The 288,358-nt window shown below is 36.0% G+C and overlaps 11 protein-coding genes and 2 long non-coding RNA genes across 40 annotated transcripts; 6 read left to right on the forward strand and 7 right to left on the reverse strand.

Annotated features, from left to right (window-relative positions):
• Positions 1-7,164: 7,164 nt before the first annotated feature.
• Positions 7,165-57,884, forward strand: LOC117333149 (ATP-binding cassette sub-family A member 5-like). 3 transcript variants are annotated; one of them, XM_033892315.1, is made up of 33 exons: positions 7,165-7,304; positions 16,457-16,584; positions 17,586-18,000; positions 18,231-18,340; positions 18,915-19,141; positions 19,458-19,818; positions 21,105-21,255; positions 21,485-21,650; positions 22,781-22,845; positions 23,022-23,155; positions 23,370-23,522; positions 23,943-24,062; positions 24,737-24,875; positions 25,620-25,710; positions 27,032-27,171; positions 28,694-28,810; positions 30,473-30,880; positions 32,411-32,547; positions 33,195-33,452; positions 34,225-34,356; positions 34,721-34,873; positions 35,095-35,232; positions 37,938-38,030; positions 38,235-38,441; positions 38,866-39,099; positions 40,361-40,533; positions 41,848-41,923; positions 42,652-42,746; positions 44,343-44,462; positions 45,032-45,273; positions 45,585-45,640; positions 47,529-47,612; positions 52,042-57,884. In XM_033892315.1, exons 2-33 carry the CDS (start codon positions 16,498-16,500, stop codon positions 52,042-52,044), a joined length of 5,085 nt encoding a protein of 1,694 aa, XP_033748206.1. In that variant the 5' UTR covers positions 7,165-7,304; positions 16,457-16,497; the 3' UTR covers positions 52,045-57,884. The 3 variants fall into 3 exon arrangements, with proteins under 3 accessions (XP_033748206.1, XP_033748189.1, XP_033748198.1); XM_033892298.1 differs by having other exon boundaries at positions 7,168-7,304; positions 47,529-47,662; XM_033892307.1 differs by lacking the exon at positions 7,165-7,304 and adding an exon at positions 13,262-13,341 and having other exon boundaries at positions 47,529-47,662.
• LOC117333191 lies at positions 7,544-13,213 on the reverse strand. Its single transcript, XR_004533845.1, has 3 exons — positions 13,011-13,213; positions 11,928-12,017; positions 7,544-8,214 (listed from the first exon to the last, which is right to left on the reverse strand). It is a non-coding gene; the product is annotated as an uncharacterized LOC117333191 (long non-coding RNA).
• On the reverse strand, positions 56,099-101,156 carry LOC117333165 (cytoplasmic phosphatidylinositol transfer protein 1-like). 6 transcript variants are annotated; one of them, XR_004533836.1, is made up of 11 exons: positions 100,964-101,156; positions 93,835-93,983; positions 84,237-84,325; positions 73,566-73,573; positions 71,004-71,075; positions 70,107-70,205; positions 69,286-69,345; positions 67,796-67,891; positions 64,824-64,887; positions 62,293-64,184; positions 56,099-62,226 (listed from the first exon to the last, which is right to left on the reverse strand). XR_004533836.1 is itself a non-coding variant. In XM_033892326.1 (10 exons), the coding sequence occupies exons 1-10, from the start codon at positions 101,009-101,011 to the stop codon at positions 64,105-64,107; spliced, it is 765 nt and encodes a 254-aa protein (XP_033748217.1). In that variant the 5' UTR covers positions 101,012-101,156; the 3' UTR covers positions 56,099-64,104. The 6 variants fall into 6 exon arrangements, 1 of the variants encoding a protein (XP_033748217.1); XR_004533842.1 differs by having other exon boundaries at positions 56,099-61,240; positions 61,832-64,184; XR_004533838.1 differs by having other exon boundaries at positions 56,099-61,611; positions 61,744-64,184.
• Positions 101,157-101,409: 253 nt separating this feature from the next.
• On the forward strand, positions 101,410-108,999 carry LOC117333192 (26S proteasome non-ATPase regulatory subunit 12-like). The gene is made up of 11 exons (XM_033892362.1): positions 101,410-101,525; positions 102,818-102,877; positions 103,473-103,601; positions 104,785-104,898; positions 105,382-105,486; positions 105,739-105,888; positions 106,067-106,201; positions 106,621-106,733; positions 107,044-107,221; positions 107,517-107,594; positions 108,362-108,999. The coding sequence occupies exons 1-11, from the start codon at positions 101,433-101,435 to the stop codon at positions 108,569-108,571; spliced, it is 1,365 nt and encodes a 454-aa protein (XP_033748253.1). The 5' UTR covers positions 101,410-101,432; the 3' UTR covers positions 108,572-108,999.
• A 5,813-nt stretch (positions 109,000-114,812) lies between these two features.
• On the reverse strand, positions 114,813-116,113 carry LOC117333198. The gene is made up of 3 exons (XM_033892375.1): positions 115,849-116,113; positions 115,501-115,539; positions 114,813-115,007 (listed from the first exon to the last, which is right to left on the reverse strand). Exons 1-3 carry the CDS (start codon positions 116,045-116,047, stop codon positions 114,883-114,885), a joined length of 363 nt encoding a protein of 120 aa, XP_033748266.1. The 5' UTR covers positions 116,048-116,113; the 3' UTR covers positions 114,813-114,882.
• Positions 116,114-120,566: 4,453 nt separating this feature from the next.
• LOC117333206 (delphilin-like) lies at positions 120,567-155,042 on the reverse strand. Of its 3 annotated transcripts, XM_033892382.1 has the most exons (32): positions 154,884-155,042; positions 154,089-154,320; positions 150,286-150,706; positions 147,925-148,130; positions 145,455-145,609; positions 144,852-144,992; positions 143,920-144,075; positions 143,225-143,316; positions 142,667-142,803; positions 141,487-141,557; positions 141,155-141,303; positions 140,868-140,951; positions 139,203-139,329; positions 138,614-138,759; positions 138,016-138,105; positions 135,890-135,933; positions 135,246-135,363; positions 133,691-133,804; positions 132,484-132,960; positions 131,380-131,546; positions 130,416-130,494; positions 130,187-130,246; positions 129,543-129,670; positions 128,708-128,776; positions 128,168-128,254; positions 127,398-127,466; positions 127,145-127,231; positions 125,662-125,791; positions 123,222-123,274; positions 122,814-122,894; positions 122,024-122,185; positions 120,567-121,734 (listed from the first exon to the last, which is right to left on the reverse strand). In XM_033892382.1, exons 3-32 carry the CDS (start codon positions 150,665-150,667, stop codon positions 121,696-121,698), a joined length of 3,900 nt encoding a protein of 1,299 aa, XP_033748273.1. In that variant the 5' UTR covers positions 150,668-150,706; positions 154,089-154,320; positions 154,884-155,042; the 3' UTR covers positions 120,567-121,695. The 3 variants fall into 3 exon arrangements, with proteins under 3 accessions (XP_033748273.1, XP_033748283.1, XP_033748290.1); XM_033892392.1 differs by lacking the exons at positions 154,089-154,320; positions 154,884-155,042 and adding an exon at positions 152,950-153,533; XM_033892399.1 differs by lacking the exons at positions 154,089-154,320; positions 154,884-155,042 and having other exon boundaries at positions 150,286-151,433.
• Positions 155,043-155,060: 18 nt separating this feature from the next.
• Positions 155,061-162,340, forward strand: LOC117333223 (probable palmitoyltransferase ZDHHC4). Its single transcript, XM_033892411.1, has 6 exons — positions 155,061-155,154; positions 156,641-156,813; positions 157,214-157,287; positions 158,249-158,553; positions 159,160-159,404; positions 159,900-162,340. The coding sequence occupies exons 2-6, from the start codon at positions 156,685-156,687 to the stop codon at positions 160,245-160,247; spliced, it is 1,101 nt and encodes a 366-aa protein (XP_033748302.1). The 5' UTR covers positions 155,061-155,154; positions 156,641-156,684; the 3' UTR covers positions 160,248-162,340.
• A 9,790-nt stretch (positions 162,341-172,130) lies between these two features.
• Positions 172,131-197,196, forward strand: LOC117333231 (transmembrane channel-like protein 7). Of its 11 annotated transcripts, none has more exons than XM_033892499.1 (18): positions 172,131-172,457; positions 173,754-174,117; positions 178,929-178,998; positions 180,783-180,864; positions 184,469-184,749; positions 185,519-185,676; positions 186,363-186,510; positions 187,103-187,264; positions 188,739-188,905; positions 190,257-190,431; positions 190,874-190,971; positions 191,529-191,642; positions 191,930-192,005; positions 193,128-193,258; positions 193,463-193,630; positions 194,099-194,177; positions 194,453-195,673; positions 195,716-197,196. In XM_033892499.1, exons 1-17 carry the CDS (start codon positions 172,376-172,378, stop codon positions 194,534-194,536), a joined length of 2,439 nt encoding a protein of 812 aa, XP_033748390.1. In that variant the 5' UTR covers positions 172,131-172,375; the 3' UTR covers positions 194,537-195,673; positions 195,716-197,196. The 11 variants fall into 11 exon arrangements, with proteins under 11 accessions (XP_033748390.1, XP_033748323.1, XP_033748331.1 ...); XM_033892432.1 differs by lacking the exons at positions 172,131-172,457; positions 173,754-174,117 and adding an exon at positions 175,408-176,491 and having other exon boundaries at positions 194,453-194,558; positions 194,602-195,673; XM_033892440.1 differs by lacking the exons at positions 172,131-172,457; positions 173,754-174,117 and adding an exon at positions 175,408-176,491 and having other exon boundaries at positions 194,453-194,558; positions 194,686-195,673.
• Positions 197,197-198,992: 1,796 nt separating this feature from the next.
• Positions 198,993-229,763, forward strand: LOC117333283 (transmembrane channel-like protein 7). Of its 6 annotated transcripts, none has more exons than XM_033892549.1 (19): positions 198,993-199,074; positions 211,720-211,828; positions 212,356-212,694; positions 214,552-214,581; positions 216,329-216,380; positions 217,552-217,633; positions 218,198-218,463; positions 220,193-220,344; positions 221,235-221,379; positions 221,609-221,770; positions 222,440-222,600; positions 223,103-223,253; positions 223,663-223,760; positions 224,537-224,650; positions 225,438-225,513; positions 226,298-226,425; positions 226,700-226,867; positions 227,272-227,350; positions 227,591-229,763. In XM_033892549.1, exons 2-19 carry the CDS (start codon positions 211,746-211,748, stop codon positions 227,708-227,710), a joined length of 2,406 nt encoding a protein of 801 aa, XP_033748440.1. In that variant the 5' UTR covers positions 198,993-199,074; positions 211,720-211,745; the 3' UTR covers positions 227,711-229,763. The 6 variants fall into 6 exon arrangements, with proteins under 6 accessions (XP_033748440.1, XP_033748425.1, XP_033748433.1 ...); XM_033892534.1 differs by lacking the exon at positions 198,993-199,074 and adding an exon at positions 199,121-199,509; XM_033892542.1 differs by lacking the exon at positions 198,993-199,074 and adding an exon at positions 207,172-207,382.
• Positions 229,764-230,769: 1,006 nt separating this feature from the next.
• On the reverse strand, positions 230,770-238,505 carry LOC117333364 (carboxylesterase 3B-like). Its single transcript, XM_033892634.1, has 3 exons — positions 237,615-238,505; positions 231,164-232,731; positions 230,770-231,029 (listed from the first exon to the last, which is right to left on the reverse strand). Exons 2-3 carry the CDS (start codon positions 232,720-232,722, stop codon positions 230,792-230,794), a joined length of 1,797 nt encoding a protein of 598 aa, XP_033748525.1. The 5' UTR covers positions 232,723-232,731; positions 237,615-238,505; the 3' UTR covers positions 230,770-230,791.
• Positions 238,506-246,282: 7,777 nt separating this feature from the next.
• On the reverse strand, positions 246,283-250,377 carry LOC117333521. The gene is made up of 2 exons (XR_004533922.1): positions 249,834-250,377; positions 246,283-249,782 (listed from the first exon to the last, which is right to left on the reverse strand). It is a non-coding gene; the product is annotated as an uncharacterized LOC117333521 (long non-coding RNA).
• A 10,989-nt stretch (positions 250,378-261,366) lies between these two features.
• Positions 261,367-272,624, reverse strand: LOC117333465 (UDP-galactose/UDP-glucose transporter 7-like). 3 transcript variants are annotated; one of them, XM_033892787.1, is made up of 4 exons: positions 272,589-272,624; positions 269,787-269,818; positions 262,611-263,092; positions 261,367-262,368 (listed from the first exon to the last, which is right to left on the reverse strand). In XM_033892787.1, exons 1-4 carry the CDS (start codon positions 272,607-272,609, stop codon positions 261,680-261,682), a joined length of 1,224 nt encoding a protein of 407 aa, XP_033748678.1. In that variant the 5' UTR covers positions 272,610-272,624; the 3' UTR covers positions 261,367-261,679. The 3 variants fall into 3 exon arrangements, with proteins under 3 accessions (XP_033748678.1, XP_033748663.1, XP_033748670.1); XM_033892772.1 differs by lacking the exon at positions 272,589-272,624 and having other exon boundaries at positions 269,787-269,863; XM_033892779.1 differs by lacking the exons at positions 269,787-269,818; positions 272,589-272,624 and adding an exon at positions 263,308-263,653.
• On the forward strand, positions 269,970-278,949 carry LOC117333407 (phosphatidylinositol N-acetylglucosaminyltransferase subunit Q-like). 2 transcript variants are annotated; one of them, XM_033892699.1, is made up of 10 exons: positions 269,970-270,004; positions 271,752-272,292; positions 272,658-272,786; positions 273,778-273,898; positions 274,079-274,205; positions 274,740-274,893; positions 275,340-275,532; positions 275,797-275,911; positions 276,225-276,289; positions 276,453-278,949. In XM_033892699.1, the coding sequence occupies exons 2-10, from the start codon at positions 271,757-271,759 to the stop codon at positions 276,618-276,620; spliced, it is 1,608 nt and encodes a 535-aa protein (XP_033748590.1). In that variant the 5' UTR covers positions 269,970-270,004; positions 271,752-271,756; the 3' UTR covers positions 276,621-278,949. The 2 variants fall into 2 exon arrangements, with proteins under 2 accessions (XP_033748590.1, XP_033748596.1); XM_033892705.1 differs by lacking the exon at positions 275,797-275,911 and having other exon boundaries at positions 276,453-276,609.
• Positions 278,950-288,358: the final 9,409 nt, after the last annotated feature.

The raw sequence follows: 288,358 nt of genomic DNA on the forward strand, positions 1-288,358 counted from the left end.
ACAATCCACGAATTATGCAGCATATACAGCAAAATCCGAGATCGAAATGACTGTAAATCTCACAGTTTATCGGAATTATATATTTTGACATTATCAAGTCTTAGCCTTGTCCTTAAATGACCCAGAGACGTATCCTGATATACAAGTCTCTGAATGACCTTAGCTGTTAATAGGACGTTAAACTAAATAAAGCATAAACCAATTATCAAGTCTTATTGGATTGATGGTAATAGTTAAATAGGAAAAATAAACATTTCCGTATTTTACACCTGTGGCAACGCAGACGTCTGGAGCTTTACACCTGGGCGCCGCAATTTGCTGACATGGTAGTGATGTAAAAATTACCAGAGTTGGCCTTTTGATGATGTTTATTTATGTATTGATGTATTTTTTGCATTTATGCAAATGCGTTACAATTCATTCACGGACAGGCCTCTTTAAGGGTCGAGAAAACGGAAGTAAACACAGGGAAAACCAACCTACGCCAAGTAACATGCATCTTATTTACATTAGCCCAGGCCATGCATGCTGACAAATCGAAACTGCTTAAACACCAGCGGAGAAATCGGGTGTACCGGATTGGTTACCACCCATATGCTCGTGGCAGAGGTACAAAAATCGTTTTTCTGAATTCAGCAAAGTCTGAATTATCAACTTGATCGAAAACTCCTCTTTAATTAAAAAAATAGTATAAAAACAAATAGCGACAAAACCGCAATAGTATAATATTTAATAGTTTGTTCCGTGATGTTGTAGGTGATGATAAAGATGTTGGTGAAGTTATAATCGTAGACTCATTGGTTGGCCAACCTTCTATTATGGTTTATATGCAAACATATTTCACACAGTAGTGTAATGACTTATACTGGGCTGCCGCCCAGGACATTGTCTTGGAGTGGCCCGTTGACCGACCCCCGACTACTGCCCCGGACTCCTTACTATCTGGATAAGATAAACATGTCCAGTAGTCCACGTTGCATGGTGATATAAACGTTTACATAATATTGTTAGATAATACATGCTAGCACCAGGTATTTAATCTTATGACCCTGGCACTTAAGATAGTCAACAGACTTGTGGTCAATATAAAGTTAGACGTTCAACTGGCAATGTCCGTTCACATGATACACCAACCTGCATTTGGTGTCCCATCACATGATATATGGTGTCAATGGCCCTAATGGTCCCAACGGCGAAAAGCTACAATATATATCCTAACTTTCCGCAGGTCAAAGATGGGCCGCGCAAAACTTCCCATCCAATTCGAAAGATGTCTCGTCTGCGCATATGCCTCATGACGTCACCGAGGTTAGTACGCCACAGCATTACTCGTTTTTTTCTTATTCTAAAAAAATGGGGGGGGATACATTCAATAGTTGCAGAGGTCATTTATGCAGAAGACACATTTAATCTCCCGAAGAGGAAACACAATCGGTCACACATTGTATATTCCTTGTTCTCCATCGTTATCACAATCGGTCACACATTGTATATTCCTTGTTCTCCATCGTTATCACAATCGGTCACACATTGTATATTCCTTGTTCTCCATCGTTATCACAATCGGTCACACATTGTATATTCCTTGTTCTCCATCGTTATCACAATCGGTCACACATTGTATATTCCTTGTTCTCCATCGTTATCACAATCGGTCACACATTGTATATTCCTTGTTCTCCATCGTTATCACAATCGGTCACACATTGTATATTCCTTGTTCTCCATCGTTATCACAATCGGTCACACATTGTATATTCCTTGTTCTCCATCGTTAAGTGTAATGTTAAGAAACACCTTAAAGCCTTATCAAATATGCGCATAATGCACACCATATCAAGGTGTACATGATAAAGGACTTGTGGTAAGACTTTTGCTGAATTCAGAAAAAAATAGGTAGGTTTAATTTTTTCTGTGTTAACTTCCGTTTCCTCGACCCTTTAAAGAGGCCTGTTCGTGAATGAACTGTAACGTATTGATCGGGCAGCATAAATGCAAAAAAATACATTAACAAAATTTTTACATTACTACCACGTCAGCAAATTGCGGCGCCCGGGTGTTAAGCTCCAGAGCGTCTGCGTTGCCACAGGTGTAAACTACGGAAATGTTTAATTTTCCTATTTAACTGTTACCAATCAATCCAATAAGACTTGATAATGTCAAAATATATAATTCCGATAAACTGCGAGATTTACAGTCATTTCGATCTCGAGTTTTGCTGTATATGTTGCATAATTCGTGGATTGTGGCATAATTTGCTCATACCCGCCTACACTGTGGGCGAATTAGCAAAAAATGAGGTGTTTTTCCTGTCCGTTATCCTTGCAAGTTATAGCCAATTTATCATTTTGTTCCGTGGTCGGGTTATTTTCCTTGAAGGACAGCATTATCACATCAAAAAAAAAAAAACAAAAAAAAAGAGAAAAATATCTCAACCGTTCTTCCGATCCCGATCTTCGGCGTTTATTTTCTATAGAAATTATCGTTGCCCGGGTGTAAAATTCATCGACGCCCAGGTGTAATCACCGGCGCCCGGTCAGTACGATTAAACCCGATGGAAGAGGGAAATCACATCATTGATATATCTACATGTATATGAGACAACAACGTTAGATCAATTGTCGATCCCTGCGGAAGACCTGATATATTTTGGTGTCGACGGCACATGATCCAATTTCAACAGCTGTTATCTGTGACTATTTGATAGATATTAACTGCCGCCTTAGATTAATTTTAGTACGAGATCGTGAGTTTCTATTTATGAACAAACGACTATGTCACGCATATGTATATATATATATATATATTAATATACCAAACACCTTTACAAAAAACAAGCCAGAAACTTGATAGTGTGGTATATTGTAATCGTTTTGGCTGTGTAGATGTTTTCCGTTATATGTGAAATTATGAAGATTGGGAGAAATATGCATACTGGCATATACAGTGTTTTACCTTATCACTGAAATTCGATAATTGTCTCAAAAAATATATCATAAATGGATAAGATAATACAGGTTGTCGGGTGACACAATGGTAACACACTTGCCTTTCAGCTAGGCGACCGGAGTTCGATTCCCCGAGGTAAAGGTACGTATGAGTCACATGCCCCTCTGTCATATTGCGGTTATACACCGGTTTTCTGCCACAGTAAGACCCCTCAAACGCGTCGATACATGCCAGAAGTGTTTCACCCTTTGAATTATCGTGATTTCGTCCCAATAATAGTTGAAACCTCGCTGTGAAATAACAATGAAGATCGTCTTTTCGTCTCGCGGGACGAGATAAAGATGATTGTCGTCTTTGCGTTGGTATTTCATTATAAGGATATTTAGCGGACTATCCCCGGCAGTGGGCAAATGACACTGTTCATGACAATTTGAAACAATGTAATACTCCGATGCTATGAAGACGTTGCTTTTCAAATGAAGCTGAAAGTTTGTAGGCGTCAGAAATGCTTCCTACATACAAATTCATATTGTATTACCAAAATCCGCATGACTGGCACTTTCAGTGTGTTTGCTTTTTCAATACACAAAGAGAGAGAGTAAACTTTGCTTCAATTCAGACCAACATGTCCTTTGTTAATGCAAGAGACAAACAAACAAAATATCATCAAACAGCTATCCATCTTTTTAATTTGGTCAGTTACTTGGGAATTATACATAAAATGCACGTGCGCAGTTTCAAATACATATTCATGCGATATGTATACATGTACATCTTGTATATATGCTATAAATTGTTTCAGTGTCTGGTCATGTCTGGTCGACGATGAATTTTTGTTTATTCAACAGTGATACGTCATAAAATTTATAGTTGTTTACGACACGGAAAAGAGGTTGTTGACGTCCATTAAGTTTTATTCAAAATTCGGTAATGATCAGTGGTTTAACCGAACTTAACCACAAAGTAAAACAAAAATAACATCAGAAAAATGATAATCAAGCAAAAGTAGGAAAGTTATTAGCACACAATAAGAAATGCAAAAGCAAATATTTCCCAGGTAACTACTATAATACAGCATATAATTAACTTTGATATACTAGCATGTGCCCAATGAGATAGCATCTGATTTATATATGAAATAAAAAATAAAACAGGTATAAATAGACGCAATGAGTAATTATAACACATGGGCGCGAAGTCTACGGATACTGTGAAGCGCTATATCAGATATCCTTAATAATGTCACTAGACACACGTACTGGAGAGTATTAGTCATTTGACTGGTACATGTATATATTATAAAAGTAACAATATATAGTATGTAATACAATAATATGACATACATGTAATTATCTGACAATAGTTTTAATAATTCGTGTAACTAATTTCATTGTACACTATTATGCGATATCAGTATTGTAGAATATTTTGTCATGTGATGTTGTATCAATTAATTACTACCATAAAAATATAAAACAGTTATAAATCAATATCAATTTGAGTAGATATGAGGATCTGGGTTAATAGGTGGCATATAGGATGCAATAAACATGGTTTAAGCACACCGTTCCCGTGGTATGTTGTATTATTTATGCAAGATGTGAAAGGGCCTGTTTCCAGTAAAGTTAATTCTCCATAGGAGCCTGCCCCCGTATAATTTCTTATCTAGCTCAACTACAGTTTTTTTCTTTGTCACAATCATGCCATGAATGTATTCTTTACGGTGACCATCATTTGATTAGATTTTCATTAATATTTTACATAACATGCACATTTTATCAACACTTAGACAGCTTCTGAAAGGAACAACTTTGAGGAGCCATAAAAAACAAACCAAGTGACTTAAATCTTTATACTTTATAGATTTGTGACCACAACGGCATGGGTAATGCACCACCAACAGGAAATTTGAATCAGAGAAGGGGCCATTTTGGAAACAGGCCCTTTATAAATCTTAGCAATATCCAGCTGGTCTTCAGTTATGTTTCGTGTCACAGAGACACATAGACAAGCTATATAAGGGAAATATTTTGAAGTGAATGCAATTTTGATAGAGAAAATGTTTTCTCTGCTATTGGTTGGTTCTTTGGTAAATTCCATCCTCGTCTTAGCGAGCCACCACTACATGCGTGCAGCGTAGGTCTACTATAAAATCGATAAAAAGTTTATGAATGTATTTACACACTTAAGGGTCTATCGATACACTGGGGATAGTTGTACGATTGTATTATAAATCATAAATAATGAAAGGTGTGTGATGTGGTATATATAGCATTGAGATGTTTTGTACCCTTTATGGCATAAGTAAAACAAAACAGTTTGCTTGTCGAAAATATCATTAAAACTACACTACCTGTATCAAATTAACGCGCAACGTTTATGGTACAGCTCACACAGTACAGACATGAAAAAAACAATCCACGCCAACCAGTGTGCAAATTAAGAAAATGGTACGTAATGGAATTTTAAAAACTATTGTTGATGCCATGGTTTATTTTGACGGGAAAAAGTATCCAGATGATCCATGATTAATTCGGGCAACTTCGGCATTTAACCATAAAACTCGGCCATTTCCGTCATTTTTCTTGGCGGAATAAACGGTAATGCAGCTCACAGGCGCTTGTATAGAAAATGTGATTTTCAATTTTTTTTTTTGGCATAGCCGTCTAATTTTGTTTTGGCCCCGGATATGACGCGACAGGTGGCGTTACTGGTCAAGATGAAGTATGTGATTGGTCAATGTAGCGGTCAATGCAAAATGCAGATATACAGTTAAAAACGAAACAAAGTTAAAGGGACTTCACGGTAAACCAATATTTATTTTGTATTTTTTATCATATTATTGGGTATATCTTTAAAAAAAAATAACCTTCTGAACAATAACCATTCGAATTCGATGATGTATGTACATAAAAACATCAATGATCAATTATTAAAAGGTTATCACAAGTCGCTGATCAACAATCTGAATATGCAAAAATTTTGTGACATATATGATAAACGCATGCGCCCAACAAACTAAAACACATGGAAACAAAAATGGCTTCCAATGTGAATCGACTGCGGTTGAAAACGATAACAGCTTCCACAATGAAGAGAATAATAGGAAAATGGGTCAAACACAATCCTAGAATTAAAATTGGGAAGCAGTACAATAGACTGTAACAGTTCAAACATGAAGACAGCAGTAATACGGACGCCGCTCGTATTCTGCTTGATTGTTTGATAGTAGGTCATGACAATCTCGGTAATATTTACACAAACTCGGTAAGATTTCCACAATCTCGGTAATATTTACACAAACTCGGTAATATTAACACAAACTCGGTAATAGTTCCACAAACTCGGTAATATTTATACAGTCTGTACCAGTACATCGCATACTGTCACTATACTAGATTCTACATAATGTATATGAACAATGTTAACACTTATTTACACATAAATATGTGTCGTAATATATACAGAACGTGTTATTTAACATTTAAACCACTGTATAATATCGTTATCCAAATAACCCAGATGGAATATAGATATCGCCTTGTAAACTATCGTGTGTCTGTGCTGCCACGATTTCAAAACAGTCACACAATGATTTAAAAATAATTTCCGCGCTAAATTTAGAGGGGGATTCCCAACTAAAACGAGTGGTCAAGCTGGACATAGGGATTGACTGTGAACTTTGGGACAGCACAGACACATAACTGGAAAGGAACAAAACGCGTACATTCAGTGAAAGTTGCCATGTTTTTACCGTGATGTCCCTTTTAAATTGAAAGCAAGCTGAATAAGTGGATGCATCTATTCAAATGACACATTTGCAGTATTATTATCACCAAAAATGATTCAAACTGATATAATTTTGTTATCCGTGCTGAAACTGCGCATTTATTAATTAGAATGTAGTTCGTTAACTTATTTCACCAGTAGTTTTACATTATAACCACCAGCATTAAAACTATGCCGTTTATCTTTTTTAAAGATATTTCTTGTTTTTTATATATTTGACAGTGGTATGTGTAATCTATTAAATACAGATTACACATACCACTGTCATATCAATAATGATAATAAAAAAAAATCACATTTTCTATGCAAGCGCCTGTGATGCAGCCGTAACGTCCCGGGGAAATTTCCGGCAACACTCGGAGTAGATTTCCGAGAGTTGCCGGAAATGTCCCGAGATGTTGCGATTGTATGCGTGTAAACATTTCGAACGCACCCGAAAACATTGTTGGTCCCGTCAATGCAGACGACAAACACTGGTGTTAAAAGCTAGGTCACAACATCTTGATTTCGCAATGTGAGAAGTTGACATGATTGGCGAGTAGCTAGGCATAGCATTGAGTTATTACGTGAGTACACTGTAGGTCTATCGATCTTCAACTCGTTTCCTGGTCCGGCACAGGGTCCTCACATGGCGAGAAACTTATGACAGGCGTACGAACCGAACATTTAGCTAGCCCTTACTTCAGTTACCTAAAGGTATCTGGCTATTGTTTGTTATGACGCCGTCATAAGTTTCTCGCCATGTAATCTTCTAAGGTTGTTGGAGTAAGACCCCCCAAAATGAATTCTCATATACAGTACAGTAAATTTCCAAAACAAGTTTATTAGGCACTTGTTGACCCATTTCCGAATTCCAGGGGCGTAACTGTGAAGGGTTGTGGATGTTGTTTATTTATATTTAATAACCTCTCGATCCGTACTATCATGTAAAACATATTAATTTTGACTACAAGGAATTGAAGTACATGGCAGCTCTTGTGCAATATTAGGATTTTTAGTGACCTGCAATAGTAGCGTTTTCCATGATGCAGGGTTCCTGCGTCTTAGATGCATTGTAATTCCGAAATCGGCCATACAATGAAGAAATAACAGTTGATTTCAGCTGCCACTATAGTATTTCATTGTAGATGAAAGGTGACTGATCAGCAATGGTCTACCGAAGTCCGGTTCATGTATCCATGTATTATTTCATATGTTCTGTACAATTTTGTATGTATATATAATTGCCTCTACACTTTATAATGTTTATGAGAATAAAATATTGTCATTGGTTTGTGTGGGTAGGCCTACATCATAAGCTTCTTGCCGTGTTATCCTCTATCATTGTTGCAGCACTCATCTACCCTGCATAAATATTACACAGAATTGAGTCAATATCCATAACAGTGTAACGGGGTGTTGGAATCATTCAATGAAACACAACCACATGATAAGTTCGGATTTATTTGTTGACCAGACAAAATGGTTCATAAAACCCTGTAACAGACATAAAATACAACAGATTACATTTTCGTCACACACATTCACTACACATACGCTTACATTCAAGGGACATAACTCTTACAATAGAAAAACTATCATCTTGTCCCGCTTCAATTCAAATGACTATATTATCAAATAAACATAAATAGCTTTGACGTTATTAATCAACACTTACATGATTTTGACATTAAATAAACATTAATTACAATTGATCATAAATATATATATTGGCATAGGCCACAGTTATACAATTTATGCTATAATCAGGTTTTTATGAAAGTTATTATTTCATATTTTATTAAAATGTAATTAAACTGTATTTCATTTTATTAAGGAAGTAAAAAATTATTTCAATTAGAATATTTGTTTCTGTACACATATCATGACTTTAAAGGAAGTTTAGATAATGTATCTATATTATGTTATTGATTATTCAAAATATTGAAAGTTTACAGTATTTAATGACTTATGTGGGTTTTTTTAATAAGACATTCTCTACATGAAAGGAAAATATTACTACAGATATGTACTCAGTTCAGACAAGTAATTATAAAATAAACATAATCAATATAGTTTATATAGGTTTATATTTTTAAATGTATTGTTAAAAAATATACATTACAACTGTTAATATTTACGATCATTACCTGGTTAAAATTATGTTCTGACTTATAATGTACACACAAGTATTAAGTTCTGTACTACCCATAATAAATGACAGTATCTGTTATAATTGCTATTATTATTGGCCATGCATGACTGACTCTAGCCTGACACACCTGAGAACTGTGCCAGGTGAGTTTTAGTAGCCAGCTACAGGTACTGTCCTAGGTTCACAGAAATACCTATGTCCATATTTGTTGTTGTATGGCTTCAAATGATGAAGCTGTGCAAAGCTGGGTGTGTAGCCTCAGGCCATCAGAACAGTAAGATTATCTCCTGACCTGAAGGAAAGCATTGTAGCTCTCCATCTGAGAGGCCTTAATCAGACCAAAATTATAAACGAAATACCGATATAATTAAGGTGGAAATGTCAAAATAAGCTGTAAAACCATTAACAAACTGGTAAACAGGTTTTAGAAGACCAACTTTATTGAAATGAAGTTATTCTATACCGAAATTAGGTTTTTTTGTTTTGTTATACTTGCCTAATTAAATCCAGGTCATACATGGAGTTCTTTTAACTGTTATGTAAGATACAATCCCCCCCCCCCCCATCCCCACTTCCAGAATCAATATTTTACCTGTATATCAAGCATGATTACAGGGGTGTGGAGAAAAGACAGACTTGTACACTGACCCCAATAATGACCCCTTCCTCCAAGTTTACCTCATAAGGTGTGAAGATCAGGACAGGTGTACACAGTCATCTAACTAGATAAAGACCCCCTTAATTGTTAGATGGAAACTGGTCATCACACCTTACCTTTACCTAGCCTGAGTTTCCTCTGGCCCTGACACCATGTCTGGTGTATGGTGTCAGGGCTAGAGGAAACACAGGCTGACCTATACCAAGGTCATATAGAATATAGGTACAGACTTGTGACTGTCTATATCTGACACTTTTGAAATGATATGATTGTTCATTACTATTAAAATACTATTACAACAACAGTTATAAGTCATTATCATATATATATATAAAAAAACATAACAAAAGATATTTTATTTCAAACTGGTACTATTACTTTGTGTCTTTAATATTATAATGTAAGTATGAATAGAGTATTAGAAGTCAATTATAATGTAAATCACCATAGATTAATATGATTTCCATGTTTGAGTTATAAGTAAATACTTATCAAACATTCCATACACTAACTGCAGCTTACCTTATGAATTTTGTTTTAAAGTTTAAACATTTAACTTTATGATTTTATAATTGTCTTGAACAACCATTGTACATTCATGACCTGTATCTGTTACATGTATGAGTGACACATCGATGATAGATATTGACTGCATAGGAATAGAAAACGATGTAGTTCCAACAGGTAAGTTTTACAGGTAAATGGTACATAGGTTGCCAGTGTCCAACTGCCACGGGGCAAATTGTACCTCAGGCAGTTTCCTGTTTCCTATTATGATCCCATTTCCTGGACGAGAACAATGTGTACTAATTACGGGTATACGGCTATAGGTTGGTTTTGGGAAATGGTGAATTTACATTTATTATACCATTGGGAATTATACTGATTTTTTTTTTTTACTTTAATCTCTTTCTTTACAAATATTTTTTTTAAAGCAATGTCTTTATATTTTTTAATATAACAAGATAAGAACTGCGTCATTTCTTAATTTGATTTACATTATTTTTTCTTAACTTGTATCATTCAACATTTCACCTCTACATACCGGACACCTGCATAAACCGGCCAATACGTTTAGTCTCAATGACTTACAGTTTAGACAGGTTACAATGTTATAAGAAACAGCTTATTTTTACTTTCTAATTTCGGTATAGAATAACTTCATTTCAATAAAGTTGGTCTTCTAAAACCTGTTTACCAGTTTGTTAATGGTTTTACATTTTTGACATTTCCACCTTAATTATATCGGTATTTCGTTTATAATTTTGGTCTGATTAAGGCCTCTCAGATGGAGAGCTACAATCCTTTCCTTCAGGTCAGGAGATAATCTTACTGTTCTGATGGCCTGAGGCTACACACCCAGCTTTGCACAGCTTCATCATTTGAAGCCATACAACAACAAATATGGACATAGGTATTTCTGTGAACCCCGGACAGTACCTGTAGCTGGCTACTAAAACTCACCTGGCACAGTTCTCAGGTGTGTCAGGCCAAAGTCAGTCATGCATGGCCAATAATAATAGCAATTATAACAGATACTGTCATTTATTATGGGTAGTACAGAACTTCATACTTGTGTGTACATTATGTCAGAACATTATTTTAACCAGGTAATGCTCGTAAATATTTACAGTTGTAAATGTATACTTTTTAACAATACATTTAAAAATATAAACCTATATAAACTATATTGATTATGTTTATTTTATAATTACTTGCCTGAACTGAGTACATATCTGTAGTTATATTTTCCTTTCATGTAGAGAATGTCTTATTAAAAAAACCACATAAGTAATTAAATACTGTAAACTTTCAATATTTTGAATAATCAATAACATAATATAGATACATTATCTAAACTTCCTTTAAAGTCATGATATGTGTACAGAAATAAATATTCTAATTGAAATATTTTTTTACTTCCTTAATAAAATGAAATACAGTTTAATTACATTTTAATAAAATATGAAATAATAAGCAATTAACTTTCATAAAAACCTGATTATAGCATAAATTGTATAACTGTATTTTATGGATCTTAATGAATATAGATTTAACATGTAGGCATTATTACCATGTATTAACAATAAAATAAATATTCCTAGTAGACTAAACAAATGTAAATAGTAATATGAACAGAACAAAAGTAATTTGTAAAAATCTCTTTATTTATAATGAATTATATTAAAAGCATCAAAGTATTAATATTTATATATGATTTAGTCTGATTATAGACCCGGAGCAGACATGGTGTCTTATAGGACTCCGGGTAGACTCGGAGTCCACGTGGAGTGCACTCCAAGTTTACCTGGAGTCCAAACGGAGTGCACTCCAAGTCCAAACGGAGTGCACTCGGAGTGCACTTGGGTGTAACCTTTAGTCTACACTCAACTGTACCTGCGTGTGGCGCAGTCGACCACAAGTCGCTATATGTATACAAGTACGTAGTTACACACAGCTCTATTATATTGCACACAGCTCACATATCTAAAAGTAATAAAATTCACACTTACTATTTGACATTTAACCAGAATACGTGATGAAACAAACTTTTAGATTGCTTTCAATATTCTACATAGCACTTTCAACAACTTTGCAAAGTTGCACTGTACGTATGTGTGTGTATTCAACACATTGGCAGGTGAGAATTGATTCCTTGAGCCACTTGTTATCTTTTGTTGCCACACTGTTTCGCTTTAAATAATTGGCAAATCAATTGTTTATCACAATATCACTAGGTTGGATTTCTTGTACAATCTATGTAGTTTGCTATGTTGTATCACATCAAAACATATGTTGAAATCTTTTGACAAAATTATGTACTGGGCAACATATCTATAGTGTCTTTTTATAAAGCTATTTTATTAAACAAGGCTTTAATCAATAGTTCATTCATCTATTAGAATTAATTCTAAAATTGAATTAAGTAAAACAGGAAATAGTCAAATTGAGGTAAATGCTGTTTTATTATGCTGCACACAGATATGTGCAGCTGAAGGTGTATTTAAGGAGGTGGATGATTAGAATCAATACAGTGTCCATCTTTCTCGGACACTAGAGAGGCTGTCTGGTGGTTGTAAACATAGTATGTAATAATTAGAGCATAAAGTTATATGTAGCTGCAGGCTCTACTAATTAACTTTCTGTAATCACTTTGCAGCAATTCAACTTGTCAATCGAAACAAAAAAACACTTTTAAAAAGAAACTGAATTACTTTTAGAATGATAAATCTTCAATAAATGAAAATAGCTACGGTTAGAAAATAGACCTGGTCATTTTATCTAAATGACATTTTAATTATGCTATAAGGATTACATACCACAAGACCCGATAGATTGCCAGTTGAGGATATCATTATACAAGTATTTCTAAGTCACTGTGTTGATGGGTTCTTTTTCAAAATGTGCTGTCCAGTTGATAATGTAAGTAGTTTCATATAATAGATAGCATGAAACGAAAAATATCAAACATAGACTCACCAACCCACATCCTACACAGGAAAACATGGTTGACAGTACACAATGTTTACATTGTATCGGCACATGTGACAGGATCCTGTTTGTAATTCTTTGTTTTGTTTGTTATACACTGGTAAACCATAGTAATATACCAAGGAAGTATGTACTGGTACTAGATAATCCCATGTATAGTTTTGTTATGGTAAAATTACAAATAGTCATGTGGTAAAAACTTCTTGCTTAATACACATGTTGCGAAATACAGTATACCTGTCTGTTATATACACTGAGAGGTGTGTCGTACTTTACTGTGATAAAGGTGCTTCTCTAGAAGGCTGCATGGCTACTGAATGTAAGTTATTCTTAGCTTAATATCTATATTGTTTTTTAATTATTTATACAATGTACGTATGTTTATTAACACTTGCTAATTTTTCTATCAGTTTATATTTATCAATTGAATGATTAATTCAACAGAATGTCTGCATCATTGTTACAATCCGAATCAATAATCTTAATTAGTATCACATAATATACATACAAGAATCCTTTTAGTTCATATAATTTATAAAATGCATATGAAAAACATATAAACTATATTTACCCAGCCAGAGTTGACTTACAAGGCACTTGTGAATTATTGTAATTTTGAAATGCGTGAATAAATTTGTGTATGGGTGGCGTTACGCGTATGAAGCAATATTTATAAAGCAGAGAAAAACAAAATAAATGAAACAACAATATTGTGCCCTATATATAAATGACCCGCCGAATTAAATATGTCAGCTTAATTATCAGTATATCACCTGGCCAACAAACTCTGCTGCAGGAATGTACAGGTTATAATGTTCTGATACCAGCTCAGGTAGCTATATATAATCTGACCTAACTGGGCATACAAGGACATCAATATATTTTGTGTCAGATTTTTGATCTAGCAACTTTAATTCAGTTTATGAAAATGCCACATATATCTTTTGGGATTTTATGAGACATTCAAGTGTAAAATGTTCATTAAGATTTAAAGATATATCCATATTGGTACAATTTATTTATTACCTAGCTAGCTGTTACTTTCAATTATGGTGACCCATATACCATGCATGGTATATTGATAGTTATCATTACAGGTAAGGAAGTTGAAAAAAAGTGAGGGGTCAAGAAATGTTCATTTATTTTTTTTCAAATTTAAATCTTCTTTATTCATTGTATGAATGTGTGATGGACAAAACAAATCTTGTCCTCTTTATTTTGAAAGTGATGTTTTTTGTGGTTTTCCTTTAGTTTTATTTTGTTTTTCATATTTGAATCGGTCGTTACATCTAGAGAAATAAAAATATCATTTTGCTTTTGCAGAGCAATTTTGATGTGTGTGAAGGAATCATGACGTTGTAGGAATTCTTTTTTTATTATTATTATTTGTTTTGTTTTTAAACCTGTTTTAAAGCCACATACTCCCGAAGAAACATATATCAATGTTTACATTTTGAGCTTTTTACAGTTTTCAGACTTTATACATACCTAACAGATTATCGTGAATCAGAAACTGAAAGAAAATGTGTATTTATGAATGTATACGGGGAATTCCCAAAAATAATAACTGTGGCTGCTGGACCAAGTTTCTCTGAAAATTAGTCCCACAATGCAACGACGGGTTTTACAAAATGGCGGAACGCCGCAAGTGTTTTGTTGTATGCTACATTTTAAGATTAAGTATTTAAATGTAAACTATGTTTGTTTATTTTGTTCAGTTATTACGCGAATATTTATTCTGTTAATATGTTTAAATGAAAGCATTATATGTAAACAACGGTTATGTGTGTAGTTTATGTGCAGTGCACGTTGTTATAGCCTCTTTCTCGGCTTCATGAAAAATCTCGCGATAAATATGAATGCGGCGAGTTATTTTTATACACTGATGTCTCATGGACTCCCCCGGTCAAGTGTCCATTCAAATTCAAAGGAAAGAGAAGTGAAAATACAATAATTATAGCAAAATGCAACACAAATTACAAATGTTCAGATGTATAATCATCTGCCTCTGCAATCAAAACCAGTTAAACACAACCCTTTTCAACTCTGAAAAAAAAAATGAATATGTTACATTTAATTAATTGGCGTAAATGTTACAGGTAGCTTTGTTACATTTTATAAGCTTTTTTTCTTTTTTTTTTCTATGTATATTTCTTAATTTACCTATATAATTTCTTTAAAACTAATTATTTTTTCCTTCTGTATTATACAGTTTTTAACTTTCCAATTCATGCAAACGACTGACAAGTCTGAGGGTTGATATACATAGTACACTATAGTAATGTTACACGTTATTTTATGAACGTCGGAATATTCCCAAGTTCTGAACACCGGCAGACATGATTCATTAAAATAAACTATTGCATTAATAACCATACCAAATAATAATTGGAATTCATCTTAAATCTTACCTTTATTTCTACCTGACTATAAATAATTAGATAATAATAATAGATAATAAATATATAAGTATTTTTGTGGTCTTTAATTATTGACCTAGGTATTATGTTGAATCTGTCTATACTCAAATTTTTTCTATGTTTCAATGTTTAGCAGATAAATATTATCTGTACGTTTCCGGTATTCAGATGTTTATTAGATAGGTGAATATGCATCAGGATTGGGATCACTTTACAAGTAGTGTGAGTCTAAGTTTTTCCCTCTGGTTTTAATCTTGGGCTTATATAGGTCAAGGTTACTATAGATATCTCTGTAGGAATAAAATATATGTAAGAATTTGGCTTCTATTGTACATTCAATTAATTATTTCAGTTTTTTTCATTCATTCATTCAAAATGCGATGTTGCAATATTTTGTAACTTTTCAGAATTCATTACGGCTCGTAATAAACATCCACACAGCTATATTACATACCAAGATAAACCAGTGCTGTGCTTCGTCTGTCGAGCGGTATATATACTACAATGTTTCTAATGGTCCCCATAACAATTTTTTACCGCTGGCTATTAAAATCATAACTGTGAAGTTAAGACCTGTAGACTTCTTCTCTTAATCAAAATTCATGAGAAATAGGATATCTTATTAAATATGAATACTTTTAATGCAAAATCATTTTGAAATGTTCAATAATGAAGGTATATAGATTTCTTAGACAGTACAATTTTAGCAGGTAGACCCTAAATTTTACCTAAAGGTAAGTCACAGCCTTATGGCTAGTTCACATCGTCACAAAAGTAAATGTTTATTTATTTGCATTATGGTGTTAAAATATGCATGCATAGATTGTATATATATAGCACTCCATTTAGGTAGATTTAATCAGTAAGGTATGTTTTGTAAAAAACTCATTGTGCAAGAATGAAGATTTGGCATATAGTTACTAAAGCAAAATTAGTATATCAACATCGAATCTTTTATAAGCCTTATCTTTGTTGATTTTTCATAATAAAGATGTCAGTTTCCATTTTTTTCAGAACTATAAAACTGCCTGGTCAGCTGTTTAAACTAATCAAAGATGCAGGTGACATTTGCAGGCCAATTTAAGGCCTTGCTGAAGAAGAATGTCCTTTTGAAAAAAAGGGCGAAACGGCAATTTTTATTGGTAAGTATAAAATATATATTTGTAGTTATATGGTATCTTGAGGGGCTGTGATAGCTCAGTTGGTAAGAGCACCAGCCACATCACCTCAGGTGAACATCCAAGATGCTTGGTTCCATGCTCCTTATCCTTGTTGGTTTGTGTTTCTCGGGAAGCTGGGAAATGGGCCATCTGTGCTGCCATGGTTGTGTCCTTGGGCTGCAGACACTTTACCCTAATTGATCTGGATGGTATGCAACAGGTCTCCAGACCTCGCCTCAAAATGACCATATCTGTTCACTGGGTGATAAATCCAGCAAACCATATGCATGCATATGGTTACTGTTAATAACAGTGGTCCAAGATGGTAGTAGGCCTAGGCTAGTAGCAGGTTCGAACTCTTGACTCATTCTGTTTTCTAGATAGAGCTTTTGTCCTTTTTGTTTTGTCAAACTGACATATACCAGTAGTACTTTTTACTTATACTTGTGAACAGTTGAACATTTAAAACTGACTGCCTTTTCCCAGCAATATCCTAGTAGTTTGGCTAAGTATTGCATGTGCAAGAAATCACGTGCACCATTGAGGCTAGAGTAAAATGAAAAGTATACTGCTTCAGTGTTCTGGTAGCACCTACAAAATGAGTTTCTTAATTTATATTTTGATGATGGTTTTATAGCAAAGGACATGTAAAAGGAAGAACTAAGTAAAAATAGTCGATGCTGGGGCTCAGACTATAGCTAGTGACCTCTTGCTCTCTGAGCATACATGTACACCCTACCGCTATGTAAAAGGCTAATGGGGAAAAGCCTAAAAGCTAGTAAGGTGATCAACCATCCTCTGATGGACGTAGTAATTTTTTCTGAAATTGTAAAGATGATTGAAGTTCGATGTTCTAGAGCACGGCATTAGCTGGACTGTCAGTTGATAATATAGAGATAGAGTGCTGTAGGTGATAAAAAATAACTTTGTACTAAATAGCTTAGTGTGTCAGTGTATTTGAATTCTGTACTATGATTTTGCAGGAGATATTGTACCCAATATACTTTGGTGCAATCCTTTCTGTGATTAAATTGACCACCAAGACAGATACTCTGTCATCGATTCCCTTTATGAACGCCCGTACTCTGGACAACAACACACTACAGAATGCGGACAGTTTCCTGGGTAAGAACATTTTGGTGGCCCCAGACACAGCAGAAATCCGTACCATTGCATCTGATTCTGTGACGATCCTTCAGCAGATGTTGAACATGCCTTCCCCACCCACATTGGTCTACTACTCGGATCAGAATGCCATGGACACTGCATATCAAGCAGACAGTTCAAACATCAGTGTAGGACTCATATTTTATTACGACGGCAAGACCAACTCTTCCTATGCTATCCGAACACCACATGATAATGCTGCAGACACAACCAGCTGGATAAGACAGCAAGGTTAGTTAACAGTGATGGTCATCATTTCCTTTAAATTCCTTTCCCTTTTCAGTATTTTCAGTATTTTAATACATCAAAGATTTTATTCCATACAGGTGAAGGTCATTGTTTAAACGAGTACTGTTATAGTATTTAATGAAACTCTTATTCAACTTATTGCAGAAACTGTTAAGTATGACAACAATTACCCTTGTATTCCTTTAAATGAAAGACTTGATATTGTTATACAGATCAATGCCGTGGGGGTAATGGACAGGACACAACAAACTGTGATGCCAATAAGTATCTTAACAGTGGGTTTTGTCTAATCCAAGCTGCAGTGGATGCAGCGTTCATAAGAGTAAGTGTCACATACTGTACACAGTATATAAAGATTCTGTTTGCAACTTGATCACTCTTCAGTCTGTCATTTAAAGGGGAAAAATTATTGACTACTCTGCTTGACATAAACCAGACTAATGGAATTGAGTCCACAATAATATATCATATTTGTGGCATCCAAACTGCACAAATTGTTGATTTTCTATGTAAGGTTTGACACTAACATTAGGCAACATTTGTTTAGAAGTAGCGTTCTTCATATTGGGTCATTGCATAGAAAAAACTAAAATTATTTCTGACAAAATGAATCATTTTCATTACCAAGAGGGCAAGGATCTAATGTGTATGAAGCAAAGAAACATAGTATTGATCCATAATTTCTTGGTAGTCTATTTGATTAGTGTAACTCAGATCGTTTGCATCAAATTTATGTAGAATCTTGATGAATATTTCTATAAGTGATTTAAATGATAGATATGCTGTTTATTTTTTGCATGGAAATAATTAATTTGAATATGTCTTTTATTTATTTCTTCAAAATCTTCTTTACATTATGGAGATTTTTGAATTGGTAGTGATTTCCTGTGTTACAGATACAAACAGGTGACAGCAGTTTTCCTCTGCCGGATATCTCTGTACAGATGATGCCGAAGCCATCCTATACACCCGACACAAGCTACATACAAACCATTTCTTCCATATACTTTGTGATTGCATACTCTCCAATTGTATCTTACCTCACCACTAATCTTGTAGCCGAGAAGGAAAAGAAAATCAAGGAAAGCATGAAAATGATGGGATTACGTGATTCAGCATTTTGGTAAGTGTGATTCTGGAAAGTTTTTTTTTGTAATGGCCCAGATATTCTGTTGTCTGGTTATATTATTGTCATCCCATTTTCCTTGAATTACTTCTGCTAAAATCTAGGAGGTAAAAAGTCAGGAAATCTTTATGTAGATACATGTACTAGTACTGAAAAAAAGTATTCAGGTTTTTGTTGATATCAGTGCCTTGACTCATGGACATGGTAACAAGGGTCTGATTTATTGAGATCCTTATCTAACTTCTCCAGAACTGTTATGTATAGTGTTTAGTATATTCATTGTTTAATTTGATATTTTTCTTTTCATTAAAAGGTTGTCGTGGGGACTCATCTACCTAGTTGTGATTGCCATATCAACTGCAGCTATCACGGTTCTGATGGTGGCTACCTCATTCTTCGCCAACAGCAATGCCTTCATTTTTTTCTTGATTCTTTTCTTTTATGGTATTTCTATCATCACCTTTTCATACATGTTGACACCATTTTTCAACAAGGCTCAGACTGCAGGTGGCTTGGCCAGTTTGATGAGCATCATCTTCAGCTGTCTGTACCTAGTGGTGAGCCAAACCCGCACCATGTTACCATCAGGCGCTGTTGTGTACAGTGTTTCTCCAGGTGTTCGCTGGCTGTTGTCTTTAATCTCCCCAGTGGCTGTGGCGTTAGCAATAGACCAGGTAAGTCTGTTATTCATGGTTATACTGTAAGCTATTGACCGGGATAGACAACTTCTTTAGTTACTATATTCTTATCTTGCTATAGGTGAAACAGTAAACTTACTATGTTACGTACTACATGTGGTATGTGTATCCTGATGTGACCAAGTAGATTTCGTTGAAAGGGTAACTGCTTGACATGGTGGTTGTATAGTCAGAGGAATCATGTCAGTACACTCTTTTCCAGTTGCACGTTTTTAATAATTAGGACTTCTTTATCTTTAAACCAGTTGTGTACCACTGAATATTCAACATTCTTCCTTCCATGTCAGCTATTCTCAAAGTCTTCCTTCCTTTCAAAGCACAGACATCCTTCTCTTCCCTTTTCTGTCTCCCTTTCTCTCGGAGCACAACCTTCCCTGATGGTATTCTCTCTCTCACTCTAACGCTCTCTCAGAGCATTGACACCCTTCTCTGATGGTATCTATTCTCTGTCTCTCTTGCTCTCTATCCAAATACAGACAACCTTTCCTGATGGTATCCCTTCTCTGTCTTCTCTCTCTCGCTCTTGTTGTCTCTCTCTCCTTCACCAAACACAGATAACCTTCCCTGATGGTATCCCTTCTGTCTTCTCTCTCTCGCTTGTTCTCTCTCTCTCTCTCTCCTTCACCAAACACAGACAGCCTTCTCTGTCTTCTCTCTCTCTCTCTCTTGCTGTCTCTCTCTCACACCAAACACAGACAATTTGCAACTTTCCCTAATGATTCCCTCTCTGTCCCTCATTCTCTTGGAGCACAGATCTAGACAACCTTCCATGATGATATTCCTTGTTTGTCCTCTCTCTCTCTCTTTCTATCTTCTCACTCCCTTACCAAACACAGACAACCTTCCCTGTCTTCTCTCTCTCTCTTGCTCTCTGTCACTGAACACAGGCAACCTTCCCTGATTGTATCCCTTCTGTATCTCTTAGTCTGACTCTGCCTTTTAGTTTTACTTAAACTTTAGTTTCACTTATGATGAAAATTATCTAACTGATGTTCCAATTGGTCAACTACAATTCTATCACTTTCATCTGACATCAGTTAATTTCTTTCTTTCACTATGTCTGATGATAAAGCAAACTGCCCTCACTCTTCCAATTCCATACATACTGCCAGAAAATTCAGTCCACATCTTCTGGGAATAAAATTTTGGATTTTCAAAGTGTCAATGTGCAGTAATGCAATGTAACATATTGTATAATGGTACCTGTAATGAACACTTAACATTCTAGGGTATTTATATTTGTCGTTACTATTTTTTAACAGGCTATATTCCTTGACAAACCATTGAATGGTGGAATGAACTTTAGTACCATAAGTGACGGTGACTTTCCCCTCTATGCTCCTATGGTGATGTTGCTAGTAGATGCTCTGCTGTATTTCTTCCTTGCTGCCTACCTTGACAACGTCCTTCCAGGTATGTTCTCAGTTTGTCAACTGTAACCTTTCTTTGTTGTCAGTATATTTTTTCACCTCACGCAAAAGGGTAAGAAAGATGAGGCCCAACAGGGAAAATGTATACATTTATATATTTTTTTTTAAAATCCTGGCTTCTGTTTGAATGATGAAAACTTACAACTGTATACATATATATACATACATGTGCATGTTATCATCACTGATGACACACATTTTGTCTGTGACAGGGGAGTTTGGTGCCAGACATAAGCCCTGGTACCTTTTTATGCCCTCCTACTGGTGCACCAAAGGGGATGATGACCTGGCCCTGCTCAATAAGGTGGAATATGCAGAAGGAAATGAAGAATTTGTGGAATCTGTTCCTGAAGACCTCAGAGACAAGACTGCTGTTAGGTAGATATTTCAATAGCAAAAACTGTTATCATACTGAAAAATATCATTGGTTTTTAACAAGCAGTATGTTTGTCAGTGTCGGCTCTTGTTAATTTATCATTGTCAAGTTACACAACCCTCATTGGTGTGGCTTCTTTGATATTATTTTCTATACAGTTTTAACTTTGATAAACATATAATTATTGACATCAATATGAAGAAAAGTTAGGTTGATTATTTCAGTGTTGCTTTATTTAATGAATAATTTTAGGTCCATTTATGGTATTGTGAAGTGTTCACTGCCACATGTGAAATATCTTTGAATATTTTTGTATTCAATTTACCAGATAGAGTTAAATTTCATGTATTTTATTTACAGGTAATAATTATGAGTTAAATTTCATGTATCTTATTTACAGGTAATTAATGATAAATCAGAAATAATAACAACAAAAGAAAAAATATAGAAAGAAATTCGACATCATCAACTAGTTTAGCCCTATTAAAGTTAATTGATCTTTTTACTTTTTAGGTCACCTGAGACGGCATTGTGCATCGTTTGTCGTCCATTGTGCATTGTAAACAATTTACATTTTATTTTTGACTTCTTCTCCAAAACCGCTCAACCAAATTGAATGAAATTTGGCAGGAAGCTTCCATGGCCAAATGTCATCCAAAATTGTGAATTATATTATTCCCACCCCCTAGGGACTTGAGGGGCGAGGCCAAAAAGGGTCAAATTGACTAAAATTTCAAAAATCTTCTTTTCAACTTCCAGATATAGTAGAATCAAATACTCTTCACAGATAGAATGATCTTAAGGTGCTTTACCAAAATTGTGAATTTCATGACCCTGGGGTTCTCACGGGGAGGGGGATAAACTTTACTATAGTTTATATAGTAAAATAACATTTTTGACTTATCATTTGTTTCATTTCTATTGGAATTAGCAGTTTTGGAAGGCAGTTTCCTGGTATGCAATTATTGGCCCTCAGTGGCTGGTGGTCAGGGTCAAATTTACTGAAATATTTCAAAACTCAGGTGACCGTTAAGGCCCATGGCCCTTTTGTTGACTTTTAATTTTACCTGGTGTATCATTTATTGGATAATGAGTCCCAATGTTTTGTAAATCCTTCTTATTTTGATTGTAGACTTCTAGACATCCACAAAGAGTTCAAGTCAAAGGAGACTAAAGAGATGGTCCCAGCTGTCAATGGTAAGTTTGTTATTATGGAATTAAGAGAAGGTATGGGAGGAAGTCTAGTGTATATCGGAAGTATAGGAGGAAACCAGACCTTTACCTTAACACTTCCAGTCAGGTATCAAACTCTTATCAAACTCGAATCATTTTGGTGCACTATCCGTAATGACACTAATGTTTCTCTTCTGAAGGTTTGTCATTGGACATCTACGAAGGTCAAGTCACATGTCTGTTAGGTCACAATGGAGCAGGAAAAACAACTCTGGTCAACATGTTGACTGGACTGATGCCCCCAACCAAAGGAACAGCCTCAATACTTGGTTTGGTAAGGCTTTTAAAATTCAGCTGATGATAAACTTTCACCTCTAATTCACCTCATATCGCTTTTGTTCATCTATCAGGTTAATGATATTATAAATATTTTTCTTAAGTACATTAAATTTCTGGCAATGGTTAAATGATAACTTTTGATATGAACTTTTGTGTGAAATAAATTTGTCGGTTATATAGACTGATGATAATTCATTTCTTGATATCAGAACATTGCCAATGGACTGGACATGCAGAAGATTCGCTCTATGACTGGCATTTGTCCCCAGCACAACATCTTATTTGATGATTTGTCCAGTGTGGAGCACTTACACTTATACGGAGCCATCAAAGGTGTCTCTGATAGCCGACTTCAGTCTGAGGTACCAGTTTTAAAATATATTTACTGTAGAGATGAAAATTCATCATTTGTATTATATATCATTTAAAAAACACAAGTAAAAATAAAATGAAAAAGTAAAAGGAAGAGTGAGCAACAATACCTGATACCTAGTGTTATAAGATATATTCTTCTTTAGACAAAGTTGCTTTCAGCACACTGGCTATTATTGGTATGATTAATTACAAGTTTTTAAGAAAAATTAAAAATTTGAAATTTTCTTGTTACTCACCAGTTTCTGTATAGTAAGAGTATATATGTTTTCATTCCTACACTATTGAAACCCACCTTTAATGAAGACATCTCCAACTATTCATTATTATTAATAGAATGAGTTATTTATTTGGAAGTATTAGAAATTCAATACAATGTACTTAAATTTTTTAATTCAAATTAATTGTAGGCTGAGAAAGCTCTACAAAATGTTGATTTGTACAAAGAGAGGAACACTTTTGCCAAGAACCTCAGTGGTGGTCAGAAGAGGAAGCTGTGTGTGGCCATTGCCCTTATTGGAGACCCAAAGGTAAACTGACTCCAGCAGCTCAGTCAACTTTTATATTGTCAAATGACACAGTGATTAATCATACCATCCAACTAACCATTAAATAGTTATCTAGTCAATCTGTGCTGTCAAGTTTGGACAGAAACAGAAACTAATATAGTTGAAAACGAGATGAAGTGTAACCAATGGTTTATGTCCTGTGGAAGCTGCTAAAAAATACTGATATTTTATATTTGCACCACATCCCCCTATTGTAGCAGAATGAATCAAACACATAGTTGTTGAAGTATGTGTTGTAAGTCTTAAATCATATAATCATGTGACCACGATATTGTGGCATCAACAGTCTTATAGTGACAATACAGATTTTGCTGTTTCAAGAACTATAATACAAACTGACATAAGGAAAGTGCTTGAAATAAAAAAGCTTGAATTTCACTTTATACAATTTAGATATAAGTAATGGATTTTTAAGCACATGGTATTATGGCCCTACAGGAGTTTCTCTTATGTTTGTCAGCTATTTGATAGCAATGTGTATTATAAAAGGACCATGACACCATTCCCTATTAAAATTGCTTTGCTTGAATAACACCAAAATTAGCACAACATATCACAACCTCCACCATGGATTACTAAAAAGTTGCTTGTAACCACAGAATGTTGAAGTGCTTTATCCTGGATCTACTTTTTAGATAATTTTCCTTGATGAGCCAACTGCTGGGATGGATCCATTCTCTCGACGCCATCTTTGGTCAATTCTAAAAGAGAAAAAAGAAGGAAGAGTTATTGTGCTGACAACACATTTCATGGATGAAGCTGACATTCTGGCAGGTATGCAGTTTTATTGTTTCGTAGTAAAGTAAAAAGAAATTGAATTGAAGACCCCTTTCTTTCATGTATAGGATCTATAATATTTCCCCCCAAAAAACGTCTGTTTTTATTGATATAACAATAATATTGTGTTATGGAAAAATGTATGAAATTTTATTTTACCTTGAATATTAAAGGCGTTTTTCATCTTGTATCGTAGTGGAATTTGTATCTGACTACAAGAGGTGTAGGAAATGTAAAGATATACCCCGGTACATGTAAACATTAATAACTGCCTTGCTACAATATGTATTCTGTAGACTGAAGAGTGTTATAGTTTCATAAAATTTTGTCAGGTTAGTTTTACCAGAAATGATTTTATCAGGTTTTTAAAATTTTTGTTGAACTTTGACCCACTAATCACCTTTAGAACAACTGGACACTGACTGTCCTGAAACTTTAATTGGTACATTTTACACAAAAAGCAAAAATGAGGTCATTTTACTATCTAATGATAAATAGATTGGTACTGAATAGATTTACATTCGTTTTGGTGATTACCGGTACCAGTAATTGTTGTTGCCAAGGGATTTTTATGGTCAGTGATGCCTTCGTTGTTATAGTATGCAGTGTGATGTTTGACTGCAAAACTCTGTCATTATAATGACAGCTATAAATACCATAGGAAGGCATTTAAAATTAATTCTTAAGTAAACTTTAATGACAGTATTGACCTTAGAGCCATACAATATTGTCTGCTTATAGATCGGAAAGCCATCATCAGCAAAGGTAAATTGAGATGCTGTGGATCATCCCTGTTCCTGAAAAGTAAATTTGGTATTGGATATCACCTCAAGTAAGTCAGATGTATTATCCTGTCAGTGTCTGTAAATAAAGACTGTTGGTGAAAATCTATCTGCAAAAAGTTATTTACAGTGTAATGGATACTTATGATAGAATGTATGGTATTAATTTTTAGTCAGAGGTCAAATTTCAAGGTCACTTTGGGTCAAATAAAACCTCAATTTAGAAATAATCGATCGTGATATACCAGTACTGTTCCTCTTCATATGAGGGTATACAGTATTGATGTTTAGAGTCATGAAGTCAAAGATCAAGGTCATATCAATTTTGAATAAGGTGGATGAAGGTCAATATGCTAATCTCTGACTTTTATGTGGAGTTACATTAGGCAGAAATATGTAAAATTTCATTCCTAATGCATAATGTATGTCATGTGACTCATAGTGCTTGAAAACATCAGGACCTCCATTTTGGAAAGGATTTAGATATATTAATGGGATTACCATGATTATATGACTCAAATCATTACACACCCAGTGAAATGATACTAGAGTTTGATTGAAATGAACATAAGTATTATAATCTGGGGCACTTATGGTATGATTATGGGGGGGGGGGGGCATGGAAATATTCTGAAATGAAGATATAAGAATGATGATCAACTACTGCTCTGAGCCTCAATATTTATTATTACTTGTGACTAGAAATTGATGAAATTATGGGGTTAATGTTATTAGTCCCCTACCAGAGAAACTAGGAGGGAGTGGGGGTATAGGTTTCCTCCCTGTCTGTTCGTCCACTCAGTTTTCTCAGCTATACTACAAGGTATGTTGGTGAAAGTTGGTATGTAACTTCAGTATGAGTAGCTACAGATTAAGTTCAAGTTTTTGGGTCGAGGTTATGGTCACTGTTACTATTTTTATCGGGAGCCGGTAGGGGACAAGTATTGCTTCAGCAATACCCACCATGCTTGTTTATTTAACAGATTTTACTTCTGCTATTATGGCCTTCTGGCCTTTCAACTGACAAGAAGGATCAATGAGCCTCATCTGCTATACATGTTAATCAAACCACTGTTCAGGCCTATTTTAATATTCCTGATTCACAGTCTGCTTGATTTCCGCACTTTTTGCTCCTTGCATCTCTCATGGGTCCCAAAAGGAACTAAAAAGCTATATAATGCAGTGTTATATACATGATTCAGCATATCCCATGTCTTTTTAATAATTCATATTTAAACATGCTTTTCACTTAATGTGGGTATTTCATATAATTCTTTATACATCTTGTATATTAATTTTTGTGACAAGCAGTTAAGGCTGAAATTGATTGTAATCTGATGATATAGTGATTGACCCTGATGTAATTTGTAGTATGGTAGTCGACCCTGGATGTGATGTTGATCAAGTGACTCAGCTTGTCAAGAGCTGTGTGTCAGGTGGAGAATTACAAAGGACTCACGGCAAAGAACTGGCTTACACTCTCCCTCTGAACGAGTTACGCAACTTCCCAGGTAAGGACCTGTTCTACAAGTATTTTCAGGTAAAGTCGACCTCGGTTAAACATTTAATCTGAATGAGTTGCACATCTTCTCAGGTAGGGAACCGACTTGCAAGCTTAATCTGAGCAAGTTACACAACTTCCGAGGTAGGGAACTGGCTTACACACTTAATCTGAATGAGTAATGCGAGGTAGGAAACTGGCTTACACACTTAATCTGAATGAGTAATCCGAGGTAGGAAACTGGCTTACATACTTAATCTGAATGAGTGTTCCCAGGTAGGGAACTGGCTTACATACTTAATCTGAATGAGTAATCCGAGGTAGGAAACTGGCTTACACACTTAATCTGAATGAGTAATCCGAGGTAGGAAACTGGCTTACACACTTAATCTGAATGAGTAATCCGAGGTAGGAAACTGGCTTACACACTTAATCTGAATGAGTAATCGGAGGTAGGAAACTGGCTAACACACTAAATCTGAATGAGTAATCCGAGGTAGGGAACTGGCTTACACACTTAATCTGAATGAGTAATGCGAGGTAGGAAACTGGCTTACACACTTAATCTGAATGAGTAATCCGAGGTAGGAAACTGGCTTACATACTTAATCTGAATGAGTGTTCCCAGGTAGGGAACTGGCTTACACACTTAATCTGAATGAGTAATGCGAGGTAGGAAACTGGCTTACACACTTAATCTGAATGAGTAATCCGAGGTAGGAAACTGGCTAACACACTAAATCTGAATGAGTGTTCCCAGGTAGGAAACTGGCTTACATACTTAATCTGAATGAGTAATCCGAGGTAGGAAACTGGCTTACACTGTTAATCTGAACGAGTGTTCCAAGGTAGGAAACTGGGTTACATACTTAATCTGAATGAGTGTTCCCAGATACGAAACTGGCTTACACAGTTAATCTGAACGAGTGTTCCCAGATACGAAACTGGCTTACACACTTGTTCCAAGGTAGGGAACTGAGTTACACACTTAATCTGAATGAGTGTTCCGAAGTAGGAAAATGGGTTACACACTTAATCTGAATGAGTGTTCCAAGGTAGGGAACTTAGTTACACACTTAATCTGAATGAGTGTTCCGAGGTAGGGAACTTGGTTACACACTTAATCTGAATGAGTGTTCCGAGGTAGGAAAATGGGTTACACATTTAATCTGAATGAGTGTTCCAAGGTAGGGAACTTGGTTACACACTTAATCTGAATGAGTGTTCCGAGGTAGGAAAATGGGTTACACACTTAATCTGAATGAGTGTTCTCAGATAAGGACCTGGCTAACGCTGTCAGTGTGAACAAGTGTTCCCAGATAGGGTAATAGTTTACACAGTTAATCTTAATGAGTATTCCCAGGTAGGGACATGTCTAAAAGTTAAAAAGTACAAGACCTTCTCCACTGTGTACCTGTGAGGTTGATGATTTCATATAAGTAGGTAATTATATCATACATTTTCCATCCATGATGGTATTTAACTTTTTATACATGTTAAAAACAATCTCACTCCAACATCTTTCATTCCAGTATTATTTTCAACGCTTGAGAAACCAAACACCTCTATTTCTTCCATGGCAGACTCTCTTGGAATTAAAAATTATGGCGTTTCCATGACATCACTGGAAGAAGTTTTCCTCAAATTAGGTAAATTGGGTCTATATTATAATTGGATATTTTAATTAATAGCAGGGGTATTCCTTGATGACAATATATATACTTTTTTATTAGCCATAATTACACCTATCATTTAGTAAAAACTTGTGTAATTTTTAGCTCACCTGAACCGAAGGTCCGGTGAGCTTATGCCATGGCGCGGCGTCCGTCGTCCGTCCGTCAACAATTGCTTCAAATCGCTACTAGTCAAAAGTTCTGATTGGATATTGACCAAATTTGGTCAGAAACATCCTTGGCAGATGGGGATCAGATTTTGCATTAATGGTGACTCTGACCCCCAAGGGGCCCAAGGGGCGGGGCCCAATATGGGAAATTGAGGCAATTCCTTTAAATCGCTACTTGTCATAAAGTTATGAATGAATTTGAACCCAATTTGGTCAGAAACATCCTTGGGGGAAGGAGAACAGATTTTGCATAAATGGTGACTCTGACCCTAAAGGGGCCAAAGGGGCGGGGCCCAATAGGGGAAATAGAGGTAATTCCTTTAAATCGCTACTAGTCATACAGTTATGAATGGATTTAAACCCAATTTGGTCAGAAACATCCTTGGGGGAAGGGGAACAGATTTTGCATAATTGGTGACTCTGACTCCCGAGGGACCAAAGGGGCGGGGCCCAATAGTGGAAATAGAGGTAATTCCTTTAAATCGCTACTAGTCATACAGTTATGAATGGATTTAAACCCAATTTGGTCAGAAACATCCTTGGGGGAAGGGGAACAGATTTTGCATAATTGGTGACTCTGACTCCCGAGGGACCAAAGGGGCGGGGCCCAATAGCGGAAATAGAGGTTTTTTATTTAAAATCACTACTAGTCATTAAGTTATGAATTGATTTGAACCAAATTTGGTCAGAAACATCCTTGGGGAAAGGGGAACAGATTTTGCATAAATGGTGACTCTGACCCTAAAGGGGCAAGGTCATATAGGGGAAAGAGAGGTAATTCCTTTAAATCGCTACTAGTAATAAGGTTATGATGGATTTGAAATTAATTAAGTCAGTAACATCCTTAGGGAAATGGGAAGGGGAACAGATTTTACATTAGTGGTGACTCTGATCCCTGAGGGGGCCAAAGGGGCGGGGCCCAATAGGGGAAATAGAGGTCATTCCTTTAAATCGCTACTAGTTATTAAGTTATGAATGGATTTGAACCCAGTTTGGTCAGAAACATCCTTGGGGAAAGCGAAACAGATTTTGCATTCATGATGATTTTGACTCCTAATGGGCCAAAGGGGTGGGCCCTCATAGGGGAAAGAAAGGTAATTCCTTTAAATCAGTACTAATCATAAAGTAATGAATGCATGTTGTAAAAATAATCTTTGCGGTCTTTCAGACTCTTAGAGAGTCAGGACCATGTTATTTCTTTAAAGCAGTTGGGATCCCACACTTTAATCATCTATAGCACTGTTTGAGATTGACAAATGGAACAAATTGAACATGAACATTATTTTGACATTTGGTCAAATCCAACCAGGTGAGTGATACAGGCCTCACGGGCCTCTTGTTATAACATCTTATAGATGTGAAATGTCCTTGAAGTTATAGTCTTAAGAAATGTACTGGTATAAACACAACACAGGATTGAAGAAGCTTATCTTATGCTTAACTGTTAATGAATGTTATGTAATTTCAGAGGAAGACGACAGTTCATTTGATTTGAAGGATATCACCATGACTCCATCAAAGCAATCATATGGATCTATGGAAAATCCCAACAATCCCATAAACTCTGAAACCATGACAATGGATACTGCCATGTCAACCTCATGTGTAGATCGGTCCGCATTAAGATCCCAACAGTTTTGGGCTCTTTGCAAAGTTCGTTTTTTCCGACTGATCAGAGATCCAGGAGCTATAATTTTTTCATTGATCTTTCCAGCCCTCTTTGTGTTGGCTGGAATGTTGGTGAATAAATATGTGCAATCCCCTTCACCAGACACTGCCCCAGTGGCCCTCTACATTGATAATGCCATCACACAATATGCTAGAAAAATGGGCACGCCTGCCGGTACCCCCACACTGGCTGTCAATGATGCTGTTGGTAAGTTTTACTTTTAAGTCTTGTGTACATTCAGTTGAATTGCCTTGGTAAAAGAGATTTGTTTGCCGGCCATTGTGGTCTATTAATGCGTTATTAATATGTTATCCCCTTTCACGAAACGGGGGATATTGATTTGGGTTCGTCCGACTGTCCGTCCGTCTTTCACACTTCGTTTCCATGGAATAATAGCAACAAATATCATCAGATTTTCTTGAAACTTGGTAACAACATCGAATGCCTAAATGGCTCAGTCAAGTTTGATCTTCTTTTTTCGTAGATGTTATGTGGCTGAGTTATGGCCCCTTGATTAACGAAAAATATAACTTTTGGATGTTTCCTTGCAATAATGGCAACAAATATTATCAGATTACCCTCTCACAAAAGGGGGGATGGGAAAGCGAGGGATATAAATTCTACGAATTAGCTTGTTAATACTTGCTGTGACAAAGTCATGGCAAAGTGTACTAGAATCTGGATGGCCACTTACCTGTGGGCAGATGTTTGTCAGGAGAATGCTGTGCTGATTAATTTGTTGGGAGAAATCCTGTGGTTATTAATTTGTTGGGAGAAATGCTGTGATAATAAGTTTGTTGGGAGAATTCCTGTGCTAATTAGTTGGTTAGGAGAAATTCTGAGCTGATTATTATGTTGGGAGAATTCCTGTGTTAAGAAGCTGGTTAGGAGAAATGCTGTGCTAATTAATTGGTTAGAAGAATGCTGTGCTAATTACAGTTTCTGCATATAATGGCAAGTATTGTGATTTAGCCGACTTATCAATGTAAAGTTGGTTCAATTATGCTGTGCTATTAGTATGTTGGGAGAATCCCTGTGTTAAGAAGCTGGTTAGGAGAATGCTTTGCTAATAAGTTGGTTTGGAGAAATGCTGTGCTAATCAGTTGGTTAGGAGAAATTCTGTGCTAATTAGTATATTGGGAAAATTTCTGTGTTTAGAAGCTGGTTAGGAGAAATGCTGTACTAATTAGTTTGTTGAGAGAAATGCTGTGCTAATTACAGTTTCTGCATATAATGGCAGGTATTGTGATTTAGCAGACTTATCAATGTAAAATTGGTTTATTGCTTGAATTTTGGTAATGAATTATGTACACTTTTAAAAATTTTGAATGAGCCAAAATAAGTATTCTTTATTAACAGCATGTGACATTCTTCTGTTCTGTTTAAAAATTACATGCGTTGTGTAGCTTTATCACAATATTAAGTTGTTCTGTTAATATTGCTGTATTATTTACTCAGCTTCTGCAGATTTTAGGAGAAATTCTGAGCTGATTATTATGTTGGGAGAATTCCTGTGTTAAGAAGCTGGTTAGGAGAAATGCTGTGCTAATTAGTTGGTTAGAAGAATGCTGTGCTAATTACAGTTTCTGGATATAATGGCAAGTATTGTGATTTAGCCGACTTATCAATGTAAAGTTGGTTTATTTATGCTGTGCTATTAGTATGTTGGGAAAATTCCTGTGTTAAGAAGCTGGTTAGAAAAATGCTTTGCTTTCAATTGTTGTAATATTTACTCAGCTTCTGCCGATTCTACAACCTTCATGAATTTGATCAGTGCTGACTTTGTGACCGAGACTTTTGCTAATGCCAGTAATCTGTTGCCTGGGTATCACCAGATGGGGGTTCAACTCGACACGTACACAGTCGCTGGATCGGTCAGTATTTCTCACCAGTAAACATGGTCAGTATAGTACCTGGTGACTGAGTCAGTGAGTAGAGTGCCTGGTGACTGAGTCAGTGAGTATAGTACATGGTAAATGAGTCAGTGAGTACAGTACATGGTGAATGAGTCAGTGAGTATAGTACATGGTGACTGAGTCAGTGAGTATAGTACATGGTGACTGAGTCAGTGAGTACAGTACATGGTGACTGAGTCAGTGAGTATAGTACATGGTGACTGAGTCAGTGAGTATTGTACATGGTGACTGAGTCAGTGAGTATAGTACATGGTGACTGAGTCAGTGAGTATTGTACATGGTGACTGAGTCAGTGAGTATAGTACATGGTGACTGGGTCAGTGAGTACAGTACATGGTGACTGAGTCAGTGAGTATTGTACATGGTGACTGAGTCAGTGAGTATTGTACATGGTGACTGGGTCAGTGAGTATTGTACATGGTGACTGGGTCAGTGAGTACAGTACATGGTGACTGAGTCAGTGAGTATAGTACATGTTTCCTAAATACATTTGGTATTACATCCACTCAATAATTCTGGCTTTACACCCCAACAGCACATACACTTAGTAATGTGCCACCTTGTATCTATAAACTTCGACAGCTGTAGATTTTAACGTGTTTCAGGTGATAAACCAAGGTTTCACAGCAGTGTACAATGACAGTGCCATCCACTCCATGCCAGCAGCCATTAGCCTGATGACAAACAAGTTACTCACTGCTTTAAACCTCTCGCCGCTCCAGTCCGTGGTCAGCCTGCCTTGGCCAAAAGGACCCAGCTCACGTACTTATGACCAAGGTGCATTTTCTGCAACCATATTAGTGGCTATGGCATTTGTGACAGTACCGCCATCATTTGCTATAGCACTTGTCAAAGATAGACAGGTTTGTAGTTGACAAATTGTTAAATTCAATTTTATTATTTGTTGATTGTATGCAGATGTTTGTTAGCATTAAAGTTTTTCAGTTAAAATTTACTGGATGATGTAAATTAGTATCAGATACAAATTATATAAGGATAAAAGTCTCCCATTGAGCAATGGTATGTTGGGAAAAATACACTTGTAAAAATATATCTTAAATTTTAGTTTACACTTTATCCTGTACATTTTGTAAATGATAGGATTGCCACCACAATGTATGCAATCGCTGGACATGACAGAATACATGCACATTTATATGTATACTACATGGTTGATTGGGTGGCGCATTGGTAACATTCTGCTCTTTCACAGAGACTACTGGGGTTTGATTCCCTGATCTGATGTAAAAAGGTATATGAGTCACCTGCTCAACCATGTGGGTTTTCTCCGGTGCTTCAGTTTCCTCTCACTGTAACACGCCTTACATGCTTACATTCAAGCCAACAAGAGTGATGAATATCAGTTAATACAACTTGATTTGCAGTGGCAGTAAAATGAATTTTAAAGTTTACATACTACATGGTCACTGCCAAGAGGCCTGTTAGCCTTTAGATATTTACTCCTCTGGTCATACCTTCTACTGCCAACATAAAACTCTTCTCAACATTATTACCAGTAAGTGGAAATGAAAAAAAAATGAAATGCTAGAAGGATAAGCCCAAAAATCTAGCTCTGTCACTGGAGACAATCCCTTTAGGTCTTTTGTAATCGTGGATGTATTTTTTGAATTGTAGTTCAAGGTCAGGAGTCAGATGAGGGTTACAGGCGTAACATTTACCATGTACTGGGCCACCACCTTTTTCGTAGACATTCTCCAGTACCTGATACCAGCCACATTATCTGTTATTTTCGCACTTGCACTTCAGGTAAGTCATACAGTTCAGTCAAACATAAAATGGAGCACTGCTGTTGAATACCTGTATACCTCACCTACGTGAATGTTGATGTATTCATGAATACCTGATCTTGTATCTTGTAGGAATGTTAATGTATGAAGTTGCTTCCTGAGTGCCAACTCTGAGTTGTCATATCCTAGCTCAGATTAGGTCATAGCAAATCTTTGGATCAATGACAGTTATCTATACTTATGTGTGCATATATAATAGCCAGAGTAACATTTTCAACTTAATTATAATATTTTCTAGATTAATATCTCTATTATCACTATGTTAATCGCATATAATTAGTCATGTACTTGTTGTAATTGTCACTTCTTGATTTATTTGTCAGCCGGCTAGTTTGACATATAGTGGGGCAGTGTTGGCCATGCTGATCCTGTTTGTGTGCTTCGTGCCCAGTAATACAGTGTTTGCCTACCTAATTTCATACCTTTTCACCAAGTTTGAGAGTGCCCAAGGTGCAGGAGTAACCATATTCTTTTTCGTAAGTGGAATTTCAAATTATTGTTTGAATAAAAAGAGCTAATTTAAAAGTGTATTACAGTAAACTTTATAATTTTCTCTGTGACATTCTGCTTTCAATTAAGAAGTGTTGTATAAACTATTATGATTTAATCAGATCTTTAAATTCAGCTCAAGACTTCTACCAAAAGGAAGTAAAAAAAAATGGAAGTTTTTACCAACCATGTTGTTGATCTGTTTCAGATATCCTTTATTCCCTACATCATTGTGTCTCTGTTGGACATGCTGTTGAGAAATAATGTTGCATCAATCCTCCACTACGTCTTCCTGCTCCTTGATCCTCCATATGCTGTGTTTGGAGGACTCTACTACATTGATAGAGTAAATACTTTGTTTAATTAATATCATTAGTAGACAATTGAAAAAGTTTTATATGTTTCGTAGGCGATTTAGAAAGTTTGATATCTTAGGGCTATGCCATTAAAATATCTACCTGCCCCCAGGACTCCACAATAAATCACTTCTATACATGGTTTGATTGCCTTCCTATTACTTCTATGTAATTTATTAAATAAATTCTATAGGTGGTAGCCCTTGACTAAACATGGAGTCTTGGGGTGGGGTAGATGTTTTGCTGGAAAAGCCCTTAGGTAGACAATTGAGAAAGATTTATAGTGTCAGTAGATGACTTGGAAAGTTTTATATTATCTGCATATATGTTTAACTCCCATAGTCATTACTGTTCTTAACAAAGTGTTATTGCATTATACAGTGGAACCTCTATAAACCGAACATGCATCGGACATGGATATTTGTTCGGTTTACAGAGGGTTCGGTTTGGAGAAGTTGGTCGAAATAACTGGTCGAGTTCCGATTATAATTGGTCAGACGATGTTTTGTTAGATTGTACCTGATTACAAACCGGCACTAGGCCTATTGTATATACGTAGACAATTTGGTTTGTCTGAAGAATATGGATGTCATGAAAGTAAATCAATGCATATATTGCAGATTACATAAGAAATTATAATTACTTTAACTGTAGATTATAATAGTATTTGTACATTTACTGCACTTAACGATCAACCTACATTCTGTTACATCCGCTGAAGCTTCGCCATGCGGTGGGGCCCGATACAGAATATTTAATTATTTTACAAACAAAAAAACGGAAATCGAATGATATGAAAGCATGTGAAGATGTGTTGTTTCAATATTAATTACAATTGATCAGTTGATACCAGGCATATTCCCGACATCAGTATTGTCTTAAAAAATAAACATCGGGCATGGGAACATTTCAATGTGTATATTTATGACCCTGAAAGAACACCCCTCATTGAGCCTCATTTAAATTAGAATGTAAAAACTCAGGCTTCCAACTCTTACTTGTATTGAGAAGATAAACAATGAATCTGCTGTGCTTCAATGAAGTGTGGCATTGTTTCATAATTACCGTGTTGATTATACACTACAACCATAACACCCCTCTGGGTCACAGGTGTTGTTTCTCGGTTGACTGGCCAGACCTCGTGTCATAATCGCTCAGGTAAGGCCGGTTTTCAGAAGTTATTTTTGGTATACTTTAACAGGAACCGGACTCAAAATCGGTCCGTTGTTCCGAATTCAGTACAATGACAATTCGTTCGGTATTCAGAGGTGTTCGGTTTTTATAAGGTTCGGTTTTCGGAAGTTGCACTGTATTTGTATTTTCAAGAATGATTTCATTTCACATAGTTCACTACATTAATAAGTGCATGGAAAGTTACTGTTACAGTACTGCTGTACTGATTTCACAAATTCACATAGTACATGTTCCCTAAGTTGGAAATATTCTATATTTTACACACTTTTAACACCATGATTAAGATTAATAGAATCTATCATGGGTCTGTTCCGTGGACAGGGATATCTCGTGTAAGAGTTTGTCCAGTCAGCACGAGGCTTGCCGAGTGCTGGCCAGCCAAACTCTTACATGAGAGTTGAGATATCCTTGTTCGCAGAACAGGCCCATGATTGATTACTTTTCTCACATACTTGCAAACAAACATAAGTTTTTATGAAAGTTTGTTATCACGCCGTCTTCAATGCTCCTTGGAATGTACGTCAAAATTGATGACGTCATCATTTACGACTTGGTTACTCAACGTAAAATGATGATGTTACGTTATTGTGAGCAGCGTCATATAGCGCGTGCCGGCTATCTTTACCAACCCTGTGTAAGATCGATTTATCTTTTCCCTAACAACCACCGGATAACCCTGTGAAGTATGGGAGAAATAGCGATCACTTTCTAGCTTGATTCGATGGACAATTTATTCTGTGGCTGACAGTTCTAGTTTGATTTGCTGTACAATTTAGTCTGTGGCTGACAGTTCTAGTTTGATGTGATGGAAAGTTAGTCTGTGGCTGACAGTTCTAGTTTGATTTGATGGACAATTTATTCTGGCTGATAGTTCTAGTTTGATTTGATGGACAAATTAGTCTGTGGCTGACAGTTCTAGTTTGATTTGATGGACAATTTTGTCTGGCTGACAGTTCTAGTTTGATTTGATGGACAATTTAGTCTGGCTGACAGTTCTAGTTTGATGTGATGGAAAAGTTAGTCTGTGGCTGACAGTTCTAGTTTGATTTGATGGACATTTTAGTCTGGCTGATAGTTCTAGTTTGATTTGATGGACAATTTAGTCTGGCTGACAGTTCTAGTTTGATGTGATGGAAAAGTTAGTCTGTGGCTGACAGTTCTAGTTTGATTTGATGGATATTTTAGTCTGGCTGATAGTTCTAGTTTGATCTGATGGACAAATTAGTCTGGCTGACAGTTCTAGTTTGATGTCATGGACAAATTAGTCTGTGGCTGACAGTTCTAGTTTGATTTCATGGACAAATTAGTCTGTGGCTGACAGTTCTAGTTTGATTTGATGGACAATTTATTCTGGCTGACAGTTCTAGTTTGATTTCATGGACAAATTAGTCTGTGGCTGACAGTTCTAGTTTGATTTGATGGAAACGTTAGTCTGTGACTGACAGTCTTTTGAATATAATGGATAATCTGTAGATTGTAGTCCAAATATTCACTGTTATAGGTTTACCGGATCCATCTGTACACCTCAGCACCTGGCTCTGACATCCCTGTCAGTGACTACTTTTCACCAGAGTTTGTGATGTCATTTGTTGCAGTAAGTGATTCTGATATGATATACTGAAAACATAAATGAATTCTAATGTAAATACTGCTTGTTATATAAAAAGTTCCTGACAATATCACAAGTTATATTCTCTGAATGAAAAAAGAAATTGTGCACAGCTTCAAGATGTTTTTGAAGGTAGAATAAATTGTGATTACATGTGTCTTTACAGACTGTAATTTGTTTCTTTATTAGCCTATAATCCACTTTGTCTTGGGTTTCTTCATACTTCGGATGCTAGACATCAAAACCACTGGCGGAGATATTCGTGAAACCTTTCCCTGTCTGAAAAAGAAGCGAAATAGTCAGGTGATTCCTCACAAGAATGATGATGACATCGAAGATGAGGACGAGGATGTGACAAGTGAGAGACAGAGGGTACAATGCATTAAATCAGACAGGGTAAGTCAATGACCAGCTGAAGAAATCCAGCTCTGTTTACACAGGTAGACAGGCTAAGATGGTCAGGTCACAGTGGCAAGACAGTTGAGTTTATTCCTTGATCAAGCGTGAAAATTATGGGCAAGACAGTTGAGTTTATTCCTTGATCAAGCGTGAAAATTATGGGGTCACCTTCGCAACAATATGGGTTCCTCTAAGTACTCCTGGATCAGTTTCCTCCTTGAGTAAGACCCCTTGCACGCTTCGATCTGGGCCAACAAGAGTGATTTTATAATATAGCTTGTTTGTTGATTATTGTGAAATAAATGGTGATGATATTGAGTCAGATTTACAGCTACAGAAATTCATCTGTTGCATAGATCATTATTATGTTCATCATCATAATTTTTCTGATTATAAACAAGGATTTCATGTTCTTACATAGGAAAATGTGGCAGCTTATGTAGAGAATTTGAGGAAGGAGTTTACAAAAGATGGAGCTGGTAGCTGCAAAGGTTGTAGAAAAACAACCAAAAAGGAAAAAACCAAGGTGGTGGTACGCAACACAACATATGCTGTTAATACAGGAGAGATACTGGGACTTCTAGGCCCCAATGGTGCAGGCAAATCTACCACATTGAACATGATGATTGCAGAGATCGCTCCTACTAAAGGACAGGTATGTATTTCTGTTATAGTCAGACCCAATCATTAACATCACTTTTAGCTCACTGGGTTTATAGGGCCAATCTGAGCCTATTAGATAGTGATACCATGACATCTCGAATTTATCTGTGTGTTGGTCCATCAATAATTTCTTTAAGCATCTTCTTTTTCAAAACCAGAGAGCAAAATTTCTTAAAAGTTGATTTCTCAGGGAAAAAGACTGGATCAAACACTAGCTATTTAGCAGGCAACCATGAGATGGATATCAACTATTTGTGGTTCGAACCATCCTCAGGTAGTAAGGATAGCACAGATGGAGGTAATTTGACAAATATTGTTTTAACGATCTCCTTAGCAACTATGAGGTGGATAGATGTTTTGATTGGAACGATGTATACTCACGTGATGAAAATTATTGATTGTATATAGGTTAGGGTTGGGTCAAACAGAGGCAATTGTAAATAAACATACTGATTTAATAACTTCTTTAATGTCATTATGAGATGGATATTAATCATATTTGGTAGTAACAATTCCCAGGTGGTGTTGATGATTCAAAATAAGTCTATGTACATGGATATGGTTCAGATCACTGACCTATAATCATATATACCATTGTTAGACATAAACAAACAAATGCACATGTGCTACCTGGATTAATCTTGGGAATGGTTTTGCATCTGGAGACCCCTAGCTGTATTACTTTAAATGAATGTATTTTGCTATGGTTGTGCAGATATCCAGTTCAGCAATGCTGCCAATACATGCCCTTTAGACATTTTGTTTTCAAAAAAGGCACTGATCCATCTGAGGTGACATGCAAGTGTTGATGGGACATCATGGCACCAAAATGACGTCATTTTATAACACTCTGAATACAATCCAGAGTAAGGTTGAGGTAGTGGAAGGTTGCAACAATTTCATAATCCAAGGCCCTGTGATCCAAGGGTGATGTTGTCAGGTTACTGTAAACAGCACTTGAATTTGGCTGACATGTGAATCTTTGTATGCAGTGGTGTGATTTTCAAATGTATGGACTTACCTTGATTAAATATAAATGTGTAACAATTAAACGGAGAAATTGCATTCAGCGGATTATGTAGTAAGAGGCACATTACTCAAACTATTCAGATGTTGAATGTGTGTCTTCCCTCCAAAGTGCCTTTTTTACCCAAGTTCAGATAGCATCATATTGTGAAAATTTTGTGACAAACCTTTGTGTAGAAGACATTTACAGAGTTTCTGTACAGGTAGTCATGTTTACACTGTTGTAGGTTGTGATCGGAGGATATGATATCCATTCATGTATGTCGGAAGCATTTAAGGGTCTAGGATTCTGTCCTCAACATGATGCCTTGTGGGATGTTATAACACTGAAGGAACACATTGAGTGTTATGCTAATATCCGAGGAGTACCGAAGGAAAAGATCCCTGTCCTCTCTAATTAGTAAGAACAAATATTTGTCAATTCAGCTTAATTTTATTTAGGGTATTAATTGTTTCTCCTCTCTCTCTGCTGAAAATTTATGCCTAAAAATTAATTATTTTATGACAAATTTAATGTTTCCTATTTTTTTCATGTACTGAAAAAGTTATTTTGAAATATTATAGCTTAAACTTCTTTAAGTTAACAAATTTAAACTTCTTTGTAAATTCCATTTGTATTCAACAAAGTAAGTAATTCAAATTATATGCTGTAAAACAGGAAATATAAGTATTATTCAGTAAACATCTAAGGAGTGGGTGGTATTATTGAAAAATCGGTATATTGCTAAACGGCAAGGTCAATACAATATATTGATACCTAGATATATCAATATACCCTGACTACCATTTTGTTGTCTGTTTACATGGTAAAAACAGTGAGAATTGTTGATATTCGTTCTCAAAATCAAAGTTAGACGACCGCTTTCATCTCTGTCATCCGAATGTTTGCTTGTCACTGATGATTCACCTTAGTCTCCATGACAGGGTTTTAAACCGGAAATAGCCTTTGTCAACTAATATACAGAACGACGAAACATTGAAGCTGCTTATAAAAAAATGTGCTAAATAAAACAATGGAGACTTCAGACTGAAAGAAGTTGATGGGAAGATTTAAGATGATACCGTTGTATGTTTTGTAAAACGAACGTGAAACATATTTTAGCTATTTATCTCGTATTCAACATTCGTCGCCATCACATTCAGCTGAATCTGAATGGCATAATGTTATAAAATTGGCCTCGACAGTTACAAGATTCTAGTCATGATCTTAAGTGGCAAACATTTACTGAGAAATGCTGGACAATTAATAATAGCAACAGAGCAACACTTACAGAAAAATGCTTGGCAAAGGATAATAGCTACAAAACTATCAAATAGCTGAATTTTTATTATTCATAATAATTCATTTTTTACATCATCACGATTTCTGTTAATTTTGAATAAAAGAAAACAAACTCATATTCAGGTTTACTCTATATTAATAATAGAAAGTTTATGAAGAAAACCAACTCCAAAATCAACTTTCAAACAGTAATAAATCAGTGTAAAATCACTGCTTACAGTTCCCACAATATATTGCAATATGATTTTGGCCATAATAATAATTCATAATTCATAATGGTAGCACAGTGAATATGAATTCCATATACAATGTACAGTGATTGAAAATGTAAACAAAAGTTTGCTTACTGTAATATTTGTGGATATTGTTTATTGCGGATATGACCCATATACACTATTGATACCATATTAAATGTTTGCTGTGATTTGACAGTTTTATACAGAACCTGAAATTAGATGAACACAAGAACAAGCAATCCAAGAAGTTGTCTGGTGGAACCAAGAGGAAGGTAAGAGTCCTGTGAAAGATCACAGTAGCAGACTTAGTTATTGTACAAGATAGCTTCATAGCATCAAGTTCTACCCATGATTGGCAATGGTGGTTATTAGTCATGGTTAAAAGGCCATAGCACCAAATTCTACCCATGATTGGCAATGGTGGTTATTAGTCATGGTTAAAAGGCCATAGCACCAAGTTCTACCCATGATTGGCAATGGTGGTTATTAGTCATGGTTAAAAGGCCATAGCACCAAATTCTACCCATGATTGGCAATGGTGGTTATTAGTCATGGTTAAAAGGCCATAGCACCAAATTCTACCCATGATTGGCAATGGTGGTTATTAGTCATGGTTAAAAGGCCATAGCACCAAATTCTACCCATGATTAGCTTTGGTGGGTTTTAATCGTGGTTAAAAGTCAAAATTAATTTTTCATACTGAAGTGATTTATACTTAATGCCTCCAAGGGACAGAAATGCAGGAATTACCTCTACAGAATTTGAGAAAACATGGAGGATCATTTAAAGTTAGGTACAAGGTTTGGTGACATGTATACATACAGGTGTACAAGCTCTTGAATTGTATGCTTCATATTGTGTATGAACACCAGAAATTTGCAAATAGAATCATTGAATTTATTTCATATTTCTCTGGTTGGCACATTAATGAGCACATGTTTGTTTTGAAATGTTACAGTAAAATCCATGTAAACTGTATTGTTTGTTTCTTCTTGATTAGCTGAGCTACATTCTGAGTATCCTGGGCAGGCCAAAGATAGTTCTCCTAGATGAACCCTCTACTGGATTGGATCCACAATCCAAACGCTTCCTCTGGTCAGTATTTGATTTCCTTGTATATACACTCTCCTCATAGATACCTACCTAACTAACAGGATATTACTGAGTGTAGTGATTGGATACTGTGACAACATTAACACGGCTTTCCAAATTAGTAGGGGGTATATAGCATTATACCTGCTTATGTCTGGACATCCTTCCTGCTATGCAAAATTGTGTACAAGATGTAACACTATAAATAACACATTCAAGTATAACACCTAACTTTGGTTATCATTGGTAAAGGAAATAGGGTATATCTATTTCAGCCCGGATCACTTTCCTTTTATCCTGACAGTATTTGCATGATGTGACTTGTTAACTGTGGCAGTGTTTATGTGTGACAAGTGATTGGTTACCTTGGCAGTGTTAACATGATGTGACAAGAGATTGGTTACTGTGGCAGTGTTTAAATGATGTGACTTGTCTACCATGCAGTGTTTACATGATATGACTTGTGATCAGTTACCGTGACAGTGTTTACATAATGTGACAAGAGATTGGTTACCGTGGCAGTGTTAACATGATGTGACTTGTTCACCGTGCAGTGTTTAAATGATGTGACAAGATATTGGTTACCGTGGCAGTGTTAACATGATGTGACTTGTTCACCGTGCAGTGTTTACATAATTTGACAAGAGATTGGTTACTGTGGCAGTGTTTAAATGATGTGACTTGTCTACCGTGGCAGTGTTTACATGATATGACCTGTGATCAGTTACCGTGACAGTGTTTAAATGATGTGACAAGATATTGGTTACTGTGGCAGTGTTTAAATGATGTGACTTGTCTACCGTGGCAGTGTTTACATGATGAGACTTGTTCACCGTGCAGTGTTTAAATGATATGACAAGATATTGGTTACCGTGGCAGTGTTTAAATGATGTGACTTGTCTACCGTGGCAGTGTTTACATGATGTGACTTGTTCACCGTGCAGTGTTTAAATGATGTGACAAGATATTGGTTACCGTGGCAGTGTTTAAATGATGTGACTTGTCTACCGTGGCAGTGTTTACATGATATGACCTGTGATCAGTTACCGTGACAGTGTTTAAATGATGTGACAAGATATTGGTAACTGTGGCAGTGTTTAAATGATGTGACTTGTCTACCGTGGCAGTGTTTACATGATATGACTTGTGATCAGTTACCGTGACAGTGTTTAAATGATGTGACAAGAGATTGGTTACCGTGGCGGTGTTTACATGATGTGACTTGTTCACCGTGCAGTGTTTACATGATGTGGCAAGAGATTGGTTACCCTGACAGTGTTTACATGATGTGGCAAGAGATTGGTTACCCTGACAGTGTTTACATGATGTGACTTGTTTACTGTGGCAGTGTTTACGTGATGTGACAAGAGATTGGTTACTGTGGCATCGTTTAAATGATGTGACTTTTGATTGGTTACTGTGACAGTGTTTACATAATGTGACTTGTTTACCGTGACAGTGTTTACATAATGTGACTTGTTTACCGTGACAGTGTTTACATAATGTGACTTGTGATTGGTTACAGTGACAGTGATTAAATGATGTGACTTATGATTGGCTACTGTATCTTGTTTACATGATGTGACTTGTTGATTACAGGGACACCATCAGCAGCTGTTTTGAGGGTACAGAACGAGGTGCTATCCTCACAACTCATTACATGGAAGAGGCAGATGCTTTGTGTTCTAGAGTAGCAATCATGGTGAATGGAAAACTACAGTAAGTTAAAGATTTGTTAAGAGCATAAATCATTATATAAAGTCTAAATTTAAAATGGGAGTCTTATTATAAAATTAGTAAATTATTGCTTTGTTATTTGGGAAATATTTCGATGGAATAAACATCTGCTGCAAACAAGGCAAAAACTGATGTATTAGAGACACTGTCCACACAGTCTATTAATATGATGACTAAGAATAAATAGAACTTTCTGTCAAACATTTTAAAGAACAGTATCAGAAGTACTGCAATGGCTGTGTTCCAACTGGTTTTGATTTTTGTGGTTTGAAGCTCAGTGCCTGGGTGTATATTGATTTTGTGGAAATTATAAAAGGGTCACATTTATATTCCTTCCTTAAAAAATGTAAAACTCCTTGACAATGAGTTATAGAATTAAAGCTTAACAGCAAAAGTAGACTATTTAAGTAATGTGTTAAAAAGGTAAAACTTTACAGTAATGTTAAATATCATTTGTATGTTATTGTGTACAAATGATGTCTAACATTACTGTAAAGTTTTGTGTAGTGATCTGAAAAAAGCAAACTTTTATCACATAAACCATGTTGTAGGTGTCTAGGAGAAACACAGCGTCTAAAGAACAAATATGGAAGTGGTTACATGTTGGAGGTCAAACTTCGCCTGTTGGGGGGTGGCGGGGATCTGGATGACAGGATGGAGGCCCTTGACAGTGATATGAAAGACTTGTTCCCTGAGGCCACTTGTCAAGAAAAGTTTGCTGAGAGGGTCCACTACAGTATACCCAGGAACAGCATCAAATCTTTAGCCTCATCATTCACTGCATTAGAACAAGGTCAGCACTCATAGTACATCATTCTTGGTGTAAGGGAATCATTCTGAAGTGATTTTGTAACATTTATGTGCTTATTGCATTTAGAGTTATTGAAATAACAGAAATATTTGTCTAATTTGAAATCTTTGCTTGAACAAATTTCCATTAGCATTAAATCCGAAGTTATATAACACTTTGGGAAATCCCAGCATTTAGTAATGCAAACCATTGAAACCAAAGAATTGATGTATGAATTCCATTGTAACATGGTGATCAATACATGTGTAGACATCAGACATACATGCTTCAAATTAATTAATTTCTGATTACAGCCAAAGCCAAGCACAGCCTTGAGGAATACAGCTTTAGCCAGTCTACATTAGAACAGGTAACACACTACATCATATCTTTTTTTTTTTTTTTTTTTTCAGGTTCAAATAAATTTATTTTTTCAAAGCTGCAGATACATATAAATGTCCTCGTGTAAGAGGGCTATCATTCGCCATACGTCTTTCTTCTTTCTTTCTTCTAACAAATTTAATGTCATCTCTCTCTCTCTCTTTCTCTCTCACACACACACACACACCCTCACACACACACACACACACACACTGCTCCTTACACACACGCATAGCATAAGTATGTTTCTACCACAATACCCTGTGTTATTCAACTCTCAGACCATCAGTTAATCATTACAGCGGTTGATTAACAATCTGTTTATACCACATGTGGTATAAATTCTGTACGCATTTTGATTGGCTAACACGGTGAACTTTGACCCAAGCTGCAATTGTTATTGACGTCATCAATTATCTAATGACGTCACATCAACGGGTCCCGGACGTCACCGGTACACTTTATTTGCATACGCGAAATTATACTTGGCCATGTTTCCCTTTGATTCAAGCCAATATTATTGTGGTAGAAACAGGTCACACGACTCGAAATTGTTGGATATGGAATTTATTTCACACTCGTAAGTTATATTTTAAAAGTTGCAAAAAACACTCGCTAAAGCTCGTGTCTTTTGTAACTTTTAAAAAATAACTTACTCGTGTGAAATAAATTCCATATCCAACAACCACTCATTGTGTAACCTCTATATATCTTATCATTTATAGTTTATTTTACAGTACATTAGAATCATGTTTTCCCTTATTAATATACTTTAATTTATAGACACGTATACATTAATTAATTTCTACATCAATAATTGTGTCATTGTGTCAGACATACTAATTTATGTAGATTCATGTATATATTTTCCATAAACACTAGCTGTGAACATTTAATACATTATATATACTACACACTTGACCTTGAATTTAACACCCCTACTAATATATTTCAGAGTTCAATAATAATTATAATAATAAATATGTATTTTCACACTCTTAATATATTGGAGGTATAAACAAATTGTATGTTTATAAATATTCATTTCTTCATTAAATAAAAATATAATTATTATGTCAGACATACTTTAATTTGTATCGTGCATATTACTACATCATATCTTGGTAGTTATTGTACTGAACTCCAAATTGATCAAATAGAGGTTGTATTTGATAAATAGGTTATTTTAATTGGTGTCATTGCTTCCACATGTAGGTTATCTAGTAAATAATATATCTCCATATAGAGGAGGTAAATATTATAGAAAAAAATACATGATTTAATAAATGACCAACTTTGAAATTAGCAGCTTTTACCCTTCACATGGCTCTTTAGGTTATAAAAGGACAACTTTCTGATGTAATATCATCTAATGTTGTCGTACTAGTATTGTAACAACAAATTATACTATATTCTCAAGACTAGCAAACAAAGTAGTAGAGTGTATAGCCCAAATTTTGCTGTGGCCAGATGATACAAGGTTTCATTATTTTGATCAATTCATCTATCGTCATTTAATAAAAAACTTCAATGAATGCAGCAAATATTTTCAAAACAGTCACTTAATCTCCTATTGCTTTATTTGATCCTAAAAATTTGGCAGATTTCAATGCAGTGAATAAAAAGCACCATTCTGATTGGTTAGCTATTTGATTGTTAGTTAATACCAAATGTTTTTTCATCACTGTCTAGTGATTGTATAAACAATGATGATACAAGCAGTGATGTTATAAACTTTCATCAAATTGATAATTTCCAATATTTTAATGATAAAAAAAGACAATTGAAACCAAATGATATATTCAAAATATTGTGAAGTTAATTTTATACAATATTTTATCCTTGATGCACATAAATTTTTGTTTTCTTTCAACTAGGTGTTCCTGCAATTTGCAAAACAACAGTTGGATGAAAATGCGTCGGAGGAGCCAGATTCCAATGGATTCGTTCCTGAAGTATCGGTGGGGACTTCTAGTATACAGGACAGGAATAATTCCCACATGACATACCTGTAAATTCAATTACGCTTGCCAGTTGTGCTATGAACTAATATTTGCCTCTCCTTAAGCAGTGTTTTGTGTTCACTTGCTAGATGCTACTAAGCTTTTCATTCCCACTCATTTGGCTGAGGGAGGGTGGCTTAAAGTTATGTAATTAAATATTTATCAGTGCATGCATGTGTTTGTGTGCCTGTCCATAGTGATAGACTGATACTGGCAGCGCTTTAAGTATGTCAACAAATTGATTTCCAACCCTCGTGAGATAATTGATATAGTGAGATAATTAAGTGGTCATTAATCATGGTTTATGGATTAAAAGTCAGAATAGACGTCTTTTAAAAATGGAAATGTTTGTCTTTTGAATTCTACAAAAAATATTTACATTTATTATTGTACATATTGTCACATGAATACTATTAGTGGTTATTTAAGTTCAAAGGTCACTGTCACATACAGATAACTTTGGGCTTGTACATCGGTGTACCCCACTAACTGGTGTTTTAATAAATATCTTTCCATTTTCCATGATAGAGAATGGTGTCTTAGCTAACTCTATAATGATGTTACATGTGCACACTCTAGTCATATTAGTGGAATGATATGCTAGCTTATTCCTGTATTATTATAATGTCCCTTTAGGCATATACTAGCTGGGTAGTATATAATGTTACTAGATACCTACCTAATCCCTCTATAGGTGACATTATGCCAGGACATTGAGTAAAATTTTGAATTTGAATTGTTAAATTAAAGAGTGGGGTTTATCTTGTCTCAATCACCCTATTTCTAGAACATTTACCAATGTGAGGAGGGTCTTAGAACCAGTATATGATGTGTGTATGAAGCTATAAGTTTAGGTTTTTTGGCCCCTTGCAGAATACTGAGAAATGGCCTAGTTCCTCTGTTTTAGCCATTTATTACATGCTCTGTAATATATCTGTGGTTGTACAGTGTATTCTCTTCATTACCATGGCACAACCTCTCCCCCCCCCCCCCCCCCCCCCCTCCCCCCACACCCCCACCCCCTGTCCCAAAGAATTCTCTGCTTACAAGTACAGTCTGTATCAAACACTGCATGCCAATATATGTAGATATTAGCTGATTTGCTGGTTATGTGTTTGAAGTAAGTTGATTTCTGCCATACTCGTATGTATTGAAGAATAGAATGTAATAATATAACCTACACATTTTAGTGCTTGTTGCAGGATTATGATATATTATAGGTGTTACTTTTTCCTCCAAATATAAATGTTATCAGAAAATTAGAAATCTTTTTTGTTTTTAATTAGATGAATAGTTTTACATGATTAAGATTAATGCTTTTAAAGGAAATAATAATCAGGAATGGTATCCCTAGACACAAATAAGGTGTTTTATGTTATGAAAACGTATACTTAGTTTAAATTTCATTATTCACAACCTCAGTCACAGAGAGAGTTCTGGATTCTGCACTGTTGCTATATTTTTGTGGCCTTAATACTTGCACATGATATTAATTTGAGAGATATACTGTGTAACTGGCTATGTGTATAGATTGGAATTTTTTGCATTTTTGGCTGGTGAATATACGACTGCAAAATAGCAAAATTATCATTGTTTTTGTTTTTGTTTTAATTGATAAAGACTACGACTGGTACCTAACCACAGAAATTAAAATTAAAAAAATGAAAGTTTTTAAGTACATGTAAGTCACAAAAAATGACCAGTTATACAGTATAAAAAATCATACTATAACTTGTTCCTGTGGCACATTCCTGCTAAGTGCGTCATGGCGATAGCTCTAATGTATTCAAAAGCAGAGTATTCGATCCAATCATCACAGACATAATGTACCAATGTAGCTTTTTTTTATGTAAATTGTGTAAGGCAGTCTGCTTCCTTTACAATATTAACAGTCTTCACATGCATGCATATCATTTACTTGGAAGCTATCATCAGCATTTTGCTTTCCCTGTTTTTCACCAATGTATTGAAGTGTTCAATACTTTCATTGTAAACATCTCACATATGCTCTGGACAATTTTAATAAGCCAAAATTTTAAAATTTGTCGAGGACCAAAAAAATGTGCTGGTGTAGAGTATTTTATGTTTGATGTTTTGAGCGTCATTTTCTGTATGAATTTGATACTTTTTACTTTCTTGATGCAAATGAACAAATAGAATAATTAGTAAAATATATACAAGTGTATACTCTTGTGTATAAGTTGATAGTCCCAATAGAAATTTTAAGATTAAAGAGGTATTCTGCACAGATAAGATTTCAAATGAAGCTTTTTATATAAATTTTACAAAAGCATCTATTAAATATGCTCTTATGAAATTGTCAGTTCGATTTATCTTGTCCAAACTGACCATACAAATTATATTTTGAAGCTGACAATAGTTTTATAAAATTCATCAGAAAAAGTTCTAATAAAAGGTACAGATAACTGTAACAGGGTTAGCACGGGCCTTGAGAAAGTCTTGAATTTCACCTTGGGCCTTGAAAAGCCTTGAAAATTGATTTACAGCCTTGAAAAAGCCTTGAATATTAAGGTTTCATTAGGATAAGTGAAACCCTGGCCACTGATCATTTGGATTCAACTTTGTCAATGTCGCCTCCCCTACAGACGTTAATAATTACCATGTCAAGTTGTATTTTTATCAAGTGGATAGTTATAAATTTCCTTTTTGTTCTCTTGTTTCCTCTCAAGATGACTTAGATGACGGGTAAAATGGGCCTTGAATATTTAATTAAGACATTGAAAAAGCCTTGAAAAAGCCTTGAATTTGGTTTGACAAAATCCGTATGAACCCTGTTAACAGCTAGAAATGGTCTAACCTTTGCAGAATATCCTTTTTTCATTTGTCTAAAAAAAGAATGGTTTAATTCATGTCTTTATTTTAAAATGTTTTTGTTGTCACTGAATAGTAACAGTAATGTCTGTGTGTGTAATATAACAACTAATAAATAAAGACAAAGAGATTCTGTTTTATATGTATCAGAAAGGCTTATTTATATACAAGATGTATGTGCAAAATAAAATATCATGTTTTTGTAATCAATATCTATGTGAATAGCCTGAAAATTCGATATTTTAATGGTTTTAAAAATGAATTCAACAAAGTGGCTCTGACATGAAACCAGTCATGATGTTGTCTATTGACTAATAATTAATGATAACATGGTCTACTGACTTAACTAATGATAACATGGTTTACTGACTTATAACCAGTGATAACATGGTCTACTGACTTATAACCAGTGATAACTTGGTCTGCTGACTTATAACTAATGATAACATGGTCTACTGACTTATAACTAATGATAACATGGTTTACTGACTTATAACTAATGATGACATGGTCTACTGACTTATAACTAATGATAACATGGTTTACTGACTTATAACCAGTGATAACATGGTTTACTGACTTATAGCCAGTGATAACATGGTCTACTGACTTATAACTAATGATAACATGGTTTACTGACTTATAACTAATGATAACATGGTCTACTGACTTATAACTAATGATAACATGGTCTACTGACTTATAACTAATGATAACATGGTCTACTGACTTATAACTAGTGATAACATGGTCTACTGACTTATAACTAATGATAACATGGTCTACTGACTTATAACCAGTGATTACATGGTCTACTGACTTATAGCCAGTGATAACATGGTCTACTGACTTATAACTAATGATAACATGGTTTACTGACTTATAACTAATGATAACATGGTCTACTGACTTATAACTAATGATAACATGGTCTACTGACTTATAACTAGTGATAACATGGTCTACTGACTTATAACTAATGATAACATGGTCTACTGACTTATAACTAGTGATAACATGGTCTACTGACTTATAACTAATGATAACATGGTTTACTGACTTATAACTAGTGATAACATGGTCTACTGACTTATAACTAATGATAACATGGTTTACTGACTTATAACTAATGATAACATGGTTTACTGACTTATAACTAGTGATAACATGGTCTACTGACTTATAACTAATGATAACATGGTCTACTGACTTATAACTAATGATAACATGGTCTACTGACTTATAACTAATGATAACATGGTCTACTGACTTATAACTAATGATAACATGGTTTACTGACTTATAACTAATGATAACATGGTTTACTGACTTATAACTAATGATAACATGGTCTACTGACTTATAACTAATGATAACATGGTTTACTGACTTATAACTAATGATAACATGGTTTACTGACTTATAACTAGTGATAACATGGTCTACTGACTTATAACTAATGATAACATGGTCTACTGACTTATAACTAGTAACAACCTGCAATATATTGGAAAATTGTGAACATTTTGTCTTACTTATGTCTGTTTTTTTATAGTGATAACCAGAGGGACATATCAGACTCCAGTACATAGTGACTCTGGACGTCAACTGTAACTTGACAGACAACTCTTACGAGCATAAGTGTTTAGAAAGCGGTGTTAGTATCAGAACTCTTGAGACTGCCATGGAAAGACAGCATTCATGAGTTGTGATAGGACCTGAGGAATGAACAACAGGTGCTTGGATTTATGAAATACACAAATGTGTTCAAGGGAAGTTTAGTATTGCATATGGTGATTTGGTTTGTAGTGACATACAGAACCAGGACAAAGTATTTTCACAATTACGTTGTTTTTAACCCATGTCTTGGTGTAAATATTTTTGTCCTAAATCTGTGAGTCATACTACCCTCAATTTTTCATCTCAATATTGAACATCCATAATACACATCAGTAAAGAAAGAAAGAAAGAAAGAATTCTCTCAATTTTGGGAACATTTTTGCAAGAACTGTAAATAACATTATATACCAATATTGAATTGTTTTAAGTATACCTGTAGATATGGTGTAAGCTTTTTGGAACAAAGACATACACATATATGTAGAATACACCTTAGATTTCATTTCCACAAAAAAAATCAAAAAAAATCATGCATTATAATTCTAGAATAGCATATTTATCTACAGTTCATAGTGTAAAGCAACTATAATCAAAGTTTTGTTTATCTGAAATCATACAAATAAACTGCTGAGTCATTGTACATGATAGTGTACACATGTTGATGAAACCCTGCTTTATTAGTGAGGTTTCATTTACAAATGAAAAAAAATAATGCAGTAGTGTATATAATCATTTTGGCTATGAGCAGATATGAAGTTAAGAATATCACAAAGCCTGTCCTACTTTATGGTGATCTGCCTCATACCAACCCAGTTGAAGGGATTGTTATGGTTATTATAGATGGACATATGCTTTCAGACAGATCACATGAGTGGGCAATTGGGAATGAATGTGAGGAATTACTTAACATTTTGTATAGCCTAATTACAGTGAAAGCTTGGACAAGTTGGATAATATCTTCCATTATAATCGTTTTGTATTATGCTTTAGAAGATGCATCAACCATTATTATTTAAACATTTTATGACGTCGCCCTTTATTCATCTAGTTGTACATTAATTCAATATTTTGAATAACAATAAGGGCTATTGACAGACTAACTGTCATAAGAAGCTTAACTGCCATGACAGTTCAGACATGTTTGATATACAAAATTTTAGGAACAATACTTTTTGGAGTTAAGGCCCTTTATGAATTTGGCTGTAAACTGCTGAATAATGTCAAGCTTAATAATTACCATGAATTTTTTGGACAAGTTTGATTTACTTTATATCTCTTTCACCTAAAGCTTTATTTATCATGACATGAAATTTTGTTTTCTCAAGTGATATATTAATATGAAATCCTTGATACATTTCCATATTTCATGCAGTAATGTAATATATGCCATGTTGGCATAGTTTGTGCTTACCTGCTAAGCCCTATGCTCAGTACTATTGTTCACTGTTATATATATGTACATATAGGGCTTCAAGAGATTTACACCCAAGTGCTGTTTCTATATTTGTGTATTACTTCATAGAGAATTTATAGTTAATATTCTTTTACATTAAAATGTATTGTACATTGTTGGGGAGCCCCAAGTATATTTACAGAATTTATATTTCTACCTTTATCTTAAAAAAAAAAAAATTTTCTTAAATTTCCTATACTGGGAAATGTGACTAAAGGAATACCACGTCATGTGTATAGTATGACTAATCGAAAATCACCATTAAAATAAAAGTGACAATATAACTATATTGCTTTGTTTTTACCACTTTTAGTTTCAACTTTTTACATAAGTATTGAATTATGATAAAAAAAAATTAATGATAATCAAGAAATCAGTATTTTTTAAAGATTGATTGACATATAGAAATGACATATAGAAAAGAATTAGTTTTTAGCCTGGAAAATATTTTGTTTTAACATTTCTTTGGATTTGAAAAAAATCATTTTTAACATGGAATACTATTTTGTATACCAGGTATTTTCAAGGATGTGTACTTTTGGCACACATCACAATAGTGATATGATTTTAATATCTATTTATAGTCTTGGAAATCCAAATATCTGTATAAAATATAAAATACTATGTTTAAGTAATGACTTCCTATAATTGTGACAGTACTGTATTTGTCAAATTACCTACTTATTCAATTTCTGGTCTACTACTTGATATAGAATCTTATGTTATATCTGTGTAGTAATCTACATTGTATTTATTATTATTATACCTCACCTTCACTCACACCAATATTATTGGACTATGACATGCTTTAACTGATACATTACCTCAAACTTCAGTACGAGGGCAACAACCCTTCGCGGGCCAGAATTGTCTCCCTGGACAGGGCTATTTTTCCAAGAATGAACCATAGAGGGCCAAAATTGTATATTTTTACCTACCTTTAATGCTTTATAGAGCATTATGTACACTTATTGTGATTTTTGTTGATTTTAGTTGAATTGTTGAAATCTTACACAACTGTCGATATATATCAGGGGTAATAAATGATTCACCTACCATATTTGCCACAATTAGCGCCCCTCTCCTTTCAACCGGAGAAATTGAAATTATACAAACGCCCCTCTTAATCATGAAACAATTCCAAAATAAATTCTTTTACTTACATTTTATATGTCGAGACTTAAGTTCGGTGATCAAAGCTAGACTCCTGCTAAACATTGAATAGGTGGTCACAATTAATGTATCAAACTTTTTTTCTTACCAACTTTTTGGTCATGAAATTCGTAACCTGAATAAGTGCCCCCTCTGTAACCATTTTGTAAGCGCCCTGGGCACTAATTACGACAAATAAGGTACTAGCAATTGAGGACACAAAATTCACACAGAGAAGAGTTTATGAAATTAAGCATTATTGTAGGTGATATCATTTTACCACTTTATGTATTGTATGTAATAAATATTGTTTTTTAAAATTCACAAAATGTTTGTTTATTATTTATTAGCAGGCATTTTACCAGTTCATCTTGTCTCATCTAAAAATATATTTTGTTGTCCAGGACTTTTTTTATCTCTCAACCTCATCACCACCAGACAACATGAGCTAGTAGAACCTGTATGTAGTGTTCGAGACGCACATCTGTAATGTTTGGATCATAATCAATGTCATTCAATGTACATTTGTAATTGTTATTTGGAAAGATTTAAATCTTCAACACAAACAAGAGACCTATGGGCCTAAACGGTCAATCAAGTTCTGATGTATTTTGGCAGATTTGATTACCATGACCTTGAATTTGGGGTAAATGTCATTAACCCCAGCATGCTGCAGGCCAAATACCAGGTTTCTAAGTGCATTGGTTCACAAGAAGAAGACATTTAAAAGATTTAGTATATTTTGAGCCTGTTGGCCTTGAAAGTAGGTCAAGATCATTCATGTGAACAAACTTTGTAGCCCTTCTCACTAGCATGCAAAAGGCCTGATATCAAGTCTCTGGGCCTCTTGTATTAAGTGAGAAAAAGTTTTAAAAGATTTTAGTATAATTGACCCCTTTGACTTTGAATGAAAGTCAATGCCATTCATACTCCAGTATGCTAAAGGCCCAATATCATGTCTCTTAATTAGCCTCTTTCTTAGTGAACAAAGTCATTTAAAGATTTTAGCATATTTGACCCCAGTGACCTTGAAGGAAGGTCATGGTCATTCATTAGACAATCTGAAAAAGGTTAATTGTTGCACGACAAAGAACAAAAGGAGTTTAGAATAGGTCACTTGACACTTTGTCTCAGGTGACCGAAAATGCGATGGAAAAAGTTTGCGACCTTGAATTTTTGAGTAATATTAAGTTGAAACATTTAATGAGTTTGTTAAGAACTAAAACATATAAAGCTGATTGGAAAGTGGACCTTGGTTCCACTACAAAGTAGCTCGTTAGTTAAGCTGATGAAATACATGTTCATGAAGTTTTCTTTGTGAAATTTTTCATCAAGTAGGAAATTCATCTTTTTTTTATTAGTGTTTAAATAAAACAAACACATCATGTCATTTTTGTCTTATTTAATGTAACAATTTCTATTAGTTGGATTAACAACATTAAACAAATCCTTCCATTGACTTCAATTCTTTATAAAGCATATAACACAACAATTGCAGAAACAAAATAACAGAGACTTTCTGTATCAAGTGTGATAATATCGGACATTATCTTTAATTTCTTCTCTGATTGTTTATTTGTTTTCTTTGACCACCTTCATTCATCATTTGTATTTACAAAATGAGCATCTTAACAAAATGAAATACAATACTGTATATATCAAAATTTATTCATAAAGAAACAGAATTTTTTAAGTCCAGTAATATTATCAAAATAAACTGACCTGTATAAATATTTTAATCTCGCTATGTATTTTTTGGATGGAAATAAATGTTTAGAATTTAAAAAGGATATCTTGTAATATAATCATGTGAAAAAAGGAGTAAATCAATTCCTGTAAACAAGTATAGATCCATCTTACATTTCTGGAGTAATTGACAATGTGTAAAACCTGGTGTAAAATTTGGACAATATGAAAGATTGTGTACATAGAGCTTTAATGGCAAGATTTGAAATTCAAATACTTTCATAACACGAGACTGAAAAGTGTCCATTAAAAACATGATTTTAAAAATCTGCTAGTTTCTTTAATGAAAATAAATTGTGTATTGAATAAATATGTATATTTCATCCTAAATCAATTGACTGTATAAGTATTAAGTGGCTAACAAAAGACAATAAAACAAACATATACCTTGTAGATTTGATGCTGAATACATTCAATTTCCAACATTTCTAAAACATTCTTGTGCTATTGAGTTAAAATTTGAATTTGAAATATCTCATTGTTATGTACATTGTATAATAAGAGTGTATAATTATAAGTTTTCATTATTTCCTTTATTGTTTACTAACAAGGTTTTACCATATTGTGATGTTCATATCAAACCAAATTTGCTGGTAGCAATGTCATTAAAACAGCAATGAAATACCACCATTACCTACATGCAGTTTACCATTACTGTCCTTGGGCAAGACACAAATTAGCCTTGGATAGTATGTGGTGATTCTCTGATATGTTATTCATTGATAGAGGTTGCCACCATCGACTACAAGGAGTCTCCACCTCGAAATGACCCTGGGTGTTCATAGGGTGATATAGTACCAAGCAAACAGGTCTACAGTATCTTGTTCTCAGTGAGGTAGCCACCAGCTACTACATGGAGACTCAGTTTCAAAATAACCCTAGCTGTTCACGGGGTCATGAATTCATCAAATAATCTAACTGGTTATATACTGATAAATATGTCAGTGCTATCATTGATGATCATAATTTGTAAATAGCTCATGAGCAATAATTTACAGTCATAAAACTGCTGATTTCAAAAACCTTTGACAATAAAACATTAACAATAAGTATGGAGGACATTTTTGTTCAGATAAAACATTAGACTCCGAGTATACAATATCTCTAATGTTCTAAGCATATCATATTCTTTGTAGAAATAGCTGACATGACAATCTACAATTACTATTTAAATGTAAGATCCACGACAAAAACATCAAAATGTCAAGAGTATGAGACAAACAGTTGTTCAACTGCCTATTAGATTACCTGACAAAACAACATTCACATTTTAAAATGACTACATCGATTTGCTGCATATTGTTCACATTCAAAAAGTTCTATTTCCTTGTTCTAGGTATAAATTGAATGAAATTCTTAAAATGACATGAAAATTATGCATTGAGCACCACATGAAAAAGTGTACTACATGTAAATTTAATATTGAAAAAAAAAAAAAAAAACAATACATGAACAATTTTGATATCATATTTTAAAATAGTACATAAAATGTCCAGGAAAATCCAGATGAAAAACTTAATACCTAAATAAGCAGACATAGTTATCTTAACATAACAGGTTAACATACCAAACTTGAAAACAAAGGATCACCCATATCATAACCAATAAAGGCTAACAACTGGTAACAAACAACCACAAAGGAAAAATAGTGCAATTGCATGAGAAGGTAGTTCTTTTTACCATAAATTATTTGAGCATTTATTGTGACACTCAAACATCCTGAAAAAGCAATATGTATTTAACAAAAAAAAAAAAAAAAAAGAGAGAAATCAAACTCAACGTAAGCAAAAAATGGAACATTTTAACTCAATAAAATCTAAATTGTAACAACTACAAAATCAAACAAGATTCAAAGTCATCAACCCATACTGAAATTCAATCAAACCAAAGAGACGTATTGAAATCTTCAGAGAAGAAAGTAGAAATTTTGAACACAACATCCTAAGAATGAAACTTGACTATCAAAGATCAAATTGTTCCATTTTCAATGGTGACCATAACAAAAAGACAGATTTTGGATTGGTCAATGTTCCTTTACTTACATTTATATGAAAAAAAATGAATACCTTGTGAGGGTATATTATGTTGTTAATTAGGAGTTTAATTGTGGATACAGCAAATATATCCAAAGACTGGGACATCTCAAGGATGAGTGGACGAACAAATATATCCAAGGACTGGGACATCTACAAGGACGAGTGGACGAACAAATATATCCAAAGATTGGGACATCTACAAGGACGAGTGAACGAACAAATATATCCAAGGATTTGGACATCTACAAGGATGAGTGGACGAACAAAGATATCCAAGGATTGGGACATCTACAAGGACGAGTGGACGAACAAACATATCCAAGGATTGGGACATCTACAAGGACGAGTGGACGAACAAATATATCCAAGGATTGGGACATCTACAAGGACAAGTGGACGAACAAATATATCCAAGGATTGGGACATCTACAAGGACGAGTGGACGAACAAACATATCCAAGGATTGGGACATCTACAAGGACGAGTGGACGAACAAATATATCCAAGGACTGGGACATCTACAAGGACGAGTGGACGAACAAACATATCCAAGGATTGGGACATCTACAAGGACGAGTGGACGAACAAATATATCCAAGGATTGGGACATCTACAAGGACGAGTGGACGAACAAATATATCCAAGGATTGTGACATCTACAAGGACGAGTGGACGAACAAATATATCCAAGGATTGGGACATCTACAAGGACGAGTGGACGAACAAAGATATCCAAGGATTGGGACATCTACAAGGACGAGTGGACGAACAAATATATCCAAGGACTGGGACATCTACAAGGACGAGTGGACAAACAAATATATCCAGGTCAACCAAAATCATGAACCACACGGTCAAACAGTCAACATCATCAACCACACAGTCATGAAGTCAAAGTTCATGGTAACACAATGTCATTGCCAAACACCAACCACACTTTCATACATCAATTTTGTCAGTTAATCAACTTAATATTTACACAATCAAAACATAAATTATTTTGCAATGAATACATAAAATAAAAATAAATGAAATACAAATTTAACTTTAAAAGGAATATGGAATGAGGAATCAAGATATTTTTATACATGATGATGATATATGCACCCCTTGTCAATACAGCCATCATTTATCCAATTGAACTACTATCCAGACAGTGATTTAATAAGGGACAAACTTTGTCCGTTCTCTGTATACCAGTAAATAAGTTGTCTCACAAATCTGACATTTGCTTGAAATAAATGTGGCTGGATTATCAAGGCTTCTCCATAAAAGATGGTCTAGTAACTGTACAAATCAAACACATCTGTACAACTAACTTGATAGTTAAAAACATTGGACTTGTTTTCTAATATAACTTGATAGTTAAAAATCTAGAATTACATATAATCATATGTGTTGCCTGTCCTGCTTTGTCGATATAAGTATTTTATATGGATACTCATGGATACATTTGAAGAGATTTTGGATACTCATGGATACATTTGAAGAGATTTTCTCCCAAGTCCAGAAATTTGAGGTTTTTACCAACAAAAAAAAGTTGTAGAAATGCTAGTAAAGGGTGTAATGCATTCAGCTATACATTTGGTTGCTCTAGCTTTTATATTTTGTCAGAAACAGTCTAATATGCAAGAGCTAAATACAAAACCTTAACATTGATATTTTTCCAAAGTCCAGAAATTTGAGATTTTTACCCCAAAAATGCAGAAATCCATGAAATATTTTAATAGTGTAGTAGGTTCTACTACCCATGCTTCATCTATGATTGAGGTTTTTTATTGGTTTAGCTTTGTCAGAAACAGAGCTTTACAGAAAACCTTAACATTGTGAAGCCACCATCAGAAAGGCAACACCTGCGTGCCGCCTTTCCAACATTCATCGTAAGCGACACAAAAAACCTCCGACCTTTTATCTGATATAAATTTTTCACTTACAACTTTCAGCCTTTCCGTTGGTTTCAAAATGGTCCATGATAAGAGAAATAAAACATGAATAAATGTTAGATGGTACAGTCATTAGGAAACAAAAAACCTCATTTTATCTGATATAACTTGATATTTAAAAACCTCATACTTATTGTCTTTTCCGTGTAATGAACAATAAAAGCTGCTGTGTACATATGTAGCAGATCGATCATGAACAGCTGTATAGTCAGTGTTAAGATCATGAGTTACACCTTTAACTAATATATACTGCATTAAGCTGGTTCATTCACACCTGTTTAAGTAGTGCTGAGATAAGTTAAGTCATCATTACATTAAAAAACACCTTGAGCACTGGAAACAAAATGCAAAGGCATTACATTGTATATAACAAAATTAAAATGTCACAAATAGAAACAAATTAATAAACAAATGTTTGTGTCACATAAAATAAGAATATGGATCAAATGAAATTTTGATAAAAGTGAAAAAGTGATAACAATCTGTAAAATTTTATTTTGTACTTGAATAATATATTTAATATGTATGTACAGGATTTTCTTTTTGTGTTAAATTATCATGGCTATATAGTAATGTAACAACAAGAGGTAATAAGTGCATGCCTGGTCCAGTTAAACTACAAACAACACTGTTGGGTCTACCAACAACATCTCTAAGATCTGTTATAAGCACCTCCAAGACCTTCCATTAAAATCTCCAATATCTATTATAAGCACCTCTAAGATCTACCATTAACACCTTCAGGATCTGCCATTCATACCTCCAAGATCTGCCATTCATACCTCCAAGATCTACCATTAACACCTCAAGACTTGCCATTAATACCTCCACGATCTACCATTAACACCTCTAAGATCTACCATTAAAACCTTCAGGATCTGCCATTCATACCTCCAAGATCTACCATTAACACCTCCAAGACCTACCATCAACAAAGCCAAGTCCTAAAATTAACACCTCCATGATCTACCATTAACACCTCAAGACTTGCCATTAATACCTCCACGATCTACCATTAACACCTCTAAGATCTACCATTAAAACCTTCAGGATCTGCCATTCATACCTCCAAGATCTACCATTAACACCTCCAAGACCTACCATCAACAAAGCCAAGTCCTAAAATTAACACCTCCATGATCTACCATTAACACCTCAAGACTTGCCATTAATACCTCCACGATCTACCATTAACACCTCTAAGATCTACCATTAAAACCTTCAGGATCTGCCATTCATACCTCCAAGATCTACCATTAACACCTCCAAGACCTACCATCAACAAAGCCAAGTCCTAAAATTAACACCTCCACGATCTACCATTAACACCTCTAAGATCTACCATTAAAACCTTCAGGATCTGCCATTCATACCTCCAAGATCTACCATTAACACCTCCAAGACCTACCATCAACAAAGCCAAGTCCTAAAATTAACACCACCAAGACCTACTATTAACACCTAAAGAATTGCCATTAACACCCCCAAGATCTGCCATTAACACCCCCAAGATCTACCATTAACGCCTCCATGATCTACCATTAACGCCTCCATGATCTACCATTAACACCTCTAAGATCTACCATTAACACCCCCAAGATGTGCCATTAACGCCTCCATGATCTACCATTAACGCCTCCATGATTTACCATTAACACCCCCAAGATGTGCCATTAACGCCTCCATGATCTACCATTAACGCCTCCATGATTTACCATTAACACCCCCAAGATGTGCCATTAACGCCTCCATGATCTACCATTAACACCCCCATGATCTACCATTAACACCTCCATGATTTACCATTAACGCCTCCATGATCTGCCATTAACACCTCTAAGATCTGCCATTAACACCCCCATGATCTACCATTAACACCCCCATGATCTACCATTAACACCCCCATGATCTACCATTAACACCTCCATGATTTACCATTAACACCCCCATGATCTACCATTAACACCCCCATGATCTGCCATTAACACCCCCAAGATCTGCCATTAACACCTCCATGATCTACCATTGACACCCTCATGATCTACCATTAACACCTCCATGATTTACCATTAACACCCCCATGATCTACCATTAACACCTCCATGATCTACCATTAACGCCTCCGTGATCTACCATTAACGCCTCCATGATCTACCATTAACACCTCCATGATCTACCATTAACACCTCCATGATCTACCATGAACACCTCCATGATCTACCATTAACGCCTCCATGATCTGCCATTAACACCCCCATGATCTACCATCAACACCTCCATGATCTACCATTAACACCTCCATGATCTACCATTAACACCCCCAAGATCTACCATTAACACCCCCAAGATCTACCATTAACACCCCCATGATCTACCATTAACACCTCCATGATCTACCATTAACACCTCCATGATCTACCATTAACACCCCCATGATCTACCATTAATGCCTCCATGATCTACCATTAACACCCCCATGATCTACCATTAACACCTCCATGATCTACCATTAACACCCCCATGATTTACCATTAACACCTCCATGATCTACCATTAACACCCCCATGATCTACCATTAACACCCCCATGATCTACCATTAACACCTCCATGATTTACCATTAACACCTCCATGATCTACCATTAACACCTCTAAGATCTGCCATTAACACCCCCATGATCTACCATTAACACCTCCATGATCTACCATTAACACCCCCATGATCTACCATTAACACCTCCATGATCTACCATTAACACCCCCATGATCTACCATTAACACCCCCATGATCTACCATTAACACCTCCATGATTTACCATTAACACCTCCATGATCTACCATTCATACCTCCATGATCTACCATTAACACCCCCATGATCTACCATTAACACCTCCATGATCTACCATGAACACCTCCATGATCTGCCATTAACATCCCCAAGATCTACACTCTACAAAAATCTCCCAAGGCCAACTATTTCAAACTCCAAGATGGATAACTAACATTTCAAAGAACATTGCCATTACCATATAGCGGTTAGAGTAACTTAAGTGAGTGGGAGTAAGATTCGTGGTTGGTGTTACAGTAGCAGATGGAGTAACATATTAGTGGTTAGAGAAACAGAATGATGTAAAGTAACTGTTTCTCACACCACTAACATGTACAGTAAAACTACAGCTTACACCAAAAATATCTACCCTTAACGCTGCCTGTAGCTACCATTATCTTTATTCCAGAACTAGTATATTGTATACAAAGTCACAATGCTGAGTAAGTAGCTGTATCACCTGCCACACTTCCCGAGAATTTTTCTTCTCCAAATCTTTCTATCTTAACTACCAGGTAACAAATATATAGGTGGGTATAGGATCAACTATATCACAACATAAAACAACAAAATCTGTCCAGGACTGAGGGCCTCACATATTGTAATATTACATAAGGTTGCCAATCTGATAACTGTACGGCGCCATGGTTGTTGTGCTTGGCAATCATCTCAAAACTGAAGTATGTAGAGGAAAATTTTCCCTTAAGACGTGTAATGACAGTCGGAATCCTAAATCTTGATTTTGACAGCCACAACATGGTCCAGGATTAACATCCCATGACCTTGAAGTAAAAGACTGGCCTGAACTGCCTTGTCCAATGTAGGTGTAGAGTCTCTCGCCTCAGCTGTTTTCTAGTACTTTTTTGTTTGTCTCTCTGTTGATTGACTTTTCATACTCTCGAATGTCCTCAACAGTCATATCTGCAACAAACATATAACCATCAGTCTAAATATATATACATGTATATGAAGTGCAATAGAGTAAGGAAGGGGGGTGGGGAAGTTGGAGGCATATAATAATAGCCATAAAATGTTGAATCCGCCTGTCCCATTAGGACTAAGCACCATAGTTACTTATACATTGACTTTGTACATGATGGCAATGTGTAATCTTGATAGGTAACTAGAGAGATATAGCTGAGAGAAAAGAGTTACTGGTTTACCACCTACATGACTCCACTTATTACTAAGTTTTGTCTCACTGGCCAAAGCCAGTATTCTGTCTGTGTTGAGAAGCAAACGTGTGTAAATAGGGCCAGCAGATCAATCCTGATTTCTGTGATGTTCCCCCACCACTAGCTGATACAGAAAGTCCATATGGACTTCTACATTAGTTGCCTCATACAATCATGAAGTGGATACAAATATATGAGTCAATTTTTTTTCTCACTCAAACATGTACAGGATTTTTGATCAGTCTGAGCAGATTTTGCTCATTTTTTTTCTTTTTGCATTTGTATGGATCTTTTTTCAGCATTTTAAGGTGATTTTTAGGGTGCGTAATTTACACTGTATGTGAATGACAAGCTTTTTTTATGGTATCAACATTACATAACATACCTATCCATTCATCAATCCAACAAAAGGCTTGTCTGTGGCCTAGTAACAGAATGTCCCGTACAGACTGAAACAGGAACAATACAATTTTATATGATATGAAATACTTTATACTCATTATTAAGAATACTGCAAATAGAAGTTATAAGAAGATACTACAGTATTTAAAGACAATTGCTTCATTTTACATTTTTTGTTTTTATTTTCTCTTTACCATGCTGAAAATATGTATATTGTATATGTATTATAATATATATTTGTAAAATGGTTAAAATCATTTGGACATATTGGAAACAAATATTAGCTAGGCACAATTATCATAACACACTGTCCCCAGTTCACTGAAGTATCCCTACCACATTAGGTATTCCAAGTTCACTTAAATATCCCTTCCTCATTAAGTATTATAAGTTCACTTAAGTATCTGTACCTCATTAAGTATCCCTACCTCATTAGGTATCCAAGTTCACTGAAGTTTCCTTACCTCATAATTAAGTATTCCAAGTTTAATGAAGTATGGCTACCTACCTAAGTACCCCAAGTTCACTGAAGTACCCCTACCTCATTAAATATCTCAAGTTCACTGAAGTATCACTACCTCATTTAGTATCCCCAGTTCACTAAAGTATCCCTACCTCATTTAGTATCCCCAGTTCACTGAAGTATCACTACCTCATTAAATATCCCAAGTTCACTGAAGTACTCCTACCTCATTAAGTATTCAAAGTTCACTGAAGTATCCCTTCCTCATTAAGTATCCCAAGTTCACTTATAATATCCCTACCTCCTTAGGTATCCAAGTTCACTTAAATATCCCTTCCTCATTAAGTATCATAAGTTCACTTAAGTATCTGTACCTCATTAAGTATTCCTAGTTCACTGAAGTATCCCTACCTCATTAGGTATCCAAGTTCACTGAAGTTTCCTTACCTCATAATTAAGTATTCCAAGTTTAATGAAGTATGGCTACCTACCTAAGTACCCCAAGTTCACTGAAGTACCCCTACCTCATTAAATATCTCAAGTTCACTGAAGTATCACTACCTCATTTAGTATCCCCAGTTCACTAAAGTATCCCTACCTCATTTAGTATCCCCAGTTCACTGAAGTATCACTACCTCATTAAATATCCCAAGTTCACTGAAGTACTCCTACCTCATTAAGTATTTAAAGTTCACTGAAGTATCCCTTCCTCATTAAGTATCCCAAGTTCACTTAAATATCCCTTCCTCATTAAATATCACAACTTTACTTATTAGTATCTGTACCTTATTAGGTATTCCTAGTTCACTGAAGTGCGCCTACCTCACTTAATATCCCTACCTCACTTAGTATCCCTACCTCACTAAGTATCCCTACATCACTAAGTATCCCTACCTCACTTAGTATCCCTACCTCACTTAATATCCCTACCTCACTTAGTATCCCTACCTCACTTGGTATCCCTACCTCACTTAGTATCCTACCTCACTAAGTATCCATACCTCACTAAGTATCCCTACCTCACTTAGTATCCCTACCTCAATAAGTATCCCTACCTCACTAAGTATCCCTACCTCACTTATTATCCCTACCTCACTTAGTATCCCTACCTCACTTGGTATCCCTACCTCACTAGGTCTCCCTACCTCACTAAGTATCCCTACCTCACTAGGTATCCCTACCTCACTAAGTATCCCTACCTCACTTAGTATCCCTACCTTACTTAATATCCCTACCTCACTTAGTATCCCTACCTCACTAAGTATCCCTACCTCACTAAGTATCCCTACCTCACTTAGTATCCCTACCTCACTTAGTATCCCTACCTCACTAAGTATCCCTACCTCACTTAGTATCCCTACCTCACTAAGTATCCCTACCTCACTTAATATCCCTACCTCACTTAATATCCCTACCTCACTTAGTATACCTACCTTACTTAATATCCCTACCTCACTTAGTATCCCTACCTCACTAAGTATCCCTACTTCACTTAATATCCCTACCTCACTAAGTATCCCTACCTCACTTAGTATACCTACCTTACTAAGTATCCCTACCTCACTTAGTATAACTAACTCACTTAGTATCCCTACCTCACTTAGTATCCCTACCTCACTTAGTATCCCTACCTCATTTAATATTCCTACCTCACTTAATATCCCTACCTCACTTAGTATACCTACCTCACTTAATATCCCTACCTCACTTAATATCCCTACCTCACTTAGTATCCCTACCTCACTTAGTATACCTACCTTACTTAATATCCCTACCTCACTTAGTATCCTTACCTCACTTAGTATCCCTACCTCACTTAGTATCCCTACCTCACTAAGTATCCCTACCTCACTTAGTATCCCTACCTCTCTTAGTATCCCTACCTCACTAAGTATCCCTACCTCACTAAGTATCCCTACCTCACTTAGTATCCCTACCTCACTAAGTATCCCTACCTCACTTAGTATACCTACCTAACTAAGTATCCCTACCTCACTTAGTATACCTACCTCACTAAGTATACCTACTTCACTTAATATCCCTACCTCACTAAGTATCCCTACCTCACTTAATATCCCTACCTCACTTAGTATCCCTACCTCACTAAGTATCCCTACCTCACTTAGTATCCCTACCTCACTTATTATCCCTACCTCACTTAATATCCCTACCTCACTTAGTATACCTACCTCACTTAATATCCCTACCTCACTTAATATCCCTACCTCACTTAGTATACCTACCTCACTTATTATCCCTACCTCACTTAATATCCCTACCTCACTTAATATCCCTACCTCACTTAGTATACCTACCTCACTAAGTATACCTACCTCAGTGATGTATTATACTTTATACAAAAGAACCCTTGATCCACTGAGGTATCTCTAATATATCTGACTTGCCCAGTAACCAATGTATAACATATACCTGTACACTGATGGTAATGAGAAAAAAACATGTATACAGGTTGGATTATGAAGATAACTCACCCTGTGTGTAAAAGATTCCACTTTTGTTTGTAGGCCCCAAACCTCAAACTTAACCTTGACAGCCTTGTAGGAGCACATCATTGGTTCCTCAGATACCTACAGTTATATAAAACAGGGAGTTACAATACAAGGTAACCACACACAATCCTACAGGTATATATAACAGGGAGTTACTATACAAGGTAACCACACACAATCCTACAGGTATATATAACAGGGAGTTACTATACAAGGTAATCACACAATCCTACAGGTATATAACAGGGAGGTTCTATACAAGGTAACCACACACAATCCTACAGGTATATATAACAGGGAGTTACTATACAAGGTAACCACACACAATCCTACAGGTATATATAACAGGGAGTTACTATACAAGGTAACCACACAATCCTACAGGTATATAAACAGGGAGTTACTATACAAGGTAACAACACACTAACCTACAGGTATATATAACAGGGAGTTACTATACAAGGTAACCACACACAATCCTACAGGTATATATAACAGGGAGTTACTATACAAGGTAACCACACACAATCCTACAGGTATATATAACAGGGAGTTACTATACAAGGTAACCACACACAATCCTACAGGTATATAACAGGGAGATACTATACAAGGTAACCACACACAATCCTACAGGTATATATAACAGGGAGTTACTATACAAGGTAACCACACACAATCCTACAGGTATATATAACAGGGAGTTACTATACAAGGTAACCACACAATCCTACAGGTATATAAACAGGGAGTTACTATACAAGGTAACAACACACTAACCTACAGGTATATATAACAGGGAGTTACTATACAAGGTAACCACACACAATCCTACAGGTATATATAACAGGGAGTTACTATACAAGGTAACCACACACAATCCTACAGGTATAAACAGAGAGTTAATATACAAGGTAACCACACACAATCCTACAGGTATATAACAGGGAGTTACTATACAAGGTAACAACACACAATTCTACAGGTATATATAACAGGGAGTTAATATACAAGGTAACCACACACAATCTTACAGGTATATATAACAGTGAGTTACTATACAAGGTAACCACACACAATCCTACAGGTATAAACAGGGAGTTAATATACAAGGTAACCACACACAATCCTACAGGTATATATAACAGGGAGTTACTATACAAGGTAACCACACACAATCCTACAGGTATATATAACAGGGAGTTACTATACAAGGTAACCACACACAATCCTACAGGTATATATAACAGGGAGTTACTATACAAGGTAACCACACACAATCCTACAGGTATAAATAACAGGGAGTTACTATACAAGGTAACCACACACTAACCTACAGGTATATAAAACAGGGAGTTACTATACAATGAAATCACACACAATCCTGTCCAGAGAATCATACAAAGAAATAATTCTTATCTACTTAACAACAATATAATGTAAAGTATTTCTCCCAATAAACACCAGCCTACCTTCCATTCCTTCTTCAGCTTTCCTCTTCCTGTCTTTTTTGATAGAAATAGTGTTGGATCCTAAGAAAGAAATACAAAAAAGTCAACAAAGTATGATAAACCTCCGAGATAGAAGGATGCACCATAGAAGATTTTCTCTTCTGTGCATGTATGACCGAGAATCATCCGGATCCATATATGAAGCTGGCAGTGTAAAAAATCAATGTTGTAATCGCATTACAAGCAAGTGATTTAATTACCATTACTGATAGCAAATGTTTAATGCCGGAGAGACAATACCATCGACAATGCTTTGAGCAAAAGCTATTTTCATAGTACATATTAGCACAAAAATTGAAACTGTACGCTTTTTTCTTTTTCTGACTGATCTTCCCGCGTGATCAATCACTTTGCCATCACCCTGTATTTCACATTTTAATACTTATGGATTGAGCCACCAATTCTGACACACATAATTTGTGTTTTAATTTTGAGGTTTTGGTGCACCTCTCCTACTTTCAACAGGTGTTTTAATTTCCTAACTTCCCTTCTGGACTTCCATACTTTTTTGGTCCCTAGTATCATTCACAAGCACTAGATGGACGATACAGTTGTATGATCAATAAGTTTCACATTTATTATTCAAAACAGGCTGTATCTTTTGACTAATTTATGATTTAATGTGTTCTTTACATCTCCAGCTGTATTTACATGTGTCTCTTGTACAATCCTTGAAGTCAGAACGTCTTAAAGACAGAAAATACTATCAAGTTGTTTATCCCTGTTCTCACCAGTTCTGAATTAGATATATTATACAACATTCATGTGTAAAAGAGGCAAACCTCTGCTTCTTTGTAATGCTTGTCAGCCATGTTGTCATAGGCAATGTCTATATGTTCGATCTCACGTACTTCCATGTCCTCGTCACTGAGACCAAGCACCTGTCAAACATTGATTATTGTGTATTATACAAAAAACTGGTTAACAACAACTGGATTACCCATGTATAATATGTAATTACCTTTACTACAACTGAGAGTCAGTAATCACAGGTAAACACAGGTACTCACTGGTAATCATACATAATCTCAGGTAAACACAGGTACTCACTGGTTATCATACATAATCACAGGTAAACACAGGTACTCACTGGTAATCATACATAATCTCAGGTAAACACAGGTACTCACTGGTAATCATACATAATCTCAAGTTAACACAGGTACTCACTGGTAATCATACATAATCACAGGTAAACACAGGTACTCACTGGTAATCATACATAATCACAGGTAAACACAGGTACTCACTGGTAATCATACATAATCTCAGGTAAACACAGGTACTCACTGGTAATCATACATAATCTCAGGTAAACACAGGTACTCACTGGTAATCATACATAATCACAGGTAAACACAGGTACTCACTGGTAATCATACATAATCACAGGTTATCACAGGTAATCATACATAATCACAGGTAAACACAGGTACTCACTGGTAATCATACATAATCACAGGTAAACACAGGTAATCACTGGTAATCACAGGTTAACATATAGTTTTCACAGGTAATTACAGCTAATCATTTGTAATCACTAGTACTTGTAATAACTGGTAATCATAAAGGTAATCACTGACAATCACAGGTAAACACAGGTAATCATATTTACCACAGACAAACATAGGTATGTAAACAGGTAATCAAACCTTTTACACTACTATTTGTGTACTTACATTTTCTGTACAACCGTTATCATCTTTGTACTTTGTCTCAATGTAGATTGAAAAGTGTGGAATAAATGAGCACTGCAACAAAAAGTACAGGTAGAATAAGAGTTGGCGGGTCTTATTGGTCACATGACTAAATCTTAAAATATATATATACATGACGTTTAATGAAATCTTTTTGGGCCCCTCTGGTGAAGATTTTCCAACAAAGACCTGTTTTCTAGTGAATGGGTTACCACGGCGGGAACCCAAATTTGTGGGAAAAAACCTGCATGCATATATACACATTACGAGTCCCTAACATTCCTGTGTATTTCAAATGAAATCGGTTGATAGCTATATAGGAGTTGTCCGAGTTGTCTTGACAAAGTTTTCCACAAGAATATGGGTATTGAAACCTGGTAACCATGGAAACCAAAAATTCTGTAGAGATATATCATGCATGCACATTTACACATGGTCCCTTTCACTCCTGTGTAGTTTGACTTGAAGCAGTTCACAGGTTTATGAGGAGTTGACCGGACAATGTATAAGGGTTATTGACATAGAGTTTCGTTGAAATTCCCTCAGTAATTTAGGAATAGTAGCCAGTACATCGTTTTGTCAACAGACTCACCCAAAAAACAAAGTATAGTGACCTGGTTACCATGGTAACCACAAAGTTGCAACATGATATAGATTATGCACATTTACAATGTATAAGGGTTATTGCCATTAAGTTTCGTTGAAATTCCCTCAGTAGTTTAGGAGGAGTAGCCGGTACATCGTTGTGTCTACAGACGGACGGACCTGATTCCAGTATCCCCCCTAACTTCGTTACGGGGGTATAATTATTTAGCCAAATTTAGAAGTTAGTTGACCTGCTCTGACTCCTTTTGGCCCCACCTTCTATCACCTCAGATTTTACCCAATGAAAATAAAAAAGATCATGATCCCTACTTTGTATGGATTATTTTAATCAAGTATTGCATTTCTACAGAACTACATATAGAAGATACTTAAATAATTTTAAAATGTGCCCTTTTTTGGCCCCCTAACCCCATCCCAATAGAGAGCAGGGCCCTAATCTTAATTGATTATAAAGTAATTATTCATCCTTCCCCTTCTAAGGATTGTTTCAGTTAAGTTTGTTTGAAAATGTGAAAACTTCTGTATAGTGTATCATGATGACAAACGACCAAGGAACGACAACTATGATAATTTTACTATAATAACAACAAGCTTTTTCCTATAATTTCTATAATTTAACCAAACACAGGACCTTACTTAGGATCACAGCTAAATAAACAGAGAATTGTTTATGTAAATCGCCAACACAGAATGCATTAACTATGATGAAGTTGCCTTTAATTATTCACAGACTATGTGTATCAGATATAAATAAAATAATTATCTGAGAAAAAAGTGTATCCCACATGTAAGACATAAATAAATCATTTGTCACGTTGACAGGCGTTTTTTACCTTTGATTTAAATATTTCATCCCCATAACTCTGTACCCTTTACAACATTATCTACACAGTGGTTGATGTAATCAAACCACAACAACACAATATATACTGCCTAAGGATGATGTAGCATGAATCAGTGAACCACAATAGCCTCTGATGTTAAAATTCACATTCTATATTCTTACAAGTGAACATAGATATAGGCGTTGTGAAAGATCAGTTTTCATGATAACTGCTATGACGCAAGAACACAGCAAAATATGTTGTCACAATAAAAAGACCTTGACATATGGTAGGGAGAAAACATGGACACCAGCCTTCTTTGAACATGTTTTGTAATTACGCTGGTACAGTTCAACTTTAAAGCCTTAGAAGGTATTCTGATGTCTGATTTAACAACGCCAGCGTACATGCTTTACGTCAACTCAAAACTGAGAATAATTGGTGCTCCATCATTGTTAAATACTGTGTATACACCTCAATGTTTAAACTAGACATGACTCGTAATATGTGAATGTACTGAAAGCTCATTTGATTTCTTATAATTAAGGTGTTTACTGAGCCTGTGTAATTATTAAATATCTCAATGACTGTTCAACGATTGTGGTATGCACAATTTCAAAATTAAAATCAATGATTTCAATACGCTTGCATGGTAAATACCATATTTATCTCAAACAAGCCCATGCCCACGAACAATCATACATTTTAGAATAGTAAGCTTAAAGTGGTTCATATATAATCCCTCCGCAAACTTCAATCGTACATGTACCATTGTGACTAAACTTGTACACCAGGGGAGGGCCTGAGGCTTATTTGAGGATAAATACAGTATATTATGATTTCGTACAGTGAATATGAACTGTAATAATAACTTGTATTCCAAGTTCTGGAGGAGAATTCTCATTCATTCAATACAATTTGATTTAGCTGTCACCCAAATGGATATAATGAAAACAAAATCACTGTCAAGCATGTGAGTGATCTGACCCGCTCACCTTAAACTTAAGGTTTACAAATACAAGTGCTATTATCATGGCAAGTGATTTATTACTGAAAGGGCATGCATATTATAGGTAATCAAAAATACATAACATATATATAAAAATATACTTACAGTATATTCTGGTAGCCAGGTATTTCAGCACAACATGAAAATAGAATAATAAGCATTAACATTATTATATTTTCAGTTTTGTATCTAATGCTGATTGGTGGACATCCGATCACATGCTATTCCATCAAACATTTAATTGCACTATGCCACAGTGATAAATGGTTCTGCACACCCGTGTGAGTGTTTTGGACATTGTGAAATTTCAGCCAATCAGATTTGTCGGATACATGTACTGCCAAGTTGCATGAGAGTGTAATATGATGTTTTATCAAAGATGCACTTTTGATGATGCTTTGGTGAATATTATAAAATAAGATGTCAATGGAATGTCATGGAAACATACTTTAAGCATTCTGTACAGGGTTCTGACACCGAAATGTAATGAGAGAGTTATGGCACTTTTGATTGATATTATGCATCCAGAGCCATAAATTGTTTATTATACTAAAGAATGATGATACTCAAAAATAAACTGAAGATAAGAAATACCATTTTTTTCACAAACCCCTGTGATCCCGGTCGCTCAATTGATACGATTCCAAGTGAAGGTAACAGTTGGCGTGTACATTTGTTGATATTTTCGTGTTCTCAGCAATCTTGTTTTGCAGAATTTTATCTATTTCTGATTCTTCGACTGCAAGAAAACGTTTGCGTTTCTGTTCGTCTGCCATTTGTAAATAACTGGAGGGAGACAACTCCTCGCAACAGAATGTGGGGGTCGCCATGGGGGCACACGGTCCAGGAAGACATGATATTTGTCTCCCTGGCTCACGCGCCTCAGGGAGATATGATGTTTTGTCCCCCTTCCACGTGATGCGTTTCGGCTATAATCACAGGCACTGTTATAAACATGAGGTATAATAAGATGATTTATGGAGAGGCCTCGGTCAATATTGGTTACCTTCACTCCATGTTTGATCTGATATTGATCTAAACAAAGAGCCTTAATGTATAACATAAGTTGATATCATGATTGTCTAACAGCTGTTGGGGATAAAGGGAACTTAATTTGTTATGGCCATGGATGCATAAAGCTTATAAATGTGCCAACAGAAATGCTTTATGACCTCATGAAATAGTTTTATTTGCATGGTACAAATGTACAATTCTCAAAAACAGGATATTTTTTTCCATCATATGTTAATTCTTTCAGATATGCACAAAAAAATTGACGATACATGTATAAATAATACATAATCTTGTATTCAGCAGAATAAACCCATGTCAATGTCTATAAACGATAACAAATTTTATTTCATTGTCATGCTTCCCTACTTTTAGTTAAAGTTTTTTATTAACTATTAACCCCTTAGGCTTTTCAATGGATATATATATATATAATAATCAAGTGGTGGAATAGTCCTTGTGATGGAGTTTAAAAAATAAAAAATACCTTTAAAACAAATTTGTAGATCTCCCAAGGAGCACACCATTTGAAGTGCTGTGAAAGCGCTCAGGAGATCTACAGATTGATTTTAAAGTTATGTATTATTTATTTTATACTCGTATATGTACAATATAAAAAAAACATAGATTGTAATATCTCTACGGTAATTTGACCTACTATTCTATAGTAAATTAAAACTGGACAAAAATACTATTTATTCTCATTACATGTAACAATCTGGTAATTTTAATACCAACTTTAATTAAGAAGAGATACAGAGCATAAAGTACACAGCATATTACATGTACAAGACAGATATATCTATTTGGAAATAATACCATGTGACAATTTTATAATGACGTCAAACCATTCATACTGAACAAAAAAGATGGCGTATCAGTTGGTTTATATATATGTATTATATACCTGGTACACATGGACATCAGTATATAATATCTGGTACCAGAACCTAATTCTAACAGCCTTTTATAGCCTCGGCCAAATTAGTACCATGGGACTATACAACACCTAGTGGCGTATCATGTGACCACTAAAACATGTCCACAGTAATCATTGATCCACTACTTTCCCCATCAATGTGTTTGACATTTCTATATCACCACCATAACATATACATTACCCTGATGTTCCCTTAAGGCTCAGTTTGGAGGTCAACAACATAATGTATATTATACACAGAAAATTTATATCTGCTAACAATTTTCAGAAAAAAAACCCATGTTCGTTCAAATTAGATTTAAGGCAATTGAGTGGATGCATGATTAGATGGGGAAATGGATGCTATTTTGAACCACCACCTCTAACCCCAACAAAAACAATGCGAAAAAATTGTTTGAGTGAAAGGAGATGACTCAAAGTTTTCAAAGACTTGAGCATGAGATGGTTTACTGATTGGTAAATTTTAATGGTAATGGTTCACAAACTTAAGAGAGATGATATCCACAAATTCAAGTGGAAGACTATCCACATTCATGTACTTGAGTGAGAGATGATGTCCACAAAGTTGAGTGATATATGATCCATTGGTTTTAGAAGAATGTGGTGTCATATCCACAGGTGCGAGTGGGAGATGACTATCCACAGATTTGAGTGGGAGATGATATCCACAGATTTGAGTGGGAGATGATATCCACAGGTTTGAGTGGGTGATGATATCCACAGGTTTGAGTGGGATATTATCCACAGATTTGAGTGGGAGATGATATCCAGATTTGAGTGGGAGATGATATCCACAGATTTGAGTGGGAGATGATATCCACAGGTTTGAGTGGGAGATGATATCCACAGATTTGAGTGGGAGATGATATCCACAGATTTGAGTGGGAGATGATATCCACAGATTTGAGTGGGAGATGATATCCACATAACTGAGTGAGAGATGATATCCACAAATTTGAGTGGGAGATAATATCTACAGATCTGAGTGAGAGATATTATATCTAAAGATTTGAGTTGAAAGATGACATCCACAGATTTGAATGGGAGATATGATATCTAAAGATTTGAGTGGGATATGATCCAGAGACTTGAGTGTGAGATGCATGAGAGAGATATCTACAGATTTGAGAGAGATGATATCCAGATTTTAGTAAGATTTGATCAACAGATTTTTAGTAAGAGATGATATCAACAGATTTGAATGGGAGATGATCCAAAGACTTGAGTGGGAGATGATCCACAGATTTTAGCAGCAGATGGTATTTATAGATTTAAGTTGGAGATTATATCCACAGATTAATATAGGGACATGATATCTACAGAATTGAGTGGAATATATGCACAAATTCAAGTTTGAGATGATGCACAGACTTGAGTCAGAGATGATTCATAGATTTGATTGGGAGATGATCCACACACTTAAGCGGAAGATATAGTTCACAGATTTGAGTGAGAGATAGCTCACAGACTCAATTCTAAGTCTTGAGATGGTTCAGACTGAAGTGGCGTGAGGGATTACAGGGTATTTACAAACCTGAGAGCTGATCATTATGGATCTAGTGAGGGATTACAGGGTATTTCCAAACCTGAGAGCTGATCATTATGGATCAAGTGAGGGATTACAGGGTAATTACAAACCTGAGAGTTGATCATTATGGATCAAGTGAGGGATTACAGGGTATTTACAAACCTGATAGCTGATCATTATGGATCAAGTGAGGGATTACAGGGTAATTACAAACCTGAGAGCTGATCATTATGGATCAAGTGAGGGATTACAGGGTATTTACAAACCTGATAGCTGATCATTATGGATCAAGTGAGGGATTACAGGGTATTTACAAACCTGAGAGCTGATCATTATGGATCAAGTGAGGGATTACAGGGTAATTACAAACCTGATAGCTGATCATTATGGAATGAGAGATTACAGGGTATTTACAAACCTGAGAGCTGATCATTATGGATCAAGTGAGGGATTACAGGGTATTTACAAACCAGAGAGCTGATCATTATGGAATGAGAGATTACAGGGTATTTACAAACCTGAGAGTTGATCATTATGGATCTAGTGAGGGATTACAGGGTATTTACAAACCTGAGAGCTGATCATTATGGATTTAGTGAGGGATTACAGGGTATTTACAAACCTGAGAGTTGATCATTATGGATCTAGTGAGGGATTACAGGGTATTTACAAACCTGAGAGCTGATCATTATGGATCAAGTGAGGGATTACAGGGTATTTACAAACCTGAGAGCTGATCATTATGGATCTAGTGAGGGATTACAGGGTAATTACAAACATGAGAGCTGATCATTATGGATTTAGTGAGGGATTACAGGGTAATTACAAACCTGAGAGCTGATCATTATGGATTTAGTGAGGGATTACAGGGTATTTACAAACCTGAGTGATGATGGTAATGAATCTAGTGGGAGATGATTCACAAACTCAAGTTTAAATGGTCCTCAAACTTGAAAAAGTGAAATTTATAAAATCTGAGAAGGAATCAGTCATAGACTGGAATTATACAGGTCTCATAGACTTAAGAAGCAATATAGCTGATCTTCCTATCAGAGTGACAATGTACATGTACTAATAAAAACACAGTCAATGAAATCTTAAAAAGTTAGCCCACAAGATAATGCATCCCCAACTGAGAGTAATGCCATGTTAAAACAAAGTGGTTACAATATAAGTTAACGCCCTTTACTAAGACTGTGTTTTAGGTGTACATGCGTGTACCAGGTATGTCATTATATTTATAAAATCTTGATTGGTGAAAAATTTAATAGATTTTTGCAATGTCATTCATTTGATGGATATACACAGAGAACTTATTTATATAGGTAGATGTACATACACATGACAGTTGTATGCTGAATAGATTCAACGAGAGATAGTCAGATTTTTACATGAAAATAAAACATAAATGCCCTAGAGCATGAAGCACTAGTGATAAAATCCTTCCACAACCTTCACTTAACAATGTCACGTCCACAGAACACGTACAGTTTACCATCACAACCTTCACTTATCAATGTCACGTCCACAGAACACGTACAGTTTACCATCACAACCTTCACTTAACAATGTCACGTCCACAGAACACGTACAGTTTACCATCACAACCTTCACTTATCAATGTCACGTCCACAGAACACGTACAGTTTACCATCACAACCTTCACTTATCAATGTCACGTCCACAGAACACGTACAGTTTACCATCACAACCCTCACTTAACAATGTCACGTCCACAGAACACGTACAGTTTACCATCACAACCTTCACTTATCAATGTCACGTCCACAGAACACGTACAGTTTACCATCACAACCTTCACTTAACAATGTCACGTCCACAGAACACGTACAGTTTACCATCACAACCTTCACTTATCAATGTCACGTCCACAGAACACGTACAGTTTACCATCACAACCTTCACTTAACAATGTCACGTCCACAGAACACGTACAGTTTACCATCACAACCTTCACTTAACAATGTCACGTCCACAGAACACGTACAGTTTACCATCACAACCTTCACTTAACAATGTCACGTCCACAGAACACGTACAGTTTACCATCACAACCTTCACTTATCAATGTCACGTCCACAGAACACGTACAGTTTACCATCACAACCTTCACTTATCAATGTCACGTCCACAGAACACGTACAGTTTACCATCACAACCTTCACTTATCAATGTCACGTCCACAGAACACGTACAGTTTACCATCACAACCTTCACTTATCAATGTCACGTCCACAGAACACGTACAGTTTACCATCACAACCTTCACTTAACAATGTCACGTCCACAGAACACGTACAGTTTACCATCACAACCTTCACTTATCAATGTCACGTCCACAGAACACGTACAGTTTACCATCACAACCTTCACTTAACAATGTCACATCCACAGAACACGTACAGTTTACCATCACAACCTTCACTTATCAATGTCACGTCCACAGAACACGTACAGTTTACCATCACAACCTTCACTTAACAATGTCACGTCCACAGAACACGTACAGTTTACCATCACAACCTTCACTTATCAATGTCACGTCCACAGAACACGTACAGTTTACCATCACAACCTTCACTTATCAATGTCACGTCCACAGAACACGTACAGTTTACCATCACAACCTTCACTTAACAATGTCACGTCCACAGAACACGTACAGTTTACCATCACAACCTTCACTTATCAATGTCACGTCCACAGAACACGTACAGTTTACCATCACAACCTTCACTTAACAATGTCACGTCCACAGAACACGTACAGTTTACCATCACAACCTTCACTTAACAATGTCACGTCCACAGAACACGTACAGTTTACCATCACAACCTTCACTTAACAATGTCACGTCCACAGAACACGTACAGTTTACCATCACAACCTTCACTTATCAATGTCACGTCCACAGAACACGTACAGTTTACCATCACAACCTTCACTTAACAATGTCACGTCCACAGAACACGTACAGTTTACCATCACAACCTTCACTTATCAATGTCACGTCCACAGAACACGTACAGTTTACCATCACAACCTTCACTTATCAATGTCACGTCCACAGAACACGTACAGTTTACCATCACAACCTTCACTTATCAATGTCACGTCCACAGAACACGTACAGTTTACCATCACAACCTTCACTTATCAATGTCACGTCCACAGAACACGTACAGTTTACCATCACAACCTTCACTTAACAATGTCACGTCCACAGAACACGTACAGTTTACCATCGCAACCTTCACTTAACAATGTCACGTCCACAGAACACGTACAGTTTACCATCACAACCTTCACTTATCAATGTCACGTCCACAGAACACGTACAGTTTACCATCACAACCCTCACTTATCAATGTCACGTCCACAGAACACGTACAGTTTACCATCACAACCCTCACTTATCAATGTCACGTCCACAGAACACGTACAGTTTACCATCACAACCTTCACTTATCAATGTCACGTCCACAGAACACGTACAGTTTACCATCACAACCTTCACTTATCAATGTCACGTCCACAGAACACGTACAGTTTACCATCACAACCTTCACTTATCAATGTCACGTCCACAGAACACGTACAGTTTACCATCACAACCTTCACTTATCAATGTCACGTCCACAGAACACGTACAGTTTACCATCACAACCTTCACTTATCAATGTCACGTCCACAGAACACGTACAGTTTACCATCACAACCTTCACTTATCAATGTCACGTCCACAGAACACGTACAGTTTACCATCACAACCTTTACTTATCAATGTCACGTCCACAGAACACGTACAGTTTACCATCACAACCCTCACTTATCAATGTCACGTCCACAGAACACGTACAGTTTACCATCACAACCTTCACTTAACAATGTCACATCCACAGAACACATTAATTTTACCCATCACAACCAATTTTACTCTCTCAATATTATATTTATTACAATACCTCTGCTATAGGCATTAAACCCTGGAATCTTCAGATATTATATTCATTACAATACCTCTGCTAGGGACTGGACCCCGGAACTTTCAGATATTATAATCTTACACTAAATAGATCAAGCTAAATAGACGATTTAATCCTGTTTCTCCCAAAACTGAAAATCTAGGTAAAAAAATTTTGGGAGAAACAGGATTTGTTTACACAGGGGTCTAATTATTAAGTAAACACAGAAAGTAATTAACTAGCTCTCTCATTCATTTATTGCAAAATCCAGGTAAATACAGGTAGATAGGTGATAGAACTACAAAAATGTCAATTTGATATTATACTTTGAGATATGAAATTACGTATTATTTCATTGACAAAATCAAATATGTGAATACATATGTCAAACATATTCTAAACTTTAAAAAGTTAAAAAATAATGTATTGCACACATATATGTACTTTTTACTGGTGATATGATACTTATATAATGGATACCTAATAAGCACTATATTATCTTCAAAATACAATGTAATAAGCACCATATATACATTCATACATACATTACAAATTAACATTATTTATATCATATACAAGAGGCACAGAGGGCCTGTATCGCTCACCTGGATTTCACGTGATATGAAACAAGAATGATGATTTTATTTGTCACTGTTATTGCTATGTCGATATCTCATAGGAATTTTATATGGGTATGTGAGGTTTTATGCCAAAAAATACATTAGTTCATGAAAAGAAACTGACTTTTGGCGCAACCTCATAGGGACAACCTCACAAATGTGAGTTTTATCCATTGCTTAGTTTCAGAAAAGAAGTTGTTTAAACCAATTGACCCCTTTTGACCCTGCCCTCTGCACCCTGGGGGGTCAGTTCCTTCCTTTATAAAATTTTGAATCCTTACCCAAAAGGATGCTAGCAGTCAAATATGAGCTGTTTCAGAGAAGAAGTTGATCATATCAATTTAGCCAAATTGACCCCTTTTAGCCCCACCCCTCAGCCCCCTGGTGGGGTCAACCCTAAGATTTGTACAATTTTGAATCTCTTCACCCCATGACCATGCTACCATACAAATGTGAGTGATACCCATTGCTTAGTTTCAGAGAAGAAGTTGTTTATATCAATTTAACCAAATTGACCCCTTTTGGTACTGCCCCTCAGGTAAATTCCACATTTATTTTTAAATTCGGACCATCTATGAATATATGGATAAATCTAAAAGTTGTCAATTATAATCACTTCTATAAATTTATCATAAATATACATGTATACATACATAACTCTTTATTTTTATCTATCTATTTCTTATTAAATTACACGTTTTATTTTAAATTCAAACCATCTGTGAATATATGGATAAATCTATTATTTCATTTATTTGTTAACTGCTACCTGTACAGGTAACAGGAACGTTGATTTACCTGTACAGGTAGCAGTTAACTTAACTGTTAAAACATCACTCTCCCTATATTGTTTACAAAAGTTTTTGGGAGAAACAGGATATATATTTTTCAGTTTTGGGAGAAACAGGATGACACCAAATAGACGTTCCCGGAAGCTGATTGGTATGTGCTAGTGTTTACCTCAAAGTGTCACTCAATCCATCACACCCCCAGGCCTTCCAGGAGACAACTTTACATAGAATTTTGAGGATACACGAGTGCTAATGTACAAGTTATGAGAGGCCATCATCTATTTATTACTGGTGGGGGGGGGGGGGGGGGGGGGGGAGATATCTATTTCAAGGCCAGGCTGCAATAGGGATCAAACCCAGGTCCTTTGGCTTATGTATAATTATTCCTCTTTAAAATATGCTTAACCTATCGTTAGCTAGAGAGAGGCTATCACCAGCAAACGGTGCTGCGTAACTGAAGTATACAAATGGTACGAAATGCTTTCATATGAATAGGCTTGTTTTGATGACAAAACCCAGGTGAAAAACTGCTCACATAACAGACATATTTCCTCACAAAAAAGATACAGCATTTGAGTTGGATAATTGCTTCCATATTTTTGTCTGTTTTTGTTGTTGTTATGGTTTACAAGGGTTTGTGTTGTCTTAATTAATGTTATAAGTGCATTCCACACATGCTGGAAGTAAAATACAAGAGGTTTTCATCACCTCAGTTAAGTGGGACATTTTTCTAATGAAGCATCTTCTCTCTCGTCAGGAAGATTCAGGAAACATTGGTGTTAACCTAGATTTGTTCAGTCCTGTAACAACCTTTAGCTACTTCTGGAATGTGACAGTTAAACCTCAGTAATCTGACACAATGGACGAAAATAGAAATAGATGCTGCCAACTTCTCCATAGATTAAATGGAACTGTAGACACAGCGAATTCATCATAATAGACCGAAAATAAAATGGACAAAAACCTTCAATATATAATATACAAAACAACTTCATGCACTTATAGCTGATCTATCTGACCAAAATTGTCAATACAATTATTTTAAAGCAATTCCATACTCCATAGACAATAATATTTTGAAATTTTTTCTCAAAAAAAAAAAAGAAAGAAAAAAAAATTCCTAAAAAAACAACAAAAAAACCTACAAAATAACAGAAAATTTATTCATTTTCAAAACTTATTTCAATAGATATGATGTTTTTCATTCAAATCCAAAACATCTCTCCCTTGGACACAAGTTGAAAAATAAATCCAATTTGTTCATTATATATTTTTTTATTATATGGCAATTGCTCCAATAAATTTGACAATTATGACTAAAGTAAAATCAACAAACCCTAAAGATTTCATAGTAATTTCTCAAAATTTACCTCATAGTATACTAAAGTTTAACCTTAAGAAACTAAACAAACTCATCCTTACAGCACAAATACACTGATAATATACTCAATCTTAGAATTCTAAGAATTGCAAGTGATGTGAAACAATGTAGACAAGAGCCATTTTTCAACATACAAAATGTACAAGCAAATTCCAGTACACAGTCAAACCTGCTCTAACAACCACCTGTATACGACTGTTTTGTAACAGTCCTAAACTTTTTACTTTATAATGACACTGTTTATAATGACCACCTGTACATAAACGACCTCCTGTCTATAATGACCATTTTGTAATGGTCCCGAGCATTTTTACCATATAATGACACTGTATGATGACCACCTGTATATAAACGACCTCCTGTCTATAACGACCATTTTGTTATGGTCAAAAACAATTTTACTATATAATGACACTGTATAACGACCACCTGCTCAAGGCAACAAACGACTGGTATGCAAGTCTCAGGGTTGGACTAACACCCTTTTCATAGCATATTGAATGGTCTATATTTACTAACCTGTTATAGTGTATGGATAATAGTTCCAAGCCTTCTCTGTAATGTAGAATATCCTTGGAATTAGGGATCGGATCCAGGTTGGTAATCGACTGAAAAAAAACATCACAAATTTATACCGGTGTAAAATTCTGACTTTTAAGAATTAATGTGAAGATCTTCAAAATATTCAACCCACAAAATGAGCAAATAGTTATTTGAATGGAACAGAAATGTTGGCATTATCTAGAGGATCTTACAGGAGTTTTAATGTAATACGGATTAATGTATTAAACAAATTATATGATTTGATATATATATGTCACACATTTTAGGCAAGTGTCATGTTCAATAATTTAACATTTTAAAAGTCTATTCCATATCAAATGTAAACTTTATTTGTTTTACAACAATGAATTGCAAAACAAATTAAAGCAACTTAGAGTGTTAAAGTGGGAGGAAATAGGAGTATCTGGAGGAAACCCACCTGGTGAAGCAGGTAACCCTGTTCCTTGTCCGATCAGGGGAACCCCCACCCAGCCGCCTAGGTGAAAGGCAAGTGTCTTACCACAGTCTGGCACCCAACCATATTACATATTACACTGGCACCACTGTAAATTTCTATTCATCATATAAGTCATACTTAAGAGAAAACAAGCATACTAGGTTTTGCTTAAGAAATACATGTCCCCTACCAGCCCATGTTACAAATAGTAAGTTAGTAACAGTGACCTTGACCCAAAAACCCTTTAACTTGAACTTGTTCAAGATATTCAAAATATTCTCTCTCTCTCCCCCCCTTCTCTCTCCCCCCCCCCCCCCCCCCCCCCTCTCTCTCTCTCTCTCTCTCTCTCATAAATAGTTTTGTTTTTAAGTTATACTATTTGACTAATGAATGTCTATACAGTGTTGTCACCCACCAATCTGTTATTTAAGGAGACAGATTTAAATAAGTATTTTCATACTTTTTTCTGAATCCTTTTATTATTATGTATCATATATATGACATGTAAATATTGAATAAAATATTGTTTAAACTAAGATATTCAAGACATTATGATCCTTTATCGTTGTGTTGTATGAAGTTTGATCAAAATCCCTCAAGAAGAATGAAGCCTCTAGCTATAGTGCGCTGACCAACTTTGGTGTTACATACAGGAGAGGAAGCCTATGGTATACCTATGGTAGTCCCTCTGGTTTCACCAGTATAGGACTGATAATCAAAAGCTCTCAAATCCATTTTTATGTAAAACACTAAGCTAATTTCAACACAAATAATTAAATATATGCAACCATATAGCACAAGTGGGAAGGGTTTTTGTAAAGCCTAAGTACATGTACTCATAACTCCATGCTAACATTTAATTTCATATTAGTTAAATGAAGTCATTTGATGGCCACACGTTTATTTATTAACTTCCTTATTCCTGCTTCTTGACTTGATAGGTGAAATTTGTGTAAAACTCTTGAAATGACTGGTTTTGCCAAAAATTAAATAGAAATATTGGGGAAATAGTTCAAAAATACAAATAAACCTGTTCTATGTGACCTTATATGACAATGTAAGTAAGGTCAAATATATAACAGGTGGTCTCTTTAATCCAGGTGGGGATATGGTCTGATATGAAATATAATCATGTAATTCAGGTGATCACTAATTATAAGGCAGGTTTGACTGAATCCAACATCTTGCTATTAATTCTTACCACATCATATTACTATCATGTACTATGATAATTATCTATACATATATAGGAAACACTGCAATAAAGTTAAAGCTAGAAAATTGTATACATGAATTACAATATATAGCATGTATTACAATATATAACATGTATTACACTATATAACATGTATTACAATATATAGCATGTATTACAATATATAACATGTATTACACTATATAACACGTATTACACTATATAACATGTAATACAATATATATAACATGTGATATAATATAACATGTATTACAATATATAACATGTATTACAATATATAACATGTATTACACTATATAACATGTATTACAATATATAACATGTAATACAATATATATAACATATAATATATAACATGTATTACACTATATAACATGTGATACATATATATGTATTACAATATATAACATGTATCACACTATATAACATGTATTACACTAAATAACATGTTATATAATATGTATTACAATGTATAACATGTGATACAACATACAGTCAAACCTCGATGATTCGAGCTTCGTTGATTCAAATTTCTCGCTGTATCAAACTTTTTGCTTGGTCCCGAATTTCCTCATTATATAACGCTACTAACGAACCTATGTATGATTCGAATTTTTATAAATCAAAGTTTTCGATGTATCAAACTTTTTTCATGGCCTGTTAGCTATGATATTATAGGTAATTGACATCTCATGATTCGAACAAAAAAAAGTTTACCTGTACTGACCACTGGACAGGTGTTTGTCGTGACCCCCGCGGCAAGATTTCACACCTCTCCCACAAATGCCCTGACTGACAATATGGATAACGATAGCATGTGTTGTCACTCCCAATCATGGGGTTAATTAATAATCAAACCAAATTGATAGATAAATGGTGTTTTTAGAAGCCATGGCATTTAATCACTCCGGTAAACCATACCGGTAGTCGTCTTTGATGATCTCCGCCGCCATTGAAATCAGCGGTTGGTGAGTAAATTTTACGGAACAGTAAAACAAGCAGATCAATTTTAAACACAAACAATCAGCGATGTCTTCACTCATATTCAAAGTGTCACGTTTCAAACTTATACATAAATATAAGTATGTAAATCGGTTATTTGTGATTTAATCACACATTCTCCAACTGATCGGCATTCCGTATTTTACAAGAGACACCATTGTACAAAGGTGACACTTTTTTCTCTCCATTTTATTATAGAGTTTATATTGATAAATTTTACTAACTTTATACGATTTTTCAATATACGACGGTGCCATCTGGTTTGGTGTATTGGTCCCAGTTCTTAGCCCCATAATCCATGATTATTTACATACATGATGGATCATATGGCAGCCGACCACCATAGACGAACATCTCGTTATCTGTAAACTACAGTTATAACACGGTATAATGTGTGATGTTCTGTATAATCTCGTCACATTTATAACACGGTATAATGTGTGATGTTCTGTATAATCTCGTCACATTTATAACACGGTATACTGTGTGATGTTCTGTATAATCTCGTCACATTTATAACACGGTATAATGTGTGATGTTCTGTATAATCTCATCAATGATCAAAGATGACAAAACTACCAGATCGTTGAACAAAATGACACAACTCGGAACGTCTGTAATCAATGTGACGTCATTAGAATGTACCAGTTACATTAGTGTACAACAATGTATCTTACAGACCTACACAAATGACCAAAAGAATGAAGCACAGTGAAAGAGGAAAAATTTGTTGGTTCATTGCACAAATTGATTATTTTGATATGGTCTCTGTTTAAATCGGTTTTCAGAAATATCAACGTCTTCTTTAATGTGTTGATGTTCTGTCAACGCGTACTGAAATGTTCTGTCATTAAACTGTTTGAAATAATATTAAAAAAAACATCTGCAGACCAAACAAACCAAACGCCAACATCGGGATTCACACGTAGTAGTCATACGTTGACTCTTCATTTTTTGGACAAATAACCAGTCAAATAGTTTATACATGCCCACTGACAATATCGCCGACGGGACTGAGGGATTGTCTTGGCACAGCCCCAAGGCGTTCTTGAACCACTGCCCGAACCTCTCTCCTCAAAGCCTCCATATTTTCCATCTTCCATGAAGAACTTTCATCCGAATTCTGATATGCAAGGGTGCAACTGATTGGTTAATCTGATAAAGTTTAACGCGTTAAGATTTAACACGTTAAAATAATTATGAACGTGATAAAACTGTCTTTAACGCGTTAAATGTAAAAATTTAACGCATTAAGTTAAATGTTATGTTTAACGCGTTAAATGTATCTCGTTTTTGACATGAACGGCCTTTCATACTTTAGCAGAAAAACGTTAACGTAAGTGTGCATTGTACCTTTGCTTTATCTATTACACGGGATATAAGTGTTTTGTAACAGATACATAGTTTGATTAAAAAAGTTTTAGGTATAATTGATGAAAAGTATTTTTATGGGTTTGGGGTAAATTAACTAAACTTTTTGATGTGATCATGACAGGCGACGATCAACACGAAGACACCGAGGACATGTAACGTTAACAGATATGGTCAAAATCAAGAAAACATCGATCTATTGTCAACCATGAATAATTCGAAGTCCCGCTGTTTCGAAGTTTTTCTGTTAGTCCCTTGAACTTCGAAACATTGAAGTTTGACTGTATAACATGTATTACAATATATAACATGTAATATAATTTATAACATGTATTACAATATATATGTAATACAATTCAATATATGTACTAGGTAGCTACAAAGAGGTGTTTTTATCATATCACTTAAACTCTTAATATACATTTTGAGTTACTAAATTAAATATACTCAATGTGAATTTAGTCTGTGTTTCAATGAAATAAAAAATAAAAAAGGTAAAATGATTGTTAAATTTCAACTACCGTATTTGACCTAAGGGCGCCTGCCCTAATAAGGTGCCTGCCCTAATAAGGGTGCCCCTACCTTTTTTCAAGGAAATAAATCTTTGACTGAGTGTCAAAATGGTGTTCAAAAGTAATAATTCATGTGAAATGTTTTGCTACTTTATGTGTTCAATTTTCTTCAGCAAATTCAGTAACTGGATTTTTGTCTATTCCTACAGATGACATGCCAGTGCAAAGAGCACCCAAAACTTAACACACATACAAATAATAACTTACCATCTTTATTTGAAGATAAAGTAAAAGACTTCATTCTTGTTGATAAATAACTTTTGTTCAGAACAGAAAGCTAGTAAAAGACATTGTAAATCAATTATAAGGTCAAAGAAAACGATGTCTGATATGATCTGGGAAATCACCTGTGTCTATAAATAGAACACAAAAGAGTTCCATTTGAACATAAATGGTGGAACACACGTTCTCTGGTCTAAAGATCAGCTGGCATGGTTTACAAGTTTACAGGAATATTCAAGTGATGTTTAAGCTTAATATATAATAATGAAAAGCTTAATATATGATAATGAATAGATATCTTCATTTGGAATATTTTTATGACTGCATATTTTACCGTTTCCACAGCCTTGGGTATTCTGCTATAAGGTATAGTCTGTTTCATAAAACTTCAGAATAACTAATCTTAATAAGGGCGCCCCCACTGTCAATTACCCGCGCTCTGTGCCCTTATTAGGTCAAATACGGCAATGTACACATTTTAATGTATGTACTAGTACTTTGTATATTCACATGTATTATTAACATGTACAATGGCAACTCTTAATTACTACAAACATGCATATATATTATACATATAACAAATCCCATCGTACCATACTTTAACTGGTAAACACATGTGGACACACTATCTGATACTGCATATTTATACTATTGAAGCTTCATTTTGTATTCTGTTCATGATCCATATTAATTATTTTTATGTGAGAAACTAGAGATCTACCTATAGGATTACAGGATACATGTTTTCATACATGACAGTAGAGATTATAATTAGTATCTCCAACTGTATATCAAATAATGGAAATTTATGCATATATACTACTCTGTACACTTTATACATTGATAACAAATTCCTCACGTGTCATGTATATCAGCTTTATATAAACATCTTAAAATAATTAATGTTAAGCTCTCTATCTAGTGAAGCTGGAGACAGTCGGGGTAGAGGGGCTGTACATAGTCGTCTCCATTGTCTCTTTTCTGTCTATTTGTCACACATTTTTGTCCAGTGGGGGTTCTATCCATATTGGGGGTACTGCTTTCCAGATAATTTTTTGTCATTCCTTTTGTAAATCATGTATTTTCTTCAACCCATTATTACACACAATTTTGAGTTTTCATTTCTTTGTTTCAATATAACTTTAGAAATTTCTTACTGAACAATTGGTATTTGAACAACAGGCAAAATAAACCAAATACAATGTAGTTGAAACAATAATTCAAAAACTTATATACTATCTGCAATAAACATCATGTGATGTACAGTTATTCATAGGAGATCAACATGATGAACCACTTGTGTTGTGGAAGTAGGCAGGATGTTAACAGGAAAAGCTTTATCCAGCTCTATAATTCTGTCTGTGTTGACATTAATTATAACCTCCCGGGGATTAATGCTGTACGTATTATTGAATCCATTAGAAGTAGAGGATTAAACTAGTAGGTGTATGTATGTCTACCTGGTCATCACGTATATCCTTGACCAGATCAAACATCTGACAAGTTTTATTTAAAATGATTTATGACCGGATATATATGTACCATAAACAACTTTCGTTGGGTCATCTTTGATAAATTATCTAATTGGCCCCTACTACAATTTATTCTTATTTTGTCATTGTGAGTAAGATGATAAAGAACTCTAATGTCCATCTACTTTAGTGATTTTTGCCTTCAGTAGGTAAAATTGTAACTGTGTATAAGCCTTCTACTATTGTAAGTATGTCTGTTGTGGGTCAAATAGGAGCTGTCTAATAGCCTTAAGCTTGATCCTACTCCTGTAATTTTGTCTTTGTTAGGTAAAACAATAACAGTCTATTAGTCTCTGACCCCAGTGATAGCAACTGTCTCTTAGCTTCCTACTCTTGTACCAGGTAATTTTCAAAGAATCATCAAAGAAGTGAATACAAATGTACTAGGTGAGTGGTGCAGGCCCATTGGGCCTATTGTTTACCCACAGCAGACCATTTTACAACTAGTTAACCTTCCGACAGTTGTAATTTTGTCTGCTGTTGAGTTGTTAAACAATAGGCCTGCATTACTCACCTAGTATTCACTGCTTTGATGGTTTTCTGCCTTGAATTATGTTAATAAAAAAAACTTGATTCTAGGCCTTTCAGTTAATCAGTGGAAGTCCTTTGAATGTCATAACAAATTTGACCTATATGTGATCTTGAATATGGTTCAAAGTCATTCTCTTATTCAAACTTGGGCTCCATCTCAGGAACCTACCAGCCAAATATCATGATTCTAGGCTTTTTGGTTTTTGAGAAGAAGTTGTTTGAATGTTTTAACAAATTTGACCAAAATGACCTTGAATATGGGTCAAGATCATTTCATATTGAAAACTTTGTGGGGCTTCATCCTAGGAACCTACAGTATGTATCAGCCAAAAAATTAAGATTCTAGGCCACTCTGTTTGAGAGAAGAAGTTGTTTTGATATCTTAACAAATTTAACCTCTGTGACCTTGAATATGGTGATTATGGCCTAATGGAGCCTTGTAAAAGGTTATTCTCTATTAGTCCCAAACTCCTACAGTTGTGATTTTGTTTGTTGTGTATAATATAAAACATGAATTCTCCATTGAACTCTTCCTATGGATTTGTCTATGAGCAAACAATCTTATAATCAAAGATAATCTACAGAGCTCATTGTGTGTAACAAATTTTTAGAATAATACAAGAATTCCACGGAAGTGGATGTGTCACCTGCACAGCAAGCTAGGATTGAATTTTAAAAATCAAACTGATCTGCTTTGCAAATCAAAACAAGTTTCATGCAAAATTTAAGTGGTTTTCATACAGAAACCAGAAAGCACTATATGAAGTTTTAGGTTGATTGACCCAAAGGGAACTGGACAGATTTTCTATTTATTTACAGTGACAATGACTTTCGAATCTGAAAAGCAATCCCAAGCAAGCACTTTTGATAAGGAAGTACTATACAAAGTTTGAGTTTAATTGGTCCAAGGAAACTTGAGTTATCAAATGGAAACCAAGTTTCTATTAATAGCATCAGTGACCTTGACCTTTGATCTTTGAACATCGAAACTTAAAGCAATCCCAAGCAAGCACTTCCTATAAGAAAGCAATGCATCAAGTTTGAGTTTGATTGGCCCAAGGGATCTCAAGTTATCGCAAGCAAACCTATTTTCTATTTATAGTAGCAACGACCTTTGAACCTGAAAAGCAATCCCAAGCAAGTACTTTTGGTAAGGAAGCACTGTGTGAAGTTTGAGTTTGATTGGCCAAAGGTAACTCAAGTTATTGCATGGAAACCAATTTTCTATTAATAGAAACAGTGACATTGACCTTTGACCTTTGAACCTGAAAAGCAATCCCAAGCAAGCACTTTTGGTAAGGAAGCACCGTTTGTAGTTTGAGTTTGATTGGCCAAAGGTAACTCAAGTTATTGCATGGAAACCAATTTTCTATTAATAGAAACAGTGACATTGACCTTTGACCTTTGAATCTGAAAAGCAATCCCAAGCAAGCACTTTTGGTAAGGAAGCACTGTATGAAGTTTGAGTTTGATTGGCCAAAGGGAACTCAAGTTATTGGACGGAAACCATTGTGCGGCGGACGACGACGCAGACGACACTGACATAGTAATACCTATATGTAACCTTTTCAAGGCAACACAAAAAATCACAATACAAATGTAAATATAAAATATCTTGAATTTCAGCAGGGGAAATGACTAGGCAGACATACCTGTCCAGTGTCCAAATTGAATCTCACTTGTCTATGTCAAAATATTACCATATCTGTTAATATACAACGTACTTAAGAGTTGTATCATTTAGGTAATAGATTTGGACCTCCACTAATACTGATTCTTTTGAGTAACTGTTAAACATCTAATAGTATACCTCTCAAAGTCTCTGGGCTTCTTTTTATTCAGGAAGTTGTCCATGGCCCACTTATGACTATCATGACCATGCATATTTATATCGAGTCATTATTGAGAAGACGTTTTTTTAAGAAGAAAAATTGACGGTGGCCAGACAACAGACATATGTACCATATACAGGACGGTATATATATACCTCACCACAATGTATTCTCACTTCAGGCAGTGAACTAAAAGCTATCAATGATTATAAAGACATAATATAATATTTCAAACTCATTTCTGGATTTTTTCCCAGTTAATTTGACACCGTGACCACAAAAGCACATCAAGCATAACAGGCCTTGATTTAAGCATGCTACTGGTGGAATTTTGGGATAATCAGAAGTCCTTTAATGATTGAAACACGTTTGAGACATGACCTTGATCGTTTGTCATTGTCACTTATTTGAACAAACTTGGAACTGGCTAATTATCATGACCCTTGGCATCCTGCTTATATTTATGAGAAGAACTACTTCAAAAGTGTTAATATACAGGTCAAGTTCGTTTGCTTTTAACAAACCTGGAAGCCCTTCCTCCAACATGCTATTTGTCACCGTACATATATATATTATAGAAACTAGAAACATGCTTCTTGGTTATTTAGATGAAGCTTAAATGGTTTAAAAATTTACAATATCAACTCTGTGACCTTGTATATGAATCAATTCATTTGAACACACATGGTTGCACTCCATCACAATATGCTTCTGGCCCAATATCATGACCTTGACTATTGAGAAAAACAGAGGCTTAACCATAGCATAAACTCACTTCAGGCATGTGAGCTAAAATCATCTTTCATACAATAGCTTTGAAGGAGATTTAAAACACACACCTTGATAAATGGATTCTTTTTTCAGTAAATTGTCCTTTTCCATGTTTTTCGTCTTCGCATGGTTCGTTGGTGACAACCTCTACTCCTTCACCATTCTCACTTTGTTCATGGCTGTGCTTGGCTATCATGTACAGCTGACCGATTTGGTACTGCAGGTAAACAAATAATTCTTTATCAATATAAATTAATGTAACTCTGTTATATTATTTGATTCTAGCCATTTTACAATGTAAACTCTGGTACGGGTTTGATCCCTAGCAGAAGAATTGAAATATATATCCAACATCTACCACATTAATATTGATTCATACACATATGAAAAAATAATTAATGTTCTGCATTTCTGTTAGAATGAATTAAAAGGAGTACTTGGTTTGTATATACATGTTGATGATCTGTACTACTTGGTTTGTATATACATGTTGATGATCTGTACTACTTGGTTTGGTTCCTGTTTCTCCCAAAACTGAAAATCTAGTTAAACATTTTTTGGGAGAAACAGGATTTGTTTACACAGGGGTCTAATTATTAAGTAAACACAGAAAGTAATTATCTCTCTCATTCATTTATTGCAAAATCCAGGTAAATACAGGTAAATACATGTAGATAGGTGATAGAACTACAAAAATGTCAATTTGATGTTATACTTTGAGATATGAAATTACATATTATTTCATTGACAAAATCATATACATGTATATGTGAATATATATGTCAAACATATTTTAAACTTTACACACATACATGTACTTTTTACTGGTGATATAATACTTATACAATTGATACCTAATAAGCACTATATTATCTTCAAAATACAATATAATAACCACCACATATACATTCATACATACATTACAAATGAACACTATTTATATCATAAATAAACCAATAGTTTACTTTCTCTGTATAATATTTGTACTGTATAACAAAAGTTGAATTTTATAGCAAGGATGATACATTGTTAACAGAACTTGTAATTACACATATGTAGTATGTTGTTTTTCACTCCGTATGTAATAAATATGTTGCTCGGTCGCCATAGTTGTTGTAGTCGATGTCGCCGTTGTAGTGGTCTGTCAGCTGCCCAGTCCTGTGTCTGTAGTTTGGATACTTCTTCGTCGTAGTTGGCGGGTATATTGGTTCGAGTTTCTTCCTACACCTCTTCATGGTGCTGTTCATTATCTTCTGAACTTCCCCCTGGAAATGGTTGGGTGGGTGGTTGTGTTGATGACCGAATTTTACAGGAATACCGTTGGTAGTGTTGATGGTTGCAGCCTGGCAGGGAAGTCTTTATCAGAGCATCTCCAGTAGTATATAGTGTCTCTGTAGTTGTTCTTCATCATGTACCGTATGCAACCTGGACTAGAGTCCTACCACCATACAGCCCCTACATTGGTTTGGTTTACAACTCTTTTGAGGTTGAACAAATAACTTAATTGGTACAGATAACATATCTCCTGAAGATGAACATATAGCCTTTTTAGTGACACCTGCCCTGAAGTTAATAATTTATAATATGGGGGATACATATAAAAATAAGTCAATTATATGAAAAATGTTAAAATATAAATAACTTTTATAAAATCATCTTATTAAATTGCGCGTTTTAATTCTAAATTCAAACCATTTATGAATATATGGACAAATCTAAAAGAAGTCAATTATAATCGCTTCTATATACATACATAACTTTTTATTTTTATCTATCTATTTCTTATTAAATTACACGTTTTATTTTTAAATTCAAACCATCTGTGAATATATGGATAAATCTATTATTTCATTTATTTGTCAACTGATACATACAGTAATAGACACCTTAATTTACCTGTACAGGTAACAGGAACGTTGATTTACCTGTACAGGTAGCAGTTACCTAACTTAACTGTTAAAACAACACTCTCCCTATATTGTTTACATAAGTTTTTGGGAGATATATATTTTTCAGTTTTGGGAGAAACAGGATGACACCCTTGGTTTGTATATATACATGTTGATGATCAGGACAAGTTAGATTTCAATCTGCACTGGTATGTTTCTTCAGTTCTATGCCCTGCAGAAAGAAAAATAAAAATATTTTGTTCTGTCCCAGATTTGACCCCAGATTTTTCTGATTTGAATACACAAACACATCGGTCGCTGTACAAAAGTGTGAAATTTATTTTTAAATCATGGGTTTTGACTTAAAATTCCCTAGCAAGTTGTTGGCTATTTGCGAAATACACTCAGTCGATTTCATTTGTTTATTTCTTCAAATTTATTTAAGGAAACATTCTTGTTTTTCAATGTTTATTGGTGTGTAAACAGCATTTTTTTCAGATTCATGTATTTTAAATGATGCATGCATATGTTGGTGCATTATGTTGAAATAAATACCTGTAAAAAAAGCAGTTTACACACTAGCAGGGCTATTTCTCACTGGTTTGGGATGGGGCCTTTTTGTCTCATTTTGGGAAGAAAATTGGTGAACTGGGGAAATTTTTTTCAGGAGTAAACTGCAAATTTTGGGAATTTGGCTTTTAAAATAAAAAGTTCCAATTGGGAATGGGGCCCATTGTAACGGCCCAAAAAAGCCCCCAGAAAAAGCCCTTATTGACCATGCAGTAAATGATAAAAAACAAGAATCATTCCTTATATCTACATTTTAACCTGTGTTTTTATTTAATGTTACTAAAATTTAAATCTGCATTCTTTTTTCAGCGTTATACGAATAGACAGCCAAACAATTAATAGAATCTCTAAAACAGCTGATTCCAATTTTGCGGGAAAGGTCAACTACACAAATAAACAAAATATATTTTTCGCTGTAACATCATTTTTTATTCAACTCCTGTAAGATATTTCAAACATTTAATTTTTTCATTGTTATATTTTAGTTGATTCTACCATATTCCATTCATATTTTATCAAAAAAAATGTCAAACCAGAAATGAAAAATGTTATATAGGGCATTCACACTGATTGCACATGTGTGCACCAGTCCGACTCTGAACAATGTTGTCCTATGCGTCAAATTTGATGTTTACACGTACACTTGTAAGCTATGTTTTTGTTAGTAAGGTTTGAACATTAACGAACACACACTGGAAATGTAAATATTAATATGTATATTTTATTGCAGTATTACTTTCAAATATCAGTGATTTTTTGCTATTCTACAGCCAAAAATATGACGTAAAAAGTATGATATAGGCCTATGTCGCAGGTTCAATGTTTCTCAAAAGCATTTAAGAAAAATAAAAATTGTATAGCACAGAGCATCTATATATACTTGACCCTTGATTTTTAGCGATTTCAGAAGTCAATTTAAACAACCAATCTCTCAGAAAGCTGAAGTGTCATAACATATAATCAAGCAGACTTTTTTTCCTTTCAATCCCTAGATCTAGGGTCAAACATCATTTTGGGGAAATCTAATTCATTCAAAATTAGATATCATAGAAAAAGAAAACACATAAAATTATCATTATATATTATTTACAAATATTCTCTCTCTCTATACATATATATATTCTGTATTCTTCTTCATTTTTTACTTTATAATTTATAATTCACCAATATTCCTTATTTGCAACAAGAGGCCCATATGGGCCTTAATGGTCACCCGAGTCTTCAAAAAGTAGCTATCTTTCTATGTATTTCTAAACAGTTCATGCATAGATAGTAGTATAGTTTCGTAACTCCTCATAATTCTAAGCAATTTGAATCATTTCCATTAAAGTGAAATTTCCCTACATACAGTATATATATAGTCAAGTCAAGTTTAGTGCCTCCAGGGAGAAACATGAAACCTATGGGCTATGAAATTTACAATTTTGTTAAATCAACTTAGGACTTTTCCATCCATTTAGAGTATTTGATTCTGCCAAATCTGGGTCTTGAGAAGAAGATTTTTGAAAGATCAGTCAATTTGACCCCTTTTGGCCCTGCCCCTCAGGCCCCTGATGAGGGGTAGGGACCATATAATTTACAATTTTGGTAGACCTTCAGCCAAGGAAGGTTTCTGCAAAATTTCATCAGAAAAAGTTCAGGAGTTTTTGCGAAGAAGTTAAAAATGTGGAAATGTTTACTAATGACAGATGATGGCCAACGCACGAGGAACGAAGCTTAATTAAGCTGGATTGGAAATTAAAAGGTCACTGAGCTTTCCTCAGATGACCTAATAAATGTAGCTATGTTATGGACAGAACTTTGAGATAGGCTTAAGCTTAAGTCTGATGTTTATTCCAATTGTTTCCTAATAAAATATGTTGAAATAATTCAACGGTGATATTTTTCCATCATCATTATGTAACCCAGTCTGAGGGATGAAACACTGAAAAAACTGTACGATTAGTTAAAATGTATAGTCATAGTTTGGCATATACATGTATATATAGTGTGTCCAGTACACATGTACTTATAAAATGTTGAAGTCGTTATTATAAAAAACTTGTCTAGGTTTGTATAATTCACTATATGGCCTGTACAAGGATTTCCAGTTGACTAAATCGTAATGAGTTTTTATCATTTATTACCACTATTTCTCAGAAATCTGAAAGGTCAAAACATATACATGCCTGATCAAACACAAGAGTCAAATCTTATTGTGGGAAAAATGTACTCTAAATGATCATGAATGTGAAATGTGTATGTACATGTACATGTATTACAAAAAAATTGTCAGGGCGTGCCCACTTAGTTAACTTTCAGAAATCAAAGCACAAATCTGAAAGTTTAAAAGATACATCCTTGCAAACACAATATCTGGGTATATATACATAAAGTCAAAAACATACTCTGAAGAGGTTGAATCAGGGACAGGTCAGAATGTGTATACCACTACTTTAAATACATTGAAGTTTGTTTTGTTTTTTTGAGTTGTTATCAAATATAAGTTTCTAGTACTTACTGGCCATATATATCACAGGGGCTTGGCACGATTTTCCAAATGATAGTCTATATATATACATATATATATAGACTATCATTTGGAAAATCGTGCCAAGCCCCTGTGATATATATCACCCTAGGCCGTTGGGTTATTCCAAAGTTATTAACAGATTTAAACATATTTTACTCCTGTGGTCTTGGAAGTGGATAATGACATTTGTTTGAACAAACTTGTTAGCTCAAGCTCTCATCCAAGATCCAGATATCGATGTTACTGGCCGAATATAAACAGTCCCTAGGCCTTTTGAATATTCAAAAGAAGAGGTTTAAAGAGTTTAACATATTTTACCCATGTAACCTTGAATAAATGCAGAGGACACTAGTCAATGTATCAAGCATGGTAGTTCATCATCCCAGCACATCACTGGCTAAAGTGTCATCATTTTAAGCTTTTTCAGTTTTCAGAACAAGTTGTTTAAATGTTTAAACATATATTTAATTTGACCCCTCTGAACTTCAAGTTCTTATCTATAAAAAAACAACATTCATCCAAGCATGTTACATGTACTGGGAAATCATTATTACCCTTGGCCCCCTTATTATTGAGAAGCTGTTCAAATATCAATGTGAAAATAATATTTGCCCCCCTGTGCAGATCTTGATCATTTATTTGAATAAACTTTTGTAGGCCTTCATCCCAGCATGTTACTCGCCAAATGACATCACCCTGATTAACTTCCTGTTTATTGAGAGAAAAGAACATAAATCGATCAAATTAAAAAATTTCACATTTCATCTCTCAGTCTGTATCATCGCTGTATGATAGTAAGCTAGTAATGAAAAATTACCTGCCCGTGAAGGGCTTCGAACAAGTGACCTTTCGCTCTCAAGGCAATAATCCTACCACAATAGGCTAAAGGGAAATTCCTGCTAGTCTGAGCTAGTAATTAAAGGCAACCCTATACTCTCTACTTTTACACTACTCCCCCCTTCACAAAGTCTTTGCCCCCGAAGATAACCACAACCCAGGTTCTTTATATTCCAAGGAAGCCTCTCAATCTCCTATAGCTTTTGACTTGGAGTGATCATGATCAATGCTAACGGCACCAAATCTGTAATAGGGAGCTCGAGGAGTAATTAAAAATACCCTTCCCGATGGTGCCATGCTGGAATTGTCATTCTGATGAAGAAGATGAAACACTGTGTAAACCAATGCAATCCTAACTGACTTCTTGTTTCAGTTTGAAAATGTTTGCAAAGCCAATATGCATGACAGCCACCACATACAAATTCAACACCAACAGAGTTATGAATTTTAGAAATTGTATACTGTGCATGTACACCCTACAAGTTATCTTTTAAATTTAAAAAAAATAAACGTAAAAATTGCAATTAATGCTTACGTTTAGAAATTGAAAGTAGTGGGTGAATACAATTAGATATTTTATACACATTTATGATTTAAATATTCCTAATGTCAGACAGTCTGAGTGGTGAATCAATAACCTTTAAAAAAAGTCATTGGAACACAAATATTCTAACAGGGCTCTGTCAAATTATTATTCCCATGAAAAGATAAGCTAAGCCTCAGAACAGGATGTACATAATCTCTTTTCTAATTACTTATCACTGGAGGACATTTATTCTGTGGTATATTAAGCCTGATCAATCATCATGACACCTGATCAGGTAACCATCATTTTTTAAAAGCCATCTTCCTGATTTACAAGATATCTTCAATATTAAGAATTGTAAAATATGTCAGGCAGACCAAATTTTTTGATCACTTGAATTTTTTTTTAATTTATGGTGCATCTATATAAACCCTTCAAATTTTAAATAATAAACTTGAAATTCATTGAGTGCAGATGGTAAAATGAAGAGAATAAAGTATTCTAAAAAGTGAACAAAAAGATCATGAAAAGGTATATCTATTTCACATCTTATGACGATCTAACCTAATCATTAAATAATAACAAAAATATATGCGTTAACTTATGATGCAAGATAATACAGGTGCAGTACAGATTTATAATACTACTGTATAGGGATTAGCAGACTTTCAATTGTACTACAAAATCATACAATCCCAGTATAATAGATGACCACAGTTTGTCATACCCCGGATCGCTTAACACACACGTTGACACAGCAGGTCCGGTTATGGTATACCTGTACATGCCATGCCCATCAATCTCTATTGTAACAGGCACTGTCAACAAATCAATATGTATTCATGTTTTGAATGACTACTCACCTCCTTCACGCTTAAAGGCATGCACACACGGTATTCCTTCAAGTACATGGTTGCAGATGAGAGTACTCCCTATCTATAGCATTATCCTGAACAATTTGTCGAGTCAAACAGCTGTCAAAATCATATAACTATTCACACATCGTTCCCTTCACCTGCACCCTGTCATCCTCCCTTAATACACTCGGAATAGCTCTCGATTTTCTCATAGCACCAGTGTTCCGAATATTATTGTACATGATAAATCAAAGTCAATATCGGTATAGCATTTTCCGGAATTAATTTATCATGTAAATATATTATCCCATCCATTAAAAAACTAAAATACAATTATTGTATGTTATCTTTTCATAAGAATCAAAAATACGAAAATTGTTTGTGTATATTTTAGTAAATCAGCATTTTTTGAACTTCGTGCATGCACTCAGTCCGTCTTTCAATACGAACGCACCCACACAAACAAGAAGCAATCATGGCGGACACAGAAACGACTCCTCAGAAAATGGAAGTTGACTACAGTTCAACTGTAGATGAAAAACTCCCGAAATGTGAAAAATTAGCAAAGGTATAAATATGTTATAAACTTCAATTGGACCCGCTTTGGAAGGATTCCTTAAGATCGTACTACCTCTGCTAAATGAGTTCAAATCTGCTATGTCACACGCCGGGGAAAGGGGGGGGGGGGGGGGGGGGGGGGGTCCTACTGTTGTCTTTTTATTACGTAGGAAGGCTGGGATGGATTATAATCGGATTCGTTTTTGGTACTTTGAAAACGGATTATTCAGAACTTATTATAACATATTTCTGAAGTACCGAAGACGTTATTTATAATTTGCGAATGACTCTGGCTAGCCATCATGCCCATTTGATAGGTGCTGCAATTCTTTCAGACACAAATTCAAGCCGCAAATTCAACCCTCTTTCGGTACAGTTATGAAATTCTGACCGTATATTCAAATATTTATAATATCAAAAATAATTATATTAGAATCTAAAAGAAAAGAATTTACAGCAAAAATGCTGAAATTGGGGGAAAATGTACGGATTTCTGTCTGCTTTTTGTTATATATCTATATGCTGCAAACATTATTAGACCCTCAATATACAGTATCAGGACAAAACTATTCATACAACATTGTTTGTTTTTACTGTCATAATTGTAAGTAAGGAGATATTGACAACTGCTTACTGCCTACTAATTAAAAAATATTGTTACTGATAATAATTTACCGATTTTCAAAAACAAACAAAAAGAACATTTCTTGTGTAATATATAAGGTAACAGAAAGTTTCATACATTTTTCTCATTACACAATACATATACGTACAGGTAGTTATATATATAATTACATTAAGCCGGCAATATTTTGTGAAAAAATAATATAGATTCTAAGAGAAATAGTTATAGATTCTTTAATTTATTGCTTTTCCAATTCATTTACAAATAAAGTTAACTGCAAAATTGGAATTTTATGATATATATGTTGTATGTAGTTTCTTCTCACTTTTCAGAAAGTGATTTTTGGGTAAAAATTACAAATTAAGCAGGTAGGATATTTGTAAGAGACAAAGAGTGCACGTGCCTTTCAGTTCTTGCCACGATGTCCGTCGTCCATCATATTTTTTGGGGAACCAATCATGTATAAATTGTGGATCTGGCTCCATATGGCCGCGAGAGGTTGGCTCTTCAGGCTATTAGAGAAAATATAGCCAATTTTTAAGATCCTTCTAATGTAGGAATGAAGCATTCTTGGGCAAAAGAACAACAATATTGTAAACCGTGGGTCTGTCATAGAAGGTTTCAGTAGAAAACTTAAAATACTTCATATCCATAATATATTCTACTTTTTATTTCAGCAAGGGAAATTGACAGAAGCACTGGATATTCTGATGTCTTTAGAAAAGCAAACAAGAACAGTACGTAACACAGCTCATGATATCATAACCGGTATAACATGCTCTTTAGATAGCTAGTGCCTAGCATACTTGCCAACCTTTCAGGATTTTTTCATGGTGAAGTAATAGTGGAATTTAATGGCAGACCAATAGAAAATCATCATAAAAAACATCTTTGAAATAATTTACCAGTAGTTTTCTTCTGAACATAGCTAGTAAGTTGTTTATGAAGTTATTTCCAAAAATATATATGTTTAAGATAACAAGGAAAGTGGCGAGGACAAGTTTTCTCTACAATTACTTTTCTTCATTATTATTTCCCATCTTAATTTCATATTCATATGAAGTGCTAAAATCAAGCCTCTTGTTGATTATTAAGTACAATATCTCTAATCTTAATCTCGGATTATTGTCTATGATATAGTGATAATACAATGCTCAGATATACATGTAATCCATTAGATTATTTTGATATCAGATTATCCTTTAATTGATTATTTTTCATGATTGACCATCAATGCATTGATATTTTACTATGACTGATTTCTAAGGATACATAATATGCATGCCATATAAATGAATTGAACACCAACATGAGCTAATTTGCGTTTTGTAGGGAGCCGATACTCATTCTACAAGTCGAGTCCTGGTAACAGTAGTGCGCCTTTGTTTCGAACAAAAAAATTGGGATGCATTGAATGAAAATATTGTCTCGCTCACAAAGAAACGAGGACAAATAAAACAGGTAAGTGTGAAGTATTGACATGCTTTGGATCTAGGAATTCAAGGTTTTGGTAGATGTTTTGTAATAGCTCACCATTCACTTAATAATGGTTTTGGGAATTTGATACTTTGCATTGATCTAGCATTAATGCTATTCAGTGAAAGTTGTAAAGAACCTGTTTTCTTTCAATTTTTGACATGTTATGAACTTCAACTCTTTTATTATTATTGGTAATTGGGGTTGTTGGGTTACAAAGTGGTAGCACACTTGCCTTCACACGGCATCCAGTAGACCCTTGAGAGTATGTTTTTGACTCCCTGAAATCAGAATTGACTCTTGCGTTTGAAGGGACATGTTTATTTGACATTTGTTTTGACCCTTCACATGTCTGAGAAATGGTGATTTTACTTCTGAAATTGCTAAATATCAAGGGTCAACTGGATGCCCTGCTTCACCTTGCTGGCTGGGATTCAATTCCCTGATTGGATATGAAAAGGTATTGGATCACCTGCCCCAGGTTTTCTCTGGGTATTCTGTTTCCTCCCTCAGTAAGACCCCTCGTGCGCTTCCATCTTGGCCAACAAGTTTGATTAATATAAGTTGATATATAGAGGATATCTAACAGTGTTTTCAGTAATACCAAATATATTTCACGAGTGGGGCTAATATTTTGATATTTTTCACGAGTGCGCAGCACGAGTGAAAAATATCTAAATATTAACCACACGAGTCAAATATATTTGGTATTACTGAAGACACTGTTAGATATTCTGTTTATTACATTTTTTATCAACGAAAAACCTACCCCGTATGCTAACTAGGCCTACAGCGATAATTTGTAAACAAAATATGTACCTTGTAGTTTCCCCTGTCCAGGTGCTGAGATATATGTCGGGCTTTCTGATTGGTCAATTATTTTTGGTATTTTCTAATCATTAAGTTGATTGGTCAAATCAGCAAAAGTGATATTTTTCACTAGTGATAAATATGATATTTTTCACTAGTGATAAATATGATATTTTTCACTAGTGATAAATATGATATTTTTCACTAGTGACAAATATCACTTTTATAGAATGAATAATTTTTGATATTTCACTGGTAAAAATGTAATAAAACTTGTTTCCCAATTGTTGTAAAATAAATAAGGTTTACCTTTTTTTTTTATAAATTTAACCAATTGTTGCTTTGAACCTGTTTTCAGTCTGTGACAAAGATGATCCAGGAAGCCTATACCTATGTAGAAAAGACTCCCCCTGGTAACTTAGATGTCAAACTTAAGTTGATCGATACACTGAGAACAGTCACAGCTGGAAAGGTAAGCTGCGAATGACATTGGAGAGGAAAGTTTCTGCTATACAAATATCAAAATTTATTTATAGATTCTACCTACTACCACCAATGTTTTACCTAAAATCAAATTCCCCGAACCTTTTAATTAACCCAGCCCCCATAGCCTGCAACTTGATGGGTATCAACTGTTATGCTCATTTATCATTTTAAGGACTGTATGTATTTTCTTCATTAGTCCCCTGATCATTCTATTAGAGGAAAATGCAAGATGTGATAAATTTTCAAATAATGTCCTGCTGTGGAAATTCACATACTGGTTTTGACATGTTTTGGTGAAAATCTTATTTCATAAAGATAAAATTTCTGGTTTTGTAAACAATTCTTAGGATTCAAATATTATGTCTAGTTGTTGTAAAATATCATTGATATCACTTACAGTGTTCAAAGATTTTCCATCAAACCCTTTATATGCTATTAGTGATTTTTATACATTTGGCCTTCTGTACAGATCTATGTAGAAATAGAGCGGGCAAGACTCACCAGAACTTTGGCAAAGATAAAGGAGGACAATGGCAAGGTTACTGAGGCAGCTGACATACTTCAGGAGCTTCAGGTAGGAACAATCAGACAATTTGTGTTCTTCTCATATTGAGTCATCAACCACATTTGAATGCCTACAACATTTCTTAGTATTTGGACTCGTTTTGATATGGTGTACTTAACACATTGGGAAAAAGGCTACAAAAATTACGTGATTTTAAGAACTTAAATAAAAATTGACATGAGATAAACAATATCAAGAAATAGAGTTTTTGTAATGTATTGCAGTAGAATCGTTTTGACTTAATATATCATACTCACATAGGTGGAGACATTTGGATCGATGGAGAAGAAGGAGAAAGTAGAGTTTATCCTGGAGCAGATGCGACTCTGTCTAGCAAAGAAGGACTACATCAGAACACAGATTATCAGCAAAAAAATCAGCTCTAAATTCTTTGAAGAAGCAGGAACAACAGTATGTTATACTTACATCTAGACCGTGTTATCTACATGTGATATTCAGACCCAGACTGTATTATAAACACACATTTAGCTCTTGATGCCATTATGTAACAAATTACGGTTTGTGAGGCAGACTGCTGACATGAATGCTATACAACATGTATTGATATTGGAATGTGTGTACTTTTCAGGAGCTAAAGTTGAAGTATTACCAGTTGATGATTGAGCTGGACGAGCACGAGGGGTCTTATCTTGCTATCTGTAAACATTATAAAGCTGTTTACGACACACCAGAGATCAAAGAAAACAAAGACAAAATGAGGGAGGTTAGTACACTCTCTGTATCTATAGATTAAACAGAGACAAAATGAGGGAAGGTAGTATGCTCTCTGTTTCTATAGATTAAACAGAGACAAAATGAGGGAGGTTAGGACGCTGTCTGTTTCTTTAGATTAAACCAGGAAGTCACAGCATTAGTTGTGAAGATTTTAATAGCTGGATTCACACTAAAATCAAAAAGTTCTTGAAATCATGAAAAATTCCATACTAGGAATATTTAGTGGCAATAACTTTTATAAAGAAATATCAATATTTCAGCTTTAATACTGAGACTTAAACGCTTTTCTTGAGTAATGTACATAATTAGTGTACTAGACTGTGTTTGAAATATAACCATTTCCACTACAGTGTTAACTGTTTTCTTATGTATCACAATAAGTAAACGCCTTTGACATTTGACCTGCAGGCTTTGCGGTATGTAGTACTGTATGTAATACTGGCACCCTACGATAATGAGCAGTCAGACTTCATACACAGAGTCAAGGAAGACAGAAATCTAGAGGAGATATCTAAATACCAGTAAGTCTGATGTGATATGCTCTCTGTCTTGGCTCAAGGATGAAAGTGTCCAATTCTTGAAATACTGAAATAGTTGTTTCGTCAAAATATAATAATTATATTAACTGATACAAAACGTTCAGGGAAAACATTTCCATAAATATTATACCAAATTTAGTGTTTGACAGTATTAGTACTAAAACCTTTCACTCAAGCAAGTGTACATGTCATTTTGATCGTTTGTATTGTAAGGATAATGCTTTTGCAGATGAATTTTATATATTATATATGTCAAATGTCCAGCTTCAGTGAACATTATTTCATTCTGCAGAGACCTACTGAACTGTTTCACAACATCAGAGTTGATCACATGGAAACAATTATGTCTGACGTATGAAAGTGAGCTGAAGTTTGGCTCCACAAGCAGTCCAGCCACCCATGTCTTCAACACAAAACTGGAAGGTGGAGCGAAACGTTGGGCTGACTTAAAGAATAGAGTTGTAGAACATGTGAGTTATGAACATTATCAAGGGCACATCAATTTCAAAACATGTCGTAATCTCAAGCTCTCTGAACACAGGGTTTGTGAAGTGAGCTGTGATGTAGATTTTTCAGTTACAAACTGTTTTTCTCTAATGAGTCTTACTTCCAAGTTATTGTGATGCTACTTTTGTCTGTTTGATGCTGATCAATACTTACTGATGTACATCTGTTTGATGCTTAAGATGATATTACGTTTAACCATCAGAAAATTTCCAAATGATCCGAGGGCTTTGGTTATGGTTTATGTTGTTTTATTTTCAGAATATCCGTGTGATGGCCAAATACTACACTCGTGTGAGGACCAAGAGAATTGCTGAGCTTCTCGACCAGACTGAGGCTGTAAGATATCAATATATATATTATCTTTTGCTTATCAGTTGTTCCCTAGCAGTAATTGTGTATAGGGTCTTAGTGTTGTAAAGTTATGATTGAGGTTATAATTTTCAAACAAAATTCAAGTCATCTATTCTAACGTTTAATGCAGTTCAGTATTTAATAATATTACATGTACATGTATATATAATGTATCCTCGAACCTTAATCATATGATATAAAAAAATAAATTGAAAATTTTTTAAACTTGATGAAAATCCCCACTTTGTAACTTGTATTGACTATCATTATACAATTGTAGCACACTGTTATCTGAAGAAGTGTAGAAGAGGTGTTTGAACTGAAATATTTGCTCATAGATATATCAAGCATGAAGAAATTCACAAGCAATAGATAAATGTTAAACTGTCATGTTGTGGCACTGCTGTATCTATGTTAAATGGTAATTCAGGGCTGGAGAAGGTAAACGGAACAAAACAGGCATTATGGACTTAGAGTTCACGATGTTCATCATGACTGTCTGTGAAGAATTTGTATCTAAAACTATAAATTTTATATTGTAACAATTTAAAGCAAGTTGTATGGATTTACTTTTAGAAGATATAAGCTCCTGTGGGTTTTACTGTGGAAGGAAACTGATCACCCTGTGGTAGAGCAGGTCACCCTCGTATCTTTTCACATCTAAACGAAGAGTCAAACTCAGGTTGCCTAGGTGAAAGGCAAGTACATTACCACTGCACTACCTAAACCACAATTTTTGTATCTACTTTTAGGAATCTGAAGAATTTTTGTCAACCCTTGTTGTGAACAAGACTGTACAAGCCAAGATGGATCGTCTGGAAGGAATAGTGAATTTTACCCACCAAAAGGACCCTAGTGACATTCTTAATGACTGGTCTCATAACATCACCACACTGATGCAGCTTGTCAACAAGACAAACCACCTCATCACTAAAGAGGAGATGGTGCACAAACTCCATTAATCGACATTTTCTCGTCACATAGTGCTACATTAGTGATTGATCAATTCGTCATCTTGACTTACAGGATTTACATATACAGTGCTTTTTAAAAAGAGCAACTTCTGGTCACTTTGGTTGTCTGTCCAGTGACACTGAGCTCAAAAGTTGGGATTTGCTATATTTTCATATTGAAGTGAACATTCCTGGAAGTTCGTGAAAGTTAAAAGGGAAGAATTTGATTTCAATTGAAAGCAACTAGATATTAAAAAGCAATTTCCATACAATTTTCTTTAATGACTTTTTGTAGACGAATTATCAATCATTTCATGAAAATTTCAGGCTTCTTGGTTTTCTGAGCAAAATTTTTCACACAATATTTTGTTCAATCTGAAATAATTTAAATTAAATATGATTGGTCTTCAAATTGCATTAAAGTGTTGAACACCATGGTTTATTTTGTGATTGTTTTTCCTACTGATAATTGATTTGATTCTAGACTTGTCCATTTGCGTTTTCAAATTTTTGTAAGTTTCTGAGGAAATTGTACCGTTACTGATCCTGATGTCGTAGGCAGTGTGCTTCAGTGAGGTAGCACTATAAAGTTGACATTAGTTCCGCTCCCTCACAGGGAGACTAATACAAATATAATGCAGCCTCCCAAAACACACATATTGTATAAAATGAAATGTTTGTGTGTACTTTTTTTTTGTGGCATGGAGCTTTCAAATAATTACCCTAGTTATGTTGGTACAAAATTTCGTGGTTAGCATCAATAATATAACAATATTTTTGGATCATGTACATTGTATGTGTACATGTATTTATACTTGTGGTCCTATGTATAGCAACGTTAACAATGAAGCTTTATACATAACAAATTTTCCATCTTATAGAATACTGAATACATTTTTTATATGGACAATTTCATCCAAAATTTGTGTAGTCTTAACACATGTACACTGAAGTTATGCACCTATACTTACTGTTTTGATCTACATATGTTTAGCCCACATAGGAAAAAAAATCCTCATATGAATGACCTTGACCTATTTCCGACGTGACCTTGGAAGTATCAGATATTTAGAAAAAAAACTTTGAAAATCTTAAGTTTCATAAGACCCAGGGTACTGATTAATAATGTTTCCTTATGAAATTACCATGACCAGTTTTCAAGGTCACATGGTCAAATATGTTTTTTTTTTTAAAACAGAGCCCTGAAATCATGCCAGCAGCTACCTACATGAGAAGTGTTAAAAATTTTCCTTTGGTCAAGGTCATAAGTGTATAAGAAAAAAAACCCATCTTAAGTATGGTGATTTTCTCAAATTTCTTAAGAACCAGACTACTGATATATGAAGGGGCTGCGGTGGCCGAGTGGTTAAGGTGTCCCGACTCTTTAACACTAGCCCTCCACCTCTGGGTTGCGAGTTCGCAACCTACGTGGGGCAGGTGCCAGGTACTGACCGTAGGCCGGTGGTTTTTCTCAGGGTACTCCGGCTTTCCTTCATCTCCAAAACCTGGCACGTCCTTAAATGACCCTGGCTAAAAACAAAACAAAACAAACTGATATATGACCAATAGACACCCGAGATGGAGTCCTCATAAAACTGACCTTGACATATTTTGCCTTGTAGACCCATTGGGGGAGTGCTAGAATCCTTCCTTTTATAAACGACCTTGACCGTTTTTCAGGGCCACACATAGGAGTCAAATGCGTTACAAATATGTAAGAATTGCCTACAAAGAGACTTGGCCTCAAAATGATCATGACAGTTCACCCATTGATAAAACAATACATAGCAAAAACTATTTTGGATTAGTTTATAAAATACATCTGAAGTTGGAACTTCGTACATATTCTATCAAAATAACCACCACAATTACAATATGTTTTATCTGAAGTTAGAAAGTATTCTCTATGCATCCTGAAACAATCATACAGTTACTATTGATGTACTTAAAGCATTATTCACGAAATTGCTGCATGTCCACAGGGATTTTGCACAAATATCAGCATTCAAAGTTAGTATAAAACTACAGTAACTGTATGTTGCTGTAAAATTCGTCTTCGTTCTTTGCTCTTATCTTGGATTAAGACATAACGATTCATCCATTATGCATGTTTTAGCTTTCTATATTAATGCTAGGGATATACGTAAGTTTTTGACGTTTATGGTATAAAGCTATCAAGTTAAGCAATGAAAATAAATAGAATAAAAAGAAATCAAATGGGGTTCAAATATTACTTACGGAATTCCCCAGGGGTGCATTCCTAGACCTCTCTTATTCATTGCTAACATAAATGGTAAAATTTAACGGACACAAATGATATCTGTCTATGTTACTTGATATTCTTAGAACATTGCTGAAACATCAATGATTTATCAAAGAAATGGCTAGTAAATAAAGCCAGCTAAAACCTAAATCATGCTTATTTAATATTAGCAGAAAAGCTATTACTACCTAAAGGTTTCCGTCCTCCCCTTCGGAACGATATTATCACTATCGTTAAGGGGAATAACTCGTGTACATTTGGAGTTCGATTATCTCCCCTAGACTGTACAATTATGTGACCTCGTAACACCCATACAACCTACATACACAACATTACATTGATTCTCCGAACTATGCATTACACTTTATTCGCCCTGTATTAGACTATGACGAATTACTTAAGCCCGATATCTTTGTTATTGTCAGGTCGTCAATTAGACGCGCTCATATAGTCACAGCTGGCACTAGACTTACAAGCAGGTTTAAACTCCATGTAGAAATAGGCTGGCTTCCTCTGAGGAAACAAAATACAACAATTAATGACGGAATGGCCAATCGTGTTGTTCCTTGGTATCTTCATACCCTACTTCTACCTCAACACCACCGTACTTGTCATAATCACATATTCGCAGTAGTAATAAGTTTAACTCATCCGTTTGTTACTTGAGCCTTTATCATAGTACATTGTAAATCCTATCCGCGGTCATCTGGTCACTGGAGCACTCTGTAAGACTGTTTAACTCACCCATGCAAACCCGCTGATAAAATTCAAAATTATTTGTTGGTGGTAACAGAATTGTGTCGGATCATGTTGGATTAAGAAATGAGTGCAGTCCCTTAAAAAACAACAAAGCTTTAACTCGCCCACTCACAATTTCTTACTCCTGTTAATCTGAAAACGACACTGACCTCAATGTGTTCATAGCCCTATACATGCACATTTCGGGTGGTTCTTAGAGACATCAAGCGAAAATGTGACTAGACTATAACACGTTAATTTTAATTAAGAAGCTTTAACCATGGTGAGAAGGCTTACGCTTACAAACGTTTTCCCAACAGAGACAAAAACATTTTACTTTTGACGAGAAAGGGTGTGTTTACTGAATATCAGATTCACAGTTCTTGGGACAGAGTTTCAATTATTTCCCAACTTTACACGTAAACTAACCCTCCTCCTATGGAAACGAGGTCTGCCCATAGAGAGGCACGAGAAACAAATACATGACGTCATAACGCAACATCGTGACTTGGTAATTGTGACGTCATGCGTAGTTACATTTTAATTACTGTAACTTACTGTAGCGCGCTTTTTCGGAGCAGCAAGAAATCACAGAAAACTCTCATATTTGAAAGAATTGGACAGGAATTCTTGAGAAGAATACTTTGGAGAATGGACAAGGAACAAATGTATATATTAGTCTTATTATGATTGATTTTTTAGAACTTAGATGTTAATTATATCAAGTCATGATTTTTTTTAGAAATAGCTACGAAATTCGTTTCACTTGTTGAGTATGTATTCCAACTTTTAAATATATAACGACAAACATGCATTTGATATCAATTACTTATATATATGTGTCATATATCTTTATACTCTCTTTAAATCTCGCAATGCTGTACAATGTATACCGCTCGCATTTTTAAAATACCATATGATTTGAATATATACCGTCCGTGTTTAATTTCATATTTTTATTCCTAGGTATATGGTTTCATGAAAATTCTGAGCTTTAATCAATATCTATGTATTCACCTGCATGTGAACTTTGGATGGCAATCCATTACGTATACCAAAATATGTTCGGTACAGTGAAATTTGTAAGAAAGGCGAAGTAAGACAGCCCTTTACATTAGTTCTATTAAAATCGGAACGCCTTGCATTATCCCATTCCGAAGTGAAATAAAACAAATATGGTTTATGAGATTTCAAATTTTAACTTATTCCAGAAATCATTTAACTCTCTTGAGGTAGCTAGAATAAGATTTTTTCTTTATTGTATTGAACTATTTTGAGTATTTATAGTTGCAAAAATGACACCAATAGAAGATTTGTTCTTATCACGATTTTTTTACAACGACAGTTTTGGTTGGTAAAGACATTTCATGATGTTGTTTTCCCTTATGACCAGCAGATTCCTCAGTCACGCGACGTTTTAACATAGACGGACAACATTATGATACAGCATATCATAGGGACAACCTTTGAGGGAGGAAACGAAATCCGGACAATCGGAACCACGTACAACGAGAATAATGGATATGACCACGTCCCTAACACCCACGGATGGGTTAGTACCAAAATATGCCAAAGGTACCAGAAATCACCGAACCATGACCTAGCTGCCGGAGTAGGGACGGCATATCCGTGGTACTTCGGTGTAGGAAAGACCAATGTCGCCGACTGCCAGAACAGCGAGTCAGGATGGTACATGTACAATCAAACGTCAGCTGACACCAATCATTACTACTGGAACCAGACTGGTCCGTCGACTATTTATGACGTCAACAGCGTCAATGGACGCTATAATAGATCGTACCCGACACCAGTAAAGGGTACCATCTGCCACGTCAACGTTAGATGGACAAACGGCACCGATAGTTGGAGAGATGAAACTGCAGGGTACTACGGCAATACAGCATGGACAGATAATACGGACGGACGGAACGACAGGAACATAACACAGGGACACGGAACTTTATCTTCCGACAACGATCATGTCAATGTCACTCCCAATGGACTGGAAACATGGACAAACATGCATCTTAATGGCGCGCGCCACCAGCACAAAAGTTCTCAATCACAGGTAAAGACATTGCTAACATCTTCAAGCAACGTCTTCTTTTCGATAGAATGGCCTGCTCAGTGTCTATTGGCCTTTTGAATAAATGCATGGCTAAGAATAGTGTAACATGCCGACTATAAGTGATTATTCTACTTTCTAATTTGGTAACACTACTTGATATTTAAATGAATACTTAATATTTTCACTTTACAAAAGAGCTACACTGTATCACAAGCAAAAGAGACACTCGATGGCGCTTCACGTAAACGTAAATTATCTTGTGAAGCCGAGGCAAAATCAAACAAGGCCATCAAAGCAGTCACACATACAGTTGATAAGCGCGCCCTCTATAGTCAATTTCGTGTGGTGAAGAAGACAGACCGATCTCCTCCATGTACTGAAAGTTCAAAGATTACACCTAAACTATGGCGAGTCAAACTTGATGACAAAACATTTGTTGACGTCAATTACGAGGATGGTTTACCAATTAACGCAAAAAAAGGCGAAGGCTGTCCCAACCTTGACCCCTGTCAAGGGCAACGAGGCAAACGCCACCATTGGGAACATCAAATTTATCACACTGGAAAACATGAAAGTCGCTGGACGGAAGCTGGAGGTGGTGCTGGCCATACAACAAGGAGAGGAACGACAGGAACGCCTCAGGTTAGAGGCCAAGGTCAGAGCCAAGGTGAAGGTCAATGCTAAAGAGAGGGCGAGAAAGGACAAGAAATGCAATGACCGCAAATGTCAAATGAAGATTGAACTCTAGATGGAAAACGGAACGGAATGAAAATTTGACATTCACGATGATTAGCTTTTACAATTGATTAAAAGGCTGAATCTGAAGACTAATATGTTAAGTTTATTACATCAATACCCAGTTTTAAATGTGATAACTTAATTTCGATCTTAAACAAACTGAAATAATAATAGAAGACACAACTTTACTCGAACTCTTGAAATACCTGTTCCATACTCACGTTTTGTAAGGTTGTACAGTACTTATATATATGGATTTTAATCAAACTATTTGTCACATTCAGATTTATTTTCCTTTAGATATATATACAAATTGTATTTTATGTATGTGTGCATTTAATAAAAAAAATTATTGTGACAATATTATTTATCTTATTTATTGAGGACAGAATCTGTGGCGAATCTGTAGTTCTACATTAGAATAGAATCAACAAAAAATTCAAAACAATTAAAACAGTTTAATTGAAGTCAATGAAGAAACATGAATTATAATTTTTTCGATGTCGGGAATGATTACTTCTTGCCGAAGACTATCCAGTGACTGCTCTTCAATGTGGTGGTAGTTGGGGCTACGGTTGTCACAGTCGCAGAAGGCTTCACGGCCGTGTTCAGGGCAACAATACTGGCCAAGTTCGTGTCTGGACTCACAAAGTAAAGCATGTGTGTGAATAAGGGCCAATTAACAACAAATCGAGGAGTGACTCTTGATGCCCACACTTATAATTACCGATCTTTGACTAGAGTCTAGTTGTAAATTAAATATGTTCTACTCTTTCCCTTTAATCATCTGTGATGGTTGAAAATCATCGTAAAAGAGTGAAGTGGTAGTCCCCCCCACCCCCACACAGAATCTAATGTTGCCTGTTTAGAGGACCATTCAACCTACTGACTAAAATAGTAAATCGTACGCGTACATAAACCTCGGTCGATGGAGAATAATTATATGAATGATTAATTCATAACTCATTTTCACTATTCTTCAAATAGTATAAACGTATAATTCAATGTTCACCGTCTTATATAATAGTTTATTATGGTAAATATGTACTCAATATGATTGGAAAGCAAGCTAACGTAGATCTTATATCAATATTGTGTTATTTTCTCTCCCGAAAATAATTGCGTACTTACTGCTATCCGGAGGCTTCCAATGGGAGGGCGAAAAATCACCTGGAAAACCAAATTAAAAATCATTCTCAACCGATTTGCCGCATTAATTATGGTAATGATATAGGTGTTATTAATTCATCTGGGTTTTTTCTGAAAGTATGTTTCATATTTGAAAAATGTGAAAAGGGATAATTGATATAACCATACACCAAGCAATCTCAAAGGACCAAAAAAGACACACAAGCGAACAACAGTTACATTATATGCCGAATGGATACGGACACCATACAGCTGTTTCGTACTAATTCTACGACTCGTCATTTATACCTTTAAACGGTACACAAAAGAAAGGAAAACATGACGCGTTACCAAACATATTCATCATGGTTCCGACACCTGTTTCCATTGTTTGACCCATTCCACTAGCTAAACCGGTCATCATACCCATCCAGCCTCCAACCATGTCTTGGAATGCGTTAACCATTCCTCTATTGGACCTTCCTGGTTCCAATGGTGCTGCAAAGCAACCGTAGCATAACGCTACCACAAGGATTACGCGCGGGATCATGGTCGAGACCTATATAAGTAAACCTTGTTATAACGCCACTGTCGCCTTGCTACTTATCACAAGGTCCTGCTTGGCATTCAGTTTTCATGTGTGACCTAAAAAGATGACCGAGGGCATTAATAGAACACGTGGACTGGCTGGTGCCAAACAATCAAGATTTGATCGCGCCTAGCGCGCGGAGTAATGATAGATTCAAGAGAATTGAAATTATTTGGGAGAATAACTTGAATATCTTGTTCTCCCAAATTAGCTCTGTGGGTCGTGAGACCATACTTTAGCGTGAGACCATACACTAAAGTATGGTCACGAAGTCAAGATAACACATAATACACAGAGCCCCCAGACTGTCTCTCCTTGCTATAGGGTCACAAAGTATCAAATATGTCGCAGAGTATGACCGTCTCACTGGATTGTCTGGCAGTTATGAAGGCTACCTCCTATACATAAGGGGGCCGCGGTGGCCGAGTGGTTAAGGTGTACCGACACTTTATCACTAGCCCTCCACCTCTGGGTTGCGAGTTCGAAATCTACGTGGGGCAGTTGCCAGGTACTGGCCGTAGGCCAGTGGGTTTTCTCCGGGTACTCCGGCTTTCCTCCACCTCCAAAACCTGGTACGTCCTTAAATGACCCTGGCTGTTAATAGGACGTTAAACAAAAACAAACCAAAAAATCCTATACATAATAAACTCCTCTATTGTAGAGTGACCCCTACATCAAAAAGCCCTTAATTTTGTAGCGCATGACCCTACTTCAAATATGCCCCTTCCTTTTCGACAGAGCTAGTCCGACACCTGCATCAAATGCTCATGTACCAAAACATCTTTTCCCGGACTGTAATAATTTTTCAAGTCGATATCTTTGTGTTAAGCTATGCCATTATAGATAGCTGCGCGATATAACAAGGTCAATAACACTTACTTTGGTTGTCTCACAATGACACTGGAATTAAATGATTACTGTTGGTCACTAGTTAAAAATAATCACGAAATTCGTCTGATTTCGCACGACACTGAAAACGACAACATTAAAGTTTAATCTCGTCAGCTAGGCTTAGAGGGTGAACGTGGTCAGGTTTGAAATTTACAGGTTTAAGCACCTGTCTCCTTGTGAATGACCGTCCGGTCATTCTACCAATAACTTACAATTCACCAACTTACTGCGTTTGTAATTCAGGGAAGAAAATCTGAAACACGAAAAAGTTGGATCTGGATTTTTTGGTTCGTTCATCAGTGCTTATTTAGTTCTTTGTGGCGTTACTTTTTGTCCTCTATTCAAATAAATGACAATATATTCACAAATTCTATTGTGGAAGCAACCAAGCAAATCAAAGAGGGCGACAAATCACCAAAGCTACCAAAGCCAAGTTACCGAGTGGGTAATGGAACTCGCCAATCATCATCTGGAGGTAATGGACAGGTTTCACCAAATAACTCATTAGTAGGCAATGGAACTCGTCATTTTTCGTCTGAGGGATATCTACGGACAGGTTTTTACTGAATAAACAACAATCACCAAAACCTAGTTACCGATTGGGCAATGGAACTCATCGACTCTCCTCTGGGGACATGTTTCACAAACAACAATCACCAAATCCTAACTACCGAGTGGGTAATGAAACTCGTCAATCCTCTGGGAGTAATGGAGCAGTTTCTCGGAATGACCATGCAAACTACTGCCCAGGATACTATCAAAGAACAATCAATTTGAGAGGGAAACCTTCGAGTTTTCCAGAAATCAACAAATGCTAACCAGGACTTGCGAGTGCAAAAGAGAAAACCACATTCTAGTGTTATGCTAATCATTCCTCTATCGGTGAAAACAGAGTGGCTTTATGATTTCTCATCGTCCATACGTCTAGCAGAGATGCCCCTGCCAAATCAGACATAAAATTTGGTATGAAATTTAGTCCATTGTTTAACGTTACAGATCAAACAAGAGGCCAAGAAGGCCTTCATCGCTCACCTGGATATTTCAGTGATCATGGCAAAAATATCTTAAGTTACATGTACATTGCAATCATTTTGCTACCTTTTTTTATGAATCTTCAAACTATGCTTTTAACCGAAGTAGTAATTTACAGGATTTTGCTTCTATTTCCCTTATTTGGCTCTGCCCCTCAGGCCCCAAGGGATCACATTCACCATTATGTAAAATTTGTTCCCCTTCCCCCCCCCCCCCAAGGATGTTTATGACCAAATTTGGTTCAAATCTATTCAAGACTTTTTGACTAGTAGCAATTTGAAGCAAATTATGTTGACAGACGAACTGACAAGGGACGCCGTGCCATGGCATAAGGGCAGGTGAGCTAATAAAAACGTTTCAGTTCATAATCCTTTTGAGCCGTGAAGAAAACTGGTAGTATCTCGCGATCGGTCATGCTTTTCTGGCTGGTTCTCATGATCATCATCACCCTCTTTGACAGAGGAATGATACACAATTACAGAATTTAAAGTTAAGGAGTATTTTGCATCACCAAATAAGAGACACCGCATCATAAATGATAAGAGTGTAATGTTGATTGAGCTGGGAAACTTTTCTTCTTTGTAATTGTCTATAAATGACTAATACTTGGAAAGCAATGAAAATACAACAGTACCAACAACCAATATTTCAAATATTTATTGGTCTTTGAAATGTAATGACTGTAAAGTCTTGAAAGTGATACATGCAGATTGATCTGAAAGATAGTACAATATATCACAGACACAAAAACCCAACCCAGGATCCGTATACATGTATGTGTATTATATGTATATAATGTAATATTTACCATGTTGGAAAGTTGTGTCAGGAGGTCCCCGTGATATACGCCACAATAGGTACATATTTACATGCATTTAATACATTACATTCACATCCAATGTACATACCACTGTAATTTCACTTACAATAGTCAAATATTATATAACATGCATTACATTTTACAGCATCAATGTCGGATACCCACGGTTGATTGCACTACGCTATGCTGCACTGAAAAGTGTATCGTAGCATAGTGCAATCAATTGTGGGAACCCGAAAACAATTTTACTGATACAAAAACAATTAATTCACTTTACATAAATACAAAAATTCATACATGTAATTATAAGGTCCATTTTTTACATTAGGATACATAGCACAACACTTACAAAAGATTTGAGTATGAAAATTCAATACAATAAAAAAAGACAGAGCAAAATGTCCATGGGCATACTTGCCAACTTTTTAAAATTCTCATGGGGGAGAAAGTGTGTGAGCGACATTTTTGACCGGAAAACACATTTCACGCACGACACATTTAGCAAACAAAAACTAAGGGGAGATAATTTGCTATTGGAAAATAAATTCCTTGCATGAACACTCAAGCTTCCTTCCCTCACTTAAAAAAAAGGGGGAAAAAACTTATTTCAAGCTTGGCCAATGATCTTTTTTATTCAAGTTTGGAAAGATAATTATATAAGCAACAAGGTACAAAAAAATAGCTGCAAAATTACATCATTTTTAATTATTTATGGAAATGATTTAACTCACTGTTCACTCTAAATAAAAGTATTTACTTAGATATGTTATGAAAATTATGTTGTAAGATAGATGTCAGTCAATTAAATGCAAATTATCACAATGATATCACTTTCTATGAAGCTTTCTCTCCAGCAGTAAACTTCAAAAGAAAATACCTAAAATGTCACAATAAATATCTAGAGTACAAAATAATAATTTCTGAATGAAATTTCAAATGTTTCCTTTGGATTAGACTACAACAAAGACAATAATACAAAAATAAAAATAAAAAGGGCTGCACCAGCAGTTGTAATCACTATAGGCTTACAACTCAGTACTTTGTAGGTGGGGACTGATATTTAAATTCAAAGTTTTAACATGACAGTATTTAGTTTAAGAAAGTGAGTATTTGTGGACATGTTTTTGTCTTTCAAAATGTGAATTGGGAAAGTTTCTGCCAAAATAACACCAAGTATGCTGATGCTACGGTGATTGAAACAACGTTACCTACCGGCAACCAGGCCTTCGGTCTATATGGTCGTTATTGTGAATTTATTTCCTTGTGCTAATTATCTAAAGATCAGCCAATGTTTAAATGTAGTTAACATTTCAGTAAGTAATCTGTCAAATTTGATACTCTGTTGATAACATTGCCAGTGTTGTTTTCACTTTTTCTGTCCGAGATATACTGTCAAGTAGAGGTCGTTTATGCGCTTGACATCAAAGGCAGTATACGAAGCCATTTACAAGCGTTTAATCAACCATGACTGACCTGCTACAAAACCATCACCACGCGTCCTCAGCTTAATTGGTTTTAATTAATTGTTTATTTATCGGGGTATTGTCACCCTTGCAGTCAGTGAAGTGTCAGAATTTTGTTACGGTCTGTGAGCAGGTCAGTTAACTGACCAATGCCCCACACATATGTCTTTCACCAGCCAGCAAGCGTTACCTGTCATAGGCCTAAGTGAATCTAACAAGATGAATAGGGGCTCCATACGGGGTTATCAAGACATATTCTCCAAAATCGGGAGAATACACTATGTTTTATCTATACGATCGGGAGACGGGGCAGGGAGTCTGGAATCGGGAAATTCCCGACTAAATCGGGAAAGTTGGCAAGTATGAGATTCATGGGACTGTATTGTGATATCAATCATGGAGTGAGTCCCTGTGATTGAACAAGGCAGGAATCATTTCTTTTAAATGATATACAATTTCAGAATAAAACAATGCTACAATGTATCTTTATTGTATCTGCTATATGTAGATATACTACAATATTCTTTCTGTGTTCTAACTTTAACCGATACTAAATCATTAGCTAGTAATTATCAAAATTAAAATGTTTGCTGTAATTTTTTGTAAAACAAGATTTTCCATGTTTATAATTATGTTTTCAGTGAGAAATTTTAAACACAAATATTATAATTTGAGTGGTAATTAGGTATTAATATTACAACAAGAAATCATCTTTAAAAAAGATAAGCAGCATAGTTTTAATGCTGGTGGTTATAATGTAAAACTACTGGTGAAATAAATTAATGAACTAATGCGTTTCAGCACAGATAACAAAATTATATCAGTTTGAATCATTTTTGGTGATACAGACTGAATTTGAATCAGGAATGAAATTTTATTAATGTGTCATTTGAAAAGATACATCCACTTATTCAGCTCGCAATTAATCTTAACTTTGTTTTGTTTTTAACTGCATATCTGCATTTTGCATTTACCGCTACATTGACCAATCACATACTTCATCTTGACCAGTAACGCCACCTGTCGCGTCATATCCGGGCCAAAAGAACATTATACGGCTATGCCAAAAAACAGCTGTACAATGACAGTTATATTATTGTTTTTGTACAATGTTGATAGTTTCGTTCATAATTGTCAGACACACTCATTATCCTGAAGGCACTGTACAGATTCCATAATTAACACAGGAAGATTTATGGATTGATATGCTACACAAATAAATACATGATTATATAGTGAATATTACAGATTCAGATATCAAAACAACTGAAGTATGGTGAATTTAGTCAGCAAAAAATAATTCACACAATTGTAAATAGGGACGTAATTTACACTTATAGCAAGTAAAAGGGGGGATAATTTAAATATGAAGCTGCCTTTGTAGTATTATCAGTCACTTGATGCTAGCGCCGTTTGTACACCATATTATGACGATGTCCTCTCTGAAATAGTAAAACAAAACAAACTCATGAATCAGGCCTGAAAAAAAATTCAACAAGCTTGATTTTTCAATATGTTAGTCTGGAATTGACTCTAATACTCAATAAGCATTATTTACTGGTATCAAAACACAATTTGGCTTCTATTGGACGACTACAGAAAGGTACAAGGGAAAATAATGCATTTTAATGACTTGGAAACATTAGTAAGTAATAGAAACTGAAATTATGTATGTAGCTTATGTTATGTATTCTATGTTACAAGATAAAAGTTTTTTGAGTTGAAACCTACTTCAAACTTTGTGACAAACTCGGAGAAGATTCCAAATATTTCCGTGGTTGATTTCTTAGAGTCTTCCCCAAAAAACTGAACCATAGCCTGGAATTCCTCCATAGTGTTAGCCTGAAGACGGAACAGACCTTGGATTTCGTCTGAGGCTTGTGATATAAAGTGCTGCCTTGTCAAGGACAACTATGTTTTGTTAGTTGTGTCTTTATTAGCAATTACATAAAGCATGCTTTTGTCGAAGGTACTAGTGTATAATCTTACTCTTTATTCTGTTTTATCCTTTATTCTACTTTTTTTATTTATTAACTATTTATTTATTTTTCTCCTAGAACTAATTTTCCAACTCCATGGTATTAATCCTGTATACCACCATTAATTGTCTAGATGGCCCTTACACTGTATATCTTCATTAATTGCCATAATGACCCTTATATACTTACCCTGTATATCCACATTACTTGTCTAAGTGGTCTTAACCCTGTATATCCACAATAATTGTCCAAGTGGTCTTACATGTTTATCAAATTAATTGTCTAAGTGGTCCTATATAACCATGTATATCAAATTAATTGTCAAGAGTGGGTGGGCCTTATAACTTTGTACATCCTCATTAATTGTCTAAGTGGTCCTAACCCTGTATACAAATTAATTGTCTAAGTGGTCCTAACCCTGTATATCCACATTAATTGTCTAAGTGGCCCTAACTCTGTATATCCACATTAATTGTCTAAGTGGCCCTAACCCTGTATATCCACATTAACACTTGTGTCCTATACTTGATTTAAAAGGATACTCCCATGACGTCCTGGAAGCGATCGTTGATCCCTAAGCTAGTCTTCTGTGATCCAAACTTTTCTAATGTGTTGGAGACATCCTGTATAGACAGGAGAGAAGACAGCATAAATTACATGTACCGTTAACATTACTGGGAATATATTTAAATATTGTTGTTATAATAGTGATGTTCTGGTAATATTATATAAATTATATCTTTACACCATCAATTCGAAATTGTTCAGTTCAGCATGAAAGAATTTTCATTTAGCGGAAGTGGCAGGCTGTCTGCTCAGAAAGCGAGAGTTTGCTAGTTCAAGCCCCAGCGTGGCCACATAGGTAGGATATTTTTCATTACTCCTTCCTATCACACATTTATCAATCACATGTATACAATGATATATATTGTCTGTAAAACTGTAATTACCTGTAAGACTTTTCTCAAGTCTTGTAATTCTTGATTCAACATAATGTTTGACACTGAAATGACAAATCAATACATGTAGATATATAAACACAAGTTAATCACTTATTAAAGTTGTACCTGTAGCATGCCTACATAATATTATTGGCAAAATGGATATATGGCAAATCATATCTTTTACCAATGGGATGTTTATGTATTTAGTAGTAATGCAGAGGCATAAAAAGTATCCTACTCTTTTTGGTAGGGGTTGAGTTGGCCAGTGGAAGTGTACTTTTAATACACGATTTTGGTTTGTTTGGTTTGTTTTTGTTTAACGTCCTATCAACAGCCAGGGTCATTTAAGGACGTGCCAGGTTTTGGAGGTGGAGGAAAGCCGGAGTACCAGGGGAAAAACCACCGACCTACGGTCAGTACCTGGCAACTGCCCCACATAGGTTTCGAACTCGCAACCCAGAGGTGGAGGGCTAGTGATAAAGTGTCGGTACACCTTAACCACTCGGCCACTGCGGCCCCTATAGAGATCAACCAACCAATTGTTTTCCCATAGACCTTAGTGTTAACGTTTTGGATTATTTCATTCAAATTCTTGAATTGAATATGACGATTATGGTTTATAACAAAAGTTTAGGGTCTGATATAACACCTAATCAAAAAAAAAAGTTGGGTCCTTCAGCTCAAATTTTCTCCAGGGCAGCCATTTTGAAAATAGGTGAATTTCGCAGTAAAAATTCTCAAAAATCTTAAATGTTTACCTGTTTACTATTATTACGTGAACTTTTGGGAAAAAAACCAATCGGACTTAAGAAATTTATATCAACATTTCTTATTGATAGTTACCTATCAGGCTACATATCTATTTTCTCACTTCATAACATACTGGCCAATCAGTGGCTGCCAGACATTTTATCCTTGGCTCAACGTTCTATACACAGGGGCTGTTTCAAAAATATATTTTTTCAATTGGTTGGTTGTTCCCTATAGCATCTTTCACATTTTTCAAAGATAACTTTTCTGGAACAGGATAGAACCATAGGATATGCTATCAAAATATGCAGTGCCTGACTGCAAGTCTTAGGCTGGTAGGTTGATTCTTCTATTGTACCGGATATGAAATTCTTAAGAGAAAACCACATTAAAATTGAGTTAATTTTGAAATGTAAATTTTAATATCTTGATAAGCTTTGAATTCAAAGTGATGGCTTTTGGTTAATAGCCAAGTATAGAAATCGTGCTACTCAGAAATATAAACAAATAAGATATAGAATAAAGATCAGGGGGAGATAACTCAATGTTATCTCCTCCACCCCCTAATTTCTGGTCTTTTTGTAAAAAATGAAGAAAAAAAGGCCGAACGAGAAAAAAAATTAGGAGTGGAGTCATTATTTAGATAAAAGAGTCGAAACACAGACACAGAACACGGAACCGGGCAAGTGACAACAAAAAATAACCAGATATATCACCAAACACTGAACTGGGGTAGTGACAACAGAACAACCAAACATATCATTGAATACCGAATCGGGGTAGTGACAACAGAACAACCAGACACACACCCACACATTGAACCGGGGTAGTGACAGCAGTACAACCAGCATACCACCATACCCCGAGCCACGATATATACCGCTACAATTGAAATATAGAATGCATGTCCGTATCTGTCCGGTCTATGGTCCTCCTTGTAACACTACATGTGTCATATTTTCATCATCAATCCCCCCTGAATCTCAATTTCTCTCTAAATTCTGCTACAATACCTCCAAGATGAGAATCCTGTCCGAAAATGTGCTAGTCGGTCCCATCATCTGGTTTCCAGGGACGCTAGATGGCACAAAATGTCATATGCGGTAGCTATATGTAGAGATCAACCAACCAATTGTTTTCCCATAGACCTTAGTGTTAACGTTTTGGATTATTTCATTCAAATTCTTGAATTGAATATGACGATTATGGTTTATAACAAAAGTTTAGGGTCTGATATAACACCTAATCAAAAAAAAAAGTTGGGTCCTTCAGCTCAAATTTTCTCCAGGGCAGCCATTTTGAAAATAGGTGAATTTCGCAGTAAAAATTCTCAAAAATCTTAAATGTTTACCTGTTTACTATTATTACGTGAACTTTTGGGAAAAAAACCAATCGGACTTAAGAAATTTATATCAACATTTCTTATTGATAGTTACCTATCAGGCTACATATCTATTTTCTCACTTCATAACATACTGGCCAATCAGTGGCTGCCAGACATTTTATCCTTGGCTCAACGTTCTATACACAGGGGCTGTTTCAAAAATATATTTTTTCAATTGGTTGGTTGTTCCCTATACACGATACTGCCCAAACAATGCTGTTAATGGAATCTTTGCTGACCAGTGGAATTATATTAATTTACCTCTTTCGCTACTTTGATTACGGTAATGTATACATTGTATCAATTTTTTACCTTTGCTTGCCAGTGGGACTGTTGTAAGGTCCTCCCCTACTGATAGGGCATCGGGAAATTGGGAGTACACAGCTTCAGCCAATATATGTATGAATGTCATCTTATTGTCCTTTGTCTTGGTAACATCCAACTGACAATGGAAATTTACATTGAAGATTTGATTATGACCATATGAAGTGGTTTTACTGCTTAATTCTTAATACCATATGAAAAATATTCTCCATTTCAAACGTCAGGTAATCTTTGCTACTAAAGTTGACCAAACTTACTGTGCTAGGATTGATATCCCGACTTACCCGAGATAGGATTGATGTCCTAACTTATTCTAACTTATCTGTGTGGTGGGAGGGTATCGTAACTTACTTAGCCTGGGAAGAATATCCTCACTTACCTGTGCTATGAAGGATATCCTCACTTACCTGTGCTAGGAAGGGTATCTTCACTTACCTGTGCTATGAAGGATATCCTCACTTACCTGTGCTAGGAAGGATATCCTCACTTACCTGTGCTATGAAGGATATCCTCACTTACCTGTGCTAGGAAGGATATCCTCACTTACCTGTGCTAGGAAGGATTTCCTCACTTACCTGTGCTATGAAGGATATCCTCACTTACCTGTGCTAGGAAGGATATCCTCACTTACCTGTGCTAGGAAAGGTATCTTCACTTACCTGTGCTATGAAGGATATCCTAACTTACCTGTGCTAGGAAGGATATCCTCACTTACCTGTGCTAGGAAGGGTATCCTAACTTACCTGTGCTATGAAGGATATCCTAACTTACCTGTGCTAAGAAGGATATCCTAACTTACCTGTGCTAAGAAGGATATCCTAACTTACCTGTGCTAGGAAGGGTATCCTAACTTACCTGTGCTAGGAAGGATATCCTCACTTACCTGTGCTATGAAGGATATCCTAACTTACCTGTGCTAAGAAGGATATCCTAACTTACCTGTGCTATGAAGGATATCCTAACTTACCTGAGCTAGGAAGGATATCCTAACTCACCTGTGCTAGGAAGGGTATTCTAACTTACCTGTGCTAGGAAGGATATCCTAACTTACCTGAGCTAGGAAGGATATCCTCAATTACCTGTGCTAGGAAGGATATCCTAACTTACCTGTGCTAGGAAGGGTATTCTCACTTACCTGTGCTAAGAAGGATATCCTCACTTACCTGTGCTAGGAAGGATATCCTAACTTACCTGAGCTAGGAAGGATATCCTCACTTACCTGTGCTAGGAAGGGTATCTTCACTTACCTGTGCTATGAAGGATATCCTAACTTACCTGTGCTAGGAAGGATATCCTCACTTACCTGTGCTAGGAAGGATATCCCAACTTACCTGTGCTAGGAAGGATATCCTCACTTACCTGTGCTAGGAAGGATATCCTAACTTACCTGTGCTAGGAAGGGTATCCTAACTTACCTGTGCTAGGAAGGGTATCGTAACTTACCTCCTCTAGGAAGGATATCCTAACTTACCTGTGCTAAGAAGGATATCCTGAAGCCTGCTGCCCCGCCCACCCTGTTGTTTCCTTTGTTCATGTAGTTACCCATGGCCAAAATCAACTGTATGGAGGAAAGAAGGTATTATTTTAAGTTAGTCACAGCTAAATTCTAAATCATTTGCATACAGTAGAATAAATTGTCACGCGAAGAAAACAAAATCAGAATGTAAGAATACAGATATGTATTTTTTGTGAGTCTGATTATTAATGGTAGGGTTCATACATACTTCCAATATCTTTGCCAGCTTCTTACTGTGGCGTAATTCTGCAGATGCCTTTCTAATGTTCTGTAAATTCTGGAAATATAACAATACATTGTTTGGTTGTATACCGATTTGTCTTACATACACTAAAGCTATTTTTTTTCACCATTTGATTAAAATTGAAGGTGGTCATTTGTTGAATAAAAACAAAATTGTCAGAAAAATTCTATAGGTATTGCATTTATTTGATTTCATAATATTTACACCACTAATATATATTAGTATTTTTAGAAGTCATGTAAATTTCATTTTTTTTCTTACATTAGCATATACAATGGTGTTTTTCTGATTATTAATTATTTTCAAAAGCTAATTGAAACAGCAACTGACCTTAATCACGCAATTTACAGCATCATCATTGATTATAAGTATTTGTGAAGTAAAATTGCGAGTTCTATACTTGAATCACAAAAATAGAAATATTCTAAAAATGACTCATTTCAGTTTTTGTTTTGACTGGGACCTTTCCTCAACTTGTCAATACCTTTAAATGCACTAAACTGATGAGTGATAGAGCCAAGCTATAATGATCATATAATGTTGACAAATGTTGACAAAACTTTGCACCAAAAATGACAGCTCGCTTGATTCGAACACTCGAGTAACTTGGAAGTTTTCTCGTGATCTCGTCGAGTTCGAGTTAACAAAGTTCTACTGTACATCAGTTTTATTGCATTCTATTGAGATGTTTCAGTAAAGCTACATAAAGTTTGGCATCTTAAGAATGTACATACCTCCTTCATTTCAGCAATCTTCTCGTTGAAATTCCCTTTGAATATTAAGGCTTTAAGTCTTTGTTCATACCCAGGCACACGGCTCATCTACAAACAGCCACACAAACCATAAGCACAAATTATTTGTGATATCTTCATGGCAGCATATACCTCTTATATTATATTGCATGTACTTTCATTGCCATGGAGACCACTTAAAAAGTCATAAATAAATCATTCGAGTGATTTTAAAATGTTTCAAAGCCGAAATACAGTAAAAGACTATTCTAGTAAAATATGTATCCTACAGGAAGACTCCAGACGAAAATGTCTGAGTATGAGGAGTGCTGGAGATTATGTTACTTATTAAATGGCACGGTTTGATCTAAATCACTTCAGTGAGTGGTCTCTATTTGATGAACCTAGAGTAATAACACAACAGAGAAGGCATTATAGAAAATGAGACAAAAGGAATTTTCTCTCTTATGCTTTATTCCCTCAATGCATGTAAGATGAGTCCCAAGATCCTCTAATTTACACAAATATTTCTCTGGATCTTACTTCATATGCAAATCTATCTGGCTTGCTCAAGTCATCAAGGTCTCCATCAAAACAGTCATATTTCTCCATCTGAAATATTGGAAACAGTTTAATAAAGCTAGTACACAATACATCTAAAATCAACTATTTAATATAACATCACCATCAGCCGGACTAGAAAAGTTTCAGGTACCCTGTAACCATATACATGTACTGTTCATCGCTTAAGGGGATACAACACATTCAGGAAATAATGAACCAATTGTCATGAAAATTAACATGAATGATTATCTTGGTGCCACCATTTGCTTTCTTACATCAAATGTTACTATGTCTTTCCATACTAATTTTCTCAATATCTAGACTTTTTGGAGAAATTGTTTTTTATGAAATCATATTACCTTTCTTGCAGTGATAAATTATGATAAATATCAGATTATGGAAGAATAAAAGTATTACCTTACCATGAAAACACATTATTGTAATTTTTCTTTATTTCACATAAGAGGAGTTATCTCCCCTTTAAATTTCATCACGTTCAGTTGTTTTTCAGGTGTCACAGACTTTAGCATATGTATCAGTGCTCACAGGTAGAGATAATTCTTACAAACAGTTCTTAAATGTAGGTCCAATGTTCGACTGGAAAATTTTCTCTTGTGAAGTAACACTATGTGAGCGTTTCATATCCCATTAATTACTCTAGCATTTTAAAATAAATTCCAATACAAAAATTAACAGAAAACAATTTATTTCAATTAATCTGTTGTAACAGAAATCATAGTATTTAGTAAAGAAGTTGTCTGAGTTATTGATATTATGTAGTGATAGTTACGTCACCAAGGAGACAAATACAGACCTCCTGGTGATTCGGTGCAAAGGCAAGGAGTTGACGAAGGAGTTCATAGGTCAGAATTTCCTCATCCATCTGGAATAGTGCCTGCTTCATCTGATTGACATTCATCTTCACATGACCGAGGAGTATGGCTATTAACAGGCGATATGTGTATATAATGTCACATGACCGAGGAGTATGGCTATTAACAGGCGATATGTGTATATAATGTCACATGACCGAGGAGTATAGCTATTAACAGGCGATATGTGTATATAATGTCACATGACTGGGGAGTATGGCTATTAACAGGCATTATGTGTATATAATGTCACATGACCGAGGAGTATGGCTATTAACAGGCGATATGTGTATATAATGTCACATGACCGAGGAGTATGGCTATTAACAGGCGATATGTGTATATAATGTCACATGACCGAGGAGTATGGCTATTAACAGGCGATACGTGTATATAATATTATAAGTAACAACAAGTGAATTAGGACTCTTTTTTATTGAAGTGCACTGTAAACTTGTAAAAGGTACTTCTGTTTATTTCATATTATCCAATCCCCTTATTTAACAACTTAATTATATATACACACACAAAATTGTTCGTAATTTTAACGTACACAATAAACAAATAAATATAACGTATAACTTACAAATATTATAGGCTTTCTTGGCATTAAGGATGAACACTTCTTGTCGTTTTTCAGATATTTCTGTCAAAACAAAAGAAAAAATGTCAAATGATTGCATCAATCTGAATCATGTACTATCTATACTCTGTTCATAAATATGTCAAAAAGGAAAACTTTTTTTTCAACATGAACATGTATATTTTACTTTTCAGCAATTTTTTTTACAATTCACATAGTAAAAGTTACTAACTTTGCCTGGTGGCTCCAGTGCTGAAATGCTGCTCCAATTCTAGGTATTTGACAACATCTTCCAAATCATTTTCTCCCAGCTGAAACAGATGTGATGCAAAATGCATGTACTGGGGTTATTCAATGAAAATGTTAATTCAACTCTTTACGTACTCATTCAAATTTCGCGGTTGCTACTGGAAGTGAATGCTGGGTAGTCCTTTGTGTATTGGAGTACAATGTATATGGCTAATCTTGCAGAAAATGAAAGCAAATTTGAGGCCGTCATTTCGTAGCTATGTAAACAACCCGTATGAACCATCAGAATTCCTTGAAATAGACAATCTTAACGAATGGATATACTTCTGGTAAGTAAAATAATTCATCAATACAATATTTACATTGCTTGTTATTTCTTAAAAACATCATTTCCATGTCAATTCCTTCGTATGACTATGCTGAACCAGCAAGTAATATCAACATCTTTCACGATGTTTTCTGACGATTTGAGTCATCACAAAGGATGGAAGGCATGTTAATTGCGACGTGTGTAGTCGTCATGAAGGATACAAGAGCATGTTTTTGTGACATGTATAGTCATCGTGAGTACGGAAAGAGTCAATAAATAGAGCAAAGAAACATTCTGATTGCATGCAGGCTTCTACATCCACAATCTCTATCAAAATTGCTACATGAATCAGGCTTCTACATCCACAATCTCTATCACAATCGCTACATGAATCAGGCTTCTACATCCACAATCTCTATCACAATTGCTACATGAATCTAAGTAAAAGTACTGTAGCTTCTTCTGACACTATATGAAGCTGGGATGACTACAGATGTGTATTTACTGGATCACCTATATTTGTGTATTCTGGGACACAAGATATATCTCCTGTCTCCCTATCAAAGACAGCAATGGATGCTGGGATACCAAGCTTTTGTTCCCTTATCACCAGCAGCGTTACCCACTAGACACCCACCTGTTCCCATATTGTGTTCTCTACTTTGGTCTGGTCCAGCTTGTCCCAATTGATCCTCTTGACGTTCATTTTCCCACCAACTGATTGGTGATTTGGTGTGCCATTCTGTACCCCTGGAGGAGGAGGTGGTGGTGGAGGTGGAGGTAAAGGCGGAGGTGGGGGTGCCACTGAAATCAATTTTAGTTACAATACATTTAACCAAAAGGATATTTACTTAGTGATGTTCCTAAAGTTTTTCATTTGAGAATTACACTGAATTTTGACATTGATTAGATATGGGAGGAAATGAATCAGCTATACAAATTTATATTACAGCAAAGTTTGGTTAACCATGCTCTGAAGATTAGATGTGGGAAGGAACTCTAGGCCCAGAGACAGAGACAGTCTTCCAGTGGTTAGACGTGGGAGGGGAGAGTAGGGCTAACTATCATCTGATGTTGTAACAGAGACAGTCTACCAGTGGTCAAAGTTAGATGTGGAGGGATCTAGAGGGCCGGCTGTCTTTCCAGACTGTGACAGAGACAGTCTACCAGTGGTCAAAGTTAGATGTGGAGGGATCTAGAGGGCCAACTGTCTTTCCAAATTGTGAGAGAGACAGTCTACCAGTGGTCAAAGTTAGATGTGGAGGGATCTAGAGGTCCAGCTGTCTTTCCAGATTGTAACAGAGATAGTCTACCAGTCGTCAAAGTTAGATGTGGAGGGATCTAGAGGGCCAGCTGTCTTTCCAGATTGTAACAGAGATAGTCTACCAGTGGTCAAAGTTAGATGTGGAGGGATCTAGAGGGCCAGCTGTCTTTCCAGATTGTAACAGAGATAGTCTACCAGTGGTCAAAGTTAGATGTGGAGGGATCTAGAGGGCCAGCTGTCTTTCCAGATTGTGACAGAGACAGTCTACCAGTCGTCAAAGTTAGATGTAGAGGGAACTGGAGGCCGCCAGCTGTCTTTCCAGATTGTGACATAGACCGTCTTTCAGTGGTCAAAGTTAGATGTGAAGGGATCTAGAGGGCCAGCTGTCTTTCCAGATTGTGACAGGGACAGTCTACCAGTCGTCAAAGTTAGATGTGTGACAGAGCATGAATCAATCTACTGTACATTTCACTTTACCTGGAGGAGGTGGGGGAGGAGGGCCAGGGGAAGCTGATTTTCCAGACTGTGAAACCAAAGAGGATGCACTGCCACCACCAGCTTTGACCTTCAGGAAATCCAGGCCAATGGTACTGGTGGCATCCAGATCAGACACTTCTGCAGCCATAGCAGCATCAAGCTCCTTCAAAGCTGTCATGGCACGGCGGTTAAACGAATCTCCAGATTTGATGGAAAATCTTGACTTTTCTATCTCAACATCTGCATCAACATCATTGTCACTATCTGAGCATGTGGAGCTGAACACAATTTCAGGTGGGTATGATACTCCGTTCCTGTTTTCACTAGGAACTGGGGATAATCCATTTCGTTTCCTATGGTAGGACTTTCCCTGTTTGGATTTTTCTTCTGACAGAACTTTTCCAGCATATTCAGCGTAACTTATAGGAATGACAGTAACATACTTCTTTGATTTCAGTCCCGTTTCATCATCAGAGTCTGAAAAGGATGCCAGAATTATAGTTAAATATCATGACAATGAATTTAAACTTGGAACCTGAGGTAAGAGCAAACTACTTCAAAATAGTCAAACCTGTCATATATGACCTTCAAAGGGAGGCAAAAAAAAGGTCACATATGACAGGTGGTCTCTTAATCCAGGTTCAGTATAGTAAATAGCATTGGGAGGGGAAAATATGGTGACTTATGCGAGTGAGTAGCTTAATTCAGGTAGTCACTGAGGCAGGTTTGAATATATGCAATATTAATTGTGCATTGTAAATTCAAGGCTGCATAATCCTGCTGATATAGCTAGATCATGAAAAAATTAGATCTTCTATTGGGATAATCTGAAAAAAAGAAATTTGTAACCTCACAAGCTTGTAACTAGATCATGAAAGAATTGGATCTGCTATTGGGATACATGTATAGTCTCAAATGGAAATCTGTAACCTCTACAAGCTTATGTCTGGTGGGAGAATATATCATTTGTGTCAAGATTGACAAGGTTGAATAAGAGTATAATTTGTGGCTTTATTTTCAGGAATTACCCGATTGGGTAATTAAGATAATGAAATTAATTGATTGTTGCTGGATATCAACAAGGTCAGAAAAGGGGACAAATCTGATTTTTAGCTTGATAAAGAAGAGTGGATTATCCATCAAAAGATAATTGTTGGATAAAATGATATGACCATATTAATAATTGGATCACTTTATCTGTAAAAACCTGTTAAATCTGCATCCATCTTGTGTCCTGCCTGGAATATTTTCTTTGCCTCCTCTACAGCTCGTCGAGTCTCTTCGAGTTCTTTCATGAGAGCCACATCTATATTCTTTGTACCTGTTAGAGGTTATATACATTTTCATCTACTTATCAAACCTATACAATAATATGAAGTATCCAAAAACAATTTCACTTTATTGATGATTACTCTAGGTCTAAATCAGATAATGGCTTCATTACTCAACAAGAGGCCCATGGGCCTTAACGGTCACCTGAGTTTTGAAATATTTCTGTAAATTTGACCCTTTTTGACCCTGCCCACCAGCCCCTGGGGGCCAATAATTGCATACCAGCACACTGCCTTCCAAAACTGCAAATTCCAATAGAAATGACACAAATGATAGTCAAAAATGTGATTTCCTTATATAAAACAACAGTAAAAGGTACCTCCTCCAAAGGGTCAAACATGAGACCCCAGGGTCATGAAATTCACAATATTGGTAAAGCACCTTAAAACCCTTCCACCTATGAAAATATATTTGATTCTGCCTTATTTGGTCTTGAGAAGATATTTTTTGAAATTTCAGTTAAATTGACTGTTTTTGGCCCGCAGCCCATCAGCCCCTGGGGGTAGGTCAGGGCCAACATGTACATACTATCAAACTGTCATTCCATGCTGATAATGTTAACCAAGTTATAATGTATTCCAATAGAAATGAAACAAATGATAGTCAAAAATTGTGATTTTCCTATATAAAAAATAGTAAAGTTTACTCCCTCCCCTGGGCCAAACATGAGACCCCAGGGTCATGAAATGGCACAATTTCGGTAAAGCACCTTAAGACCCTTCAATCTATGAAAAGTATTTGATTCGATCTTATTTGGGTCATAAGAAGATTTCTGTATTTTCAGACCCTTTTTGGCCCCACACATCAGCCCCTGGGGGACAGTCAGGGCCAACATGTACATACCATCAAACTGTCATCCCATGCTGATAATTGTTAATCAAGTTATAATGAATTCCAATAGAAATGAAACAAATGACAGTCTAAAATGTGATTTTCCTATATAAACTATAGTAAAGTTTACCCCCTCCCCAGGACCTTTCTATCTGTGAAGAGTATATGATTCTACCATATTTGGAAGTTGAGAAGAAGATTTTTGAAATTTTAGTCAATTTGACCCTTTTTGGCCCTGCCCCTCAGGCCCCTGGGGGGTGGGGACCATATAATTCAAAATTTTAGTTGACATTCAACCATGGAAGCTTCCTGCCAAATTTCATTGAATTTAGTTGAGCGTTTTTGGAGAAGAAGTCGAAAATGTAAATTGTTTAAGACACACAACGCTGGACCAAAGGCGATTGCAATAAGTCATCCGAGACTTCGTCTCAGGTGACCTACTAAAAAGATATTTCTTAAATAGTCACATCATTTGAATAGCCCACCATTTGAAAAATGAAAAAAAGGGTCCTCAAAATTTTCTACAACAGTCATTGTTTTGCATAAAGTTATTTATATCTACCAATTATAATATTTTGTAAAGACTTTGAAATAACTACCTTCTCTTCCACCTAGGTCATAACCCGGATGCATCTTTTTCCAGAGACGCCCCCTGGCACGCTTCACTCCCGGTTTTTGTGTTCGGTCCGGCATGTCATCATCAGAGGAGTAGGAACTCTGTAGGGATGGCAACTGGGTTTATTAATAATTAGTCATCAACATGGATCCGTAGTATTGTACTCACAGCTAAATATTGTTTCTTCTCCAAATAAATTTTTTCCAACACACATTAACATATTGTTCACCTGCTGAACATGACTACAAATTTATGTTACTAAACTTTTGAACTGTCAGCTTTAAATTTACAGCTCATAAAATATTACATGTATAAGCATAAGCTTATTACAAAGGATCAGCTTATATTCTACCACTGAGGTTTTGACTATACATGTAACATAATCATGTTCATGGATAAATTGCATTTCTTGTTTCATCAAATAACTCTACTAATACAACTGTACCAAAGGTGTTTTTGTTACACACGCCAAATCACAAAGATGATTTGTATATACAAACAGGTATCCTCCTAAAACCTGGTACATATATGAACTACAATATTCACTAATTGCACTTATTGGTTTTTTGAGGGGAATTATCGCTTCACTGCTGGTGTTTATCTGATTTTAATTCAGCAACAACATACCAAGTATTCTCTTCCTCTCCGGAGGGCAGCTGCTGCAACACCAACTGTAGGACAAACAGGTAGATGAAATCACAGGTGTAAGTAATAATAGTACAGGTGTGGTATGTGATACTGATATTGATTTGATCAGTAAGACAAAGAGGATATCTAACAGTGTCTTCAGTCATACCAAATATATTTCACGAATGGGGACTAATATTTTGAAATTTTTCCCAATTGTTACTTCAGCAAAGTATACCGGGTCAGCTTTTACTTTTATAGAATGAATAATGTTCTATGTGAAATTGTTATAAATATCATTATTGCAGGCATATTTATAAGAATTACCTTTCATAAAAATGATCAAGCAATTCTTTATAATAAATGTATCAAGATATCACATACAGAATCGTTTGTTATTCAGAATAACAAGGAACAACTTGGGACTACATTGATTCTGCTATATTACCGCCTGTGGCATTTTGTGTAAAATTCTACTGTTAAACAAAAATTTAAAACAAAATAGCAGGTAGCGTGTCCATGGCACCTTTAAGGCAGTGAAATTGTATCTAAACTAGCCATAATCGTAACAGGAAGAAAGTCGGATTGACTATGATGATGGCAAACATCATCAAAAGTTGTAAATGCAATGTTCTCCTAAGATACCAGGAGTTTAAGAATGGCAGAACATTGTCAGAGGGGTTCATGAATAAAAGGGGAGACCTGAGTAGAGCAAATACCACAAGGACAGCAGACGAAGATTATGGGGAAGGAAATCTTATTGAGTGACAGAGGCAAGTCTTACCAGAGGACAGAAAAGGTTAGGAAGGTGGAGAATACAGATACAGGGTATCAGAAAGGACACATAAGGTGACGGGAAGGTTTGGGAGGAGGAAGTGGACAGAAAGGTTTGAGATGATCAAGTTAATAGTAAGGTTTGGGATGAGAAAGTTGACAGGAAGGTTTGGGATGAGAAAGTTGACAGGAAGGTTTGGGACGAGAAATTTGACAGTAAGGTTTGGGACGAGAAAGTTGACAGAAAGGTTTGGGACGAGAATGTTGACAAGAAGGTTTGGGATGAGAAAGTTGACAGGAAGGTTTGGGATGAGAAAATTGACAGGAAGGTTTGGAATGAGAAAGTTGACAGGAAGGTTTGGGATGAGAAAGTTTTGGTGAGTGATGGGTAATCTGAACAGCTGCAAGTCTTACCAGGGAACAGAAAAGGTAAGGAAAGACTCACAAGTTGACAGGAAGGTTGGAAGGAGAAAGTTGACAGGAAGGTTTTGGATGAGAAATTTGACAGAAAGTTATGGGATGAGAAAGTTGGCATGAAGGTTTTGGATAAGAAAGTTGACAGGAAGGTTTTGGATGAGAAAGTTGACAGGAAGGTTTGGAACAAGAAAGTTGACAGGAAGGTTTGGGATGAGAAAGCTGACAGTAAAGTTTGTGTCGAGAAAGTTGACAGTAAAGTTTTGGATGAGAAAGTTGACATGAAGGTTTTGGATGAGAAAGTTGACAGGAAGGTTTGGGATGAGAAAGTTGACAGGAAGGTTTGGGATGAGAAAGTTGACAGGAAGGTTTGGGATGAGAAAGTTGACAGGAAGGTTTGGGACGAGAAAGTTGACAGTAAGGTTTGGAATGAGAAAGTTAACAGAAAGTTATGGGATGAGAAAGTTGACATGAAGGTTTGGGATAAGAAAGTTGACAGGAAGGTTTGGGATGAGAAAGTTGACAGTAAAGTTTTGGATGAGAAAGTTGACAGGAAGGTTTGTGATGAGAAAGTTGACAGGGAGGCTTGGGATGAGAAAGTTGACAGGAAGGTTTGGGATGAGAAAGTTTTATTGTGTGACAGGCAATCTGAACAGAGTTTAAAAGGGAACAGAACATTTTTTAAGGATGGTCGACATAAAGGTTAGAGAGAGGAAAGTCCTCATCATTTTGCAATAGGAAATTTTTGTAGAGATGGGAATGCTAAGTAATATTAGAAGAAGGTGGAAGAAACACAAGCTGATAGAAAGGTAAGGAAGAGCGGAGATACAGACGTTTTTGGAGAACTAGACTGATGTATTGAGTTACAGAATTCTGGGGAGGAGGAAGACCTATAAACATGCAGACAAGTGAATGGAAAGGGTGTGTATAGGGGATACCTATTCTAAACTCATCCTCAGTGCTATACTGGGGCTCCACTTGGTCATCCTGTGTGGGGATTAGAGATTCACACTTACCAGGAGGCAGGCCTGGAACAAACCGAACAAAACATGTTAAACACAAACATTCAGACTTAAATAACCTTTACTGAAATATATTAGAATTGTAAAGCATTCTCATACACAGGTATACTGTACTGACTTCAGTTTTCAAGGATGTCTTGTTTAAACTTTTCCAGACAACAATTATGAGGTTTTTTAATGGTTTTTTTTCTTTTTTTTTTGCAGTTTTGGAGGTGCATAAAATGATCATTAAAATGTTCTAGCATACATGCAGTTTATAATGGTAAATATTTGTATATTTTAAGTTTCTACACAAACCTCTGACACCAGTATAAGGTAATATATAGAGTCTGTGATGAGTATAAAACAAGTGATGAGTATACATATCTTTGATGTTGTGGTCAAGTATACAAACCTTTGAAGGCCTTATGTACAACAAGGATGTTGATTCTGTAGTACAATATACATTTTACAGCAATGTATATGCACCATTAACAACATATTTCAATAGATTCTCTGTACAATGTATACCTACCTTTCACATCGTGGTGTATGTTGAGACGGTGGCGAGCATACTCCTGGTGTTCAGCTACCAGTAGGGGTATGATGTAGACCCAGAGAGTCTGCTTAGAGGGAGTATCCAGAATGACTTCTAAGTCCTGAATTAAGTTCTCTACTTTCCTATAATGGAGAAGAAAAGCTACTAGATTTTATTCTTCTCCTGCTGGTTTTGTAGAAATGCAGCATGGATACTATAAATTTCTTTTGAGCCAGGACTGATCAATAGTAACGGTAACCTTTACCATGTCAATATCCAAATCTGTCAAAGCTTATGTCCTAATAACTCAAAATTTGGCGTCTAGAGTGATGACAAGGCATGTAACGGACAGAGGAACAAACTGGACTAAGACAGGCATTTTTTATTTTTTGGCTGATATAGCAAATTTTAGATAATGGCTACTGCTACCATGTAAAGTATTGTCATGTTATCTATTCATGACAAGATAACAGAAAAATTGCTATTAAAAATGGCAAAGGTTGGCAATAAATCATTTACAGTATTCCAGTTGAAAGACATAAAGTGCTGACAGAAAGTTTCTTTTCCTCTTCCATATTATTGTTACCTGTTCTCAGCATAGATCTGAAGGGCCTTCTTCAGCTGTGAACGTTCCCTGGAGGTGAGAAGGTATTCCACTTGTTGTTGGAAGGATGCTAAGTGTGGGCCTGTCTGACCCCAGGCCTCTGTACCATCTGGGTAACAACAAGTAAAATTCTCTTTTTAGGTCGATGAGTCAGAAAATATAGGGCTCTACATGTCATAAATGTGATGGTGTAATGCTACCCAAGAAGTATGTAACGGTTGCTGACTACGTTATTGACAATATCAGAGCAACCAATGCCAATTCCACAAATGGAGTTGCGAGTTGTCTTTCAAGAAAGAAAAGTTGTAATTTTTCATTATTCAATAAACATTTTTCATAGTGCCTGCAGTTAGGTATAATTTGACACTCATAATTACGGTTAGTAAAGGATATACAGTCAAACCTGCCTTAGCGACCACCTGAATTAAACGACTTCCTTTCATATGCGACCGTATTTTTTCCTCCCAACGTTATTTACTATACTAGTGACCTGAATTAAGCGACTACCTGTCAGACGCGACTAACGACCATAATTTCCGTGTCCCAAATGCTGAAAAGCGACTTTTTTCAGCGACTTTCCAAGTTTTAAAACGGAAGCAGAAGTCATAATCAAGAAGAAACTGGACGAACTTTGTCTGCTTTTAAAGATTAAACAATACTTCAGAAATGCATGAAATGTCTTATTCTGTCTCAAAAAATGTATTGAATTTATTATCTTTGCCCTGATAACACCCAAAAACGAACGAAACTGTACTTTACTTCTAAAGAATGAAAGAAGGAGATGGGATATGGCGAAAAAACGTCCCCGCCATTCAGACGATTTTCACGAAATTTTGATAGATAAAAATACAAACATTTGCTTGGGAAGTATGAAAAAGAGTGAATAAACAGTCAACTTACTGTTTAACTGAAATTTATGTTCTTTTTGAGACATTAGGACAGATATTTGCCAGTTAAAAACGTCTCCATCGTTATGAAGGAAATGCAGTTACGTGACTAATAATCCGGACGGAAGTCCGGACCAGGAATTCAGGAATGCAAAAAAAAAAAAAAAAACTCCATTCAAACTCTTTGATTATTTTTTGTATTCTAAAATTTGAAAAAAATTATTGTAACATGCTAAAAGAATTTCAATTTATATATTAATGAAAATAAAAGAAACTGAATTAAATTTAAAAAAAATAAATATTGTACTACATATGTAGAAATGGGGATATTTTTATATATTGTCCATTACTATCAGCATTTTATTTCATTAAGTGAATAGTGATTTTTTTTTCTTCTTTTTTTTCTTTTGTTTTTTCTCAAGAGGTCTCTTACAGATTTTATTATATGACTGAGGTAATTCCTTTCCATATATGTACTAATACTTGTAGCTGATAAATTTTACACATGTGGCAGAATAATTATGAACTTTCCTTTTCGGGTCATTTTCTTTGAACCTGGATTAAGAGACCACCTGTCATATGTGACCTTTTTCATTGCCTCCCTTGGAAGGTCACATATGACAGGTTTGACTGTACATGCTTCCAGTGTTCGAATTCTACAATCTCCCATCTATACATCATTATATATCAAGCACTTTTGGATCAGCCCTTCTCAACTCACGATTTCCACAAACTTCAGTTTATGTAGAAAATGACCTACTTTTTAAAGCCCAGGGAGGGGGCACTTCCTTGCCAAGGTTTTTGTCATACAGATGATTGGTCTGGTTGGAGGAATCGGCTATTTCTGAAAGTCAAAATGTTATAATGAATTTTACTGAAATTTTAACATTTCTTTAATAATGCATGCATATAAGGTAAGTAATGGTCATATCACTGAGGATGTGTTGAGAATTTGATAGGTCGCAACATATTAGCTGAGGGTTATACAAACAAATATCCCACCCATTAGGATGTGCTGAGGGTTATAAGAATAATTAAATATCCCACCCATTAGGATGTGCTGAGGGTGGTTGATTCTTGTTATACAAAACTCCTGGTGAGCAGAGGGTAGCTTGGCCAAGATGAATTTCCACAGGACCTTCTTAGATGGTGTGTCCATCACCTGGGACAGGGCATTAAACAGCTCCACGATATTTCTGAAACAAATATCTCTCATCTTTATACAATGTATATCATTTTGTGACACCTGTTTCTCTTTTAACATGTTTGTTCATAATCTATATGCTATTTCATTAAAATATGGATTAAAATTACTAATCAAGATTAAAAGTATTGTAAAAAATGTTATACCACTTATTCTGAAAATAACTTCAACTGACCTTGACATGTCATAGTCTAGCATTGCTTTCTTCATCCTTGACCTTTCCTTGGAGGTCAGCAGGTAATGTGCCTTAAAATTGATAAGAGATATTGGTGAAATCCATAAATAAAGTAAATGATGTATTGTGTCACTAGTTTGTTTCCAAAATAGTTACAATGTAAGTGATTTACAAGAATTCAACAGCAAAAGATTTATTTGAATGTGTTAACTTGAAAGTTTTGTTGAACATCTTACTATCCCAACCTTTTTTTTTTAAAAATTGTTACCCTCCATCACAGCCATCTGTTTTAATATGCTGCCATACTAACCTTCTGTCTAAATGTGTTGCCATACCAACCTTCTGTCTAAATGTGTTACCATACCAACCTTCTGTCTAAATGTGTTACCATACCAACCTTCTGTCTAAATGTGTTGCCAAACCAACCTTCTGTTTGAACGTGTTGACATACCAACCTTCTGTTTGAACGTGTTGACATACCAACCTTCTGTCTAAATGTGTTACCATACCAACCTTCTGTCTAAATGTGTTGCCATACCAACCTTCTGTCTAAATGTGTTACCATACCAACCTTCTGTTTGAATGTGTTGCCATACCAACCTTCTGTCTAAATGTGTTACCATACCAACCTTCTGTTTGAACGTGTTTCCATACCAACCTTCTGCCTAAATGTGTTACCATACCAACCTTCTGTCTAAATGTGTTACCATACCAACCTTCTGTTTGAATGTGTTGCCATACCAACCTTCTGTCTAAATGTGTTACCATACCAACCTTCTGTTTGAACGTGTTTCCATACCAACCTTCTGCCTAAATGTGTTACCATACCAACCTTCTGTTTGAACATGTTACCATACCAACCTTCTGTCTGAACGTGTTACCATACCAACCTTCTGTCTGAACATGTTGCCATACCAACCTTCTGTCTAAATGTGTTACCATACCAACCTTCTGTTTGAACGTGTTTCCATACCAACCTTCTGCCTAAATGTGTTACCATACCAACCTTCTGTTTGAACGTGTTACCATACCAACCTTCTGTCTGAACATGTTGCCATACCAACCTTCTGTCTAAATGTGTTACCATACCAACCTTCTGTCTGAACGTGTTACCATACCAACCTTCTGTTTGAACGTGTTGCCATACCAACCTTCTGTCTGAACGTGTTGCCATACCAACCTTCTGTTTGAATGTGTTGCCATCCCTGTCTGTGTTATGTGTCTCGTCTGCAGTCATCCAGGCTGAGGAGGCATGGCTAGATACGGTTGACATAGAAATCACCGAACCTGTCCCACCTCCATGGAAAACATCTGCAGCTGTCAGATACAATAAAATAAAAGAAGTAAAACTGATTAGTCTGCCAATACATTCATAATATCAAACCTATCAAATTACCCTGTATACACTGTTACTTTTGCAGTGCTACTTAACCACAAATTTTAATCAAGAAGAGGAAATTTAATTTACATTGATTTAGATTTCATGATCTAGAGAGATGGGTATACATATAATGATATGTAGTTTTATAATGGCCCCAATGTCAATTAACAACCCTAGATCAGACTACAAGCACTTCTCATTTATACATGTATACAATAACATACACCCATGTATCAACTGTACCCGTCTCATATAGTTTTAATGCGCCCTGTTCATTAATATTGGAGGTCTGCTCTATATGCAATCAAGTAAATGTTAATCTAAAACTATGTCTTTATTACCCATACAAAACCTTACCATTAGTGTCCTCCATTAGTCGGACCACCTCTATGAGGGGGGCACTGCCACTATCTTGGAACAGCTGCACCAGATGAGAATGTCCGCACCGTCTGAAAGGAAGTGCATGACTTACAAAACTTTCTTCTTGCTTTTCTTTTCTCTAACAGCAAAAGTACTGCATATTAAGTTCTAGAAGTCAGAGAAATTCTTAATTAAAAATTATTTCGGTCTCTTCATGTCTCTTTATTAGAAGACACAGATTCTTAAAACTCTAAGATTCCGTAGGGTGGGGCGAGATTGGAATACATTAGTTGTTTTTCTAATACAAGAGATCCAAGAGGGGTGTTGGTGTCACTATTCTATGATCTCATTTGTTCCTTTAGTAAGTTTGGTCTCTTCATTTCTATTCTCTCCTCTTAAACTACCGAATTTAACAGAGTGAGTTGGCATAATTTCACAAAAAGCTTCTGCAGGAAAAATACAAAGCTTGAGTCCCAATTGAGAGGGGATTGTAATACCACCATGGTATTTTATCTTAACTGATTTACAACGATATGCATATGTTAGGTCTTTTCTCATCTTTGTTTAATTCCATAATTCCACCAATTCAACATTGACTAATTAATATGATGGTGCTAGTTTGCAAAATACTTTCTCTATGGTAAAACCTGAAATACAAAACTGAAGCTATAACCTTTGGTGACATAGCCTACCTTACATCAATACCATTGAGCTTCATGATGAGATCCCCTGGCTGGAGTCCAGCCCGCTCTGCAGCACCACCTGGATCTACTGTCTCAATGAACACTGGATTATTGCCCTTGATTACAAAACCGAAGTTTCCACCATTTCTAACCACCTGTACAGCCCTGGAAAATAAGGAATTATCTATAGTGAGGTGATTGGCTGGATCTGTGTGAAAGTAACCATGTATAATTTCTGAAAAACATATCTATTTTGGCACACTGAAATTTTACTGCATAATTGAATTTAATCCAGTTTGCTCTATGATGGATTGGTGCACACAAAATACCTGCCTTAGAAAACATAGATATGTAGAGAAAGTTCAATTTACGCAGCCATCATTCAGAGGAAGGCATCCACTAAAATATTATTACTACAAACATATAATTTATATTTATATACAATTCTGCGACAGTTTCACACAGTTGAATTGGACATTAAGCTACAGTTTTTACCAAATCACCTGAGTGAGACATATTTATTTATTAGTGGTGTAACGATGCATCGATGTATTGGATCGCAGAGTGGTGCATCGATGCATTGTCTATCCTTGATTTTTATCGCGATACTTGAAAATGTGTAGTTATCTCCCTTGACCAATGTTAGCTTAAGTTTTGTAGCAAACAACATGGCTGACAAGGCTGTTCTAGCAGCTTTTAAAGCAGCCTGTTGGAGTTCTTTCAAATCCAAATTATCTAAATTCAAGAACACTTTGTGGGACTCTAATATTCCGGAAATACCACAAACAAAACATGACTAACTGTACGATGGAGTATCAGATATCTGATAGGTCATCAGCTTCTGATATATCGTGATTTGTATCGTATCCTGACCCATGTATCGCAATACGAATCGTATCGCTAACCACTTTGCGATACACAGCTCTAATATTTATACTTACTTGACCACACCATGCTTATGATTGGTTGGGCCTCTTGAATCACCTTTACCAGAGTGATCAGGCCTGTCATTAGCAGATAGGCTTTGTTGCTGTCGCAGTGTCTCATCGAATCGGGAACGTTTTCGGGGAGGAATGAATTGTCTGAAAGGAATAACTGACTGTTATTACCCAAAACAACTTTCTTTCTCCTGTACATGCAATTCTGAAATAACTGTTTTTCTGCAATAATCAAGAAAGCATAAACTTTTTATAATAACCCTTACATTGGACTATTAAAGACAAACAGTAGAGAAGGGGTGTAACAGACTAACTGCATGGTTATCAATATATTTTGTATTTGACTATATCTATGACAGACTGCTAATTCACAGGTGGTGTACATTAGGCAAAACGTGTTAGGGCCAAGTATTTGGTGAACAGTGAAGAACAGGTGTACTTCATGACCTTTGAGTGATATGAGCATGGTGAGGTGTGAAAGACAGGTACTCGGTTATCTAAGGACATTTACTTTGCGACCAGAGGACACTGGTATTTGGTGATTTAGGAGCGACATGTACTTAGTGCCAAGAGAAGTACAGTACTTGGTGATTTAATGGTACAAACCTGATCTGTCTGACAATTCTCTGTTGATGTGGAGTTTTAAGGATGACAGCCAATGCTCTAGCCAGTATGTCAATATCTCTGTCCTCTGCAAACTGTTTCATTACACCAACAACTGCCATTTTTTTCTCATAATCATCACCAAGAATCTCATTCATCTGCAAGTTAACAGTCACTAGCATTAAAGACCAGGATATTGCTTATTTTATACCCCCCCCCCCCCCTCTCCAACCCCCAAAACATAGTTTTCAGGACCATTTGGACCATATTTATTCCCTAGTAAGGCAAAAACATATACAAGAGTTACATCAGCAAAATATCTAGGTAGGTGTAGGTAGATATTTTTTAAACGACCTTAATTACTATGCATAATATGTCATCTAGGAAACCCTAAACCAGACCCTTTTTCTGGCCTTAACCAAGTTATTGCATTCAGCCTATGTCTGTGATGGGCTATACGCTCCGTTTGCCGAAATGGCAACACGAAAAGAAGCAATGACACTTCACTGTCACTATTGCTGAGTTCAAAGTTGAGCTAAGCCACAAATCATGAGTAATTAGTAATTAAAAGCACAGAGAAAAACGAAGCGTACACATAAACAAAGAGATCCTCTAGTCCTGAAGTCACGTGACCCTCTACGTCATCTCATGTGATTCCTCAGCATGTTTGATTTGAGAAAATTATATGTGTAGACTGCCCTATCAAGTGTCTAGGTGGAATTATGATGCCATGGCAACATTTAAAATTATATTAGGATTTATAGACTCGGCTGCTGTGTGATGAGAGATGTTCTCTACAAACAGTTTACCTTGTCTGAATTATTGAGACATCACCATAAAGGATGGATAATTGGGTTACAACAGCAATTACCACACGTACCAAGATCTGACTGGTGTGATAAAGAGACAACATCAGGTGGCCATTGTAAAATTCGATCAGAATGTTCTACCCATAGTAGCTAGTTATGTCATGTATGTGTTTCGGTTGTCGAGATTCATTTAAGATGGGATCCCCTAGCCCACTGAACACCTATGGTCGAAGCAATAAGTGTAAAATAAGTCTTGACCATGGAAGCAACCGTGCCAGAAACAGGAGGGTCTGTTGATTCAGATTCCAAGAAATGCAAACTACCCCCATAACCCCCCTAGGAATCAAGGTCACACACACATTTCAGATCATGACCTTAGGTTGAGATACATGGGGTTTCCAATAGCTCAGGAGTTGGTAGAGTATCACACAAGGTATGTAACCAGGTATATATGAGGTGAGTGTTCAGCAAACAAGATTCAACCTCAAAATGACCCTTGTTGTTTATGGGGCAATAAACCCAGCAAACAAACCCTGGTGCATGCAGACACAGACATTAAGACAATAGGTTAAAAATAGATAACAATTTCTAACACCAATATCAAATTAAAGAGACACAAACAGATTATCCAATGGGAATCAGGTAAAACTTGAAAGATTTTCAAATATATATAATCAACTATTTTCTTGTGCAGATAATTAATCTTCAGGTCTTTGAAATAGAAAATAAAAGTTTTTATGAGCTTGATGAAATTTGCATGGGAGTCCGACAACTCAATACCTCACAATCATGCAATGTTAACACTGTGTATTGTATAGTGTATACTAGTATATACCTTGTGATGATCTTAAGAAGTTTAAGCAGTATGTGTATATACAATAAGGTGCTGTCCCTATTGCAGTAAATGTAGTCTTGCATACCTGTCCAATCAATAACCAGGTACATCCACCTCGTCTGATTGGCCATCAATAATAGATACCACACCTGATAGGTCCATACATCTGGAGGTGTACCTCTTGTTACACAACACTACCACAGATCTGTTCACTATAATCTCACCTCAGCAAATTACACTGCTGTCAATAAGTCACCGGAGATAACCCTTATGTGATTCATAATTAATGCATATATACATAGGTATGTCAAATAATAAATATATACCAAACTAAATATGCTATGTCGAAACTTAACCTGCAATGTTGCTGGAGTAAAATATTCTATTATTGTAATTCAAAATTAAGTCCATGTCTGAAAAATTCTTTTATCCTGGTAGAGGCAGTTTCTGCCTAGACTAAATATTAAATACATGAAATATCAAACTGACAAAATAATGAGAAGTTTCAGGGCTATATCTGTAGGAGAGAAAGATTCTATAAGCATTTGCTGTTCTATATTATTTTTACAATCTCTCAAAAGGTAAAAAAAAAATCAGAATAATTTGGACTAGTGTTTTTAAGAGATGACTGATGACATTTTATTGTAGATCCTATGATCTGCACCTTTTTAACTGGAAAAACATTTGAATGTTTTCACAAAAAAGTCCCCTTCTTCATTTGTGCAGAGTCATTGATTTTAAAATAGTAAGCTAAAAGGGGTTCGCAAAATGAAATAAGCCACTTTAATAACTGAAATTTTTGAAAGATAAAAACAAACTAAGAAATTACCTTATTGTGGAGGTTACGAGCTCGTTGAATTCTGCTTCCTCCTATCGGTGATCTGTGTTTGACTTTACGCATCTGACCCCCAGTCTCCTTCTGTTTCCCGACAGGAATAATACCAATGGTCAGTCTGCGGAGATTTCCCTGAAGGACATCTGTCATGTCCTCAGTCCTCATCACACACTGTCCATTCACCTCCAGGACAATGTCACCTGGTACACAAACAAGATAGCATCTACTGTTGTCCTGATAGTTTAACTCAATTATCAATCATCTTCAATATTCCAGGGATCTGTTCACTTTTATTCTCTGCATCCCTGGTACATCCCTGATATATGTCATGGCAAAATCAAAAGCACATGACTAGTTATAAGAATGGTGTCAGGAAAAAAAAGATTAATAGTATGTGGATCTTGATATTTGTTTGATGCCCGATGAATGATCAAACTATCCGGTAGTCTCTTTTTTTTTATCTACAAGATGGTGATGACCATCAATTTTGCCATGACAAAATCGACGGGTGCAAAGAAAGAAAGTGACTGTAACCCCTGGAGTATTGATGATGACTAATGTCAATTGACCCCATCAAAGTGTTTGTTGCCCTTTGAGGGATATTATTCCACTCCTGAATAAGGGTCTGTGTGGGTTCAGCGATGTTATATGGGACGTTGAAACGCTTCCTAACCCTCCTGTCTAGCAAGACATATCTGGACTGTATGGTGGTCAATCAAGAACTGGAATGTTATTTTGAGTCAGAAAGTCACAACAAACCCTAGCAACATAGGGCCTCGGGTTGTCCTAATGCAACGTAATGTTACGTTCATGGATAAGAGGAAGAACATGTGGTTTCAAGACCTGATACTGATATGCTGTAAGATTACCTAAGACACCTCGAGATATCCCTGTCCATACTTATGATACTATAACAAACCCTCCTCCAAATCTGTTGCTTTCCGTTACGCAAGCGTCAGAATATTGTCCACGGTGTGGATAGACATTTTGTCGTCCATCTAATTACCTGTAAAGCGTAAAGCGAGACTCATCAGTGAACAATACGCCTCTCCAATGGGCCAAACGAAACTGATTAGGTGCATGTGCAAGCAGTCACAGCATTCAACGTTGGCGTTACCCCTGTGTAAGTGGCAGACCAACATAGGGACATCATGGCCTTAAATGAATCTCTCGCAACCGATTACTAACCATTGTTGGACACACTGGCCCACAATGATTGCCAATAACTTGATGTGCCGTCTCCGTCTGAAATCTGTTATGGAGGTGTGAGAAATGTATGCCTCTATCATGACGTCGCGATGTTATGACAGCTGTTTGCTCCCGAGATCGTCACTAAATCTCCCTGTGACTCTGAGATGCCCAACTAAACAGGATATTATTGTCTCATGTACACCATATTGCTGGGCTACATGAAGTTGCGAATGCCCCTGCATTATGAGAGCAATGGCCCTACCCCTATGAACTTCACTCAATCCCGGCATTTCGCTATACAATTGCTTCAAAACAAAATGTTTTGTTATTGATCTGTACTGTTCTAATGTTTAATTTGTAATGATTTACCAGCACGCTTTCTTACAAAATCTACTGAAAGCATGCAGCGTTGAGCGGGGTCATGGTGAACTAAATTTTAACTGAAGAACATTTTCACAGGGCACAAAGGTTACAGATCCTAATTTGTGGTAATACTCAGGCAACAGTGACAATACTTAGCCATACAGCATAGTACAAACAAGGACTCCAAAACTTAATGTCTGTGCATCCTTAATACCAAAATCTGTCATACAATGAAGAAATAACAGATGATTTCAATTGGCACTGGTATTTTATTGCGTCTGTATTTTATTACTTAAGGCAACATTGTAATACCTGATGACCAACTTGGATGACTGAACTGCTTTACCATGATTTTGTCAATTTTAAAATTTCATGGGACTACTGGATTTCAAAAAGGGACTCCAAACTTTCCCATCTGAGTCTCTGGGACCCTGTGTAACAAAATTACAGGGGAAACCCCGAGTCAAAGTCTTACATGTACGTGTTGTCCCCTGGGCTCATAACATGAAAGCTTTTCTATTTAGAGACAAGATAACTTTCACAAGGACTTGTGAATTACCTTACTTTAACTAGCCCTTTTGACTCTTAAAACAACATATTTCAGCTGGTGAACGAATTAAAATTTTTGAAATCAAGAATAATTTTTCATTACAGATAACAGATGTTGTGATCTGAAAAGTGGTGTCTCTCTATAACAGTGGTGTCAGCAAGTATTTTCTAAACACTTATTAAATAAATATAGTGTAACCATACAATGCAATGGCAAACAGTTAACATTATAGTCACTATTAATATTGTTACCTTCTCTTAGCCCTGCCACAAAAGCCGGTGAGGCCTGATCTACATGTTGGATTTTCACAGGCTTCTCACCGAAGACCTCAAATCCGCAGCCTCCTGTACGACTACACACCAGCTCCACCTGCTGGCGACGAGCAACAACACCAAGAGTTGGAGGCTGTGACCTGCTGTTCTTGGCTAAAGACTTCAGATCTTCTGAGGACAAATTGGTGACATCTTGTTCATCAAGCTCCAATATCTGATCTCCAGCCATCAGCCCAGCCCCATAGGCAACCTTGCGTTTCTCCACATTAACAACATAACAAGGTCCATCTCCAACTATATCAAATCCATAATGTTTTGGCCACTTTGGTGTTGTTCTCAGTGGCATGTTGAGAATTTTCATTCTTCCATGAACAAGAGATGATCAAGATTATTCAGGATACTGTAGGTTTAAAAAAATTAACATTAATCAAGATATTTGCAGTGTTTCCAACTCTGATAAATAAATACATGTAGTTCATAATGCTGTTACATCAACAACTTCAAGATATTTCTGAATACTCCAATGTTCACTTTTATCAGAAATACACTTTATATGACCACACCACAATTTTTTCCTAGCTTAAACAAGATTTACATGGAGTCTGTATCACTCACCAAGAAATCAAATAAAAATGTTCTTGTTCGAACTTAAATTTCAGCGCTAAGAGGACAACATAGAGCTTTACTGCTAAAAGTGAGAGGTGCAGTAAAAACAACCGAGCATGTACATGGGACATCAACCTGTGAGGTCAAAGAAAGACTATGGTAATAGGATGTCAATAACCTTTGTATAGAACTGCAGAACCCATACATATGATTCATCGTGTGAGACAGACCTCTATGTGACCATGCAACATGCAGTTACAATATAGAAGTCAGCACCTAGCTGCTATTAAGACCGAAAGCAACTAGCTTACCTCTTTGTTTTCTATCTAATAAGTAACTTTTTAACCAATCCAAAATATTACCCGTTATACCACATTTTTCTAATTTATACAATAATCCCCTAAACCAAACCCTATCAAAAGCTTTGAATAGATCACAAAAAACTATACAAGTCTTGTTGGTTGTCCAGAGCAGAAACAATGCTATGGTAAATTTCCAAAAGTTGGAATAAGGTTTAGTGGCCTGGCTGATATCTCAATTTGTAAAATAAGTTGTTGCTATGAAGGAATTAAGTTATAAATATTTTTAAAAACTGAGCTTTCATTGTTAACAGCTTTACTGATACATTTGTTATTTTCCATGTACTAGGGAAGCTGTTTTCAGGTAGAGATCTGTTAAAGAGGATACACAAAGGTTTACATACAGAGGAAGCTGTATATTTTAGCATCCTGTAACTAATTAAGTCTGGACCAACAGCTTTATTTATATCAAGAGCTTTTAGAACATCTTCAACCTCATTCTGATCTATATCATATGAATATCTGCTAGAGAGAAAGTTGGTTGTGGTAATGAAATCAGTACAGTATTAGGTTCTTCTTTTGTTGATATTGATACAAAAAAAATCGTTTAGAGCATCAACCTCATTGGCATCCGAGTATGAGATTGAGGAACTACCATCAGTATTTGTTGATTGTAATTAATGAGATCAATTAGATATACAGTACATAAGTATGCTTGTTTGGCCAGAGTTGGGGTGTTGATTACGGTGCATTTGAGATCCATACTGTATATATATACACATTATTTGGTTATATAAGGGTGGAGGTGTTAATTATTTTGTGACTAAGATAATAATTGAGTGAGGATGGACTCATATATATATGTAACCATGAAAGTATGTCAAGGTCATTTCTTATTATATTCAAGGCCTTCTCAAGGCCTTTTCAAGGCTATATCATTTTTTGCGAGGAAATTTTCATACAGAATAAAACATTTCATGTTTAAAAATTTGAAATGACCTGTGCTTAATTCCCACATACATTATTTCAGTACTTTTTTGTCTATTTTCTTTACGTCTACCAGTCTGAGACACAAAATCAAATTTGCTTTTGCAATGACACCTTTGAATTCATAGAACCCAAGCTGAGATTTAAACGAAGATCTCTTTTCAAATATGAATTAAAAGGTCATTTACTCATCATACTCATGTAGCTGTGTAATAACAGAACCACTGAAACACAAATTAAGGGAATTTTCAAGGTCAAGGCTTTTTTTATGTCTGAATGTAAATTCAAGACTTTTTGAGGCTGCAATACAAAGTTCAAGGACATTTCATGTACTGTATATATTTATAACACACTATCTGAGGTACCTAATTGCTAAATATCAATTTTCTGAGCCTTTCAGTTCTTAACAGCAAGTCATTTTTGAAAATATTTGACAATGGATGAAAGGGGATGTTACATCACAACATAAGCTTAACTGCATGAACCAGCTGAATTATTGTCACTTTATATCAGGATGCAGTCAACATGTTCAACCTTCTTTTTTCATTAATAATTTTAAAGATTTACTGAGTTCACAATGGGTTAAGATAATCAAACGACATTTGAACATTTTACTTTTGGATATGTAAGTTAAAAATTTATTACACCAACTATACAATGTACTGAATCAATACAAACAGCATTGTTTTACTTACTTATCATTGGATCAATCACAATCTGTAAATGGTGCAATAGTACAAAAAACACTTACCTCATGTAGCATTTTATAGAACTTGACCTATATATCCTTCATTAACATCGCTCAAGTAAGCTTAAATGAATCAAGAAAAATTCCACATAAAGAACAAATGACTCAAGACAAACTTCGCAGTATCATACCATGGTGGAGGCTGCAGTCCAGTTCTCAGCCAAGACTTTCCACCACCTCATCAATAATTCAGACACACTAGCAAATAATCAATGGATTGTGTATACCTGTATCATCTTAAACAGAGAACCACCTGTCCAGTATCACTGGCTACACCCTATCAGGTAATCAATAGTATATAGAGGAGGCTTACACTGCCCAAACTGTTATAATTATTAACAGGTGAGAATTCTGGTTAAAGCACTATAAATCAAAATTACATAAGAAATCCATGTTTGATAGCCTCTACAGATGGTTACAGATTCAAGTTTTCCATTCATGAATTTTGATATCTATATAGGTATAATTAGTGCTAAGTGGTGGGCTGATGATCGAAAACAATCGGAAATTAGTATATATAAAAAAAAAACAATCACCAATGACAATTTTGAAAAGACAATCAGAAATATCTGAAAGTGTTAGTAAATATTTAGGCTTTGTGTATTTTTGTAATGTTACCAAACCAAGAAGCAATTGATTTTATATTTTACCAATATATTATAAGGAGATTTATATACTAACAAGCATTAAAATGCTTTGTTTGTATACAGATTTAACAATAATGCTGGTTATGTACTTGAGATGTACAAAAAATTTCTACAAAAGGGCAATTTTATGCTAAATTTAGAAAACCGATTACCCGGTATAATCAATAATTGATCAATTTTCAAATTTCTGATAATTCATTCTGAAAGTGAAACCGATTCCCATCACTAGGTATAATTAGTGAATATTTGTCAACTGAATTTGAAATCACCTTTCTTCACTCATATAGTACTTTTTACAAATGAAAACTTCAGTAATCAGCAGTTCATTAATGATAACCAAAAGGCATGATTCGTTTTCTACACTTTTAATTGTCTCAGTGTTGTAATACAAAGTATTGCTTATTACACTGTATTTTGATAGATACTATAAATTAGAATATCAAGATGGACTTCAATTCAAAGTAGGATCATAGGCCTAATTATGAAATTTCTTACCCGAGGAACAGTGATGTGTATTGTCACAATGTGTCTGTCAGCCAGGTGCATAAAAAGAGTGACAGGAAAAGGTAAGGACTTGTAAGGCACAGCTCACTTTTGCACATGCAGATTGGCACATGATGGCTACACTGTGTACTAAAAACACCGTTTCAACTGCATCACTTCACACTTGATCTCCTCTGTATATGCAAAAATACTCTTGCATTGTCTGTTAAATCCTGCTGGAAACCTTGAATGGAAATATAATATTCACCAAAATCTGCTATATTATGTGTATATATATTAAAATTAGTTATAATTTTTGCTATTGCAATAAGCTGGAAGTTCTTTCTAAAACATCATATGAAATTTTGTCTGAATTTTCTGACGATCTTGCTATGTCGTTAAATCGCTGCAAGCAGAGACATATATACTGTATATATGTCTCTGCTGCAAGGCAACTTCGGATTAGGCAAGATTGTCAGAAAACATTCGGACTAGATCTTGCTATGCATCTTAGAAATCGATATTACAGACCCGGCCTTCAGTTTAATGAAATTGTATGTTTATGCAGAATCGTGCATTCCGAAATAACAGCGATTCATTATAAATAGGGCCTATATAGCATTTAAAATATTGCTATACTAATAATTGGCCAATTCCGTCAAAAATGACGATTACATTGGCCATCTGTTGCAGTGTTGGCGATATGGACATCCCGTGAAGAGGGTTATATATATACAGTCAGAGACTTGTATATCAGTTAGTCAGAGACATGTCTCTGGTACAGTGAGCAAAATTATGTTTATTTACACTTTACAAATGGGTGTTTCCACTTCATACTTGTCCATTCCATGTTATGCATATGGAAGTCTGTTCAACCAATCTATGGGTCAGGTGACCATACAGATGTATATCTTCGGCGACGGATCATTGATCTTATGGAAATGTTCACTGTTATTTTTACATTTATTTTCCCGCGCAACTTCAACTTATTCATGATCACGCAAATGTTTGAACCGGAAGTAAACATCGGTAAACAGAAAGTAGAGTGTCCACCTGACGCTGTGTGTGCGGTAAACAGGTAAATAGTTAGATATAAACTCAAAGAAAATACTTCATATTAAGGCATTGAAAGTTTCATTTAATCTGTCTGGTGCAACTGACTGTAGCTGGGTGCCAGGATAATAACTAAGGCATACATAATGCATTTTAGGATACAAAAAAAATATCTGTACTGTACACAGTACAGTACGTATTGCAGTCACTTTTTACTTTTATGCCTACTTTGCATACTGATGCTTTTGGCTCTCTTTGTATTCCAGTAAGTTAATGAAATGCATAACTAATTCATTTACCGCTGTTTTAATGACTGAGTAATGTATAACTTTTTGTTAATCTATATATATGCTAGCCCGAGTTTTCTCTGGCCCCGTTACCATGTCTGGTGTAGGGCCAGAGCGCACTACTATATGAAAACATGGAATTATCCGACACCGTTTGGTGTCGCTAAGAATTTGGTGAAATACAATAAAATCGGGTGTGACATAACACCTACCTTACATATATGGATAAATGAGATATCTATTTACCCCAAAACACCCCTTTAGTCCCACTTAGGTGTTTTATTTCGTCTGTATAGACCCTCGTTGTACACTAGCCAAAATTTCATACTTGACTCGGCGCCATATTGCTAACCATGTAGGTCGCGGTCGGCCTAATTACCCTAATCAGTGCGCGATGGAGCGAAAAGAAAAAAAATACAACATTTATTTTTATATATTTTACCGCTTATAATTCATAAATAATGAATTTTTAAATTGGATATAACAGGTTTTGGGAAATAATAAGCTTAGTTTTCTTATTTTAAACAATGTAAGACGAAAAACACAATAAATGATACGTGGTCTTTTCGGTCCATTGCGTTCCGATTCGGGTGGTTAGTCGTACTGTCACTTACAAAATGGCGGGTCAGCAGTACGAAATTTTGACTTGCGTAAAGCGAGGGTCTATACGGGCGGAATAAACCACCTAGATTGGACTAAATGGGTGTTCCAGGGTAAATAAATATCTCATTTATCCATATATGTAAGGTAGGTGTTATGTCACACCCGATTTTATTGTATATCCACCAAATTCTTAGCGACACCAAACGGTGTCGGATAATTCCACGTTTTCATATAGTAGTGCGCTCTGGCCCTACACCAGACATGGTAACAGGGCCAGAGAAAACTCGGGCTATATATATGCATGTATTGATAAAAAATAATCCCTGAGTCGCCATATGCGACATTTAAGTTACCATAGGCACTTGGATCTGATAATTAACATCCAGAGTTCTAGGATAGTGGATCTGAACTCTGTATTTTAATAACCAGAGACATGTTCCTATGCAATAACTTTTATATTGATATCCGCTATATTAGGCTTATGCTACAATTTTGTATACGGAATGAGCAGGGATTTCAGAGAATATGTATTAAATTCACCTTACTCCCTGGTTAAAACCCCTCAGTTTAATGTTCAGATATACTCTTTTTTATGCATGTTGAAATGTTGTTTTCTTTCAGAAATTTTGAAGAAATATTATCCTTGCCGTATTTGGGTTGTTGCGATGGATTTCTTGGTTCTGACAGCTATCTATGTGACAGTGTTTGGTTTATGTGCTCTCTTGTATGTCTATGGAGATTCTCCAGCATTAGCCAATGGTCCAGTCGGATTTCTACGCCGTATTTTAGTGGAGGTACATAGATATTTTAACTGTTTTAGCTACATCTAATAATTGAACATTTAACATGTTACATATATAACAGAAATTTTGTTGACAAAACAAAGATCCATGATTATTTTAACACTCATCAGTATAATGAATCAATTAATTACATATTCTATTGCTTTAGATCAACAATATCAACAATGCATTTCACATGCTATTACATGGGTGTCCTGCTTGGTGTCTTTGACAATATCTTTCAGTGAGGTAGCACTATAAAGTCGATACTACTTCCACAAATGGGAGGTCAGCCTTAAATGACCACAGCTGTTAGGACAATAAACAATGCAAAACCAAAACCGATCCTCACTGCATATGTTATTTCATTCCACTGGTATACTAATTATGCATAATGCCTTTGTACTTTCAGGTTGTGACATTTGTGGTACCCCAGCGATTTACAGATGCTGTCCATGAAAAGCTCTACAATGTTCTACATACCAGGTATAATAGTTTGTTGATGAAATATTGATTATGGAATGTGTGATATCCTGATAGGGTAAAAGTGTGGAATCTGTCAGAGATATCCTGGTAGGGTAAAAGTGTGGAATCTGTCAGAGATATCCTGATAGGGTAAAAGTGTGGAATCTGTCAGAGATATCCTGATAGGGTAAAAGTGTGGAATCTGTCAGAGATATCCTGATAGGGTAAAAGTGTGGAATCTGAGATATCCTGGTAGGGTAAAAGTGTGAAATCTGAGATCTCTTGGTAGGGTAAAAGTGTGGATATTGATATATCTTGATAGGGTAAAAGTGTGGAATCCGAGATATCCTGAACGGGTGTTAGGTTGGTTTTTATTTGATAGAAACATGTCTATTTCTTCTTCAGCTATGCCAATTGCATGTATCCTGATTATAATACACTGTATGTCCTGAAATTGAAATATTTTGAAATATTGTAAATGAATGTACATGTATTTGGGTAAAATGCACTTACTCCATTCTTCATCACATACAAGTATTGCTTGCATACTTTCAAAATCCAACAGAGTCTAAACAAAATAATCAATGATTTAGTTAAGATATTCTAAAATTTTTCTATTCTATAAATAAAGAATAATAATGATTAATCTAGTATGTAGCTTTTAAATATTTATACTGACCTCATCAAGTTAATGGGTGGTGTAGTGATAACCTAGGTAACTGGAATTTGTTTCCCTTAACAAATGAGAAAACTTCTGGGGATATCTGCCAGACCATGACCTGACTCTACATGTACTTAGCTGGTTTCCTTCCACTGTAAGACTCCTTGAACACTACCATTCCTGTCAACAAGAGTAATTATATAATATAACTTGTAGAATTTAGAACCGTCAGAGACTCAGGTAAACCTCATCAGGGAAAAACCCGGTAATATGACAGTTATGTTCCTAACTGATTCACAGAAAATGCTTTATCCGTTTCAGGAACCAGGTCTTGCAGTTTGTTTTTGCTGCCATTGTGTTGTTAGGCCATGCTGTGTGGGTGAAGGACATGCTGCCCATCCTTTATCTGTCTGACCCACATGCCAACCACACTCTTATGCCAATGGTAGTGGTTTTTACAAACTTATTCTTCTTCCATAAGAGTTGTTCGTCTGACCCAGGGGAGATAACCCAAGGAAAACAGGACCTATATTCCCAGGTGTACAAATTTGACATGAGACTATATTTACCCAACAGGATCTGTTCAACATGTGATCGTCCAAAGCCAGCTAGGTCCAAACACTGCAGTAAGTGTTATATAGTGTGTTACAGATTTATTTGGTTGGAATAGAATTATCTTTCTCTTGGTACTCCCATTTCCAGTAGACCCCACAGTACCACCACATGAGCGCTTCCATCTGGGCCGACATTGGAGTGATTTAGTCAATATAACTTGATTTTTATGCCAAGACCTTTTTTTTACAATATCTTCATGATTTTATTGTCCTGCTGTTCTCATTGACTTGTTCATGTCATGTTTGATTTAACCAACCAGACTCTTGTTAAATCGATCTCTGTAATCAGTATCCCTGTTGGTATTACCATCTCAAAGTAAGTGTTGTAATTTGTCTTTGTCCAAGGATTCAGAAAATCCTGACAGAATCAACAGGAAGTTAAATGTCTGCATTCCAGCCATCCACCATTGCATCTTTTTTTTTCTTGGACTTATATATCATATGCAATTGTCAGATTTTGCATGCAGGTACCCCTTAGGGTGGTGGAGTGTAGGCTTCTGAAATATAAGCCTCATATATAGAGAATAATGGTCCTATCATGTTTTTGAAAGAAAAAACTTTCAGAATATTGAAGCTTGCATTAGTCTCCATCGTCATGTTTAACTTTTATTTTACCAGGTATCTGTAATCGCTGTGTACACCGTTTTGATCACCATTGTGTGTGGACCAATAACGACGTGGGAGGCCTTAATCACCGCTATTTCTTGATTTTCCTACTGACCTTGATTGGCATGGCAATGGAAGGTGTGGCTGTGGGGAGTTGGAGCCTCTGGCTGTACACGCGTAACTCAAGACTCCTGGAGGCCCGCGTCCTGATGGATGACGGAGAGACCATGCCTGTGAATGTATCTGTTGTTATTCAGGTAAGAACAAATGTCTCAGAAATGTGTGTGGCTAATTATCCTAAGGGATATATTTATTTGCATTTCACTGTCAAAATTCCAGATTAATGGAAACTTTTTGTATGTTGAGAGTGATTTATTTCCAGAGCGTCTACTCGAATGAATTGATCTGATCTGGAACATGTATTGTCAGGTGATTCTTTTCTTGTACATTATTGTATCAACATTGGATAACCATAATATGAGCTACATATTATTGTTTCCAAATTCTTAAATTTTATTGAATTGCCTCCCTTGTGGGTTAAAAGCCCCCTCTTCTAGTGAAAAAAAATAGTGTATACATTTTGGAAAGGGCTTGTTTTTTTCACCATCTTTCTCTTACTATTTTAGAATTGATGGTTCTTCAAACACGAAGAACAAAATTTGTTGATAAATACAGTATGCAAAAAAGAAAAGAAAAAAAAACCCAGCAAGCAAAGAGATATATCTTTAATTCTATATTTGTGTTTGTTTCAGCACCTTTTCCTGCAGTATCCTCGATTGGTATTCCTGGTTGTGGCCTTGATTGTACTTATCCCTATGATGGCATCCTTCGCATTTTATCATACGTACCTTATATTAACCAATCAAACAACAAATGAACGATACAAAACACCAGCAGTGGAATGTTTACAGGACAGGGAAAGCTTTTCTTATCGAAGTGATAAAATCTCTAAACAAAAGCTGAATAGAAAAAACAATAGCAAACCGAATGCTAATCAGGTACCTGTACATACCGAGCACAGACCTTACAATAGAGGCCTTCTTAAAAATATTCAGGAAGTGTTCTTTTTAGATAATTTGAAAAGATCCAAACATCGGTGATAAAATGTCAGTTTGGACCAAATAAGACATCAATTGACATGACATTTAACATGTAAATATACCTCTCGACTCCTGAATGAGTAAGCAGCTGCTGTTGTTAATAAAATATATGATTTTTCTGTGTCAGATAGGGTAGTCCAATATTATATGGAAAGTTATTAATTTGATTTTCACTCAGTTGTGGAAGTGTTGCCTTTATTTTGTTGTCATTGAAGCTATATAGGAGCTAAAAAATGATAAAACCTGTTACAACAGAATTGGAGTTATTTCCCTTTAGTTGTAATTGAGGACCCAGATTTACTGGACCAAGTCTGGCCATCCAGTCATCAACCATTGACTTCTTCATAACCACTGATTGGAATTAAATAAAATTTTACTGAAAGCATCTCTAGGTAGTTGACATTCAAAATTGTACAAATTGTGGGACTGAACCCCTGGGTGCCTGAGGGGCATGGCCAAAATGGCTAAATTGATATGAACAACTTCTCTGAAACTAAGTAGTGGATATCAGACAGATGGGGCCAAAAGGGGTTAATTTGGCAGATTGATATAAATTACCTTTTCTCTGAAATTAAGCAATGCCATGGATATCCCTCATATTTGACTGGTAGCACCCCAATGGGAAAGGGATTCAAAATTTTACAAACGTGGGACTTGACCAGCGACACATACTTATGAAACCAGGTGAGCGATACAGGCTCTCTGTGCCTCTTGTTTATTCATATAGCTACAGATCTAGTTACGAAGTCCTTAGCTGTCTAAAACCAATCATACAACTTTTTTTCTGTAAATAATTGAAACTGACTACACCTTTTCCAGCTGTTGGGTGTTACAAAGATATCCATTTTCTATTTGATACTTGACCTCACACAGTTATGATGTAATCCAGGTATAGACACACTGGTGCCTTGATTAAAATGCAAATGGAGTGTTATTTCATCTAGGTACTTGCAAATCGCCTTCTTATGTTGGCTCCTCAACCAGCAAAATTCTAATGAGGCTTGTGTGTCTGTGTACACAACTTGTTTTTGTACCATATTTCTGTAAGCAAGTTGTTTGTGTCTGATATTCACATAATTTTGAGTCTGATTGTAAGAATTGTTAGATTTTGTCCTATCACATATTCACAAGTGACAGAGTGTAAGATTTGGATATGTTTTATGAAAAGATATTTTTGTATGGGTTTTTTGTTTTTTTTTTCATCTTTTGCCCAATTTTCATTTTAATGTAATAAGATATACTGTATGTACTGTATTTATCCAACAATAAGCCCCTTCGATTAGTGTTCAGGTTCAGTATTAGGTTTGGGGTGGACATATTGTGAATCACTTATAGCTTCTATTTTAAAATTGATGATTCAACCAAAATAAAGAAGGAGCTTATTTGTGAATAAATACTGTAATCCTATTTGAGAGTAAGACATAATTGTGTCTGATTTAAGATCTGTCTTATTCATTGTAAGGCTTGTTTACACATATCAGAATTAAAATGATATATGCTGCAAAAGATAACACACTTGAAACTGGTTTATTTCGAGAAAAGTGACCAGGATAACCATTCCCATACAGTTAAACAGATTTTGTAAAGATTTTTTTTAAATTGTTGGCCTTATTATTCTGTTCCGCTGTAACTAAACTTGGGGACAATGGAGGACAGTCTACATGGACTTTATTATTAAAAATTCTTTGGCAAAATGCTGAATCAGCACCTACTAAATAAACTGCAGGCTATCAGGTTTACTGGGTAATTCAATAAAACTTCGCAGAAATACTTGACAATGGTTTGGGCTTTTTCAAAGGGATTTTTTGGCCCATTAATGGGCCCATTATTTTATATTCAAGCCAAATTCCCAAAATTTGCAAGTTAATTCTGATAAAATATTTCCCAATTCACAAATTTTTCTACCATAATGAGACAAAAAAGCCACATCCCAAATTTGTGAGAAAAATCCCTGAAGGTAAAAACAATGTATTGTTGAATTAAAAACATGACCATTCTTAATTATGTAAACTGCTGAGCATATCCCAGGAAGTGTATTTAGACCCATTATATTTGTCAGTATAAAAATAAAAGTAACCAGATAACTATTATTACTTACATATTATTTTATTCTGTTGTCTTGGACTTCACTACAAATTACCGTGTCTCTTTAAGCTCTCTGGATGTCAGCATACGTTATCCAGATCTAGACATCTTATTCGCAATTTCAACATTGCCGTTTTTCATCATATCGGATGTTATTTGTTTTGCGGCAATTTTTTCTTCATCACTCAGTTATTAGTTAGTCTTAAATTGATCCTGCCCTGTAGGTAGGGCATAAGAATTGTACCTGCTGCCCCCATTGCATGATCGTAGGAGGTGACTAAATTTGTGATCTTATCTTTTCTCTTCTTAACAACTTTCTTCTTTAATAGTGTCTCCCTTGACAATGCCTCACTTTTGGCCTTTAGTTGAGCGTACGCCCCTGTGTGGAAGGCTTTGGGTTCTGTCCCCTGGCCGAGACATACCAGAGTCTTAAAAAATGGTAGTTGCTACTCCTGCTTAGCGCTCAGCATATTTGGAGTGCCCCAGGACGACTGGTTTGCCCGTTGTCAGTATAATGTGACCAGGTGGGGTGTGCTGCTGGGTGTCTTGGGCAGTATGCTTCAGTGAGGTAGCACTATAAATCGGCAAAAGTTCCGGCCTATCACAGGGAGACTTAACACGAACATACCGCAGCCAGCCGGGACACATGCACACTCACCACACGCATGCATGTCGCATGCACGGGAGGCCGTCCTTAAATGACCTTAGCTTTAACCAAACCAAACTTAGGTTCGTCCTATGGCAAGTCAAGTTGTCATTTATTCGTGGAGCAATGTTGATCTAGTATTTACCAAATTACCGGTATATAAGATATCTTATTTAAGAAATAATTAACGATGATTCGTGTATTATTGCAGGATATACAACGAGGACGAGGATATTTTGCAATTGAATTAATAACGAAGGCCGCAGTCAGAGTTGTATATCCTGCAACAATACACGATTCAAAGTTGATTATTTCTATTCTACCATGTACTGTTTAGTTCTGAGACCGACCTCTTTCTAATAGAAAAACAGCAAAGAAACCCCGAGAAAACCTTGTAATTTATTTCTTGAGTATTGCATTATTTGTTGATGAAATATACAGGCAATACAGTACTACGATCAAGAGTATCTATCATATGGCATTGATTTTGAAAATTAAAAAAAAAAGAAAAAAAAGGGAGCCTCCGTAGGATTCGAACTCGCGTCTTGATAAAAATTTATTGAAAGACTAACCCATTAGCCCACTCGGCTATGGTAACCTTTCATCAAAGCGGGTGAATATTAGATATATAAAATTGTTACAGCCGTGACGCACGAGCGTGTATTATTGGCACGAGTGTGTATTATTGGCACGAGCGTGGGTTATTGGAAAATAATACATGGTTTTAAACCAATCAAAACTGGCGTTGCATAGCAAACATGGTAGAATTAAAGCTTATGAGTATCGTATATAATATATACGATATCTCATAAAAGATATAAGATATCTCATAAATTTTTCTTTTTAAGATATCAAATGTATTTAATAAGATATCTTATATAAGATATTAAGATATCTTATATAATATATAAGATATCTCATTTATTTTTCTTTAAACTTATATCGTTTATGAGATATCTTGTATAATATTTAAGATATCTTGTACAAAAATATATAAGATTCAGAGCGTCGACTTCTGTTCAACTTCTTCTGCGGATCTTCCGGGTCGGTCCGAGTATCATCTTTCCAACAGGGTCAATGTTACTGCATTGGGCCTTTGACAACGTCTGTTCCCTTTAATTCTTCCGTCAGTTCCTTCTTCATTCTGCGTTCCTTAATGTGTCTCACTACAGGCGCGGATCCAGGATTTTCGAAAGGGGCGGGAGGGGAGGGGGGGGGGGGGGGGGGGGGGATTTTTAAGGTTATAAAAAAAATTCCTCCTCCGAAAAAGGGACGGGGGGGTCCTCCTGACCCCCAGGACCCCCCCACCAACCCCTGGATCCGCTAGTGGACTACTTTGGCATTATGATGTCTGCTGTTTTCTTTGGCCCCCACGAGTTTACGCAGTTGGTTGTATTATTGTGTATGTCCTACTTTTTCTACCATACTACCACTGTACGTCACAGATTCAACCGTTCTTTCCATTTACCTTTGCAATGCTGCTTGCTTCTGATATCGCCCCTAAATCCTGGTAAAGTTTTCTTTTTACTTCTTCGTTCATCTTTTGCCACTTACCTCATCTTTCCACCCTGCTTCTTTTGCAATATGAATGGACGTTCACTGCTTGAACATTTTTTTTTCAGTCAAGCTCCTCTCAAACTCCCTGGCCACGTGCTGACACCGGAGTTTCAATATGAATAAGCCAAACATTTCAATCCAACTCCGATACTCCACAAAGAGATATATCGGTGACACGGCCCCGTCAAACCACGCATACAGAGCAATATCCCCCGTCTTACCATGTCTACAGAACAGTAACTCCGCGAAACGGCACCTGTCTATTCCCGTCAATTCCCCTTGTCTTTCCTCGTCAGAGCTACGCCCACTGAGCCATCGGCTTCTCTCAATTGTAGCTATCCCCGTCACACTACGTATACGGAGCCATATCTCCGTGAAACAGCACCTCTCTGTCCCATCAAACCTGGAAATTAGAGTATCTAAAACTACACTCGATCTCTTTCCTCGTGACTTTTCATGAATACTTTTTTTTTTCTGGAATTTTCTTGAAGAGATGCTACGACGCCGACACCGTAAAAAAGGGCCCCGCTGCATAGAAATATATCTAATTTAACACCAGCAATTGGGAAATAATAGCCGAAAAATAAAACTGATCGCTTAAACAACACCTAAAGTGATTTACCAAATTAAATATAAAGACGGTACAAGATTGAATTTCTTCGGGACTCATTTGATTATCCAGGGACAATAAAAGTGCTATTTCCTGAAATACTCATACAATAACTGTTTTATTATACCCACATTTAAATTATTCCATTTTGTTCAAGACTAGTAATAAAAGCAAAGTCTGTTTCAATGATCAAATTTTAATGTAAATTCAAAATAAACAAAACAAAAACAAAAACAAAAAAGAGCATTACTTGTGTGTTAGCGTTGTCGTTGTCTTTCAGAAACAATCCTCTCCAACGCTTCTTCATCCATATTATATAATCTTGTAGATGAAGCCATTTTCCGAAATGTTCCTGTAGCATTCACTCCAACGATTTTAGTAAACGCTTACGATTTCGAAAGAGTTTTCGGACTTTATCCTAATTCAAGGGTGGCGGTAGAAATCATCCGAAGTGATATGACAAAAAGCAAAAAAATCCGCGAAAATATGAATGCGCTCATTCCGGGTAAATAACACTTTCGACTATTTACCTGGTAAATAGCATTTTTGGAGGATGTGTTTCAAATAGCATTTCTATTGTCTACTTTTTCTATAGTGTAAAATAAGGAAAGGTATAATAATGTAAAATAAGGAAAGGTATAATAATAAATGTTGGCGATGTAGCATATTAAAAGTGACTGGTCCTTTTTATTACAACGAAACAACTTTGCGACACAATTGACAGTATGACGTCATACATGGTGTTCCAACGGTCCCAAATTTACATGCAGGTCTTTTTCCATAGACAAGGTAATTGGAAACTGTTAATTGCAATGAGAGTACAGATATAATTTGTTTCCACTTGAGCACAAAAATTGACGACATATCATCATAATTGCTTTTGACGATGTCATTGCATATGCTTAAAACAACAGAAATTTACAGTCAACAACTGTTCCGCAAGATGAACATTGTGCCCTTATCAACTGAGGAGAGGGCTTACATGCAGTATTATTCATCTAATACTCTACTTATATTTTTAAACCGTCATATATGTGTTTGTATGCATTGCTGTCAAATTACTAATTTAACTGGAGTTGTGTAAAAAATATTTGATTTTCTTTCATAACCGATATGCATTCATTTAAGCAATGAACAGTAGTTTTAATGTTGTTATAGTCGATATGGCAGAAATATGTATGGTGGGCAAATGACATGTGAACCGTTAGGGTTCCCATGCTACTGTTCAATACTTCTATTTACATTGTCTTACCATTTTCATCAACTTTGAAAAAAAACTAAACCAACATAAAGAAATCCCGCCTTTTTTAATGTCACATGACCCATTAGGTGTTGTAGCCTGAGGCACTGGGTGTTATAGGCGTGTGGTGGCAACTGCCTCTTGGCATTGTGTCAATGGGGAAATGCGGAGCAAATGTAAATATTCTGCCATGAAAGTTGAAAAGTTTGCTCAGTGTCGATCTTTTGAAATTTACTAACCAGTCTGGGTACTATTTATCAAGGATACACTCATCGCTATTTACACTCTAAATGTGGTGTGGATGAGGAAGGGGTATGAACTTGTATTCACGAGAATTTATGAATAGGGTATTTGTGTTTTTTCCGCGCATATATGAAATTATATGAATTATATAATTATTATATAATTTATATGAAATTCGTCTCGAAGGTTTTAATATTTGTTCGTCAACAAGTATTAAAACCTTCGAGACGAATTTCATATAATCTCGTATAAAATGAAAACTTAAAGATTCTTTTCAGAGTCGAATTTCAACAGAAAACGATGAATTTGCATTAGTACATGTTGCATAATATTTAAGGTATTCTCAGCTTTCATGGCGAACTCAACGACGTAAATCGTTATTATTTTGCCGGATTTTACGCCTCTATTCTTTAGGCTATATCCGGGCGAAGTGCGTTTTTTGTCAACAAACACGGGAGAAATGAAAGCGTGTGAAAATAATGATCAAAATTTATAATACTTTCAGTGCACTGTGTGTCAAATGAATCACAAATGCCTAAAAGTATCCATAAGTTATTGATTTGATATCGAGTAGCCTAGACGACGTTCCTGCGCAGACGGTTTCGTTCAACACAATGACGTTAACGTTAACTAGGCTAACGTTGTAGATAGCAACCAACTGGTCTTTTGCTTGGTTTTAATGTAAGTTATACCTGTAAGAAATGGAGAATTTCAAACCACTTACATTGGTTGGTGCCAAAAAATGGAAATTGTGGCATTTTTTTATACGAAAAAACATACACATATTTGGTATTAACATATTGTGTCTTAAATTACCAGTTTAGCGAGTCTTGTCACAATACAATTGCATTTGTAAACTTGGTACCATGTATGTGCATCAGCCAACACATATATTTATCTACACCTGTTTTGTGCTGATGAATAATTGCTGTAGACATATTGATATTGGTATAACATTTTAAATTCATTCATATCCTGTTTATTGTAAAACATCACATATAATTTTGGCATAAAAGTAAAATTATCAAAGAAAATTTATCTTATTTTATATTACTTGTGCCCTATTCATGTATAAATTAAAGTTGTCATTTTCGAAGCAGTCCATATCTTCATCTTGACACAAGCCGACACAAGTACACCGAACAGTTTGGTTTGGTTTATTTTGTTTAACGTCCTATTAACAGCAAAGGTACAATTTTAGGACGGCCCGCCGTGCGTGCGACATGCATGCGTGTGGCTACCCAAAACACGCATACGCACTTGCCACACAGAACAGTAGATATACTTATATGTATATATATATGGGTCAAAGATGCAATGTTAACGGTAATTTCCAAGTTACATTGAATCCTCATTGGGTCCAACCGCGCCTGTCTTGTAAACCCTGGCGTCATGTACAGAGCCTGGCCATCCTATATGGTCAACCACTGTCTGTACAGATATAAAATGTACATTAAAAGCAGGTGTTCATGTTTCATTTCTTTTATGTATTTGGGTTAAAAACATGTTCGTATCATTGAACCTCGTTGAAAATGAATACCCAAGCAACTTTTGATTAGAAAAAAAGATACGTAAACGCCGAACTGAAAGAAAGTTCTTTTAATCTGGTATGAATAAAGCATTATTTAAAAAAAATGTTTTTGTACCTGTAGCACTATAGATTTTTTTTTGCTGTTGAAGTAAGAGGTTTTATGAATGCTTGGCTCAGCTATGGAAATGTGCGTCTCGTCAATGGCACCAACATCTCCGGGAAAAGCATTCACCTTATAGATGAATGATGTGGTGTTGAAAATGAAAGGTCTGGACACACGTATAAATGAATGCAGTTTTATTCGGAGACAGAGCATAGATGTTGTTACTCTGACTCCAAGGTAGTCTGACTATACATATACACGTGTACTAATGGATCAATATTTCTGTCTATTTAGATTAAGCATTTCTAAAATAAAACATGTTTCGGTACATTTCGTCCCTTTGTACAGATTGATGGCAGATTAGAAATAATCTGGCTTCATTGATAATAGGGGTAATAAAATTAATCTTTTTCTCTTCTTTGGTGGATACTTCATTAAAGTGTATATATCATACATGCATGCATACATACATACATGCATCTGCACATGCATACATGCTGTACTGGTCAGTCCTGTCCAGGGCTAAAGCACGGGTCAGAGAATAGATCTTACTCCTCTGCCTCCAAAGGTAGTCTGACTATACATATACACGTGTACATTGTACTAATGGACCAATATTTCTGTCTATTTAAATTAAGCATTTCTAAAATAAAACATGTTTCCTCTTGAACTTTTCCTGGACCATCTGTCGTCGAGTTCCTTGAAATTTAATTTAAATGTGAAATATAATGAAAGGTATTTTTAAGGGGAGAAGACAAACATACCTCAGATCTCTAAATATCATGGCTTATTAATACTTTTTACTTCTCGACATGTTTGGCGATGCTACTGTATCTATCAGAAACTTCCAATCACAATGTTGGAGCAGTGATGTTCAACACCTAAATAAACGTTTATGTATAACGTTTTTGTAACCACCGTTGGAATGTCATTAGCCAAAACCATTTCTTTTTACTCTGAGGCATTTAGGAATGACTTGTTGATAGTTTTATTTCTGATCAAACTAACATTAAGTAAATTAAATAATGATATTGTATATTGAAATATGAAACCAGATATTTGAAGAAAGGGGGCGAGTCTTTGGATTTGGCCAGTCTTAAAAAACAATATTAGACCGTTTACAACAGAATGTTCTATTATTGTATTTACTATCATTTTCTTCCTTAACGATTTTGCTGATATCCAGATGATTCATTAAAAAAAAGTCTGTCGAAACACTTGCCGGTAATTAAACTGGAATTGTTAATAGCTACATCGAATTTGAATGTGACCAGGTTTACCTAGTAATATTGTGTCGATCGAATGCACCTGCAGGAGTTATCGCTCTTGTGAACTTTCAACCCGCATTGTTTTGAATTGACTGAAACGGCATAGGAGGACGAGGACTATGTACTGTGGCCTATTTTGCGGCGTTGTGCCGCGTAAGTAGATTTAAATGACCATTTTAAACTACAGTCAAACCTCGTTAACTCGAAGTCGTCGGGATCGTGAAAAACTTCGAGTTATCCGAGTCTTCCAGTTAACCGAGTTTCAAGGTAGACGTGTTGGTATATTATATCTATAAAAATCATTTACATCTCTGCATAAAAACGCATCCTTAACAGAAACACGCCTATTTGATTCCAAATACTAATTATAAAAAATCGTATTTATTATTTATGCTAGACACGACATTTCTAAAAAGTAAATTATATATGATACAATACTATCATATCGTTTTGAAATCCAGTAAGCCAGTATATTTGTGATTGGGAGGCGTGTCCGACATGCCATTTCTAAGTGAGTGAAAGACGAGAAGATTAACACAAAATTTCATCACTTTAAAATCTATTTAAATAATTTCTGTCGTGGTACAAAAATTATATTATCGTTAAAAATCATAAAAAAAACAATATACGAAGTCTGCGGCAAATAATACATACACAAATGTATCGGCACAGATCACGTGTTGACAAGTGCAGTAGCAGCAGGAAATGCACAGTTTATCATAGTTCGATCAGAAACGAAGTCCTGGAATTAATTCACACGTTACCCGGCCATAGTTGTGATTTCAGGTCGGATAGTTCCGCCTGAACGCACATGGTAACCTAGACAGCTGTACAGAGGCGCCAGCTTGGGTGTAACTTGGGTATAATTATCGCACTGCTTTAATCATCAAAGGGATTATGTAAGTTCTGTTTGTCAACATCAATACTGTTGGATCTTAAAAAAGACGGGTTTTACAGTAAAAACAGATATGTTAAAGGTAATTTAATAACAAAACGAAACAAAAACTGGATATTTCCCGGGCACGAAATTGTAAACAATTTAACCAAGACGTACAAATGTACGATGAGTATTTTGTTGACACATTTTGTTTAAAATTGAAAATGATGTTTTCAACTTCGGGATAACCGGTACATTTTACATAGGTTTTATAATATCGCGACCAATATTTTACTTCGGAATAACCGAGTTTTTCGAATTATCACAGTTTTTATTACTAAGAAAAAGGATTTTTGCCGGAACCGGAGTAATACTTCGAGTTGAACGGGGTTTTCGAGTTATCCGAGTACGAGTTAACGAAGTTTGACTGTATTATATTCTATCAAGTTCAAAAGTGAAAGTAGATGGCATCGTAAAAGGTAGATTGTGTGTTATTTACCAGTTGGCCAGACGATAAACTCCTTCATCATATTCCATTATGGCGATGATGACTCGCGCCTTAGTCCTGGCGATACTACTGCCAGTGACATCGAAACGGTCTGCGGCCCTGCTCATGATAGACCGGCACTTTACCAGTGCCATGAATAAGATCTATTAAGATTTCAAAACATCCAGGGACAATCAGATATGCTGGATAGTGTCTGATAGGGTCGGAAGTCTATAGCCTACAGTAGTGATAATAATCTATTTGTTAGTTAATCGCATATCATTCTGGCTGTACATCTTTGTTGAAATTTTGAAACTTTGAATATGCTTGATTGCAGCATTTATCATGCCAGCAGATTTATAAATAAAAAAAAATGAAATTTAAAAAAAAAAATGAAATAAAAAAAAAATGAAATTCAAACAACTCCTGGTCATTCGGAAATGATAATGAAACTCCTGTTCATCATAATATTTGACAATGGTCAGTACATAAAAAGAAATTCGGGTACGTTCGTTTCTTATATTACAAACCGCCGCTGCTGTTTCTACAGTATCGTCATCGTCCTCGTTGAAAAACGACAAAAACGTATAGGACGCTGACGCAATCATTATTATGTCCGCCATGTTGGATTTCGCGTGCGCAGAACGTGATTGGAACGTCATGTACCATTTAGCGAACCCGTTCCTAGTTGGCACAACCGGAACGTTCCGTTAAATGGAACACGCTGATATATAAACTCGATCTAATTAAGAGTAATTTTCGCTCATCTATGAACTATTCTACATGCAGATTGTGAGATAAAATAGGAAAACAAAAGTATGTACATTGTAAAATATCTTACCTTTCGGCGGCTTACTGTTCTAAGTAGGATTGACTGACTGACCTTTACCTTCGCAACATGAACAAAATGGGGAATTCTCAAACCTGACAGATATAGAGTCTATAGGAAATTTGATAAAATCATTTTAAAAATGAAGCCTCTAGGGCCTAGTAGGCATAAAGCAATACTGAGTTGTATCTATGCATTGTTCAAACGTTAGACATGGGTCTTATAGTAATGTAACAGGAGAGGAGAAAATGTAGCGGCCAGACCGGAGTTCGAATCCGGGACCTCCGAACACTAGCCGGATGCTCTACCATTTGAGCTACCTGGTCACCGATGATCGACCCAGTCCAGTCCCGCTACAGTAATAACGGATATGACTGGCAGAAACTCATTTCACTACAAAAATAGCTGAACTGGACTAGGCCTATTTGTATTCAGAAGCTATCGAGACAGGCCTAGATCTATGTATTGCAAGTGAAAAGGTTCGAAGTGTTGGCGCCAGATGAATATGCATGAAGTGATGACGTCACGGAATATGCTGTTTTGGTGTCTTCATGATTTATTTAGACCCACAACCAGTTTTAGTAAACTAATTAGCGTAATGTAACGGCAGCCTGTATAATTCCAGTCTTCGACAGCTTGCTGACAGTCAAACATGGACAATCCATTACCAAGTAACAGACGATGGAGTTACAGTTTCTCAACCTTACCGATACATCGTCACATATCTTCAGCAGGTTTGGGTGAATCTTCTTTCTTCGCAAAATTGTTCAACTTTTTAATGAACGGAAAAAAGCCTTAACAGTCCTTGTCTGTAGCCTTCATCACAAGAAACATCCTTTAGATCCGTTCCATGTCTGAAGTCAAACTTTATATTTTATCCACCTTCGCTTTCGGTTATTTTTTAATGAAAAAAATGCCCATAGGCCTAGTTTTCGAAAGAACGGTTTGCACATTGCTCCCTCGTTTCCCGATTTCTCCTCCCGAGCATCGCGCCTTCCGATTAGCGTTCCTTTCTAGATCAGCGTTTGTCATTCTTTGTAACACAGAATTTGTAGCTTTTGCAATATAAATAATTCTGTAGGCATATTTTCTGACGATTCTTTTGAGAACTTCACAAATGAATGTCTGGATCATCAACGTCCATAAGTCTGACGTCATTGATACACGTGATGCTCACACCACATGTATTGTTATTAATCATAGATGTGCATTACAGAGTCGATAGTATATATATGATTCTTCTTTGATATATGGACAAACCTCATTTTAGTTAACCTGTCACTCAAATATGATTTATAACTAGATAACCAAGTTCCCAGGTAATCTAAGATGATTGATGGCTAAAATTACTGATGATCAAGGTCATTGATGATAAAGGTCAATAATGATAAAGGTCACTGGTGTTCAAAGTCATTTAGTTTAAACAGCATTTATTTAATATTCAACAGCATTACAAAAACAAGTCATTAATGGTCAAGGTCATTGGTATTCAAGGTAAATGATCATTGATGACAAATGTTACTGACGACCAATGTCATTGATAATTGATGACCAAGGTTACTTATGTATAATTGAGGTAGTTTAACACCAAGGTCACTGAGTGTTAGTGTCATTAGACTGAAACCTGGAAACTTACTTGTTAAGTTTGTTTTCATTTTGAAATTAAGGGGTTATTTGCTACTCCAAAATCTGTTTTCTTACAGTATATGGTATTATCATAATGCATTTTTTTCTGATCCAATGCTCAAGGGAAATTTGTTGCTTTCATACTAATGACCTAATCACTGGCTAGAAAGGTTTTAATTACGTTTATTGACAGGGTATAAGTTCATTTTCTGATGAATAAAAATATGATTAAAAGTTCTATTCATTTGATAATTTTACATACAAAATTAATCAGTATGTCCATGAAAATGAAGCGAGTCACCATCACTTGTTCCCCAACTTTCTATGAGTTGAGTTTGTTTTTATACTAATCAAATTGAGTGCCTTTAAGCCTCAAACCAACATGATTTACCTTGTGGCTGTAGGTACAGAGTTGTCTGGCCTTCCTGCAAGTGATGCCAATATCAGCCTACAGAGGAGGAGAGAGAGTCGGGCAGCTATCATGGCACAGTTGCCAAGTGCCCAGGCATACGGATCCATGACAGGTCTTGTACTTGGTAGACAGATAGCTGACCTCCCACGCCGCAAAAGCTCTTTGATGCAACGAAGGCGATCTTCTATTTACCCTCTGAATATTTTCAAGGTAGAAGAAGAAAAGTTGAGTCTTGCCCGTAAACAATCACGTTCAATGAGTATGACAGAGGACATAGCAAATGAAGAAGAGCAATGGAATCGGAGGCAGAGTATTAAGTCCATGACAGCTTCGATACAAGTAAAGAAATTTGTCAGGTACATGTACTTTCAGATATGAAATTTATCTATGAGGTGTGCTATCTGTCTGATAATTGAATGGAACGAGTACTATAATTTCGAAACAATCAAATCTTGTATTCTTAGTGTCCATACAAGGGTGTTTACAGCCAGAAAAAGTCTATTTCCTTTTGCATTAAGAGGGTTGATATGAAGGTTGAAAAGGCTTTTTCCGAGAGTTTGTTTTGGCTAGTAATGAGCCCCATTATCAATCAAATTTATTTCATATTTAAGCAAAATCCCCAAAAATTTGCAGTTTACTTCCTGATTCCTGTTTTTTTCCCAAAATGAGGCAAAAAGGCCCTGTCCGGAATCAGTGAAAAATGCCCTGGTTTGTCACTGCCACAGTTATCTTTTTGAGAGCATACTACATATATAACTTGATTTTTTCCTATATTAACCTGGCAGATGTCAGTGAGGCAGTATACTCTAACCATTAAAAATCTATAGCTCTTTTCATTGGTCTCTTTTTCATATATATGTGGGGTTTTTATTGTCAATTTTGATTTAGAACTATAGTGTATTATGACAATTTTTAACAGTAACACATGTTAGAAAAAAAGTCTCATGATATTGAATATATGCATTTTATATTTATGGCTGAATAACATGTATATATATTAAACACATTTCAACACCTTAGACCTTATATCTAGATCTGTCTTAATATTTTAAAAATTAGCTGTTTTAAAAAGTTGATGGTTTTTCAATGTGTGCTGATTTATATCATTTGACAGTCGGTATCAATATGGCTGTGTACATAAAATCAATGTTGTGATACTGGTCTCCTTGTATAAATAATGATAGCCACATTGTGTCAAGTTGAGATAATGTCACCTTATCAACGTTCATGTGAATGTCACTAGGTACAACTCTGTCCTCGATAGAAAAGCTTTATCCAGGAAGTACTATAGCCCCATCATTTTTAAAAGTGTATTGTAACGTCAATAAACATAGAAACCTTGAAGCAAGCATGCTAGTTCATTTTATAGGACAAGCAATTCAGGAAATAATGTAAACAATTTTTTAAAAAAATCAACTGAAATATGATATCTGTGAGATTTGAGGTCTTTCTGATGCACATTTAGCATTATCATTAGGAAATGTGAGATTGTTGTGTCTTATTTGAAAATAAAAAAAATGGATAAAAAAGTATATCATTGGATTTAATTTATTACTGTGCAGTATTTAGACTAGATAAGGTTGTTGTATAGCAGTCACCTGATTGGCTGATTATATATTGTTATCACCTTGTTCAAAAATCTCCAGCTGGTCGATATTGTGAGGTAATATCTATAGTTGAGCTAGGGCTAGTTTACTGCTTTACGTGGACGGATATGATTGTGCACCTTCGAAAAAAACATTTTGCAGACTCTATAAACAGTTGACAGTTAAATATATTTTAATGAAATGGTTGGATATTTCACAAGAAACAACAAATTATGGATTTATATAAAAGCTGTACAAATTCAATTCAACATTGATATTCTTAAAAATGGCATTCTATGCTAGAAATGAGTATCTTGAAAACCATCTGGATTATGGCTCTGACAACAAATGGGATAATGCTGACATGAAACGAAGACATGACTTTCACTCAAGTAGTTTTGAACAACAATCTGAGGGTTCCTATTCAGGAGGTTATCATGGAGAATATTGGAAAAGGCCACAAGATGATAGATTTCATGAGGAAATTCCCATGGACACAATGCTTGTTCCAGACTATGAGCAAGAAAACAGTGTCTACATCAGTCATAGAAAGTATGGTCAGCATAATGACTCATACTCAGGTGATGACAGTTTGTCAAGAGATATGTCATATGAGAATAGATTTCCAAAGGGAAGGTCACCTGAGGACAGATTCCCAAGGGCCAAGGTCACCAGAGAGCAGAGATCTGAGGAAAAGGTCACCAAAGGACAGAAACCCAAGGGCAAGGTCACCAGAAGATAGGGTTTCAAGGAGAAGGTTGTCAGGAAATAGAATCCTTATGGAAAGATCATCAGATAATAGATTTCAAGACAATCAGGTAGATTACTATGAAGGAATTGACAATATTGGGTTTCTAAGGACTGATGATTCTGACCTTCAAATTGAGCAGGAAGTTCCTGGTGTAAGATACAGAAGGAGTGCATGTAATTTGGACTTCTCAGATGGTACAAAGACAAGGATTTTTCGAAGGAAAAGTAAAAGATTTCTTGCATCAGTACATGGCAATGATGATATAAGCACTCAGGAGGAAGCAACTGTATTTGACTTACCAAGCAACCAGCAGTTAGAGAAACAAGCACTCCGCAACAAATTAACATTACTACGTGAACAAAAGACATTGCATGATGTTGTATCAGTGTACAAGTGAGTATTTTCTCCAAAATTTGTATAAATAATTTTCATGCATTTAGATATATACTTCTGCCATTTACATATCTATATATACTGCTTCTAATTACCTGACTATATGCTACCAAGTATGAATGGTCAAAATGTTTGCATTGACCAGTAAAAATCACTAAAATGCCAATATAATATTTTACACCTCAAATAAATTACATTTTTACAGGTGTAACAATACCATTGTCCAACTGATGTACATTTCATGTATAACTTAGATATCTAGTGATTTTTGTATATGTAAGGCTTTATAACTGATATTTCTTGTACGTGTTTGACTTTACAGGTATCTATAACTGATGATTTTGTACATACATATGTGACTCAGATCTCTGGTGATTTTTGTACATGTTTGACTTTACGGGTGTTTATAACTGATGATGGTGATTTTTGTACATTTTTAACTATATAAATAACAGTTTTTGTACATGTTTGACTATATAAATGACGGCTTTTGTACATGTTTGACAATATAACTGATTGTTTTTGTACATATTTGACTATAGAACTGATGGCTTTTGTACATGTTTGACTATAGAACTGATGGTTTTTGTACATGTTTGACTATACAGGTATAACTGATGATTTTGTACATGTGTCTTACCATGTTAAATGTATATCAGAGATGGAATCGTTTGGATACAGAGGTATTTATAACATGCGATTTGTAATAATCAATACTAACACATGCTTTAGAAAATATGTTACTTCCTTCTTCCAACTAAAGATTTATGAAAAATCAATATTCCTTATCTGAAATGTCCTGAACTAAAATGCACTTAATCATGAAACACAGTATTGATGACATTATCATTATAGCTAGGTCACATGCTTTTTACTGTCCATAGCTTTATTACAGGCAAATGTGATATTACCTGATATATGGCTAGTGGTTGGTCAAAAATATTATATATTATACAGGATACCAGAATATTAAAAAATGGCTAGATCTACTTTGAAATCTACAAAAATTGCTGGATGTAAAGAGAAAAATATTTGATTGTCTCCCCTTCAATGAAGGGAGATATGTTCTTCTGGTTCTATGTTTTTTTGTCTGGGCCACTTCTGAACTGTTAAAGATATGTTGATGAAACTTCAGGATACTTGCATCATGTAAAGCTGATGACCTCAAGGTCAAAGGTCAAATACAGTATGTGCAAATTGTACAATGATTTTAATTATTGTCTGGGCCATAATTAACTTCTAAACTGTTGAACATATGTTGATGAAACTTGCAGCATAGTTATATCACATAAAGACAATATACAGTGCATTGTTGTTAACAAGTGACCTTTACTTCAAGGTCAAAGGTCAAATAACTGGGAATTTTTCCAATGTTTGTCTTGGCAATATCTTTTAAACCATTCAATATATTGTAATTAAAGTTGCCGTATATCTTTATCACCAACTGACAAAGTGCATTGCTTTGTCATTGATTCAATACAACCTTAACCTCAAGGTCAAAGGTCAAATATGTGCACATTTTATTCCATAAACATGAGAAGGGACATTTTAGGGACGTTTTTACGTGAGTTTTTTGTCTCACGTGCGTGAGTTGGCAACCCTGTTATGGGGACCATAACTTCTTGATGAATCTTGCAGTATATACTTGCATTACCTATAGCAAATATGTAATACACTACTGTAAGGACATTTGACCTTCAAGGTCAAAGATTAAAGTGCATTTTTTTTCTAAAAGTTCTTATCCAGCAATAACTTTTAAACAGTTTAAGGAATCTTCAATGAAAGTTCTTGTATGTGTATCACCCAACTGAAAAATACAGTGCTGTCTTTGGATCATTGTGACCTTGACTTTAAGGTTAAAGGTCAATAGAATGCAAAAAATTCAGTGCATAGTAAGGGGAAAAAAAGAGACATAAGTGCTCAGTCCTAATTTAGGCTGTTGGAGGAAATATCCATAGAAAATGTGTATAAAATGGTATCCAAGGTATAGAAATACAAAAATATATATAACTAATTAACACAAACTATATTTGCAAAAAACATTAATAACAACATCCTATAAAATCATCAGAATAAGACTAAAAGCTAATGTGCTGAAAGAGGTGTTGCAAGATCAACTTTTTTCAGGATAAGAATTGATTTTTTTTCCCACTTCAAATTCAAAAGATAAAGGACGATGCTCAAAGCTTTTGAGGGTGGTAATAGAGCAAAACATTGTATAAAAATATAGAAAAGCCTATTCTTCAGTTAGAGATGTAGTATTTTTAAGTCCCTGATCATCTGATTAGAGATATTTAAAATGGAATTTTCGATGAAAATATTTCACCATGACTACGTTTTGCTTGCTACATTTTGTACATGTAGATGAGCGACACAGACCAGGTTTCCATATTTTGTCAATTACATTAATTGTAACTATTGTTCCTTTTTGATTCAGAGATAAGATTGTTGGAGAACCGGTGGTTAAAGCAACAGGATTTAAATCCTGGAATCACAGACAAAAACAGGTAATTTTTTTATATGATAGTTTTTATTTTTTTTGTTGAGAAAAAAACCCCAAGATAACTATATATATAAATAAAAACATTTTTTTTTTTTAAATATATGAATTATATTGTTGATTTAATCTCTCTCTCTTTTTTATTAATTACTTACCCGGGTATTACAAGTTGTGTGACATTGAAACCTAATTCCACTAATGCTTGATTTTGAGAATCATATGATGCCTCACAACACACTATATTTGGAAAAAAGATATCCCAATGTCTTGATCAAGGTACGATACACAATGATTCACTTCCTCTAATGGCACTAAAATAAATGTTTCTCATAAGTTTTCAATGGTCAGGTAGATGTACCAATGGTCAGAAAAATGTACAAATGGTCAGATAGATGTACAAATGGTCAGAAAGATGTACAAATGGTCATATAGATGTACAAATGGTCAGAAAGATGTACAAATGGTCAGATAGATGTACAATGATAGTCAGAATAATTTACAAATGGTCAGAAAGATGTACAAATGGTCAGAAAGATGTACAAATGGTCAGAAAGGTGTGCAATAATGGTCAGACAGATTAACAAATGGTCAGATAGATGTACAAATTGTCGGATAGATCAGATAGATTAACAAATGGTCAGATAGATGTACAAATGGTCAGATAGATTAACAAATGGTCAGATTGGTGTACAAATGGTCAGATAGATTAACAAATGGTCAGATAGATTAACGAATGGTCAGAAAGATGTACAAATGGTCAGATAGATTAACGAATGGTCAGAAAGATGTACAAATGGTCAGATAGATGTACAAATGGTCAGATAGATGTACAAATGGTCAGATAGATTAACAAATGGTCAGATAGATTAACAAATGGTCAGAAAGATGTACCAATGGTCAGATAGATGTACAAATGGTCAAATTGATTAACAAATGGTCAGAAAGATGTACAAATGGTCAGATAGAATTTACAAAGCAATGTGTTAATGGCTGTTTTTATTTATTTATTAGGATTTATTAGGAAACATTATGGACGCAGGCTGAAAGCCTCTATATCCATATCCAGTAAATTACAAAGAAATAATAATTAAATAATATCAGTCCGGTGCAATGTACATGTAGCATTTGGAGATTATTTTTCTTTATATATAAACCGGTTATTTTTCCAATAATTGTCCAACAGGATTTCAAACTGATAAACAGTTTCTGCATTTATGCCATGTTGGGGAAGACTGTTCCAGAGATCAACAATTCGATAGCTAAAGAAGTGTTTCCTTGCATCCCGTCGACATCGTTTTTTGAAAATTTTCTGGGAGTGACCTCTAGTTCTGTTGTTATTGTCCATTTGGAAAAAGTTTTTCGTTACTCGACTATCATATATATTGTTCATTATTTTAAAAACATTGATGACATCTCCTCTAGTTCTCCGATGTGAAAGTGTTGGAAGATTTAATCTTTCCAAACGTTCCAAATACGATAGCGTTTTAAGTCCTGGGATGAGTTTAGTTGCCCTCCTCTGCACAATTTCAATCAGATCAATATCGTTAATTCTGAAAGGGTTCCAGACGCTTGCAGCATATTCAAGATGGGGCCTTACTAGTGCTTTAAATAGTAATGTAAACATTGATTCATCTAAATACACAAATGATCTCCGTATCAATCCAACTATGCTATTTGCTTTGTTGACACTTAATTGTATGTGTTTTTTAAAGTTCAGATCTTTGTCGATCATGACACCAATATCCTTCTCACATGTAATGTTTTCTAGTTGAAATTTTTCTTTATGTTCAGTCATGGCAAAGATTCAAACTACAGGCAAAGAGTTGGATCTACCAATTGGAGCCTTGGGCTGGATCATTAAAGGAAGTGGAAGGTATATGATATACCTACATTTGTAGCTGGTTTAGCCACTAACACGCCAGCAGCTTGATGGACAAGATCCTTGCTTCATAAACAAATTTCTTTTTGTGAAATGGAAAACCTTAACTTAGTGAATATGTCATATAACTTTCTTTTGTATATCTATCTATTGTTACAGTAGTAAATGGAAAATCAACTCCAAGCTGGAAAAGAAACAAAATTAACAATCTAGAACCTTTCTTCATTAGAGATAGAGTGTTGGGACATTTCCTTTATCTAATAAAACTCTATACCATATCTATCCGGTAATGAGCTCACCCCTACATATTGCTTTTCATCAGAGTTAACTTTAAATAAAAACAAAAACAAAAAAACCGCTTAGTATTTAACGGAATCTGATAAATCTTTTTGTTGTTTTCATATCATATCTCCAAAAAATACAACTACTCTTTTTAACTTTATATATAATCAATTCATTGCTTTAAAATTGAATAAAAATGTTGAAATTCATATAAAAAGCATGTTGTGAACAAATCTTCCTTATTTTAGGCCAAAAGCCCTTAAAATAATCATCAACCTCCCTTATTGGTCTCCAAAAAATATGGCATGTAAATAAGCCCACCTTATGCCACTGGACCTAAGGATTAAGTAATATCATTGTTTATTAGCTCACCTGCCTGAAGGGCAAGTGAGCTTATGCCATGGTGCGGCGTCCGTCGTCCGTCCATCCGGCCGTCCGTCCGGCGTCAACTTTTTCATTTAAACAACTTCTTCTCAATAACCAAGAGGCTCAGGAACTTCATATTGGGCCTGTAACATGCTGGGGTGAAGGGCTACCAAGTTTGTTCAAAGAAATGACCTTGACCTTCATTCAAGGTCACAGAGGTGAAATAGGCTATAATCTTCAAACGACTTCTTCTCAATAACCAAGAGGCCCAGGGACTTGATATTAGGCCTGTAGCATGCTGGGATCAAGGGCTACCAAGTTTGTTCAAAGAAATGACCTTGACCTTCATTCAAGGTCACATGGGGCAAATAGGCTGTAGTCTTCAAACAACTTCTTCTCAATAACCAAGAGGCCCAGGGACTTGATATTGGGCCTGTAGCTTGCTTGGGTGAAGGGCTACCAAGTTTGTTCAAAGAAATGACCTTGACCTTCATTCAAGGTCACATGGGTGAAATAGGCTATAATCTTCAAACGACTTCTTCTCAATAACCAAGAGGCCCAGGGACTTGATATTAGACCTGTAGCATGCTGGGATCAAGGGCTACCAAGTTTGTTCAAAGAAATGACCTTGACCTTCATTCAAGGTCACATGGGTGAAATAGGCTGTAATCTTCAAACAACTTCTTCTCAATAACCAAGAGGCCCAGGGACTTGATATTGGGCCTGTAGCATGCTTGGGTGAAGGGCTACCAAGTTTGTTCAAATAAATGACCTTGACCTTCATTCAAGGTCACATGGGTGAAATAGGCTATAATCTTCAAACAACTTCGTCTCAATAACCAAGAGGCCCAGGGACTTGATATTAGGCCTGTAGCATGCTGGGGTGAAGGGCTACCAAGTTTGTTCAAATAAATGACCTTAACCTTCATTCAAGGTCACAGAGGTGAAATAGGCTATAATCTTCAAACAACTTCTTCTCAATAATCAAGAGGCCCAGGGACTTGATATTGGGCCTATTGCATGCTGGGGTGAAGGGCTACCAAGTTTGTTCAAAGAAATGACCTTGACCTTCATTCAAGGTCACATGGGTGAATGAAATAGGCTATAATCTTCAAACAACTTCTTCTCAATAACCAAGAGGCCCAGGGACTTGATATTAGGCCTGTAGCATGCTGGGGTGAAGGGCTACCAAGTTTGTTCAAATAAATGACCTTGACCTTCATTCAAGGTCACATGGGTGAATGAAATAGGCTATAATCTTCAAACAACTTCTTCGCAATAACCAAGAGGCCCAGGGACTTGATATTAGGCCTGTAGCATGCTGGGGTGAAGGGCTACCAAGTTTGTTCAAATAAATGACCTTGACCTTCATTCAAGGTCACAGAGGTGAAATAGGCTATAATCTTCAAACGACTTCTTCTCAATAACCAAGAGGCCCAGGGACTTGATATTAGGCCTGTAGCATGCTGGGGTAAAGGGCTACCAAGTTTGTTCAAAGAAATGACCTTGACCTTCATTCAAGGTCACATGGGTGAAATAGGCTATAATCTTCAAACAACTTCTTCGCAATAACCAAGAGGCCCAGGGACTTGATATTAGGCCTGTAGCATGCTGGGGTGAAGGGCTACCAAGTTTGTTCAAATAAATGACCTTGACCTTCATTCAAGGTCACATGGGTGAAATAGGCTATAATCTTCAAACAACTTCTTCGCAATAACCAAGAGGCCCAGGGACTTGATATTGGGCCTGTAGCATGCTTGGGTGAAGGGCTACCAAGTTTGTTCAAATAAATGACCTTGACCTTCATTCAAGGTCACATGGGTGAAATAGGCTATAATCTTCAAACAACTTCTTCTCAATAACCAAGAGGCCCAGGGACTTGATATTAGGCCTGTAGCATGCTGTGGTGAAGGGCTACCAAGTTTGTTCAAATAAATGACCTTGACCTTCATTCAAGGTCACAGAGGTGAAATAGGCTATAATCTTCAAACAACTTCTTCTCAATAACCAAGAGGCCCAGGGACTTGATATTGGGCCTGTAGCATGCTGGGGTGAAGGGCTACCAAGTTTGTTCAAAGAAATGACCTTGACCTTCATTCAAGGTCACATGGGTGAAATAGGCTATAATCTTCAAACAACTTCTTCGCAATAACCAAGAGGCCCAGGGACTTGATATTGGGCCTGTAGCATGCTGGGGTGAAAGGCTACCAAGTTTGTTCAAATAAATGACCTTGACCTTCATTCAAGGTCACAGAGGTGAAATAGGCTATAATCTTCAAACGACTTCTTCTCAATAACCAAGAGGCCCAGGGACTTGATATTAGGCTGTAGCATGCTGGGATCAAGGGCTACCAAGTTTGTTCAAATAAATGACCTTGACCTTCATTCAAGGTCACATTGGGCAAATAGGCTGTAATCTTCAAACAACTTCTTCTCAATAACCAAGAGGCCCAGGGACTTGATATTGGGCCTGTAGCATGCTGGGGTGAAGGGCTACCAAGTTTGTTCAGTATAAATGACCTTGACCTTCATTCAAGGTCACATGGGTGAAATAGGCTATAATCTTCAAACAACTTCTTCGCAATAACCAAGAGGCCCAGGGACTTGATATTGGGCTTTAAGCATGCTGAGGTGAAGGGCTACCAAGTTTGTTCAAATGAATGACCTTGACCTACATTCAAGGTCACATGGGTGAAATCGGCTTAAATCTGTAAATAATAATTTTGCGATAGCCAAGAGCCTTTGAGACCTGATATTAGGCCAATAGAATGCTGGAATAAAGGACTAGAAAATTTATTAATATGAATAAACCTAGCCTACTCTGATATTTGAATAAAGAAGTAATCAGCATAGTATCTGTAGAAATGACCTCAACCAACTTCAAAGTTGCTGTAGAGCCCATATGGCCTCTTGTATAATTCATAGGGTAATTGATATTGTTGATTTACAGGTCAATTTGGTACTGCCATCATGGGATATTTCCGGTTCGTTCGATGGCTCATGTTCCTGAACATGTACATCTGTCTTGTGAACATCTGCCTGACCCTGGTGCCCTACTTTGCCTTGTATAAATCTCCGAAGACTTTCTCCTCCTCATTGGTAGGACAGAATGTGACACATTTTCAGGCTGAAGCTGCCAACTGTACCGAGAACTACAAGGAGGAACTCAGTGTCTCAAATTCCTTGGATTCTAATGGTTTTGGAGTCGTTCTACATTTATTACAGGGAACGGTGAGTGTTTTGTACATTTTACTGCAACATTTTGTGGTTAAATTGGGAAAGATCCATGTTATTAGTATCCCCATTTCCCATATTATGGGGGTACTAATAACATGGATCCAATTCCCCCTTTTGAAATATTATGGCATAATATTTCAAAAGGGGGAATTGGAACTATAGTTTTGCATTGTGTCTGTTAATTTGCCCTCCATTCTGTCTGTTTTTCCATCCTTCTATCCTTATACTCTTTATCCTGTCAGGGCTCTATCTACTGTAATATATTTCTCACTGGAACTTCATGCTTGGAGCAATTTGTCATGTATCAAATGTAGGTCACTTTGACCTACACTTTGACCTTTGGCCTACATCATAGATTTCATTTCCTTCATTATAACTGGAACTTTATACTTAGGGCATCAGTCAATCTAGGTAAAGAAGTGTGTATAAAAAGTAGGTTACTATAACATAAATTTTGACCTTTAACCCATTTGGTAGAGGAATGTATTTGACAAATTTTCTTTTGTTTTTCTTTCTCTCACGAAGAAGAGGGCTTATATGTCATGAATGGTTAAAAAATATGTATTCAGTATGAACATGTACTTGTAAACGTACACATAGCAAATTTGAAGTATTTTGGGAGTTCATTGTTTTAAAGAAAAGGACATGTGTCAAAAACTCCATTGCATGAAAAATGCTAAAAAATGAGCCAATTCTGTTATTTTTTCAACATACAAATGTATCATGCCTATTATGTCTGGATGTCTGTGTTTGGTCATGCCAGGGCTGGATGGAGGACACAGTGCTGTTTTATGGAGCCTTCTTTAACAAGACATACCATAATCCCTTTAACAGTAACAAGGAGACCTACCACATGGGCCTCTCATACCTCCTTGCCACTGGTATATCCTTCATCATCAGCTTCTTCGTCATTGTCAAAAAGTAAGTTTCCAGAGAATTCTTCAGCATTTTACAGTGTTTTATCCACAATTTAAGCAATACATTCTAATTATCAGTTAAACTGAATACATGTAGACATTTGATGTGGAGTATTGTAATGAGGCAGATGGATTCTTTCCTAGATTCATTGAGTAATCAGCAAGAAGAATCTATTAAACATTGCACAACAATGTTTGGGTAAATGGCTGCAATGTTTCCATTTCATATGTTATTCTATATTATAAACTTTATATTGTGTATCAGATTAACTTCACAATTACTTTGTCAGAGGTTTTCTAAGAGTATTTCCATTTCCTTAGATTCAAGTCTTCTACTGACTCATTGAAAATCAATCTTGAAATACATTTGTAAAATTATGTATAGGAGTGAGATAGGTCCAGTTTTAAAAACAAACTCCTTCATATTGGCATGGTTTGAGAGAATGAAGGGAAAAAAAACTCACAGCACATATTTCATATATATCAGGCAAAACCTATATAATTCAAACCCTGAGTAACTCAACATCCAAGCTTCCAGCTACAACCTAAATTAGAGAGTATACCAGGTCATCTGACAAAAATGTTCCCAAAGGTGTCACTTTTGATTTTTGATTTTGAGTTTCGCTGTATAAAGATATATCTATATTTAATGTAATTTTTACTTTAGAAGTGATTTGGTTTGTTTGCCAGCTCCTCAAAGGGACTGAAGGACACAGCAGGGATTCAAGGAGCTATGATGGCCATGTATTCTAATAAAGTGTTAACAGGCTGGGACTTCTGTATATCACAGGCCAAGGCTGCTAAAACCAAGCACAGCAACATCAGTGGGGAACTCAAGGTCTCTCTTTCTTGGTAGTCATTCAGGATGTCTCAAGCCATAGAACAAACTGCAGCTAGCTATATCCATCACATTCAATCTGAAATTACTTGTAGTACTGCAGTGATGCCTCATGATGATATGAAGTCCACCCATATATATTACTGTTCAGTAGAATCAAATACAAATTCTATTTCATTGACCTTTAATAAGCCAAACAACTGACTTTGAGTAGGAATTTAATTGTGTTGGTACGCTTGAGTTATCAGGTGGAGAGTTGCTTACACATTGGATCTCCCCTTTCACATCTAAGACCTTCTTCAAAGTCTGGGGCCATCTTCCTGACTACATGGGTATTCTCCCACAGAAACACCCCTCACCCTCTATCATCTGGGCAAATGAGTGATTACCATGGTAGTATCAATTTGAATATCTTGTTAAGTAATTGCTAAAAAAAAAAAAAAATTACATATAATTGCAGGATGAACACAGCAAAATTCCACACACACATGAGATTTTCCTATTGCTGATAGGGTGGACCTGAGCTAGTTTTTTTTTTACTTTTCATCACATGCAAAGAAAAATGCCTTCCATTGCCAATCATATTTTTCAGAAAGACTTGGAAATTCAGCGGTTTATGTGGAAGATGGAGAGTCGAACAACAGGTGACAAAATCAAGCTGTATCTGTTACGAACAGTCATCAACATTCTGATGTTTTTCCTGCTCGGAGGATCACTGTATCTGATCTATTTATCCTTCTCCCAACTTCTCACAGTAAGTTATTATCACTAGACTGTAGAGTTTTGTAAGATCCCTTGGTCCCTGACTTCCCCTTACATCTCAAGGGCTGTTATCAGAAAACAAGAGAGATTTAGTCTAATTGGCAGCAAGATTCTTGTCTACCTCACAAATTTTCACAACTATACAATTAAAATTACATGTTCCCTTTTCTTGGAATCAGCTTGTATTGGGACAAAAGCTGTTAGAAGTGTAATTTACATAACAATTAGATCTTCATAAAACATTTAATGATTATCCATCAACTTCATTTTCTAGAAAACAAAGATAAAAATGGACTTGTAACATTGGTTAATTATAATTAAGTGATGAAATGTTGTTTTCTGACCTTTCTTGGTAACCAAGGTTACTGTTCTGTAGATTTAACCTCCAATGATAACTAAGGTTATATCTTTCCAATGGAAATCCAGGTTACTAATTTTATGGGATATGAAACAATAAAAAAATGCTTTCTCCCGATAGAAAGATTTCTAATCGACTGTCAGACCCTACGTTTGAATACAGCTTGTAAGAGTTCCCAATAGTGACCTATTCTAATCACATTTTGTCCATTGTCGTGCGTAGTGCGTTTGTAAATAATTAACATTTTCAACTTCTTGTCAATAACCAACTGGTCAAAAGACCTGATATTGGCCCTGCAGCATGATGGGGTGAAGGGCTATCAAGATTTTTAAAATGAATGACCTTGACCATCATTCAAGGTCATAGGGTCAAATATGCTGAAGTCTGTAAATGACTTCTCATTAAGCAAGAGATCAAGAAACTTGATATTTGACCTGTATCATGCTGGGGTAAAGGGCTATTAAGACAGTTCAAATTAATGACCTTGACCTTTGTTCAAGGTTATAGGGGTCAAATATGCTTAAATGTACAAACAACCTCTTCTCATTAAGTAAGAGGTTCAAAGACCTGATATTGGGCCTGTAGCATGCTGGGGTGAACAACATTGACCTCAAATTCAAGGTCACAGGAATCAAATCTGCCAAAACATATCAAAGCTCAGGGGACCGTTTAGGTCTATTAGCCTCTTGTTTCATCCTGATTTTGAAATAATAATCTCTTTTATGAAATATTGAAATATTCCAGATATCAAGAAAATTAGCATGGAAAGGCATTACCTTTTTTTCTGCAATAAAGCAAATGATGGCACCAGCACACTTATGTCAATTTTCATGACAATTAGTTTATTATTTCCTTATCATGTCTTATCACCATGCCTTCAAATGTTCACAATAGTAATAGATGTTTTTTTTTTACCTCTAATGACAATAAGGGTTTCAGATTTAATTTCCCATGTTAACAGGTTTGACATGTTTTAGATAGGGTTATTCACCTCTAATCAAGATAACATAACTGCAGATTTTAGAAAGGATCTTCAAAACTGGCTACAGATTTTAGATATATTTTTAACCTTCATTTATATTTTAATTATTTTGAATTTATTTTCAAGCTACAAAAGGAGTTCACAGACTTTAATCAAGCAGTCCAGTTTGTTATTGAGTACATCCCCTCCGTGACAATCACACTCCTCAATATCATCATACCGATCATCTTCAAGAAAGTTGTCGTTCTAGAGGATTATACACCTTCATTTGAGATGATCATGACTCTACTCAGGTTGGTCTCTATTTATAACAAGATTCTACAGTAGGAACTAGGGTAGAAAAGGCTTTTGATTTAGACAAAGACTTGATGGTGTGTGTATGGAAGACAATCCATATTATAACATGAATTCAGACAGTAATAAGATACCAACATAAAGAATTACATAGAGATACATATAGATTCATAGAGATAAAAGAAATTAAAAATCATCCATAAGTAGCTGGCAATTCAAAGTACATAATGGAATTAAGTTTTCAAGACAGAATATGATTTAAGGTGTCGATATCTCTTTAAACTGGCTGGAATTCTTACCAACTTTAATTAAATGAGACAGAATCAATTAAGTCACTGATCAGCCTTGCCACTAGGAATCAACAAGCTTTACATGAGATTAACTCCTGAGATGGCAAAGTGTCACCAAAATTGGACATCACACCCACCTTGCTATATACAGAGTAATGGCCCTTTGTTCATAATTTATTACTAAAGCTTGTCTATAGAGGTGGGAGGATATTGATTGGTTAATACAGAGAAACATCGTAAACATTTCTGACATAAAGAGAAATACTGTCAACATTTCTAACATACAGATAAATACCGTCAACATTTTTGACATACAAAGAAATACTGTCAACATTTCTGACATACGGGGAAATACCGTCAACATTTCTGACATAAAGAGAAATACTGTCAACATTTCAAACATACAGAGAAATACTGTCAATAATTCTGACATGCAGAGAAATACTGTCAACATTTCTGACATACAGAGAAATACTGTCAACATTTCTGACGTACAGCGAAATACTGTCAACATTTCTAACATACAGAGAAATACCGTCAACATTTCTGACATACAGAGAAATACTGTCAACATTTTTGACATACAGAGAAATACCGTCAACATTTCTGACATACAGAGAAATACTGTCAACATTTTTAACATACAGAGAAATACTGTCAACATTTTTAACATACAGAGAAATACTGTCAACATTTTTAACATACAGAGAAATACTGTCAACATTTTTGACATACAGAGAAATACCATCAACATTTCTGACATACAGAGAAAATACAATCAACATTTCTGACTTACAGAAAAATACCATGGACATTTCTGACATATAGAGAAATACTGTCAACATTTCTGACATACAGAAAAATACCATGGACATTTCTGACATACAGGGAAATACCATGAACATTTCTGACATACAGGGAAATACCATGGAGTCATGGACATTTCTGACATACAGAGAAATACTGTAAACATTTATGACAGACAGAGAAATATAATGTCAATATGTTTGACATACAGAGAAAAACCATACCCAAATAATTAGCTTTTTGACTACCACAGAACAATCCTACTGCGGCTGTCCTCCCTGGGTGTGTTGATGATATCTATCTATCAGCTGCTACAGACAGAGAATCCACAGTTTGAGTACATGTGTGGTAACAAGAGATGGACATCGAGCTTAGTAATGTCCAACTCTTCTAACACCTCCACCAATGTCCCTGGCAGTATCATCAAGGTAGTACCTGTCTCAAGATAGTATGTACATGCTAATTGAATTTTGCCCAATCAGTTAGGTTCTCCCCAGTGCTCCAGTTTAAGATATTCCATTATAATTCTTGCTGTTAATTCAGCTTCTTTCTGTATATTTCAACAATTATTTATTTCCCTGCGCCTATATCCTTCTATCTCTATATCTTTTTTTCCAGTTTGATTCATACATTACTTGTACCTTGATTACCACAAATTATAATTTTGCCTTTATTGTAAGCAGTAATTCCCTTTTTTACCATTTTAAGATTTTCCTTTCTTGACAATAACTAATGAGCTATACACATACATCAGTTGTGGTACATGTATATATGTTTGATTGGTATATATTGTTTAGATTCTGTGTTAAATTATCAATCTTTTGAACTATTTAGCATATTTACTTGTTTCTATTCTTTTGCTTTCATCAGTGTTGGGAGACTTACGTTGGACAGCAGATCTATAAATTGGTTATACTGGACTTCCTTGTTCTCATCATTGTCACATTTGTCATCGAGTTACCCAGAAGGTATGACACTATTTTACACATTTAAGTTATTCATCGTTTTTACCAAACTAACTTGAAAAGTTGTGTTTTGTTGTTTAATTTCCAACTTCAAATATCTGTTTTTATTGTTTTTAAATTTAGAACAGGTATCATCTTTTATGGCAAGAGTTCTTTCCCTTGGACTGTTGTCTGAAGATAAAATTGCACAAATATCTTTTGAAATATCTAATTTTTCAATATTTGAAGCACCTACTACAGTTCTTTCCTCACTAATATATACATGTATATACCTTTGAATTGATCAAAAAATAATTCTAACTTTTTTTAACTTTATTTATATTAACTTATATTAATCAAATGCATGTTTGCCTGGATGGAAGCATGAGAGGGGTCTTAATGTGGGAGAAAACCAGAGTACCTTTGGAAAACCCACATGGTTGTGCAGGTGACCCCATACCTGTCCACGTCCAATTGGGGAATCAAACCGTGGCTGCCTACATGAAATACAAATGTCCTACCACTGTGCCACCAGATCATCCATTGAAGTTTTATATAATGTATATATTGTATGGTTTTAGGCTTGTCTACAACACATTTGGTAAGAAGTTCAAACTGATCAACATGGTGGGCTTGCCTGAAGTAGATCTTCCAAAGGTGGTTCTAGATATTGTTTATGCCCAAACTCTTTGTTGGTGAGTTAATATGTTTTGAAAATCTGTAGGATAATGAAATATAACAAATATTTGTAAGTGATAATCCAATTTAAAGCAATGTTGAATTTGTAAAATACTTTTTGAAAATCTAGAAAAACTAAATGAATCAAATATTTATAAATGTTAATTCATTTTAAATTAAGGTGGAGTTTTTTTTTTGTATCTGATACTGAATATTTATACATTGCCCAGGAGCGATGGACACACTGTAATCTCTGGCTTTAATTGGCTTGAAAATTTTGATTAATTTTCTGTTTTTATTTCAGGATGGGTCTGTTCTTCAGCCCTTTGATACCATTCATGTGTTTCCTCAAGTGTTTTATTGTGTTTTATGTTAAAAAGGTAAATATATAACTTTCTTCTTTCTCTGATCCTCACAGATTAATATAAAAAAAATTCTATATAACTGAAAAGTTCAGATCACTTAAACAGATGTGTAATATGCACAATGTATGGCATTTAAATAAATTTGATCTATTTACTAGGGATACCATTCATTGTTAATTTGTATTTGCTTCTGGATGATCTAGTTATGACACATGGCATTTTTAAACTCAAAATACACGTATTTAGTCTGCATGATTATTATTATTGTTTACTCTGTTGGACATCAGTTATTCAGTAATTCTTTATCGATATAAACTTTCATTCCAATATGTATATTACAAATGATTTCAATAGTAGACAAAATATACAGGAATAGGATTTGGAAACAATTCTATATTAGTTATATTTTGCAGTTTAAACAATAGCAAATTACATGGAATTTGTATACAATTGTTACCTTCCAAATTCAAGGGTTCAGCCTGCAATATACCTTGGTACTTATGTTCTTTCTCTTGCAATATGTACACATCAACATTTCAATTTCAATTTCAATTTTTTTTATTCACTTTAGGCCATACAGCCTATCAGTATATACAGAATTCATTTGTAACATCGATAATACAAAATATGGCATGCAGTAACTATACTAATATGACTTACAAGAACACAAAATATGACAAAAATTAGTTAAGTCAAATGTATAGACGAATGTTACTTAGAGTTATTATCCGTACAAAAATTACATTCAATATTTTCTGTAATACATCTACATTATCAGAACATAAGGTATAGAACCATGTAATAACAGAATCATAAACAATTAAACCATACATTTTTATTGTTAAGATTCCATAAATAGTGGTGTACGTGTCCGGAAGGAGAACATTAATATTACTGATCAGTCAGAGAGCCGTGTCTATGTGAAATAAAATACAAATTTGACGGATTAAGTTAAACAATTCTACGCTTGAGTGGTGTGTGGAAACAGAAAATAATGATAACTTAAAGAGATATCTTTGATTGGATATTTGTCGCTCCTTAATTAGTTGTGGTGGTATATACAGTAATTCTTAAATACTTGATACAGAGTATACAATTCTTACTTATTACAGTTCTAGTTTTTTATTCTTGTTACAGTTCACCCTTTTGAACAACCATGTGGCTCCCTCTCGTCCATACAGAACAACACGTTCTAATTCACTCTTCATTGGCATGCTCTTCATATCCTTCCTGATGGCCGCCATCCCCATCACCTACATGGTTGGCAAGTATGTGTCTTCTTAATGTTACATATATTCCAATAGGAATATTAAATTGTTTTGTCCATTTCAAGATTCAGATGCATGAGAGATGATTGTTGTGGTAAATGCTACAGTGTAAGTGTTAATGAAGTTAAATCAGTCTTTATGTTCTATATGCAATATACATGTATGGAATTTACTGATGATGGAGTGTTGTTTCCTTCTGACCAGTTTTAACCCATCCCAGAGCTGTGGTCCATTCCGTGTCTACACCACCAACGATACTGTATTCTTTGACACTGTGGCACATGTTATCTTGGAATGGCCCAATGAGGCTCAGGACGTGTTTTTCTTCCTTGGAAAGATCGATTTCTTTATACCAGCAATTTTAGTGATGTGGTGAGTATTTATTAATAATGAATTTTTAATGATGAGGAACACGATTTTCATATATGCTTTAATTGATCCTGGCAAGATTAAAATGAATGTATACAGGGGAGATAATCAGTACACCATCTAAGGACTTTAACAAAAGGACCAGGCAAGCCTTACCATATATAGTACATAATAGGTTTTGTCAAAAAGAAGTAATTCAGCCATATTGCATCTAAGAATATCTTTGGGAGCCCTCAAGTGGTTAACTATATGTCATCATACTTGATATGTTGAATGTCATTAGTCAAATTTAATAGGTCAAGGTCGCATATAAACTCTCAACGTTTTATAATAATGTTGATGTTTCTGCTATATTTCATCTCTATCAAAAACATTTATTTGTTTTGTAAGAGAGCCAATCTGTTAATTTCAAGTCTTTTGTCTTTGATTTATATTCTGTCTATGATTTTCAAGCTGTCAAATGTTTTCCAGCTTGATAATGTACTACTACTGGGCTGTAAAAGAAGGACTGACAAAGATGGAGAAAATGCTACAGGAACAGTTGAAGTTGGTAAGTACTTAGTATTATTTACCATTCTTCAGAAATTTTCTTTATTCTTTATTTTTGGGAAAAAAATCTTTTGTGGAAGAATTATCATAATATTTGCATTAATAAAATGTAGAATCTGGGCCCAGTATTTTTATTTTATCTAAATCTTCAGTATTTATTGTTGGAAATTATTGTCAAAAAAAATGTGAATTATTATAAATAAGTTATAAAAATTACCTTCCTATACCCTATTGTATTATTAAGTACTTATTGTAACCTATGTCTATGTCTAACAGGAGGGACGTGACAAGCAGTTTCTCTTGGCAAGGGTCAATGAGATAGTGCAGCACATGGATACAGGTGGCACCACCATTGGATGAGTGGGACATCAAATGGACTTAGGTATGTGCCATCATTTGATGAATAGGACATCAGATGGACATAGGTGGCACCACCAGTGGATTAGTGGGACATCAAATGGACATAGTTGGCGCTTCCATTGGATGAGTGGGACATCAAATGGATATAGGTGGTGCTACCATTAAATGAGAGAGACACCAAATGGACATATGTGGCACCACCAGTAGATGAGTGGGACATCAAATGGACATAGGTGCCACCACCAGTAGATGAGTGGGACATCAAATGGACATAGGTGGCACCACCAGTAGATGAGTGGGACATCAAATGGACATATGTGGCGCTTCCATTGGATGAGTGGGACATCAAATGGATATAGGTGGTGCTACAATTAAATGAGAGAGACATCAAATGGACATAGGTGGCACCACCAGTAGATGAGTGGGACATCAAATGGACATAGGTGGCACCACCAGTAGATGAGTGGGACATCAAATGGACATAGGTGGCACCACCAATAGATGAGTGGGACATCAAATGGACATAGGTGGCACCACCAGTAGATGAGTGGGACATCAAATGGACATATGTGGCGCTTCCATTGGATGAGTGGGACATCAAATGGACATAGGTGGCACTACCATTGGATGAGATGGACATAGCTGGCACCACCAGTAGGTGACATCAAATGGACATAGGTGGCACCACCAGTTAATGAGTGGGACGTCAAATGGACATAGGTGGCACCACCAGTAGATGAGTGGGACATCAAATGGACATAGGTGGCACCACCAGTAGATGAGTGGGACATCAAATGGACATAGGTGGCACCACCAGTAGATGAGTGGGACATCAAATGGACATAGGTGGCACTACCATTGGATGAATTGGACATAGCTGGCACCACCAGTAGATGACATCAAATGGACATAGGTGGCACCACCAGTTAATGAGTGGGACGTCAAATGGACATAGGTGGCACTACCATTGGATGAGATGGACATAGCTGGCACCACCAGTAGATGACATCAAATGGACATAGGTGGCACCACCAGTTAATGAGTGGGACATCAAATGGACATAGGTGGCACTACCATTGGATGAGATGGACATAGTTGGCACCACCAGTAGATGAGTGGGACATCAAATGGACATAGGTGGCACTTCCATTGGATGAGTGGGACATCGAATGGACATAGGTGGCACTACCATTGGATGAGATGGACATAGTTGGCACCACCAGTAGATGAGTGGGACATCAAATGGACATAGGTGGCACTACCATTGGATGAGATGGACATAGTTGGCACCACCAGTTAATGAGTGGGACATCAAATGGACATAGTTGGCACCACCAGTTAATGAGTGGGACATCAAATGGACATAGGTGGCACCACCAGTTAATGAGTGGGACATCAAATGGACATAGGTGGCACTACCATTGGATGAGATGGACATAGTTGGCACCACCAGTAGATGACATAAAATGGACATAAGTGGCACCACCATTGGATGAGTGGGACATCAAATGAACATAAGTGGCACCACCATTGGATATAAAGGACATTAACATTATAATTATGAAGATCTGAAACACAATCTGATATATGGGTATACCTGCTGAGAGATAGGGTTACCACACAGGGATTTAAAGTGGCAGTCTATGATGACTTGTACAGTTGGCTTTGTGACAAATTGTAAAATAAGGAGGTGATTAAAGATCAATCAGGATATAATATTTAATTTCATCAGAATGGATCAAATGTTCTATTTGCTGTGTAGTGCAATAGAAAAAATCATGACTAGGCGAAGAAGGAGATTCTATTAAAAGTTTGTAGACTCCAGAATATATCTCGGTATAGTAAGGATCCTGGATCCCATACATAATTTTCTAAAATGATCCTTGGATAAAAAGAGTACATGTACATATAGGTTACGTACCCTAATATTTTTCTATATCTATTTTAAAAAAGACTTCTTTTGCCTGAGGAATAGTGAAGAAGTAATTAGGTATCCAGAAAAAATATGAAGGATTATTTTGTGTAAAATTTGAATAAGTTTAATCATGCATTGCATTACATAGTTGTTTAAACATTCTCTCCATACCTGGTGTAGCCTGTGTGGGTAGTACAATGTATCTTCTTACTTAGGTAAGTACATATATAGGATTGTATACAAGTTTGGTGTTGTTGTGTTTTTTTGTTTTAATATTTATTTATAAATAACCAGATAGAACTTAATAGAAAGTCATGAAACCACAGATCTTAATAGGAATTTATCCATTTTTTTTCTTTTGTTTCATGTGACCATAACTGTGATTAATAAGAAATACAAGAAAGAATACACTTACTAACCTAAAGTATTATAATTAAGTGTACTTGTATATTATAGCTAATCTTTCTTATTTTATGAGGATGCATTATGGTATACAGGGTCAACTGGACTTAGTACATCTGTAGTTTCCAACAATTTATACAGTATTATATAATGCACATACAAAATATAATGAAGCTGTTCCAGGCATGTTACATTTTGTAAACAGACGTATTTCAACCCTTCTGATTGAGGCATAAATGGATATAAATTTTGCTGGAATAATTTGACAGTTGTTATAATATTATCATTATGTTGCTGATTTTTTTAATAAAACATTAAGAGCAATGAACCATTTTTTAATGATTACTTTTTTTTTCTTTTTTGTTTTATTTAAAACATTTTCACTTTAGATATTGACAAACATTTTAAAGGTATGATACAGAACATTACACAATTGAAGCAACCGAAATAGAAAAATGTTATATTAAATTAAGCTATAAGGCTGAGTATTAAAGTCAGTTGATATGTACTTACAGTAACTATCACACACAATGGTAAGACCTACTTAGAGAGTTGCAGCTCGGCATTAAGAGATAAATATTTATAACTATCCTCTCACTGAGCTGTACACATCTCAAATCAGAATATTCAGGCAAGAACAACCTTTTAAAAATAATGTTCAAGAGGGAAGTATATATGTACACTGCAACTTCAGAAAATATGATCTAAGGGGAGATAACTTTCATGATTTTAGTTCACCAACCCCTGACAAACTATCTTAATTGGAAGACAAGATGAGAGTATGCCATATTGCAATATAACAACTGTCCAATTCAATTCCTTACTTAATGGAAAGGAAGAAATTAAGATTACATTTACTAATTGATTAGTAACGTCATCACAGAAAATTTTCAGTGGCCATATTACAGCTTCTTGGATGTGTTCTGCAGTTGTCACATTAATATTTCATATGAAATTCATATCAAAATTGTAAAATTTTTATTCATTTTATAGAGCCCCTAGCAAGTTGAAATGAAAAGCTTTTTTTTTGTTTCATAGATAAAAAAACAACAACTTGGGTACAATATCATGTTTACAATATGTGAGCCAGATAGTCATGAAGGTTCAGCGTTCAGTTCAGTGCATATCTTGTATTTGAACAAAACCCTGGCAGGAACAGTATAATTAAACATGTTGTGGTGAACTGTCCACAACACATCCCCATCACTACACAGGGCTCTAATTGTCACTGCAGCTACTATATGTACAACTGATTACTGTATTTACAATTTAAACCAACCCCACCAATATATGGAGGCCTTACAGTTGTCACTGAAGCAGATTACCGTATTTACCCATGAACACATCCCCATCAATATATATAGGGGCTCTACAGTACATGTTGGTGTCAATGAAGCTTCTTTGTACAACTGATTAGCTTATTTACCAGGTAAACACCTCCATACCAACATATGGAGGTTTTAGTTGTCAATGAAGCTGCTATGTACAACTGATTACCTTATTTACCAGGTAAACACCTCCATACCTATATATGGGGGTTCTAGTTGGCATTGAATCTGCTTTGTATAACTGATTACCGTACTTACCTGTGAACACTACCCATTACGGTATTGGGGCTATTGTAATCACTGAAGCATCTATGAACAACTGACTACCGTATTTACAACTGAACACATCTCCATCACTATATGGGGGCCCTAGTTAAATAGTTAAACCATATTTAATTTCATATTCAAAGGACATACAATGTACATTTCTCCTACATTTCAACCAATTGCAAATGTAAGGATTCAGAAAAATGTATTTATTAGAATACTTATATATTATTTGGGCCTTTTTATTCAGTACAATTTTTACCTGTTTTCGCTTGAATAAACACAAAAATTGTCCTTTTTTTTTTGGAATGCTGTAAATGAAATCAATATACAATCAGATACTGAATCTTCATAAAAGATTACCCAGTGTAATTGACTTGGCCTTGGTAACTTTATTTCATCCCTTTATGATTTTCAAACAAAAAAAACCGTATCCAATATCAAATCAAGATAAACTGATATCAAGAACTCTGCTGGTATTGTGTAAATCTACCTGTGAAGTTTGTCATGCCAAGTGTCTAAAAATAGAACATTAACTCAGTTTTCCTTTGACTGGTTCAGTAGTGGGGACAATAGACCCACCCAGGCCTTTACCATATATAGGAAGTTTAACCACACTTCTCCAGGTAAATTCATACATTGCTGCACATGTAAACACGGTTCTTCAAAAAGTTCACATTTCGTGTCTGAAGTACAAAAGATCTGGTATATATTATTTACCGGGTAGGATTCTTAAAATAACCCATTGGGGGTGTGTCCAGCAAGTTAGATCTATAGCCAACTGGGAAGTGCAATTACTTCAAACAGCTCACATGTACAGTGATACACACATGTACAGGACAGTGTTGTATCAGTTTTCTATATCTACCACACATATATTGACACACTGTTGTATAATATGTGCCTCTGGCCTTCTGGGACATTATTACTTGTGAGAAATTTCACTCTCAGTGGTATACTCATTATAATGTGATATTAATTATGTGGATCAGGATATATGGCGAGTACTGAATAAATTACCTTAGGATTTTTACCTGGTGTATACACACACCTAGCTGTAGGTGAGTAGTACCTATATTTTTCATACCTTTACTCAGTAATACATATATATAGGGGTATGTAGGTGATAACTTTGATAACCTAGCAAGTATACTAATTTATGACGGAAATGAAGAGTATTTAAATCTGTACACATCGATGTAGATCGATTTAGACAGAAAAAAAAAAAAATTAGATTTATAATGGATTGACATTTTAAAATGTTTTTAAAGGACAAATAAAACCCATGAACAGGTGGTACACTCATGGAAGCCTGGCATAAAAGTATATACTTGTATAAAGCTAAAAAGTATTCAATCAGAACTGGAGATGGTCCTTTAGTTTCACTGAGAGATCAATGGCAATCAACACATTAATAACGGATCATAGTCATTTGATTCAGATTTATCAAAATAACATATAGAACAATTCCAACATGAATTATACTGTAATTAGCCTTTTCAGGTATACTATATATACAGTGTATGCATACTGTTTATTTAAATTCTGTGTTGGTTCAAACCATACAGCTATATATGGCCAATATGAACAGTGAAGGTGAATTATATGTATTGAACAAACAGTGAGTGTGTACTTTATCAACCATTTTTTGCACAACTGTATTTATGAATTGTGTCATTTTCAAAAAATCTCATTAACTGTGAAATGCATGTAAGGATTTAATTGTTGAAATTGCTGGATTCCACAGGGGTGTAAACAAAAATCTTATCACTAGCCATGGGCTGGTAGAAACCAAAAATCCACTATCCCAAACTAAAAATCTACTAGCCCAACAAGGTTATATGTAAGAAAGGCTCTGAATGATGTACTTTTCATATGTTAAGGAGGTCTATCAGTTTCCATTTGAGAAATGAAACTTTTCTTTAATCTACAATATTATTTGAATATTAATAGAATTAAATTTTAAATGTTTCTCTATCTACTGAAACATAATGAGCAAGCCATGCACTAGCCCCAGCCTAGTGTAGCTGTAGTTTTCACTTTTCACTAGCCCCAGCCTAGTGTAGCTGTAGTTTTCACTAGCCAAGCTAAGTTTACACTCCTGTTCCAATAATTGCTTAGTGTATCTCATATTGTCTTTTGCCTGAACAAAAACACCTGTGCATACAAAATGATGTTCTTCTACATGCATGGTTGCTCAAACTAATTTTAAGTACCCAGTAAATTATCTCACTACATAGCAAATTACATATACCTATTTCTGTATGTAAGGTCCCAATATAGGACCTGTCTAACCATTTTTAAAGCCATGGATCTGTCATACCAGTGTAAAATCTAGGACCTGTCTAACCACTGTATAGTCTAGGACCTGTCTAACCACTGTATAGTCTAGGACCTGTCTCACCACTGTATATAGTCTAGGACCTGTCTAACCACTGTATAATCTAGGACCTGTCTAACCACTATATAGTCTAGGACCTGTCTAACCACTGTATCGTCTAGGACCTGTCTAACCACAGTATATAGTCTAGGACCTGTCTAACCACTGTATATAGTCTAGGACCTGTCTAACCACTGTATAGTCTAGGACCTGTCTAACCACAGTATATAGTCTAGGACCTGTCTAACCACTGTATAGTCAAGGACCTGTCTAACCACTGTATAGTCTAGGACCTGTCTAACCACTGTATAGTCTAGAACCTGTCTAACCACAGTATATAGTCTAGGGCCTGTCTAACCACTGTATAGTCTAGGACCTGTCATACACAGTATAGTCTAGGACCTGTCTAACCACTGTATATAGTCTAGGACCTGTCTAACCACTGTATAGTCTAGGACCTGTCTAACCACAGTATATAGTCTAGGACCTGTCATACCACAGTATATAGTTTAGGACCTGTCTAACCACTGTATAGTCTAGGACCTGTCTAACCACAGTCTATAGTCTAGGACCTGTCTAACCACAGTATATAGTCTAGGACCTGTCTAACCACTGTATAGTCTAGGACCTGTCTAACCACAGTATATAGTCTAGGACCTGTCTAACCACAGTATATAGTTTAGGACCTGTCTAACCACTGTATAGTCTAGGACCTGTCTAACCACAGTCTATAGTCTAGGACCTGTCTAACCACAGTATATAGTCTAGGACCTGTCTAAACAATTTTGATAACCTTGGACCTCTCATAACAGTGTATAGTCTAGGACCTGTCTAACCACTATATAGTCTAGGACCAGCTGTCTAACCATAGTATGTAGTCTAGGACCTGTCTAACCACAGTATATAGTCTAGGACCTGTCTAACCACTGTATAGTCTAGGACCTGTCTAACCACAGTATATAGTCTAGGACCTGTCTTACCATTTTTATAGTCAAGGACCTGTCTTACCGTTTTTATAGTCAAGGACCTGTCTAACCACAGTATATAGTCTAGGACCTGTCTAACCTCAGTATATAGTCAAGGACCTGTCTAACCATTTTTATAGTCAAGGACCTGTCTAACAACTGTATATAGTCTAGGACCTGTCTAACCACTGTATATAGTCTAGGACCTGTCTAACCACTGTATATAGTCTAGGACCTGTCTAACAATTTTGATAACCTTGGACCTCTCATAACAGTGTACAATCTAGGACCTCTATAACCACTATATAGTCTAGGACCTGTCTAACCACTGTATAGTCTAGGACCTGTCGAACCACAGTATATAGTCTAGGACCTGTCTAACCATTTTTATAGCCAAGGACCTGTCTAACCACAGTATATAGTCTAGGACCTGTCTAACCATTTTTATAGTCAAGGACCTGTCTAACCACTGTATAGTCAAGAACCTGTCTTACCACTGTATATAGTCTAGGACCTGTCTAACCATTTTTATTGTCAAGGACCTGTCTAACCACAGTATATAGTCAAGGACCTGTCTAACCTCAGTATATAGTCAAGGACCTGTCTAACCATTTTTATAGTCAAGGACCTGTCTAACAACTGTATATAGTCTAGGACCTGTCTAACAACTGTATATAGTCTAGGACCTGTCTAACCACTGTATATAGTCTAGGACCTGTCTAACAATTTTGATAACCTTGGACCTCTCATAACAGTGTACAATCTAGGACCTCTATAACCACTATATAGTCTAGAACCTGTCTAACCACTGTATAGTCTAGGACCTGTCGAACCACAGTATATAGTCTAGGACCTGTCTAACCATTTTTATAGCCAAGGACCTGTCTAACCACAGTATATAGTCTAGGACCTGTCTAACCATTTTTATAGTCAAGGACCTGTCTAACCACTGTATAGTCAAGGACCTGTCTAACCACTGTATATAGTCTAGGACCTGTCTAACCATTTTTATTGTCAAGGACCTGTCTAACCACAGTATATAGTCAAGGACCTGTCTAACCTCAGTATATAGTCAAGGACCTGTCTAACAACTGTATGTAGTCTAGGACCTGTCTAACAACTGTATATATTGTCTAGGACCTGTCTAACAATTTTGATAACCTTGGACATCTCATAACAGTGTACAATCTAGGACCTGTCTAACCACTATATAGTCTAGGACCAGCTGTCTAACCACAGTATATAGTCTAGGACCTGTCTAACCACAGTATATAGTCTAGGACCTGTCTAACCACAGTATATAGTCTAGGACCTGTCTAACCACTGTATAGTCTAGGACCTGTCTAACCACAGTATATAGTCTAGGACCTGTCTAACCATTTTTATAGTCAAGGACCTGTCTAACCACTGTATAGTCAAGGACCTGTCTAACAACTGTATATAGTCTAGGACCTGTCTAACCGTTTTTATAGTCAAGGACCTGTCTAACCACTGTATAGTCAAGGACCTGTCTAACCACTGTATATAGTCTAGGACCTGTCTAACCGTTTTTATAGTCAAGGACCTGTCTAACCACAGTATATAGTCTAGGACCTGTTTAACCTCAGTATATAGTCAAGGACCTGTCTAACCATTTTTATAGTCAAGGACCTGTCTAACAACTGTATATAGTCTAGGACCTGTCTAACCACTGCATATAGTCTAGGACCTGTCTAACCACAGTATATAGTCTAGGACCTGTCTAACTATTTTTATAGTCAAGGACCTGTCTAACCACAGTATATAGTCTAGGACCTGTCTAACAACAGTATATAGTCTAGGACCTGTCTAACCACAGTATATAGTCTAGGACCTGTCTAACCACTGTATATAGTCTAGGACCTGTCTAACCACTGTATAGTCTAGGACCTGTCTAACCACAGTATATAGTCTAGGACCTGTCTTACCATTTTTATAGTCAAGGACCTGTCTAACCACTGTATAGTCAAGGACCTGTCTAACCACTGTATATAGTCTAGGACCTGTCTTACCGTTTTTATAGTCAAGGACCTGTCTAACCACAGTATATAGTCTAGGACCTGTCTAACCTCAGTATATAGTAAAGGACCTGTCTAACCATTTTTATAGTCAAGGACCTGTCTAACAACTGTATATAGTCTAGGACCTGTCTAACCACTGTATATAGTCTAGGACCTGTCTAACCACTGTATATAGTCTAGGACGTACTCAACCTGTCTAACAATTTTGATAACCTTGGACCTCTCAGTGTACAATCTAGGACCTATCTAACCACTATATAGTCTAGGACCAGCTGTCTAACCACAGTATATAGTCTAGGACCTGTCTAACCGCAGTATATAGTCTAGGAACTGTCTAACCACTGTATAGCCGAGGACCTGTCTAACCATTGTATAGTCTAATACCTGTCTAACCATTATAAAGTCTAGGACCTGTCTTACCACTATATAGTCTAGGACCTGTCTTACCATTGTATAGTCTAGGACCTGTCTAACCATTGTATAGCCGAGGACCTGTCTAACCATTGTTTAGTCTAAGACCTGTCTAACCATCATATAGTCTAGGACCTGTCTTACCACTATTAGTCTAGGACCTGTCTAACCATCATATAGGAAAGGACCCGTCAAACCATCGTATAGTAAAGGACCTGTCTTACCATGTTATAGTAAAGGACCTGTCTTACCATATGTTATAGTGTAGGGCCTGTCTAACCATGTTATGGTAAAGGACCTGTCTTACCATGTTATAGTGTAGGGCCTGTCTAACCATGTTATGGTAAAGGACCTGTCTTACCATATGTTATAGTGTAGGGCCTGTCTAACCATGTTATGGTAAAGGACCTGTCTAACCATGTTATAGTAAAGGACCTGTCTTACCATATGTTATAGTGTAGGGCCTGTCTAACCATGTTATGGTAAAGGACCTGTCTTACCATGTTATAGTGTAGGGCCTGTCTAACCATGTTATGGTAAAGGACCTGCCTTACCATATGTTATAGTGTAGGGCCTGTCTAACCATGTTATGGTAAAGGACCTGTCTTACCATATGTTATAGTAAAGGACCTGTCTTACTATATGTTATAGTAAAGGACCTGTCTTACCATGTTATAGTGTAGGGCCTGTCTAACCATGTTATAGTAAAGGACCTGTCTTACCATATGTTATAGTAAAGGACCTGTCTTACCTTGTTATTGTGTAGGGCCTGTCTTACCATGTTATAGTAAAGGACCTGTCTTACCATGTTATAGTGTAGGGCCTGTCTAACCATGTTATAGTGTAGGGCCTGTCTTACCATGTTATAGTGTAGGGCCTGTCTTACCATGTTATATTCTAGGGCCTGTCTTACCATGTTATAGTGTAGGGCCTGTCTTACCATGTTATAGTGTAGAGCCTGTTACATACAGATCGTTACACCTGTAGAACAGCTGCATACTTAATGTGAAACACATCTTTGTGTTGCATTTTATTAGATTATTGATTGATATTGTCCTTGGTTACCTATGGTGGCATGGATCTGCCATCACATAACGAGATAATTTTGTCAACATAGCAAGATAAATATACCATATAGCGAGATAATAAAACGACATAGCGAGATAAAACAACAGACATAGCGAGATAATATGAAGTCGCTATCTCGACATCTCGCCGCATAGGTGCTACTACTGACATGGATTTTTTTCTTGTCAACGTCACATGACCTCCATTCGGAAGTATCGTAACATTTGCCATAGGTATCTAACATGCTTAGTTTACCTGTTTGTTGTAGGTGTTGGGCTGTTCAGCTTCCCTGTCCAAGCCTCGTGTGCACTGGTGCGCTGAACTTTCAAGTGGGGTCACGTGACGTTACAAGAAAAAAATCCATGTCAGTCGTAGCATCTAATGTGGCGAGATGTCAAGATAGCGACTTCGTAAATGCATTAGATTATCTCGCTATGTCGGTTGTTTTATCTCGCTATGTCGTGTTATTATCTCGCTATATGGTATATTTATCTCGCTATGTTGACAAAATTATCTTGTTATGTGATGGCAGATCCATGCCACCATAGTTACCACTGCACTAGGTAGGTACATGTACACGTATATAATAACCATGCAATGCAGGTTTTTTCAGATATCATAACTCTGTCTATATAACTGACAAAAACTGATAAGTTATTGAATTTAATTTGGATAAAATGGATATGAAGGTATATACTGCCTAATAAAACAGGTGTATACAAACATGCAAATGAAATCTTACTGGTAAATTCTAACCGAAAATCAATAAATAAGAGCAAGATATAAACAAAATAAAGATTTACATTGTGACCCTTGAAAATGTACCAGGAGGTTCAGACCAGGTGTTCTGGAAGAGTAAGTGTCTTCTGCTTCATTGACGACATTCGCCGTATAAAATGTCATATCCAGGTTTATGAATGATACACTAGCTGGCTAGATATAAAAAAAAAAGGGTCTTAGCAATCATACCATACTCAAGTATCACACAAGTGTTATAGATTCTTTTGATTATTGGCAGACTTAAGTTTTGACCCAAGGTATGAGGTTTCATAGAGAGATTACACAATATCTGTCACTTCGGCAATATCTGCACTGTATACCATGATAATACATGGTTCTCATAAATCCCTCACACAATACATTAATCCTAATTATGTTTCTGATGTTTAAAAATCTGAAATGTAGCATTCATACCAGTTCCGAAGGTAAGTTTTTGCTTGCACAAGCTTTTAAATTAGATATTTATAACTTTTGTTGTGACATTAATCGGAAGGATAGAGAAGTTATGAGGACCATTCAATCAAAATATAATCATCTTGGGAGTATTTTTTTTTTTTAAATCATAAAAAAGTTATTGGCTTGCGCAATCATAAAAAAACAACTTATCTTTGAACTCAGATTGTATCCAGAATCAAAAAATAGGACAGAACCTTAGCTTTTTAATGGTTGGATCAGAACCTTAGCTTTTTAATGGTTGGATCAGAACCTTAGCTTTTTAATGGTTTGATCCCTACTCAGACCAATATAATATATTGTTCTCAGATCAAGCACAGGTCCTGGACCATTCTGGTTGTATGTATCTGAGGGTGGAGATTCAACTTTACACTGTATTGCTCTGGATATTATACAACAGGCCTAGCTCTCTTATAATATATTTCATAAGGATATATTCCACCTTAAAATGACCCTGGCTGTTCATTGGCCGATTTTTTTCATTGTTTGGTACACAATGCACTTTTACATCATGATACAATAATTTTATTTCAAATGTTTAAAAGTAACTAAATGCTCTGATAGTCCTGTAAAAATGGTTCTTTACAATCTAACTTGATATGTTATAGACATTGCTTAATTGTAATTTATTCTGTGTTTTATGGTAAATGTGGGCTAACCGTGTCACAGGTGGAGAATCTAATCAATATTTGTGTATAAAATCTTAAAAGCAACATGCATTGGTTGTCTAGGGAATGTTAGTGGCTTGTGGAAACATGTGATGTCTAGAGGAACATTGCCTCATTGGGTGGATTCTGAAAACACATTTGATGTCAGGGGAATGTGATTCTGTGAACAGGTAATGTTACTGGACTGATCTGCTCTCTAGCCTTTAAGTTCTTAAAGCCCTTTAGCTGCAGAGTAAATATGCATGGAATCAAAGAGTGGGTGAGAAAACTTACAATGTTAAGACTGCATGATATATAGTTTCACCTAGTATTTAGCTAATTGGTTGGATACAGTTTGAGAAGATACAGGGAGCTCTCGACAGGTTTTACAATTATACCCCTCCCCAAACAATCTACCTGTATGTACTGAACTTCCATATGCCTTTTATTCTGCCATAATTATACACATAGACATAAATAAAATCATTTTTTGGTTTTATTGGTTGAAAATGGGGATTTTCTGAGATGGTTTGAGATTGATAGATCATATTGTTTTCAATGGAAAGAGCTTTTAAAGTAAAAAGTTAGGTTAATCATTATAAGATTTGAACCAGTACCAATTAATATTTCACTATCAAGATTCATCAGAGCTTTACAGAGTACATGGTACATAAATATCATTTGCTTAGAAAAATATATGTATTCAATCAACATAATCAGTGACATACCTGATGTAATGTCATATCTTTAAATATTTATATATATGTACTGTATAAAGAGCCATTTAAGACGTATAATATATTACTAGTATACCCTGTATTAAGTGAAAACCCTAAAATGTGTGTTTGTGTTTGTATTACATACCATCAACCTGCCTAAAAGGTCCATTACACAGCCTACATACTATTATATATATAGGGACTACTTACAAGCTGCCAAGCAGCACTAGATTAACCTGTCTATAGGGACCGTATTAGTGGGACCACTATACATTAATAGCTATGTCTTGTGGGACTTATAATTCTTTCCAGATGGCCACAAGTCTGATCATAGATTGTAGTACATGTATATAAATGATATACATAAAGTGGTACATCGCATAACTACAGCTGCCACACTTGTTTCCAATAAAAAAATGTTTAGAGGTAATAGACATAGATCTAGATATAGAGCCAATATATAGGGCCTATCTGTACATTTGTCTTTTAGTTTGCAAGGAATTGTTTCATATTTTTGTTTAGTATCAGAGAAGCATATCATTGCTGTGTTAGTACGATATAAATAGTTCATGCTTCATGCAGTGAATGCTAATGTAAGTGCTGAGGTGTATATATACATAGACATGAATAGCTATGCAGCTTTAAGTGTGTCAGTTCACTTGATGGACTAGACATAGCTTGTGTGTATTAACTTATTGAGGTCTAAACATAAACAATGGCAGACAGCGGAGTGTGGGACCCAGGAGAGAAATGTCCGTTGATGGTTGATCCCATGGAAGGTTGTAAACATTTATGTCCTGTTGTTAAGAATGTAGTTAACTTTATTATATGTACAGCATCTCAGGCTGACAAACAAACGTATATGGGTAAACACGAACTTTAGATCACAGCTGATATTTACATATATATGGTATCACGTTTTTGTTGAATTCAAATAATAATGTGTTGTTGATTGAATGATGAATTGCAGATGATCACCCCTACCTCATATGTAACGTATAGCATGGACGATCACCCCTACCACCTGTAATGTATACCATTGATGGTCACCCCTACCACACCTGTAATATATACATTGATGGTCACCCTACCACACCTGTAATGTATACCATTGATGGTCACCCCTACCACCTGTAATGTATACCATTGATGGTCACCCCTACCACACCTGTAATGTATACCATTGATGGTCACCCCTACCACACCTGTAATATATACATTGATGGTCACCCTACCACACCTGTAATGTATACCATTGATGGTCACCCCTACCACACCTGTAATGTATACCATTGATGAACACCCCACCACACCTGTAATGTATAGCATTGATGAACACCCTACCACACCTGTAATGTATACCATTGATGAACACCCTACCACAACTGTAATGTATACCATTGATGGTCACCCTACCACACCTGTAATGTATACCATTGATGAACACCCTACCACACCTGTAATGTATACCAGTGATTGTCACCCCTACCACACCTGTAATGTATACCATTGATGAACACCCTACCACACCTGTAATGTATACCAGTGATTGTCACCCCTACCACACCTGTATTAAATGTATACCATTGATGAACACCCTACCACAACTGTAATGTATACCATTGATGAACACCCTACCACACCTGTAATGTATACCAGTGATTGTCACCCCTACCACACCTGTAATGTATACCATTGATGAACACCCTACCACACCTGTAATGTATACCATTGATGGTCACCCTACTAAACCTGTCATGTATAGCATGGAAGATCACCCTACCACACCTGTAATGTATACCATTGATGGTCACCCTACCACACCTGTAATGTATACCATTGATGGTCACCCTACCACACCTGTAATGTAAACCATTGATGGTCACCCTACCACACCTGTAATGTATACCATTGATGGTCACCCTACCACACCTGTAATGTATACCATTGATGGTCACCCCTACCACCTGTAATGTATACCATTGATGGTCACCCTACCACACCTGTAATGTATACCATTGATGGTCACCCTACCACACCTGTAATGTATACCATTGATGGTCACCCTACCACACCTGTAATGTATACCATTGATGGTCACCCTACCACACCTGTAATGTATACCATTGATGGTCACATCTACCACACCTGTAATGTATACCATTGATGAACACCCTACCACACCTGTAATGTATACCATTGATGGTCACCCTACCACACCTGTAATGTATACCATTGATGAACACCCTACCACACCTGTAATGTATACCATTGATGAACACCCTACCACACCTATAATGTATAGCATGGAAGATCACCCCTACCACCTGTAATGTATACCATTGATTGTCACCCCTGCAACACCTGTAATGTATACCATTGATTGTCACCCCATCACACCTGTAATGTATACCATTGATGGTCACCCTACCACACCTGTAATATATACATTGATTGTCACCCCTACCACACCTGTAATGTATACCATTGATGAACACCCTACCACACCTGTAATGCATACCATTGATGGTCACCCTACTAAACCTGTCATGTATAGCATGGAAGATCACCCCTACCACCTGTAATGTATACCATTGATTGTCATCCCTACCACACCTGTAATGTATACGAATGATGGTCACCCTACTAAACCTGTCATGTATAGCATGGAAGATCACCCCTACCACCTGTAATGTATACCAGTGATTGTCATCCCTACCACACCTGTAATGTATACCATTGATGAACACCCTACCACACCTGTAATGTATACCATTGATGGTCACCCTACTAAACCTGTCATGTATAGCATGGAAGATCACCCCTACCACCTGTAATGTATACCATTGATGAACACCCCTACAACCTGTAATGTATACCATTGATGGTCACCCTATCACACCTGTAATGTATACCATTGATGAACACCCTACCACACCTGTAATGTATACCATTGATGAACACCCTACCACACCTGTAATGTATACCAGTGATTGTCACCCCTACCACACCTGTAATGTATACCATTGATGGTCACCCCACCACACCTGTAATGTATACCAGTGATTGTCACCCCTACCACACCTGTAATGTATACAATTGATGGTCACCCTACCACACCTGTTATGTATACCATTGATGGTCACATCTACCACACCTGTAATGTATACCATTGATGAACAACCTACCACACCTGTAATGTATACCATTGATGAACACCCCACCACACCTGTAATGTATAGCATGGAAGATCACCCCTACCACCTGTAATGTATACCATTGATGAACACCCCACCACACCTGTAATGTATAGCATGGAAGATCACCCCTACCACACCTGTAATGTATACCATTGATGGTCACATCTACCACACCTGTAATGTATACCATTGATGGTCACCCCTACCACCTGTAATGTATACCATTGATGGTCACATCTACCACCTGTAATGTATACCATTGATGAACACCCCACCACACCTGTAATGTATACCATTGATGGTCACCCTACCACACCTGTAATGTATACCATTGATGGTCACCCTACCACAGGTGGGGCAGTTGCCAGGTACTGACCATAGGCCAGTGGTTTTTCTCCGGGTACTCTGGCTTTTCTCCACCTTTAAAACCTGGCACGTCCTTAAATGACCCTGGCTGTTAATAGGACGTTAAACAAAACAAACCAAACCTGTAATGTATACCATTGATTGTCACCCCTACCACACCTGTAATGTGTACTTGATGATGACAGTCCTATAGCAGAAATTTTAACTGGTATAATTGTATCATTTTTTTTTTTAACTTTCTAGAATCTGCCAAGCAAAGACAGGGAAATATGGACAGAGACAAAGACTTTTCTAGAATAGCCATGGAACCCGTGTTTCATGTGGAACAAAATCCAGCTGGCAGTAGACACAGGTATGTACAAGTGTTGTATGTATGATGAGAAATATACTGGGGAGTATTATTTATCAGTGATTAGTGGGAGCTTAGGCTTGGACAGGGGAGACAAGTGCTTCCATGGTCACAGAACAGAGACCATGGTTTCAGCTTACTCGCACAACTCAATAAATTTGAGTCTTATCTCAATTTTTTTTTTTTTTGCAATTTTCTGTATATATAATTATATAGTTAAACCTGTTAAAAAATGACAAAAGATTCCCTTCCATATGATAAAGGGAACTCATTGTTTTTAAGGTATTATGATATTGCCATAAATATACACTGTGTCAATCAATTATACATTGAGCCCTTTGTTGTTCAAACAAAATCTTTCATCTATGAAATCAAAAGGGTTCTTAAAGAAAATGACTGGGATAATTTTGTATGATTTCTTAACCGGGATAAACTCCAAATTATGATTTAGGTATAACATGACTAATGTTTGATCTGACTTGTCTTGATGTGTCTATCAGGATTTAAAATGTTATTCTGTATTGTTTCAGGTCTGATAATGGTGATTTTGACAATGATGGGAGGCATGTAAAAACACGTAATTCCAGCAGTGATGGGGGAGGTACACTGGTACGAAAAAGACGCAAGTCATCACGCCTTCGTGGAGAAGATGGTCAGTATGATGACTGGGATGAGGACGAATCAGAGATGTTGCCAAGTTTACGATTCCAACAACGATCTCGTACAAAATCACTGAAACAGCGACATCGGGAACTGCAAGATGAACATGTACAAACTCACAACAATAAACCACAGACACTACGGGAACGTTATGCCGAGATGAAGGAACGAGAGGAAGTGACAGCCGGCAATCTAGCTGGCTTGATGAGGTAACCTTTTATAATACAGCGACTGAACTATTGAAGTATACAGTGAGTTAGCTCAGTTGTGATCTGTCTGGCTTGTTGAGGTAACCAGTTCTTACATCTGGTGTTGAGACCAGAGGAAACTCCAGCCTTGATATGCATAACATGTTAGATGGGTAGTCAGTTGACAAAGTGAGAATGCACTTGCCTTTCACTTTGACGACCTGGGTTCACTTCCCTTATCATATATGAAAGGGTATGGGGTTAGTGCCCAACCAAGTATGTGGGTTTTCTCTGGGTATTCTTGTTTCCCTCCCATGGTAAGACCTCTCATTTGCTTCCAATGAGTGATTAATATAAATTAATATTGTTATGTGTTTCGTACTTGTTGTGATACAAATAAAGTTGATAGTTATAACATGATTTGTGCATGCTGCCTGCTGTATTAAGACTTACACAGTAATATGATACGGCTATATTTTTCTCCTCACAGAGACAGAAACCAGTAAGTAGTTCTAATGTTATAAGGAAGCAGACATCCAATGAAGAACTTCCAATGTAGACATTATACAGAAAAAAATAACCCTGGAGTAAATGTCTAGATGTCTAACACATAACATCTTAGTAGGACTTTCAAATACATATATGTCTAGATGCCTACCATTCTAAACACAAAAACTTTTTACAAACTCACTTTGAATTTTCAAAACTTTTCCACATTTTGGCAAATCTGTTTTTGTAATACAATCAACTACTGTGAGGCTTCAATTTACAATTGTTTCTTTGATTACATTAATATTGTTCCATTCTTGTTAATAAAAAAAACCACTGTTTGTAGTGTATATTAATGACTAATAATTCACTTTTAATGTTCTACTATTTAATGGAGATTAAAAATTGTGATAATCATGTCATCCTGTCATGTCTGCTGCTAACATATTTCTTGTTTTAAGATATCGCTCAAACTTTACACTATGGTCGAGCACATGTCAAGTTGGATGTTATATGTCGTGGTAAACATAAAAACGTTAAATTAGTCTCATTAAAAGCTGTAAACATAGTGATTTTTCTCTTGCTATTGTCCTAAGTAAGACAAAAGACAGAAATAAAGTTAACTATGTTATTTCTCATCGGACATCCCTACACAGCAAGGTTGAGGGCACAGTTTGTTTCAGAAAAAAAATTGTTGAAGGTATTCTATATGACGCATAAGACAGATTGAAATAACTTTTCTGCAACACAGAATTATTTACTTATAACTTTACATGGACGGAGCCACAGAGAAAGATTTAGGCATGACTTTTATGGTGGCAGCATTAATATTTGTCTAAAAGCTTCAGGTTTGGATATTGACACCTAAATTATGATATTTCAATCAAAAATCTTATAACTTTTACCAATGTACAATTTGGACATGGAAAACAATTATTTTTAATCAGAAGTTCCATTAATTACATTTTACTGTGCATTTTCCTATCCCATTACCTATAGCTAAACTGTTTGCATGTAATATGTAAAGTTTATTTGTTTCAGGATTATTGAAATTCATGCTTTTAATATTCACTTATTCCAGTTATAAATGTAGTCTCAATGAGCATTTAGCACCTTCGCTAGCCAAGGCTTTTGATTGCTTTACACTTCATGAATAATAGTGAAGTGTAACGCAATCAGAAGCCTTGGCAAGCGAAGATGAGTATTAAAATGCTCTAGGGAAATTTGCATAAGACATGCAGTTCTACATCAAATATTTACACTCTTGTTGATATATTTAATAATCTTTTATCACAGACATTTCCATTGAGCATTTATTTGTGCTATATTATCATGAATAAGACTTTTAGTTCTGTATTGAAGTATTTACTCGGTTACATTTAACTTCAGGGCCAGACGTAGTAACGACATAGGGTTGAGGTAAACTTGCACGTACCAGATCTATTATGGTGTATATTTTCATCTTCCTGATTTAATCTATACCCCACACCATAAAACGATACTGGGTGAATTATGATCCAGGTTCTTGAGGGTTCTTAGGTGACACTTCCTAATTCCTATTTAAGGTTGTATGCTGCCTGATAATATTTTCGCCAGTGACTTTTATAAAAAAAAAAAATGTGGATGGCTGTTTTAGCACATGAATGAGCTTATATTTCTAGTAGCCATACATAGAATGTCCAATTATAGAGCAAGCCAATAGAAATACTGTAGTTACCTCCCCTTATATCATATTGAGACAAAGCAGTAAATCTTAATCAAATGAATTAAGTACATTTCTAATAATGGCCTAGTATGTACTTGTTCTGTCCATATGATTTTTGTTTGCTGCGTATCATGTGAAGTTTAAACAAAAATACACATGATAAAAATTCATTATTACCAGAAAAAAATATATTTATTCTATCTGAACTGCATGTTTATTTGATATATATCTTCTATATTTAATGTCTAGATATTATCAGTTAAAATGTGTGATTTGATGCGAGGGAATTTTAAGTTGTGAAGTCCAGGTAGCACTTTGAAATGTTTTTTCTTGTCTGGAGCATTATCTTCTATGAAATTTACATCTTTTATGTTACCTTTGGTATTTGATTACAACTTTATTTTGAAGTCGGATAATTATTCAACTTTTTAATTTTGAAACCTTTAGCTAATGACAACTAATATCATTGACATTGATAAATGTTCATGTAACTTTAACTCAAAATCTCAAGGTCACATATGGAAGTTCAAATTGCATTATGAATTAATGTAATAACTTTTTAACTATTTACTATGTAATTTTTAATGACTGAACATGTCCTGAAATAAATGTACTTATGCAATATTATGCAACATGCTTCTCAAGGTAAATGCAATATTATGCAACATGCTTCTCAAGGTAAAGTGTTGAAGTGGTCACTGTATGAAATTAAATGAGACACAAGATCAATTTCAAAACTACAAAAAAAATCCTTATGTGATATAAAACAGATAAATCAAAATCAAAATAGTTTTATCACAACAGAAAGGAGTAATTAAGAATACCCTGTGCTGCTGTGGCTTGAACTAGCAACCTTTCGCTCACAAGCCAAACATCCTACCTAAAGGCTAAAGCTAAATTCCCGCTGAGCTAGTAAGGTGGCCTACATGTATACTCTTTACTTTTACATTAGTTTAAAAGTCTAAATTATGCATCCCTGATTCCATACCTATGTTCGTTAGTTATGAGGGTTTATATTGTTGCTTTGGACAGTTTTTAACTTTTGCTCAAATTTTGAAAAATTGAGATCCATTTCCAGAACATTGTATTATTTCCCAGGTGAAGGATATTTTTGATTATTTCCCAGGTGAAGGATATTTTTTTATTATTTCCCAGGTGAAGGATATTTTTGAGTAGAATCATTGCTGAAATTATACACGTATGCTACCACAGTACACTTCAATAACAAATGCACAATTTATTATTTATTATATATGTGCACAGTAGCAGTATTAATGCAACTTTTTTTTATTTGAGGTATTTGTAAGAATTGTAATGTTCTACATTACCTCATTATATGGTTGAATACAATATAGTCTCATTATGATAAATAAAAAAAAACATGGTTTGTAGATGAATATGTTAAATGACTTAGGAGTTTTAAATTTGACAGAGTTAATTTGATCTCCCTTGTCTTCACAGAGACTCCACTCTGACCAGGATGAATAGGCTGAACATGGGCAAGGAATCCAAGGTATTGTAATATGTATTTCTCTTGACAGGCCACTAAATATCTCTAGCCGACTCAAACCGCGGTGGCCGAGTGGTTAAGGTGTTCCGACACTTTATCACTAGCCCTCCACCTCTGGGTTGCGAGTTTGAAACCTATGTGGGGCAGTTGCCAGGTACTGACCGTAGGTCGGTGGTTTTTCTCCGGGTTCCAGTTCCAGTCCTATTCAAACCTGCACATTGTTAACATTTATACTAGAATCAGGGTGTGATATCCATAGAAGCTCTGGTCAGTGTAATACTTCTTGCATATACTCTCTCAGCCAATTTCCAGCCATCAGCTGCTACCAGGTAATACTTGTATGAGTAACTGTGAGTACCAGCTGGTAACACGAGATGATGTTATTGGTGGTCCCTTATGTATTATACCTTAATAAGTTCCTAAAACTGCATGTTGCAACGGCTGTCATCCTGAATGAGATTTCCTATCATTGATTTCAGTTGTTTACGAAACTTGATACAGATGACCAGTTCCTAAAGTAGTTGTGTATATTCAATTCGTCGGCCCCATAGAGAATCAGGGATTTTCTTCTTTGTTGTCTGCTTAGGGCACATTGAATATGACCAAAATTGACCAAAATAGATCTTCTGCCTCCATTGTAAATTTTGGGATCTTAAATCTTACCTTTCTTTCTTCGCTACTCTGTCTTTCTGTGCTTTGTTTCTCTAGGTGTCTCCTTGACACCTGTCCTCATATTACCCTGGCTGTCGTGAGAACATTAAACCTCTAAAAACAAGACAAACAATTTTTCATTCAGCTTTTTTTCAAGCAAGAGCTAGAGTTATGCCCCTTTACTGATTTCCTTATTGTTGGAGTTTGGGTATATTGATGTTGAAATAGCTTACAGTTAAAGTTGATCTGCATTTGTTTGATTGAAAAAAATTTTGTTTGCTAAGTTTCGTTTAAAATTTGGATGAGGAGCATAATGTATAATTAACATTTTTGTTACTTGACATATATCAAAACATCATAAATTCATATTGGGAAGTTTATAGGTATTGATAAGGTATTGGTAAGATTAAATTAAAAACAGTACAAGAACATTCATGAATAAGTAATTTTCCAGCTTTTGAGGATCTGCTAGGGTGGTAAATTATATCATGTTAACTATATAGTACATTTTTCTCTATTATAGACTTGGTTCCGGGTAAAACGAGGAGGCAAGGAAGTGATGCAGCACTTCACTATATGGCTGAGTGTGTTCAAAGAAATTGAGGGTAAGTGTAGATTTCTCACGAAATATTTACACACAAAGATGATTACTAATATGTAAAATTCATATTATCATGAAAATAGATTTCATGAAGAGGTGTAAAATTCATATTGATGAAGATAGATTTCATGGAAGTTTATCAGTAATCTAATTCTGATTCAAAACATACGAGATGTTGAACATTATGTACATGTCAGACACTGCTATTGAACTAGCCTTGGTACTCTTAGTATTACACTGTATTTGAAATATTAGGCTTGAAATTATGTTGTGCCATGATCGTGTAATTTCAAGAGCCGGCTATACAGGACCTGTGGGCCTCTTGTTGTAAGTGAGCAATACAGGACATCTGGGCCTTTTGTTTTAAGTGGACAATACTGGACCTCTAAACCTGTTGCTTTTCACCTAAGCAATGTCATTCATCATTAATTCAATTTTCCTTCAAACAGTGCAGCTTTCCCTTGACTTGCTGCATTAGACAAATAGGAAGCTATGATGTTTATTGAATTAACACAATACCTAATAAAAAAGTAAAAAAAAAACAACAAAAAATATTTTCTTATTTCAGGCTCCTATGGAACAGCCATTATGACCTACTTTCGGTTTATAAAGTGGTTGATGTTTCTTAACTTCTATATTATGATAATAATGTTTGGAGTGATCACAGTGCCATATTTGGCCCTGGGGCCCTACAAGTTTGAGGAATCTGTTAGCCCCGAGGTTGGGGGATACCTCCAGTCTGTCAACTGTACGCTGGACTACGTTGACTATAACATCAACTATACAAATTCAGAATCCACATTTGAGAAGGTCCTCGATGTTCTACAGGGAACGGTAAGTCTATATTGTGCTGTGGAAATCAAATGTTTCTTATATATCTATTTTATATTATTGTTATCTAGCTATTTCATACAATTATTGTTTTTTAGCTTGTCTCTTCGAATAATGATCCGGCATCAGCGTTGCTTTTCCAACTTTAAGTTTTAGGTGCAAGTGTTGAAAGACATTAACATACCACTTTATTATAATTGTACTAAAGTGATGATATGTAAGTTTAGGCTCCCTGTGGCTTTATACTATCCTCTCCTGGAGTCGAACTAAGGGATTCTTTTGGGGGGGGGGGGGGGGGGGGGGGGGGGGGAACCTGCTTTTTGATGTGTTTGGAACTTAGACAAAAACTTTTAAAGTTTTTGGTGAAAGTGTTGAAACGTATTAACACTTCACTTAATAATTGTACTAGGGTACTGATAATTGACATTAGGGTCCCTGTGGGATTTGACTATTATATTATATTATCCTCTCCCGGAGTCAAAGTAAGGGATTTTTGTAGAAAAAAACCTGCTTTATGACATGTTTTGGACTTTGCCATTTTTTGCATTTTTGAAGAAATCAGATATTTGTCAGCTATTTATGAATTATGTCAATTAGGGTTGAGTATCACAAATTAATTCTGTCAAGTACACAATATAAATATTATTTATCCAACATGCAAAGCAATACAAATTTATATAATATGATTATTTATTGACAAACATTTGAGAGACGAGCTATGCTGGTCTACAACAGCTCTTGTTAGCTCACCAGTTACGAGTAACCGTGAGCTAATGCTGTCACCCCGGCGTCCCTGCCGGCGTCCGCGTCCTACCCCACTTTAAAGTTTTTGGGATCAGTTTTTGGAAAGCTTCTAAGTCCAAAAGTATACACCTCACACCCTTCTCATATGGTTTATACATTCATTAGAGGTCTAGGAGTAATGTTATGGCAAAATCATGCAGAACTATTTTTTGATTTTTTCACATTTAACCATTTTGTGAACTTTTTTTTACTACCAAAATCCATTTTAAGGTTTTTGGGGCAAGTCCAAAATTATTCTCTCACACCCTTCTAATTTGGTTTATACATTCATTAGATGTACAGGAGTGATGTTGTGGCAAAATCATGCAAAACAAATTTTTGATTTTTTTTTGGCATTTTACCATTTTGTGGACTTAATTTTTTTGGCACAAAAACCCTCTTAAAAGATTTTTTGGGTAAGTTTTGGAAAGCTTGTAAGTCCACACCCTTCTAATTTGATTTATACATCCATCAGAAGTCAAAGAGTGATATTATGTGACGTACAATTTCAAAATGACATGCTTATACATACATAAAAAATGAATGCATAGTGTGATTGTCGCCGCCGGTGAGCTTTTGTAATCATTGAAATCGCACTTGTTTATTCTGTTGTGATGCAGGGACATGGCACAAATTACCGATCCACAGGCCATATACATGTATTATCTATATAATACAGTACACAGTAACTGGATTGTGGGTTGGAATGCTCTGCGAAGTCCCTGTGCTGTGTAACAGAATAGATAATCTTGACATCCTAATGGACATCATTCTTTTATATCTCTCATCCATATTGCATTCATATCGATAATGAAAGCAACATGAAAACATTGAATGGTTAAGTAAACCACAGTTAATATAAATACAATAGAATCATAAGCTATCATATGACTATTTTATCCTACTTTTGCTAAAAAATACATCAGTAAGCAGTTCCTCTTATGTACAGGGTTGGATGGAGAGGAGGCTTCTTTTCTATGGAGTGTACTTCAACAAGACTTACAATGCTGGGGACGATAAAGAGGTCTACAACATGAGCCTGGCCTATCTACTGGCTGTAGGAGCCAGCTTTGTCATCAGTTTTCTTCTACTTGTCAAAAAGTGAGTTTGGGCAAACTATAGCTAGTTGAAGCAGTGACTAACACATCAACCTAGAACCTTTTCACATGTATCTGAGGGCTTCAGTGAAATTTACAATTCTTGTATAGTGAATTGAACTGCTATTATAGTTGTGTGATTAATCTCCAAACTTAAAATTAAACATTAATTGTAATGTTGATTTCCAAGGAACACACATTCAATTCTTATCTTTAGGAGCAATCTCATCCCTCATCATTCATATATAATTTTAAGGGCTGCATGTACTTATGTTTTTTCAACCTATTTTTGAAAAAATATGAATTTGCATTCAAATTGTCTATTCTTATTCAAACAGTAGATGAACTGCAGAAAACATTGAGAGTAAAATCTTAAACTGATAGTGAAGAATGTTTAAGTTGAAACAAATATTATGAGGTTCTGTGACACTGGGGGATGACTACTTCATTGCTCACCTGGTTTATCCTGGTTTCTAAATGTTAAGGTTTATTGATTAATCTTTATAAAATCTGGTAAAATACAATTTGTCCAAGCCACTATAAATTTATAATTATTAAAAACCACATAAATTTGGGCTACAATCTCAGTTACAGGTAGTAGAGCATCAGCAATCTGAGGTTGAGGTCCAAGATGGCGATTCAATCCCTAATAGGGACAATGATTTATGTTTCTGATTAAATTGAGGTCACAGGCTGTCATCTGCTGTCATGGTTATGTCTTTGGTCAAGAAAATTGAGCTCAACTGCTCAATATGGCATGCCATTGTCCCCCTGTATGCTTTTCAGTGAGGTAGCCACCGTCTACTACAAGGAGATCCGACCTCAGAATGTCCCTGGCTGTTCACAGGGCAATAAACCTAACAAATGGATAATCACCAAATGTTTCTATTACAGTTCTGCTAAGAATGTAAAGGTGACCCTGGGGATAGAGAAGACAGTGGCTCAGTACAGTAATAAAGTGTTTGCTGGCTGGGATTACTGTATCAAAGAAGAAAGGGGTGCAAACACTAAACAGGCCTACATTAAGACGGATATGAAGGTAACATTTTTGTGCTAAATGATGTACATTGTGGTGACATGCATGCTCTGACAGATTGTATTTTCTATCAAATTGATCACAGGGTATCATATCCGTTCTGTGTTTCTAATGACAACTGCAAATCATACCAATGTTGTACCAATGGCATTGGACAATGTAACCTCAGGTTAAGGTCAGATTAATGGTATTGTTGTAAGTTAGATAAAATATATGTGTTTTGTCCTTCAAGGCTGACCTTCAGGAGCAGAGGCTCAAGCTCAAGCTGTCCAAACAGACAATGAAGGACAAATGCCAGCTGTATATGATTCGTATCGTGATCAACATCCTGGTGCTTGCTCTCCTAGGGGGCGCCTGCTACCTCATCATCTTTACCACAGAGAAAATGTTGGATGTAAATATCACTCTAAAACTGTATTACTCTTCTTTTGTTTCTTTAGGAAAGGACACTCTTGTAGGTTTGTTTGGGGCCATGCACCTATAATTCCTGGGAAACAAATACTCTCTCCTAGATTTCTTGTGTGTTACATTTTGTGTGACATTAGTATTATGATAAAGGAATAAACTGTGTCTCTCAGCAAAAAATCTCAAGGGTAGCTATGACAACCACCTGTTGCCTTCTTCAGGTCTAACTCTGGTCAGTGAGTGGCTTAAGGCTAATCTGGTCTGAGATTCAGTCATGTGACTCAGGGATCATGAGATTCAGTCATGTGACTCGGGGATTATATATGAGATTCAGTCATGTGACTCAGGGATTATGAGATTCAGTCATATGACTCAGGGATTATGAGATTCAGTCATGTTACTCAGGGATTATGATATTCAGTCAAGTGACCTGGGGAATAACCCTTGGTCGTGTAACTGAATCACAAATTCATAGATCTTGTTAAGAGTTACTATTTAATTAACACAAAGACATGATCAATATTTAAGTGTTTTAGTTCCATTTTGAAACTTGAATGAAAGATAGATGTTCAGTAAAGTATCTATATCTCCCAGTAGTCACAAAAAGAAGTGTATCCCTGATTATGTATGTTAAAATAATATAATTTTCGTGTTTCAGTTATTAAAGAACGACCTATCCGACATTCTGGCCCTCTTTGTACAGTATGTGCCATACATTACCATCACAGCGCTCAACCTTATGCTGCCTTTTGTCTTTCAAAAGCTAGCTCAATTTGAACGCTACTTCCATGAAAATGAGATAAAAATCACATTAACAAGGTGAGTATAGCTATTTGAACAAAACACACTGACTTTGAATATTATATGCTGCCTTAACGCTATTTGGACCTCCTTTTTCAATTGAGTTCTGTTGAAGACTTGCTTATATAGATGTCATTTTTTATCACCTGTTCCAAACTTGAGAATTAAATGTTAGCCATTATTGCTGAAATACCTCTTTTGCTCTTGTTACAAATTACATGGGACAATTTTATGATTAAGAGCTATGTGTATGCCTGACATGTATTAGAATCATAGTTTACCAAGATGTAGCTTTCAATATCAGTTCCAATGGCAGTAATATAATATGATATGATATGATGTAATGTAAATGTGATCCGACTGAAAAAAATAACAAAATAAACCTTGTGAGGTTTAAATACCAGGTATGATATATATCTTTATATGGTATTACTAATGAAATGTGTCTAATGAAATATCAAAAAATTTAGTGTGTTCTTTACATCTGTATGTGAAATTAATGAAAAGTATATCATTTCAGATCCATCTTGTTACGACTGGCCTCCCCAATTGTACTGATAGTTATCCTGTATCGGCAGCTGATTGGAGAGGGGGAGGAGGAAGATCTTGGGCGGTGTGGCAATACTCGCTGGTCAACCAGCTCTGGGGGCACTGTTAAGGGCAATGTCAAGGTAATATCAATTGGTATGTTTAGGGTTAGGGTAATACATGTGGCAATGGGGAAAGTGTGGTGTGGGGGTCATTCAGCTAGATCTTGGGGCATTGTCAAAGGCTATGAGGCACACTGCTATGAGTGCTGGAAAACTGAGGTATACAGAAATTTTTGCTGCAAAACTGGGTTTATTCTCCTGGCATTTTTCAAGCATCTACATACAAATCTATATATTCTATACTTTTTGTTCATATTCAACCCTTGTTTTATTGATTTTGTATTAGAATTATGTTTGTACCAGAATTTGTACCAGAAATCTATCTAAATACAATGTAGCTTGAAATCATGACAGAATTTCTTATCACCCTTGAACATTTCATGTTATAGAGCATTATGTAAATTAGAATGGTGTTTATCTGTGTTTGAAGTGCTGGGAGACGTACGTGGGACAGCAGATCTACAAGCTGGTATTGTTAGACTTGATTGTGGAGACTGGCATTGTGCTATTTGTACACCTGCCACGCAGGTAGGTACATTTCGAGGGTTTGTACAGTGGGTAGAGGAAATCACTTGCATTGCTTTAAATGGACAGACAACTGGGCTTATTGCAGAAAAATATTGTACATAAATTCTTAATGGTGAAATGTACAGTACAAAAAAAAATCTTGTACATATTTAGAATGCATTCTACTAATAAAAATTCCACCTGACACATGTGTATTTGATTAAATATAATGAAAAATTTTCTTGAAATTCAAATTCAAGATGCTATCTTTAACCTCATGTTCAAATAATAAATTTTTTTACAATTGTCGTTTATAACTATACAAGATAGCAGAACCAATACTGTCATTTTCGAAAATAGTAACGATCTTGGATGCGTATACTTTCAAATACGTAACCAATGGAGACCCTTTATATATGTCCTTATTAATGTCGTTATGATAAAACTAAAATAAAGGCTTCTCACCATCCATGAACAGTATCTTACGTATGTTTCTGTATTTATCCACAACTAAGCTTCGGTCCACAAAGAAACTTCCTTCTTCATTTTGCAGAATTTTTAGATGGTAAACTAAAAGTGGTTCACAGATAAGCCCCGCCCCCAAACTTAAATACTAAACTTTTACATTAGGGGAAGGGTCTCATTTGAGTATTATGATCTAGATGTCATAGACATGTTTTAACTGCTAACTTCAAATAACTTGTCCTAAAGTTAACAGTCACTAGAAACCTGTATCTCCTTTCTATCACTAATACATCATTGGCTCCAGTATGCAGTGCAGTTTATTTCTTTTCCAGGTTGATATTTAATAAGTTTAGTTCAAAAAGTAAGCTGGTCAAACTGATTGGAGCTCAGGAGTTCAGTGTCCCTATCAATGTGGTGGACATTATATACAGTCAGATCCTCTGCTGGTAAGTTTATGACCAGGGCTATATTGGTACAGTAGAAGATTATATTTACATTCCACTCGTACTTCTGATGTGTCACTCTCATAATAAATTTACGTGTTGCTTTTAAATCATAAAAATATAAATAACAGCATCTCTCCACACCTCTTAGTCTACATATCAAAGTTGGTCAAAACCTGACATCTTTAAGCCCCGACTTCAAACTTTTCAGAGGCCAGTAAAAAATGGTGGACATTTTTTGAAATATTTGAGATGATTTTATGGAAGAAGCATTTTTAGTACCTCATATAAACAAATAGTTGTCATGTATTGCGACTAAGGGGTGGTGATAGCTCAGTCTGTTAGAGAATCGGCCATGTAACCTCAGGTAGAGATCTGAGGTGTGTGGTTTGAATCTTCCTACCAATGGTGGTTTTGTTTCTTAGGAAGATGAGAAACAGAAACAGTCTGTGCTTACGTGGTTGTGTAATTTGGCAAGAGCTTTAGACACTTTACCCTAATTACTCTGGTTGACATGTGACAGGATTCCTGTACATGTAGGTGTTTCAGTGAAGTAGCCAACAGCTACTACAAGGAGACCCCACCTCAAAATGGCTGTTCACAGTGCAATAATCTAACAAACGAACCAAAAAACTTTATTTCACCTAAATTTGTTTTTTAATTTTCATGTTTCCTTATCAGCCACAAAATAATAATACACCACAAATATTTCATGTTATACAGTATAAATAGAAATGTAGAGGATATGAAGATAGTTATGTATGCTTATCAGTGTGGTGTTCTATTATAGGTTGGGTTTGTTCTTCAGTCCTATCATTCCCTTCATGGCATTCGTCAAGTGCTTCCTTTTCTTTTATGTCCGAAAGGTAAGACTTCTTCGTTCTCATTAGTCATTTCATGTATATATACATCTATATCTATATTGTTGAATTTATGTACATAATGTATTCTTATTGTTATGTGTATGTTTATTTCATCACATTCAAAAGACTAGCAGGTACAATCATAGGGCATATGGTACATGTATTTAATACATATATATAGTAATAATCATTATACCTTATGTTTATAACAGTGTCTTGAGCGTGTGCCCCACTCTATCTGATTCTCGCCATAGTTTATGTTCTTGTCAGTTTCGTTTCGTAATTATTGTTTTGTTTTGTAATTATTAAAATATTGTGATTATATAAATTAAAAAGTCTACTTAATTTGTTGATTGAACTTTACTTTTTTTTTTTTTTTTGGGGGAGGGTATAAAAAACAATTTATGGCCGTGTTGGTAGGGTGATATGAAGCTTTGTCCACCCTCAGCAGTCATATTTCCCTCAGGCTATACCATCGGGGGGGGGGGGGGTGAATATGACTACTTCAGGTAGACAAACCTTCATATCACCCTACCAGCAGGGCCATAAATGTATGATATCCTATAATGGTACCTGTATTTAATGCATGAATATAATATTAAATATCTTATAATACACACGATTCAATATTATGAATATGTGAAGAAGTAGTTTGAAGTATTTTTGTAATTGAAGTTAATTTGTCTGCAAGTATTTCTTACATTAAAATATTAAAACATGTAATAATAATACAACTACATGTATTAGGTTATTGTGTTTTTATATCATTCCTCTGTTTCATCCCCAGTTTTCCTTATCCAATAGTCATATGGAAGATCGTCCCTTCAGGACATCACGCTCCAACTCACTGTTCATGACAGTGTTACTGCTATCCTTTATATTGGCGGTACTCCCGATTGGCTACATGATTGGGAAGTAAGGAGTCTTGTTTTAAACATCTTATATTGTAAAGATAATGATAGATAATATTACATTATATTTCATCATTTTTTCATGAGTGTTAAGCAGGTTAAAAAAAGTCTATTTGTTACTTACTAATTGTCCGAGGTAAAATTGTTCTTATCAATATTAGTCAGATGGATGCTATAACTTATATCTACATTTTGTATATGTGATCAACTAAGGCAGACCTATATTTTGCTTTATAGAAATATCAATATCACATGGGAAATATGATTTATGTTTGTAGCATCGCTCCTAGTCAGAGTTGTGGCCCTTTTCGTGTGTACAACTCTACAGAGAGTGTGATGTTTGATACGATTACCAACACTGTACAACAATGGCCACCAGTTGCCAGGGAGATTTTCTACTTTGTGGGTACAGCAGGATTCCTTGTTCCGGTTATCATCGTTATGTGGTGAGTAGGAACACGTCCTGGGCTAATGGTAAACTCGTGAAGTAATGCTTGTAAACTATCTACATGCATATGTAATGACTAAGGTCTTAATTCTACAAAAATTACTGTGTGAACATCGCATTCCAGTCATTTTGAAAAAAATTTTTTGTCTAATTGAAGAATCAAAATCAAAATAAATCTCAGAGTATATGTGATTGGTGATTTAAAATAACTAAAAATTTTAGAACATTTTAGATTTTAACTTTACAAAATTTTTCCTTTTTTTGTGTGTCTGATTGGTGTTGAGTACATATAAATCATGGTGTGCCCCTGGAATATAGTTCCTATTTGAATGATACAGGCTATAAACAACTGGACTCTGATATATATATCGACTATCCTAACATTAACTACTGTGATTTCAGCCTTATAATGTATTACTATTGGCTGCTGGGGTCGGGCTACAAGAGGACAGAGAAACTACTTCAACACCAATTAGTACTGGTAAGTCTGATCGTGGTATTCATGTGTACTGTAAAACACTACACGGACATATATATCAGATCTTTAGCCAAACTCACTACCAGGAGGTTAAAAGTATATTCTCAATGACCAAAGCTCATAAAGTGACCTGTACTGTCATCTATAATTTCAATTATTTATAAATTCATAGAATTTGATAAAACCTTATTGATCTGATGTTTGTGATCATAAAACAGATTCAATATTGCATTTTATTTGTAGGAGGGACGAGATAAAAACTACCTCCTGGGACGAGTGAAAGAGTACCAACTCCTGCGGCCAAGGGATGACAGCGAGGATGTATTTGACTTTCTGCAGACAGATGTACTAGCAGGCACTTAACAAATATCATTAATCTCCTCTTACTTTGTAAGGGAAAACGTCTCACATATACTCAGGGTAGGGTCAAATCTACAATTCTTAATGTATTTAAAACGGTGCTTCTCTTATGTGTATCTAGAAGGTTCAGTAGCAGTGAAGGAAACCAGTATATGTTTTATGTAAAGAGAGTTTATCTTGTTAAAACAATGTCAACATTTGTATTTTCATGGATACAGGACATTTGTTGTTTTGTAATATTTCATGTATATATGGCATTAAATTAAAATCAAATGATTTATTTTAACATATTAACAAAATGCAGTACATTTTTTTATTGTAAATTACAATGATTTATCTATATGGAATCTGAAGTGTATCATCAATGTTCCTTTACTTAAACATTTTCATACGAAAGCATTGTTCTGATTCAGGAAAAATCTGAGTTAAGGAATTTTGCTCAAATTCTGAAATGCTTACCTTAAATTTTATGTTAAGGAACATTGATGAAACTATTTGTTTATATTAGTGTATATTTCAACTAAAAAACAAGCTTATCCGATCATGCATGATGGTAGTCAAATATGTCACTGAGGACTTGTAATCATTGTATTTTCTGCAACATTGCAAATTGCTATGATATGTTTTATTGATGTGAAGAAAATAATAACAAAAAAGGATTTCAGAAACAGGCAGATGCCTAGTATGCCATATACTAAAGAATTAGTAAGTTGGAAATACTTGTGCCCGATCCCCAATGTCCTTGTTTATGACAAATACAAATATATGTTTAAACTAAACTATTCTGGAAATGAAATGTTTGGAACGGTTAGTTTATTGAAAGTGAGATTAAAACTGCTCGAGTATGATTTGGGCAGATATACAAGAATTAATTGGAATGTCCATTTATTGGGCAAACTGGTGTTGTTGACAACTGTAAACTTTTTTTGTATTTTATAACAGTTGTGAAACAACTTATACCAACTAATATTAATCACACTTGTTGGCCCAGATGAAGGTCTGCAGGGGGTCTTACTATTGAAGGAAATTGAAGTAGCTGGTGAAAACCAAAGTAGTCTAAGGTAGGTGGTCCCCAGGTCTTCCCAATTAATCTGGGGATTGAACCCAAGTCGCCTAGGTTAAAGGCCAGTGTGTTACCGCTGTACCAACCAACAAATCCCCACCACCCTTGTTGAAAAGAGTTTGTATGGTATATTGTACTCCTGAAGTGTTCCATAGATTTCAAGGAGTCTTAGTTTACTTATCATTATGCAAGATAGTTATGTGCTCAAAGTAGTTATACATTGATATGGTGTTTTTTTTTTTGTCGCTTATCCAATGAATATTAACGCATTAAAGAAAGGTGTTCATTCTGCTGTTTGTTACCAATGAACATTATTTTTCATTTCATTAAAATTCAGTCTATGTACTGCATCAGACAATATGTTTGCAACAGAGAATTGTTTTATCTTATTCTGCTGTTGTACAATCTGTTTCATGTATTTTTATATTATATACATACAAAATTTACTATCATATGTTCATCTTTGTATTATTCTAATTTTGTTACAATATTTCATATTCATTATATGTTGGTTATTATTAACTGTGCACGGCACTGATTTGTTTTTCACATTAATGCATTTACTTTTAACGGTAATCTCAAGTCTTCCTCTTCACAATTTAAATGTCTTTCATAGTGAAACATGCAATTCATGTTCTGGATCTTTTCCCCAGAACAATAAGTTGAAATAATTCATTATATATATTTACTGTATGTAGTTTTAATGTCACAGGTAACGAAGCGAGACCCCCATCTTATCCTCAAAATTCAAGGGGGTACAATCAACGTTAAGAGGAGGTAACTAATTGGGGACCCTTGGATTTTGAAGTTGTACTATCTGTACTACAAAAACCATTATTACGGAACATTCCTGCTCTCCTCATATGATGTATGTCATGTTATTTATGGCAATATAGATAGTATTTACATCTGTAAGCACATACTTCATTATACATCAATAATCAATTGATTAATATGAACATATTAAATAAAATTATTTTTCTACAGGTTCAATAGCGTTGTGTTCCTGATTTTATTATGACATTGTATTAAAGAAACATCTGTACAGCTGTATAAAGCTTGTTCAAATGAATGACCTTGACCTACTTTCAGGGTCACCGGGGTGACAGCCTCCAGATAGAATCTTCCGTAGTTTTTACCGTAAAGGGCCTCGTTGGTAGCACACCTTCTCGCTTATCACATTAATTTTACATTGGCATGATCAAGTGTTTAAGTTGTATATATTTGTGTAAAATGATAAGATAAAAACTGTGTTTACCCAGGTTTAAACCTATGAGCTGTGATTTGTGATTACAGTATAGGTTCAATTTCGCCAGTATCCGTGATCTGTGTTTTAACTTTCATAACCTTGATTGCATACAACTTGTATGGTAAAGGCCCCAGTGATACCGAACTTAACAACCCTATTGCCTTTTCAGCAAAGCTTTCAAATGATATTTTTAAATAAATGAAGCTATATAGCTACATACCCATAAATGAGTAAGTGACATCTTTCATGAGAAATAAACCTTGACGAGGAAATGAACCTAAATGTTCTATCCCAATAACACAAAGATAACGGGAACGCCAAATTTAGACAGACTTAATTAAAACCAGTCTGTTTTGAACTAAATGTCCCCGACACCAAATTAATCATCTACGTATACATATAGCCTTCCTGACAATCAGTCGCATGTCTATAGATTGCTGACTGGATCCGGTTGACAAAGGCAGTTTGTGTTTTTGTCGGGTGGTGATCAACAATTTTCTAGTGAAGTTTTGTTGATATTCATTATCTAAACAGTTGTTAATATCTAACGGACATATTATTCTGAAATATAAACAAATAACATAACAGGACTTGAGCGATGACTGTTGAATTAACAACCACACGTACTGCTATAGCTGGCTGGGTTACCATTGCTCTTAACAATATTTGATTTTAATGCTGATGAATTGTAAATCAAACATTTGTATAGAAGGGGTTTGGAAGACAAGTAATAAGTGATTATGTCTGGTGTATTGATTTATTTCCCCTTTTATTATTGAATTAAGACTCTCAAAACAATCCAAAACAAATAGTAAACCGACAGAGACAGGTCTGGAGCCGAGCTGGTTTCGTCACCGACACTTAAAGTGTTTGGGATCTCATCCAATAGGAACTTCATCCGGGCCTTGAACAGGTCTTTCCCTTGTGACGGTTCATGCTTGATATCTATATATTTCCGGTCGTCAAAACTGTATTCAGGCCAAGGCACCAAACCGGCACCATTTGGGTCCCTGAAAAGAAACATAATTATGTACATATATGTAAAATGAGATAATTTAAATTAATGCCTCTTTAAAACAATTTCAAGACAAGACTAACTGGCTGACAAAAAAAAACCTTTTTTCCAGTTCATCCATTTACCTACCCTGTTTTAGCAAAGTTGACGAAGTATGAGTTGAATGTATCTGTTAAGCCCCTGGCCTGCTCGGTGGACCTAAACGCAGGAGCCTGGTTATAAGGACCGAACTGGTAGCCTGTTTCCTCCCCGTGCCCAGCACCCTGCACCCAGTAGGGTTTTTCGAACAGGTAGGGAGTATCCGTCACCTGGGAAAACACATACTGATATGTACTGCCCGACCCTTTCCCCAGATTATGAAAATCGAGAATTTGTACAGTTGGTGCCAAAAAGCAAGAGTCTCCATACAGATTAGCGATATTTCTACTCCGCTGTCCTACTTCATCTGTACTGTATCTCTTACAGATCATGTCGGATATGTCAGAACCAGCCTGAAACATGTCTCTGGCTACAGTCGGGGCCATAAGATCACAGAGTAATTCTGGTGGGTACCCTTCGCTAGTGTTAAACAGCATACTCTGTTCATAAGGGTAAAACATATACAACGCAACTGCTCCTTCATTGTCCATTGTGCCTGCTATCAAGTCGATAGACGAGAAAAAGACGGATTCCGCCGAATTCGGATCGGCTAAACTGTCCCTCGGCTTCCTACGAAATAATTCTCCATCCACGACTGGGTAGAGCTGCGAGGCGATGGAAAAGTATCCATAGTAATGAACGTTGGTGGTTGGATCGAGAGAAGCATTCATCAACCTTTCAGCAGAAACATACCGGAGACAGTTAGTCAGTACATTACTGTTGATGGTTGAATTTACAGTCGGTATACATCCTACTTCTTTGATCACCTGTCTTGCAACTCGGATGGGATCCTCCGATATCGACATGAGGCTTGTTGCAGATCCACTCTGAGCAGCCACTCGGTGGAATAAACCCCGGTTGCTAGGGATACTTGCTAGTAAAGTTACAGATATTCCACCTGCCGATTCGCCAAATATGGTGACATTGTCGGGATCCCCTCCGAATGCTGCGATATTTGTCTGTACCCATTTCAGAGCTTCTATCATATCCCAGAGTCCGTAGTTACCAGGTAAAATATTGTCTCCTGTGCTCAGGAAGCCAAATACACCCAAACGGTAGTTGATGTTTACCCCAACAACACCTTTCATTGCGAAGTAGGACGAATCGTACGCCGTTCCTTGCTCTATTATAAAGGAACCGCCATGAATCATAAACATGACCGGCTTCTTATGTGCTGTAGAGATCGGATAAGTCGTAAAAATATTTAGCTGCAAACAGTCTTCTGATAATTTTTTGTTTTCTATTCCTGACCACTGATATTCGCCTCCTATAAATTTCTCTTGCATGCATGATGGTCCGAAAGCTGTGCCGTCTAGGGTGCCCGCCCACGGATCTATGGGAACCGGCTTTTGAAACCTAAGCTTTCCAATCGGAGGTTTCGCGTACGGGATGTTACGGAATTGTGCGATGTCCTGACCCAGAACGGACTTAACCAGGCCTCTAACAGATCCGGAAGGAGTGTTGATGGTAGATGTGGACTGACCAGAAACACACGAGACTACTGCCAGGACGACAAGTCTTGTCAACAAGATGAGGCTCACGGCTGCCATTACGGCCACCTAAAATGAGCAATAAAGAAATATTTTCATATTGTACATCAAGAACAAAATATGGATATTATCATTAATCTGTACTCGATGTTTAAAACTACCTGCATTTTGCATGTATGTTTTGCTTGGCACAATCTAAGAAAGGTTTATTTGCGGTTTATCAAAGGAATAATATTGACCTTTTCTCATCGACACGGGGATGAAATACAATAGGACATTTAGATGACTTCTGGATTTAATTGATGGATATTGACGGTCTCCCCAATTTCCAGTCCCCTCACTTTCCACTCCAAGTGAACAGACAAGGTGATTCACAAGCATACTGATAGTCTACAGCCTGTAAGCTTACAGGCAACTTAAAAGCAAAATTTTGTCATTCATATGTTAACACACTCACGATTAAACCTGTAATATAAATATTTTAAACTATCTCGAATAGACGCAGAACACAACAATATCAGACATGGCTTGAATTTAAGTGTTTATCTCAATAGTAAAAAATCATTAAACTAGTGGGGCTTTGTACAACAAGATTATGATTTATGACAATGATTCAACATTTTGATAAGTGTGTACGATTGGATTCCCTGTCAGCAAATTCACATACTTAACTTAGCCTCGCACTAGTTGTTCTGGACAACGCTTTATTGGTATTGGCAAAGCAAATAGCTTCTCTTATTAACCTGTGTATCACTACTTCCCCTTTGGGTGGCTGTTATAATATACAATGTACAACTACTGTGTCCTGTGGGTTGGCTGTTATATAGAATGTATCACTACTGTGTCCTGTGGGTTGGCTGTTATATACAATGTATAACTACTGTGTCCTGTGGGTTGGCTGTTATATACAATGTATAACTACTTTGTCCTATGGGTTGGCTGTTATATACAATGTACAACTACTTTGTCCTATGGGTTGGCTGTTATATACAATGTACAACTACTTTGTCCTATGGGTTGGCTGTTATATACAATGTACAACTACTGTGTCCTGTGGGTTGGCTGTTATATACAATGTACAACTACTTTGTCCTGTGGGTAGCTGTTATATACAATGCATATCTACAGTGTCCTATGGGTTGGCTGTTATATACAATGTTTAACTACTGTGTCCTGTGGGTTGGCTGTTTTATACAATGTACAACTACTTTGTCCTGTGGGTTGGCTGTTATATACAATGCATATCTACAGTGTCCTGTGGGTTGTCTGTTATATAGAATGTATAACTAATGTGTCCTGTGGGTTGGCTGTTATATAGAATGTATCACTACTGTGTCCTATGGGTTGTCTGTTATATACAATGCATATCTACAGTGTCCTATGGGTTGTCTGTTATATAGAATGTATAACTACTGTGTCCTATGGGTTGGCTGTTATATACCATGTATAACTACTGTGTCCTGTGGGTTGGCTGTTATATACAATGTATAACTACTGTGTCCTGTGGGTTGGCTGTTATATACAATGTATAACTACTGTGTCATATGGGTAGCTGTTATATACAATGTACAACTACTGTGTCCTGTGGGTTGGCTGTTATATAGAATGTATCACTACTGTGTCCTATGGGTTGGCTGTTATATACAATGTATAACTACTGTGTCCTGTGGGTTGGCTGTTATATACAATGTATAACTACTGTGTCCTGTGGGTTGGCTGTTATATACAATGTATAACTACTGTGTCCTATGGGTTGGCTGTTATATACAATGTATAACTACTGTGTCCTATGGGTTGGCTGTTATATACAATGTATAACTACTGTATCGTATTGGTTGGCTGTTATATACAATGTATAACTACTGTGTCCTGTGGGTTGGCTGTTATATAGAATGTACAACTACTGTGTCCTATGGGTTGGCTGTTATATAGAATGTACAACTACTGTGTCCTATGGGTTGGCTGTTATATAGAATGTACAACTACTGTGTCCTGTGGGTTGGCTGTTATATACAATGTATAACTACTGTGTCCTGTGGGTAGCTGTTATATACAATGTATCACTACTGTGTCCTGTGGGTTGGCTGTTATATACAATGTATAACTACTGTGTCCTGTGGGTAGCTGTTATATACAATGTTTAACTACTGTGTCCTGTGGGTTGGCTGTTATATACAATGTATAACTACTGTGTCCTGTGGGTTGGCTGTTATATACAATGTATCACTACTGTGTCCTGTGGGTTGGCTGTTATATAGAATGTATAACTACTGTGTCATATTGTTGGCTGTTATATAGAATGTATAACTACATTGTACTGTGTCCAATAAGGCCCCCAAGCCTAACAAAGAAACTCTATGACAAATAGATGCATACCTAGTATGGCCAGGCTGTGGTAATACCTACTACATGTATATCCTATGTGTTGGCTGTTACATAAAACTGATGTGTCCTGTTGGTTGGCTGTTAGATATGACTTGTTAGATATGACTTGTTAGATATGACTTGTTAGATATGACTTGTTAGATATGACTTGTTAGATATGACTTCTCTGTCCTTTGGGTTGGCTGTGACTGACTTTTTCCTATGGGTTGACCACTATACATACCTGGCTGTTATACGTACCTACTATAGTCTATGGTTTGGCCACTATATTATGTACTCACTTTATCCTATATGGGTTGATTGTTATACGTACCTACTATAGTCTATGGTTTGGCCTCTATATTATGTACCCACTTTATCCTATATGGGTTGGCTGTTATATACAATGTATTCTTATTTTATCCTATCGGTTGGCTGTTATACGTGCATACTATAGTCTATGTTTTGGCCACTATATTATGTACCCACTTTATCCTATATGGGTTGGCTGTTATACGTACCTACTATAGTCTATGGTTTGGCCACTATATTATATACCCACTTTATCCTTTTGGTTGATTGTTATACGTACTTTGGCCACTATATTATGTACCCACTTTATCCTATATGGGTTGACTGTTATACGTACCTACTATAGTCTATGGTTTGGCCACTATATTATGTACCCACTTTATCCTATATGGGTTGGCTGTTATATACAATGTATTCTTACTTTATCCTATCGGTTGGCTGTTATACGTGCCTACTATAGTCTATGGTTTGGACACTATATTATGTACCCACTTTATCCTATATGGGTTGGCTGTTATACGTACCTACTATAGTCTATGGTTTGGCCACTATATTATGTACCCACTTTATCCTATATGGGTTGGCTGTTACACGTACCTACTATAGTCTATGGTTTGGCCACTATATTATGTACCCAATTTATCCTATATGGGTTGGCTGTTATATACAATGTATTCTTACTTTATCCTATGGGTTGACTGTTATACGTACAGAATATAGTCAATGGTTTGGCCACTATATTATATCCCATGGATACGGCTTTTTATTACATTTTTACCAGTGAAATATAAAAAATTATTCATTCTATAAAAGTGATATTTTTCATATCACTTTTGCTGATTTGACCAATCAAATCAATGATTAGAAAATAGCAAAATATTTGACCAATCAGAAAGCCCGACATATATGTCAGCACCTGGACAGGGGAAACTACTTTTTTTTGTTTTCATTAGGCCTAGTTAGCATACGGGGTAGGGTTTTCGTTGATAAAAAATGTAATAAACAGAATATCTAACAGTGTCTTCAGTAATACCAAATATCAAAATATTAGCCCACTCGTGAAATATATTTGGTATTACTGAAGACACTGTTAGATATCCTCTATATATACATTTATATACATGGATATCGAATATATCCTATGAACAGACCACTAGGTTTACTTACTACATTAGATGGGCAAACGCGTTAATTATATACTGCTAGCGAGAATTCCCTTTTAGCCCACTGGTAGGATGTCCGCTCAGAGAGTTATTTACCTTTCGTATTAGTATTGTAATGCAACCCTATATCTAAAACCTGTCCACAGGATGCTTTGTGTTGCCTCCTTTCTTGATAAGTAGAAAACTGGTGTATCGTTTAGGTAAACATCTTGTAGACTATGATAAGTACATGTATATAGTTGGTATTATTTCATGAATATGTTCCACTTGGTAATCTATTAAAACAAAAAGGGACAACCAGAATAACGATACATATTTCTGATTTAACTGAATATTTGACGCCTGCCTGGATTTAAGTTAATATTTGACCAAGTCTGTTTACAGTATGAACCATGTCCATATTTACATAATACTGAAATACTCAACGTCCTATATCCTATACAGGCGTACATACTTTAATAGAGCCCAATTATTATCACTAACTGGTGTAAGCCAAGACGCATGGTCAGCTAGGATAATGTTATATATACATATATATATATATACATATGTACATGGAAATAATAATGAAATATAATTATTTTACCTTACATCAATGTTATAAGACATGTAGGTATCCAATGAATATCTCAAAATATCTGGCTAAGGGCATGGATTTTTAAAGAACAACAAATAAGCATGTTGCGTATTAAAATTATTTTTTCATTTGATTTTTTAACGTATTAAAATTTAAAAACAGTGCTAGCTTTTATCATTTCAACGTGATACATAAGTTTATATCATTAAGGAGATTCAGGAAAAATTGGATTCCCATCTAGATTGGGCCTTTTTTTCCATACCATACCTCCTTAGGTATCTAGGACAAACCAGCTGTATGATTCACTTCAATTCATTATTCTACTTTATGAAACTTTGCATTGAAAAGTGCTAATATCTTGTAATTTACCATCCTCATCCTGCATGATATCACTCATGATTCTCGTAATATAAATAATAGTTAGAGATATTAGCTTACAATTAATGGAATGTCATTATCAATTTCCTGTCTTTATAAATGAGATTTAGTAGGTTATATAAATTCTATAACCACCACTATAGGCCTAAAAGACTTACCTCAGGTGTTTTCTGCAAATAGAACCAGTAATGTCCCTCTGTACTATCACTGGGGGAAACGAATCAGTCACAAGGTGATCTTACGGGGGAATTATAAATAATCGTATGTACATAGCTGTGCAGAGTTGTGTCTACCAACCAAGGTACGTCACCTCACAAAGAGACAACACTACAGATGTCCCACCATTAATATACACAACCACGCAAAGTGTGACCGAAAGGTGGAGAGAAAACACAAAAATATCACACAAGGATGAAATACACCACGGCCATCACACATGGAACTCTCCAATTTCATTTTGCAGTGATTCCTTTTCTTTTACACCTATTGGCCGAGTGCGTGCGAGAAAAGAGTTTACTCCAAGTACCCGCTCCAGTTTTAATAGACCCACTACAGAACGAAAACAGATTCAATATTCAAGAGAAAATCCTTGTAGAAGCAACATGAAGGCAGAAGTAGACTCTATCCTTGCTCAGTCTCTTCTGTACTGACGAAGTCAAATCCAGGAAGAGGGAGACCTATCATACTACAAAAAGACTGGAATTACAATTCTGTCTTCACGGGCAAAAGTCGTCACAGCGTCGTTTAATTGGCAGGATGAAGGAAGAAGTATATCCCCATCCAGTTAGCATGCAGGAATCAAGATAAACCAACTGATCGAATAACTTTTTGTGGTGTTGAACTCATCCCTTGTACGTCAGACTTTTGATTGTTAGCGAGACTGCTATGACTTTACATGGTGCCGATAAAACTGTCCAACTTCATCAGACACGGATTTAGGAAATGATTTACGAAACAACTCATCAAGCAGATTTGAAGTCCGGGAAGGGGTCAGGCAGATATAGTTCATATTGCTCTTTATGACATCATCGACCGAACAGAGAAGGAAAGGGATACGACAGTGTAGAAAGATCACCAGCACATGCAAGCCAGAACCACAATGCTTGCAGCAACTTCCGGGGAAAACACAAGACAATCAGATTCAATAAAACTGATGACGAACTATTCACTATGCAGGGAGGTAGTATCTATGCCTGTGTGGTATATTTGGTAAACAGTTTAGTACTGACTGTTACAGATGTAAAGGGATATGCAACGCAGGGGGAATATCTAGAAGAGCACCTGCGGTTCATGTATAATTAGACCAAGTGAGAAAATTCAGCTTATGGGAAGCAAGTACCGCTATATGAGCCATAGAGTTCAAACAAAATGACCATCAGCAAACTACAAACGTCCACGAACACCTGTGCGGAGAAGCACCCTCCAATACCTCTGGCTGCACACTGTTAGTAAAAGATGGAATTAGAGCAAGAAATCATCGGGATGGTTTGGGCACATCCTACAGATCTCCATCAGGGCCCGCAAAGCAATAGATGGGGCCAGCCGAGGAATACCACCTGGAAGTGAAAACAGAGGGCACGCCATGCTCTCGTCGACGACCAGAGGACACGCCATGCTCTCGTCGACGACCTATACCACTGGGATACCAGGGGAAGCATAAACAAACCAGACACGGCTTTAGATACCGCTCTGTCTACCATCATGACGATGCTTGAAGTTGGGCAATGTAGACGTGAAGCCATCTATATACTGTAGTACCAATACAACTTAATTTGCCACTTCTTCACAGTGATGAAAAAGTTTGGTTCTTTGGTGACTGGTGTTTTATTTCTCCTGACGTTAGCGCGTCCTAAGTACACTCGAACTTTGAGGACAACCATGCATGACAACAGCAACATTGAGGACAACTATGCATGACGACAGCAACTTTGAGGACAACCATGCATGACGACAGCAACTTTGAGGACAACGATGCATGAAGACAGCAACTTTGAGGACAACTATGCATGACAACAGCAACTTTGAGGACAACCATGCATGACGACAGCAACTTTGAGGACAACCATGCATGACGACAGCAACTTTGAGGACAACCATGCATGACGACAGCAACTTTGAGGACAACCACACATGACGACAGGAATTTTGAGGACAACCATGCATGACGACAGCAACTTTGAGGACAACCATGCATGACGACAGCAACTTTGAGGACAACCATGCATGACGACAGCAACTTTGAGGACAACCATGCATGACAACAGCAACTTTGAGGACAGCCATGCTCAACGACAGCAACTTTGAGGACAACCATGCTTGACGACAGCAACTTTGAGGACAACCATGCATGACGACAGCAACTTTGAGGACAACCATGCATGACGACAGCAACTTTGAGGACAACCATGCATGACGACAGCAACTTTGAGGACAACCATGCATGACGACAGCAACTTTGAGGACAACCATGCATGATGACAGCAACTTTGAGGACAACTATGCATGACAACAGCAACTTTGAGGACAACCATGCATGACGACAGCAACTTTGAGGACAACCATGCATGACGACAGCAACTTTGAGGACAACCAAGCATGAAGACAGCAACTTTGAGGACCACCATGCTCAACGACAGCAACTTTGAGGACAACCATGCTTGACGACAGCAACTTTGAGAACAACCATGCATGACGACAGCAACGCAACTTTGAGGACAACCATACATGACGACAGGAATTTTGAGGACAGCCATGCATGACGACAGCAACTTTGAGGACAACCATGCATGACGACAGCAACTTTAAGGACAACCATGCATGACAACAGCAACTTTGAGGACAACCATGCATGTTGACAGCAACTTAGTATAATCCTTCAAAGTATACATTTATGGTTGTCCTTCAATATCCAGGGAAATCATTAGACGAAATTCGGATGTAGACCTCATAACGAAGTTGATGCCATTCAATGCAAGATGGCGGCTCGTGAAACTTTCCATTCCCTCTAATGCAGCCAATTATTCCTCTTTAGCAGTTGCCAGCAGCACATAATTCCCAGGCCTCCTTTCTCGTTAGGAAACTTGCATAACATCCATAAACCGGCTTTGCCAGATTTTTTTCACTCTGTTGCAACATTACTCAGGCAGAAAAAATGGTCACACTTGCAGTCTTATTTTTTCTCCCATTCACTATTTCTTTGATATCCTTCTCCATGCCTTCACCCTGATGTCCCGATACACATTGCTCACCTTATCTAAGATCGAAAATGCACAAATTGGATAAATTAAGGGGTTAAGTGTTTTGGCCAATCTTTTTTTCCTGACTTCCTTTCTAAATTTCCACATCTTAACCAGTTTATTGTTCAATAGTCATTGCTTGTCATAATTTTATTATAGAGGAGCATGCACGAGACCTATGACTGTTACTATATTTCTCATAGGAAAAGTTATAGAAAATTTACTCAGTTTTATATTCAAACTGTACATGAATTATTATCAGATACATGTAATATAAAGTTGTACAATGCAGACAAAGAAATGATGAAGTTAAGAGACTGATTACGAAAAACAAAGGACAATAACTCCACATTCAACCAGGCAATGAGCATTGCTTTTGTAAGCATGCATCATTCAGGCTCCATCATCTCAAGGTACAAGTGTATATATTTAATTTCTGTAGGTCAAGTGATGAAATTATGGTCCAGACAAGCAAATGTTGATAGAGATAAATAAAAAAGATACATAGAAATATTTGTTTTAACAAGTAATTAAGGAATTAATTCTTGTTTTTTATCTTTTACTGGTGTATTAACTTCATTTTTAGCTCACCTTTTCCGAAGGTCCGGTTTTTAACAAAATTTGACTGATAGCATCATCATGGGGTGGGAATTTAAAATTGTACAAATCGTGGGGCTGACCCCTGGCAGCTGAGGGGCGGGGCCAAAAGGGGTCAATTTGGCTTAATTGATATAAATGACTTCTTCTGTGGAACTAAGCAATGGATACCACTCGTATTTATCTGGTAGTATCATTATGGGGTGGGGATTCAAAATTGCTAACCCCCCGGGTGCCTGAGGGGTGGGGCCAAAATGGGTCAATCTGGCTAAAATGATAAAAACGACTTTTCTGAAACTAAACAATGCGTATCACCCATATTTAACTGATAGCAACCATATGGGGTAGGGATTCAAAATTGTGTAAATGGTGGGACTGACCTCTGGGGGCCTGAGGGGCAGGGCCAAAAGGGGTCAATTGGGCTATATTGCTATAAACAATTAATTGTCTGGATGTAAGAAATGACAAGAGGCCCATGGGGCCTGTATCGCTCACCTGGTTGGATTTGACCAAATGTCAAAATAATGTACATGTTCAATTTGTCAATACATATACAAAAATGTACTCTCTGAAAGACCATATGGATTATTTTTACACAATAATGGTGTTTAAAGAAACTAAGTCCCTTAGGGTGGGGAAAACCCTTTGGCCTATTTTTACATAAAAATTGTGTTTATCCCTTAATGCCCAGCGATACTATACATAGTTATGGGATTGAGGGTCACAGTAACCATTTATGCAAAATCTGTTCCCCCATCACCAGGGATGTTTCTGACCAAATTGGGTTCAAATCCATTTAAAACTCAAATCTCTATTTCCCCTATTTGGCCCCTCCCTTCAGGCCCCTTGGGGGTCAGAGTCAATATTTATATAAACTCCCTTTCCCCCTTCCCCTAAGGATATTCCAGACCAAATTTGGTTCAAATCCATTCATAATTTTATGAAAATAACGATTTAAAGGAGTAACCCCTATTTCCCTATTTGGCCCAGCCCCTCAGGCCACTCAATATTTATACAAACTCTTTTCCCCCCTTCCTCTCTGGATGTTCCTGACCAAATTTAGTTAAAATCCATTCGTAACTTAATAATTAATAGCGATTTAAAGGATTAACCCCTATTTTCCCTATCAGACCCCACTCCTCAGTCCCCTGGAGATTCAGAGTAAAACATTATACCAACTCGGTTCCCCTTCTCCAATGAATATTCCTGACCATATTTGGTTTAAGTCCATTTAAAACTTTATGACTAGTAGCAATTAAAAGACTAATCTCTATTTCCCCTACTTGGCCCCGCCCCTTAGGCCCCTAGGGGTACAGAGTAAAAATTCATATAAACTCTGTTCCCCCTCCCCTCAAGGATGTTCCTGACCAAATTTGGTGAAGAGCTATTCAATACTTCAGGAGTAGTAGCGATTTAAAGGAGTGACCCTATTTCCCCCCGCCCCTCAGGCCCCTGGGGGTTGAGAATAAAGATTTAAACAAACTCTGTTCCTCTTCCTCCAAGGATGTTCCTGACCAAATCTGGTTCAAATTCATTAATAACTTTATGACTAGTAATGATTTAAAGGATTAACCCTATTTCCCCTATTTGGCCCTGCCCCTCAGGCCCCTGGTGGTTCAAAGTAAAAATTTATACAAACTCTGTTTCCTTTCTGCCAAGGATGTAACTGACCAAATTTGGTTCAAATTCATTCATAACTTTATGACTAGTAACGATTTAAAGGATTAACCCTATTTCCCCTATTTGGCCCTGCCCCTCAGGCCCCTGGGGGTTCAAAGTAAAAATTTATACAAACTCTGTTTCCTTTCTGCCAAGGATGTTACTGACCAAATTTGGTTCAAATTCATTCATAACTTTATGACTAGTAACGACTTAAAGGAATAACTGTATTTCCCCTATTTGGCCCCGCCCCTCAGGCCCCTGCGGGTTCAGAGTAAAAATGTATACAAACTCTGTTCCCTTTCTGGCAAGGATGTTCCTGACCAAATTTGGTTCAAATTCATTCATAACTTTATGACTAGTAGCGATTTAAAGGAGTAACCCTATTTCCCTATTTGGCCCCGCCCCTCAGGCCCCTGGGGGTTCAGAGTAAAAATTTATACAAACTCTGTTCCCCTTCTGCCAAGGATGTTCCTGACCAAATCTGGTTCAAATTCATTCATAACTTTATGACTAGTAGCGATTTAAAGGAGTAACCCTATTTCCCCTATTTGGCTATGCCCCTCAGGCCCCTGGGGGTTCAGAGTAAAAATTTATACAAACTCTGTTCCCCTTCTGCCAAGGATGTTCCTGACCAAATTTTGTTCAAATTCATTCATAACTTTATGACTAGTAGCGATTTAAAGGAGTAACCCTATTTCCCTATTTGGCCCCGCCCCTCAGGCCCCTGGGGGTTCAGAGTAAAAATTTATACAAACTCTGTTCCCCTTCTGCCAAGGATGTTCCTGACCAAATCTGGTTCAAATTCATTCATAACTTTATGACTAGTAGCGATTTAAAGGAGTAACCCTATTTCCCCTATTTGGCTATGCCCCTCAGGCCCCTGGGGGTTCAATGTAAAAATTTATACAAACTCTGTTCCCCTTCTGCCAAGGATGTTCCTGACCAAATTTTGTTCAAATTCATTCATAACTTTATGACTAGTAGCGATTTAAAGGATTAACCCTATTTCCCCTATTTGGCCCCGCCCCTCAGGCCCCTGGGGGTTCAGAGTAAAAATGTATACAAACTCTGTTCCCCTTCTGCCAAGAATATTCCTGACTAAATCTAGTTCAAATTCATTCATAACTTTATGACTAGTAGCGATTTAAAGGAGTAACCCTATTTCCCCTATTTGGCCCCGCCCCTCAGGCCCCTGGGGGTTCAGAGTAAAAATTTATACAAACTCTGTTCCCCTTCCGCCAAGGATGTTCCTGACCAAATCTGGTTCAAATTCATTCATAACTTTATGACTAGTAGCGATTTAAATGATTAACCCTATTTCCCCTATTTGGCCCCGCCCCTCAGGCCCCTGGGGGTTCAGAGTAAAAATTTATACAAACTCTGTTCAACTTCTGCCAAGGATGTTCCTGACCAAATTTGGTTCAAATTCATTCATAACTTTATGACTAGTAGCGATTTAAAGGAATAACCCTATTTCCCCTATTTGGCCCTGCCCCTCAGGCCCCTGGGGGTTCAGAGTAAAAATTTATACAAACTCTGTTCCCCTTCTGCCAAGGATGTTCCTGACCAAATTTGGTTCAAATTCATTCATAACTTTATGACTAGTAGCGATTTAAAGGATTAACCCTATTTCCCCTATTTGGCCCCGCCCCTCAGGCCCCTGGGGGTTCAGAGTAAAAATGTATACAAACTCTGTTCCCCTTCCCCCAAGGATGTTCCTGACCAAATTTGGTTCAAATTCATTCATAACTTTATGACTAGTAGCGATTTAAAGGATTAACCCTATTTCCCCTATTTGGCCCCGCCCCTCAGGCCCCTGGGGGTTTAGAGTAAATGGTAGCATCCCTGGGAGGTTGGGACTAAAAAATCTATATATGGTCCAGCTGACCCCCAGGGGGCTGAGGGGTGGCTATAAAAGTGGTCAATTTGGCTTAAGATATATAAACGACTTCTCTGAAAGTTATGTACATCGCTATATTTGATTGGTAGCATCCTTATGAGGTGGGGATTCAAAATGGTACAAATAGTGGGGCTGACCCCCTGTGGGCCTAAAGGTTGGGCCAAAAATGGGTCCATAAGGCAATACATGTATTGATATTAATGGCTTCTTCTCTAGAACTAAGCAATGTGTGACATTGATATATATCAGTGGTAACATCCCCAGGAGGCTGGGATTCAAATTTATACAAATAATGGGGCCCCCACCCCCTTGGGTCAGGGGTCTTTCCTCACCTTTGAAGACTTCTTTCTTCTGTTTTATCATTGAAACCATTCAGATTCCCACCCAAAACCATATATAGCCTTGCTGGGCATCAAGAGATGAATACAATCCAGGTGTAAAAATAAGCCCAGGGTCTTTCCCCCACCCCATGGGACTTGTGGTTTCATGGGATAGCCTTGCTGGGCATCAAGAGATGAACACAATCCTGATGTAAAAATAAGCCCGGGGTCTTTTCCCCACCCCAAGGGACTTGTGGTTTCATGGGATAGCCTTGCTGGGCATCAAGAGATGAACACAATCCTGATGTAAAAATAAGCCCGGGGTCTTTCCCCCACCCCAAGGGACTTGTGGTTTCATGGGATAGCCTTGCTGGGCATCAAGAGATGAACACAATCCTGATATAAAAATAAGCCCGGGGTCTTTCCCCCACCCCAAAGGGACTTCTGGTTTCTTTAAATATAATCATGTTGAATCTTGATTTCGTTTCTTGGTTATATCTTTGAAGCATTTGAGATCCTGCAACATAGTCATACATCAACTAATAAAGCTATTAGTAAATGGAACATAAACATTATTTTGATGTTTGCTCAAACAAACCAGGTGAGCGATAGAAGCCCTCTGGGCCTCTTGTTTACAGATATTTTAAAAGATGCATGTTTGTGCATCATGTTGATAATCTAAAAAAAATACACTGTAGTTTACACACCAGTAAAATGATAAAAAACAAGAACTATTCCTTACATTTACTGTGTTTTTATTTAATGCTATCAAAAAATTAAATCAGCATTCTTTTTTCGGCATTAAACTAACAGAAATGGCAGCCGGACAATTACTGGATTTGCTATAAACCTGATTCCGATTTTCTGGGAAAGGTTGTCAACTACAGTAAGATATTTCAAACATTTTATTTTTTCATCGTTATATTTAAGTTAATTCTACCATATTTCATTCATTTTTGATAGGAAAAAAAGTCAAAACAGAGAACACAATAGTCATTGCACATTCACACTAATTGCGTATGTGTGCACCGGTCTGGCTTATGTATTCCTTCACATCAATGTCTGATGTTTACACACTTGTGGTTAGTAATGTTATATAACCAACACACACTGGAAATGTAAATATTTTTATTTGCAACATAAAATTGATTACAAAACAAGTTGTAAGATCACAGATCATTATCATAAAGAAATAACAGACACTCAGAGACAGATGAACTACTACTAGCCGGTACAATGGAATATTAGTAGTATGGCAACTTAACGATATGAACACTGCTATCCCTTTGATTGCATATAAAAACAAAACTCAAAAAAAGAATTAACCACTGGACAAACCCAGACCATTTGACAAATGACACAGACACATGAAAAAAGGATTTCATATACAGTGGAATAGGATACACATTTAATTCTGTGATTAATTCCTCCAATGTGCACCAAACTAACTCCCAAGAATCACCCCAAGGGACGCCCCTCGCTCTTACAGCCCCTGTCCTGCAGACAATTGGCTCCCCTGTTGGGAATGGAAATTTACAAATCCTCAACTTATTATTATTATCTCCTAGGTACTTGACTCAACATCATAAACCTGACTTTACCGACCACTGACTTTAAAGACGTTCTGTATCATCCGACCATATCCAACAGAACAGCAACATGAATCATCTCCACTGTCATTGTTAACACGGACTTTTCTGATGCACTCTCATATCCGACACAATGATTCAGTCCTACAGTGTCTTGGTAAAGTCACTTTTCACAGTATTTTAATTTATGCACTCCTTTGGGCAGCTTGCAGAACTATCACCTAGTACACTGTACTTGGAATAATATCAATGATCAGACAAATGATTTAAACATCATTCTTAATTCAAGCAACAAATACATAAATAATAGACATTCCAGCTTACATATTCTCAGAATATGGCCAAAAATAACATACATTGTAATAAGTGAATTTTGAAAACTGAATAAAACTTAACAATCACATGACCTAGGATATTGAATAACATATTTTAGTTGAAAATTAGATCAGAATATTAAGATAAGTATTGAACTGACTTGAAATTATAGGCATACAAAGGCAAATGTCATACCTCTACTGAATATGATGTTTGCCTGCAAAGTTCTGTCATTTATAACATCTATAAATACCATAGGAAGACAATGCTTACTTCATACTGGGACACAAATTATTCTGAAAAACAAAAAATGTCTATGTTTTAAAACATTAAGAACACCAAATTTAAAAGGAGCTTTACCAGTCAAACTAGATTAATGACACATTTATGAGAGCCGGGGAATGTGTCTGTGTATATACCTGAACTGAACTAACCAAAGTCATACACTGACATAGAATTACTTCTAATATGCTGCAAATATACAAATTACACTATGACCTTAACAATAGTAACTTTTTAAATTTCTATTGCACATCTGTATATCACAGAGTATCATCATGCATATGATATTTTTGATCATTTTGCCCTCTGTAAGGGCCTTATATGATGTACTTTAAAGTATATTCCTAGTTACATTTTTAGTAACAGCCACCTTGATCTTGACCTTGCGGATATTTTAAAATCCATAATGTGCTTCAACATTTCACATTGTTTAAACCTCTGTACAGGGCCTTAAATGATACTTTTTCACAGTTCATTTTGGGCTGTATTTTTAGCAACCTTGACCTTTTGCACATCTGCACATCACAGTGTAACACCATGTTAAGTTTCATTGAAAAAAAGCATGAAAAACAATTAAGTTGAAAGTCTGGATGGCCAGTCAGACTCACAGATTACTGGTAAACCTTAAGAACACTCTGCCATAAAAGCCAACACAACACATAACTGATACATTTGTGACAATATGGAGCTAATACCCGTGAACACTTGATTTCTATCTAAATTAAGCATGACCTTGACTTTTAACCTTCAAAACTGAAAAGCAATTGGAAGCAAGCTCTTTGAGAAAGAAGCATTGTATGAAGTATCAGTTTGATTTGCAAAAGCAATCTCAGATTATGGCATGAACACTGATTTTCTATATTTTGCAACAGTGAATTTGACCTTTGACACAGAAAATCAATCCCAAGCAAGCACTTTTGATAAGGAAGCACTGTATGAAGTTTGAGTTTGATCAGGCTGAAGAAAACTCAGTGATCTTGACTTTAGACCTTTCAAACTTTAGACCATTCTAAGCAAACACTAAGTATTGCATGGAAGGTGATTTGTTTATTTGAAGCTAGTAACAGTAATTTGACCTTTGAATTTTGATGCTGAAAAGCAATTCTAAGCAAGCTCTTTCAATAAGGAAGCACTGTATGAATTTTGGTTTTATCGGCCCATGGAAAGTCAAGTTATTGCACCGAAATAAAAATGCTGACAGACAGACTGACAGAAAGACCGAGAGACAGACAGACGGACGGACGGACGGACACAGTGATTATTATAGAGCATCAACACTTTCACGTGGGACCCTAATTAGAATGTAAAGATGTTGCTTTTGAATGACTTGAAGTTATGATCATTCAAAGGCAAATATCACATGATAATAAATGTGTAGCTTCACAGGGAGATAGCCAAAGCATCAGTTATATAGATGTAAAATACTTATAAAAATATATACATCTCTAGCAAAATAAACACAAATCAACTTTTTTTTTTTATGTGCAACTAGAATTTTTCAGAATATTAATATTTTATATGTATATAGTATTAGTAAGCAATTCTCAAAAGTTATTGATAAATATCTCATGATATAATCACAATCAATATTCACATAATCCAAAAATACAAATTATGTCACTCATTTCTCTACATTCCCTATTTCACAGTTGTGTAGTTTTTTTTAAAAACCAAGTCTAGACAACATTCACAAAAATACAAATATTTTCCTGTCTACTGCGTTTTTCAGAGTGAAACAATGGACAAAAGTACCCTATTCCTTTCTGAGTTATACACATAATACAGCAAACAAGCAACAAAATTCTGTATCATATATGGATCTATAAACGTATTAAAAATATATCATAAACAGCCATACTTATACATCAGCATAGCAGCATACACTTATGTTAGACCAGTGTAAACATAACAATCTAGAATTATCTTACAAAAAGAAATATTAATACCGGTATATGACTTCATCTTTATCCAACAGTCTTCAGCAGTTTTTTCATTAACGGATGCATCAGCCTCAGAGCACTTTTTTTCTTTAATTAATGCCGTGGCCTTAGATGACTTTCTCTTTAACTAATTTAATGCCTCGGCCTTAGAGAACTTTCTCTTAAACTTATGCCTTGGCCTTAGAGCACTTTCTCTTTAACTAATGCCTTGGCCTTAGTTGACTTTCTCTTTAACTAATGCCTTGGCCTTAGAGCACTTTCTCTTTAACTAATGCCTTGGACTTAGAGCACTTTCTCATTAACTAATGCCTTGGCCTTAGTTGACTTTCTCTTTAGATAATGCCTCGGCCTTAGATGACTTTCTCTTTAGATAATGCCTCGGCCTTAGACAATGCTTCTTTAACTAAATTGGCAGTCTGAGTTGATTCAATGATATGCCCTTTGATATCTTCCCTGAACAAACTGCAGTAAATCAGGATGAATACCTTCCCTTTGATATCTTCCCTGAACAAACTGCAGTAAATCAGGATGAATACCTTCCAAGTCCTTCATCACAAAGCTACAATAAAACATGAACCTGGATGCACCTTGCTCTGTTATATACAGTAACAATGATGTGTTTTAGTAAATATGTGTTCAGTGTTAATAAATTTGCAATTTCTAGTAGACTTGACCTTGTTGCAATATTCTAAAAGACCATTCTATGATTAGATACTTTCCCTACACTTAACATATACACACAGTTATAAGTTCCCAATTTGTTTTTACACAATACCAATACAATTTAAATAGCTACACAACACCAACACACCTGAGATTCATTAAATATTTATGTCAATAAAATCAAAAGTCCCCAACATTTGAGTTTAAACTCAAGGAATTCCCATGATCAAAAAAGTACACCTTGTAAAATAATACCATATAATTACACTGAAGGTACTTTGAACAATCAAAACCCTTTCATCATGAAAACAGACAGTACATGTTTACATGTTACAATGTGACTATAGACCCAGTGTTTGTGTAACTGTGTGACTGTAGACCCAGTGTTTGTGTTACCATGTGACTATAGACCCACTGTTTGTGTTACCATGTGACTATACCCAGTGTTTGTGTTACTATGTAACTATAGACCCAGTGTTTGTGTTACCATGTGACTGTAAACCCAGTGTTTGTGTTACCATGTGACTATAGACCCAGTGTTTGTGTTACTATGTAACTATAGACCCAGTGTTTGTGTTACCATGTGACTGTAAACCCAGTGTTTGTGTTACCATGTGACTATAGACCCAGTGTTTGTGTTACTATGTGACTATAGACCCAGTGTTTGTGTTACTATGTAACTATAGACCCAGTGTTTGTGTTACCATGTGACTATAGACCCAGCGTTTGTGTTACCATGTGACTATAGACCCAGTGTTTGTGTTACTATGTGACTATAGACCCAGTGTTTGTGTTACTATGTGACTATAGACCCAGTGTTTGTTTTACCATGTGACTACAGACCCAGTGTTTGTGTTACTATGTGACTATAGACCCAGTGTTTGTGTTACTATGTGACTATAGACCCAGCGTTTGTGTTACCATGTGACTATAGACAGTGTTTGTGTTACCATGTGACTATAGACCCAGCGTTTGTGTTACCATGTGACTATAGACAGTGTTTGTGTTACTATGTGACTATAGACCCAGCGTTTGTGTTACCATGTGACTATAGACCCAGTGTTTGTGTAACTGTGTGACTGTAAACCCAGTGTTTGTGTTTCCATGTGACTATAGACCCAGTGTTTGTGTTACCATGTGACTATAGACCCAGTGTTTGTGTTATTATGTGACTATAGACCCAGTGTTTGTGTTACTATGTGACTGTAGACCCAGTGTTTGTGTTACTATGTGACTATAGACCCAGTGTTTGTGTTACTATGTGACTATAGACCCAGTGTTTGTGTTACTATGTGACTATAGACCCAGTGTTTGTGTTACTATGTGACTATAGACCCAGTGTTTGTGTTACCATGTGACTATAGACAGTGTTTGTGTTACTTTGTGACTATAGACCCAGTGTTTGTGTTACCATGTGACTGTAGACCCAGTGTTTGTGTTACCATGTGACTATAGACCCAGTGTTTGTGTTACCATGTGACTATAGACCCAGTGTTTGTGTTACTATGTGACTGTAGACAGTGTTTGTGTTACCATGTAACTATAGACAGTGTTTGTGTTACTATGTGACTGTAGACCCACTGTTTGTGTTACCATGTGACTGTAGACCCAGTGTTTGTGTTACCATGTGACTGTAGACCCAGTGTTTGTGTTACCATGTGACTACAGACCCAGTGTTTGTGTTACCATGTGACTGTAGACCCAGTGTTTGTGTTACCATGTGACTATAGACCCAGTGTTTGTGTTACTGTGTGACTGTAAACCCAGTGTTTGTGTTACTATGTGACTACAGACCCAGTGTTTGTGTTACTATGTGACTGTAGACCCAGTGTTTGTGTTACTATGTGACTACAGACCAAGTGTTTGTGTTACCATGTAACTATAGACAGTGTTTGTGTTACTATGTGACTATAGACCCAGTGTTTGTGTTACTATGTGACTATAGACAGTGTTTGTGTTACTATGTAACTATAGACCCAGTGTTTGTGTTACCATGTGACTGTAGATCCAGTGTTTGTGTTACTATGTGACTGTAAACCCAGTGTTTGTGTTACTATGTGACTGTAAACCCAGTGTTTGTGTTACTATGTGACTATAGACAGTGTTTGTGTTACTATGTGACTGTAAACCCAGTGTTTGTGTTACTATGTGACTGTAAACCCAGTGTTTGTGTTACCATGTGACTGTAGACCCAGTGTTTGTGTTACTATGTAACTATAGACCCAGTGTTTGTGTAACTGTGTGACTGTAAACCCAGTGTTTGTGTTACTATGTGACTATAGACCCAGTGTTTGTGTTACTATGTGACTATAGACCCACTGTTTGTGTTACCATGTGACTGTAGACCCAGTGTTTGTGTTACTATGTGACTATAGACCCAGTGTTTGTGTTACCATGTGACTTTAGACCCAGTGTTTGTGTTACAATGTGACTATAGACCTAGTGTTTGTGTTACCATGTGACTATAGACCCAGTGTTTGTGTTACCATGTGACTGTAGACCCAGTGTTTGTGTTACTATGTGACTATAGACCCAGCGTTTGTGTTACTATGTGACTATAGACCCAGTGTTTGTGTTACTATGTGACTATAGACCCACTGTTTGTGTTACCATGTGACTGTAGACCCAGTGTTTGTGTTACTATGTGACTATAGACCCAGTGTTTGTGTTACCATGTGACTATAGACCCACTGTTTGTGTTACCATGTGACTGTAGACCCAGTGTTTGTGTTACTATGTGACTATAGACCCAGCGTTTGTGTTACCATGTGACTATAGACCCAGTGTTTGTGTTACTATGTGACTGTAGACAGTGTTTGTGTTACTATGTGACTACAGACCCAGCGTTTGTGTTACCATGTGACTATAGACCCAGTGTTTGTGTTACTATGTGACTGTAGACCCAGTGTTTGTGTTACCATGTGACTGTATAGACCTAGTGTTTGTTTTACCATGTGACTACAGACCCAGTGTTTGTGTTACCATGTGACTATAGACCCAGTGTTTGTGTAACTGTGTGACTGTAAACCCAGTGTTTGTGTTACTAAGTAACTATAGACAGTGTTTGTGTTATTACTGTATGCGTCTATAGACAGTGTTTGTGTTACCATGTGACTACAGACCCAGTGTTTGAGTTACCATGTGACTATAGACCCAGTGTTTGTGTTACTATGTGACTGTAGACAGTGTTTGTGTTACTATGTGACTATAGACAGTGTTTGTGTTACCATGTGACTATAGACAGTGTTTGTGTTACTATGTGACTGTAGACCCAGTGTTTGTGTTACTATGTGACTATAGACCCAGTGTTTGTGTTACTATGTGACTATAGACCCAGTGTTTGTGTTACTATGTGACTATAGACCCAGTGTTTGTGTTACCATGTGACTATAGACAGTGTTTGTGTTACTTTGTGACTATAGACCCAGTGTTTGTGTTACCATGTGACTATAGACAGTGTTTGTGTTACTATGTGACTATAGACCCAGTGTTTGTGTTACTATGTGACTATAGACAGTGATTGTGTTACTATGTAACTATAGACCCAGTGTTTGTGTTACCATGTGACTGTAGATCCAGTGTTTGTGTTACTATGTGACTGTAAACCCAGTGTTTGTGTTACTATGTGACTGTAAACCCAGTGTTTGTGTTACTATGTGACTATAGACAGTGTTTGTGTTACTATGTGACTGTAAACCCAGTGTTTGTGTTACTATGTGACTGTAAACCCAGTGTTTGTGTTACCATGTGACTGTAGACCCAGTGTTTGTGTTACTATGTGACTATAGACCCAGTGTTTGTGTAACTGTGTGACTGTAAACCCAGTGTTTGTGTTACTATGTGACTATAGACCCAGCGTTTGTGTTACTATGTGACTATAGACCCAGTGTTTGTGTTACTATGTGACTATAGACCCACTGTTTGTGTTACCATGTGACTGTAGACCCAGTGTTTGTGTTACTATGTGACTATAGACCCAGTGTTTGTGTTACCATGTGACTATAGACAGTGTTTGTGTTACTATGTGACTATAGACCCAGCGTTTGTGTTACCATGTGACTATAGACCCAGTGTTTGTGTTACCATGTGACTGTAGACAGTGTTTGTGTTACTATGTGACTACAGACCCAGCGTTTGTGTTACCATGTGACTATAGACCCAGTGTTTGTGTTACTATGTGACTGTAGACCCAGTGTTTGTGTTACCATGTGACTGTATAGACCTAGTGTTTGTTTTACCATGTGACTACAGACCCAGTGTTTGTGTTACCATGTGACTATAGACCCAGTGTTTGTGTAACTGTGTGACTGTAAACCCAGTGTTTGTGTTACTAAGTAACTATAGACAGTGTTTGTGTTATTACTGTATGCGTCTATAGACAGTGTTTGTGTTACCATGTGACTACAGACCCAGTGTTTGAGTTACCATGTGACTATAGACCCAGTGTTTGTGTTACTATGTGACTGTAGACAGTGTTTGTGTTACTATGTGACTATAGACAGTGTTTGTGTTACCATGTGACTATAGACAGTGTTTGTGTTACTATGTGACTGTAGACAGTGTTTGTGTTACCATGTGACTACAGACCCAGTGTTTGTGTTACCATGTGACTATAGACCCAGTGTTTGTGTTACTATGTGACTGTAGACAGTGTTTGTGTTACTATGTGACTATAGACAGTGTTTGTGTTACCATGTGACTATAGACAGTGTTTGTGTTACTATGTGACTGTAGACAGTGTTTGTGTTACCATGTGACTACAGACCCAGTGTTTGTGTTACCATGTGACTATAGACCCAGTGTTTGTGTTACTATGTGACTGTAGACCCAGTGTTTGTGTTACTATGTGACTATAGACCAAGCGTTTGTGTTACCATGTGACTATAGACCCAGCATTTGTGTTACCATGTGACTGCAGACCCAGTGTTTGTGTTACCATGTGACTGCAGACCCAGTGTTTGTGTTACCATGTGACTATAGACCCAGTGTTTGTGTTACTATGTGACTGTAGACCCAGTGTTTGTGTTACTATGTGACTATAGACCCAGTGTTTGTGTTACTATGTGACTATAGACCCAGTGTTTGTGTTACTATGTGACTATAGACCCAGTGTTTGTGTTACTATGTGACTATAGACCCAGTGTTTGTGTTACCATGTGACTATAGACCCAGTGTTTGTGTTACCATGTGACTATACCCAGTGTTTGTGTTACTATGTGACTATAGACCCAGTGTTTGTGTTACTATGTGACTATAGACCCAGTGTTTGTGTTACCATGTGACTATAGACCCAGCGTTTGTGTTACCATGTGACTATAGACCCAGCGTTTGTGTTACTATGTGACTATAGACCCAGTGTTTGTGTTACTATGTGACTATAGACCCACTGTTTGTGTTACCATGTGACTGTAGACCCAGTGTTTGTGTTACTATGTGACTATAGACCCAGTGTTTGTGTTACTATGTGACTACAGACCCAGCATTTGTGTTACTATGTGACTGTAGACCCAGTGTTTGTGTTACTATGTGACTACAGACCCAGCGTTTGTGTTACCATGTGACTGTAGACCCAGTGTTTGTGTTACCATGTGACTGTATAGACCTAGTGTTTGTGTTACCATGTGACTACAGACCCAGTGTTTGTGTTACTATGTGACTATAGACCCAGTGTTTGTGTAACTGTGTGACTGTAAACCCAGTGTTTGTGTTACTATGTGACTATAGACCCAATGTTTGTGTTACCATGTGACTATACCCAGTGTTTGTGTTACTATGTGACTATAGACCCAGTGTTTGTGTTACCATGTGACTATAGACCCAGTGTTTGTGTTACCATGTGACTATAGACCCAGTGTTTGTGTTACCATGTGACTATAGACCCAGTGTTTGTGTTACTATGTGACTGTAGACCCAGTATTTGTGTTACTATGTGACTACAGACCCAGTGTTTGTGTTACTATGTGACTATAGACCCAGTGTTTGTGTTACTATGTGACTATAGACAGTGTTTGTGTTACTATGTGACTATAGACAGTGTTTGTGTTACCATGTGACTATAGACAGTGTTTGTGTAACTATGTGACTATAGACCCACTGTTTGTATTATCATGTGACTGTAGACCCAGTGTTTGTGTTACCATGTGACTATAGACAATGTTTGTGTTACTATGTGACTGTAGACCCAGTGTTTTTGTTACTATGTAACTATAGACAGTGTTTGTGTTACTATGTGACTATAGACCCAGTGTTTGTGTTACAATGTAACTATAGACAGTGTTTGTGTTACTATGTAACTATAGACCCAGTGTTTGTGTTACTATGTGACTATAGACCCAGTGTTTGTGTTACTATGTGACTATAGACAGTGTTTGTGTTACTATGTGACTATAGACCCAGTGTTTGTGTTACTATGTGACTATAGACAGTGTTTGTGTTACTATGTGACTATAGACAGTGTTTGTGTTACTATGTGACTATAGACCCAGTGTTTGTGTTACTATGTGACTATAGACAGTGTTTGTGTTACTATGTGACTATAGACCCAGTGTTTGTGTTACTATGTGACTATAGACCCAGTGTTTGTGTTACCATGTGACTGTAGACCCAGTGTTTGTGTTACAATGTAACTATAGACAGTGTTTGTGTTACAATGTAACTATAGACAGTGTTTGTGTTACTATGTGACTATAGACCCACTGTTTGTGTTACTATGTGACTATAGACAGTGTTTGTGTTACAATGTAACTATAGACAGTGTTTGTGTTACAATGTGACTATAGACAGTGTTTGTGTTACAATGTAACTATAGACAGTGTTTGTGTTACTATGTGACTATAGACAGTGTTTGTGTTACAATGTAACTATAGACAGTGTTTGTGTTACTATGTAACTATAGACAGTGTTTGTGTTACAATGTAACTATAGACAGTGTTTGTGTTACTATGTGACTATAGACCCAGTGTTTGTGTTACAATGTAACTATAGACAGTGTTTGTGTTACAATGTAACTATAGACAGTGTTTGTGTTACAATGTAACTATAGACAGTGTTTGTGTTACAATGTAACTATAGACAGTGTTTGTGTTACTATGTAACTATAGACAGTGTTTGTGTTACAATGTAACTATAGACAGTGTTTGTGTTACAATGTAACTATAGACAGTGTTTGTGTTACAATGTAACTATAGACAGTGTTTGTGTTACAATGTAACTATAGACAGTGTTTGTGTTACTATGTGACTATAGACCCACTGTTTGTGTTACTATGTGACTATAGACAGTGTTTGTGTTACAATGTAACTATAGACAGTGTTTGTGTTACAATGTAACTATAGACAGTGTTTGTGTTACAATGTAACTATAGACAGTGTTTGTGTTACAATGTAACTATAGACAGTGTTTGTGTTACTATGTGACTATAGACCCAGTGTTTGTGTTACAATGTAACTATAGACAGTGTTTGTGTTACAATGTAACTATAGACAGTGTTTGTGTTACTATGTGACTATAGACAGTGTTTGTGTTACAATGTAACTATAGACAGTGTTTGTGTTACTATGTAACTATAGACAGTGTTTGTGTTACAATGTAACTATAGACAGTGTTTGTGTTACTATGTAACTATAGACAGTGTTTGTGTTACTATATGACTGTATAGACCCAGTGTTTGTGTTACCGTGTGACTGTATAGACCCAGTGTTTGTGTTACCGTGTGACTGTATAGACCTTGTGTTTGTGTTACCATGTGACTGTATAGACCTAGTGTTTGTGTAACTGTGTGACTATAGACAGTGTTTGTGTTACTATGTGACTATAGACAGTGTTTGTGTTACCATGTGACTATAGACAGTGTTTGTGTTACTTTGTGACTATAGACCCAGTGTTTGTGTTACTATGTGACTATAGACCCACTGTTTGTGTTACCATGTGACTATACCCAGTGTTTGTGTTACTATGTGACTATAGACCCAGTGTTTGTGTTACCATGTGACTGTATAGACCTAGTGTTTGTGTTACCATGTGACTGTAGATCCAGTGTTTGTGTTACCATGTGACTGTAGACCCAGTGTTTTTGTTACTATGTGACTATATACCCAGTGTTTGTGTTACTATGTGACTAGATATATAGTAACTGCCTACATAATTCAAAGAATAAAATTAAAAAGATTACACATACAAATATATCTTAATTTGTACACACTATACCACCAACATGTCTTGTCTTGGACTCTGCTTTCACTCACAATGTAAAGATAGAAAATATACATTTTCATTTCATCAATTTAAAACAAGTAGATTTATGACTAAAACAAGAGCTGTTGTAGAACAGCATAACTCATCTCACATAAGTTTGTCAATAAATAACAAATAATTCCCAAAACATGTAAAAAGCAGGTTTTTTCCGAAAATCTTTCAATTCAGCTCATCATGGATGTGATAGTCTATGACAGGAACCCTAATGTCAATATCCGTACCCTAGCACAGTTATAAAGTGCTGTGATAATGCCTTTCAACACTTGCACCAAAAACTTGAAGTTTTTGTTCACATAAAAATTAGAAGTCCAAAAGATGTCAAAAGACACGTTATTTCTCGGAGAATTTTTTAGTTTGGGAGGGGATAGTATAACCCTTCAGTGACCCTAATACCAAATATCAATGTGCCTTTCAACAATTGCACCAAAACTTTAATATTAAACAAGAGGCCCATGGGCCTTAACGGTCACCTGAGATTTGAAGTATTTCAGTTAATCTAATTGACCCTTTTGAGCCCACCCATCAGCCCCTAGGGGTCAGTCAGGGCCAACAGGTGTATACCATTAAGCTGTCATCCAATGCTGATAATGTTAACAAAGTTAGAATGAATTCCAATAGAAATCAAACAAATAATAGTCAAAAATGTGATTTCCCTATATAAACTATAGTAAAATTTATCACCTCCCCAGGGGCAAACTTGTGACCCTAGGGTCATGAAATTCATAACATTAGTAAAGCACCATAAGACCCTTCCACCTATGAAGAGTATTTGATTCTATCTTAATTGGGTCTTGAAAAGAAGATTTTTAAATTTCAGTCAATTTGACCCTTTTTAGCCCCGCCCATCAGCCCCTGGGGGTCAGTCAGGGCCAACATGTGTATACCATCAAACTGCAATCACAAGCTGATAATGTTAATCAAGTTAGAATGAATTCCAATAGAAATCTAACAAACAATAGTCAAAAATGTGATTTCCCTATATAAACTATAGTAAAGTTTACCCCCTCCCCAGGGGCAAACATGAGACCCCTGGGTCATGAAATTCACAATTTTGGTAAAGCACCTTAAGACCCTTCAGTTTATGAAGAGTGTTTGATAGCACCATATCTGAGAGTAGAGAAGAAGATTTTTGAAGCTTAGTCAATTTGACCCTTTTTAGCCCCGCCCATCAGCCCCTGGGGGTCAGTCAGGGCCAACATGTGTATAGCATCAATCTGTCATCCCATGATGATAATGTTAACCAAGTTTGAATGAATTCCAATAGAAATCCAACAAATTATAGTCAAAAATGTGATTTCCCTATATAAACTATAGTAAAGTTTACCCCCTCCCCAGGGGCAAACGTGAGACCCCTGTGTCATGAAATTCACAATTTTGGTAAAGTACCTTAAGACCCTTCCATCTATGAAGAGTGTTTGATTCCACCATATCTGAGAGTAGAGAAGAAGATTTTTGAAGTTTTAGTCAATTTGACCCTTTTTAGCCCCGCCCCTCAGGCCCCTTGGGGGTGGGGACCATATAATACACAATTTTGGTTGACCTTTAGCCATAAAAGCTTCCTGCCAAATTTCAACGAATTTGGTTTAGGGGTTTTGGAGAAGAAGTCGAAAATGTAAATTGTTTACGGACGCACGATGCACGACGCACGACGCACGACGACGGACAAAAGGCAATTAGAATAGGTCACTTGAGACTTTGTCTCAGGTGACCTAAAAACCAATGCCAATGCCGGGGTGACAACATTAGCTCTCCCTCTAGTTCGAAGGGCCAAGATTTGCGGGATGAAATGAACCTATTGCTTAAAAAAACAAAAACATTTACTTCATAGCACGCTCTGCCATCACATCCATTCAACTTGATCACGCAGTTATTTTGTTGAACCTTTTAGTTATACTGTTTATGTATTTATTTATTTACATATTTAATTGTAATATGCCCTCGGCGAGTTAATCATCAACCAAGGGGATCGTTTTCACAAACATAACAATGTTTTTTGTTGTTTATCTACTAAATTTGTGTAACTGTTCCATGTTCTATGTCTATGGAGATTGCCTGTTCGACAATTTACTTGTCTGTACTGTCATTATTATACATGATCAATTAAATATACTAGTATATACAAAGCTGATAACTTAAACATTTTCTATATATATATATAGATATGATCATTTGATATGCGTACACAATTTTGTAGAGTTCAGTTGAACAGATTTAAAAGATCATTTAAACAGGTTTAAAAATGCAGTACAGAAATCTCAGTGGATGGACGGGGTCCAAATTACTATTCCCACATTAGTATTTCAAAGGAGATCATTACCTAGACTGTAGACTACACAACACAACAGTTGACTCCTTAGTTCCCTATAAAGGAAGCAATAAATTGTTACTATGACCATTGTTACTTCGGACACCTAGTTATAAAGTTAACTCAGAGCCAGATAGAGGAAATTGTAATTAATCATTTCAATTTTTATAGACTTGATATATATATCTTGCCGAGACAATGTTCAAATATTATGCTTGACAGGCATGACCCTTATTTGTAGAATGAAGAAGACTTAACGAGTGAAACAGAGCAATACCTTTGCAAGTGTTAGTTACTTGTAGATAAGAGGAAAGCCAATATTAGTTGATACATTGTGTCACAAAATCAGCATGATAGAAAATGTAACAAGATTATATACATTGTATATCACACCCCAATATTGATACCGACATAATATTTGATAACACTTTTAACATTGATATATGATATAAGAATTACTTGTTTTTGACCAATCAAAATGGTGGTTTTTGTTCAATGCATTGAAATCTGCTGATTTTTCAGCCAGAATTAATAGCTTTTTAGCTGCAGTTCTGCAATATACATTACAGGTTTTACTCATTCTAAAAGTTTTGAAATTGCCTTGATAAGTCCATTCAAAATGGTGCCATCTTGTTGCAAAGTGTAATGTCATAAAGCTAAGGTACATCACCGATTATGCAACGATTCACTCATGTGTTCTTGTTTTTTTGGTTTTAAAAATGAAATAGAAATTTTAATGATTTCCTGTGGAATATAATATAAGTGGTCAGATGGCACAGTGGTAGCGCGCACTCTTGTCTTTTACCTAGCCAGCCGGGGTTTGATTATCTGATGATAATAACGTAAAATTGAGTGAAAATATGCTTTATTCAACAGGAAATCATTTATCCTCTATATAAGAATATAAAGAATGATGCACAGCCATTATTTCTTATAAGTTACTGATAAAAATTAAAGTAAATAAAAAAAAAATAGTACAATAATGCTCTTAAATTATAGAACATTCACATTGATTGGTAGAGAAAATTCTGGAATGTGTTTATTGTAAATATCACCATGCAAATTTCTAAATATTGCTTTGAGGCTATAGCCCCCTAATTATTAACAGAATGCTGATTTCAATGCGGATTTCAATCTGATTTAACTATTTTATATTAGCCATCAACTTCTCGAATCAAGCGAAAATTTACTAATTGAAGATTCGCTGAAGGACTCATGATCTGAATTTTCTTCCTTTATTGAGTGTAGACGTTCAGAATTTTCTGCTTCCCTTGTATATCTAATGGTTCCGTTCCCATTAGCAAGATCTTTGAAATCTTCGGCAGTAGAAACGCTAATGACCTTGTGTAATATTCCTCCCATAGTTGCTCGTTGTTTGCCTTCCTTGTACTTTCCATATAAATACATGATGCTCCCTGACATGTTGACTGTGATCCCTAAGTAAGTAGCCAAGTTGTGACTAATTCCGCCAAATGTAAACATTCCGAATACAGTCTGCATCAAGGCCTTCACCCCACCGACTACACTTGTTGTTAATGCCGACGTCAAACTTGTACATAAAAACAATGAGTAGTTTAACATACATCCTATACTTATAGTCGCGAAAAACAGCACAATAAATGCTACATTCTTGGCCTGCTTATACTGCATCACCTCGTTAATTTCACCACTGAAGACACTGTAAGCTGTAAGGAAGGGAAGAGTATTGAAGCTGTTTAGTTGAAGCGTTTCCACAGTGGTCAGATCCTTTTCTGTGACCTTCTGAACCAGCAATAGGTAAAGAGAATGGGTCAGGTTACTCAAAGCACCACAAGTGTAGGCATACAGGTTAAACTTCAGGTCACCGTAACCTACAAAACATTTCAGTATTAGCTACTATTCAGTTCTGAATATTCAATTGGAACACTAGCAAAACAGGCTATGACTATTGTGCAATGATTGTCACTAGTTTACATTCAAATGACATTAATGTCACCTACAGCAGTACAGTTAAATATGGAACTGTTTATCAGAATATGTGATAACAATTGAAATCTGTACTACATTTGTATATCATTTGGTATATTATGATTCACATCTACATGTTACTTACTTGCTATGACACATCCTCCAGTAATGAGAAGCACAGATGTAATGGTAACCCTGGAGGGGTAGCCCTTCTTAAGAATCAGCACGGACAGGAACATAGTTGCCAAGGGTACACATCGTTTTAACACTCCATACATTGCCACGTTCATGTGACCAAGTGCATTAAGTCCCAAAATGGAATTTACACCATAAAACAAAGCAGGAAGAAAAAACATCTTACCCCGTTGTAGTGTGTATCTAGGTAAATGTATTAGATGTAAAATGCTAAGCAGCTCCAAGAGGCAGATTGTGAAAATCATCTGCATGACCATGATGAAGACAGGGTAGTCAAAATCAAACGTGGTCATCAATGTTTTGTTTATAAATGCCATGGAGACGGAACAAGTGCCATAGAAGAAAGCTGCAGCTGTGCCTGTGAATGTGGAGGTTAGATGCTTGTAGCCCGACAGAATTTCAGGGCACAACATCTTGGCAGAATTTCGAAGTCTGAAACAGAAAATGAAATACATTTATCAGTTATATTACATGTAGTTAATCTATTTTTAAGATGTACACAAGGATTTGGCACAAATCCCCAACCCATGGTCTATATATGAATTATAAAAATATTGATTTCTGCCATTAAGTCCCTGTGTACACTAAAATATATATGCAGGTATTTCAATTTGAACCAATCAATAAGTCAATAAATTATCATTTACACAGTAGCAAGAATCCTTTGATTCCTCTTTCCTATTAAGGAAGTTACATGTAACATGTTTGCCACAACTAAAGGTCAGCTGGTCAAATGGAATTAGTGATACACTTCAGAACTTTACTAGGTATATATGACCTCCAGGCTAATGTTATACATAAGATTGATGTGATGTTTCAGGGAAAGCTGTGTGACCTTAGGACAGGTCTGATAAATTGCAGATAGGTCAAGTTAGTAAAAAGTTCTAACAAGTTTGATAAGACTAAAAGAAGAAAAACATCATCACTGTTTTTCAGTTTTTTAAAAAAACTTCAACTTCTAATGTTGTGCAAAACAATTTCATTACTTTTATTCAATGTATATATATTGGAATTAAATGAATTCTGGGAGATCTTTATCACTAACAATTATTTGTAAAGTTTGATTTTATCTATTAAATAAAACTGATATGATAGCTATATATACCGGTATAGGTTGTTTAACTTCTATTATTGATTATGAATCATAAAGATATTTTCTAGAATTATAGCAAAGAATAGCTGTAAAATGTTTAAGTTTAAAGAATAATTCAAGACACTATGGCCCTTTATTTCCCCTAAATTTCATAATGGGTAGTATTCCCCAAATCCTAGATTAACCCCTGTATTTACTCAACTACAAAAACAATAACATTTTGGTCAGAAAATATTTGAATTATCAGCTTATATCATAACTTTCTGAGGATTGCTCACAGCCTATACAAATGTACAATATTTTCTGTTTTTAAACTATCTTCTGGTGCAACTATCTGTTGATGTTAATGTTTGTGATTTATTGCAGGCTAATTAAGTGCAAAAGAAAAGAAAAATTAGACATGTTATCTATAATTATAATATTCTGCAAAAGAATTTAAAGTATTCAGGCCAGGTAAATCATACAAAAAATCATAGAGTGGTTATATAAAACCTACTGGTAGTCACAACTTTTTTATGTTGCAATTTTATGTACACACATAATACACATTCACCCTATTCGTCAAAATTCATGATATCTTTACATTTGAACTTATAAACAGCAGGTTATCAGCCATTATGGTCTATCTGGTAATATCCTCGGATCAAATATGCAGCAAATCTCAATTAGAAGCACTACTTTTGCATGCCATAAGTGTAAATACTATAGGTAAACCTTGTGCAAGCTCAACAAACAGGGTATATTAGCCAATATGGCGACACTAACTTATAGAACAGCTACACTGCGTCAATTAAAAAAACCTGCTCAACCGATGCTTGTAGCATATGTGTTAAACGTCACCCCTTAAAAATTTACCTACCTGTAGTTACTTAACTGCATAGTTTTCAGCATTCACATTTTAATCATTGCAATAAGTAAGCTATATCACATTGTTTTATCATAATAGAAATGTTAAAACAACATCTATAACTTGCGATGAAGTCTGCTACAAAAATATATCATAATAGGCATAGCCTGTTGAATATGAAACATGAATGGCAGCCATTGATATTGATAACCTGAAAAATCTGATGTGAACAGTGATAACCTGAAAAATCTGATGTGAACAGTGATAACCGGAAATATCTGATGTGAACAGTGATAACCGGAAATATCTGATGTGAACAGTGATAACCTGAAATATCTGATGTGAACAGTGATAACCTGAAAAATCTGATGTGAACAGTGATAACCTGAAATATCTGATGTGAACAGTGATAACCTGAAATATCTGATGTGAACAGTGATAACCTGAAAAATCTGATGTGAACAGTGATAACCTGAAATATCTGATGTGAACAGTGATAACCTGAAAAATCTGATGTGAACAGTGATAACCTGAAAAATCTGATGTGAACAGTGATAACCTGAAATATCTGATGTGAACAGTGATAACCTGAAATATCTGATGTGAACAGTGATAACCTGAAATATCTGATGTGAACAGTGATAACCTGAAAAATCTGATGTGAACAGTGATAACCTGAAAAATCTGATGTGAACAGTGATAACCTGAAATATCTGATGTGAACAGTGATAACCTGAAAAATCTGATGTGAACAGTGATAACCTGAAATATCTGATGTGAACAGTGATAACCTGAAAAATCTGATGTGAACAGTGATAACCTGAAAAATCTGATGTGAACAGTGATAACCTGAAAAATCTGATGTGAACAGTGATAACCTGAAAAATCTGATGTGAACAGTGATAACCTGAAAAATCTGATGTGAACAGTGATAACCTGAAATATCTGATGTGAACAGTGATAACCTGAAAAATCTGATGTGAACAGTGACAACCCGAAAAATCTGATGTGAACAGTGATAACCTGACAAATCTGATGTGAACAGTGCAGAGACTGCATTTGACAGGATGGGAAGCATTGTTCTCTTACCCTGGACATGGGATGTCCACAATTTTACCGAGGTGAGATTTTCTTGTCTCATCCTAGGGTTGAGACAAGCTACACATGCTGTTTGCACGTTTTCAACAACTGTTTGACTCACGGCAATTGAAAATTGTCCTAATTACAGATAACTGAGATGCCCGGGTCTTAATGCATAACATTTATCGAGAAAGTTGTGATATATTATCTATGGAGCTCATTATATGTCCCGGATTTTCTATTTCATTTCTTTTTTTGAAAGAGGTAATCCAAATGAAGTATAGAATCTAAATGATATGGTCAATTATGACAAAATATATAATGTCATAATCAATCTACATATATGTATGACAAATGAGAAACAGGGTAGTCAGGTGGCACAGTGGTAATGCACTTCCCTTTCACCTAGGCAGCAGGGGTATGATTTCCCAATCGCATGCGTGAACAGGTATGGGGGTCACCTGCCCGACCATGTGTGTTTTCTCCAGGTATTCTGGTTTCCTCCAACAGCAAGACCCCTTGCATGCTTCTATCAGGGCCAAAAAGAGTGATATATATAAGTTGTTACAACTTGTTTTGCAATTGTTTTAAAATAAGTAAGACAGTTCAATGTGAAACTGAGTATCCTAAGCCAGGTCCATTGGCAGTAACATTACAAAGGGTGATAACTCTGTAAGTTACAGTTAAATTAGCCCAATTGTCAAGCTAATCTGAGATCTTATTGATATGAGACAGCATGTAAAGTTTCACAACGATCTGTTCAAATTACTGTGTCCATAAGGTCTAATGGCAATAAAACTACATAGGGCCATAACTCTGTAGATTACAGTTGTATCTACTACATGTATTTGCGATTGTCAATTTAACCCATCTAATTATATAATGCAAGATCCTATTGATGTAAGGCTGAATACCAAGTTTCATGAAAATCTGTTCTTATTTACTTAAGTTATCACAAGAAAAAGTCAATGCACAACAATGGACAAAAGGCCATTTCAATAGGTCACTGGGTGAGACATTGGCTCAGGTGACCTAAAAATTGTAGGTTAGTCATGACCACAACATAGAAAATAATCTCTGGTATCAATTTATTACTGAATATTCTAACATAACTTTTGCTGAATTGGAAAGGTATTATCTGAAAAATTAGAAATTGTTGATAATATTTTTGAGGAAAATCATTTGGATCAAAATATCATGACCGAAACACTTTTTAATTGTCATGACCAGAACAAAAAATGTTGTGGCAGATATGACACTTTTGGTCATGACATAGTTTCTAGTTATACCCCAGAAAGGCCCCTTCTTTCCAATGGATGGCAATGTGGTTGTAATGTAGCTTCAAAAACCAATAAAGACTATATGAGCATGATGATGAGTGTACAGATATATGTGAACATTTTTTTATCAAAATGTCATGGATGAAATGCCTTTTGTCATAATCACAACAAATGCCATTTATTCATCACATCTGAGTTGTTAACAACACTTGTACATACATGTGCATATTTCTATGTTTGTGTTAACTTTATTATGATGGTTGCAGGAGGCATCCATCAAATACATACCAGGTACTTGTGAACTTTATGTTCATGGGAATGTGTCACAGGGGGAGCGCCTCTCATTTAATCCTATAATCTTTGTAATGTGACAGAATACCAAGTGACATCAGAAATCGTAACAAAAAATACTTCCTTTTATACTCATCATCGTTCTTTCTGGTCATGTATTAACAATAGAAGTATTTACCTACTTTAGCCGTGAAATAATTGAAATCTTTATATCAGTGTATAGGGCATTAAAAACTAAATGGAGTTTGCTTGGAGAGTGACCAAAACATTTATATGGGCCTGTTGTATGACTCGTTTAATTTTATTCCTTACTCTAGATCTGTCACTTTTAAAATATTAGCAACAAATCACATATTTTTGCTGTATTTAATGCCCACATGTTGGGTATGGCACACCAAAGTGTAAAATAAATTCAATAATACACATAATTCTTATATTAAGGGAAAAAGATTTGACCTAAAGGGCAAAATTTTGCCCTTAAAGGTTAAAGCATTGACCTCAAGTGGCAATAAACTTGCTGTTTTAAATATGAATGACTTTCAACTCTTCAGTTATGCAAAGAAGAAGGTCGGTATCATAATAAACCTAGAGTAAATATTGTCAAATTTGTATCCAAAACCAAGTAGATGATGAGTGTCATTTTATTTTGATCTGTTCACGCTATGTAGATATTCATAAAGAAGTTTATTCAAAAGTATTACTGGAAGCACAACCATTCTTCAATCAAACTTGTTCAGCTGCTATATATGGATTGAATAGATTTTTTAAATTTCATTGCGGCTATGAATACCAGTAGCTAGCTACATATCCCGTGGCGCGCGGTAGCGCGCCTCGGAGGATATGTAGCTATAGCAAATTTTTTACCTTAGTATGAAAATGCAATCAGTCACATAATGACAAAATGATTTTGTCCATATGTTACATGTAACATTTTTAAACATTAAGCATGAGAAACTTTACTAAGTCTTACAGTTAAAAGATTGGTACATTAATGGCTAAAGTTTTTTGACCTTAAGGGAAATAAAAAAAATTTGCCATTATGTTCAATTTATTTCCTTTAAGGTATAAGCATATTTTGACATTATGAACATAATGGCAAAAGTTTTTTGACCTAAGGGAAACAAATGTTTTTTTTGCCATTACCTGGTATGTGATTTTTTTTTACCTCAAGGTAAAAAAGGCCTTAAGGTAAATAAAACATTTTACACTTGAAGTCAAATCATTTGATGTTAAGGTACAAGACACAAAAAGGCAAAAAAGATATTTGTCCTTTAAAGGTAAAATCTTTTTTCCTTAAGTATTATACATACTTTTTGATACATTTGCATGCCATAGCCAGGGGATGATATCCCGTGAAGTAATCAATTCACCACACCCGTGGCAGTTATCGTCTGTCCGGCTCTGTTCATGTTTATTGCCCCTGTCAGAGAGGTATTAATCGCCTCTCATTGCTATTACCCACTACAAATGGCTGCATGGACCCATCTGGGAGCTCCAGCGATGCCTCATCTTATTACACATGGTCAACATTTACTCGCAGCTTATTGTTTTTCTAAGTGTTATGTACATTGTTATTTACACATTTAAGTCACCGGGGTGGAAGGCTCTGGTACAGGTGTGCACTGCTCCGGTAAGGTTATGGTATAAAAGGGGTGAAAGCGAGAGCGGAGCTCGGGGGAGTTCGTGGAGTTCAGGGAGTGAGTTGAAGTTTGAGGGAGAGTTCGAGTTGGAGTGCCTAGGTGTTACTTTGCTGGATGTTGCTACGTATGCTGATGTATGATGAAAGCGAGAGCGGTGTTGCCATTTATATATGCTCTGTACACTGCTGATGTTGCTGAATATATAGACTGAAAATTTACGACGGTGTTGAATTGTGTTTCTCGACGACCCACACTATTTATTTCTAAACTCGGGTATTGTGGCGGGTGTCTGACACTACCTCGAGGACACCTACCGAGGGCTGCAGGACTTTGATTATAGTTCCCCGGCTATTTCGCTACATTATAAAATAATATCCACTAATATTTTAACCAAAGTCTTGGGTGTAATTATCAGGATTGATGGCCCAAAGAACCAAGAGGAAGACTATTTCTCATTTTCTCAGAATCTGAAGGGTCATAACATCTGTCAAATTGACTTGTTCCTTCAAACCCAAGAGTCAAATCTGATGTTGGGGAGATCTAGAATATGTATACCCTCAATGGTCGACTGGATGCCCTGATATATCTAGATATGCAGTCCTTAGAGTCAGTTGACAGTACCGTAGGGTAATTAGCTTTACAATCAGGCCTAGTAGATAATTAGTGTGGCAGATCAGCATTATGTAATCGAGATTGCCAGCTACTGTCTAACGCAGTAGCAATTTATGTGATTTGAATCTCACTAGGAACATAAATAGTGATCTACATGTACCTGTATAACGCATTCACACATCGATAGTCCCTCCTAACTTATATCTCTCTCTACTGTTGTATTAAAACCGCAAAAGAGTACTACAACATATTAAGATAAAGATTGATAACAAAACTTGCTTACCCTCGCAGGTTACTGTCGTAGACTGTTTTTACCTGGAAACGTGGAAATGTAATTAGCGTCATAATAATCTTTCAAACTCTTAACAGATACTATATGGAGGAAACTCTTTTAAGACTATGAATATGTTGTCTTTCGGAATACCTCTGATCTTAACATTGAAATCTATGTAGCTTTTGAGAGTGTCACGCAGTGTGTTTGTCTACCCCAAGCTTTCATGTGTAAGTCAGAAAACGGTCATTCATGATCTAACTCTACGGTATCTGTAGCTTTCTTTGGGCGAACAGATCTGAAAATACAGATGTTGACTAAACGTGAATTGGCAAAATTCAATTCTGCTAAACCAGAGACATTTAATAGTTATCATTACTGTGTATTCACTGGCATGATTCTGTTTCTTGTATTTCACATAAATGTATAGGCCTATAACAGCTTATAAAGCTGATGTAACATTTCAAGTGTATACGGTATTATATGGATCTCCCCTATTCAAGATTTGTGCATAGGTACATCTTGGGAAGACAAAATACCAAATATCAATAGGTCATTGTGTCCTATATTTTGACCCCCAGAATGAGAAACATCACTGATAATATTTCTGTAATATTTGCATATACTTGGTTCTCTGAAAAGATCTGTGGATGTGTGCACGTGCGTGTGGTGGATGTATGTGTGAGGGGATGTGAGTGTGTATGCGAAGCTGATATATGCTGTTCACTAAAAGCAGGTCATTATGTAACTGACATTTTGACAAAAATTATTGCAAGGGCGTATCAATATTGTTATATTACAGTATACTGTATGCATGTTGTTTTGTAAACAATTGTAGAGAAATTACTCTTTGAAGTTTTGTTCAAAATGACATGATCTTGTTTTAAAATGTTACATTGCACCAGCAGTAACCTCATTATAAATACTAGAACAAAATTATAGAAATTAGCAATGGTGTGATGAACAAAAACATCATGATTTCATCAACTCAATTTATCATGTCGAATGCAATTTTTAGCTCACCTGCCCGAAGGGCAAGTGAACTTATGCCGTGGTGCGGCGTCCGGCGTCCGTCCGTCCGTCCCGCGTCAACTTTTTCATTCACACAACTTCTTCTCAATAACCAAGAGGCCCAGGGACTTGATATTGGGCCTGTAGCATGCTGGGGTGAAGGGCTACAAACCAAACAACTTCTTCTCCATAACACAGAGGCCCAGGACTTGATATTTGGCCTGTAGCATGTGGGTAAGGGCCTTACAAAGTTTGTTCAATAAATGACCCTTGACCTTCATTCAAGGTCACATAGGTAAAATAGGTTGTATCTTCAACGACTTCTTCTCAATAACCAAGAGGCCCAGGGACTCGATATTAGGCCTGTAGCATGCTGGGGTGAAGGGCTACCAAGTTTGTTAAAATAATGGTCACATTGGTCAAATAACCTATAATATTCAAACGACTTCTTCTCAATAACCAAGAGGCCCAGTGACTTGATATTGGGCCTGTAGCATGCTGGGGTGAAAGGCTACCAAGTTTGTTCAAATAGATGACCTTGACCTTCATTCAAGTTCACATGAGTCAAATAGGCTAAAATCTTTAAAATACTTCTTTTCAATAACCAAGAGGCCCAGGGACTGGAATGAAGGACTAGAAAATATATTGACATGAATAAACCTAGCTTACTCTGATATTTGAATAAAGTTGTTATCGGCATAGTATCTGTAGAAATGACCTCAATCAACTGCAAATTTGCTGTAGAGCCAGGTGAGCGATACAGACCCATTGGGCCTCTTGTTTATTTCTAACCTTGACTTTTGATCAGCAGACTTAACAGAAATTCCTAGTGTAATTATTTGGTGAGAAATTAAGTGGTACAATAGGTTGTGAGTGAAATCTGTGCAATGGAGCTCAAAGATACTGTTCAGAAATGAAACTGAGAAAGACAAACAGATTGAATAATGAATCATTCCCTTTTTACAGGAAAGATGGCCAAGCAGGAAGACATTTGGAAAGTTTTTGTTCCGTACACTATCGTATCATCTCCCAAAGGTCATCTTTGTGGGAAGCTCAATGAACAATTGAAGCTTGTTTACATATCAGGGATATTGGATAAATCGGAATCAACAAATGCTGATAAAATCGGTCGGTGGGAGTCATCAGAAACACATCTGAATTATCATGACAAGAACAGCAACTTTGCTGTGTACTTAAACATGTCATTGACTGGACAGATGGAATGTGATGTTGTGATTGAAAAGCATTCAGTTGTTAGTAGTTGCATCATCTACAATCCAGATGACCTTGTCAAGTCCTATTTTATAACCTGCAGGGATAGAATAACAGACCGAGGAACATCGAGGACAGGCATCCTACAAACTGTTATAAATTACATACAAGAATTCCAACAAAACACAAAGTTGAACTACAAGGAAAATAATATATTTCCAACCAGTGTATTTGTCAGATGTGTGATTAAGATGTTTGGACTTTTTCATCTTCTTAAGCTAGCCTTGGATAACAGGTATTGATGGATTTTATTTCTTCTCTAAAACCGTCTCCAAATCATCTCTCCTATCATGTAAATGCCATTAATTAAAATCCAATTAATTGTAAATGCGACAAAGCATTTTGAAATATATGAGTAGCAAGTTCTTTTCAAGTTTTTTTTATTATCTTGGACATAATATATATGTTCAAGGTTTCTTGTATGTCTGGTGGAATATCAGAAAACAAAGAAAACAATGTAATATTATGTATAATGTACATTTGTATATTAATTGATAATGTGTTTTCTTCGAAATTTTACAAACCAATTACCAGGTTAGTTAGTTGACCCATTGTCGCTGTCTTTTTATCTGAATGTATAGATGTATGTTAACTTTGTAGGATTACCCGACGTTATGGCATTGTGAAGCAGGTCCTGGACACACCAGCTTTTGTTCACCAACTATCCAATCGCTGTAAACAAAACGAACAAGTGACATGTGAGATACCCACACCACTGCAACATTTCAGGTATGTGGTGTGCAAAAAATTTAGTTAGTGACCCTTTTTTTAAACAAATGTAAAATGTAGAAATTAATTTTTGATAAACTGAGAAATGAATTTAATTCAACTTAAATGCAACTTAAATGCAACTTTGATATGTTATATATTTTATGGAATTAATATTAGACACAAATTAAAAACTAATATGGATAAATACTTAATTTTCCAGCTGAACTCCCAGAGATATTATCATTGAACAGATTATGCTGGTAACATTGATTGTGTTCTCTATAGTACAGCATGCTCTAACTGTCTGTTTAGCTTTGTTCAGTTAGTAAGAGTGCTGGCCACACAACCTCAGGTGAAGATCTGAGATGAATGGTTGGACGCTCTCTACCTAAGTCAGTTTGTGTTTCTCAGGACGTTGAGAAACGGACTGGTCTGTGCTGTCGTGGTTATGTCCTTGGGCAAGACACTTTACCCTGATTGCTCAGGATGACATGCAGTGGGCCTCCTGTATGTTGTTCAGTGATCGTGAGGTAGCTATCAACTACTAATAGAAGACTTTGCCTAAATATGACCATGGCCGTTCATTAGGAGATTAACCCAGCAAACAACCAAACTTTTGGAATGATTTGTTTGCATATTCAACAAAATTTCAAAGACAATATTTTATTTAGTAAAACTGTCCGGTGGTCTACACAGATAAGAAGGATGTACAGTAATTGATTATAGATGTGAGCTTTCTAAGACGATTTGGCAAGCTTTATGAAATTATATCTATTTGGAAATTCTGCTGAGTAATTTCATAAAGGCCATTGTAAGGAAAGGTGAAAATGTAAATTATTCAACAATTCCTCTGATAACAAATTAATCATCAATGGAAATCGCCACTAAAGTCATAGTTTCTCTACAAGTTATACAAAATTCACAGGATTCTGGGTTTAGAGATACATGTATTTATTATTATTGTTCATTGTCTCTTTGATGTGATGTACATAGATGCATTGTTCTATAGGTGTATGGATGCCCTCAGTCGTCAGGTTGTGGACACTGGACTTGGAGTCACAGTTATGTATTTCCTGATGCAGAGTGACATCAGTGACATAGTCGCAGCATCAGTATCATCCTGGGCAGATGTAGGTATTTCTATGATATTATGATTGTTGATAGATAGAAGTTCTCAGGGATATATGACATACCTGTAATACTGTATCATCTTAGGCCACCTGTAATACTGTATCCTGTATGTTAAATACAATTGTATATTCCTGTAGAGAAATAGCCGTTTCAATATATGAACACTTTTACATTGACAGCAAACAGCTGATAACCTGTCCCTGCTGTTGGAGTGGTTGATGGGGGTTCCTGCTGGGCTAAAGTTAAACAACCAGCTCACACAATACCTTGGTCACTTCTTCGTCTATCACATCTACTTGTGGAAAGGTGAGTCTCATAGGAGGAAGGTGAGTTTCATAGAGGGAAGGTGAGTTTCATAGGAGGAAATATGTTTCTGGTATCTTATTTAGCTGGTGAAAGGTTGAGTCTCATAGATGGAAATCTAACTCTGGTATCTTATTTACCTGATGAAAGGTTGAGTCTCACAGGTGGAAATCTAACTCTGGTATCTTGTTTACCTGATGAAAGGTGAGTCTCAACGGTGGAAATCTTTTTCTGGTATCTTATTAACCTGATAAAAGGTCAGTCTCATAGGTAGAAATCTACCTCTGTTATCTTACTTACCTGTGGAAAATCTATTTCTGGTATCTTATTTACCAGAGAAAATGTGAGTCTCGGATCCACTTTATATATCTTGAACTGTCCACTTGTGGAAGGTGAGTTTTTTTTTAGACATATTGCAGTGGAGGGTAAGATGATGCATGTGTTTTGTTATGTTTGGGGTTACCTGTACCTGTTAAATCCTGTACTCAGTGGAGTGCTGTGGTACTCTCTGTTTAGGTATTTATGTTTTATATTTAGGTTACCTGTACCTGTTAAATCCTGTCCTCAGTGGAGTGCTATGGTACTTGCTGTGTGTGGGTGTACTTGGTTTGACGTCCCAGCTATGTGTACTTCAGGACGTTGTTTCCATGATGACGTTGCATGTCTACTGCTTCTATGTCTATGCTGCAAGGTGAGCACTGCCTGCTGATTTTTCACCATTCTAAATATTTCAGTGGATACAACTGACTCTTCAATGACGATTGCTCTCTATTTTTAATACAAATTACTATCTACATACATCTACTTGGTATACCTGATTCAAAGATGACTTGAGGTGATGTTGAAATTGACAAATTGATGAAATCTCCTATGATTAAACACAGTATTTAATGAATAGTAAATATAAATAATTTTTAATTTTATATTCATAGTCTGTATAAATCATAATATAGAATATCAAATGGAAACTACAAATTCAACAAAAAACATATTAACTCCTCTTGTTTATTTTCAGTTGGCGTTCATATTCTCTATGAAGTCAAATGAAGAATATTCAGTGCTTGAATAAACCGATATGTACAAATACCATCCATGTTCCCATCAAAGCTGATGTGTATAACATTGTTTCTTCACCAGGCTTTACCGTCTGCAGGTGTACACATTGTCTGCCCTGTGGAGATTGTTCCGTGGTAAAAAGTGGAACACCCTACGACAGCGAGTTGATTCCAGCTCCTTTGACGTGGACCAGCTGTTTGTCGGGACATTGCTCTTCACTGTTCTTCTGTTTATGCTACCTACCACCATGCTATATTACACAGTATTCACCATGGTAGGCAACTAGTTATCTTCATCGTTATCTTTGTTTGTAGTTTGAAGCTATCTAGATATTTGATGGTTGAAACTTTTGCAGATATATGCATTGAAATGCCTTGTTATGGTATTCATATATGTTATAAATGACACAACGTAATATGAAGGTAGTACCATTCTAAAATTTCAATTTGTTTTTATTTTGTTTATTTATTTAGGTACATTATAATGATATCTGACATTTTGATACCATATTAAAAGTCGTTTTCGCTTAATATTCCAGTTGAGGTTGCTAACACTCTTGGTTCATGGCTTATTGACCAATGTTGTCCACTTTCTCAATCATTTCACCGTCCATACCGTGTGCCTGTGGCTTGTACACCCTAAAAGTGTGACAGGTATGTTTCCACCCAATCATACCAGCCTGGTAAAATTTTTGTCATTAATTCTTTTGTGACAATCTGCCTACTAATCTGCCTGTGTAATATTTGTGACAATCTGCCTACTAATCTGCCTGTGTAATATCTCTGGCCTTGAATTTGAATTATTTTTAATCAAACCTCAGAACTAAATTCTGGTAGCATTAGTTTGGAATAAGTACCCTATCATGCAAATTCCCACCTCAGCTTAGGGCCATTGTTACAGTTAAAGGGAACAAACTCTTACAGGAGTTCAATCCATTGAAAAGTTCTCCTGTATTTGTAATTCCAGATAACATTGTGTTCAACGCAATACCATCAGACAAGGAAAATGGTGACTGCATATTTTCCATGCAAGTAAGTTTTTTCTTCTTTTTGTCAAAAAGAGGATAATTTGTCCAAAGATTTTCAAAAATGTCAATGTTTTCATGAAAATGATATATTGATTCTCTGGTAGCAGCTACAGGCCTTTTGGTGCCTTTTGTATACAATATCTCAGATCTGACATTTTTTTTCACAGGTTACCCCACCATCTTTCTACAAACTACTTAACTTAAGTCGTCAGCTATGTAAAAGAAAGAAGGATGTCACTGAAAGTTGGGGATCTTTTGTCACTAGTCTTTTTAAGGGACACCTGGTGTGTCCATGGATAGACCTTAACGGCATCAACAGAGACAAAGCTCAGTGAAGTATAAAGTGATTGACCCAAGATGTATCATCAGAGACCGTTCTTGTTGAAAGAAACCAGGGACGGAGAAGAATCCTTGCAAAAATGATTACTCATGTTTCTATGGATGGAGGAGACATTTAATATGTCCTTAGATGGAAAAAGACCACTTGTGTGACCATGGACAGAAGAGGCACAACTCGGTTGGATGGAAAAGACTCTTCATGTTCAGATTGATGGTGACATGGATAAGGTGCCTCATATTACCATATATAGAAGGGGTACAGTACCTGGTCATACTTACATTGATGGGAGAAGCACTCTATATTTCCATAGATTGTTCATAGATGGGAGGAGTACCTCATATTTCAAGGATGAGAGGGACATCTTTAATTTCCATTGATGGGAGGGGCACCTCATATTTCCATGTATGGGAGGGGCACCTCATATTTCCATGTATGGGAGGGGCACCTCATATTTCCATGTATGGGAGGGGCACCTCATATTTCCATGGATGGGGCACCTGATGTTGACATGGATTTGAAGGGACACCTGATGTGGACATGGATTTGGAGGGACACCTGATGTTGACATGGATTGGGAGGGACACCTGATGTTGACATGGATTTGAAGGGACACCTGATGTTGACATAGATTTAGAGGGACACCTGATGTTGACATGGATTTGAAGGGACACCTGTTGACATGGATTTGGAGGGACACCTGATGTTGACATGGATTTGAAGGGACACCTGTTGACATGGATTGGGAGGGACAACTGATGTTGACATGGATTTAGAGGAACACCTGATGTTGACATGGATTTGGAGGGACACCTGATGTTGACATGGATTTGAAGGGACACCTGTTGACATGGATTGGGAGGGACACCTGATGTTGACATGGATTGGGACACCTGATGTTGACATGGATTTGAAGGGACACCTGATGTTGACATGGATTTGGAGGGACACCTGATGTTGACATGGATTGGGAGAGACACCTGATGTTGACATGGATTTGGAGGAACACCTGATGTTGACATGGATTTGAAGGGACACCTGATGTTGACATGGATTTGGAGGGACACCTGATGTTGACATAGACGGAAGGGGCACATCATATTTCCATGGATTAGAGGGGCACCTCATATTTCCATTGATGGGAGGGGCACCTCATATTTCTATAGTTGGTAGGGCACCTTATATTTCCATGGATGGGAGGGGCACCTCATGTTTCCATGGATGGTAGGGTACCCCTTATTTCTTTGGATTGGAGGGGCACCTCATATTTACATGAATGGAAGGGGCACCTCATATTTCCATGGCTGGGAGGGCATCTCATATTTCCAGGATGAGAGGAACACCTCAAATTTCCTTGTATTTGGGGGGCACTTATTTTTCCATGGATTAGAGGTGCACCTCATATTATCAGGATCAGAGGGGCACCTCATATTTCCATGGATGTTAGGGCACTTAATATTTTCAGGATGAGAGGAACACCTTATATTTCCATGGATTGGAGGGGCACCTCATATTTCCATGGATTGGAGGGGCACCTCATATTTCCATTGATGGGAGGGGCACCTCATATTTCTATGCATGGGAGGGCACCTCCAATTATCAGGATGGGAGGGGCATCTCATATTTTCAGGATGGGAGAAACGCCTCATATTCCAATGGATAGCAGGGGCACCTCATATTTCCATGGATAGCAGGGGCACCTCATATTTCCATGGCTGGGATTAGCACTTCATATTCCGTGGATGGGAGGACAACTCATATTCCCATGGACGGGAGGGGCCGATTTGTCCATGGATGGGGCCCGAGGGGCACCTTCTATTTCCATGGATGGAAGAAACGCAACTCTTGTTTCCATAAATAAAGGATACAAATTTTATTGATCGAAGAGACCCATTTGTTTGATTATGAAATAGACACCTTCCATTGCAAAGAAGATGCATGTTTGTTTATCAAAACTGAGACTCGTTCAAAGATGGGCGAAACACTTAATGTGTATGTTGACGAGAGACTTTTTGTGCTGGACATGAAAGCGTATGGCGTTTGCATAGGTCAAACCCTGCCTAAGAGAATCACCTGGTATGTCTTTGAAAGAAACACTGCCAAACACTGCTACAACAAATTCAAATTCAAATTAATTTTATTCTCTTTTCACATATTGACATGATGTATAGAGAAAAACATATTTACAATATAACATGTGTATTCTGTATAAACGTTTGCCGACATTACACAATGTCAACTTGTGCGGTGTCTGATAATTAGGCTGAGCCTCAGGAATTAAAATTTAAACAAAATAAAAATAAACGTTCTTAAAGAACAGAATTAAACACGGAAAGATGTTATTTTTATACTGTATTACATGTCAAACTAAATACCCTGAATCCTGTTCGCAATTGATCAGTTTTCCACTGGCACCAGTTTTGTCATGGCAAGAGATGCAGAGAGCGACTGTAGAGTATCGAGGGTGATGTGTGACAAGTCTATTCTTGAACGGACCTTGTGTTTAACATAGATAAGTCTTTTACGAACCTTTCTGAAATACCATCTGAAGCATAAATTGCTAACGTCTTTTTGTTAGTTTGACTGAGAAACGGTTGGTGATTTCCACCCATTATAAGTGACGCTGTAGATATCACTAAATAAAACTATTCCAGCCATTTGGCCCGAAGTTCCTCATAGGAGAACATCTTTCCGTCCAAATGGTTAAACGTCTTGATTTGGGATTCCCAGGTTGTCATTCAATGTCAACTTCAAATATTAAGATCCTTGAACTATCGCGCCATGGAAGACAAAAGGGACCAGACAAGATTAAGATGTTTGGTGGTGTTCTCTTCCACATTGTACAGTAATTATCAATTTAACCCAATCACTTGTATTGACTATTGAGGTCCGTTACCATATCCATTATCATTTTCATTCAGCCAGTGTCATATACACGTTTAAGATTTACACTGTATACTTATCTTTTATATAATTTATCAGTCTCTTGGACCGAATTGTTGTTCGACCGTTTTTTTTATCGGTGAATGAACATAGACTATAGTAATCGATGTGACGTCTGAATGATTCGGATTATCAATCTAGATTATCGTATACAGCAATATCTATTAAATCAAGTAGATGTATATCTTCCTTTAGATTTTGAGCAAAATATTAGACACGCTACCTGTCTCATACGTTTTTGTAAAGCTGACTAGCTGTCAAGGAAATGTACGGTATCTACCGGTACCGGTTATGTGTCTAAAAAAATGTCTCGGTCGACACAGCCTTCGATCCCCTCCCTAACAGGTGTGATGTTCACATGTCTCTGTGTCATTCCTTCGTCCAAACATTTAATATTGTACATGTAAGTTACGATAGATTTTCCCTGCATTTATTGGCCACAGCTGCTACCTGGATACAAATCAAAGTACTGAGAGTACTTCCACTGCGTACGAAGCATGGCGGACACTTGGGGAATATTTTGTCCGCCGTCGGCGTCTTCAGTCACACTTGACATTTTCTCAACGTTTGCCACATCAATGAAACTTAGTGTGTCGTTTTGTCATGATGAATTGCAGTTTGTGTTCGAATCCCATGGCAATACCCCATTTTATTTTGCCTGGAGTATTGAGTATTGACACAGGAAATCATCATAATTACTGTTTTCTGCACTTTTTTTTTCGCTACCGGTTGCTACATCAATGTGTTACTTGGTTTGTTTCATCATGTGGTCAACTGACCCGAACCGTCAAAATGAACCATAGCCATCGTGTTTCGTGCGTCGTCTTGCGCCGTCAGACGTGCGGAAACTTTTACTTTCAAATCGCTACTCCTCCTTAACGGCAGAGCAGATTTCAACCAAATTGGTCTGAAACATCATTGGGGAGGGCAATCACAATTTATAGAAATATAGGCTGGTCCGACCCCTGGTACGGTTGGGGACCCAGAAAGGGGAAACTTGTCTGAAATTTTCCATTAAAACGCTACTCTTCCTTAATATCTTGATGGATTACAACCAGATTTGGTCAAAATCATTATTAGGGGAAGGCAATCATAATTTATATTGATCTGGCTGGTTCCCTGGGGGAAAAGGAACTTGGCTGAAATTTCCCTTTAAACCGCTACTCCTCCTCAGTGCTTCAATGGGATTACAACTATATAATGGTCTAAAACCTCATTGGGGGAGGCAATCATAGTCTAACTAAATATGGCTGGTCGGACTCATGGGGACAGGTGCGGGATCGCAAAAGGGGAACGTGGCTGAAATTTTGCTTCAAAACGCTACACCCCTTAACGCCGAAATTGATTACAATCAAATTGGTCCGAAACATCATTAGGTGAGGGCAGTCATAATTTTGATACATAAGGCTGGTCCGACCCCTGGGGACAGAGGTGCGGGGCTGCAAAAGGGGAATTTTGCTGAAAGTTTGATTTAAACCGCTACTCCTCTTTAATGCCGAAATGGATTACAACCAAATTTGGTCTAAAACATCATAGCTTCGTTTTCAACCGCAGTCGATTCACATTGGAAGCCATTTTTGTTTTCAGGTGTTTTAGTGTGTTGTGCACATGCGTGTTATCGTATATGTCACAAAATTTGCATATTCAGACTATTGATCAACGAATTGTGATAACCTTTTTATAATTAATAATTGATGTTTTTTATATACATATATCATCAAATTCGAATGGTTATTGTTTATAAGGATTTTTTTTTTAAAGATATACCCAATAATATGAAAAAATACAAAATAAAAATTGGTTTACCGTGATGTCCCTTTAAGTCTTTGTCAGATTACCGTTTAGGCCTTTTGTTTTAGGTTTCTGATCAAGTTTGAACCCTGTGACATAATTCCAATACTTTGCTAGTTATGGCCCTTTGCACATTGCAAATTCGCATGATTAACCATTGTCCTGAAATTTCGCTATCGCCTGTCACATCTATCTGTAACTTTTATAGTATGGGGCTTCGTCATTGCGTTCCAACCAAATATTTCAAATCTTGCTTGAGTTATGGCCCTTTACACAGCAGATATTTCAAACTTCGTATATGGCTTATTATGTCCCCCAAACAAAGTTTGAGGCGACATATTGTTTTTGTTCCGTTTCTTATTTCTTCCACTTTCTTCCGCCGGCGAGGTTTCCGACACTTTTTTCGAGAACCATAAGACCGAATTCAACGAAACTTCATATGAGTGTTCGTGTATGACCAGCGGTGTGCAGGATTTTTTATTTGTTTGTTTGTCAAAATGTCCAAATTTCATGAAATTTGGTTTGTAGGTACATCATGAAACTCTGGTCACCTCACGATTTCCCGGCCAGTGATTGGTTGAAATTTAGATATTGTTCGATATATTTCTATGAAAACTGTTGTACATGTATAGGGGTACGTGTATTATAATATTTTATATTTTTCGTTGTCATAGCAACCAAACAGAGGCTTCCGATTGGTCGAACTTTAGATATTGTTCGAATTTCAATGAAAATTGATTTATAGGGTTATTAAGAGACTGCAAATACAACCGCATGCGTTTGTTGCCATAGTGACCACATGGAGGCTTCGATGGTTGAAATTTCTGTATTTATTTATTTCGATGAAAATTAGTACAGGGGTATTTGGGGACTGCAAATACAATTCATTGGTTGCGTTGCCATATCAACCACACATACTTTTCTGATTGGTCGAAATTTAGATATAGATTGGTGTATAGGGGTGTTAGGGGACTGTAAATACAACTGCATGTGGTTTGTTGCTATAGCAAACCACATAGTGGCTGCTGACTAGTTGATTTTTTTTACATTGATCGATTTTGACGAAAACGGGTTCTAGTATATAGGTAGTTTGACCAATAGTTACCTAAGTAGTGGTCAGTGAGCGGATGAGTGCACAAAATTCAGTCTTTGGCACGGTCTTGTGGTAGGCTGATAAACTACATGAATGATTTAAATGTTTCTCCCCAGGTATGCTTATTTGGTATAATGGTGCATACGTATCAATCAAAATAACATTATCATCATAATATATTATGTTTGAAACTGTTTTCTTATCAACATTACGCGACCTAGCATTTTTGTGGCTCACTGAATGTCATTCCACGTATTTTAGTTCCCTACCGGTGAAACCTTTTAGACTAGGTTTCCTCCCCGTCAGTATGCAGCTATCTGTCTGTCTGTCCGTCTACTCAGTCTACTTAGTTTTCTGCACATTTCTCAGCCATGCATAATTATATGTTGGTGCAAGTTGGTATGTAACTTCAGTATGAGTAGCTTTAAATGAAGTTCAGGGTTTTTGGGTCAAGGTCACTGTTACTTTTTTGCGGGGCCGGTAGAGGTCGTGTATTGCTTTAAAAAGTGCTTCGCATTATACATCATGCAATACTCATCTACCATTTTAATGTATATCAAGTTCTCAAGACTTGTTATATTTCTTTTTCTTATAGTTACAGTTCCCGGAAATGTCGAAACCTTTTTTTCAATATTATAATTATTCTTAGCACCCTGATCGACACATTGTTAGATTCGATCATATATTAATTATCTAAAATGAAGTGGATTATTCCGTTCATGTCTTTTATATCTTTTACTGTGTGTTGCTGATATTTCTGTTCTATTGTCATACCTGTATTTTTCTCCGAAATATTACAAAAGCTGGCCAGCACATCTTCTTAATCTCAGTAAGAAACATTTTTCGCTTTCGACAATGGGTAATAATATTATGAGCAATAGAATCGCGATTGGCAATTTTTACGCTAGAGTCTACGGCAGATGTTTGTTCATATCTATTTTCATACTTCAGAACATAAATATTAACACTTTCTTTATTTTTCCTTTATTTTTCGAAAAGGGCTAGTATACTACTGCATTTTCATTCATTATATCAGTCGTTAAACGCATATTTTTTAATATTGAATGAATTTTAATGATATGGGATGTAATACTAACCGATATGGATATCGAATCTAATCCTGGTCCAAATAAATGATCTATTTTCCATCTAAATATAGGAAGTGTTAGAAACAAAATGGAATATATAGAGGATTTGGCTAGGGAATACGAACATTATTTACCTTAAGGAAACACACTTAGACGAGCATGTCTCAACAGAACGTTTACATTTAGAAGGTTATCATAGCCCTCTTCGTCTAGATAGAAATTTTGCTGGTGGCGGTATTCTTGTTGTTGTTTTTTAAACGAACAATTAAGTTCAAGCAACGAAATTACCTTGAATTTGAGGGGAAAGGGGGGGGGGGGGGTGTAATATGGACTCTGATGCAATTTCAACGTAACACTATTCCTCATTCTTGACATTTCACCAAATTTATTCATTAATGGAGACCTGAATGTTGACATATTCACTACAACTCCTCGGCATGCTCTGTCTGATAAAGTCCCAACTTTTTGTTTTATAAATGCCATTGACTACCTACTAGAATTGGTCGTACCAGGTCAAGTCTTCTTGATCCGATTTTTTGACGGAGTCCATTAAATGCATTGACTCGTCAGTTATTTCTACAGACAGTTCATGTAGTGACCACGATTGTAGTTTAGTCTATATTGAAATTCCTTATAAAATTACATCTATTTATAAACGTAAGATATGGATATATACGCACGCAGATTTTAATAAGTTCAATGGTTTTAATTTCAAATTTTGATTGGGAAAATATGATACTGATGTATGGGTCTGTTGATATTGCGTGTGAATATTTTAATAAAACTTATTTAGATTTTGCTCATCCTTGTATTCCTACTAAAGAGGTTACTATTAGACCTAAAGATTGTATCGTCCTTGTATTCCTACTAAAGAGGTTACTATTAGACCTAAAGATTGTATCGTCCTTGTATTCCTACTAAAGAGGTTACTATTAGACCTAAAGATTGTATCATCCTTGTATTCCTACTAAAGAGGTTACTATTAGACCTAAAGATAAAACCATGGGTGTCAACAGAATTACGAAAAAATATAAGGATTCGTGAACAGATTACATAAAAAAAGCTCGTTCTTCATCTCTTCAATATGATATAAACAAGTTTAAAGTTCAGAGGAATAAAGTTAATAATATGAAGAAACATGCTCGTCAAAGTTTTTACGAAAATGTTCACGGACTAGTTGATCAGTATTCTTCCTCTAATCCTAAATCCTATTGGAGATTAATTAAGAAACTCATGAAATCAGTAGGAAATTCACAATATAATATCCCAACACTTACTGACCCAGCTCTGGAAATATATTGACAAAGCTAACATTCTGAATAAGTATTTTTGCTCTATAACCGATGTTGACGAAAGTAACGCAGATATTAATATTTGTCACTTTCTTCTGGTATTTATTCAAAGATGTGGAAAATGGTCACAGTAATGCCATTGTTTTAAAAAAAGGTGACAGACATTCTACGTCTGATTATAGGCCAATATCATTATTATCAACAGTAGGTAAAGTTTTCGAACGGGTTATTTTTAAATATATTCATAATTATTTTATTGAAAACTCTCTATTCTACAAGTATCAATCGGGGTGTATGCCAAGTCACTCAACTGTTCATCAGCTAATTGAAATTTATCACATCTGTTAAGCATTAGAGGAGAAAAAGCAAGCTTTTAAAATATTTTTTGGCATATCTAAAGCATTTGATCGTGTTTGGCATAAGGCATTGTTAATTAAATTAAAATTCTACGGTATATCAGGTGAATTACTGATATGGTTAAGTAATTATCTTTCGAACAGGAAACAAAGAGTATTCATTTCAAATTCATTTTCTGACACTGGTGTTATTAAAGCAGGAGTGTCACAGGGTTCTATCCTTGGTCCCCTACTATTTTTGATTTATTACATTAATGATGTTGCTGAAGTTTTGCAATCAGCTTCCCGTCTTTCTGCTGATGACACGTCGATTATGAGTACATCTTCCTCTTGTAATATAATTGAAACAAACATTAACCAAGACTTAGAATCTTTAAGTAATTGGACAAAGAGATGGTTGGTAAATTTTAACCCTAGTAAAACAGAAGTGATTTTTATCTCGAATTCTGAAATTTAAATGATATAGAACTAAACTTTTATAATGAGTTCCTAGACTTTAGTTATTACCATAGATACTTGGGTGTTACTTTCAATTCGAAAGGTAAATGGGACGACCATATGGAAAACACTATATATCTGTTCTTAAAAAGCTAAATGCTCTTAGGAAATTGAAATATATGCTTAAACGTGATACACTATTAATGATATATAAAACTCCTATCTTACCGGTTTTGGAATATGCTTGTGAATTATGGGATGGGTGTAATGTATTACAATCCAATTTATTAGAAAAGGCCCCCAGCGTGAAGCTGCACGTATTATAACAGGTTTACCTTCATATGCTAGTGGCAAATTGTATTTTGAATCGGAAAACAAGTTGAAAAATAATTCAATTTTAAATTCTATATTGCCTCAAATGGTTGGTCAAAATACCCCGTATGTCAAAATACCCCGTATGTACTGAGGAATAGAAAAGATTTTGTTATTCCTAACTATAGGCTTTCTAGTACAAATGCTTCGTTTTTACCTTCAACTCTTCGTCTATGGAATGAACTAGATATATTGTAGATCATACTACTAGATCTTCACCTTCATTGAGCATATTCAAAAACTCTATTACTCCAGATTTAAAATTAATGCATAAAAAGCTCTTAGTTATTATGGTTTCGGCGATAGGAAAATTAATATAATTCATACGAAGTTAAGGTAACAAAACAATTCTCTCAAATATGATTGATGTCGAGTTAACCGGATAGAAAATGCAGAATGCACTTGTGGCAACCTTTGTCGAAATGCCTTTCATTTTTTCTTTGTTTGTCCACATTGTGTTATGCAAAGGCGTTTACTTTTTCTTAGTCTTCAAAATTTAGATGTAGCTATCAACTTATAGTTACTTCTTTTTGGAAATGAATATCTGCCCTTAGACACAAACATAACTATTTTCAGAAATGTGCACAGGTTTAAAAAAAACTAGCAATAAGTTTAATAATGTATATCTTCGGAGAACAACGTTACAACAAGTGAAATCAATGATTGCAAACCTCACCGGCAGCAGCTATCAGACTATGCGAGGTGCTTTCGTAAAGTCCGTGGTAAAATGCAAAAACAAAAGTCACAATTTATTTCTGCATGATTTTGCCTAACATCACTCCTAGACCTCCTCTAATAAATGTATAAACCAAATAAGAAGGATGTGAGGTGTGTACTTTTGGACTTACAAGTTTCCAAAAACTTATCCCAAAAACTTTAAAATGGGGTTTGGTGCCAAAAAAGTAAAGTCAACAAAATGGTAAAATGCAAAAAAAAAAAAAAAAACGCAATTTGTTTCTGCATTATTTTGCCATAGCATCACTCCTAAACCTCTAATGAATGTATAAACGTAATTAGAAAGGCGCCAGGTGTGTACTTTTGGACTTGTAAAGCTTTCCAAAACCTTACCCCAAAAACTTAAGTTTTGGGGTGGGGCGCCAACGCGGACGCCGGGTGACAGCATTAGATCACGGTTACTCATAACCGGTGAGCTTAAAATATTTAATTGATGACTTTAATACTATGACTTTAATACTATGACTTTAATACTATCTTTTTGCCAAATTTTGAACCTTTGTAATTATTTTGGAAAGGGCTTTAATAATGTTGTTATAACTTGTGCCCAATCCTTTTTTCTTTGATTTATGGCAATAAAAATACGTTTAAATAAAAAAAAGAAGGTAGATTGACATTACAAACACTACATTAAAAAAACTATTGCGATGTCAACTTCTTCATTTACGACTGCAGGGGTTGTATGGGGAAATATGTAACGGCTTCTGTTACAATAAGCTCAAGTTTATAATGAATGACAGATCTAGTTTTTGAACCCTGTATTATTATATATATATTTTACTGGAGTTATGGCCCTTAGAATATAGGAAACTCTTATAATTGTTTTCCTATTTTTTAACAAACTGCTTGCCATTTTTAACGTCAGGATGCCTTTGGCACCTGCCGTTATAGTCGTGGTGGGAAAATGTTGTTAGTGACACATTTGTTTCCGGCTAACAATTCCTCTTTTCTGTCATACAAATGATATACATCCGCAGCCTAATATAGTTCCTATTTTGATAGCAATTATTGACACGATTTAACTGATGTAATCCGTGTTTACTGCAATTATTCAAAATGAAATATGAATGTTTGGTGTTCTAGACTATTTTAGAGTATAAAAATAAACATTTTCCTCGTCAGTATATGCAATTTTTGTAGGCGTAGGATTACGTAGTTCTGTCTCGATCCTGCCTTGAAAACGAAAGTAAAAAAATCAGTTTGATCGTCGTGGAAATTTACATGCATTCACAGAGAAACTATTCACATGTCTAAGACTCATATGTTCATCCGGAGTTCATATGCAGGAACATTTCATATAAGCCTAAAACCAACCCTATTTACGTAGTCAAATGCACCCGAGCATTCCACGAGATAACTTCAACTGTCACGTGACTCATCACTAATCGGCCAAAATGGCGGTTATGTCTAATGTAACTAAACCAACGACCGTTCGCAGTTTCATATTCATTTGTATGTCGCTAGAATACGCAAGAAATATCACCAGGAATTGAAGGCAAGTTGTAACAAACTACATTGCCGTTTTTCGTGAGGATTTTATTAAATAAGGTTATTATTTGTTTATTTGAAAATAATCTAATGATTATGATCCGTGACTGATGTACTGGCGTCGATGTCAAAACTAGTCG

This window comes from Pecten maximus, chromosome 1 (assembly GCF_902652985.1).
Source record: "Pecten maximus chromosome 1, xPecMax1.1, whole genome shotgun sequence".
Taxonomy (NCBI): Eukaryota; Metazoa; Mollusca; class Bivalvia; order Pectinida; family Pectinidae; genus Pecten; species Pecten maximus.

Coding starts and splice junctions, on each gene's coding strand:
- LOC117333149 (XM_033892298.1), top strand. CDS start 16,498: ATGCAGGTGACATTTGCAGGCCAATTTAAGGCCTTGCTGAAGAAGAAT. Junction 28,811..30,472: donor AGAAGTTTTCCTCAAATTAG/GTAAATTGGGTC, acceptor ATGTAATTTCAG/AGGAAGACGACAGTTCATTT. Junction 44,463..45,031: donor ATGGTGAATGGAAAACTACA/GTAAGTTAAAGA, acceptor ACCATGTTGTAG/GTGTCTAGGAGAAACACAGC.
- LOC117333165 (XM_033892326.1), bottom strand. CDS start 101,011: ATGTACTTGAAGGAATACCGTGTGTGCATGCCTTTAAGCGTGAAGGAG. Junction 93,984..100,963: donor TGCCTTTAAGCGTGAAGGAG/GTGAGTAGTCAT, acceptor GTTTACCTGCAG/TACCAAATCGGTCAGCTGTA. Junction 69,346..70,106: donor AGCATTACAAAGAAGCAGAG/GTTTGCCTCTTT, acceptor TTTCTTTCTTAG/GATCCAACACTATTTCTATC.
- LOC117333192 (XM_033892362.1), top strand. CDS start 101,433: ATGGCGGACACAGAAACGACTCCTCAGAAAATGGAAGTTGACTACAGT. Junction 105,889..106,066: donor TTGAAGAAGCAGGAACAACA/GTATGTTATACT, acceptor TGTACTTTTCAG/GAGCTAAAGTTGAAGTATTA. Junction 107,222..107,516: donor AGAATAGAGTTGTAGAACAT/GTGAGTTATGAA, acceptor TTTTATTTTCAG/AATATCCGTGTGATGGCCAA.
- LOC117333198 (XM_033892375.1), bottom strand. CDS start 116,047: ATGATCCCGCGCGTAATCCTTGTGGTAGCGTTATGCTACGGTTGCTTT. Junction 115,540..115,848: donor AACCATGATGAATATGTTTG/GTAACGCGTCAT, acceptor TTGGTTTTCCAG/GTGATTTTTCGCCCTCCCAT. Junction 115,008..115,500: donor TTGGAAGCCTCCGGATAGCA/GTAAGTACGCAA, acceptor TTGTGAGTCCAG/ACACGAACTTGGCCAGTATT.
- LOC117333206 (XM_033892382.1), bottom strand. CDS start 150,667: ATGAAAATTCTCAACATGCCACTGAGAACAACACCAAAGTGGCCAAAA. Junction 145,610..147,924: donor CTCGTAACCTCCACAATAAG/GTAATTTCTTAG, acceptor GTTAACTTGCAG/ATGAATGAGATTCTTGGTGA. Junction 138,760..139,202: donor CAGATCTATGCTGAGAACAG/GTAACAATAATA, acceptor TCTCCATTATAG/GAAAGTAGAGAACTTAATTC.
- LOC117333223 (XM_033892411.1), top strand. CDS start 156,685: ATGGATTTCTTGGTTCTGACAGCTATCTATGTGACAGTGTTTGGTTTA. Junction 157,288..158,248: donor TACAATGTTCTACATACCAG/GTATAATAGTTT, acceptor TATCCGTTTCAG/GAACCAGGTCTTGCAGTTTG. Junction 158,554..159,159: donor AGCTAGGTCCAAACACTGCA/GTAAGTGTTATA, acceptor TTATTTTACCAG/GTATCTGTAATCGCTGTGTA.
- LOC117333231 (XM_033892432.1), top strand. CDS start 175,725: ATGACTTTCACTCAAGTAGTTTTGAACAACAATCTGAGGGTTCCTATT. Junction 186,511..187,102: donor ACATCAGTGGGGAACTCAAG/GTCTCTCTTTCT, acceptor CATATTTTTCAG/AAAGACTTGGAAATTCAGCG. Junction 190,432..190,873: donor TCCCTGGCAGTATCATCAAG/GTAGTACCTGTC, acceptor TGCTTTCATCAG/TGTTGGGAGACTTACGTTGG.
- LOC117333283 (XM_033892512.1), top strand. CDS start 208,626: ATGGCAGACAGCGGAGTGTGGGACCCAGGAGAGAAATGTCCGTTGATG. Junction 226,868..227,271: donor CCGGTTATCATCGTTATGTG/GTGAGTAGGAAC, acceptor CTGTGATTTCAG/CCTTATAATGTATTACTATT. Junction 227,351..227,590: donor TTCAACACCAATTAGTACTG/GTAAGTCTGATC, acceptor TTTTATTTGTAG/GAGGGACGAGATAAAAACTA.
- LOC117333364 (XM_033892634.1), bottom strand. CDS start 232,722: ATGGCAGCCGTGAGCCTCATCTTGTTGACAAGACTTGTCGTCCTGGCA. Junction 231,030..231,163: donor GTCAACTTTGCTAAAACAGG/GTAGGTAAATGG, acceptor GTTTCTTTTCAG/GGACCCAAATGGTGCCGGTT.
- LOC117333465 (XM_033892772.1), bottom strand. CDS start 269,848: ATGACGCTAATTACATTTCCACGTTTCCAGGTAAAAACAGTCTACGAC. Junction 263,093..269,786: donor TACGACAGTAACCTGCGAGG/GTAAGCAAGTTT, acceptor TTTCTGTTTCAG/ACTTCGAAATTCTGCCAAGA. Junction 262,369..262,610: donor TGGAGGATGTGTCATAGCAA/GTAAGTAACATG, acceptor AATGTTTTGTAG/GTTACGGTGACCTGAAGTTT.
- LOC117333407 (XM_033892699.1), top strand. CDS start 271,757: ATGGCCAAGCAGGAAGACATTTGGAAAGTTTTTGTTCCGTACACTATC. Junction 274,894..275,339: donor TTCTATGTCTATGCTGCAAG/GTGAGCACTGCC, acceptor TTTCTTCACCAG/GCTTTACCGTCTGCAGGTGT. Junction 275,533..275,796: donor ATTACACAGTATTCACCATG/GTAGGCAACTAG, acceptor TTAATATTCCAG/TTGAGGTTGCTAACACTCTT.